General features: G+C 39.2%; 4 protein-coding genes, 1 long non-coding RNA gene and 2 other non-coding genes across 14 annotated transcripts; 2 read left to right on the plus strand and 5 right to left on the minus strand.

Moving 5' to 3' along the window:
• Positions 1 to 4,361: 4,361 nt before the first annotated feature.
• LOC115897208 lies at positions 4,362 to 4,465 on the minus strand. The gene has a single exon (XR_004057136.1). It is a non-coding gene; the product is annotated as a small nucleolar RNA U13 (small nucleolar RNA).
• Positions 4,466 to 9,995: 5,530 nt separating this feature from the next.
• Positions 9,996 to 22,201, minus strand: LOC115896818. 2 transcript variants are annotated; one of them, XR_004056702.1, is made up of 4 exons: positions 22,050 to 22,201; positions 20,567 to 20,694; positions 19,363 to 19,433; positions 9,996 to 10,126 (listed from the first exon to the last, which is right to left on the minus strand). It is a non-coding gene; the product is annotated as an uncharacterized LOC115896818 (long non-coding RNA). The 2 variants fall into 2 exon arrangements; XR_004056701.1 differs by lacking the exon at positions 22,050 to 22,201 and adding an exon at positions 21,800 to 22,043.
• A 143-nt stretch (positions 22,202 to 22,344) lies between these two features.
• On the plus strand, positions 22,345 to 49,626 carry AKIRIN2 (akirin 2). Its single transcript, XM_010387967.2, has 5 exons — positions 22,345 to 23,184; positions 42,726 to 42,869; positions 46,520 to 46,669; positions 48,555 to 48,626; positions 48,879 to 49,626. The coding sequence occupies exons 1-5, from the start codon at positions 22,950 to 22,952 to the stop codon at positions 48,887 to 48,889; spliced, it is 612 nt and encodes a 203-aa protein (XP_010386269.1). The 5' UTR covers positions 22,345 to 22,949; the 3' UTR covers positions 48,890 to 49,626.
• Positions 49,627 to 57,109: 7,483 nt separating this feature from the next.
• Positions 57,110 to 130,414, minus strand: ORC3 (origin recognition complex subunit 3). 5 transcript variants are annotated; one of them, XM_030928980.1, is made up of 21 exons: positions 130,241 to 130,301; positions 126,000 to 126,054; positions 125,794 to 125,865; positions 119,160 to 119,257; positions 117,517 to 117,661; positions 115,019 to 115,123; positions 113,237 to 113,388; positions 111,835 to 111,968; positions 109,227 to 109,386; positions 107,004 to 107,117; positions 102,268 to 102,401; positions 101,749 to 101,812; positions 88,506 to 88,622; positions 87,259 to 87,338; positions 71,216 to 71,349; positions 67,121 to 67,200; positions 66,076 to 66,173; positions 61,665 to 61,806; positions 59,662 to 59,778; positions 58,706 to 58,785; positions 57,110 to 57,550 (listed from the first exon to the last, which is right to left on the minus strand). In XM_030928980.1, exons 4-21 carry the CDS (start codon positions 119,175 to 119,177, stop codon positions 57,445 to 57,447), a joined length of 1,980 nt encoding a protein of 659 aa, XP_030784840.1. In that variant the 5' UTR covers positions 119,178 to 119,257; positions 125,794 to 125,865; positions 126,000 to 126,054; positions 130,241 to 130,301; the 3' UTR covers positions 57,110 to 57,444. The 5 variants fall into 5 exon arrangements, with proteins under 5 accessions (XP_030784840.1, XP_030784838.1, XP_010386265.1 ...); XM_030928978.1 differs by lacking the exon at positions 125,794 to 125,865 and having other exon boundaries at positions 111,835 to 111,965; positions 130,241 to 130,414; XM_010387963.1 differs by lacking the exon at positions 125,794 to 125,865 and having other exon boundaries at positions 67,121 to 67,197; positions 130,241 to 130,414.
• Positions 130,411 to 204,723, plus strand: RARS2 (arginyl-tRNA synthetase 2, mitochondrial). 2 transcript variants are annotated; one of them, XR_004056853.1, is made up of 20 exons: positions 130,411 to 130,510; positions 146,890 to 146,963; positions 152,833 to 152,935; positions 154,571 to 154,654; positions 163,838 to 163,935; positions 168,718 to 168,773; positions 172,382 to 172,465; positions 177,104 to 177,180; positions 188,029 to 188,187; positions 189,320 to 189,426; positions 194,359 to 194,454; positions 197,475 to 197,535; positions 198,758 to 198,834; positions 199,299 to 199,423; positions 200,002 to 200,069; positions 200,154 to 200,263; positions 200,700 to 200,795; positions 202,094 to 202,168; positions 203,026 to 203,721; positions 204,172 to 204,256. XR_004056853.1 is itself a non-coding variant. In XM_010387966.2 (20 exons), the coding sequence occupies exons 1-20, from the start codon at positions 130,475 to 130,477 to the stop codon at positions 204,256 to 204,258; spliced, it is 1,737 nt and encodes a 578-aa protein (XP_010386268.1). In that variant the 5' UTR covers positions 130,411 to 130,474; the 3' UTR covers positions 204,259 to 204,723. The 2 variants fall into 2 exon arrangements, 1 of the variants encoding a protein (XP_010386268.1); XM_010387966.2 differs by having other exon boundaries at positions 203,658 to 203,721; positions 204,172 to 204,723.
• A 1,264-nt stretch (positions 204,724 to 205,987) lies between these two features.
• Positions 205,988 to 240,138, minus strand: SLC35A1 (solute carrier family 35 member A1). Of its 2 annotated transcripts, XM_010387960.2 has the most exons (8): positions 240,044 to 240,138; positions 235,524 to 235,701; positions 217,622 to 217,781; positions 216,970 to 217,122; positions 211,845 to 211,911; positions 209,703 to 209,879; positions 209,118 to 209,252; positions 205,988 to 206,918 (listed from the first exon to the last, which is right to left on the minus strand). In XM_010387960.2, exons 1-8 carry the CDS (start codon positions 240,057 to 240,059, stop codon positions 206,791 to 206,793), a joined length of 1,014 nt encoding a protein of 337 aa, XP_010386262.1. In that variant the 5' UTR covers positions 240,060 to 240,138; the 3' UTR covers positions 205,988 to 206,790. The 2 variants fall into 2 exon arrangements, with proteins under 2 accessions (XP_010386262.1, XP_010386263.1); XM_010387961.2 differs by lacking the exon at positions 235,524 to 235,701 and having other exon boundaries at positions 240,044 to 240,096.
• LOC115897127 lies at positions 228,019 to 228,124 on the minus strand. The gene has a single exon (XR_004057066.1). It is a non-coding gene; the product is annotated as a U6 spliceosomal RNA (small nuclear RNA).
• Positions 240,139 to 250,942: the final 10,804 nt, after the last annotated feature.

Raw genomic sequence — 250,942 nt, forward strand, 5'->3', positions numbered from 1 at the left:
TATGGTTGTGGCAACCTCAATTACCTTGTAAAAGACTGCCAAGAGGCTGGGCGTGGTGGCTCACACCTGTAATCCCAGCACTTTGGGAGGCCGAGGCGGGCAGATCACCTGAGGTCGGGAGTTTGAGACCAGCCTGACCAAATGGAGAAATCCTGTCTCTACTAAAAATACAAAATTAGCTGGATGTGGCAGCGCATGCCTGTAATCCCAGCTACTTGGGAGGCCACAGCAGGAGACCGTTACACTCCAGCCTCCAGCCTGGACAACAAGAGTGAAACTCTATCGGGAAAAAAAAAAAAAAAAAAAAGACTACCAAGAAAAATGTCCTTATGTAAACCCATTTTTACATGGTTGATACTTACAAGGTTGATACTTACAATTTTGTATTCTGCCTTTTTCCTCATTCATTGAATCAAAAACGTCTTTTCATGTTGTTTAATCTTGTTAGTTATCCCTTTTAACATCTGCATAGTATTCCACCAGCTGATGCACTCTAATTTACTCAACCATTTCTCCACTATTTTATACTAGGATTAGCTCTAATAATTTGAGAAAGGTAAGTAGAATTTTTACGCTTTTTTTTTTTTTTTTTGTCTTTTTTTTTTTCTTCCTTTTTGTGGAGAACAGGCTCTTGCTATATTGCCCAGGCAGGTCTTGAACTCCTGGGCTCAAGCTATCCTCCCACCTCTGCCTCCCTGAGAGCTGTGATTATAGGTGTGAGCCACCGCTCCTGGCGAGAAAGGTAAGTAGAATTTTTAAAATAAAGTATTTCTGTTTTCTAAATAGATTAGCACAGAAATAGTACCTGAGCTTTTCATGGATATGGTCATGTCAACCTTGGGCCTTTAGAGATTCCACAGGTACCTTTAAAGGAAAAGTGGCTTTATGAGAAATCAGGTTCCAATACTTTCTTGGGAACTTCAAGCAGAAAGACTTTAGGAAGTCCTGACATATGTTCCCAAGGTGGCAACTACATACTACAATTAAGATCTCTCTTCCTGAACTGAGTATCTCTAAGATATCCTTGGGGAAAGAGACCCAGAATGGGGCTGGCTCCCATTTGAAGTTCTGAAAACCACTCACCTTGAAAGCTCAGTCTTTGGAGTCTGGATAATTAGTGGAGAGAATGCAGAGGCCTGCTCAGCCTGTTGTGGGTTTTGAGATAAAACCTCAATTTCCATAATCGTCATAAAGAGCAGAATAGTTTTTCTACCCCAAAATATATCCAATATGAATTGTGAAGTGTCTTAGGAAGAATTTGCATGCAAGAACAGAATTCCACTAACTCAAATAAAAAGAAGGTTGATTGAAAGGCAGAGGTTATTATGGGGTCACAATAAGCCAGCGCTGGAGATACAGCTGCTGGGCATTATAGGACCAAGAAGGGGATTATGCAGATTTTATTTCTCTCTCTCTCTCTCTCCTCTGCCTTTCGAGGTACATGGCCTCTCTGTTTGACTCTGGGTGTCGGTCTGCACCATCTTTGTGCTCTTTTGTTTGCACATGAATTTTTTCTGCTGACTCATGGTTTCTCAGCTTCCCTTCACTGTGGCTAGCATGAGGTTTTGGCCTGCTATGGCAGGCCAGCTGGGCATGACCTTGCAGCTTGGCTCCACATAGCTAAATGACTCAGCCTCTTTGTCCCTATTCCAAATTCCTGGGAGAGAATTCGATCAACCCAGCTTGAGTCAGATGTCTACTCCGAGGTCAGTAACTGAGACTGGTGGGACAGAGTCACATGGCAGGTAGTACTCTCCCTTCCAAGTCAGGAGCGGGGCAGAGTCTCCAAGGCAGCATATGGGTAGGGAGGAGGGAATGTTTGACATCTCTGGGGCAGATATGGGGCTGAGAGAGGCATGCACAGTTGTGATAAAAAAAAAAAAAAAAAAAAAAAAAAAAGGATGGGGTTTGGAGAAAAAAAAATCTGCCATTTCATAGTCGTGAAACTATAGACAACTTTCCTAATCTTCCAAAGACTCGTGTCCTTAATATGTAACCTGAACAAAATGACCTCGCAGCTCTCAGGATCTATTACTGCTATTTTCATTTTAGGAATCTCATAATGTAAGGAATGACCAACTCTAATAGCAACAATTTGGCAGGTTTTATATGAACAAACATTGAAAAAATTGTCTTTGCAATAAGTCCAATGGTGTATTATTACCAACATTACCATTACTGTAAACATTTTTGGAAGGCTGCTAACATGTGCTAACAATGTTGAAGTCCCCAGCTGGGCATTCAGCAAATGTTTCTTGCTTATGGGGGAATTCTAAAGGAAGAGGAAAGCAGAACTTCCTTTGAGGTTTGCCTGTCAAGGTGTTAGAGGCTTGAAAAAGTAATGTGGTGAATAGATGCCTCCATTTCAACAGATGATTCACTCAGTTCTAATGCTGAGGGTGAGCAATGCTCTAAAATGCATTATTGGTGAACTGCTGCAAATAAAGAAAAAAGACTATGTTAACTGAAATTTCTATCTACGCCAAATTAACACAGTTATCCTGCAGTGTATGAAACTGAGGGATTCCTGTAAAGTTGTCTACAAAGCAAGATTAATTTTTCCCCATTGAAATCCATTGTGGCATTGAACATTTAGTGTGTTCCCATGAAGAAAGGAAAGATCCAAAGGGAAACACTTAGAAAAATAACAGTTATCCTGGTGAGGATCTTAATTTCTCAACCTACTCAAGTTTCTTTTTAAAATTTGAGCATCCGGCTGGGTGTGGAGGCTTATGCCTGTAATCCCAGCACTTTGGTGGTGCGGGGCGGGATGGGGAGGTGGGCGGATCACGAGGTCAGGAGTTTGAGACCAACCTGGCCAACATGGTGAAACCCTGTCTCTACTAAAAATACAAAAATTAACCAGGTGTGGTGGTGCACGCCTGTAGTCCCAGCTACCCAGGAGGCTGAGGCAGACGAATTGCTGGAACCCAGGAGGCAGAGGTTGCAGTGAGCCAAGATGGCACCACTGCACTCTGTCCGGGGCAACAGAGTGAGACTCCATCTCAGAAAAAAAAAAAACAAAGAAAGAAAGAAAAAAAATCTGAGCACCCATACAAACCCATGTTTGATAGCAAGTAAATATGTTTCTGGAATTACCCTAGGCCACCTCCAGTTTCTCAGTTGGGCCTCTAGGTCTTCCTATATCCAAACCCTCACTCGGTTGCATACCTCATTTCTCATCATTTACCTGTCTGTTCTTTTCATATATAAATGTAAAAATATATTATTTTTGGCCTTGGCTGAAGAGTTAAATTCGATTTAATTAAGTTCATTAATTCATTTATAGCAGAAGAGAAAGGCCCTTGGGTTGTAGGTAAGCCAAATTCTTCAAATAGAATGGTCCTTAGGCCAGACGTAGTGGCTCATGCCTGTACTCTTCAGCACACTGGGAGGCTGAGGCAGGAGGATCACTTCAGGTCAGGATTTAGAGACCAGCCTGAGCAAGGTAGTGAGACACTCCCCCATCTCTATAAAGAAGTTTTAAAAATTAGCTGGGCATAGTGGAATGCATCCTACTTCTAGCTACGTGGAAAGCTGAAGCAGGAGGATTGTTTCAGCCCAGGAATTTAAGGTTGCAGTGAGCTATGATCATGCCACTGCACTCTAGCCTGGGTAATAGAGTGAGAAAAAAAAAAGGATAGCCCTATGTACTCTGTGGTGCTAGGAGAAGCTGACTTTTCTCTTGTACAACCTAGAGAGCTCCTCCTAATAAGCCCAGGTCCCGGGCAGGGGCAGACTTTATTGCCACCTGCTATGCCTGATTGTTACTGGGACAATATTGGATTTTTTGTTTTCCTTCTTAAATTTTAAAATAGTCGATATTTTCCTTTCACATATGAAATCTGTACTCTTTTCCCCCCCCGCAAAATTGAATCTCTTACTGCTTTTCTTCTGATTATAAAAGTAATTCATGCTTAAAAAAAAATTCAACAATATGAAAAGGGATAAAGTGGAAAGCGAAAAGTTCACGTAATTCCATTCCCAGAGGCCACAATTATTAGTTTCATATGTTTTTTTCTTTTTTTTTTTTTTTTTTTTTTTTTTTTTTTTTTTTTTTTTGAGGCGGAGTCTCGCTCTGTCGCCCGGGCTGGAGTGCAGTGGCCGGATCTCAGCTCACTGCAAGCTCCGCCTCCCGGGTTTACGCCATTCTCCTGCCTCAGCCTCCCGAGTAGCTGGGACTACAGGGGCCCGCCACCTCGCCCGGCTAGTTTTTTTTGTATTTTTAGTAGAGACGGGGTTTCACCGTGTTCGTCAGGATGGTCTCGATCTCCTGACCTCGTGATCCGCCCGTCTCGGCCTCCCAAAGTGCTGGGATTACAGGCTTGAGCCACCGCGCCCGGCCTCATATGTTTTTTTCATATCAGATGGGTAATATACCAATGTTGTAACAAGGTTTGAGGGTGGTACATCTTACACATGTGTGGGATCACCCAATCATCTTGCTTATGAACTACAAAAATATCTAATATGTATTCTTTCAGATACATATTACATACACACAAATATATATGTGTGTGTATACATATATGTATGTACTCCAAAATACTATGTATAGTACATAATATGTACTCTATATGTTAACAAAAATGGGGTCATATTATCTACTCTTTTCTGTGCCTTCCTTTTTTTTTTTTTCTGAGATAGATTCTTGCTCTGTCACTCAGGCGGGAGTGCAGTAGCATGATCTTGGCTCACTGCAATCTCTGCCTCTTGGGTTCAAATGATTCTTGTGCCTCAGCCTCCCAAGTAGCTGGGACTACAGGTGTGTGCCACCACGCCTGGCTAATTTTTGTATTTTTAGTAGAGACAGGGTTTCACCATATTACCCAGGCTGGTCTCAAACTCCTGACCTCAAGTGATCCACTTGCCTCTGTCTCCCAAAGTGCTGGGATTACAGGCATGAATCACCATGCCTGGCTTTTTTTTTTTTCCCCCTACAGTTTGTCATATACATCTTACATACCGATCCATCTTGTTCTTCATAATTTTCATAATGGTCTCTCAGTATTATTTTGTACCATAACCTCTACCCCCCACTGAAGGGCATGTATGATGTTCTAAGTTTTTCTTAAATACTAAAATACTGCAATAAACATATATGTAGATATATGCCTGTGCATGTTCTGATTATTTCCTTAGGATAAATTCGTGTAAGCAAAATAACTGGGTTCAAGCTTATGCACATTTAAAATATTAAAACATAATGCCCAATAGGACACCAGAAAAATCATATCACCTTCCTCTCTTAGCAAGTTTCTCCTTCAATTACCTTTGTTTTTCATTGTTGCCAACTTGATAGTCCAAAAAAAATTAGTACCTTACATTGTTGTACTAATTTGCATATCTTTGAATATTAGTGAAGATGAGTATCTTTTCAAGTGTTTGTTAGCCATTTGGTTTTCTTCTTCTGCAAATTGTTTGAAATTATATGTCTGTACTACTCAATCTGTTTAATCCTCCCATTCCATATATATGTACATTTGGTTGAGAGTATCAGGGGCAGACGTGTGATAGGAGCCAGGCTAATAAATTCCCTCTTCTAGGAATTTGAATTGGAGAATAGGGCACCTCTAGTCTGCTGTATTTAAGCCAGGAAATCATGCAGTGCTGTCTGGGTCAACCATTTTTTATCATGTACATCATAAAGAAGAGAAAGTAGGTCTGCAGAATGAAAAGAAACAGGGATACCTTGGAAGCAGAAGAGATGAGGGCTTGTGGCCTTGATCACACTCTTTCTCCAGGCCTGTGAGAAAGTTCTGTGTCCTTAGGCTAGTTTGATTGGATTTCTGTTAAGATAAGCAGTGTCACAAGTTCTCTTCATAGGAATATTAGGGTGGAGAGGGAGGAAATGGTTTTGAAAGAATATTCTGATCTTTATTTTCCTCCCTCCTGGTTCCTAAGAAGCCCAAAGAGCCCTAAGAAATCTGTGATCCCAAGCTTTGAGGCAAGCCGAAGCAAAAAATTGCACAATGGACCAAATGTGTCATCACTGTACTAGTCCTTCAACTTGTTCTTCTAGGATTCCCCATCTGATCAGTTGCCACTCAGCTCCCTGTCAGCCTGATCTCAGTACTGCAGCGTTACCATAGTATTGGCTCTGTTTATTGAGCACTCACTATGTAATTGCTAAGTGCTTTGCATACATTAATTATTTGCCCATAGTACATATATTATTGCTCAATTTGACAGAAGAGGAAATGATGGCTTAGGGAGGTTTAGTAAGTTGCCCAAGAGCACTCAGCTAGAAAGTGGAGGAGAAGGTTTCCAGTTTCTGCTGTCTGATTCTGCTATACCTCCTGCTCCAGGCCAGCTTGGTGACTAGAGCCCAGAACTTAGGGGACATTGGCTTCTAGGGCAGAATTGTGGTCTCCAAGATTATGACTCCAGGCCCCCTCTTACTGCCACCTTCAGATCCTTGTCTTTCTTAGAACAGGAGGTACACTAATAACCTAGCAACTAGCACATTTCTGGCCACAGGCAGCACAGCCTCGCTGCCCATTTCCAGTGTGAGGTTTATGCCAGGACCCTTTGCTGAATAAGCAAGCTCTGAAGGTTGTGCAGGCTACACCCTGAAGATGGGCTGGTTTTAACAAAAGTGTACGCACTCTCCTCTCTACACTGGTCTTCCCTTAGACACAGGCTTCCCATCCCCTCTGTGTCTATGTCCTCTATAATAACGATAGCCAACACTTACATAGAGTTGGTCATTCAAAGCCCTCTACATATACTAGCTCATTTAATATCGCTGTTTGGGAGGCCAAGGCAGGATGATTGCTTGAGGTTAGAAGTTCGAATGCCACCTGGGCAATGTAGTGAGACCCTGTTTTTACAAAAAATTAAAAGATTAGCTTGGTATGGTGGCATGTGCCTATAGTTCCAGTTACTTGGGAGACCGAGATGGGAAGATCACCTGAGCCCAGGAGATTGAGGCTGCAGTGAGCTATGATTGTGCCACTGCACTCCAGCCTGGATGATATGGATGATAGAGTGAGACTCTGTTTCTGAATAAATAAGTAAATACATAAATGAATAACCATCCCTATCTCAAAGATAAGGAAATGGAAGCATAGACAGGTTAAGTGACATGCTCAAGGTCACACAGCTAGTAAACAGCAGCCAGGATTCCAACCCAAGTATCAGACACTCCTTTGAGTAGTTGATGAAAGCTAAGACTTGCTCCTTAGAAAAATGCACATATTTGTGATTTTGTATAGTGTCAGGGTTTCATCTCAAGGAATCCCCTATTGTAGGTCAAGCACTTTGCATAGGAGGGCTCAGAAAACTTAGATGTCCTCAGGGGCCAGGCAGGAATGTTAATGAGTGAATGGGCTAGATGTGAAGAAAGACAGGGGGCCTGCAGAGTTTTTTCTACCCAAAAGCACTCTGATGAGAACAACCATCCAAAGCAAATCCCCCGTACTGGACCAAGAAAACGTGTAAGCTGACCTCAATCAAGTATTATACAATCAGTTGGCGCTTCTGTTAGAACACAGCACAGGCCCTTATTTGCTATAGACTCCCAGCAGGTCTGTCTGGTGATCCTAATATTCTGGTGTGTTGAACTGCTCTCCCAGCTCAGGGTGGACCTGCAGTTTATTCCAGGCAGAATCTCCCCATACAAAGTCTAGAGCTGATTCCCACGTGACTTTCACCAAACCTCTGGGTATCCAGGGCCCCAGCTACTCTTCCTTGGGCTTCTGATGGGCTAAGGATGTTCTGAAGGTGCAGTTGTTCAGGTTGCTTGAGGCAAATGGTGTTACTCCTGCAGACAGTCATGAATGCAGAGAAGGGATAGCTGGCTCTCAGAGACTCTGGATTTAGGCAATGGCAGTTCCCCGCTCCCAGGTGGCTCCTGGACTCTGGAAGATGGCCCACTGTAGCTGAGATGTGCCTGGTTTCTGTCTTCCTGGCCTCTTCAGCTCAGCCCTCTCTTTTTTGATCCCCTAATCTCCCTCCTGTCTTTGTTCTTCCCTACACCCACTCTCGGGAAGTTAGAAATATTTTTCTAGTCCTGGGAAAGCTGCCCTCTCTCAATACTGCTGCTATTTTTTCTGAGTGGCACTTGCTCCATTTTGTTATTACTGCCTCAAAGCACTTGGCATAATTTGCTTAATAGGTTTAGGCTTTTTGGAAACACAAAAGCTAGAAACCATTTCTGCTTTCCACTTGGTAATGCTCCTCTTCTGAAGCAATGAATCACATGTTTGAATGTGATTCTAGGATTACCTGCTTGAATGGAACAGAGTGGAGGAGAAAAAGAAGGGTGGAAATATGGGACAAAAAACTTACCATTAATTATTAAAAATATTATTCTATCACATATCCATCTTAAGACCTTTCACACTTTTTTTCTTTTCTTTTAAATTATAAAATAGCTTTCTTTGACAAATTTTAACTATATAATGATGGGGTACACAGTGATGTTATGATATATGTATATAATGTGGAATGACTGAATTAAACTAATTAATATCTCTATCATCTTAAATACTTATTTATTTCTCCTAACTGAACCTTTGTACCCAAGACCCCTTGACATTCTTTTTTTCTTTTTTTGGAGACGGAGTTTCGCTCTTGTTGCCCAGGCTGGAGTGCAATGGCAGCATCTCAGCTCACTGCAACCTCTGCTTCCCGGGTTCAAGCAATTCTCCTGCCTCAGCCTCCCGAGTAGCTGGGATTACAGGCATGCGCCACCACGCCCGGCTAATTTTGTATTTTCAGTAGAGACGGGGTTTCTCCATGTTGGTCACGCTGGTCTCAAACTCCCGACCTCAGGTGATCTGCCTGCCTCGGCCTCCCAAAATGCTGGGATTACAGGCGTGAGCCACTGCACCCGGCCTTTTTCTTTTCTTTTCTTTTTTGAGATGGATGTCGCCCAGGCTGGAGTGCAATGGTGCGATCTCGGCTCACTGCCACCTCCACCTCCTGGGTTCAAGCAATTCTCCTGCCTCAGCCTCCTGAGTAGCTGGGATTACAGGTACCTGCCACCACGGCTGGCTAATTTTTGTATTTTTAGTGAAGACGGGGTTTCACCATCTTGGCCAAGCTGGTCTCGAAATCCTGACCTCAAATGATCCACCCACCTCGGTCTCCCAAAGTGCTGGGAATACAGGCATGAGCCATCGCGCCCGGCCACATTCTTTTTATTTATTTATTTATTTATTTATTTTTTATTTTTTTTTTTTGAGAAGGAGTTTCGCTCTGTCGCCCAGGTTGGAGTGCAGTGGCCAGATCTCAGCTCACTGCAAGCTCCGCCTCCCAGGTTCACGCCATTCTCCTGCCTCAGCCTCCTGAGTAGCTGGGACTACAGGCGCCCGCCACCTCGCCCGGCTACTTTTTTGTATTTTTTTTTAGTAGAGACAGGGTTTCACCGTGTTAGCCAGGATGGTCTTGATCTCCTGACCTCGTGATCCACCCGTCTCGGCCTCCCAAAGTGCTGAGATTACAGGCTTGAGCCACCGTGCCTGGCCTCTTATTTATTTATTTATTTATTTGAGACAGAGTCTTGCCCTGTCACTTATGATGGAGTGCAGTGATGTGATCACAGCTCACTCAGCCTCAACATCCCGGGCTCCAGTGATCCTCCCACCTCATCCTCCCAAGTAGCTGGGACCACAGGTGTGTGCTACCATGCCGAGCTAAGTTTTGTACTTTTGGTAGAAACAGGATTTCGCCATGTTGCCCAGGCTGGTCTTAAATTCCTGGGCTCAAGCTATCCTCCTGCCTTGGCCTCCCAAAGCACTAGCATTATAGGGGTGAACCACCATACCTGGTCCCCTTTATGTTCTTGACAACCCCAAAAAACTTGTTTATGTGGGCTATATCGTATTGATGTTTATTGTTTTAGAAATGAAGATGGATAAATATTTCAAGTGTTTACTAATTCATTTAAAAATAAACCCATGACATGTTAACAAAAATGACTTAAAAAAAAAAACTATTTTCCAAAACAAATGAACACACAAAAAAGATTTACTGAGAAGAATGGCATCATGTATGTTTCTGCAAGTCTTTTTTAATGTCCAGCATAAGAGAAGACAGTTGGATTCACATATGTGGTTCTGTACTCAATGTGTTGTGATATATCACATGTCACGTAGCTTCTGGAAAACTCCCCCGTACCCTGGTGAGCAAACGAGTGAAAGACACAAATGACATCTCAGTATTTGGTGAAAATACCTTTACCTAGAGGACCGCCTGAAAGGACCACACTTTGATAACTGTTCTTTCAAATCATGATGTATATGTAGTCTAGAGTGCTAGTCCTGGCAGGAAACATACATAGTCATCATCTTAAGGAGACAATACATAGTCAAGGACATTGATTTCGGAAGCAGACACTTCCAGGTTTGAAGCTCAGCTCCTCAACTTCCTACAGAGTGGCCTTGGGAAGGTTACTGAACTTTCCTAAATTCCAGATCTCCTACCTAGAAATAGCGAATAGTACTTACCTTACTGAGTTTTTGAAAGATAACGTAGTATTTTCCAAACTTCCTTAGTCATAACATTTGCCAAGTCCGTGTAAGACCTATACTATTATCCTTTTGGTGTTTTTCTGTTGCCCACTTTTTAAACTTCAATAAATGTTTTAAAAGGAAATTTTACGTCACTGTTATAAATGCAACACTACTTGCCCTAAATTGAAGGTGCAATGAAAATGAAAGACCCTGTTGCCTGAGAAAGTGTTAAGCCTAAGGCCTACTCTTCTTTTATAACGAAAGGAAGTTGACGTTAGAAAGTCATTCAAGACCTGCACCAACGGGAGACTCTCTGCCAGGTGTAATTAGGAGTCAGAGGCTTGAAGAGGGAACAGCTTTCTCAATATGTGATGCAATTTGATTTCTGCCTAGCCCATGTACCACTAAGCCATCAACTACCTGAAGCCATTTCCTGTATCACCTCACACTTAGGAGACAGTGAGATCACGCAAGTAAGCACTTAGCTCAATGCCTGGCACACTGTAAGGACTCTGCCATGCAGCTTTTGTTATGTTTTCTAATTCTTTCTTTTCTTTTCCCACAGAGGTTAAATGAGTCACCTAAGCCTGCAGCTATTAGGTGAACTATGACTATAATGTGTGTCTTATATCCCCTTGTGGGTAAGGGCATAGACTCTAGAACTGGGCTTTGCCACTTTAGTGCTGTGTGACCTTGGGCAAGGGACTCAACCTCTCTAAGTCTCAGTTTTCTCATCAGTAAAACAGTGATACAATAGCAGCTAATTTATAAGACTAAATAAGTTAACACACATAAAGCACTCAGAACAGTACCTGGCACACAGTCAACACTCTGTATATATTAGCTAATAGTGTTCTTTTTCACCATGCTAGCTTAGATGGTGGTAGTCATTAACAGGTAGCTACACTACTACAGAGAAGTTTTTCTCGAACTATCTGAAGGAACAGCTTTTTTCCCCAATCCATGTTGATCAATAATTTTGTAAATAGAACAAAATTAATTACTAGAAAAAAATAAAAAAGAAAATATAAAATATAAGCCCTTTTTTATTTGATTTAATAGACATATATTTTAATAAATATAATCAGAGGCAGGCTGGGTACAGTGGCTCATGTCTATAATCCCAGCACTCTGGGAGGCCGAGGTAGGCAGATTGCTTGAGTTCAGCAGTTCAAGACCAGCCTGGCTGGCCCACATGACAAAACCCTGTCTCTCTCTAAAAAAAAAGAATCAGAGGAAAAACAGGAAAAGATAAATTACAAAAAATATACATATTGTTAATTGAAAGCCTAGGTATACATGATTAATAGAGTCTTGCTTCACTACTTTGTTGCTACTCCCCATTTGTGATGAAACAAAAAGTCATGAAGGAAATAGCAATTCTCTATGTTAAATGCTGATATGTACACTTGAAACAAACACCTTGTATACTACCATTTAAATGTTTTCGTGGCAAAAACCACATTTACTTTTGCACCAACCTAATAAGATCCTAAAGGCATGTTCCACACTGTTGACTTGGGTGGCAAAGAAACTCTGAAGGAAGTAGATGGATTAATTTAAATTTTACAGAGCATCACAATGGAAATAAGTAGAAGTGGTTAACTAGGCTGACTGCAACCTTTGCCTCCTGGGTTCAAGCGATTCTCCTGTCTCAGCCTCCTGAGTAGCTGGGATTACAGGCACACGCCACAATGTCTGGCTAATTTTTGTATTTTTAGCAGAGATGGGTTTTCGCCATGTTCGCCAGGCTAGTCTCGAACCCCTAACTTCGGATGATCCACCCATCTCAGCCTCCCAAAGTGCTGGGATTACAGGCATGAGCCACTATGCCCGGCCTAAACAATGTTTTTAAAGAGAGTCTCACTAAGTTCCAGAGGGCACAAAACATGTCTCCTACAACTGCCTCATTGTGCGTTTTTTTTGGTGGTTGTTGCAGAATCTCGCTCTGTCGTCCAGGCTAGAGTGCAATGGCACGATCTTGGCTCACTGCAGCCTCTGCCTCCCAGGTTCAAGTGATTCTCCTGCCTCAGCCTCCTGAGTAGCTGGGATTATAGGCACCTGCCACCACACCCGGCTAATTTTTGTATTTTCAGTAGAGATGGGGTTTCACCATCTTGGCCAGGCTGGTCTTGAACTCCTGACCTCAAGTGATCTGCCCACCTTGAGCCTCCCAAAGTGCTGGGATTACAGGCATGAGCCACCACATACACCCTCACTGTTTTGTTTCTCCATGGAACCTGACACTTGAGTACCAAGCTTTAAAAGATGATTGATGAACTTATTGCACTAGAACACGTTTCTGTTCTAAGTGATTGAGTTCTCCAAGAGTATTGGGAAATGACATGGCCCACGTGACTTATTTGCCTTTCCTAAGTAATGTCTTTCATCTTTTCTCTAAAACAGCTAGCACTTATCTACAGATCACTAAAAATCATTCCCATATTATGTTAGCCACACCTTTTACTTCACCTAAATAGATAGAAGTTCAGGTTCCTTTCATTCCTCTTGGTTCCTCGCCACTCAAAATGTGGACCACAGACCAGGGGAAGCAATGGCATCACCTGGTAGGACACCATTGGCATCACCTGGTAGAATCCAAATCTGCATGATAACAAGATCCCCCAGGTGACTCACATGCATCTTAAATTTGAGAAGCTCTGCTCTAGTTCACTTAACTTCTTGGCAGATGTGTTAATGACACTATGCCATGGTCCTCAGGTGTGTGGCAAACTCTCTGTGAGGCCACAGAGATACTAAGATAACTAAGATATGACCCCTGTGATAGAAAGTAATAGTCTCAACTCTGCTCCATTTTAGACTGTGTGACCTTAGGCATGAGCCACAAATTCAATAGTAAAATGGGATTAACACTATGACCATGTAGGATTTTTATTAGGATAAACTGAGAACACACCTCGGCCACGGTGGGATCCTCTGTAAACAACAACTTTTATTAGGTTGGTGCAAAAGTAATTGTAGGTTTTGCCATATTACCCCCACATATTGCCAACTTAGGCTGTAACTCAACTATCTAAGCAGGATTAAAGTGACACATACCCTAAAACCCAACTGCACTGATTGGGAACTCTAGATGTTATCTGAGTTCCCTCTTTTGCACCCTCTCTAGTGATATTTGTGTACATTTCTCCTCCACTAGACTATAAGCGTAAGGGCGGTGTCTTCTTCACCTTGCTAGCCTCCATGTTGTCAAACAGTGTCTTAGACATAGCAGACTCTCAGTACATGGTTGTTTAAACAAGAAAGACTACTCTAGGTGTTCAAAATAGTTTTTATGTGCACTCCATTCTCATCTTTCACGTCACTTTTCATATTCCAAAATAAACTGCCAATACACAGGTTTGATGAACCCAATCACTATTATCTTCTATTGTAACCTAAAAGGCACAGTAGGTTTTAGAGGTTGAAAATTAGGCCATAATCCTGACATTCACTACTCCTGTACTGTGTGCTTATCAGAGAACATTCAATTGGGCTGGCTGATTCTCTTCTCAATGAATTCTCATAACCTTTCTTTCAGAAGGGTTGTGAATTTTTAAATTGACAATTGTGCATGACCAAAACAATAAAAGATGAGCCTCCAATTAGAATTGAAATGTCAGCTGGAGAAAGGTTGGGAATATTAGTTTGACAGTTTTGAGTCTGAACTCCCACTCTTCTTTGGGAAGACATGTAAGAAGCCTTTGAAACACAATAGAAGATAATAAGGAACATCCTAGAAAGGCAGTCAGAGGTGAGAATTAAACTCATCACACAGGAGTAAGACAAAATTGAATAAAGGTCATTGGCAGCATTCTGCTTGGGTGTGTATGTGGTGGGGGCAGTTGGCTCAGAAACTGGACTTCAGCAGCCATAATTGGCCTGTGGGCAATCTAATAGACAAAAAGGATTGGGGAGATTTTGGCGTTTTCCTTAGCATGATAATAATAGACATGGCTAACTAAGGATTTACTATGCGCTAGAGAGTATTGTGTGATGTACTGGCTTTTAGTTTCCAGATTGATGGTAACTGGGATGACTTTTTTTCTCCAGAAAAAAAATTATATTTTATTTTTCCAAATTATGATGATAAATGGGACTTTTGAAAAAGAATTTTCAGACAAGCTTGTAAGACAGAAAGTAAGCTTTGAAGGTAGGAATGTCTTATTCCCATGGACCCACTCCATGACCCCACTACTCAGAAAGAGGCAAACCTTACCAGGAGTGTGAACTATCTCCTTTAAGTACAAGATGGGGACAATTCCTTGTACTCATCTGGCCACAATATATAACAAACTGTGGGACACAAGTTTCAGATAAAATCTAGCAATTTTTTGAGTACTCTATAAAGTCCTAAGTTTAACACAAGCCCTGAGGACTGTAAGGGACCAATAATCAGTCCCAAGGTGATGCTTGTTATCAGTGGGTGGGGTTAGGAAAGCTGCTCCTGGGGTAAGAGTTGAGCCTCTTTTTTCATTTCCTTCACACCATGCACCTGGCTAACCATTATAACAATGGGCTTGCAGAGGAAGCCCAAAGTATTGGGGAAGTGCAGGCATCATCTCATTCTCTCAGAAAGTCTCATCAGAGAAGGTTCGTGGTAGCATCATGGAACCACAGGACAAAAGGCACAAGAGGGAACGAGAGCCTGACACAGAGAGTGACACCAATTCTGAGTCAGGCTTGGACTTAAGCAAGACAACGGAACAGACAGCTGCAGTAGAAGGTGTGAAGGAATTCTAAAACTAAATGATGAGGCGGGGCTAGAGACAACCTTCAGGGGCTTGAGGTCCCCCACCAATGAGGAGCTAGTGTGTGAAGCTTTTCATTATTCATCAAATGTTTACTGTTTAGTTTATAGCTGGCACTCTGCAGTGAATAGAACATGCATGGTCCAAAGTATTTCATGTATTTAACTTTCCAAACAACTGAAACTTTATCTGAATCTTAAATACCTTCTATGGGATGTTTTGTTTTCCTTTCCTTTTCTTTTCTTTCTTTCTTTTTTTTTTTTTTGAGATGGAGTTTCACTCTTGTTGCCCAGGCTGGAGTGCAATGGCACGATCTCGGCTCACCGCAACCTCCACCTCCTGGGTTCAAGTGATTCTCCTGCCTCAGCCTCCTGAATAGCTGGGATTACAGGCCTATGCCACCACGCCTGGCTAATTTTGTATTTTTAGTAGGAACAGGGTTTCTCCATGTTGGTCAGGCTGGTCTCGAACTCCTGACCTCAGGTGATCTGCCAGCCTCGGCCTCCCAAAGTGCTGGGATTACAGGCGTGAGCCACCACACCCAGCCAGGGTATTTTCTAATATCATGTTTGTTACACATTTTTAGAACTGCATACTAAATATAGTTTGTGCTTTTCTTTTTTTTTTTTTTTTTTTTTTTTTTTTTTTTTTTTTTTGAGAAGGAGTCTCGCTCTGTCACCCAGGCTGGAGTGCAGTGGCCAGATCTCAGCTCACTGCAAACTCCGCCTCCCGGGTTTACGCCATTCTCCTGCCTCAGCCTCCCGAGTAGCTGGGACTACAGGCGCCCGCCACCTCGCCCGGCTAGTTTTTTGTATTTTTTTAGTAGAGACGGGGTTTCACCGTGTTAGCCAGGATGGTCTCGATCTCCTGACCTCGTGATCCGCCCGCCTCGGCCTCCCAAAGTGCTGGGATTACAGGCTTGAGCCACCGTGCCCGGCCTAGTTTGTGCTTTTCTTGATGACTCATGGTCACTGTCTTGTGCTCCTTACTTTGGGTTGCCAGATAAAATACAGGGCACCCAGTAAAAACTGGATTGCTGAATACATGTAATATTTGTGACTTTTAAAAAAATAGAGATAGGGTCTCACTATATTGCCTAGGCTGGTCTCAAACTCCTGGCGCAAGCAATCCTCTCCCCTCAGTCTCCCAAAGCGTTGGGGTCACAGGCATGGGCCACTGCATCCAGCATGTGACATATTTACACTAACAAATTATTCCTTGTTAATCTGAAATTCAAACTGAATTTGAATTTGGGCATCTTATATTTTTATTTGTTAAATCTGCAACCCTACCACTGTTATATATGATGTTATAATAATACAAGGGAGACTCAGCTGCAGTTGAGCTGTGGTAGGGCTAGTTGTCCTGACAGGTAGGTGTCTCAACGTTGTTGTGCTTTTTGAATTCTGTAGTTATTTCTGACAGTCTCTTTTATTGCTACCCAATGATGGTATTGCTTGTTGTAGCCAGTGTATAGCATCTTTAATTCTCTTTTCTCTCTCCTAGTATATTCTTCCAGTTGGTTTGGCCTGGAAAATAAGATCCCCAAGCACATTTGAATTTTCTGTAAAGTTAAGAGTAAATAGTTTTTGAAGAAGGGTGCAGGTACTTGAGGGTATATACTTAAGAAAAGTATGCAAATTTTAAAATAAGGACTTCATAATATTTTAATGTGACTGCCAGAGATTATCCTGTAATTTCTTTTCAACATTCCTCAGGCTAAGTGAATCATGGTTTATTTCCTGGAGTGCATAGGGCATTGTATAAGGAGAACTCAGTCACTGATGAAGAGATGAAAGCTGTATTAGCTTGGTGCAAAAGTAATTAAAAGTAATGGCAAAAATTTTACAAAAAAAAAAATTACTTTTGCGCCAACTTAATCAATAAAAGAATTTGCAATTGTGTTTTTTACGCTTGAACGGGATTCTGAATGTTCTTGACAATCTTTAGGAAGAGTCAGATACTGGTCTGGCTTGAGTAGTTAACAGGTAATCTTGCCTTGAGGCTGGATTGCACTACGTGACCTCTTGAAATCACTAGCAGATATATGGTTCTGCTTACTCTGTGATCTACCCAATCGACTCAAAATAATGACCACATCCAAAATTATGAAAACTGAAAAATTAGCATAATATCTACAACGGAAGGTACTATGTATTCCAAATATGGTGCTTAGAAGAGGTTTGGGCCAGCTTGCAAAATCTTATGCAGAAGGAATTACAATGTCTATTCTTCCCTAACTGCATTCATTTACACAACGATTAAACAATTTTTCTGCCCTAGACAATCCTTGTTCTGAATATAGATTTGAAGTGGCTCCTGAATTAGAACTGCCGTTCCTAATGCTGAGCCTATGATTATTCAAACTCAGCATGAAAAGTCAGCAAACACCTCCCCACACCTTATATATTTGCATTTATCTTTATTTGACATCAGAAAAAAAATTGTTTGAAAATGATTTAACATAAGCAGATGATCTTCAGGCTCAGGATGATGAGGTCTTATGTTACCCAGCTATGTCTACTTTTATTGGCTTTAGTCAAAGAATGACTCAACAGAATCAGATCCTGGAGAATATTTTGGGAGGTGTTAGGAAGGTCTAATACCAAGCAAGACCAGTATCTTGGTAAAATAGTTTAATTTCTTCAGAGGCTTCTGAGATTGTACAAATCAGAAAATACTTGCTAGGTCATGGTAAAACTATTCTAAATATGTTAAACCTTTAAAACTTGTTACAGGCTTTTTAATTACAACAAGAGCAATTCTGGTCTCTGTAGGTCAATGGAGCCATTAGTTGTACTGTATATTTAGACTCATGTGACCTGAGTCAACTTATTAATGTGTTAAATATAGTTTTATTTTTCCTATTCTTTCCTTTTTTCTTTTTCTTTTTTTCAACATTTTTTTTTTGTAGCTATGGGGGCCTTGCTGTGTTGCCCAGGCTGGTCTCAAACTCCTGACCTCCTCCCTGCTTCAGCCTCCCAAAGTGTTGGGACTACAAGCATGAGCCACTGCCCTCGGCTCTTTTTCCTCTTTGTTACTACCTTACCCCGACCTCCCATCTTAAGGTCTGCTTTTTCCTCTTGATCAACAATATAAATTCATTTCTCAAATATATTGTGGTGGCTCACACTTATAATCCCAGCACTTTGGGAAACGGAGGCAGGAGGATGGCTTCAGGCCTGGAGTTCAAGACCAACGTGGGCAATGTACTGAGACCCTATCTCTACCAAAAAAATCTAAAAATTAGCTGGGTATGGTAGTGCAAGGTTGTAGTCCTAGCTACTTGGGAGGCTGAGGCAGGAGGATCACTTGAGTCCAGGAGGTCGAGGCAGCAGTGAGCCTTGATTGTGTCACTGCACTCCATCCTGGGTGACAGAGCAAGTCCCTGTCTCTAAAAAATAAAAGTAAAATATACTATGTCATGACTTACGGCTTTTGAGTATTATTTTTATTTTCAAGTTTAGCCTAATAAATACTTTTGTACATTTTGTTTTGTTTTTTCCAACAGCTTCCTTCTATTCTAAAAGGGTTGCTATAGTATTTTAGCAGATCTATAAAGGAACAAGGATAATGTGGGCCACTGAGGATAGTGTGATTAAAAAATGTTTAAGAAATATTCAATGGACATTTACTGAAGCATGCAAGGTATTATACTATTGGTAAGGAGCTAACACAATGGTAGGAGAGGCAGATTCATGAACAGAATTTTATTGCAATGTGGTGAGGATAATGATGAAAACATGCAGATAGGTGTCTCTTTCTCTGTGAGGCTATAAAACTAACTTGGCTTTGAAACACTGGGGAAGGCTTCCTGGAGGAGTTAATGCCTGGCTTGAGTCTTAAAATATAAGTAGGCAAAAAGTGTGGAGCAGAGAGCCTGAGCAAAGACATAGGGGAAAAGGGAAGGGTCTCCCTTGTCTTTTTAGTTTCTGAAGTAGCTTCCTGAGTCATTGGTAGAAGGGGAGGCACCCAAGCCCTGTCACTGCTTAATCTTGACAGCCTTTTGCAAATATGCTGTGCAGTGGTGACCGCACAGGCAGCTATTATGACTAAACTATCAAGTTTACCAGATATCCTCCACCACCTTTAAGTACAACAACACTTTGCTGGCTGGGTGCAGTGGCTCAGCCTGTAATGCTAGCACTTACCGAGGCCAAGGTGGGAGGATCGCTTGAGGCCAGGAGTTTGAGACCATCCTCAGCAACTTAGACCTCTGCCTCTACAATTAAACAAAACAACACTTTCTTCATTTTCTGGGCATTCTGGTATATTTCAAATGATAGCCTGATAACCACAATCCTCTCTGTATTAGTTTCTTACAGCTGCCATAACAAAGTACCACAAACTGGATGGCTTAAACTATAGAAATTTATTGTTTCACAGTCTAGAGAACAACTCTGAGAAGGTGTTTTCAGGGTTGGTTCCTTTTGAGGACTGTGAGGGAGAACAACTTCTCTCCTAGCTTCTGGTGTTCTGCTGGCAATCTTTGGCATTCTTTGGCTTGTAGAAGCATTACCCTAATCTCTATTTTCATGTTCATGTTCATGTGGGTCAAAATTCCCTTGGGCCCATGCCTGGGTCCAAATTCCCACCCCCACCCACTCTCCCCTTCACCCTGTCCTTTTTCTTTTTCTTTTTTTTGAGACAGGGTCTGGCTATGTCACCCAGGCCGGAGTGTGGTGGTGTGATTACAGCTCACTGCAGCCTTGACCTTCTGGGCTCATGCAATCCTCTCACCTCAGCTGCCCTGAGTAGCTGGGACCACAGGTGTCCACCATCATGCCTGGTTAATTTTTTTTATTTTTGTAGAGATTAGGTTTCTTATTATTGCCCAGGCTAGCCTCAAACTCCTGGCTTCAAGTGATCCTCCCACCTTGGCCTCCCAAAGTGCTGGGATTACAGGTGGGAGCCACCACACCCGACCCAAATTTCCCTTTTTTCTAAGAATACCAGTCATATTGGATTAGGCGACCATCCTACTACATTTAGCTAATTACATTTGAAATAATCCTATTTCTAAGTAAAGTCATATTCTAAGGTACTGGAGGTTAGTACTTCATATGAATTTTGAGGGAACACAATTCCCTCAAACATAAGGAATTTAACTCACAGCATCACATTTCCAATGTAGGTTTTATAACTTAAGGGCAAATCTTAATTTCAGAAAATATTACCAAGAATGTAAATGCTTTATCTGCTTTCCATGGGTTAACCAATCTTTTTCTACCTATTTACATAAAATATATATGTTCTGTTAATTTCACAGTATTATGAATTTCATAGTGTTTAGAATTTAGTAGAAATTTACCTAGTAGGTATCTTAGTTAAGCTGCTATTTCATTAAATGCTTACCTTTTTCAAAAGATTTTCCAAATGTAGGAAATGTAGGATATTTCCAAATATCCTAAATTAAAACTAGACGGGCTTACTTGTTGACACAGTGTGATCAGGACTGGTGATCTCTGAAGCACTGGACAATTCTATAAAACAAGAATATATTGAACTCCTTCCAAATATGGTTTAAAAATAATAGACAAAATGGCTATACAACATCTGTTACTGAATAAACGAGAATATATGAGCATTGGAAATCAGTGTCATTTGACAGTTGGCATTCACAAAATTGTTCCGTATTGCACTGGTGATAGTTTCTACATATATCACTTTTTTTTTTTTTTTTTTTTGAGAGGAAGTCTAGCTCTGCCACCCAGGCTTGATCTTGGCTCACTGCAACCGCCACCTCCCGGGTTCAAGCGATTCTTCTGCCTCAGTCTCCTGAGTAGCTGGGACTACAGGCGCGTGCTACCACGCCCGGCTAATTTTTTGTATTTTTAGTAGAGACAGGGTTTCACCATGTTGACCAGGCTGGCCTCGAACTCCTGACCTCGTGATCTGCCTGCCTCGGCCTCTCAGTGCTGGGATTACAGGCGTGAGCCACCGCGCCCGGCATCCCTTTCTTTTCTTTTCATTTTTTTGAGACAGAGTCTCGCTCTGTCACCCAGGCTGGAGTGCAGTGGCACCATGTCGGCTCACTGCAACCTCCACCTCCTGGGTTCAAGCGATTCTCCTGTCTCAGCCTCCCAAGTAGCTGGGATTACAGGCGCGTGCCACCGCGCTCGGCTAATTTTTGTATTTTTAGTAGAGACGGGGTTTCACCATGTTGACGAGGCTGGTCTCGAACTCTTGACCTCAGGCAGATCCACCTGCCTTGGCCTCCCAAAGTGCTGGGATAACAGGCGTGAGCCACCATGCCCCGCTACATGATCACTTTCTAAATTAGTGCTGTATTTGTTTCTTATTTTAGGTATCTGATTAAAAGTACAACTTTTAGAAACTTTTTTTCCCTCCGCTTACAAAATGGATCCATCCAATATCTGTTACCTAAACGTTTCACTGTCTTTTTATTAGTTTTGTACCAGAATTCACAATATATGCACCAGTATTCAATAGAAATAATGCAATGTCTGATACCACTTGCTTTTTACCCAAAGCAAAACAATTTGATTGTGTAAGTCATTCAAATCCTATTCATTTTCAGAAGCAAAGCTGGCTTTACGGAATTTAACTATTGGATGAAGCAGCTACCTGGGAAGGGCAAAGCATCGAGTTCAATCAAGGATCCTGTAACCTGATACTATTACTGTTGTTCTGTCTGCCAGTCCTAAATAGGTTTCATAATCTCATTATCTCCTATCCTCTCCATGTTAAAGGTCTTGTTTTGGGTACTGTCGATACCGAAATTAATCTAACTTTGACTAGAGATTGGCTTATTGTATTTCCCAGATCTTAAATCACTGTGGGAGCAACTATATAGAGAATCTTAAAAGATTTCTACGTCGCTTAGCTTGCTTTTTCCACCGGTTCTCTTTCCCGTCTCCCACACCGTCTCAGAACCTTTTCTTTTTTCTCTTTTGCTTAGTTCCTTTTACACTCAAGCTGTGTAGGGGGATTTAAATTCCAACCCGGAACTCGGAATCGCGCGCCTTGCATCACGGAAGTCGTAGTTTCTATGACTCCTCCCTTCCCGTCTTTCAAGCCGATTCCTCCCCGCAGCTAAAAACTACAACTCCCAAAATGCATCCCCGGTTTGGCCCGCCCCCGTGCGCACGCGCTCTGAGGCCGCCGGATTTGAATCGGCGGCGTTGTTATTGACGCCATATTGGGGCCGGCGGCGGGTGGGAGAGTCCTACGGGGGAGGGGGAAGCGGTTGGACGTGTTCGCTTGCGGTCGTGCTGCCGCAGCCACCTCGCAATCTCTCTGCATCGATCGCCGCTCTCAATCTACTGACCGTACTCGGGCGTATTAGGAGCCGCGTTCCAGCCTCACGCCCCACGGTGCTGTTTTCGACTTCAGAAAGGATCTAGTCTCAGCACAGAAGCGCCTCAGGCGGGGCGCAAAGCTCGAGCGGACGGCGGGGGCGGCCGGAGCCTCTCCCGGGGGAGCCGCGCCTGAGGAGGCGGAAGAGCCCCCCTGACGCGACTGGCGTGTGCTTCTGCCCGCCACCGCCCCTCCCGCTCTCACCCGGGCCGTCCCTGGCCACTGCCCCTGCCGCGGAGGCGGCGGCGGCGGCGGCGGCTCTCTTTTCCACAGCCGGCGCTCTGCGACCCGCTTGGCTCTTGAGCCCGTCGGGTAGGCTCTCCTCGAGTTCCCGCTTCTTCCCCCTTTCCCTCGCCTTCTTCCTCTCGTCACCCCTCCCCGACCCCGCCCGAGCCCGGCGCCTCAGCTGCCCCCGGCCATGGCGTGCGGAGCCACTCTGAAAAGGACTCTGGATTTCGACCCGCTGTTGAGCCCGGCGTCCCCGAAGCGGAGGCGATGTGCGCCATTGTCGGCGCCCACCTCGGCCGCTGCCTCTCCGTTGTCGGCGGCCGCGGCCACTGCCGCCTCCTTCTCGGCTGCGGCCGCCTCGCCGCAGAAGTATCTCCGAATGGAGCCATCCCCCTTCGGCGACGTCTCCTCCCGCCTCACCACAGGTGGGACCCGGCCCCGCGGCCGCCGGGGTAGTCGAGAGAACAGGGGTCCTGGGGCGTGGGATGCGGCCCCTGGGGTGGGGGTACCGGACTGTGTGGTTCTCGTTCTTAGCAAAGTAGTAGGGCAGCCACATTTTTCATTAGGTCCTCGTAGCCCGAGGACCTAATAAGACACAATAGAAATGGGCTGATGTCAAGGGGGTAGTGTTTGGAGGTGGGTAGGGGCTTTGCCTTGTCGGTTTTGGGTAGAACAGGGACATCTTTTTCTTTGGGCCGAATGATTGGAATTGTTTCCATAGTCGCTGGAGACTCAGCGGAAATGATTAGAGAGGGCGATATTACTCGTAAATTTAGGCGAAAGGGTCACATTTCGCCCCAATCTCGATGTGTGCTTGTCGGAATCGATTGGTTGCAGCTATTAACTCTGGGACTGGGTGGTTTGAGGCGAGGCTACAGCCCCTCCTCCAGTTCAGACATGGCTGATTTTAGTATAGTGGGGGTGGGGGGTGGGGATGGATGTCACTGGGGCGAGATCTAGGCCTGTCATTAATCACCCACAAGAACGCCACTTTGGCTGAGTCAAGACCTGTTTCCTTAGCAGGGTCAACAACAAAGAAAACGCTCTTCCCGAGTACTGTAATATGATCATACTGTACGTCTAGACCTTGAGAAATCTTGAACTTTTAATAAGCATATTGCATTGAAAATTGGGGCTGAGGAGTTGTTTTTATTTGGAAATGCTTTATTTTTGCCCAACAAAGTATGTTGGGAGAAAACAGCCTAGCCTTGAGGATAATGAAGAAATCAACCCAGCATTCCAAGGGACTAAAGACTTTTGCTTTTCATCTTGAAACATTTCCTGAGAGAGACTATGGGGAATGTCTTTTGGCTGCTTTGTAGGGCATGTGTATGCCCAGTTTTTTCTGTACTTTGAAATCCTTGTGTGCCCCTGGCACAGTCCTAGGATAGGCTTTTGTGGATTGAAGTGTAAATGTTTCCTTTGTGTGTAGCATGCAAAGATTTCTGTGTGAGCCTTTAGTAATAATATCACCCTTTAAACAAAGCCTTTTCATAGCTTGATTTAAATGTCTCATTATCATTAGCTTAAAAAAGTGAAGTATATACCTCTAAGTTTGGTGACTTCCATTTGAAACTGACTTTAGTGTTTTTTTTTCTTTATGTCACATTTTGAAATATTTTCTAAATCCATGGAGTGACCCTCGAATATGCAAGCTACCATTTTTGCTATTAAATATTTGATCTAATTTAAGGACATACTATTTTAGAGTTGTAGTGAGTTGTCACGGAAATTCTCGGATAAATTTATTTAATGACCTTACTAACTGTCTTTTAATTAGATTGAAAAGGCATTTGTTGATTGTTAGGCTTTACTTTGGAAAAAAAAAAAAAAAAGGAAACAGCCAATGTCAAGAATGAGCTACTGGTGGTTGACATAGTGAAATGGTATCATTGGAAATTGAAATGGAATCTGTACTTAACTAATAAGGCCATTTCAAAATAAGGTCATTAAGTAGCTAACCAGCAATAAATTTCAGTCGAGGGAGTGAATTAATACAGTGCTAGGTTTGGGAATTAAAGTACTATATCTCAATGGGAAAATAATCTTGGGCATGTGTGTAAACCAGTGGGGGTTATAACATGTTCCACCGCTTTAAAGCACACTTACTCGGAAAGAACTGTGATGCTTTGTAAACTTGACTTTTCATTGGCATATCTGTAGCGTTGGTTAATACAATTGGCTCCACATTATCTCAAGTTTAAATTAATTGAAGTATCATAGTAAAACGACTGGAATTATTGGAACTGTTTAAGCCAGCTGATTCAGATTCACATTCACTTTCCAAAATACTGCTATTCTGTTCTTCAAGGTGTTTTTTTGACATCTACTTTGGAAGTTTGATTATATCCTGAAACCTAAAATCACATCCTAATTGATTCTGAGTCTGCTGAAAGTTATTCTAACTAATCTGAATATTATCTTAAAAAGTTGACTTGAGAAAACAAGTTGAAATCGAAGTTTTGACTTGCTAAAATTACATTTTTTAAACTGTAGTTTTGAATGACATTCTAAATGTAATTTAATTTGACTTTGTGTTTATATGGCCAATTTGGGGTATGGTCCTGTATGTTTTTTGTAATGCCATAATGGGAGCTGCAGTGTTGTGCAGGTATCAAAGAGCTTCCCCGTTTTCATGTTACTAAACTTGGAAATAATTTTCTCATGCACCTGATTTTTAGCTTCCTATTTTAACACCGATTATTCTTAAACTTTATGGGAGTAAATACCCATCTGTCATTAACTAAAATGAAGAGTTAGGATTGGAAGTAGACAGTGGCTTACCAAATTGAGATTGGCGAACTTTCGGGAACTCTGTTTTCCTTTCACATCTGTGAGTTCAAATATAATACAAATAATGTAGAATTAGAGTACTAAAGTGAATTTTTTTCAGAGCATGTATGCAATTTATTTTATCATTGTTCTCCTCTGGATATTTTCAGTTTCTGATGGCATAGCTGAAGTCATGTTGTGGCTTTATTAGTTTCAGGAACTTGGATGTCTGTTTTAAACCTTAGCTATCATTTTAGTCATCCCAGGAAGTTTGACTTGACTATTCTTATTTAAATATTTTTCAAACTGTTGCAACTTAATGCTAGGAAAAAGGGAGGACTAGCTGAGCTGAAGGAAGTTAAGATTGCTTTCTTAACCGCAAGGCTTAGAGCCTTTATTATGCTAATTGGCATTATGAATTTTTTAGGGGCTCCTTAACACACAGATATCCCAAACCTGTTTTTTAGGATGCTCAAGTGTTACTACTTCAGAAATGCTGTCCAGGGTCTAGGGGTGGTTGACAAAGTACAGCCATATTTTTGTGTAGCCTGAGAGCTAAGAATGTTCTTTACATTTTTTAAATGGTTGGAAAAGAATCAAAAGAATTATTTTGTGACACGTGAGAATTATGTGAAATTCAAATTTCAGTGTCCATAAATAAAATTTTATTGGAACACAGCTGTGCTCATTCTTTTTTTTTTTTTTTTAAAGTGTTCATTGCAGGTGACGATGGCAGAGTTGAATAGTTGTCACAGAGAGTGTATTGCCCCCAAAACTCCATATTTGCTCTCTAGTGTTTACAGAAAAAGTTTGCTTACCCTCGTGTGGGGTGTCAGCAGTGAGGTTTATAATACCCCTGGGTATGGGAAAGGAAAAGTGATCAGTGGAAGTAAAGGGAGGGGGGAGTAGAGGCATCGAATATCGTTGGGGAAAGGAATACCTCTAGTAGCTGCATCAATACTTATCCTGGTAAGTTAGTTGAAAACCAAAATATGCTTTACAATTGGTTTTTGAAACATCTGGTAATACTACCATTTAGCCAAAAGATTGTCATGACATTCCCAAGAAAGAATAAAACCAAAATATTGCAACATTGTAAGAGACCATCAATCAAATCCAACACATTGTTTTCATTATTATGTAGTGAATGAATGGTCTGAAGATACCCTTCTGTGAATGTTAATGTATTTGTGAGTTTGTTAGGCACATTAATTCACATTGTTTATGGCTTGGTACCATTACTCTAGTCTGCCTTAGGAATTGAATTCTGTGAAGAGTTAAGTTCCTTTGTAAGAACTCATTGTGCTTGCTGGAAACTTGCCATTAAAAATGGAAACTACAGCTTGTGAATGGAGAAGGGTTTACAAGAACATAGATTGTTCACCAGACATTGATGCATGCCTGCAAACGGAGACACCAGCTGGCTTAAATGAAATATAAATGGTTCTAGGCAAACAAATGAGACGTCTGTTGGAGGAGGCAGCATCTCACTTCAGATGTCATTTATATTGAGCCAGAAGTATTTTTTAATATTTTGTGGTTATTTAGACAGCTGTTAAGTTGCTCCTAGTTTCTCACTGGATTTGGCGAATAAATGTTTTTAATGGTCTTTGTACTTTGAATCTTAAACCTGATATTCTATTTAGGACTGTATGTAGCTGCAGTTACTGCGTATTTTTATGACTTATGCATTTAAGAATCCTGTAAGTTTATGGCCATTAAAAACTGCAGTTGTATTCTGATACCGAGATTTTTTTTCTTTTTTTGAGACAAAGTTGTACCCAGGCTGGAGTGCAGTAGCGTGATCTCAGGTCATTGCAACCTCCATCTCCTGGGTTCAAGCGATTCTTGCGCCTCAGCCTCTGGAGCAGCTGGGATTACAGGCGTGTGCCACCACACCTGGCTGATTTGTGTGTGTGTGTGTGTATTTTTAGTAGAGACGGAGTTTCACCATGTTGGCAGGGCTGGTCTTGAGCTCCTGACCTCAGGTGGTCCCACTGCCTTAGCCTCACAAAGTGCTGGGATTATAGGTGTGAGCCTCTGTCCCCGGCTTTTTTTTGTTTGTTTGTTTTGAGATGGAGTCTCACTCTGTCGCCTAGGCTGGAGTGCAGTGGCGCAATCTCGGCTCACTGCAACCTCTGTCTCCTGGTTTGAAGTGATTCTCCTGCCTCAGCCTCCTAAGTAGCTGGGCTTACAGGCGCCCGCCACCACACCTAGCTAATTTTTGTATTTTTGGTAGAGATGGAGTTTCACCATTTTGGTCAGGCTGGTCTTGGACTCCTGGCCTCATGATCCACCCACCTCAGCCTCCCAAAGTGTTGGGATTACAGGTGTGAGCCACCGCTCCCGGCTTTTTTTTTTTTGAGACAAGTCTCGCTCTGTCGCCCAGGCTGCAGTGCAGTGGTGCAATCTCTACTCACTGCAAGCTCGGCCTCCCAGGTTCACACCATTCCCCTGCCTTAGCCTCCCAAATAGCTGGGACTACAGGCGTCTGCCACCACGCCTGGCTAATATTTTGTATTTTTAGTAGAGACAGGGTGTTACCGTATTAGCCAGGATGGTCTCCTGGCGTCGTGATCCACCTGCCTCAGCCTCCCAAAGTGCTGGGATTACAGTTGTGAGCCACCGTGCCCGGCCCCTGGCTTTTTTATTAAGGTAGAAAAATAAAGCCTAACTTGAGCACAGCAACACATAGGCTAAACATGGCTAGATTAGAGGTTAGCCCCTCTTTAGGTGTGGAAGGTACTAGCCACTGTGGTTGCCATGGAGACATAACCTGAGATGTAAAGGAGAATAAATTTCTTCAGTTTTTTAATGGTTTTATAGGAAAAAGAATGTAGTACATATTAATCAGGTCTTTGTTTTGTTTTTTTTGAGACAGAGTCTTGCTTTGTCACCTAGGCTGGAGTGTAATGGCACAATCTCGGCTCACTGCAATCTCTGCCTCCTGGGCTCAAATGATCCTCCTGCCCCAGCCTCTCAAGTACCTGGGGCTACAGGCATGTGCCACCATGCCGAGCTAATTTTTGTATTTTTTTTGGAGAGATGGGATTTCACCATGTTGCCCAGGCTGGTTTCAAACTCCTGCGGCTCAAGCAGTCTGCCTGCTTCGGCCTCCCAAAGTGCTGGGATTACAGATTTGAGCTGCTGTGCCTGGCAGGTTTTTTCTGCTAAGTATTTTGATAGACCTAGAAAGACAGTGATAGAAAGCTTTCGTTTTGAAAGATTGAGAGTAAAAGCTTCAGTGGAAGTGCCCAGTTGTATCGTTCCTATTTGAAAAGAGATTTTTTTTCTTTATTAAAGAAGAATGTGGAGTAATAGCATGGGTTAAGTTTGGGCCTCTTGAATAGTTGGTTCATGAAACTAGATAATGTTATTGGGAGTGGGAGTAGGTATTTTCAAGTACCTATCAGTGAATTAGTTAACCAGCAATTTGTAGTCCCTGTAGTCCTTGTGTGAACCCTATGCTGTTCACTGTTGATTCACAGAATGTTCTTTACATATGTGAAATTGCAGGGAATTTCTTGCCTTTGAGAGAACTACCTGCTTTTAAAAAGGTATGAGAGAAAATGCTTAAGCCTATACAAACCAATCGGGCATCTGAAGTTGCTAAAGAAGTCTTCACAAATGGATTTAGTTCAAAGAGATTCATCTTTAATTTTATTGCTGACTATAGGATTGTGAAACTCGGCTTACCTCCAGTGTTTCTTAGCTTTCTAAACACACCTGAGAGATACACTGTCTCAGCAGCAGTCTCGCTGTAACCATGACTGTTAACAGGAATATCTCCTGAATTTTGGGGGCTGGGATGAGTCATGGGACTTGAATATGGTGGTTTGAAAATAGCCCGCAAGATTCTTATCTGCCATACCTTCCCTTTTAATGTCACAAGTAGTTTTAAAATACTAAATTTATTTGTTGAATTAAGTCTTGACATTTCCCAAGGTTCTTAGAGTTGCTATGGTTGAAAAGAAATGTAATTTCAGTTTTACCCTGTAATTCTGTACCAAATTTTCTTTTTAGACTGTTCTATGACATTGTCATAATGTGTAACATTTTTTGACAAAAAATGTGACTCAAACGAGTCGTAATAAATACTGCAATTAGTTTAAGACTTTGAATAATACTTTTCTGAGGCACTTTAAGTATACTCAGTATTCATTTTTCTGGATAATGATGAGAAACATGGATTACGTGAATTACAATATTTTAAGTAGCCCCATGTGTAAGAATTTCTCTATTATCAGATATTTGCTCATCGGAAGAAACATTTCAAAAGGTTTTACAGGATTTTTAGAAGAGAATACTTCTTAATACAAAGTTCTGATTTATTTCTAAAGAAATTTATTTGTTATAACAAGTTTCTCACATGAGATGATATTGTAGCCATATTAAGCAGGGAATCCTTGCAGGTAATTTAAAATTCTAGTGGATGTTAGTTTGTCAGCTTTGATATTTATTTTGGGCCTATTGATCAGAATTTTACAGTATAACATATTTTGTAATATTTCTTGTGATCAGGATTTTACAGTATAACAGTTTTTGTAATGTTTCTTACATTTCTTACATGTAGGCTTTGTTGGGTGGTGAACTTTCTAGCACTAAGAAAGCAGCTCGTAACAATATACTTTTAGTTTGTCTTGGGGTGTAGCTTTTTTTCCCTTTAGTTTTTATCTGTCACAAGTGTCATAAGCAGATCATCTTGAGATGTACTAGTGGATATTCTGATTTTATTAACATTGTTATCTTTCCATAAATACAACTTCTGGATTTGACTTTTTAGGTCCTTTGATGTACCTGGATTTTCTTAACATTATTAAAACATTTAAATTATTCTTCTAGAAGTCACTTGTTCAAACCCTTATGGGCCTCATTTGAGTTCCAGATACTGCACTGGCTAGGCAAAGAGTAAGAGTCTCTCTTGAGAGACTGATGATAGAGTGGCCACTGTTGATACTTTATTAGCTAGCACTTTATCAGTATACCTATTTTCATTTCTTATTAACATTTTTCCATATTAATGTTCATTTCCCCTTTGATAGCCTAAGTATTAAAATTGGTTTACTGATTAAATCACTTCTGAAAAAGTTTTTTTCCTAAAAGTATTAAGGCTTGTTTACTAAGTTTCTGAAATTGTGTCAGTATATGATGCGTATTTTCACTTTGGTTAGCATTCATTTTCATTTCTGTTAATGTTAATTCTTATAAAACTCCCTCAAAAAAATCGAACTAGACGGAATGGTTGGAGAGAGGGACTTGGATTTTTCTTTTGTTTCTTTTTGTTGAACTGATTAGCAAATGAAGAGTAGAATGTACAGTGAAGTTTGAAGAAAGCCAATTTTTCAAACATGACTGTCCCTCTGAACTGTGCCTTTTAATTAGGAAAGGAGATTGCCTTGTTCCTCCCACTAAAATATGATTAGAAGAACTTCTCTAAGTGGTATACTTGATTTAAAGTATAGAAGATTTTAGTTGCTGTGATAGAGAGGGGGACTTGATGCTGTCTGTGACAATCTTTCATAGCCCAGGGTAAAATAGTGCATTATCAGAGCCTGGCATTGTAATCAGTTGAACATGTGTGGAAATACTGACCTATCAACTTGGAATAATTCTTCACTTTTTTTTTTTTTTTTTTTTTGAGACGGAGTCCCGCTCTGTCACCCAGGCTGGAGGGCAGTGGCACGATCTCGGCGCACTGCAACCTCCACCTCCTGGGTTCAAGCGATTCTCCTGCCTTAGCCTCCTGAGTAGCTGGGATTACAGATGCGTGCTGCCACGCCTGTGTAATTGTATTTTTAGTAGAGATGGGGTTTCACCATGTTGGTTAGGCTGACGTCGAACTCCTAACCTCGTGATCCGCCCACCTGGGCCTTCCAAAGTGCTCTGCGCCTGGCCATTTCTTAACTTTTAAAACACCAGTAAAACATTCTGGTTAGATACAAATGCCTGTCCTAAGAGGAGGCATTTTAGACTCTTTAAGCATCCCTTATATACATTTCCGGATGTAACATGAAGAGGTGTTACGGTTTTTTTTATAGCTAGTGATCGCTGTTTCAGGAGTCTCATTGGCTCACTACAGTCTGCCTCCTGGGTTGAAGCAATCCTCCTGCCTTAGCCTTCTGAGTAGCTGGGATTACAGGCATGCGCCACCACGCCCGGCTAATTTTTGTGTTTTTAGTAGAGATGGGGTTTTGCTATGTTGGCCAAGCTGGTCTTGAACTCCTGACCTCAGGTGATCTGCCCGCCTCTGTCTCCCAAAGTGCTGGGATTACAGGCGTGAGCCACCACGCCCAGCCCATTGTGATTTATTTTAACGTTAGATGCTAATAGAATTTTGACTAAGTGTAGTAATATACTACTGGATAGGGTAGTAGATGTTAAGAACTTGGGCCCTGAGGTCAAACCTGGCTCTGCCATGTTCAAGCCGTGTGACGTTTCAGAAGACACTGAAGCAGAGCCTCATTTTTCTCATCTCAGGAAATGTGCACATGATGATAGTAGCATCTGCCTCTTAGGGTTGTTGTGAGAATTACGAGCATTTACTGGCCAAGTGATGGAAACGGTCTCAAGAAGGCAACCTCAAATGGGACTTTTACTGACCAGCAATTTTGCCTTTCATTGAATAAGCCTGACATCTGCAAAAGAAGAGTTGCCATCAGATCACAGTTTTTTCATTGTTTTTAGTACCAGCACTACTGACATTTGAGCCTGTCCTGTTTTAGTATCATCGAGGATTAAATAATTATGAAAGCACTGTATACAGTGAGGGAAATATTCCACTTTTCTCCAAAGTAACCTTATCCTCTTGATTATTCCCTTTTTCTTCTCTCAATTGGATCTTTGCTTTTGGCTTTATGTATTCCCAAGCCTTTCATGAGAAAGTAAAAGAACAAAACATACTCAAATTCCTCCAGCTATCTTCTAGATCTCTTCCACTTCAAAATCAAATTCAAAGAGCTTTCAAATAGTCTGTTTGCTTCCATTTCTTCAGTTCTCAATTCCTGACATGCCTCAAGCAGCTCCTGTGAGGTCATCAGTGACTTCCATGACACTCAATCAGTCCTCCTCTTATTTGACCTTTCTTTCAGCATTCTTCCTGCTGGCACACTACTTTCTTTTTGAAATGCTTTTTTTTCTTCTTTGACTATAATTTCCCTCTACTCCCTAGCTGTTCTTTTTGTCTTTACCTGGGCGTTAAACCTCGTAGTTTTTTAGTTCTAGCTCTAGCTCCATGCTTATCTCACTTAATAGCTCCCTAAGCAGTCACATGCCTGCTTCTGACTTCAGTTTCCATTTACAGATATATCTGTATTTAATTTGTATCTTCAGTTCGTTCAGACAGTTCCTCTTTAGTTCTAGCCATGGGAAATTAGGACTTTTTTTTTTTTTTTTTGAGATGGGGTTTTGCCCTGTTGCCGAGGCTGGAGTGCAGTGGTGTGATCTCAGCTCACTGCAACCTCTGCCTCCTGGGTTCAAGCAGTTCTCCTGCCTCAGCCACCCAAGTAGCTGGGGTTACAGATGTATATCACCATGCCTGGCTAATTTTTGCATTTTTAGTAGAGACAGTTTCACCATGTTGGCCAGGCTGGTCTCGAACTCCTAGCCTCAAGTGATCCGCCCACCTTGGTCTCCAAGGTGCTGGGATTACAGGTGTGAGCCACCATGCCCAGCCTAATTTGGACCTTTTTATCGTCAGATCTTGTTAGCGCCTTCCCTCTACCACTAGAAGTCAGAATTTTTGTGAAATCCATTGACTTTTAAATGTTCACAACTAATTTATAAAATACATGGGATAAATAAGAGATGTATGTGGACTTCTAATCAGTGCCTTATGGTGTGAGAGGTGGTCTTTTTGTTGTTGAAACCGTCTCACTCTGTTGCCCAGGCTGGAGTGCAGTGGTATGGTCTTGGCTCACTGCAGCCTCCATCTCTTGGGTTCAAGTGATTCTCCTGCCTCAGCCTCCCTAGTAGCTGGGGTTACAGGTGCCCGCCATTATGCCTGGCTAACTTTTGTATTTTTAGTAGAGATGAGGTTTCACCATGTTGGCCAGACTGGTCTCGAACTCCTGACCTCAAGCCATCCGCCCAGCTTGGCCTCCCAAAGTGCTGGGATTACTGGCGTGAGCGACTGTGCCTGGCCTGAGAGGGGGTCTTAATTCCTCTTTTAAAAAGCGGTCATGTTGGTAAAGTAAATGAATTGTTTCATGATCTGTCACATAATGATGAATATGAATTTCCTTTTTTAAAGTGTATTAGGAGAGATGGAGTAATCATTGTATATAGGTTAATGTCATGTAATGAGTTTTCCTAAGTAGGTCCAATCAAGTTAAATTAATTTGCAGAATATTTTCCTCCTAGGGGAGGGATATGTCTAACTTAGAATTACACTTGGAATTACACTTGGTCTCAGCCAAAAGGCTGAGAAGCAATGAACTTACAACTATAAAAACCATTCAGGTGAGGGTGGCAAAATGATTTTAAGTTAGCTTAGATATTTTCGTACTTATAATAACCGGGCTGCTAACGTCTTCCTTTCCTTCCTCTCCACTCCCTAGTATGTCCAATAGTAAACCAACCACTTTTTAAAAAATATTCAATTAAAGGTTTTTTGTTTGTTTGTTTTTCGGTTTTTTTTTGAGACGGAGTTTCGCTGTTGTTGCCCAGGCTGGAGTTCAATGGTGTGATTTCAGCTCACTGAAACCTCTGCCTCCAGAGCTCAAGCGATTCTCCTGCCTCAGCCTCCCAAGTAACTGGAATTATAGGTGCCCGCCACCATGCTGAGCTAATTTTTTTGTGTTTTTCGTAGAGACAGTTTCACCAGGTTGGCCAGGCTAGTCTTGAACTCCTGACCTCAGGTGATCCACCCACCTCAGCCTCCCAAAGTGCTGGGATTACAGGCGTGAGCCACCGCCCTTGGCCAAGGGAGTTGTTATTTTAAGCAGGGGCTAGAAACTTTAAATACTCATAGTTCCAGAGATATAAATGATTTAAAGTAAACTAGGAGGGAACTAGTGAATTCCAGTCCTGACCAGCAGCATCACCTCATAAGGAATGTAGAATCTTAAGCTCCACCCTGCAGGGTCTACATTTTAACAAGATCCAGAGGTAATCTGTGTGTGCATTAAAATTGTAGAAGCACTTGAGAACTTAGGCCCAAAAGGTAGCAGTCACTTTGAATCTTCAGCTGAGTTTTGCCATGTTACCTCGTTTTCTAAGAGTTGTCAGAAGTCTGACTTTATATGTAAAACCACCCAGTTTTTAAATGGCTACAATTTAATGTGTTTTAAAAAAATCATGTCCGTGGGGCTGAGTTTGGCCTGTTAGTCATCAGTTTTGCAAATCCTGGTTCCAGGTACGCCCTTTTTGTTTGTTTTGAGACCAAGTCTCGCTCTGTTGCCCAGGCTGGAGTGCATTGGCACTATCTTGGCTCACTGCAGCCTCCGCCTCCCAGGTTTAAGTGATTGGGATTACAGGCGTGCACCACCTTGCCCGGCTAATTTTTTTGTATTTTTAGTAGAGACGGGGTTTCGCCATATTGGCCAGGCAGGTCTCAAACTCTTGACCTCAGGTGATCCACCCTCCTCGGCTTCCCAAAGTGCTGGGATTATAGACATGAGCCACTGTGCCTGGCCCAGGTATGCTAATGTTTTTTTGGGGTGCCTGAACAAGTTGTTTTAGGAAATGGGTTTGTTCTTCAGCTTGATTGTGCCGTACTGGAGTCCTCAAAGAGTCTGCTTTCTCAGTCTGTGCAAGCTGGTTTAGGTTCTACATTTATACTTACATAATATTTAACTGTATAAAAGGCATTCATTTATCTTCCCTATGGGAGGAGGAACAACTATAATCACTACAAGGTCAAATTCTTTCATTTCACTGGTACTGTGTAGCCAGTGCTACTTATTTGAAGTAAATTTCTCAATTGGTTAAAACCCTGCAGGTAAGTACCATTGCCCTTGTGCCTGTGGTTAATTGGAATAAGAGCTGAATCTTTTGCTTTGGAACCAAATGTTTCTGTAGCATGCACATTTTGGGTTTTGGATTTGGGGCAGTTCAATTTCCACTTCTCCATTTATTGCCCTTTTTTTTTGAGATGGAGTTTTGTTCTTGTTGCCCAGGCTGGCGTGCAATGGCTTAATCTCGGCTCACTGCAACCTCCACCTTCCCCTGGGTTCAGGTGATTCTCCTACCTCAGCCTCCCGTGTAGCTAGGATTATAGGCACGTGCCACCACACTTGGCTAATTTTTTTTTTTTTTTTTGTATTTTTAGTAAAGATGAGGTTTCTCCATGTTGGTCCGGCTGATCTTGAACTCTCTACCTCAGGTGATCTGCCTGTCTCGGCCTCCCAAAGTGCTGGGATCACAGGCGTGAGCCACCGTGCCCGGCATTTATTTATTTATTTATTTTTTAAAGACAGGTCTTGCCGGGCACGGTGGATCACACCTGTATTCCCAGCACTTTGGGAGGCTGAGGTGGGTGGATCACCTGAGGTCAGGAGTTCAAGATGAGCCTGGCCAACCTGGTGAAACTCTATCTCTACTAAAAATACAAAAATTAGCTGGGCTTGGTGGCAGGCGCCTGTAATCCCAGCTTCTCTAGAGTCTGAGGCAGGAGAATCGCTTGAACCTGGCAGGGGGAGCTTGCAGTGAGCTGAGATCACACTATTGCACTCCAGCCTGGGCGACAGAGCGAGACTCATCTCAAAAAAAAAAAAAAAAAAACTCAAGGTCTCACTCTCGCCCAGGTTGGAGTGCAGTGGCGCCATTGTAGCTCACTGTAGCCTGGAACTCCTGGATCAAACTATCTTTCTGCCTCATTTTGCCAGTAGCTGGGGACTACAGGGGCAAGCCACCACACCTTGCTAATTTTATTTTTTATGTTTTGTAGAGATAAGAGTTTTCGCTTTGTTGCTCAGGCTGGTCTCAAACTCCGGGCCTCAAGTGATCCTCCTGCCTCAGCCTTGCATGAGCCACTGCATGCGGCCATGCTTTCTTTGTTATATTTTGGTAGCTTGTAAGTTATTTGAGAAAATACTTAAAAGTAGTTAAGAGCTACATAACAATAGCAACAAGGTTAATGTATCCCCTTAGTGTAAATATAAGCTGGAGATGTAAAACTTAACATTTACCTGCAGTGTTTTAACAAATTGAGTCGTTTCTTTCAAATAAGTAATCATTGGCTATATGTACCAGTGAAATAATAGTATTTTAAAGTGAATTTAAAATGGCATCAGCTCATTCTTTATAGTTAAATAGCTCTTGGTTGGATAAGAATATTGTCCTTAAGATTCCATCAAGGAGAACATAAGAACTGTTTTAGTTTCTGAAGAGATGATCCTGGGAAAATAGCCAATTAATAAAGATGGGTCTCCATAGCAACTCCAAGTTGTGTTTTGTTTTGTTTGAAAATGGAATTTCGCTCTTGTTGCCCAGGCTGGATGGAGTGCAATGGCGCAATCTCAGCTCGCCGCAACCTCCACCTCTCGGGTTCAAGCGATTCTCCTGCCTCAGCCTCCCGAATAGCTGAGATTACAGGCATGTGCCACCATACCCAGCTAATTTTGCATTTTTAGTAGAGATGGGGGTTTCTCCATGTTAGTCAGGCTGGTCTCGAACTCCCAACCTCAGGTGATCCACCCACCTCAGCCGTCCAAAGTGCTGGGATTACAGGCATGAGCCACTGTGCCCCGCCCAAGTTGTGCATTTTAATTTAGAAAGTAATCATGACAGTATCTAGTGTGTAGTTCAGAACTGTACATTGCTCTGTTATTTTGGAACAGTGTCTTAGTTTTAAGTCTTAATGGCTACTGCAAGTTTTCTTTACTTAATTATGTACAGGTTTTCATATCATTTGTGTTCCTGACTACAACTGGCAGACTTTCTATATATATATATATATATATATATATATATATTTTTTTTTTTTTTTTTTTTTTTTTTTTTTTTTTGAGACTGAGTCTTGCTCTGTCGCCTGGCTGGAGTGCAGTGGTGCGATCTTGTTTCCCTGCAACCTCCGCCTCTCGTGTTCAAGCAATTCTGCTTCAGCCTCTCAAGTAGCTGGGATTGCAGGTGCCCACCACCATGCCCGGCTAATGTTTGTACTTTTAGTAGAGACAGGGTTTCATCATGTTGGCCAGGCTGATCTCGAACTCCTGACCTCAGGTGATCTGCCTGCCTTGGCCTTCCAAAGTGCTGGGATTACAGGCATTAACTACCGCACCCAGCCCCAAGATTTCTTTTTTAACCTCATTGTTTGCATTGTCTGTCTAGGTCCACTTTCATTTTGTTTTCCAAAGATATTCCATGGAGAAATAAATGGTATTGATCTATAAAATGATCCAGAGGGACCCCATACACCTAAACTTAAAACTGTTAGCGAAACCTTAATGTTTGATCTAGTAATGGTGTCTGGAGGAAAATAGTAAAGCTTTATGGGTGTGGAGCAAAAGTTTCTAGTTTCACATGTCAGATTTTTAGAACTTAAATTTATGGACCCTAGAAAGATACTTTGACAGCCCACCCTTCCTTTGTGGTTCTCCTTAAAGTTATTTTTAGTTGCTTCCATGTTCTTTGCTCAGTCTAACCTTGATGCTGTTTGTCCTGCCCCCATCAATTCCATTATGCTTTTTATCCCGTAACTACTTTCTCCTGTTTATATTGTTGACCTTATTCATGGTGCCCAGCATTTCCTAAGTAATCAGTGGCAACTAGAAAGAGGCCTTTTATTTCCACGTTTACAATATTTACTTATTTATTTTTTTGAGACAGTTTTCTTTCTTGTTGCCCAGGCTGCAGTGCAATGGCATGATCTCAGCTCACTGCAACCTCTGCCTCCTGGGTTCAAGCAATTCACCTGCCTCTGCCTCCCAAGTAGCTGGGATTACAGGCACCCGCTACTGCACCCAGCTAATTTTTGTATTTTTAGTAGTGATGGGGTTTCACTGTGTTGGCCAGGCTGGTCTCAAACTCCTGACCTGAAGTGATCCTCCTCTGCCTTGGCCTCCCAAAGTGCTGGGATTAAAGGTGTGAGCCACTGCTTTCGGCCTCCTAATTTGTTTTTAAAAATATTCCAAAGAAATAAGTGCTGACTTGTTGATACCACCTAATTAGCAATTTTAGTGACATGTACTAGTTTTGAGAATGAAAATGCTGTGAGTCATAGAACTCGCTAATAATGACTTCCACTTAGCAGTATTTTATGGTAAAAGAGGTAGTTTTTAGGATTTAGTAAAAGAATATACAGCCATTTGTGTGCTGTAGGTTGTCTTGAAAATAACTACATATTTTGCTCTAAATGGTTGCTGCAAATTCAGTCTATGCCTCATAAGCCAAATAGGAAGGCATATGATTAAAACTGGAATATGCAACTGATAATACAAGTGAAGCTTGGACTTTTTTCTTTAATGAACTTTAAATTGTGTTGGCAAGACAATGTCAGATATTACATGTACCTTGGATAAAATGTTAACTTGCTGGTTTGATAAGAGATGGTCAGATCTAAGTAGCTTAGGACTAAGTAAACAAGTACTTGACTGATACATGGAAGGCCTTTATCTACCTGGTGTGAAAGCAGCTCAGGTCAGCCAAGTATCTAGATTGAGCTTAGCAATGTGGTGGTTGTAGAATATTGAATCTGAGGAAGTTTCTTGAGTTCATCAGCTTCAAGACGGTTTATATCCCTGGACTGAAATAAATTGAGCTTGAGGCTTGCCATTGCAGTTAGCTGTTTGCTACTTGTGCGGTTGAGATCTTGGCCAAGTTAAATTGGACCCTTCACTGCATAACATTGTTGATCACATGTTACCAGTATTAGAGCATTTGAGGGCACCAGTGTGGCTTAGATGACATAGTTGCATCATATTTGATGTAAAAAGCATGCAGTCAATAGCTTTAAAAATTCTTCAGCTCTTTAGCTGACAGTATCAAGTGTTGGCAAGGATGTGGAACAGCTGGAGCTGTAATACTTTTATGGTAGGAATGCAAAATGACAAAATCACTCTGGAAAATGGTTTCGCGATTTTATTTTGTAAGAACAAAATAAACCCTTCATTTGCCATATGATTAGGCAGCCTATTTCCCACTCCTAGGTATTTATCCAAGAGAAATGAAAACATGTCCGCCAAAGACTGGTACTTGAATATTCGTAATAGTCCCAAATTGGAAACAGTCTAAATGTCCATTAACAGGAGAAAGGATAGATGTGTGTGTATGTATACATACATACAATGGAATTCTCACCAGTGAAAAGGAATTTCTGACTCATGCAAAATATATGAATCTCAAAAGCATTTTGCTGAGTGAAAGTTCAGACATAAAAGTCTGTACTCTTTATGATTCCATTTATGTGAAATTCTAGAGAAGGCAAAACTATATAGTAATAGCAGATGAGCGTTGGTAGACTGTACTGGGGAACTGGTGATGGTGGTAGTGAATTAACTGCAGAGGAGCCCAAGAGAAGTTTTTGGAGTGATAAAAAGTTACTTATCATAGTTATGTTAGTTCCAAAACTGTATGTATGTACTTGTCAGAACTCAAATGAATTGTACATTTAAATTGGTTAATTTTGTCATTTGTAAATTACACCTTAAAATGTCAGTGATGTCTCTAAGTGTCTGATGGTACAGAGTTTTACAAAGATAAATTTTTAAAAGTTTTACTGTTTCTTAATTCTGGGTTAGCTTTCATTTGAGATTATCAAATGAACAAATTGAGGTGGTTGTTATACAAGCATTCTTTTGGTACATTTTAGTTGTGCTTTGGTTGGCTTGTGAAGCAGAAGGAACACTAAATCTGAGAACAGCTATGTGGTGATGAAAGAACGTATATAAGTCACACAAAAGATAAATATTAAGGTCAGTTTCTCTAAACTAGTACCTCCTAAAATCTCTGGTTATAAATAAATTTTATGATGTTTTGAATAGCACTTTTGATCAGGATAATGGTAGCTTTGGACAGAAAGTGATGAATGTGAGTGAAGCTTTCTTTCAGAGAGCAAAATATAAATGCTGGGTGCGGTGGCTCACACCTATAATCCTAGCACTTTGGGAGACTGAGGAAGGTGGATCACCTGAGGTCAGGAGTTCGAGACAGGCCTGACCAATGTGGTGAAACCCTATCTCTACCAAAAATAGAAAAATTAGTTGGGCGTGGTGGCTCACGCTTATAGTCCCAGCTACTCGGGAGGCTGATGCAGGCGAATTGCTTGAACCTGGGAGGCAGAGGTTGCAGTGAGCCGAGATCGCGCCACTGCGCTCCAGCCTGGATGACTGAGCGATACTCCGTCTCGAAAAGAAAAAAACGCTTTAGATTGCTGTTACTGAAAAGAGGTCTGTTATTTAAAAAATGAGGATATTTGTGTTTGTCCTGGTTGATACCAGATGTTACATTAGTTTTATTGGGTACCTCTGGTGAATATTAGGCAACCTATTTATATCAAGGTATGCTTACCATTCAGTAGACAACTCTTTCATGCCAACACCGATAATTTAATAATTTAACCACTGTCACTCAATTGGAATAACTTTGTTTTCAAATTACAAAGTAGTTAAAATAAATGCAAAAGGACTGAAAATGACCATAACCCGTATTAAACAAATGTTAACAAATGAAAAATGTTAAATACAGCTAAAGCACCCCAACATAACCATCCTGAAATTAATCATTATAGACCTGTTTATGTACACACGAATGTGTGATTTTGTACTTAAACCACACATTCATGTATATATAAACAGGTCTTTTTATACAACAAAATTTATGTAAATGGTATCTTTAACTGGATATGTCTTGCAACTTGTTTTCTGTTTAAATAATGAAACAGGCAGTATCTAAAATGTTTAAGGGAACTTATTTGTCCTCCCAGAGTCTCTCAAAAATTCTAAAAGTTCTCCTAGGGAAATAAAGTGAGAAAAGAGGTAAGTGACAAGATTTTGTAGATATGGTGGTTATCTACGAAAACCACCAGTATTACATTTTAAAAAGAATTACTGTATGTAAATCTTTAGCTTTCTTTTTTGTGTGTCATAGAGACAGGGTCCCTCTATGTTGCCCAGGCTGGTCCTCGACCTCCTGGCCTCTAGTGACCCTCCCACCTCGACCTCCCAAAGTGCCATGGTTACAGGTGTTAAGCCACCACACTTCACCAATATCTAACAGTTCTTAAATTAATGCATCATTGTGGAATTGAATGTTAAGGCTACACTTCACTCTGTCAGTCTTTTTATTGCCAGTTAATTGCTACCTAAACATTTCATTTTTGTTTAATCTTGCTTTGGATTTTGATTAGTAAACTTCTAGGGATGTAGTTTCACATTGATAACCTGTTAAATTGGGAGCTATGGAGTGTGGAGGTGTAGTGAGGAAGTCTGGATGGGGAGTGGAAACCCCCAGGTAGGGATTTTCTGGAGGGGCCAGATGGTAATTATTTTGAGTTAGAAATCTTTCTGAAATGAATCATACTGGCCTAAAAGATAGGCCAGATATAATTTTACTCATTCGTGTGATTGTGGTTCAAGATAATTGCACTGCGGTATAGTGGTTCTTATTTATTGAGGACTTGTCATGTACCAGTCACTTCACATGGTCTCTCCCTCACCTCACCCTCCAGCCCCAAGATTCAGAATGCTATAGTATTCTTAGGTTTTACTGAGCTTAAAATAATTGGCCATGGCCATTTAATGTATGATGACTTTTTTAGTTCCCATCTGTTTTGTCATTTTGTTGACCTACTGTCACTTCAGACTGTTGTGTGCTTGAATATACATAATCCCCCACGCCCCTTCTTATTTATGGGCTTGGAAAAGGCATAAAGGCATTAAAGGCAGTTGGAAAAGCCTATTAGTGTAATAGTTCTATGTGATGAATAAATGAGCTTTGAGTTTGGAACTCAAGAATCTGAGTAAAATAGGTGTTTGGGTTCAAAGACTCCTTGACCATTATTTTGATTGAAAAACTTTATTTTTGCTAGTCAGTGCTCAGCAAGAATATTGTTGAACAGCTGAATTCCAGTTGGTGTGTACGTGCTAAGTGAATGTCCTCATTTATGCTGAAATGAGTTCCTACCAGAATGTCAATTTTCTGGATATTATTTGAAAAGAATATTTTGGGTAGATTGGTCTACTAAATAATGTTGGAAAGCTAACCTCTTTTTTAATGTGAAAGTTTTTATCTTGCCAAATTTTAACTTTTTTTATTTTAGAACAAATTCTGTACAACATAAAACAAGAGTATAAACGAATGCAGAAGAGAAGACATTTAGAAACGAGTTTCCAACAGACAGATCCGTGTTGTACTTCTGATGCACAGCCACATGCATTTCTCCTCAGTGGACCAGCTTCACCAGGTAATAACATTTCTTTTCATTTACAAAGTTTATTATTTAGAGTGGGAAAAGTTTAATCCAAATTGTCTTTAGTCATTTAAGCTACTATATCTCCTCTGAGTTTTAAAAAAAAAATTTATACAAGTAATGCATGACATCTTAAAAATATGGTACAAAATAAGGAATTATCACCTGGATTCCCACTAACTAGAGACAACTACCTGTATAATAATATCCCCAAAGTGGACATCCTGTAAATACTATGATTTGTAGACTTTATTAAAAAAATTAACAATAGGCCAGGCACGGTGGCTCATGCCTGTAATCCCAGCACTTGGGGAGGCCGAGCGAGGTAGACAGGTCACTTGAGGTCAGGAGCTGAGACCAGCCTGGCCAACATGGTAAAACCCTGTCTCTACTGGAAACAGAAAAATTAGCCGGGCATGGTGGCATGTGCCTGTAGTCCCAGCCCCTTGGGAGGCTGAGGTATGAGAATCACTTGAACCTGGGAGGCAGAGGTTGCAGTGAGCTGAGATCGTGCTGCTGCACTCCAGCTTGGGCGACAGAGTGAGACTTTGTCTCAAAAAAAAAAAAATTAACAGAATACTATATGCTCCTTTGTTAGGTATAGATGTACCTTGTCATAACTGAACGCTTATTGATAATTCAACTTAGATGTTTTGCCAGTATAGTATTTTAAGAAATGTCCCTGTATACATACCCTCCCTTACACACTTGTCTTATTGGGATAGATTTCTAAAGGTGGATTATTATTATTATTTTTGATCCTGTATCTGTTTTTACCTACCCTTTGTTGGGGGGAGTGTTTGCAAATAACCTTCCTTTAAAAAAGAAAGGAATAAGGACTACTTGAAGCAAAGAGAAAGTTGAAGGTTTTGCTGAAAGAGAGCCATCAATAGTGGCTCTTACCTTTAGTAAAGTTCTCAGCAAAATAGCTTTTCTTGTGACAACAGTTGCCTTTGTTTAACGCTTTCTCTCCTCCCTCTAGCAAGGGTAGGAAAACCTGGCAGAATAAAAAAATTTCGACCAGGTGGGGTGGCTCATGCCTGTAATCCCAGCACTTTGGGAGGCCGAGGTGGGCGGATCATGAGGTCAGGAGATCTGGCTAACACAGTGAAACTTCATCACTCTAAAAAAACAAAAAATTAGCTGGGTGTGGTGGCAGGTGCCTGTAGTCCCGGCTACTGAGGTAGGAGAATGGCATGAACCTGGGAGGCAGAGCTTGCAGTGAGCAGAGATCGCACCATTGCACTCCGGCCTGGGCGACAGAGCGAGACTCCGTCTCAAAAAAAAGAAAAAAGAAAAAAAAAAAAATCAAAGACCATAATATAGTCAAATAAAATTAGATTAGGAAACATGAAATTGTTCAAAACTAAATACCGCCATGCCCATTGTGGGGGGCCAGTTATTAGTGGTTGAAACATAGTAAGAGGTGAGGGTTGGGTACTAGACTATATTAGCAGGAAACCAAGATCATTATTTCCTTACTCACTTAGAAGATCAGTTAACTGGCAGTCTTAAGTAACAAAGCTGGGAATGTGAAAAAATTAAGATAGCCTTGGGTAATTATGGAATAAAGCTGGTGTGCTTTGTTATTGTGATATGCGCAGTTCTAATAAGCATAGTTAACTAGCTTCTGCCATGCTGGTTATAAGCAGCATTAAGTTAAGAGAGTAATATTGGTGGTACCAGGGCAAATTCACAGAGCGAGATGAAGAAACAATTGGTAACAAATGAGTGGTGCACTAGAATGTGAAGAAAATACTTTTAGCAGTATTACAATAGATGTTATTACTACAAAATATTTTCTCTTTTATAAAAAAATACTAATAGGTATAAAAATGCTGAAGGAATATTCTTGCCAATTTACTAATGAAATTGACAACACTGATGTTGCAGCTGCTTTGGGATTCTTAGTGTGATGACAGTGTAGTTCTATGATATTATAGAGTTTTGAGCAAAGCATTATCAGCTCAATGCTGGAGCTTATTTTTCCATGCAAATTGTTGTTAACTGAATGGTAGTAGTCAATGTGTTCAAACACCGTTAGAATCATTTATGCTTCTCCAGCAAAGTAGATTCCAGAACGTCTTTTTTATTTTGTTTCATTTTGTTTTTGAGACAGGGTCTCACTCCGTTGCCCAGGCTGGAGTGCAGTGGTGAGATCTTGGCTCACTGCAACCTCTACCTCAGCCTACCCTGTAGCTAGGAACAGGCACATGCCACCACTCCCAGCCAATCTTTGTATTTTTACTAGAGACATGGTTTGCCATGTTGTGCAGGCTGGCCTTGAGCTCAAGGGTTCCACCTGCTTCAGCCTCCCAGAAAGTGCTGGGATTACAGGTATGAGCCACCATACCCAGCTAGATTCCAGAATGTTTTTTAATCTTTTTAAAAAAGGGTTCATGCTGTACCTTCTTTTTTTAAACATAAAGGTTTTATTGTGCCAACATGAAATTTTTTTTTTTTTTTTTGAGATGGAGTTTCCCTCTTGTTGCCTAGGCTGGAGTGCAACGGCATGATCTTGGCTCACCGTAACCTCCGCCTCCTGGGTTCAAGTGATTCTCCTGCCTCAGCCTCCCGAGTAGCTGGGATTACAGGCATCCGCCACCACGCCCAGCTAATTTTGTATTTTTAGTAGAGACGAAGTTTCTCCACGTTGGTCAGGCTGGTCTTGAATTTCTGACCTCAGGTGATCCGCCCGCCTCAGCCTCCCAAAGTGCTGGTATTACAGGCGTGAGCCACCATGCCCAGCCTGTTTTCTTTTTTAATAAAGGAAAACCCCTTTCTAAAGTTGTGAAATGATGGTAGAATAATTTACCAGTTCATTGTGTGTGGGCTGTTAAGATATTAATGGTATGGCTTTGAAGACTACTAAGTGTCTTTTTACTGGCATAATGATTTGTTATTCTGGGACTAAATAAAGTAAGTTTAGACCTGAGGTGTTCTTTATTCCTGGCGTAGGAAAGTTTAGTCACTAAAATACTTCATGGTATGGTATTTTCCAGAAAGGAGATAAGAAGTTTTGTAATGGGACCCATCATTGTAATGTTTTTGTCTTTTTTAAATTTAATTTTTAATTTTTTGTTTTCATTTTTTTGAGATGGAGTTTTGCCCTTTTTGCCCAGGCTGGAGTGCAGTGGCACGATCTCGGCTCACTGCAACCTCTGCCTCCTGGGTTCAAGCAATCCTCCTGCCTCAGCCTCCCCAGTAGCTGGGATTACAGGTGCCCGCCATCATGCCTGGCTGTTTTTTTTTGTATTTGTAGTAGAGACAGGGTTTCACCATGTTGGCCAGGCTGGTTTCAAACTCCTGACCTCAGGTGATCCGCCCGCCTCAGCCTCCCAAAGTGTTGGGATTACAGGCATGAGTACCACACCCAGCCTTTCTTATGTCTTAAAGTTTTTTCTACTCATCTTTAGACTTTTTTTTTTATCTTGATTACATCTTGCCGTGTTTTTCCAGCGTCACCGGCTGATGGAATTATTATTTTGGTTGTTTTAAGACTTGTGAAATGCTGTGCTTAAAATCTGATTTTAAAATGCTTTTATATCAAGATTGAAGAGATCCAAATGAAACTTCTTCATTTAGAAACTGCTTTCTATCATGGCTCTAAACCAGGTGCTATTTTTTGTCCTCATTGTACACAGGGTCTTCATCTGCAGCATCCTCACCATTAAAAAAAGAACAGCCCTTATTTACTCTACGGCAGGTTGGGATGATCTGTGAACGTTTGTTGAAAGAACGTGAAGAGAAAGTTCGAGAAGAATATGAAGAAATATTGAACACAAAACTTGCAGGTATGAGGTGTGTTTTATTAGAGTTTCCGAGGAACTCAGTTGTACAAAATGCATTATTTTCCACGTGTGCTTTAATTTCACTTTCTATACACTAGTGCAGTATATTCTCTGAGAACTAGAAAATTTCCGTTCAGGAAAGGAAATTAACCTTATGGCTCATGGCCCGCCTTGGTAACCTCAGGAAAAGAGTATTGGCTAGCCATGTAGATCAGCAGGAGTATTAGTATGTACCCTGTACTAAAAAAGGATGTTAGTTGTTTACCTCAATTTGGTTGTGGATTTTTTGACTTTATATTTTTCTTTTTTTTTTTTTTTTTTTTTTTTTTTTTTTTGAGACGGGGTCTCGCTCTGTCGCCCAGGCTGGAGTGCAGTGGCCGGATCTCAGCTCACTGCAAGCTCCGCCTTTCGGGTCCACGCCATTCTCCTGCCTCAGCCTCCCGAGTAGCTGGGACTACAGGCGCCGCCATCTCGCCCAGCTAATTTTTTGTATTTTTTAAGTGGAGACGGGGTTTCACCGTGTTAGCCAGGATGGTCTCGACCTCCTGACCTTGTGATCCGCCCGCCTCGGCCTCCCAAAGTGCTGGGATTACAGGCTTGAGCCACCGCGCCCGGCCGACTTTGTATTTTTCATAACTTTGCCATCAATCTAGACATTTAAAATATCTAATTGGCTGTCACTGTGTAAGTCATTTGAGTATCAAACTGCAGTCCTGTTTTAATTATCAGAAGAAATCAGGAAAATTTTATAATTTAAGTACAGTAAATAAAATTTATTATGTATGGTAACATAAATAGAATGTTTAGCCACAGATTTACTGTTTATATAGATAAGTAAGCTTTTTGATTCTTAAGGAATTAATGTAGAGGTGTTAATGTAGAGAAGAGAATTTGCTTAGATATATAACAGCTTTTTCTGTGATAACTTGATCAGGTTTTAGGTAGTTTTTTGTTGTTAGCTTTTGTCATCCTATTCTCATTGTAGTCAGTTGCCATTCATAGCCCACATACAATAACTTTCAGAGTAGAAGGGTAAAAACCTATTGAAAACTCTTTGTTTTTTTTTGGTTTTTTTTGAGATGGAGTCTCACTCTCACCCAGGCTGGAGTGCAGTGGCAGTGTTGGCCCACTGCCAGCTCCGCCTTCCAGGTTCACACCATTCTGCCTCAGCCTCCCGTGTAGCTGGGACTACAGGTACCCGCCACCACGCCCGGCTAATTTTTTTGTATTTTTAGTAAAGACAGGGTTTCACCGTGTTAGCCCGCCTCGGCCTCCCAAAGTGCTGGGATTACAGGCGTGAGCCACTGCGCCTGGCCAATGTTTTTTTTTTTTTTTTTTTTTTAAAAGATGGAGTCTCGCTCTGTCGCCCAGGCTGGAGTGCAATGGCACGATCTCGGCTCACTGCAACCTCTGCCTCCTGGGCTCAAGCGATTCTCCTGCCTTAGCCTCCCGAGCAGCTGGGACTACAGGTATGTGCCACCATGCCCAGCTAATTTTTTTTTTTTTTTTGTATTAGTAGAGACGGGGTTTCACCATGTTAGCCAGGATGGTCTCAATCTCTTGACCTTATGATTCGCCCACCTCGGCCTCCCAAAGTGCTGGGATTACAGGCGTGAGCCACTGAGTCCGGCCTTGTTTTTAATTGTTAGGAAATAATAAATCTTACCTATTCTTTATGTCAGGTCATGTGATCGGACTAAAACCTAGGTTTCTTGACGGACAAGCTCCATGCTGTTTTTATTTGATACACTATTAGTACTACCGAGGTTATGTAAGTGATTGTCAACTTAGAATTGTTTTACTATACATTTTGTATTTTCAGTTTATTTGGCTCTTAATATTAAGGCATTTTACAAATCATGTAATTGATATGTACCTTGATTTATAGAACAATATGATGCGTTTGTGAAGTTTACGCATGATCAAATAATGCGACGATATGGAGAACAGCCTGCTAGTTGTAAGTATTTCACCTTTGAAGTTATAAACTCAAAATAAGCCTATCTTTTAAGGAGAAGACATTATAATTATTTTCATACTCAAAAAGAGAATTTAACAAAATTACTGAGACTGTATGGAGGAAATAGGCAATATAACTTTGCAAGCCTTTTGGTTACTTAAATACATAGGGGCAATACTGGGAATCAAGGTCTAGTATTTGTTTGGATTTTGACCCGTATTTTGCATTAATTTTCCTTTTCTCACCCTTTAGATGTTTCATGAATCACGTATCCTGCATTTGTGGGCTGCCTTGTTCCTTGTTGAGTTGTTGCAAGAGGTCCCAATTATGACATGCAGCAATGCCAATACCCCTTCTGTGAATACAGGTTATTTCAAGCTTTCGTCAGTGGCAACCACTCTTAGGCAGCAGCAACTGGTTTTGGAAATTTCCCTGATGTCAGTACCACCTGGATGTGGACCTTTGCTACCTGTATTAATACCAGTGGCCTCATTTTGCTGTATCATTACAATTTGGCTTCTTATATTAATGTTTGAAAAGGATTAAAGCTGGTATTCTAGAACATGCCCTTCACTGGTTGTGTAAATAAAACTGTAGAATGACACTTCAGATGAAGTTAGTGTGATTTTAATTGTGCACTACAACCAAGCTGTAACCAGTTACTAATTTTAGAATGTAATCCCAGGACAATATTAAGCAAATAGCCTGCAGTGCTTCCTGTGAAATAGTGAAGGAGGAGGGCATTTCTGTATTCCAGGACTTTTTGGGGTTTCAGAATGGGTTTATATGATTTTTTTTTTTTTTGGTAGTTTTATTTATTCTATCAGTCTTTTTAACAAATGTTTATTGCTGCATTTTTTTTTTCCAGTGTATCATTGTTTTATTGCCCTTGTAGTACTGGAATTTAGTTGGAAGAATAAAACATTTACTTCTATTCTGCTTGTTTCTTAATGTACAGATGGGGGTAGTATTTGAATAAAGGCGGTGTTTTAAAACGTAAGCATTTTCCAGGAATCAATGAAGTTAATTTTCTAAGATTTTAGTGCTATTTCAAAAAACAGTTCTGATTCTAAATTCCTTCTGTAACTTACTGCCTGATAGGATGTTACAGGTATCTTAACTGCTATAGAATTACCCCAGATATCAGTAGAATCCAGTTTTTCCTTTAAGGACTTGATACGCAAAAGCATGATTTCAGCAAATTTGACTCCCTTTCCATACATGGTTTCCAGACATAGCTTTCTTACAAGGAAGTGAGCAAAAAAGTGCTTCAGTGAATTCTTTTGTTGAATTCTAATAGCATATTTCCAAAATTTAAGACAATCTTAAATACACATTTATAATTGATCAAGTTAGTAGAAGAAAAAGGATTTTTTTTTTTTGGATACGGAGTTTTGCTCTTATCACCCAGACTGGAGTGCAATGGCGCAATCTCAGCTCACTGCAACCTCCGCCTCCCAGGTTCAAGCGATTCTCCTGCCTCAGCCTCCTGAGTTGCTGGGATTACAGGAATGGGCCATCACGCCCAGCTAATTTTTTGTATTTTTAGTAGAGATGGGGTTTCACCATTTTGGCTGGGCTGGTCTTGAACTCCTTACCTCAGTTGATCCGCCCATCTCAGCCTCCCGAAGTGCTGGGATTACAGGCGTGAAACACTGCACCCAGCCGGATCTTTTTTTTTATTTTTAGCTTTGGTAATTACATTTCACCAATTCTGTGGTTTCACAAGGTGCCCAGGCAATTTATATGCCAATTAGTGATTGACAAACATTGGTATAGCACAGGGTGGCAATAAGGTGCGTAATTCTATGCCCCCCCACCCTTTTTTTTGAGACAGAGTCTTGCTCTGTCACCAGGCTGGAGTGCAGTGCTGCCATCTTGCTCACTGCAACCTCCACCTCTTGGGTTCAAGTGATTCTCCTGCCTCAGCCTCCTGAGTAACTGGGACTACAGGTGTGCACCACCATGCCCTGCTAATTTTTGTATTTTTAGTAGAGACGGGGTTTCACCATGTTGGCCAGGATGGTCTTGATCTCTTGACCTCGTGATCCGCCCGCCTCGGCCTCCCAAAGTGCTGGGATTACAGGCGTGAGCCACTGCACCTGGCCAATCCTACCCCTTTTTAATGGTCTAGAACAGAGATTCTCAACCTCAGTACTTAATGGCAGTTTGGGCCAGATCATTCTTTGTTGTGGTGACTGTTCCTATGTATTATTATATTTAGCCACATCTCTGGCCTCTACCACAACTGTGATAACCAAAGTGTCTGTAGACATTGCCAAATGTCCCTGAGGGACAAAACAGTTCCCAGCTAAGAACCACTGGTTAGCAGGACAGCCTGTAGTCCCAGCTACTTGGGAGGCTGAGGCACGAGAATCGCTTGAACCCAGGAGGCAGAGGTTGCAGTGACCTGAGATCATGCCACTGCACTCCAGTCCAGGTGACAAAGTGAGGCTTCATCTCGGAAAAAAAATAAAAAATTTTTTTTCTTCCACAGCCAAATTTCTGCATTATCACTTACCCAAAAGTCCTAGCTTATGGGCTACTCTGACTTCAGATGGGTCCAGTAGTTGATTAGTCCAAATACCAACCATACATGATTTCAATATTAAGATTATTTTAGCTACCTAGGGATTCTGAATTCCCCAAATCCCTGAAATTGCTTGTAATAAGTATCTTTAGAATTGTGTTAATAGTCATCTTAGTAAAAGGCAGTACTGACACAGTACTGTACTATGATATGTTTAGTAAATCTTTGATTAACAAGTGCACATAGGTATAATTCTTTGTATTTTTGGAAAAATAGGCAATCTGAGAAAAATAAATATTGGGGGTTTAAACTAGTAAAGCTGTCTTTGGCCTATGGCAAGAAGTAGACACGACCCTAAAGAAAATGGTGGAAGATTCTCAGGCTCTACCTATCCCAGAGACTGCTTTAGACAATTGGTGGGAGGGGAGAACTTTTGGAATCTGTTTAATATGCTGCCTAGGTGATTCAAGCAGCTAGGGTTGGAAATGACTTGTTTTTGCCCTGTTTGGGTTCTCTTTACTCCCTTCAAACTCTTACAGTAATTGGTATTAAATGAATATTCTATAAAAGCACCCTGATAGTCTGACTCTGTCTACTCAAGGATATATGGCTCCCACAACTCTCTGTTCCTGCATTTGCCCTAGGTAAGGAGCACTAGATGCAAATCCATGTCTCAGGCAAAGATACAGCTCCAGCAGTCCTCTCCTCTCTCTATTGCATCTGTTTTCTTTCTCTACTAAATCATTTCCAAAAGCATAGTAAGCATGTTATTAAAAAATCTTTTGATCCTATATCGCTTGCTAGTGATTATTTTACTGCTCCCCTTTTATAAAAGCAAAACTCAAGAATTTTTGAAACTTCCCCCAGTTTATTACCCCCTCCTTTTTTTCACCAACTTGTTTTATTAGGAAAAAAAATTCAAACAGAAAAGTTGAAAGACTTTCCCACTTAAAATACTTCCCTAATTTAACATCAAGTCCTTATTTCAGATTTTTCCATGTGTCTTTTTTTTAAATAGCTACCCTCATCCCCCAAATAGGATTCAATTAAGATTCTTACTTTCTGGAAATACTAGGCCTGTTGTCTTCTTGAGTTTTTCTTTGTAGTGTCATTAATTGTAACTTCTAATATCCCTTTGAACTTCCTGTAAACTGAAAGGTCTAAAGTTTTTGTAAGTTTCAGGTTAAACTTGTGCAGGAGTGCAAGGTGATGCTACGGTCTCCATATTGCCTCACACAGTTATGGCTTTTCCAGGCTAAGTTTGGACACTTGGTTAGGTCATCTGATAGGTGATTAGACTTCGTCTCCACTCCGTTACTCTTAGTAAAACGCAGCAAAGATTTCCACTTTGTTAAATCTAATCAGCAGCCAGCATTTGACCTTGAAGCACTCTTCAGTTGGCTTGCAAAATACTACACTTGCTTGATGTTTCTCCTTTACTGGCTGTTCCTTCTCAGTCTGTCTGTTGCTGCTGGCCCAATCCTGATTTCCCTGAATTTTGCTAAAACATAAGTGTGCCCCCAAGCTCGACCTTGGGCTGCGTGCCTCCTCTCTTAGTACTTATCTTGGTGATCTCATCTCATCACAGAAGGACATCAGATTATATTAACCTCTCCATGTGACATCTTCAGTTAGGTAACTAGTAGACACCTCGAAATTTATGTCTAAAACTTATTTTTGCCTCTGAAATTTTTCCTCTCAGTCATCCTCAATCACTTAATGGCCACTCCATTCTTTGTTTCAAGGCAGAAACGGTCTTGGACTCCTCACATCCTTCATCTAATCTTAGTTCCACCTAAAATGTTAACATCTCTACTGCCATTACCCTAATCCAAGACACTATCATAGTTTGCTTTGATTATTTCTGTGGTTTCCTAACCGGTCTTTGTTTTGCCTCATTTTGTCTTCTCTTACCCATCCTATTCTCTCATAGCAACCAGACTGATCCTTTAAAACTCTTAAGTTTTGTTTAGATGGCTTCCTACCTAAGTAAAATAAACTTCACAAAGGTCTGTGGAGCCCTAAATTACCTGCACTCAACCCCACCTCATTCAATTCCTATTGAATTCCTCCTGCTCACTCTACCTTGTCCACATTGGCCACCTTTGCTCTTCTTCCAGCGTAGCTAGCCGTAGGATTTTTGTTAATGCTAGTGTCTGCCTAGCATGCTCTTCTCCCACAAAACTTCATGGAAAATTTTTTCCTCACTCCTGATTTTTTGCACAAATGTCATCTCAATGAGGCCTGCTCTGACCACTCTTTAAAATTGCAGCCTGAACATCCTGGTGCTCTGCCCTGCATTTGTTTGTTTTACTCCCTCTGGTAAATGCAATGAAGGCAGGGATCTTTGCTCACTGGCATACAGTACCTGGCACATGGCACATGCTTGGTATTTTTTGAATGAATTTCACCCTACTTCAGGGTTTTCAGATCAGTATTGCTTAAATGAAAGATTTAGTAAAGCAGAATACTTCCTTTGTAAGATATTTTGGTAGAGGTTTCCTGAATTGCAGAATGGACACAGAATTGAACTGACATTTCATAGGCTGTCTTGAGGGTTTTGTGCTCCATTAATGATTACCACAAAGGAGCTTCATGTTTTAATTTTATAACTCTTTTGTGTATTCATTGTGAAAATGGGGCAGTTTTCGACTGGGCATGGTGGCTCATGCCTGTAATCCCAGCACTTTGGGAGGCCTAGGTGGGTGGATCTCTTGAGCCCAGGAGTTCAAGACCAGCCTGGCCAACATGGCAAAACGCCTGTGGTCCCAGCTACTTGGGAGGCTGAGGCAAGAGAATGGCTTGAACCCAGGAGGTGGAGGTTGCAGTGAGCCCAGATCGTGTCACTGCACTCCAGCCAGGGCGACAGAAAAGAGACTCTGTCTCAAAAAAGAAAAAGAAAATAGGGCAGCTGCCATGCTGTTACTTTCTTACATAATCTTTAGTGAGGAAAGTCAGAGTGGTTCAGTGCATGACATGCGTTTAGGTTAGATAAATTCAACTTAGTACCCAGCAAAAGAAAAGTAAGGCACGGCTACTTACTCTACTCAGTGAATCTGTGCCTTAGATATGAATCTGCTGGTCTGTGTGAGGCCAGTTCCTCTGTACCTTCTAGTGTAAAAAGCATCTTGCTGTATGAGTGTTGTTCAAAGTAATGGTTTCTAAACACTGACAATTTTATCTGGTGCTCATATGCATCATTTGAAACCACACTGTATATAGTGATGGTGTCCTTGTATTGGAAGACCTTCCCTGTTGCCAACTTCCTTACCTTAAATAGAAAATCATTAAAATCACCTATTCTTTCCCTAGATTTGTACTATTGTTTAAAAATGAAACACATGGTTGGAGGCAAGACTAGAAGAATATTGAGAAAAAATATTGAGCTAATTGCTATGAAGGGAAATCATGGAAATCTCATTGACTTAACATGAGAAATTTATTCTTTGATCATATTCATTTGGTGGGCTGTGTTCCACACCCTCACTCAAGGACCCCTAGAATGACAGAGGCTCTGTCTTTAATACATGGATTCCAAGGTGTCAAAGCCTCTATTTGTCCAGTTGCTTTCTATGATAATGGTAGTACTTGTGTTTAGTTTGCATATAATAAATTTCGTAACATTCAAGCTGACAGTCCTGGGTACATATGTAGAGGTGTTTACATTCTGTTGAATAAGAAATCCTGGCACCTTTTAAATGAAGATGAAAAGATACCTAATCTAACTTAACTACCTATGCTGGTCATTGTCTTTCCCAAAGCTTTGCAGGGCTAGGTGCTTTCTGCTCTGACTTGCAGTTGATTATTTATGGTACCTTGGGGTTTCCCCTTATTTTTAGCCTTGGCAACATTTTGACTTTTTTTTTTTTTTTTTGGAGACATATTCATCTAGCTTTCTTTTTTTTTTGTTTTTTTTTTAGACGGAGTTTCGCTCTTTTTGCCCAGGCTGGAGTGCAATGGGGCAATCTTGGCTGACTTATGACCTCCACCTTCTGGCTTTAAGTGATTCTCCTGCCTCAGCCTCCTGTGTAGCTGGGATTACAGGTGTATACCACCATGCCCAGCTAATTTTGTATTTTTATTTTATTTTTTTTGAGATGGAGTCTCGCTCTGTCACCCAGGCTGGAGTGCAATGGCACAATCTCAGCTCACTGCAACCTCCGCCTCCCAGGTTCAAGTGATTCTCCTGCCTCAGCCTCCTGAGTAGCTAGGATTACAGGCACCCACCAACACGCCCAGCTAACTTTTCTGTTTTTAGTAGAGATGGGGTTTCACCAGGTTGGCCAGGCTGGTCTCGAACTCCTGACCTCAGGTGATCTGCCTGCCTCAGCCTCCCAAAGTGCTGGGATTACAGGCGGGAGCTGCTGCAGCCAGTTCATCTAACATTTTTATGTGCTTGAAGCAGGGAGTGAGGTGGGGAGGGTGAGCAGCTACCCATTAATGTCATCTCAGCCCACCACGTTGCCAGAAGTCTAAGGTGTTATTCTAAGCTTGTATTAATACCTGCTTTTATATTCCTGAATGAAGGAGGTTTGATTATGCAGCTTGAATATCCCAAATCCTAAATCTGAAGTGCTCCAAAATCTGAAACTTTTTGCATACCGACATGCTCAAAGAAATGCTCACTGGAGCATTTTGGGTTTTGGAGGCTGAACTTGTTAAGTATAACGCGAATATTCCAAAATCTGAACTCCAAAACACTTCTGTTTCCAAGCATTTTGGATGACGGATACTCATAAAACTCTTCAAAGACTGTGAGCACACACACGGGTGCACACACACAATCCTGCAATTACATAATTAGTTCTAAGGTTTGCAAACCAAAAGTTTTTCTGGACATGGACTTTTTCTGGACATGGACCGTATCTGCATGGTAATTTTGTATGTTAATGAGTTGTCTTAAAGTCCCAGAATTCTCTTGGGAGTAGAGCATTAAACAATGAACTTTAGCTGTCTTTGTTTTCATTATGTGTTGTTGTTTCTGCCATAGAAGAGATTGAGATGTCATTTTATCTGGGCCTTACTTTCCTCATCTGAGCTGTATTTGTTTGGGATGTGATTTGTAGAGGCCTTACATACCTCTTACATGTGGCTGACGGGTCATCTAGAAGTAGAATATTTACTGCCTAAATAAAGCCAGTTTGGGACTTTTTTTTTTTGAGACCGAGTCTTGCTCTGTCACCCAGGCTGGAGTGCAGTGGCCGATCTTGGCTCACTGCAACCTCCACCTCCTGGGTTCGAGCAATTTCCCTGCCTCAACCTCCCAAGTAGCTGGGACTACAGGCACGTGCCACCATGCCTGGCTAATTTTTCGTATTTTTTCGTAGAGATGGGGTTTCACCATGTTGGCCAGGATGGTCTCGATCTCCTGCCCTAGTGATCCGCCTGCCTCGGCCTCTCACAGTGCTGGGATTACAGGCATGAGCCACCGTGCTTGGTCTTTTTTTTTTTTTTTTTTTTTTTTTTAAGTTGTAAGACTAAAGGAAATGGAGAGGCAGAGACAGTTTTGGAACCTGTAGTCACTAGGAGAAACAACCTGTAAGATATTCATGTTACTTACTCTCTTTTTTTTTTTTTTTGAGACGGAGTCTCACTGGTCGCCCAGGCTGGAGTGCAGTGCCGCAATCTCAGCTCACTGCAAGCTCTGCCTCCTGGGTACATGCCATTCTCCTGCCTCAGCCTCCAGAGTAGCTGGGACTACATGCGCCCACCACCACGCCCGGCTAATTTTTTGTATTTTTAGTAGAGACGGGGTTTCACCGTGTGTTAGCCAGGATGGTCTCGATCTCCTGACCTCGTGATCCGCCCACTTCGGCCTCTCAAAGTGCTGGGATTACAGGCGTGAGCCACCGCGCCCGGCCTCATGTTACTTATTGCCTACTACAATAAAGTGAGGAATGCCAATGCAAGAAATTGGGAGAGGAGGAATGAGGATTGCTAAAGCAACTGCAAATAACTTATACTCCTGGATAATGGAATTTATTACATTTATATACTCCATAAGTTCAAGAAGGATTTACTCACAATTTAGTAATGTCTTTGTGGAAAGTACAGTAAAATGTGTGAGCAGTTTTAGTTATGTATTATTTGTTGGATTCTAAAGTACTCCACAGGTGTTTTGATATATGCCTGTTTGGGGTTAGCAATGTACTTTTCTTGTTAAACATCACATGGGGATTGCACATTTATCTTCTCACCAAAACAGGCTCCTCTAGTGTATGTAAATATGACTGGTCACCTTTTTCTCTTAAGCTGAATGTCATAGTTCTGGCTTCACTTATTTGCTTTCTAGCAGCCTCCCCATGTTAGCCTTGCCACATGGTCAGTCTTCTGTTTGGTAGGTTTTATAAATCCTAAAAGTTCTAGTTCAGAAACAGCTCTAATAAACCGAGCACTGGAGGCTTTAGTTAAGGAAACTGGCCGTGCTGTATTTTTGACAAAAAGGGGTTAAAATCTCAATGTTAAAATACTAGTTGGTAAAGTGAAGTAGACAGTTCAAATATAAACTTCTAAATTAAACTATAACTGTTACTGGAAAACATTAATAATTAGTATCCACTGTCAATAACACATAAATGGAAAAGTACTTAATGCTTCCTACGTCTAATGTTCTACATAGTATGGAAATTGCTCCCCGTCCCCACTTCTAAATGTACATTAGAAAAATAGAGAATTCAGACCAGGTGCAGTGGCTCACGCCTGTAATCCCAGCACTTTGGGAGGCCGAGGCAGGCAGATCACCTAAGGTCAGGAGTTTGAGATCAGCTTGGCCAACGTGGTGAAATCCCATCTCTCCTAAAAATAAAAAAATTAGCCGGGCATGGTGGCAGGCACCTGTAATCCCAGCTACTTGGGAGGCTGAGGCAGGAGAATCGCTTGAACCCAAGAGGCAGAGGTTGAGGTGAGCCGAGATTGCGCCACTGCACTCCAGCTTGGTCAACAATAGCGAAACTCTGTCTCAAAAAAAAAAAAGAATTAGGCCAGGTGAAGTAGCTCACACCTATAATCCCACCACTTTGGGAGGCCAAGGCGGGCGGATCATAAGGTCAGGAGTTTGAGACCAGCCTGGCCAACATGGTGAAATCCTGTCTCTACTAACAACACAAAAATTAGCCGGGCATGGTGGCAGGTGCCTGTAATCCCAGCTACTTGGGAGGCTGAGGCAGGAGAATCACTTGAACCCAGGAGGTGGAGGTTGCAGTGAGCCAAGATCGCACTACTGCACTCCAGCCTGGGCAACAGAGCGAGACTCCATCTCAAAAAAAAAAAAAAGAAAAAAGAATTCAATAATGGCAGTTTCATTTTTGGTAAATTTTAAAATATAATCTTGATATAAATTTGATACCAAAAGTTTTAGGTTTGGTCTCATTTTGGATTACATTCAAAATAAAGATTCAGAAATTTCAGTTATTCTAGCACCATATGGTTAATTTTAACAAGTAATATGGTTGGAGTATACCTTTATAAATATCTAGTGTAGATCTGGAGAAATTATAAACTTATATTTTATGTGTATTTGGACATTGTAGAAATGGTTTTAAAAGGATACTGGATAATTTCATTCATTTCTTCTGAGGTTGCAGAATTTGCATCCATTTTTTCAGCAGCTGTCACAACTGTTGCAAAAGCCTTTTGAATAGACAGGAGAGAAGAAAATAAAAATGTCTACAGTTGCCAAACATCTTTTACTATACTTCTTTTAATGGCTGTTGATAGCTGGCACATATTCTTCACTGAAATTTAAGATTGTCAAAACTACACTGATGATCTCTTCACACCACTTATATGTTAAAAGATAAAGTAATGGTTCCTGAATAATCTTGTTTCAGAGAACTAAGAGTATGCAGAGAAAAACAAGAAACAAAGCTAGTCAAAGTTAAAAGAAAAAGAAAGCCCTGCTTCCTCTACTAATCTTACCCCAGGAAAATATCTATTTTTCTTGGAAGCAGCCAATTATGGATAATTTTTAATGGTGACATCTGTAAGGCCTTTAATAGAGTTAAGATCTTTGTAATACTATTCAGAAGACAGAAAGAATTGTTGTTTATTTTAAAGAATAACAATAGTTGTTTATTGCCTTGCCAAGTATTCCTTGTACTTCCTGATTGCTAAATCTGTTGTGTAGTTTTTTTCTTTTATTCAAGAGAAATGCTGGTTAATAATATACTTTATTTTGTGAAATAACAGAACTGACCTAAATTGTTTAGTTTTTGCTTAATGCTAACTATTGGGTTAGATCACATACTTATTTTGACCTGGCATGAATACAGAATTGGCTTGGTTAAGGAATGCAGGATCAGAGGGCAGGGGATTGGGAGTGGGGGCTGTTGAGCTACCACTTCCTAAGGAACTTTTAAAGTTTGAAGTGATTTATGCTTTCCAAATAAAAGGCAAGGCATTAAACACAAGACAAATTCCAAAGCACTAAAAGTATAAAGATATTCTGAGAAAGTCATCATGGATGGTTAGAAAAATATCCAGCTTGTTCTTTTCCCCCGAACCTACCTCTGACCAGTCTACGAGGTTGATGAGCCTGCTACACTCTAGGTGCAGTTTGTATGCTATGCAGATATCTGGGGCGATATTCGGAATGCAGCCTTCTTCGCTTTTCAGTGCTTCATTCTACAAAATAACAGTAAACTAAGATGACTAACTTTTAGAAATTATTAGGAACAAAATCAGACATTAATGAAGCCCCCAACCTAAACTGAGTAAATCAGTAAATGGAATCTTGGTTTCCTTTATTGAGTGAGTGAGTCTATTCAATAGTTAACTAGTTCTTGTTTAGGTTTATGTCTTGGTCACAACCCCTCTAGTTCTTAGTCACTAGAAGACTAGTCCCAGGATTAGAAGATAAGCATATTTTTCATTTCAATCCATAAATTACTAATTTCTGAGACCTGAATGCACTTGCTGTAAAAAGTTTATGGAGATCTTTAGGAATACTTAATAAAATGGTACTTCCAACAATTAGCTGAATTCTAACAATTATTATACTGTATTAGTAAATACTAGTAATACCACTTACCAAGGGTATAAATTATTTTTTAAAGAAAAGACTATGTTGTCAACACTGCAGATCTTAAGCTCTATAGAAACCATCAGTGTTTTGAAATCCATGGCTTTTATTGAGAAACACAAAGTCTTACATACATACCCTGCTCTGATATTACAATATCAGGGGTATATTTTATCCCACCCAACGACAACTGAAATCGTGAGTTCTCTTTTGTGACTCACTAGCCAAGAAGACAGATTTTGTAAGTTTTAATTTGTGGCTTATATATTAAAAATAACTGATTTTTTGGTTAAGTATGAAATTATTCAATGGTTTTCATCATCACTGAAAACCATTGACTTATATCATCCTACTCAATACCCGTGTAATAGTCTGCATGTTTGTGTGCCATTTTGCAATGAGAAGCCAATACACTGGAATGCTCTTCATAGGCTTTATGGAGTTGCTTCTTAAGTATTTATTGTGGCAAGATTTCTGGGTACTTAACTTACAACTCTTTCATGTATATATAGCTTATTGAATGTTTAAAGTGATCATTTTGCCTGGTCATAAGAAAGCTAGTTTCTAAAATTGTGAGCTGTCTTGAGCTATTGTTTAAAGAGCTTCCAGGAGTTGATAACTGTGTCTGGACTTTAGCAAGGGCACTGCTGAAGTGTGTTGCCCCAGGAGTTTTAGTGGCAGACTGCTGGTTATCCTCTACACTCAGCTCTGCAGATGCTCTCAGAATAGATCTTTCTTTGGTTTAAAATCCAAGATGAAGTCCCAAAGTATTTCTCTTTCCCACTAGAAACAACCATTTCGGTCTTTCAGTAATTTATTAGGCCATATTGTTTAATCCCTATCTGCTGTTAAGTTTACAGGAAACATTTCCTTTATTTTCACAAGAGTGGTAACATTATACTCTTGAGTATTTGTGCCTATGATCTGACACTAGCATGTCAAGGGCAAAGATTACACATTGTCAAAAACTGGCAGCAACAGTTGACTATTAATTGATACCTCTATGGGGTTAGACATTTTTTTCTACAGTCTAAAGAATTTTAAAAAATACAGGAGAGGTGCAACCCTGAGTTGCTGACTCTCTGCTCATTAAAACATAACTGCAAATTTAGAATATTTTTGTGACAATGATGCCCAGAGCCTGAGCTAAACTAGCTGAGGTTTAGTTTAGTTCTAAATTTGATTTAGTTCTCTGATTACAGGCGCCTGTAATCCCAGCTACTTGGGAGGCTGAGGCAGGAGAATCACTTGAACCCAGGAGGTGGACGTTGCAGTGAGCCAAGATCGCACTACTGCACTCCAGCCTGGGCAACAGAGCGAGACTCCATCTAAAAAAAAAGAGAATTCAATAATGGCAGTTTCATTTTTGGTAAATTTTAAAATATAATCTTGATATAAGTTGAAATTTCTGAATCTTTATTTTGAATTTAATCCAAAATGAGACCAAACCTAAACTAAACTAAATCAGAGAACTAAATGTTCATCTTACCTTTAGATAATAGTAAGGATTGTTGAGTGCAGTATGGAGGGCAATTCGCGGAGCAGCATTTAAATGTTCACGAAGGGCATGGGCAGCGCTAAAGTACACCACCTCATGGAGAGGCTGTGTCTCAGGAGGCAGAAGGTATTCTCTGAAACAGCCAGTCAGGCATCCATGTTTAGATAAGCACAGGTTTATTTTCTTTATATATATACATATATACATTTTTTTCCTTTAGGCTCTGTTGGACTTCAATTTCCACTACAACATTTTTGTCAATCCTCTCTCTGTAGAGGACTGAACCATTTACTAAAAGCAAAATCAACAACCAAAAACAAACAAATGAAACAAACCCAAATATCAGATCTAATACAGTTTCACTCAGAATTGCATCTCTTCCATATAATGGGTTTTAAAACTACCTCTAGACTCTTTATAAGAAGCTGTATATTTCAGTTCTGAGTTAAACCTTTAGGAACAAATGTACATATACTACATTTCTGCTCAGAAATCTTTAAGACAGCATTTCTTAAAGTAAATGAGAAAACAGATATCTACATTTTCTAGCACTACAAACATTTAACCTTTGGCAATATTAAACAAAGGCCCAGAATTAAGAGTTCAGGAAATTCTTCTTGGATCACAGAAAATTTTTAGTTGATATCTTTCATGGAAATGACACCTCAAAAGTTTTTTTTTTAGAGACTGAGTTCCACTCTTGTCGCCCAGACTGGAGTATAATGGTGCAATCTCGGCTCACTGCAACCTCTGCCTCCTGGGTTCAAGCGATTCTCCTGCATCAGCCTTCTAAGTAGCTGAGATTACAGGCGCCCACCAACATGCCTGGCTAATTTTTGTAATTTTAATAGAGATAAGGTTTCACCATGTTGGCCAGGCTGGTCTTGAACTCCTGATCTCAGGTGATCGACCCGCCTCGGCCTCCCAAAGTGTTGGGATTACATGTGTGAGCCACTGGGCCTGGCCCAAAAGTTTTTTATATATCAGAATTACTTTTTACATTAGAAGGCAGAAAAGGCTAAATCTTAGTTTCAGAGTATTGAAAAACAAATCATTAATAAAATTTCACTTATAAAAAAACTGCCATAATTTGGGATTTTTTTCACCTATGAGCTAGATGATAAAACAATTTTAATAAATTCTGAACTAAAAAATATAGCATTAAAAATTCACTTTGCATGTATAATGAGCCCATCAGGTGGTCTATGCCATGACAGTGATATCCTGGATGCCTAGAGGGTAGCAAATTGGAGGAGAGAAGTTTTGGCACACATAACCCATAGACAGAGTAATGTCACTAACTGGATTAAAGTATATAGTTAACTCACATGACTTCATAAAGAAGATTTCTGGGGCTTAGCCCAATCCTGAGCCTAAAGTATTTTGGCCATATGACAGCTTGTGTCAGCTCCTTTCCCCACCAGTACAAGCAGAGCAAAGCAGCTACCTCAGCCCAGTCACTGGGGACATTATTCCCCTTCTTCCAAGTATCCGTTCTCTTCTTCTGGAGAGGATACCACTCCCTAGAAATCCCCTACACTTGTGTTGTCCCAATGTGGCCAGGAGCTTTGAAGAAGAGAGGAAGTGGAAAGGGTATTCAACATGGACATCATTCTTCACCATACCCCTTTCCTCCCTCATCTCAAGAGCTAGTGACCCCCTTGCTCATTCTAATTCTAGGTGCTGCTCCTTCTCCAGAGTCAACTGGAACAAAACTTACTTGCAAAGAGTGTATGATTTTGACTTGATCCTCACTAAGGACCAGTATTCTATACCTCAGATACTGTTAACATCTTAATTACTCAAGGTTAAGTTAACTTAGCTGTAGCTTCAGGAAACAGTTTCTGTGATGGCTGGCTACCAATTTGTAATTTCTGACCATAAACTCTTCCTACACTAACCTCATGCAGTTATTTCCCAATCATTATACATGGCTGTCATTAAAAGATCTTGTTGCAGTCCCTGCTATGTAATAAGGGCTGGATATCTAACAAGGCAACCAGACAGAGTCAACTTCAGAAACTCAAACTATTGCCTCACATTTTAACATTTTTACATGTGATATATAGAAACGCAAGCATTTCCCAAGGCAAAAGACCTCTCTAGATATCCTCAAAGAACCATCAGAGCAAAAATAAAATATCTGCCTTAATTTTGTTTCCACTGGCTACATTAGTTGAACAACAACAATGACAAATACATTATACATTAGAATTTTTATCTGACTGTAGACTTGGAGATTGGCATAGAAATATATTTCTGCGACTTATTTACGTGAGAAGAAATAAGCGATGAGTCTGGCACTAGAGCACTGCATTATGCTCATTTTGGATTCAGACCAGACAAATGATAGGCCTTCCCTGAAAGAGTTGGTTCTGAAGGAACTGGTAGAATTAGTATCAACAAGGGCTACAAAGTTGAAGCTTGCTATTGGCAAAAACAGTAACTTAGAAAGTGGTAATTTATTCTCAGCTCTTAAGATCTGGCAACTTATTCTTGCCTGTCAGTGTTTTTGCCAAGAGCTGCTCATAGTATACTGTGAACTCTGCCTCCTGAAGTCTCCTGCTTATATTTGTCTTTAAAGGACACCGTTTCTCCATAACCCCAAGCTCTGCCCAGAGGTCTGTGGTGTGGCCATTGAGGGCAGTATAGAGAAATGGAGAGGGCCTTTTGACAGGTGTCAGGAGAATGAGACTGTGTGGCCTTGCATGAGTCACAGCCTCTCTCTGGGCTTTAGCTGCCACAGGACTGACTCTTCAGTTCTCTTTTAGCTTTAACATGCTATAATTCTAATCTCTTCCCTCCTGGGACAATCTTGGTAAAGACACTAAATCCTAGTATGGGAGATTTTGTGATTTTACAACAAAACACATTTAATCATACTGAGGATTATTTCAACAACTGCTCAGAAAGGTAAAAAGTCAGACATATTAGGTGAAGGATCATGAAAGGGAAATTGCTGATGTGGTTTCAGAGCCCACAATTTGGAATTTGTAAGAACTCTGGAACCTGACACTTGGCCTAAAATTGGCAAATCACATTGTAAAATTATTTTTAGTGACTACTTGGTAAAAGGGAAGAGTCAAGAGTTTGGGACTAGACACTACAAGAACAGGAAAGCCCAGTAGGGCAAGGTTAACTCTATGAGTTCTAAAATGTAATTTTTGACCAGCATTTGGCCACTATTGCAGTTCATCACGTTTTTTTTTTTCTCCTCGAGATGGAGTCTTGCTCTGTTGCCTAGGCTGAAGTGCAGTGGCACGACTGCCTTACTGCAACCTCTGCCTCCCGGGTTCAAGCCATTCTCCTGCCTCAGCCTCCCGAGTAGCTGGGATTACAAGTGTGCGCCACTATGCCCAGCTATTTTTTTGTATTTTTAGTAGAGTTGGGGTTTCACCATGATGGCCAGGCTGGTCTCAAACTCCTGACCTCAAGTGATCTGCGCACCTTGGCCTCCCAAGGTGCTGGTTGACCGTTTTGGACCTTTTCATGGCATTAGCAATTTCTCCCCAATGAGTAGGAACAATGACTGTCCCCACATTATTGTGGAAAACAAAACTTTTAACTTTCAGAAAAGACATGTAATTTGTCAGAAAAGCACTCTTTCTCTTTAATAATTGTGCTGCTGTTTTCTCAGTACTTTATTCAGTGCCTAGCCTTCTGTTGGGTTTAAACTGCCATTAAAATTTATAATAAATATGTTCCCCCCTCACCACAGGTTATTAAATCATTTTCTTTTTGCACATTTCTCATTTTTTTCTGTAGCATGCCCAACTTCCACCAAAATTAGGTGGGTGATTTTACACAGCTACATAAAGCTGACTTTTGGGAAATCCATGAATCAGAATGATCTGGGTTTCCTAAAAAGGAATCATCCTAAAATACAGGCTGGATTGGTAGACTTCTAAATTTACCAAGCACATGTCTCAACATAAATTTAGTGCTGATAATGAGGTGCACTGGCATTGTTTAGAATTAAATGTTCTTTCTTCAGGATAAAATAGAGCAGCACGGCTAGTCTGCTCTGTTTTCTGGGCTTGGCTCAGATCCAGCATTTACTCCTAGCAAAGATTAAGTGTAATATAAATACTTGTTATTAGATAGGGGAGAAACACTCACTTTCTATCTCATCTCTCCCTACCTGGCCTAATGAAGTAGATCAAATTTAAGCCTATATTCTTGAACTGAGAGTAAAAGAATGAACTAAGTCATTTGATTAGACATCTTGATAATGATGGAAAAGGAATAAAAATTACAATTCTAAGCTGGATGGAGAGACATGAAAAGCATAAAGCCTAACCTGGAAGAAAAATGTTCTGGATTGGCTATAGACAGCTATGACACCAGTGTTATTGGAAAAACAGCATGATTTTTAGCTCCTAAGAGCTAAATTTAGACTTACCTCACTAGACAGTCAATGAAGTTCACAGCATTTTCTCTGAGTACTTCAAATTTGGTTTGCTTCTTACTTCTTCTTAACTCCTTCATTTCCAATAAGGACTATGGATAAAAGAACATACCTTTTCTAGTGATCCTGAGAGAGAAAACCCCTCAGCGGGAGCTCTGTTGCTAAGTTCTATAGAAGCAGCTGATGCCTTTTCCATAAGACCGGATGTACAGAGAAAGATCAAAATGGGTTTTGTTTATTCATTTTATTTTTAAGGTCTGGCAAGAATCTCTCCTCAAAGGTGTTTTGCTTTATAATATACAAGTAAATTTTTAGGGAAAGAGGAAAAGGGCAGTTCACTTTACTACCAAATTACATGGCAGAGTGCTTGGTATCCACAGTTCATTAATTCATTTAAGAAAAGGACTTAACAGGATAAAGAAAAAAATCTTGCCTTTTTGCCATACTAACAGAATAGGTTCCATGTGTTTTATTTTACTTAGATTGAACTTTTACTCTACATTTATCATAATTTGGTATCATAGTACAAAGAAGGTTCTTCATTTTGACAATCAAGATCCTAAAGTTAGAACTATCTGAAAAAGAATATATTGGACATTCTGTGGCTCAATTTCTGCTCTATACTTGAATATGCATTTTAAAAAAATCAAGAAAAGTAACTAAAACTAATGAGTTAGACTCTTTTAAAGCTCTCAGTTTGATCAAACAGAAAAATACATCAGATAAAAAAAAAATCAGATTTCTTTTGTGCAGCCATGTTCCCATTTTCTCTTATTGCCAGCTAATTCTTTCTCTGGCTGAGCCCACAGAATGGTTTCCACCTATGTTAGCTAGTAAATTCCAGAATGGGTATATGCAGAGTGATGATGGCAATGGGACTAACAGGATGTTCAACTTAGAAGTGAGTTAAAAGTCTGCTTTGTTCCTGGTTGCGGTTTAAAAATGAAAACAAAAACATCCAGGCAGAGCTAATCTAGAGCACAAACTGAAAAAAGGGAGTGTCACAGGATGCAGCTGGAAGGAAGGAAAGTAATCTGACCTTCTGAAGATGATAAAGGTCTGTCTTCTGAAGCCCCTTTGGCTGTGACCCAGAAGCATCTTCTTCCTCTTTGGTTTCTGCTTTTAATACAAAACCAATAGACATCAATGAGGGTAAATCCAAGTCAAGAGAACAAACATTTCTACTATTCCAAAGGAAGTAAAAGTTTCACCTAGATATATATTTTTAATGTGGCAAGGGATCAAGATTCCATCTGATAAATGATTTCTTACAGAAGCTGAAGGCCAGTAATTAATACATAACTTGTGCTGTAGTGATGTCTTCAAAAAACCAGCTACTGAATTTTAGAAGTGTTACCACAATGAAAACAAAACAAAATACAACCTAACAAAACTCCCTCAAACTGCAACAGCAAAAAGTCTCAAAAAAAAATTTTTTTTTTTTTTTTTTTCCCCCAGATGGAGTCTTGCTCTGTTGCCCAGGCTGGAGTGCAGTGGTGCCATCTTGGCTCACTGCAACCTCCTCCTCCCAGGTTCAAGCAATTCTCCTGCCTCAGCCTCCCAAGTAGCTGGGATTACAGGCGCCGGCCACCATGCCTGGCTAATTTTTGTATTTTTAGTAGAGAAGGGGTTTTGCCATGTTGGCCAGGCTGGTCTCCAACTTCTGACCTCAGGTGATCCACCCGCCTCAGCCTCCCAAAGTGCTGGGATTACAGGCGTGAGCCACCACGCCCAGCGAATCTCAAATATTTTTGATGTTATACATAGCTTTTTTAAAAAATCATACAAACTTAAAACTGTTTTCCTTTGATTATGTCAAGATTGTAAACAACACAATTTGAGTATGAAGAGGGTAGTGTCTAAGAGTTTTGAAATAATCCACTAAAACGTAAAGGCATCATGGTTCTTTAGCAAAGGGAAAGAAAACCATAACTGCTTAAATGTATAGCTATGCTCCTTCTAGAGAGCATAAGGCTCTCATATTCTCCTTCAAGTGCAGGTTGGGTTTTGTGAACTCCACACACATGGTTTGTTTGGCCTAAAACTATGACAGGAGGATGCAGCTGGAGAATATGTACTGGCTTAAAGGATAAACTGCTTTTTAGCTATAAGTAATTTCTGGTTCAAAAAAGACATAACTAAAGGTTAAAATGTCTACTAGCTTCTTTGTCCCATGTCATTAACATGTAGTCTGCTACATGTTAATAAACCCAATATACCTTTGAAATAAATCTAATATGGGCTGAATGAAGTGCCTCATTCCTATAATCCCAGCACTTTGGGAGACCACAGTGGGAGGATCACCTGAGACAAGGAGTTTGAGACCCGGCTGAGAAACATAGTGAGACACTGTCTCTATTTAAAAAAAAAAAAAAATTAATTAGGCTGATGAGGGGGCTCATGCCTGTAATCGCAACACTTTGGGAGGCTGAGGCAGGCAGATTGCTTGAACCCAGCAGTTTGAGACCAGCCTGAGCAACATGGCAAAACCTCATCCCTATAAAAATACAAAAAAGTTAGCCAAGTATGGTGGGACGTGCCTATAGTCCCAGCTACTTGAGAGGCTGAAATGGGAGGATCGTTCCTGGGAGGTAGAGGCTGCAGTGAGCTCATCATGCTACTGCACTCCAGCCTGGACAGAGGGAGACTCTGTCTCCAAAAAAAGAAAAACAAAATCAGCTGGGTGTTGTGGCCCTTTTCTGTAGTCCTAGCTACTCAGGAGGTGGAGGCAGGAGGATTACTTGAGCCCAGGAGTTCCGAGGTAACAGTGAGCTAGGACTGCACCACTGCACTTAAGCCTGGAAAACACAGCAAGATCCTGTCTCAAAAAAATCTGATATGACACTCTGCCCTACTTAACTCTTCCCAACTGTAATTTTAAAACCAAACTGTAATATGTAATAAATGTTAAGGAACAGAGATAGCATATTTTCTACTCATCCAATGTGGGGAGTTTTAATTTCAGTTTATTATTCTACTCATCCAATGTGGGGAGTTTTAATTTCAGTTTATTATTAATAATGAGTCACTTCTGAAAATTAGGAAATAACAGACATTTCTTCAAGACAGTGGTTTTGCTTTAATTTGTAAAATTCTTTATTCTTTCGTCTACTAATCATCTTAATCTCCAACCTTCCCATTTCAAAAGCTGCATTCCTTTATTCAGTTCTAGCATATCACAGAATTTTTTAATTAGAGCTCATATCATATAATATGAGCTCTAATTAAAATTTTGCCTAGATTACCTCTAGTTAATGGTATCCAGCAAAAAAAGAAGAAAAAATTATATGTGCCGTTTATTTTTACAGAAATCTCCATAAGTCCAATTTTGTAAAAGATTGAAATTTACACTTTATTTACCGTCTATTTTTCTAAGCCTTTTACTCTATTTATGTACTTAAGGGTGGCCCCTTGCTGATCCAATGATCACTACTAGGGCATATTTAAATTGTGAATCAGCAATAGAAAAACAATGAACTAGTGGTTAAGAGAGATGGGTTCGGCCGGGCGCGGTGGCTCAAGCCTGTAATCCCAGCACTTTGGGAGGCCGAGACGGGTGGATCACGAGGTCAGGAAATCGAGACCATCCTGGCTAACACGGTGAAACCCCGTCTCTACTAAAAAAAATACAAAAACTTAGCCGGGCGTGGTGGCGGGCGCCTGTAGTCCCAGCTACTCTGGAGGCTGAGCCAGGAGAATGGCGTGAACCTGGGAGGCGGAGCTTGCAGTGAGCGGAGATCGCGCTACTGCACTCCAGCCTGGGCGACAGAGCAAGACTCCTCAAAAAAAAAAAAAAAAAAAAAAAAAAAGAAAAAAAAGAAAAAAAAGAGAGAGAGATGGGCTCTGGTCTGAGTGCTACCACTAACTGTGTGATCTCAAACAAGCTACTGTCTTTTCCTAGACTTTAGTTTCTGGTTATAGCTGAACTCAATGATCTTAATGATACCAACATCCAGCCCTTAAAAGTTTTTGTGTTCTGAAAAGTAGTTCAGCTCATGCTGCAGTGGCAAGAGCAATACCCACACATAACCTGAAAGAAAACCCCTTAGTGCCTGTTGATGACTTCCGCACTCTGGCTGCTCAAGCCACTCTAGTCAGGCAAACATTCTCTTTCATCTTCCATGACTGAGCACTCATCAGATGCCTCACATTGCAGCTATGGAGAGATATAAGAAGACTTTTGCAAAAGCAGTTTCCTAAAGCCAAAAGATTTTTAAGACGAAGTACTTGCCAAACATAAAAAAGGATTAAAACAGACATTTTACATAAGATATTTTCAACATGTCATGTCCAATTCTATGTGATTATATATGAAAAAAACTACCTTTCCCCCCCAAAACTCCATTAAAAAATTGCCCTAAATTTGGGAAAACTAAAAGGTACACACCAATATTTTTTGTTGTTGTTATTGTTCTACTAAAAGAATACCATACTTTGGTGCTAGAAACAGCAAGAAGAGAGCCCATGAAAAGCTAGCATTTAGAGAACAGAACATGGCTACCTATATACAATCAGACACCCTAAGCATTCAGGATATATAAATGATCATGTGGAGGTCAAGCAAAAGAGAGAAACTGTAACTCTCCAACAGTGAAGAGTGCCAGGCTGCCTCAGTTAATTTAGGACTGAAAGATTCTAGCTTTTGTAAATCCGATTAAAGTAAGCCTCATGCAGATTTTGGTAATTAACATACCAATGAGCCTCATTGCTGTGAAAGCATTTCATAGCTATTAATTTTTCAAGCTTACAAATGATTTATGCAGTGCTTTTGAAATCTATAAAGAACTTGATGAAATGCTTAAGAAAAAACCTCTAAAAAGAGTTCTTAATTATGAAGATTTTTTATTTCTTTTTGTTTACTTTTTAAAGACAAATCCTCCAAACTGTCGAACTGGAGAAAGAATTTCTTTTTCTGCCCATTTGATGCTCTTCATTGTTTAAACCAAATCTAGAAGAGAAACATTTGGCCTACTTGTGATTGTTAAAATGTGATACTATGAGGCGTGGCATACTGACTGATCATGAACTACTTTATCTCTTCATCTCTAGGCACATCAGAAGGTGGGGTTTTCCATGCCATTTTAGTTAAGTGACTGTCATGGCCAATAGAATTGGGAGAATAATACACTCTTACCATCGAGGCTCTGAAACTGGGCCAGGAACTCCTCTATTCTCTTAGCTGTGCTGCCAAGGTGCTTTTCACAAGAAGACTTAAAAACCTTGAAACATTTCTCAAGTATGGTCATCAGTTCATCCTTTGCCAACATCCTAGAACAAAGTCAGTGACAGGAAATGTAATATAACTAGAAAATTAACACTTAAAAAACATTTTATTTAATATATATTAAATGTTTCTGCTCAGAAGATAAAAGAAATTCTTCATTAGTAGCTATCAACATTTTCTGGAGAGATTTTCCTCCATATATGTGACATTCAGAAGAATTCTTAAAGGTTTCTCATGATAAAGAGTAGCTTAGAAAATTTACAAAGGACTGGATTAATAATGTGGCTCTAACACTACGTAATATAGAACAAAGTAACTATACAGATTGTATAGTAACTGATCTTTGGTTCATTGTCTGTAAAATGGAAATCATAACTTCCTTATTTCACAGGTTAGATGGAGACTTAAAAATTAAATGAAAAGAAGGACTGGAAGACTCTAGCACAGTGTTTACCACACAGTAGGCATTTAACGATAGTTTTCCTTTCTTTTGATGTAAACATACATATGAAATAAGAAATGTCTACAGAAGATATGACATATGCTAAATATAAACTTGTTTGAAGGAACCAAAAATATAAGTACTACACTCACTTCTCTAATTATCACCATTTAAACTATGCTTTACATCTCCTATGGGCTTTATAAGTATCAGTCAGTAAACCCACTGAACTTTAAATGAAGTAGGCAATTCTAATTGTTACTTATAGCACAGGCAGAGTGGTTGAGTAGCTCATTCACAGCTATAGAAGAAATCTTTGTTAGAAATGGAGAGAAAACACAGATATTCTAAAGTTAGGACCTGGTTCTTGGAGCTTACAGGATTTCTCCACTAAGATCATACTCAGTAATGGCATCAAAAGGAATCAGACCAATATTAAGAATTTTCAAGCAGTGGCATTACACAAATACTCAAATTATTCTCAGCATTAAAACTATGATGATTAAAAGTTCTAATATTAACCATGAAGTAACAGACAAATCCAGAATGTGGGCATTTTGTAATACAACTAATTAACTTATGTTTGACATCTTTCATAATAAAAAAATGAGGAGAAACACTAATATTGCTAAGTTGGGAGAAAGAGAAACAAAGCTAAATAGACTATGGTTACTGAGAAATTGAACTGGTTACTTGAACTAAAATTTAAACCCCAACAACAACAACAAAAAGTAGACAATCACTAAATATGGAAATTGTTCGGGGTAGACCAAATAGTAAATTTCCCCAGAGTTTTTTTTTTTAAGTATTAAAACTTATATTCCTCTTTCTACAATAATTATCTAAGATATAATCTTTATGTGTGAAAGGCAGCCAACTGGCCAAGGAAAAATAAGCCAAGACATTTCATACTTGATTACATTTGAGATTTAAAATTTGTGGCCTTCTATTGCCCAGATAAAGTTATGACAAGAAACTTAACTCAAAGTCACATACACTTGAACAATCTGTTAAACCTGACCTTTAGGTCTATTCAAGTAGACAAGATTAGCATTTCTGGTGTCCAAGGAATCACCCACACTGACTTGCTTAGAGGGAAAAGACGGGTGAGGTATGGCTGGCAGAAGATCTAACCCAAGTTAGCAGCACATGAAGGATTAGCTTCCCAGGATAGGGGCAGCAACAGCTCCTGTCCACTTGGAGCTCCAAATAATTGAGTATCAAGGAAGGCCAAACCTAGCCTATTCTCCAGGAGACCAATAAAGAGGGCATTATTTCATATAACTTTGGAAGCAAACTTCATTAGTCATAATTCTTAATGTGGCATTTGATTGGAGAAGGTACTCAGATTTAAACTGCCAGGGATTCAAATAGTTACTAGTTCTCTTATTATTATTATTATTTTTTAAACGGAATTTCACTCTTATTGCCCAGGCTAGAGTGCAATGGCATGATCTCGGCTCACTGCAACCTCCACCTCCCAGGTTCAAGCAATTCTGCTCCCTCAGCCTCCTGAGTAGCTATGATTATAGGCATGCGCCACCACACCCGGCTAATTTTGTATTTTTCGTAGAGGCAGGGTTTCACCATGTTGGTCAGGCTAGTCTCAAACTCCTGACCTCAGGTGATCCACCCACCTTGGCCTCCCGAAGTGCTGGGATTACAGGCGTGAGCCACCGTGCCCGGCCTAGTCCTCTTATTCTTAGCCAAAGATTATGTTTTGCTTCCAGAGCAGAAAGATCTTACACTTTCCCAAGTATTCTCTGGATTAATGTAAAATGACAAGACTTGAGGTAAGGCTGATTAGAAATAATAACTTAACCAACCCCAATGAAGTCATTAAAAAATTTTTTTTCCAGTAAAATTATACACACAGAGAATCAATGCTGCCTGGTATCATCACTATCATTCAGCATCATTCTGAAGTCTAGATGCCACAATAAATTAAGAAAAAGAAATGGTATAAATGTTAGGAAGGAGGATGAAATTTATCATTTCATATGATGTGACTGTAAAGTTAGAAAATCTAAGAACTGTAAATATAATAGAGAGTGTAAAACAGCTGGGTATGGTGGTTCATGCCTGTAATCCCAGCACTTTGGGAGCCCGATGGGAAGATCACTTGAGCCCAGATATTCGAGACCAGCCTGGGCAACAAAGTGAGACCCTTATTTCTACAAAAAACAGAAAATTAGCTCAGCATGGTGGCACACGCTTGTAGTCCCAGTTACTCAGGAGGCTGAAGTAGGAAGACTGCTTGATCCTAGGAGATGAAGGCTGCAGTGAGTCGTGATCATGCCATTGCACTCCAGCATAGGTAACAGAGACCCTGTCTCAAAAAAAAAAAAAAAAAAGAGAGAGAGTGTGTAAGAAAGTGAGTGAATAAAAGATACTTATATATGCATGCATATATATATAATCAATACCTTATATTAAACTACATAATGAAAAAAAAAGCCCATGTTCAAAATGGAAACAAAAGCTACAGAATACACAGCAATACACATTATAACACACGTGTATGATCTATAATAAAAGAAAGCCCTGAATAAATGAACAGACATTTTAACACTCACTATTGTAAAGATACAAATTATTCCAAATTAATCTATATTCTTAACAGTTTGAAACAAAATTCCACAGGGTAAATTTTATTTGTATTTCTATTTTTCTTTGAGATGGAGTTTCGCTCTTACTGCCCGAGTACAATGGTACGATCTTGGCTCACCGCAACCTCCGCCTCCTGGGTTCAGGTGATTCTCCTGTCTCAGCCTCCCAAGTAGCTGGAATTACAGACATGCACCACCATGCCTGGCTAATTTTGTATTTTTAGTAGAGACAGGGTTTCTCCATGCTGGTCAGGCTGGTCTTGAACTCCTAACCTCAGGTGATCTGCCTGCCTCGGCCTCCCAAAGTGCTGGGATTACAGGCGTGAGCCATGGCCCTTGGCCGTAAATTTTAAAACCTAATAAAATTATTCTAAAATGTATCTGGAATAATTGTTCTAAAAAACAGCAACAATCTGTGTAAACTTGAGTGTGTATGGTGGGGCTGTAAATATATTAAAGTGTTAAGCCACAGTTATTAAAATTGATGGTACTTGGGAATAGACAGGTCAACAGAAGAGAATGAGTTCATAAAGAGATCTAGGTGTACATTGGGTGTTTGTTATGTCACAGGGATAGCATTTCAAATCAGTGGGGGAAAAGATATTGGGTATTAGAATTAACTATTTTAAAAAAACAGACCACTATCTCACATTATACACAAAAATGCATTTCAGATAGAATAAAAATGTAAGTATGGTATGGGAGCAGGGAAAAAGAACTAGCTCATCAACCATAAAATACTAGAAGAAAACTAAGAAAGATATTTAAGCCTGATAATATCCAGCAGCAGCAAGAGTGTAGGAAATACACATTGGTACATGGTTGGTGTGAGTGTACACTGTACAACAATGTTTATATTTTAGACTTAATATGTTTACATCTACCTTTGTCTTGTGGAAATAGTTATACAAATATACAGACTTACTACTGCTCATGATTATTGTTTGTAATAGTGAAGAATTAGAAACAATCTAAATATATATCAAAAAAGGGTCTGATTAAATAAAAAGCACTTTAAAAACATGATATTATACAGTGATGATAAACAATGAGGTAGGGCAATATGTAATACTAATGATGACAGCTAACATTTATACCCACATTTGTGTATCAAGTGTCATTTGATACAATATGATGTAAATACTATTATTATTCCCATGTTAGAGATGAGAAAACAAAGGCACAGAGAACTTAAGTAAACTTGTCCAGAATCCAATAGCTGGTAATTGGCAAAGCTGGGATTTGAACCTAGGCAGTCTAGCTTGACATCCATGCTCTTACTGAGCATGCTATATTGCATCTCAAAACATGGCATCCATGGTAGATTAGGCACAAACCAAAATAACCACCACAACAAAAACAAAACAAACACACAAAAAACAAAAAATGCCAAGTGTAGAACACCATATATAGTACTATTTAATATACATTTGTGTGTGGAAAAAAATCTGAAGTGCAAATAGCTAACAGTGGATGACTGGTTTTCGAACTTATGTAATACAAGGGGTAATATCAGAAAAAGACTTATTTTATCACTTAGATTATTAGAATGACTATAGCAAGCACCTTTTTTTTTGGTTTTGTTTTGTTTTGTTTTGTTTTTGAGGCGGAGTCTTGCTCTGTTGCCAGGCTGGAGTGCAGTGGCGCAGTCTCTGCTCACTACAACCTCTGCCTCCTGGGTTCAGGCAGTTCTCATCCTTTAGTCTCCCGAGTAGCTGGGACTACAGGTGCACGCCACCATGCCTGGCTAATTTTTTGTATTTTTAGTAGAGAGGGGATTTAACCATATTGGCCAGGCTGGTCTTGAACTCCTGACCTCAAGTGATCCGCCTGCCTCAGCCTCCCAAAGTGCTGAGATTACAGGCATGAGCCACTGCGGCCGGCCAAGCACTTTGGATAAACCAAACCTAACTGAAGATCACTTGAAAATAACTACAAAATATTTAGCTTATTCCAAAAAAGTGTGTTTATATATAGCACCTCAAATAAAAAATTAAGGATTGAGTGTAGCTATCAGACAAGCATTTTTCAAACTGGGTTTCAACTCCTTTTTCAGTCATGAACCAATCATTCAAGAAATATTTATTGAATGCACACTACATACGACACTGTTCTGGGCATTTGAGGTATACCTTACCAAATCAAAAATCACTGTCCTCATGGAACTTACATTCTAGTGGGAGAGCTGGGAGAAGCACAGACACTAAACACTATCTATCTATCTATATCATATATATGATATATGTGTTAAAAATTGATAAATGTTATGGAAAAATACTGAACAGAATAAGCAGAGAGTCACAGGAGGGGGAAGATTTCAATTTTTAAATGGTTAGGGCCTCATTGAAAAGATGACATTTGATCAAATATGTAAAGGAGGAAAGGAAGTTAGCCATACAAATATCCAGAAGAGCTTTTCCTGGCAGACAGAACAATGGGTGCAAAGGTTCCATAGTGGGCATGTCTGGAATATTCAAGACAACAAGGAGGCCAAGATGTCTGATATGGAGAGAGAAAATGAGCAGTAATCAGAGAGAGGCCATGGGGGGGGGCGGGTGGAGGGGGTCATGTAGTGTCACTGTATACGGCTTTTACTCTGAGTGAAATGCAGAGTTAATGGAGGGTTTTGAGCAAAGGAGTAACATTATCTGAAATATTTTAAAAGGACTATTCTGACTGTTACTTTGAGAAGAACCTGTAGGGGAGCAGAAAAACCAGAAAGGAGGCTACTGCAATAATCCGGGTGAGCGATGACAATGACTTGGACTATGGTGGTACAAGTGAAGGAAGGTGGCAAGAAGAGGTCTGATTCTGGATAAATTATGAAGGCAGAGCCCAGGCTTTTGGCTTGAACAATCAGAATGATAAAGAGACAGTAGAAAAATGACAGATTTCAGGGGAAGATCAGGAGTTCAGTTTGGGGTATGTTAACTTTGAGGTGTGTATTGGATATCTAAGTGGAGGTATTAAAGAGGACATAAATGGACATAACAGCCTGGCACTCAGGAGAGAGGTGTAGGATTATGACTAAGCCCTGGGGTACTGTAATGTTAAGATGTCAGAGAGAAGAGAAAGCACTAAAGGAGAATGTGAAGGAGCATGCACTGAGGTAGGAGAAAAACCAAGAAAGTCCTAGAAGTCCATTAAGAAAGGAGTGATGAACTGTTGTCAAATGCTGATAACAGGTTAATGCTAGATTTAGGAACATGGAGGTCACTGGTGACTTTGATCAAACTAGTTGTGATCAGGAGCACAAACCTAATTGTAATCAGTTAAAGAGAGAATGGGAGAAGAATTGGAGACAGTGAGACAATGCTTTCCAATTTTGGTGCATTCCAACTAACATTTTGTTTTAAAATAAAGAGAATAAAATTGTAAAGAAAATAGCAGAGAGAAATTAAAAAAAAATGTCTAAGATAGGTCACATTAATGCCACAAAAGAGTGATTTATCTTTATCCAACTTGATTAAGAAATAATTATTTCACAACTGGCTGGGCGCAGTGGCTCACGCCTGTAATCCCAGCACTGCAGGAGGCTGAGGCAGGCGGATCATGAGGTCAGGAGATTGAGACCATCCTGGCTAACACAGTGAAACCCTGTCTCTACTAAAAATACAAAAAACTAGCCGGGCGTTGTGGCGGGCACCTGTAGTCCCAGCTACTCGGGAGGCTGAGGCAGGAGAATGGCATGAACCCGGGAGGTGGAGCATGCAGTGAGCCAAGATCACGCCACTGCGCTCCAGCCTGGGTGACAAAGTGAGACTCCACCTCAAAAAAAAAAAAAAAAAGAAAGACTTATTTCACTATCAGGTAAATGGTCCAAAAAATGCCTGTGATATCTAATGTATTAAAAGCTTTATAGGTAATCTGTCACAGGAATTGAGAAAAACAATAAAGGCTTTATAGGTTGTCATTTTTAAAAAAATTTTTCTTAAGACAGAAAGATAATCATTAAGCAATCATTAAAAGCAATCATCCTGCAGGGCAATGGAGAGTTCTGCTTCATCACGCAGAAAGTCAATAATTTCTGGTTAAGTACTCATTATATAAATGTCTGATTATAAGAACAGGCTACAGGAAAAAACTGGCCAATCCATGGCTAATGAAAACATCTTTTGCCTGATGAGTTTTCAAATTCTAAACAGACATTACCATTACTAGCCAGTTTTGAAAAATACTCAGAATTCAAACTTGCAAATGTAAATATATCAATGAAGACTGGAAGTTAAGAAAACAACACAAAACAAAAAAGATGGAAAAATAATAAAAAGCACATAAAAAAATTAAAAAGCATGTAGAAATAAGAAACTGTCTCATTTGAGGACTAACACAACAAAGCAATTATCTAGGATCATAACAATGAAACAGAAACCAAAAGTATGTGTATCTCCTCCTAAGCCTTCATATTTCATATTAGGTGGCACTTCCTAGAGAAGCTGTCCAACCCCACAAATGGAGGTTAACTGTCCAGTCTACCGGTTCCTCAGCACCTTAGTCCTGACCCATCACAGCTCTTACTACTTTGTATTGTAGCTCTCTACTGTTTACATCAATCATTTAACCAAAATTCTGTATAGGTAAGGACCAGGGTTATCTTTGTTATCTAATCAGTGGTTTCAAAAAAAAAGCATTTAAAAAAACCTTTTTTTTAAAAATGGATGAGCAAGGCAATAACCATGCAATAATTATTAATTTCCTAACCTAATGCCTTAGTGAAGAACACTTTTTCTAAAGGGAACAGTTCTCAAACTGGCTCATCCTGGGAAGCACCTAGAAGTCATGGTGCCCTTTGTGGGATGCCATGCTTTTTTGTGGAATATATCAAAAAGAATAAATTTAATTCATCACATGGTTAGAAGCAACTTTAGTAAGTTCAAATACACACATACTTTATTGATGCAATTTTTTTTTTTTTTTTTGGATGGAGTCTCACTTAGTCACCCAGCCTAGAGTGCAGTGGCGCAATCTCGGCTCACTGCAACCTCCACCTTCCAGGTTCAAGCGATTCTCCCATCTCAGCCTCCTGAGTAGCTGGAATTATAGGTACGTGCCACCATGCCAGGTTAATTTTTGTATTTTTAGTAGAGACGGGGTTTCGCCATGTTAGCCAGGTTGGCTAACTCCTGCAACCTCCACCTCCTGGGTTCAAGCAATTCTCCTACTTCAGCCACCCTCACAGCTGGGACTACAGGTGTGTGCCACCATGCCCGGCTAATTTTTGTATTTTTAGTAGAGACAGGGTTTCACTATGTTGGCCAGGCTGGTCTCCTGAACTCAGGTGATCCTCCTGCCTCGGCCTCCCAAAGTGCTGGGATTACAGGTGTGAGCCACCATGCCTGGCCTATTGATGTAATTTTTAAAAGTACAGTCAGCCATCCATATCTGTGGGTCCCACATTGGTGGATTCAACCAACCTTGGATTGAAAATATTTTGGGGGGTAGGAGGAGAGATTGCATAGAACATGTACAGACTTTTTTCTTGCCATTATTTTCTAAACAATATAGTGTAACAACTATTTACATAGCATTTATATTGTATTAGGTATTATAAGTAATGCAGAGATGATTTAAAATATATGGGAGGATGTGCATAGGTTATATGCAAACACTATATACCATTTCATATATGGAACTTATGGTGTCCTCTTAAAACCAATCCCCCACAGACAGTGATGGATGACTGTATAACCCTGAGTTCACAAGAAAGAAATAAAAAAGCGGTCAAAGTTTGATGAGTTATTTCTGAGTTTTTAAAATTAATATTTCTTAGTTATCTGTTCATTTTGCTAGCAGAAAAGTGGCAGTAGGCACTAAATGTTTAATAAAGAAAAACAATACAAATTCAGATCTTTTTTTCTGTTTACTGTGATAAAAACCATTAGCTCACTATTAGTAGAACACCTCAGTCCAGTTTTGGAGCCAATTTGAGATCAACTGCCTACAGCCATTCAGCTTCTCCACAAATAAAGACTTTTCCTTTGATAGCGTCATTTTTTCCTCAAAAGTTCCCCCCACCCCGGCTTTTTTTTTTTTTTTTTTTTTTTTTTTTTTTTTTTTTACCTCCCCCTTTATTTTCTAGAAGTATTTCTCAAAGTATAGTCCCTGGGCCATCTGTCTGAATGTGCCAGAGTGCTTGTTAAATGCAAATTCCTGCTGAACCACCATACCAGTGTTCCCAACAGAAGCTCTGGGGAAAGAGCTGAAATGATTAATATCTCAGCTAATTCTTTGACCTCCTGATCCGCCTGCCTCCCAAAGTGCTGGGATTACAGGCATGAGCCACCTCGCTTGGCCATATCTCAGCTAATTCTTATGCACATTGAAGCCTGGAAACCATTACACAAAAAACAGTGACTCTCAATATCTTTTGTTTTAAAGAAAACTTTAACATTCTGCCCCAAGCCTGATTTCATCATCTGTAAGCCTACAGATAATTGTGAAGGCCCTGATGTGATGAAAATTCAGGATTGGTAATTCCTTTTCTAAAACAAAGAAATTATATTATTTTATTTATTTTTCATTTTTGTTATTAATTTTTTGAGACGGAGTCTCGCTCTGTTGTCCAGGCTGGAGTGCAGTGGCGTGATCTCGGTTCACTGCAACCTCTGCCTCCCGGGTTCAATTGATTCTCCTGCCTCAGTCTCTTGAGTAGCTGGGATTACAGGCATGCACCACCATATGCTAATTTTTGTACTTTTAGTAGAGACGGGGTTTCACCATGTTGGCCAGGCTGGTCTCGAACTCCTGACCTCAGGTGATCCACCCACCTCAGCCTCCCAAAGTGCTCGGATTGCAGGCGTGAGCCACCATGCTTGGCCTATTTATTATTATTTTTTTGAGACAGGGCCTCACTCTGTTGCCCAAGCTGGACTGCAGTGGTGCAATCACAGCTCACTGCAGCCTCAATCTCCTGGGCTGAAGTGATCTTCCTGCCTCAGCCTCCAAGTAGCTTGGACTATAGGCATGCACCACCATGCTCATATAATTTTTGTATTTTTTTGTAGAGATGGGTTTTCTCCATGTTGCTCAGGCCCAGTCTTTAACTCCTGGGCTCAAGCGATCTGCCTGCCTTGACTTCCCAAGTGCTGTAATTCATAGGTGTGAGCCACTGTGCCCTGCCAGAAATTATATTTTAATGATGCAGTCTCATAAAGCTCTTGGATGGATAAATCTACATCATCATAAGTTAGATTATTAGGAAACATATCATAGATTGTGGAGCTGTGTCATTTTTCCTAAGTAGATCTTTAAATATTACCTAAAGTTGATCTGCAAAGTCAGGAAATAATGCATTACTTAGAGTCCAAATTTCTAGTCTCTTCGAACTAAGCTGAAGTGATCAAATGTTAGTATCATTATTCAGGTCATTTTTTTTTTTAACTCAATGAAAGCTCAGCTGACCTGCTAATATATTACTGTTCAAGTCAAAAGCCTTACTCAGAAATTAGAATAATTCCTTTAGCCTAAGGTAAATTCCTCCAGCTATCAATCACCTTCGATTTGTAAGTCTGTTTCTTTGCAAGTTCATAAGGTTATACTTAGGATAAGCAGACTAGACACTGTGGCTCCTTTCATTTATATCTGTGTCCTGTGCCAATATGACTAGTGTCAGGATGGGGGAGGGGGGTCTGAGTCCACAGAAGCTTGCTCTACTGGTTTAAAATTTTGGATACACTCTGAACATGGACTACTGGCCACAAAACCATAAATTTCTTTTTATTACCACCTCTAAGTAACTGGAATAGGGTTGAAAGAGTTTCAGCTCTGTCAACTGTACAAAAGTCAATGTTTCTGGCCTTGGTTTCCTTATTTGAAAGAAAATGGAATAACTGTAGATGAGTAATTCTCAATTGATGAGGTGGGGGACATAAATTCCCCTAAGATGTGGGGCACACTTTTCATTATCCCCAATTCAATAATCTACTGCTGTAGTACTCTTCAGCACTGGCTGATCCAACATACTCCTTTAAGTTGACGCTCTGACTTTTTTTTTTTTTTTTTGAGATGGAGTCTCACTTGGTTGCCCAAGCTGGAGTGCAATGGCAAGGTCTCAGCTCACTGCAACCTCTGCCTCCCAACTTCAAGTGATTCTCCTGCCTTAGCCTCCCGAATAGCTAGGATTACAGGTGCCTGCTACCACGCCTGGCTAATTTTTTGTATTTTTAGTAGAGATGGGGTTTCACCATGTTGGTCAGGCTGGTCTCGAACTCCTGATCTCCTGATCTCATGATCTGCCCCACCTTGGCCTCCCAAAGCACTGAGATTACAGGCGTGAGCCACTGTGCCCAGCTGGCTCTGATTTACAATAACCCTTAAAACCTTATTTATGCAAGGTTCTGTGAATTTTAAAAATATGAAAAATTACTGGCCTAGTGTTTGATTTCTAGATGGGTGTTTAGAAATTCTCTCCAATAGAGGGGTACAATTTTCCTCTTACAGTCTTTCACATCTGATAATGAAAAACAGTTGTACTTACCTAGTTCACTGCTGGGTTAGCATCATTTGTTACTACTTTCTGTTCCCAAATGGCTTTTTAATAGAAACATATCCTTATATAATGACACAGGGTTGAGTGAAAAATTAACCCACTCGTATGCCATACAGGGATGTGGTCTTCATACTCCAAGAGTTGACTGAGCAAGGAAAGGCAGAACACACGCAGAACCACTGCGCTCATGTCCAATTATGGCATATATTATAAATGCACACTTGCATGCTCCCCACACACATCAATGTCTGTTGCATACATTTAAAAAATAACTGTGATATAAAATTATGTTGGTCTTTTTCCACTAATAAATAGGTGACATACACATTCTCCCATATTATTACAAAGTCACTGTAAATATTTTTTAAATGGTCACCAGATATTTCATCAAGTAGATGACATATTGTTTGTTTTATTTTCCAGGTTTCAACAGTTTTATTGGGAGGTTTTGTTTTCTGTGAAATACACTAAAGGTTGAGGAAGGGGACACATTCCCTTTACAAGATAAGGGTCTCCCACCACTAAAGAAAAGGCATGAGCCGTGACATACTGGGGTTTGAATCCACCTCCTTCTGCTTTGCTCACATTTCTTTTTTTTTCTCTTTCTTTTATATGTATATTTTTGAGACGAAATCTCACTGTCACCCAGGCTCCAGTGAAGTGGTGCAATCTCAGCTCAAGGCAACCTTTGCCTCCCAGGCTCAAGTGATCCTCCCACTTCAGCCTCCGAGGATGGGACCCCAGATGTGCACCACAATGCCAGGCTAATTTTGTTTTTGTATTTTTGGCAGAGGAGGGGTTTCACCATGTTATCCAGGCTGGTCTCAAACTCCTGAGCTCAAGTGATCCGCCCACCTCGGCCTCCCAAAGTGCTGGGATTACAGTCGTAAGCCACTGTGCCTGGCCTGTTCTTTCTCAACAGTATCACAGAACACAAACATAAAGGCAAGAAATAAAAACAGCACGATCAACCTCCAACAGGGCCACACCCAAGCCTTGTCCCACTCCCCAGGATGGGTCAGGCCTGGGAGGGGCTGGGGCAGCTACTCTGCAGTCCCCGGACTGCAGGCTCAGAAGGGGTGGGACTAAATTAATAAATTAGAATAAATTGGGGGGAGGAATGCAACTCTGTGCTGGGAGGGCCCCTTCTCTCTAACACGCAAGAGAGTTGTTGGGGGAAGATAGGAAGCCACTATAGTGGGGGTAAGGGAAGCGGGGGCAGAAGTCACCTTTTCTTCCATGTTCTTCCCAAACAAAGCAGAAGAATTAGGGGTAAAGGGATGTCTACGGCCATACTACTCTGAATGGGCTGGATATCATCTGATCTATGATTATTTAAACATGTCAGCTTCCACATACAGATTGAGTATCCCTATGTGAAATGCTTGGGAACAGAAGTGTTCTGCATTTTGGATTTTTTCAGATTTTGGAATATTTGCTGTATGTGCATAATGAGATTATCTTGAGAATTGGATGCATGTCTAAACACAAAATTCATTTATGTTTCAAATACACCTTGTACACATAGCTTGAAAGAAATTTCATACAATAATTTAAATAATTTTGTGCATGAAACAAGGTACACTGAATCATCAGAAAGCAAAGGTGTCACTATCTCGACCAACTAGATGGACAATCAGTCTGTAGTTGTTTGGTATCCCCATCATTATTGACTCCTGAATTCATATGCAACCATTTTCTTACACTTATTCACATATAAGCACTTAACACTTAAAAAACAGGACACACCATTGGTACAGTGAAAAAATACTGTATTCAGTGTAACTAAGTAATACCTGTATCAGTGTTAAACAACAGCAACAAATGATGGCAAGCTGAATAAACTGTGTGGTGTGCCTCTGTTTTGCTGCAACCCATTTCATGAGGTCAGGTGTGGAATTTCCCACTTGTGGTATCACAAGTGCTCATAAAGTTTTGAAATTTGAAGTGTTTCAAATTTTAGAGGACTTTGAATTTCAGATTTTCAGATTAGAGATGCTCAATCTGTAAAAAGGATTTTTTCTTGAAAAATCATTTAAGCTGATTCTTATGAAAAATTTCAAATAAGAAATTTAATTAGATTATGTTTCTAATAGTACCTTAGCAGTTATTCTTTCCAAAGCATCATTCAGGGATCATTTTAGTCTTTTCTGTAATGAGTTAAATAAAGTTTCAAGACAGGTGATGAGAATGGTCTCGTTAAGTTTAGGTGATGCCTACTGAGTATGCCTTAACTAAAAAGTGTCCCTGACTTCCGGTCTACATCAAATCTGTACAAAGGAGAAAAGGCTGATTCCAGCCCAGAGGTTCCCTGATTCCTTTCCTCTTTTGTAGGACCCAGACTCCTGCCTGTCCTTGCTGTAGGTATTATATTTGACGTGTAGTGCTTTTTACATTGCTTTGCTTTTGACTGCCAATGTTTCTGACCTCAGCTTAGCAAAATGAAATCTCACTTTCTATTTTTTGCTTCTGCTGTACTCAGATCTCCAAATCCATATTTTAGATCTTGGCAAAGAATAGCAGAAGGTATAACAGCTTTGAAGTCAGACCTGGAGTAGAATCCTGGTTCCCTCAGCAGCTAGGTGGTCTCAGGCAAGTCACTTAATGCCTGTGTGTGTTTCAGATTCTTCAGGGGTAAAGTGTGACTAATAATATCTACCATAAAGGTATATTAAGAGTTTTAGATTGGAAAATGTACTGAGAGTGCCTAACAAAGTGCCTTGCACACAGCAAGCCTTCAATAAGCGATGGTTACTGCTGTCACCATTACTACTGCCACTCAGGTTTCCTTACCCTACTTTGGAACTGGCATTCTTTTTTTTTTTTTTTTTTCTTGAGGCGGAGTCTCGCTCTGTCGCCCAGACTGGAGAGCAGTGGCGCAATCTCGGCTCACTGCAAGCTCCGCCTCCCGGGTTCACGCCATTCTCCTGCATCAGCCTCCCGAGTAGCTGGGACTACAGGCGCCCGCCACCTCGCCCGGCTAGTTTTTTGTATTTTTAGTAGAGACGGGGTTTCACCATGTTAGCCAGGATGGTCTCGATCTCCTGACCTCGTGATCCGCCCGTCTCGGCCTCCCAAAGTGCTGGAATTACAGGCTTGAGCCACCGCGCCTGGCCGGAACTGGCATTCTTGGTTCTTGACTGTACCCTAAGACAACTGGTGTTGGGAGGTTCAGAACAAAAAGAACAAGTTCCTCTTTGACAAAAGAATCTATGAATTTGGGAACATCTCACTGGAGAAGGAAGACAATTACTAACCACAAAGCTTAAAAGAGAAAACCCTGGAAGATTCAACTGGGTGTATAAGATAGGTATATTTACTTGAATAGAAAGCAAAATAAGTCTCAGAAATACTCTAGTTGACATAGCTTATAAATACATAGAAATCTTATTGGGATTTTTTAGTTTCCTTATGGGTTAAAAAAATAAGAAAAAATAAATCTTATTGGGATTTTAAAAAATGAAATAAAACACAGCTTTTCAGTGGTAATCTAGTTTCCATGGGGAGGTATTTTTCCAGATAGCATGAAATTCATTTTCTATCTTAAGCTGCACCTGCTAGATCACTAATATTTGTATTATGAAGTCTCTGGATTTAAAGTGCTTTCAGTGTGAATTTTCCTCCTACTGTGCCCATCTGTTCTTTTCTTGTGGGCCCAGAGGAAAGCAAGACTTAATAAATACTCAGTTTTCAGACTTCTTTAAAATATTTTTATATAAGCATTTACAACCTCTAAGGAAAATTATAAAACTGGCGAAACTTAGCTCACATTTGATTTCCCCTTATCACTATCCAAGTGTCATTATTTTTATGGAAGACTAAAAAGTAACTATACATATAAGAAGTGAAATCAAGTAATATAAATAATAACTTTAACACTAAAATATCTTATTTACTTGTATATTATTAGATAAATAATTTATGAATTAGCTAATGTTAAGGTGGGGGAAGGCACCAAGGCCACTGCCTACTCCTTGCTGCTCCTAATCAAGGTCAGCTGTGACCACTGGGTACATATCCCCCAGTGATACTCTTCCTCCATCAACCAGATTGGGGACATGGTGACCTCACTTTTCATGACTTGCTTTCCCTGCCATGACGTCCAAGTTGGCTGGATTCAAATGATCCATAGCTAAGCTCTCATAGGGTAGTGTCAGTATTTGACTAAACAATCATGGATTTTCCTTTAAAAACCACAAGCTCAAATGCAAGGTTAAACCAGCAAAGAAATGGATGGTTGCTATATTAAAAACATCATAAGCTACATGGATAAATTCAAGATACATGCAATTATTCTTAGACACAACATGGCTATTTATGAAACTTTTTGGCAGGCAGGGTTCTAGAGGAAGGTGCTACTTACTGGCAGGCTTATAGCAGACAAAAACAGAAAAACAAGAAAAAACAAAACTACCTCAGCAGCTGCAAGACTGATGCATACTCCTCTGAATCCCATATGTTCTTTTCTAAACATGTGCAGTACAACTCTCTGATCTGTAAGTGAACAACACATTTGTGAGGAACCAAAAGTGTATACACACTACTAGTCTGGCAAAATCATTTCTGGTCAACACAAAAAAATTAATGTTATTAAAAGTCATTTTCTTTAGATAATAATAGACTTGGCATATATCTCATGGATCAGGCTTTATAAGAATGCAATTTACATAAAAGTAAAATGAGACTATACTGAGATTGGCTGATATCACTGGTCATTTTAAAAGAAGAAACCGATAAAGGAAAAATGAGAAAAAAAAGGCTCATTTAAGGCTCAATGGCAAAAATCACCTCATGAACAAGTCATTCTTTTTTTTTTTTTTTTTTTTTTTAAGATGGAGTCTACTCTGTCATCATCCAGGCTGGAGTGCAGTGATCTCAGCTCAATGCAACCTCCACCTCCCAGGTTCAAGCCATCCTCCTGCCTCAGCCTCCCTCACAGCTGGGACTACAGGTGTGTGCCACCACACCAGGCTAATTTTTGTATTTTTAGTAGAGACAGAGTTTTACCATGTTGGCCAGGCTGGTCTTGAACTGCTGACCTCAGGTGATCCACCTGCCTTGGCTTCCCAAAGTGCTGAGATCACAGGCATGAGTCACTACACCCAGCCAACAAGTCATTCTTACATACTGGTATTTGTTCTCCAAAGCTTTGAGCTAAGATGATCTAGGAATATAGAATTCCTCCGCTAAAATCTACTCTACAGATGGTTGATACGTTTATGGTATGACATAAAGGCCAGCTGAGCATAATTTTTCAAGGAGCAGAAGTACTGCTTCTCTTTTTATTCTGGGTATAGTGCAAGGTTAACTATCAAGCATTCTCAAACAAATTCCCTCTTCCATTAAGGAAAGAGAAACAGCTCTCTCAGTATAGGTGACAAGGAAGTGTTAAAGAAGGAAAGTTCAAATGCCTTAGTACAAAAACATTGTAGGGGAAGCAACACCACTGGGATTCATATGGCTGTTTCTAGCTGTGGCCATCTGAACAAAAAACAATTTCAATTACCAGTAATGTGTACAGCTGGAATGGATTTAGATTGTGCTCTCATTGTAAAGATTGGCTTCATTTCACATTCTGATGCCTGAATGCTACAAAAACCATAAGCAAGAAAATACTAACATTCCTACTTCATAGATTCCAAATGAGGTGGCTTGGATTACCTGTCGACCTAGTGGATACTTGGGAAGAGAAGAGGTGAACTTATGAAGACATCTCAAAACCAGGAAGTAATTCATATGATAAACATGCAGGTTTTCTAGTAATAATTGTGTTTCCTCCTAAAAATCACAGAATATATTATTAATAAATAAGTCAGCTGATAAAAGAACATAATAATACAATCTACTTCATGGCCATATAAAATTTCTGGAAAACTGACAAGAAGATTCAAAACTACAAATTAATTTATGAAAATTTGAAATACATATAAAATCCAGAATACAGGCTGAGCATTTCCAATTTAGTATCAAGTCTGGTGATACTTTACACATGCTAGAATTGACACTGTATTTTAATCTCCTGGTATCTCTAGCATTCCCACAAGACCTTGGGCCCCAAAATTACAAGTGTGTAAGAAAGCACCTTATTGGATGCTTGCCTGTGCCCATCACCTGCTGTGCGCCACAGTGAGGGAAGGTGCTTTATCCTCCACCTTGCTAGCATCAGAAGAGTGAGATCACCAGACAGAATGGTACCAACCTAATGAACTTGCTGAAGTTCTGCTTATGATGTATACTTTTCCTAAAGTACTGCTCAAGTGTGTCAGTGTGTTTGAAGGGGAAAATGAAAAAACTATGGCAGAAACACAAGTGATTCTGATGAGTCCCTGCCTCTTGCTGAGATCTCCAATACTGGTTTTATTTGCTTTACCAATTAAGATAAAAAAAGAATAAAAAATAAATAAATCTGAAACCAGCAAGCTTTATAATTTAGAATCTAGCAAGAATGATGACATGAGGGAGTGTCTTAAGAAATCTATGCAGGTGTGGTGGCTCACACCTGTAATCCCAGCATTTTGGAAGGCTGAGGCAGGAGGATAGCTCGAGTTTAGGAGTTTAAGACCTGGGTGAACAACATAGTGAGACCTCATTTGTATAAAAAAAAACCCCACAACCGAAAACTAGCCCTACTCTCCATATTAGAGATTTAGATACAGGAAAAGAACAAAAGAAAAGAAACCTATGGATGATTAATCTCACAAAACAGTTTCAAAAGGTTTTGTTGGGGGGAGAGAGATGTTTTCTAGAGCTTCCTGAAATAGTTTAGAAATATTTTAAAACATTATATCCTATGAAGTAATTTTCAGGCCTCAATTCCTTTCATAACTGCTTACTCTGTAACATTTTCTTAAAGGATTATCATCTGTGCCACGGTTTTCAATATTTTTCTCCTTTAAGAAGTCAAATAAAGGCTTTGCTGAGCTGTGTCTTTATTTCAGTAATATCTTGCAGATACCTATTATTTTTAGTGGTCAAACATTTAGAAAATAACTCAGATATCAATAAATTCAAGCAAATCTAACCTCTATAAAGCAATAAATATGATATATCTTCCTAAACACCAACTCACTTAGGAAATCAATTCCTTGGTCAACGATCTATGAGTCATTACCTGAAAGCACAGGGCAGATTAAATAAAAAAGTTTTTAGCACCTAAATGTTTTTCCCTCCCATTATTTGAGTTGATTGGTAATTTCAAAATCTATGCCTCCTATCATAACAAAATCTATGTCTCCTATCATAACAAAAGTAGCCATAATCAAAAATTGTTTTAACCACCACTGGGAGGGTATACTTTAGTTCTAAACTTTAGTTCTTTAGTTTTTTACTGTGTGCCATGACATACAGATGGCATAAAGCCATTAATTGCCTTGATGTGTGCTTAAATAGCTTTTAAATAGGGGGAATATTTTGAAGAAAATGAACTCTATTACTGAATAATAATCATACTGCATGCTGCTTGTGCTCCCTATTTTCTTTTGCCTTGAGGAATAGCTATGTGTACAAGTATCTGGGTGATGCAGTAGAAGTGAGTATCTTCATTCCATTTACTTGGATAAGGAGAGAAAAGAAATACTTTACACACTATAGGGCAATACTGCATACTCAAGGAACATACCTGCCCTGGAATAAGTGTTCGATGAGGGATATAAACATGTTTTTCTCCTAGGTGGTCTTAGTTCTTTCATACTTTTCACTGTGTGGTGCATCCCTGTGTCAAGTAAAGTTCTAGTGTTTAAAAAATGTTTTGTTTTGTTATAATCATTATTTTTATTTTAAAATAAAAATAAAAATTTTAAGATGAAGTCCCACTCTCTGCTCACTGCAACCTCCACCTCCCGGGTTCAAGTGGTTCTCCTGCCTCAGCCTCCCGAGTAGCTGGGATTACAGGTGCCCACCACCACACCTGGCTAACATTTTGTATTTTTAGTAGAGATGGAGTTTTACCATGTTGGCCATGCTGTTCTTGATCTCCTGACCTCAAGTGATCCACCCACCTCAACCACCCAAAGTGCTGGGATTACAGGGGTGAGCCACCGTGACTGGCCTAGAAAATGTTTTGTATTGTATTGTTTTGTTTTGTTCCACACAACATGGCAGACTATATCATCTGGCACTCAACTGAGGAAATGGTGATTGGTTCCAACAATGGGGAAAGAAACTGGCTATGATGGACTTAACGAATGAGAGGTTTGCTGTACCTTTCTAAGGGATTTTTCAAGAGTAATTTTGACCATCCCAGATCTTCACCTGACGTGCTGACTTTAGAACCTAATCTCCACATAATAAAGGTTTCATTGTTATTTATATGTGTTTTTATCAATTGCAACAAAAAACATCACAAATGATTAACATTTTCTTATAACCTGTCCTGTAAGTTCTCCATCTTACCTATATACCTGCACATATGTAACTGCCTTTACTTATTCAAAGCAGTAATTCTTTTTTGTTTGTTTATTTTGTGGAGATGGAGTCTTCTTCTGTTGCTCAGGCTGGAGTGCACTGGCGCAATCTCAGCTCACTGCAAGCTCTGTCTCTCAGGCTCAAGCTGTTCTCCTGCCTCAGCCTCCTGAGTAGCTGGGATTACAGGCGTCTGCCACAATGCCCAGCTAATTTTTGTATTTTTAGCAGAGACGGGGTTTCACCGTGTTGGCCAGGCTGGTCTCAAACTTCTAACCTCAAGTGATCTGCCCACCTTGGCCTCCCAAAATGTTGGGACTAGAGGCATGAGACACTGTACCCAGTCTTAAAACAATAATTCTTAATGTACTTACGGACACTATTTAACAAACTCAAACCTGTAAAAGGTTTTGATATGTGAGAAAATTTCTGGGCTGGGCGGGGTGGCTCACGCTTGTAATCCCAGCACTTTGGGAGGCTGAGACGGGTGGATCACCTGAGGTCAGGAGTTCAAGACCAGCCTGGCCAACCTGGAGAAACCCCGTCTGTACTAAAAATACAAAAATTAGCTGGGTGTGGTGGCAGGGGCCTGTAATCCCAGCTACTCAGGAGGCTGAGGCAGGAGAATCACTTGAACCCGGGAGACGGAGGCTGTAGTGAGCCAAGATTGCACCGTTGCACTCCAGCCTGGGACACAGAGTGAGACTCGGTCTCAAAAAAAAAAAAAAAAAAAAAATTCCATTGAATACATTACAGCAGCATCATACCATGTACATGTGAAAATAAAGCCTTCTGAAATATTAACCCTACTTTCCATTCATTAAATTTTTCCTCAGGCGTTTTTTCTGTATACTAGTCACAGCTGTCACCATTTTGTTTCATAATTGTGTTTAGAATGATTCCTTTCTACAGAGATACACTTTGTCTAGGAATATGCACTATTTACTAAAGAGATATGCTTTCTCTTTTCTTGAAGCATGAAGACTTCTTAGTCTTTCCTGACTTTTGACAAAGGAACAGAAATATTTATCTGCTATAAGAAAAACAGGCTCGGCATAGTGGTTCACACCCATAATCCCAGCACTTTGGGAGGCCATAGCGGGGGGATCACTTGAGCCCATGAGTTCAAGACCAGCTTGATAGTGAGCAACAAAGCAAGAGACCCTGTCTCTACCAAAAAAAAATTTTTTTTAATTAGCTGGGCATGGTGGCATGTGCCTGTAGTCCCAGATACTCAGGAGGCTGAGGTAGGAAGACTGCTTGAGCCCAGAAGGTCAAGGTTGCAGCAAGCTATGATTGCACCACTGTACTCCAGCCTGGGTGACAGAGCGAAACTGTCTCAAAAAGAAAAAAGAAAAGCAAAGCAATACATAGCAGCCTCCTTGCTCTTCTTCAAATATGGCAGACATGCTCCAACCTCAGATCCTTTCTACCTGCTTAGAATTCCCTTCCTCCAGATTCTTGAATGGCAAGCTCTGTGACTTCCTTTAGGTCTTTACTCAAAATTTACCCTCTCAGTCAGGTCCTTATCTAAAATTTCGATTCCACTTCCTATGCACATGGAACTTCATATCCCTCTTCTCTGCTTCATTGTTTTTACCTCAGCACTTATCACTAACAGATATTTTACTTATTTATCTTATTTATTGTCTGTCTCCCTGATACAATGAAAAAGGTAGAAGTTTTGGCTGTTTGGTTCACTCCTGTATTCTCAAAACCTAGATTAACACCTGGCACATAATAGGCACTAGAAAAATATTGGTTAAATGAAGAGTACATTAATGAATGAAGACCAAACACTCAGTCTCTCTTTTATTTATTTTTAATTTTTGAGACAGGATCTTGCTTTAGCGACCAGGCTGGAATGCAGTGGTACGATCTTAGCTCACTGCAGCCTTTACCTCCCAGGGTCAAGTGATCCTCTTGTCTCAGCCTTCCAAGTAGCTGGGACTATATATAGGTCAACACCACCATACCTGGCTAATTTTTGTATTTTTTTTTTTTGTAGAGATGGAGTCTCATTATGTTGCCCAGGCTGATCTGCTTGCCTTGGCCTTCCGAAGAGAGGGGATTACAGGTGTGGGCCACCGTGCCCAGCCTCAGTCTCTTTTTTAAGTAAGAGCAACCATATTTTGTCTTGCTGGATGTGGTCTAGATTTCCTGATTTTTCAAAAGTCTGAATTTGTAATGTAAAATTTCTCAATATGTAAATATTGGTTCCAACATTTTTTAAAAATGTATGTTTAAAAAACACATTTACATTAGACTGTGGGTTGCCTTGTAATGTGCAATATACCCTCTTAAATTAGTAATCTCCAACCTCATCAATCCTGTCTGTTAGTCATACAAAAATCATTTACTGATAGCATGTCTTTTGCAGTAACATGGATGGAGCTGGAGGCCAGTATCCTAAGTGAAAGAGCTCAGAAACAGAAAATCAAATACCACATGTTCTCACTTATAAGTGAGAGCTAAATAATAGGTACACATGTATATACAGAGGGAAATAACAGACACTGTGGACTCCAAAAGGGGTAGGGTTGGGAGGGGTGAGGGCAGAGAAATTATTTATTAGGTACAATATTCACTATTCAGGTGATGGGCACACTAGAAGCCAAAACCTCACCGTCATACAATATGTAACAAACCTGCACCTGAAACCCCCTGAATCTATTTTTAAAAAATCATATATCATTGTTTACTTATACCACAGAGCCCCTATTATTATTGAGCTAGCTGCTTTCTCTGGAGGAGAAGTCAATATATATGTAAAACTTACATAGGTAAAGAAAAAAAGGCTAGGGAGAATTACATTTGCCATGCATTTATCTCTCTTCTGCTTCCATAGTACTTAACACTTTTGTCTTAAGTACTAGGGGTGAAGAGTGACCTCAGATTATAAAATACAGTATGTAAAAATGACTATAAACTTCTGTAATTTCTTTTCAATCAATTCACTGATCATTAAAAACTGGTAAAACAGACTATTGAATTTTAGGATTAAGAGTTATTAGCTGTCTAAGAACAAAGCATTTTCTCATTTATTATCTTGTTATAACTAAGCCTTATTTTTCTCATTAGAGAAAAATGCTGGCTGGCACTGTTTTCCAGACTTGACTTAGCATATTACTGCTATCTAATAAGAATGCCAAACCACAGCTTTCTCCTAGCACTTATGTGGCAAGAGTGCTAGTCCTCTCATCTGTCTCTGCCTTTTGTTCTCCATATTCCTACCCCAGTAGTGTAGATCAAGAGAAGCACTTGACAAAGAGTTTGAATTTAAATGATTAATTCCTGACACACTAGGCTAATGCCTAGCTCATTTGATCACATTTGATAGACTGCAATTGTTTTCCTTTTTCCTCTACTTTTCCATTTATTATTTTTTTCTAAGAAATTTTCTTCCCCCTATCTGCCCCGTAGGTCTGACAAAAGAAACAGAAAGAGGTGGGGGCAAAGGTGAAATGCAGGTCTCCATCAAACTCATGAACTGATTTTGTGCCTTTTGATGAGACAACATGATAAGCATACTAAATGGTGAAAAGAAGTCCTTACTCTACCATGAACTTGCTCTGCGACTTCAGATATTTCACTTCCTTTCTCTTGGCTGCAGTTATTCATTTGTGAAATGAGGGTGCTAAAGAAGTTCAAGGTTTATTTCCTACTCTGAAAGGATTTAAAATCTCGTTGGGAAAATAGGTATAAAGACATGAAACATCAACAAGTAAGAATAATAAAACTTCAACTATCACCTGCACAGGAATGAATCTAAGCTTTCTACATAGTATGAAGATTTTCAGTATTTCATCAGCTGTACCAGGTCTTCTAATGTCCCTCCTTAGTAGGAAATTCCCAGCGAATTACCTACAAATGTATATTGTTTAGTCAGGTAACGTTTTAAATTTTAATTTATTTTAAGTTCTGGGATACATGCTCAGGATGTGCAGGTTTCTTACTTAGGTAAACGTGTGCCATGGTGGTTTGCTGCATCTATCAACCCACGACCTAGGTATTAAGCCCCGCATGCATCAGCTATTTGTCCTGATGCTCTCCCTCTGACCTGCGTTCTCATTGTTCAGCTCCCACTTACAAATAAGAACATGTGGTGCTTGGTTTTCTTTTCCTATGTTAGTTTTAGTCAGCTAAATTTTTACATTTAAAAGTACACTTTTTTAAAAACCCATTACTAAGTTCATTAAATTCAAAGTTGACATATAGTTTTGAAGAAGTGGGGCCCTAATTTTGAGGGAGTAAAGGTTTTTGTTAACATCTTGATTCTAGTCAGAGGATAACTGAGGTTAATCACTTGTTTAGGTGGGAACTTAATAGATGAGTTCTAGTTTAAGAAAATGAGGTGATGGAGGAAACAATAACAAATGCTTCCTTCTAGGGAGACAGTCTAATTCAGTAGTTCTTAAAGTGTGGTTTCCAGTTATAAAGATTATAAATTTCTCTGGAATATACAATGAGGTCTATCTCTTAGACACTTGAATATAGAAAACGGGAACAAAATGATAAACTCTAATGCCAGACATGTCTATACAACTATATAACCTAAGAATATTATAAATATTACATATAGATTGTATATTATAATACATAAAAATGTATATATAACTTTACACACATTGAAATGTGTTCATATTGGCTAGGTGTGGTGGCTGACATCTGTAATCCCAGCACTTTGGGAGGCCCAGGTGAGCAGATCACTTGAGGTCAGGAGTTCAAGACCAGCCTGGCCAACATGGTGAAACCCTGTCTCTACTAAAAGTACAAAAATTAGCCGGGTGTGGTGACCCATGCCTCTAATCCCAGCTACGAGGGTGGCTGAGGTAGGAGAATGGCTTGAATCCAGGAAGTGGAGGTTGCGGTGAGCTGAGATTGTGCCACTGCACTCTGGCCTGGGCGATAGAGCGAGACCCCTTCAAAAAAAAAAAAAAAAAAAAAGCTGGGCGTGATGGCTCACGCTTGTAATTCCAGCACTTTGTGGGGCCGAGGTGGGTGGATTACCTGAAGTCAGGAGTTTGAGACCAGCCTGGCCAACACGGTGAAACCTCGTCTCTACTAAAAGTACAATAAATTAGCTGGATGTGGTGGTAGGCACCTGTAACCCCAGCTACTTGGGAGGCTGAGGCAGGAGAATTGCTTGAACCTGGGAGGTGGAGGTTGCAGTGAGCCGAGACTGCACAGTTACACTCCAGCCTGGGCAACAAGAATGAAACTCCACCTCAAAAAAATAAAAAATAAACACAAATAAAATGTGTTCATATTGATCTTAATTTTTATGAGTGAAAAATATATAACAATATTTATTATTTTTATTTATAAAAGTTTTATCATTATATGTTTTCAAATCATTTTTATTTGCTGAACAAACTTTGATTATCACTAACACTATGAAAAAAATCATACTAGGAATTATTATACTACTTTTTTTTTGAGACAGAGTCTTGCTGTGTTGCCTAGGCAGGAGTGCAGTGGCACAATCTCAGCTCACTACAACCTCTGCCTCCCTGGTTCAAGGGATTCTAGTGTCTCAGCCTCCCAAGTAGCTGGGATAACAAGCACATACCACCACACTTGGATAATTTTTTGTATGTTTAGTACAGAAGGGGTTTTGCTATGCCGTCCAGGCTGGTGTCAAACTCCTAGACTCAAGTGATCTGCCCGCCTCAACCTCTGAAAGTGCTGAGATTACAGGCATGGGCCACCACACCCAGCCTATTATCCTACTTTGTATATAAGAAAATTGAGGCTTAAATAGCTCCCATTCACAATTACTACAAAGAGAATAAAATAGCTAGGAATACAACTTACAAGGGATATGAAGGACCTCTTCAAGGAGAACTACAAACCACTGCTCAACGAAATAAAAGAGGACACAAACAAATGGAAGAACATACCATGCTCATGGATAGGAAGAATCAATATCATGAAAACGGCCATACTGCCCAAGGTAATTTATAGATTCAATGCTATCCCCATCAAGCTACCAATGACTTTCTTCACAGAATTGGAAAAAACTACTTTAAAGTTCATATGGAACCAAAAAAGAGCCCACATTGCCAACACAATCCTAAGCAAAAACAACAAAACTGGAGGCATCACGCTACCTGACTTCAAACTATACTACAAGGCTACAGTAACCAAAACAGCATGGTACTGGTACCAAAACAGATATATACCAATGGAACAGAACACAGCCCTCAGAAATAACACCAGACAGCTACAACCATCTGATCTTTGACAAACCTGACAGAAACAAGCAATGGAGAAAGGATTCCCTATTTAATAAATGGTGCTGGGAAAACTGGGTAGCCATATGTAGAAAGCTGAAACTGGATCCCTTCCTTAACCTTATACAAAAATTAATTCAAGATAGATTAAAGACTTAAATGTAAGATCTAAAACCATAAAATAAAAACCCTAGAATAAAACCTAGGCGATACCAAGACATAGGCCTGGGCAAACACTTCATGACTAAAACACCAAAAGCAATGGCAACAAAAACCAAAATTGACAAATGGAATCTAATTAAACTAAAGAGCTTCTGCACAGCAAAATAAACTGTCATCAGAGTAAACAGGCAACCTACAGAATGGGAGAAAATGTTTGCAATCTACCCATATGACAAAGGGCTAATATCCAGAATCTACAAAGAACTTAAACAAATTTACAAGAAAAAAACAACCCCATCAAAAAGTGGGCAAAGAATATGAACAGACACTTCTCTAAAGTAGACATCTATGCAGCCAACAGACATATGAAAAAATGTTTATCATCAGTGGTCATCAGAGAAATGCAAATCAAAACCACAATGAGATACCATCTCACACCAGTCAGAATGGTGATCATTAAAAAGTCAAGAAACAACAGATGCTGGAGAGGATGTGGAGAAATAGAAACGCTTTTACACTGTAAAAGGAGTGTAAATTACTTCAAACATTGTGGAAGACAGTGTGGCGATTCCTCAAGGATCTAGAACTAGAAATACCATTTGACCTAGCAATCCCATTACTGGTTATATACCCAAAGGATTATAAATCATACTACTATAAAGACACACACACACGTATGTTTATTGCAGCACTATTCACAATAGCAAAGACTTGGAACCAACCCAAATGTCCATCAATGATAGACTGGATTAAGAAAATGTGGCACATATACACCACGGAATACTATGCAGCCATAAAAAAGGATGAGTTCATGTCCTTTGAAGGGACATGGATGAAGCTGGAAACCATCATTCTCAGCAAACTATCACAAGAACAGAAAACCACATACCACATGTTCTTACTCACAGGTGGGAGTTGAACAATGAGAACACATAAACACAGGGCAGGGAACATCACATACCAGGGCCTTTTGGTGGGTGTTGGGGGAAGGATAGCATTAGGAGAAATACCTAATGTAATGATGAGCTGATGGGTGCAGCAAACCAACATGGCACACGTATACCTACGTAACAAACCTGCATGTTGTGCATATGTACCCTAGAACTTAAAGTATAATAAAAAAAAAAAAAGAAAGAAAATTGAGGCTTAAATAAGGTAAGCGATTTTCTTAAATATAGATAGCTAATGAGTAACTGCAGTTCAAATATAAAATTTCTTATATTTTGTAGTACCACATTATTGATTGTCACGTATTTTTATGAAACTATAAAAAGAGAAGCATTATTATGAGAATATTCAAAGATACTTTTTCTCTCAACTAAAAAATCAATAGACAAATTATTATTATTTTTTTTAAACAGTCTTGCTCTGTTGCCCAGGCTAGGGTATGATCTCGGCTCACTGCAAACTCCACCTCCCAGGTTCAAGTGATTCTCCTGCCTCAGCCTCTGGAGTAGCTCAGATTACAGGCATGTACCACTATGCCCAGCTAATTTTTGTATTTTTAGAAGAGACGGGGTTTCACCATAGTGGCCAGGCTGGTCTTGAACTCCTGACTTCAAGTGATCTTCCTATCTCAGATTCCCAAAATGCTGGGATTACAGGAGTGAGCCACCGTGCCCAGTCTAAAATATTTATTTTTTCTTAGACATTTTCTGTCTTTTGATTTCAGCAGGTAGCCTGTGGGTAACTTTTTCAGGGTAAGGGTACAAATCTCTGTGCTTCTTCGTATTTCTCACTGTGTAAGTCTCAAGAAAATATGCCTTTAAATGACAAAGTATGTAATTTGAAAATGAATACACCAAAGATCATAACAAGCAAAACTGACAGTCTGACAGTGCAACAAGAACAAGGATAGCATAAATAAATGCTAAGAAAATATGCAAAACGCCACTGAAAAGCAGACATAAGTGTCAGGCTCTTTTTTTTTTTTTTTTTTTTAAAGACAGAGTCTTGCTCTGTCACCCAGGCTGGAGTGCAGTGGTGCAATCTCGGCTCACCACAGCCTCCGCCTCCCAGGTTCAAGCGATTCTCCTGCCTCAGCCTCCTGAGTAGCTGGGACTACAGGCACACGCCACCACACCCAGCTAATTTTTGTATTTTTAGTAGAGATGGGGTTTCACTATGTTGGCCAGACTGGTCTCGAACTCCTCACCTCAAGTGATCCACCCACCCAGGCCTCACAGAGTGCTGGGATGATAGGCATGAGCCACCGTGCCTGACCAATGTCAGGCAATTTCTGTAATATACTAGCCTAGACATTCTCTCCCTCTGTCATCTCAATGGTTAAAGGTACTCTTAAAAAATCTATTCCTGGCTTCTGAAATACACTCTGACAGAAAGTTCTAGCAGGAAATGGACTTGGCAACTAGCTGACTCAGCAGAGGCTAATCTAGCCAATCTTCAAAGACTCAATAAACAGGCACACATTCTTTCTCACTAGTTCTTAAATTTCTTCCCAGCAAAACAACCTGCATGGGGGTCTGAGAACCTCCTATACTGCTCTGAAGGCATTACAGAGATTACTAAAATGATTATTGAGCCCAATCTAGAAGTGATTTTACATTACGGCCCAGTGTGGATTCTACATTAGAAACAATGTTTAATAAAAGGTTTAATAAAAGCCATTCTGAATTTTTTTTTTTTTTTTTTGAGACGGAGTCTCGCTGTGTCGCCCAGGCTGGGGTGCAGTGGTGAGATCTCAGCTCACTGCAAGCTCCGCCTCCCGGGTTTACGCCATTCTCCCGCCTCAGCCTCCGAGTAGCTGGGACTACAGGCACCCGCCACCACGCCCGGCTAATTTTTCGTATTTTTAGTAGAGACGGGGTTTCACCGTGTTAGCCAGGATGGTCTCGATCTCCTGACCTCGTGATCCGCCTACCTCGGCCTCCCAAAGTGCTGGGATTACAGGCTTGAGCCAACGCGCCCGGCCCATTCTGAGTATTTTTTGAGCATTTATAATGGGCATAAATTACCAATGAAGGTAAACACATACCCTCTAGAATCTAACATTTTTTAAAACACATTTTAAATTTTTTAAATTGACATATAATTGTGCACGTATAAGATCTAACATTCTCTTGTTCAAAATCTGAAAATCACATGTATTACCAAAACTCATCTTTAGCCACTATGGCTTACCTTCAATCTCATCTTACTATCATTACAATATTCTAACAACTTTTTCCTAAAAAAGTCATGAGGAGTATGAAAATAAATGTGACATTATGTGTTGCTAAATGCTCATCGGTAAGAGACATGTTCTTTAAAAAGGTACATTAATTCAATAGACTACTATGTCACTCTTCAGTACTAATATGGAATGATTTCCAGAATTAAGTACAAAATAAAACAAGGTGCAGAATATTGTAAGAAGCAGCCAACTGCCAAAATATAATTACTTGTATGTATGGAGACTACATCTAGAATGAAACATAAGAAACCAGTAACACTGGCTGTATCCAGGGAAGGGACATAGGTAGTTGAAAGACAAGAAGTGAAAGGAAGCCTTTCACTGTATACTATCTTTACCTTTTGAATTACGTATATATCCAAGTATTATTTATTCAACAAAGAAAAAAAGCCCTCCTTTTGATATTCCTTATGTTGTACAGCTAACTGATAATTTTCTAAGCTCATTACTTCTTTCCTAGAGTTATAATATCAATATATAATATTTCTTCAAATCAAATCAATACCCACTTAGCAGTAGACACCTAAGCTGCCTGGCTTCTAAATGCTTTTATTTATCACAGCCTTTAAAAAGAACATTAAAATGAAATTGCTGACAGATTCCAAAACTGTTAGATGGGAAAAGATTCACATAGCAGATCTCTACAGATCTAAAGGTGCTTTCAAAATAGGCCACAAAAGAAACTTGGTGTTTCAGTTAATATTTTTTCTTGATTAAAAAAAGCCTCATCTTTTAGAGCTAAGGTTTCATGTCATCTTTAAAACTCACATTCCTAATTGACTATCAAGACCCAGTACTTCAATATATAAATATTAAGATGCACAAATATGTTTTATTAACTCAATAAATGTTATGTGCATATTCTTTATGAAAGGAAAAAGAGAATGAAACTGAAACACATTCACGTTCCTACCTTCAAACATCTCTCACTGGTCAAGAGCGCAACTTGCTTTTCTGAAGTTTGTTTTTCCACGTACCTAGAATTTTTACCATTCCATACACAAAAAGAGAAAATTAAAGATTCAACATATTTAAATAGCATATTGGGGATAAGAACTACCAAGATTGGCAGCCACATTTTTTTCATTTCTTCACAAAAATAAATTCAGTATGACATTTATGGTTTAATGGTAATTTTAAACTCCTTAAATCAGCTGGACTTCATAGTCTATAAACATTTAAAAAGGCCATAAACCCCAGGAATAGGAAACGTTATTTCTAAAAAGTAACTCTGGAGAACCTGCAAATTATGTCCCTTTGTAAAAATACTTTTCTTTTTGCCAAATTTTCAAATCCAACAAGGAAATCCCGCACTTAAAAACAGAATAGGTTACTATTCCTTCCCCTACTTCAGAAAAAACTGGATCTGAGATCTCTTATTTAGTCTCAAATTCTAGTATAATATGTGTTAAATATGTACTTCTCTTTTTACCTCCTAAAAGATGGAAGACGTCGGATGTTTTCACATTGATTATTTGATAAAAAATTTATTCTTCTTTTGGCTTCTGGAAGATTACAGCACAGGACACTTAAGGGCTGGGAATAGAAATGCTCTAATAGAGAAAGCTGAAAGACATGTGAAGATTAAACATATTTATTATATTTTGGCCCTAAATCTATTGTGCTATGTCTGCTCAATTTTAAGGATTTTCTTTTAAAGAGCCAAAGTATTTATGGTACTAATATATTTAATAATGTCACAATAATACTGCAAACAACATAAAAATGGCTATATAACTCTCATATTTTAAGGTTCCAATTTTGGGAAGAAGATCAGAAAACGGTAATCTTTGAAATACAAACTAAGGTAAACTAATATAAATGGATAGATCAGCTATCTGCAAAAGCAACACATAATAATTATAAATGTGGTGTGGACCAAACTGAGGTTTAACTTAAGGGTCTAATAGATACCCCGATACTCATAAGAAAATGCCAATCTAAAATCAGTGTAAAAACTGGTCTGTTACAAAAAAAAAAAGCTACAATGGTAGGAGCTGTGCCTATGGATTAAAGTGAATGATGAAAATTTACCTTTTCAAATTCATTTTTTTCCCATGGAGGAAAACATGGTGTACTATCTGGTAGATATAAGTATTCTAATAATAGAATGCTGTGGGCTCTATGGTAGAAGGGAAGACGATTTTCCAGATTCTAACGTTCAGTTTGCTTAGAATCAACATAATGAACATTTGGATACTCTTGTATACATTTGGATAGTCTTGAGTTTTATATCTAGAAACTGGTATAACTAACAAGACTATGCAAATGTTCATTATATTGATTCTAAGCAAACTTTGCTTGACCAGTTTGGTATTTTCGGGTACCTTGATACTGGTTGCTCCTCATCACAAATTAATAAATTAGCATGTTAGGTTACATATCCATCTTAAGGTATTTGTTTGGGATGAATCAATAATCTTGGGCTTGATCCTTCCTGGGGGAACCGATAATGAATTTCTGAGTTTATAATGCTGAGGACAAGATACCCAAGGCTAGAGGAAATCTTCCAAAATAGTCCATTCTCTAAGGCTGTAAGGCAAAGGGCCTGCCTAACTTCGAAACAAGTACAAAATAGAAAGCAACTGTTTATGCCAGGTGCTAAATTACTTTTGCACATACTAACATAATTTTGTTCTTATCTTTTCTAATTAAGTCAAACTGATAATGTTTATCCCAATGTTAACACTACTTCTTAGACATGAGAAAAATAAAAACTAAACAGGCTAAGAGGCTTGCTGCGGAAGAGGAATAGGAGGAAGCCACAGAAGTTACAGTAGAGCTACAAACAGGATATGAACCCATTATCACTTAACTATTTTGTTCAAGTGTGTTTTCAATATCTGGGTCAATCAACAAGTTGGGTTAATATATCCACCTAACGAAGGGAAAGCTAAAACACACAGAATGACAGTATGTCCTGCTGTACATCCTACGGAAATCAGGAATTACATAGCCCTAGTTACTCAGGAAACTAAGATGGGAAGATTGCTTGAGCTCAGGAGTTTGAGACCAGCCTGGGCAAAAGAGTGAGACTCTGTCTCAAGTAGAAATCAGGACTTACCAATATTTTCCACTGAGGACTAGGAAAACTGGGAAAATGAGGTCTAAAGATGCTGTCACTTGTCAGTGGTGTGACCTTGGCCAAGATACTTAACTTAAATCTTAATTTCTTCATGTGCAAAATTGAGGACAATACACATGAATAAAACCACGTAGGCCAGGCAAGGTGGCTCACGCCAAAAATATCAGCACTTTGGGAGGCCAAGGTGGGCAGATCACCAGAGATCAGGAGTTCAAGACCAGCCTGGCCAACATGGTGAAACCCCATCTCTACCAAAAATACAAAATTAGCCGGACGTGGTGATGCACGCCTATAATCTCAGCTACTTAGGAGGCTGAGGCAGGAGAATCACTTGAAATCAGGAGGCGGAGGTTGCAGTGAGCTCAGATTATGCCACTGCACTCCAGCCTGGGTGACAGAGCGAAACTCCACCTCAGAAAGAAACAAAAACAAAAAAAACATGTAAATAGTTTAGTAAAGTGTCACGCATAAAGGAGGTGCTTAATAAATTATCATGAAACCATAAAATCATCTAATCTGATTGCCTTATTTTACAAATGACAAAACTGAGACCCAGAGAGATTAAGCAACTTGGTTAATGTCCTTTACTTTCTGTCTCAAGTTATTTAGAGTACAGTTTCTATTTCCTGAATCTCTTTTTCCCTTGGCTTCAGTGGTACTCCACTTTCTATTGGTTCTCCTTGTTTTTAGTCTCCTTTTCTACTGCTCACTTTTATAGGTCGGTTTGTCTTTCCTTAGTCCTTCTAGGTGACATTTCATCCTCATAACATGACTTTAACTGCCACCTTTTAAGGATAAGTCCTAAATATCTATTTCCAGTCCAAATCTTTCTCCTAGAGCACAAAATCTTTATATCTAACACACCCCTAAATTAACCATACACAAAAAGAAACTCATCCTTTTCTCACAATAACCTTGCTCTTTGCTATGTATTAACATGTACAGTTAATAAACGGTACTAACCTCCAATCTGCCAAGCTAGAGCATGTGTCATCTTGCTCCTCTCTTAAACATCCTTTCAGCTTCAAGTCAAGTAAGAAAAAACAAAACAAAACAAAAAAAAATCCTATCACCTACTTAGTCACCAGGTTTTCTGATTCAATCTCATCCTCAAATTTGTTTCCTCCTCTCTAGTTCCACTACCATTACCTTAGTTTATTTAAGTCCTTGTCATGTCCTGTCTAGATTACTGCAATAGCATTCTAACAGATCTCTCTTCCTCTACTGTTGCTTGTGCCTGAAATTCTGACCTGGCTAGCTCCTATTCCTTAGGAATACACTTCTGTTCTGCTATGGAACCCCAAGGCATGTTTCTTTCATAGCATTGACTACTCAGACTTGTGGGTTTACTCTTTTGCCTCCATGATTAAACAAAGAACAATTTGAAGGCAGAGATTTCTTTTTTGATCTGTATCTTCAGGGTTCAGCATAGTGCTTGGTTGACAATAGGTTCCTGACAAATATTTATGAGTAAATGAATGAAATGAAATTAAAGAAATAATTAGGAAGTTTTATCTTAATATCATTTAATTCTACACATTGCTAAGGTAAATAATGCTTTATACCTTTAAAATACGCTTTAAAAAGTCAAAGTTGGGAAGAAAAGATACATATTAGCCAAAGAAACCACTGCAATCTTTTTTTGAAGGAAGAAAACATGGTAATTTATAATCTTCAAGACACTACACAAAGATGAAGTATTATCAAATTGAACTTTTGCACCAAAGGTCACTAATATATATAGGTTTTTAAAATCAGAATTTTTTTTTATACAGGTCTCTTGCTCTGTCGCCCAGGCTAGAGTGCATTGGCACAATTACGGTTTACTGCAGCCTTGACTTCCCAGGCTCATGTGATTCTCCCACCTCACCCTCCCAAGGACCTGGGACTTTGTAAATAAGCCACCACGCCTGACATCCTTATTTTTTAATTTTTAGTAGAGATGAGGCTGCATTATGTTGTTCAGGCTGGTCTCAAACTCCTAAGCTCAAGTGATCCTCCCACCTTGACTTCTTAAAATGCTGGGATTATAGGCATGAGCCACTGTGCCTGGCATAATATATAGGTTTTAATGCACTAGACAACTGGCATGTGTTCACAATGACTACACTTATGTAGCTGCCAAGAAAAGGAAATAATACTAACTTTTAAACAACTGGAGAATGGGGATCTGTTTAGGTTACAGCATATATCATGAAGCTAAATTCCTGAATCAGCTTCGGGCAATTCATGAAACTAGTGAAAATGCATTCCCAGTGTATCAGAATACAAATTGCAGAGACACACACACACACACACGTGCATGGTCCAGGAACTAAAAATGTTTTTTATATCTTTAAGGGATTATTAAAGAAGAAACAGAAGCAGCAATAGCAGTGACCACATGTAGCAAGCAAAGCTAAAAACGGGCTGGGCGTTTTTAGCTTTGCTAAAAGCTAAACACTCTGGGAGCCGAAGTGGGTGGATCACCTGAGGTCAAGAGTTCAAGACCAGTCTGGCCAACATGGTGAAGCCCCACTTTTATTAAAAATACAAAAATTAGCCAGGTGTGGTGGCACGCACCTGTAATCCCAGCTACATGGGAGGCTGAGGCAGAAGAAGTACTTGAACTTGGGAGGCGAAGGTTGCAGTGAGCTGAGATCATGCCACTGCATTCCAGCCTGGGCAACTAAGTGAGACTCCATATCGGGGGGGAAAAAAAAACCAGCTAAAAATGTTTAATATTTGGCCCTTTACAGAAGTTTGCTGACTCTTTATATATAGCATTTCCTTGGTAGAAAAAGTCCATAAGCTTTCATGAGAGTCTCAGAAACAAACCAGAAAAATCCCCTTGTCCCTACTCCCAAAATGGTTAAGAATTGCTGGAATAGAAGTCTTTTCCCATTATTGACATCCTAATGAATGTATTCTCTACATTTTGCTACAAGGTAACAAAGGAATGGTAGAACCTAGAATAAAATAACTGGAATTTACTTACTCTAGACTTTGCCATTAAAATGCCTATCACACTAGACAGCCTGTAATACTGTACAAATTATTTAGAATCAGTTTGAGAATTTTCAAACCCATTACTGTGTTCTTACCTGAAGTCCTTTTATAAAGTTTTGAATTGAGAAATCATGATACAAAAAGATGTTGGTCAGAACCTGTAATACTTTTTCATTTATTTTAAAGGGAAACTGAGTTGTAAGAAGTAGCTGAAAGAGATTAAAAGGGAGGGAGACACACTCCTTGTTAGTCTTCACTCTTCATAAATATTAAGTATTAATAATGAGGCAAAGAATGATACTATGACACAGTTAACTACGAAAGATGTGATAGTAGCTGGGTTTTTTAAGCTCAAATGTCAACAAAAATTTTAAGTTAATTTATACAACAGTAACAAAAAGAAGCTACTTATACTATATCTTCAGAACCAAAGATCTGTACCATCTTCCATCAAATTCCTAATTTAAAAAATACCACCTATTAACTATATGATCCTTTTTTTTCCCCCACCAGAAACCACTGAAGAAGCTGCAGGCTTTGGCAATTCTTATTACCAGATGAGATTTTTTTCAATCCTACACTGATTCAAATTAAGGAGTAACGTATTATTTATTACTGAATGAGAAACACAAAATTAACACAAATGTCTATTACAGAAGTATAGAATAGCTGAATTTGTATTATTCAGCTAATTTTCAATAGTCTATAGTGATGTTTTACATCTGAAAATGAAAAGCCACAGAAGGCTTCTTAAACAGAAGCATAGTTGTAAAAGGCCAATTGAATTTGGTTATAACCAACTTTTTTTGTTTTTTGTTTTTTGTTTTTTGTAGAGGAAAGGTCTTGCTCTTTTGCCCAGGCTGGAGTGCAGTGGTGGCATCATAGCTCACTGTAACCTTGAACTTCTAGGCTCAAGTGATCCTCCCACCTCAGCCTACCAAGTAGCAGGGATTATAGGTGCTTGCGACCCTTTCCAGCCTAGCCAAGCAAATTTAAAAATTGTAGTTTGAAAAACATTTTCCTTAAAGTATCTATAAATCACCTTTATGGAAAAAAACAAAAATACAAAATCCATGTATAAGTGGCTAGTGGGCAGGCTGTTATTAGTTTACCTTAAATAAGCAGCATAAAGCACATCTTAAAGGAGGTGAGTCCAGAAGAAATTTGGGGAAGGTCAATGGTATGGTTTGGCTGTGTCCACAACCAAATCTCATCTTGAATTCCCAAGTGCTGTGGGAGGGACCTGGTGGGAGGTAACTGAATCATGGGGAAAAGTCCTTTCCATGCCATTCTCGTGACAGTGAATAAGTCTTACAAAATCTGATGGTTTTATAAAGAGGAATTCCCCTGCACAAGCTCTCTCTCTTTGCCTGCTGTCATCCATGTAAGATGTGACTTGCTCCTCCTTGCCTTCCACCATGATTGTGAGGTCTCCCCAGCCAAGTGGAACTATGAGTCCATTAAACCTCTTTCTTTTGTAAATTGCCCAGTCTCAGGTGTGTCTTTATCAGCAGCGTGGTAACAGACTAATACAGTCAATATTAAAGAATCATACTTGCATTTATGTAGAAACATAGTTAATTAACTTTAGTTGCTAAGGTCTAGGAAAATGTTAGTATTTATTTGTTGTCATAAGCAGTATGACAAATCAGTTAGGAAACAGTCCATTAAAAATTTCAAATCATTTTATACAAAATGTAAGAGTCAGGCTGGGTGTGGTGGCTCGTGCCTGTAATCCCAGCACTTTGGGAGGCCAAGGTGGGTAGATCACTTGAGGTCAGGAGTTCCAGACCAGCCTGGCCAATATGGTACCCTGTGTCTACTAAAAATACAAATTAGCCAGGCGTGGTGGCGCACATGTAGTCCCAGCTACTCAGGATGCTGAGGCAGGAGAATCACTTGAACCTGGGAGGCGGAGGTTGCAGTGAGCCAAGCTCGCACCACCACACTCCAGCCTGGGTGACAGAGCTAGGTGCCTTCTCAAAAAAATAAAAATTAGAAAAACTAAAATGTAAGAGTCAAAATATATTGTTACTAGGAAGTCTATAAATTCTGTAAAAATTTACATTATAAACCTATAATTTTTTACTGAGTAAAGATTAAAAGAGGTAAGTACAAAAGAGGTAATATACAAAATCACTGTAAAACTATAAAACACTACAAAAATTATTAAGTAAAAATATTAAAGTATGTGAAAGAATATGTTCAATATAGTACTCAGAGAGTTGTAGAGGCTTATCATTAACAGTTATCTTAACAAGCTATTATTGGCAGTTTTCTTTTCATCCTATTTCACTGGTAAAACTTATTCTTTTTACCTTATCGAGTACCGTAGTCAGGTGCTCCTTACAAGGCAAAGATTGGAACAGTTCTATGCACAATAGAGATGATACTGCATGAGGAAGCAATCGGTGGATGATAATAGGAGATGTGGCAATTCCAAAAATGAGTATTAGTGGAAATTCATGGAGATGTTGACTAGTTTTGAAAGAAAGACACAAAAGTGAAATTTATGTAGCAAATATATTTCAATACATCATATTTCAAGATAAGACAAACTTTAGTTTAATGCTTACTTTATAAGACACTATTAAGGATTATCATTGCAAATACTAAAATTTTCTAAGTCTTTCACTTTCTTCTTTCAAACAGAAAAATAATTACTTCCCAGACAGTCTAGCTCTGAAATTAATCTCTTAATAAATCCTCTCATTTTATAATAAGAACAGAGAGGTCCAGAAAGTTTTCCTGAAGATTATACAATCTTTTTTCTTTTTTTTTTTTTGAGATGGAGTCCTGCACTGTCACCCAGACTGGAGTGCAGTGGTATAATCTCGGCTCACTACAACCTCCGCCTCCTGGGTTCAAGCAATTCTCCTGCCTCAGCCACCCGAGTAGCTGGGACTACAGGCACGTGCCACCATGCCTGGCTAATTTTTTAATTTTAGTAGAGATGAGGTTTCACCATATTGGTCAGGCTGGTCTCAAACTCCTGACCTCATGTGATCCACCCACTTCTGCCTCCCAAAGCGCTGGGATTACAGGCGTGAAACACTGTGCCTGGGCTGAAGATTATACAATCTTAAGTGTTAGAAGAGGTGTTAGATACCATTCAATTTAATCTCTCATTCAAAGTCTGAGCCCTATCTATAGTCCTCCTCACTTTTGATGGCTAAGGTAGTCATTAAGTCTAAGCTCCAAAAAAACACAGCTTTTCTGTCACTATTTTGTACTGTGTACTTTCCCCAGCATGCTAAGCAGTTCAGTGCTAGCATTAAGAGAAGTCCTAGGATCTGGGCTGGGTGCGATGGTTCATGCCTGTAATCCCAGCATTTTGGAAGACTGAGGCAGGCAGATCTCTTGAGGCCAGGAGTTTGAGACCAGCCTGGGCAACACGGCAAAAGCCTATCTCTACAAAAAATACAAAAATTAGCCGGGCATGGTGGCATGTGCCTGTAGTCCTAGCTACTTGGGGAGCTGAGAAGGGAGGACTGCATGAGTCCAGGAGGTGGAGGTTGAAGTGAGCTGACATCATGTCACTGCACTCTAGCCTGGGTGACAGAGCCAGACTGTCTCAAAAAAAAAAAAAAAAAAAAAAAAAAGGAAACTCCTAGAATCTAGAACTCTTAGAATCAATGAGGGAAAAAAGATCCTATCAAAGTAGGAATTTAAAGTACATTAGTAAATTAGCCAGGTGTGGTGGCTCATGTCTGTAATCCTAGCACTTTGGGAGGCCAACAAAGGTGGATCACCTGAGGTCAGGAGTTTGAGACCAGCCTGCTAACATGGTGAAACGCTGTCTCTACTAAAAATACAAAATTAGCTAGGCATGGCAGCGGGCACCTGTAATCCCAGCCACTCGGGAGGCTGAAGCATGAGAACTGCTTGAACCCAGAGGCGGAGGTGGCAGGGAGTCAAGAACCCGCCACTGCACTCCAGCCTGGGGGATAGAGTGAGACTCTGTCTCCAAAATAAAATAAAAATAAAATAAAGTATACTAGTAAATTATTCAACAAAATATATAGCTTTAGTCAAATGTAGCTATAACTATTAAAGCAAGTTGACATATAGAAGAGGCCAAAATAAATTTCATCCTAAAAAATACACCATGGAAAATGCATGTCACTGGATTTTAAAATAAGAGTTCATTATTTCAATTCTGAGTCTCCCATGATTGCTTTGAAGATGCAATGCAATCATGAAAATAGTTTCTCACTAGAAATATTATATAAATGCAAGATAATGTTATTTAGAAGACACTTTTGCTTAGTAAAACTGTATGTAACTCACAGCATCTAAGGATGGATGGGTATCAGAAAATAAGACCTAATAAAAATCTCAACTTGGCCAGGCGCGGTGGCTCACTCCTGTAATCCCAGCACTTTGGGAGGCTGAGGCAGGCAGATCCCCTGAGGTCAGGAGTACAAGACCAGCCTGGCCAACATGGTGAAATTCTGTTTCTACTAAAAATACAAAAATTAGCCAGGTGTGGTGGTGGGCACCTGTAATCCCAGGAGGCGGAGGTTGCAGTGAGCCAAGATCATACCACTGCACTCCAGCATGGGCGACAGAGCGAAACTCCATCTCAAAAAAAAAGAAAAAAACAAAAACAAAAACCTCAACTGGCGTAGTTTATCTACTTAATGGGTGAGTAAGAGACAGTCAATCTTGGTGAGATAAACCATATTTAACACTGTCTTACCATGTCAATTTAAAACTGGCTAAATGTGCCTTTGATTCTCATTCTTGGCTCAAAAAGCAAATGGAAAATCTGATAGGAGGTCTCTGAATATTCAATTATAAAGAATTTGAATACTTTGATTTTTATCCAGTTGGTATTAAAATTAAGATTATACTTTTCAAGTTAAAAGTAACACTTTCTTAAAAAGGGAATTTTTCATAAAAGCCAGGCGATATACCATCTACCTGCTGATGATTATGAAGTCTTGTAGTACTTTTGTGGCAAAGCTTTCCATATCCTTCAAGATAACCACAACAGGAGGAGACTGCCATTGGCTAGAAGTAGTCCTCTTTTTGCTTGGCATTTTTGGGTCTGTCTTCTTTTAAACCATTGCAGAAAGAAAGAGTTAAAGGTAAGCCTCATCACTCAAACAATGTTATAATGCCACATGTTGACATATCTCTCTTTAAATTTCACAAGAACACTGTTTTTTTTCTTACCACATGATAAATAGAAACTCAGGTTACTAGAATCTTTCTGTGTCTGACATGGGAATAATAACCAAGAAGAAAAAGGTTCAGCAAAACTCTATAATTCATATGAAATATTTATATTTTCTGCTAAGGAAATGACAGAAAAAAACATGGAAGAAGAGAACATTTTCTACAAAATTGATTTTTCGATTAGTAGAAAGTTATATTCTGCTTTGCTTTACGGTGAGAACTAGTATTTTTAATGAAAAAAACATAATGAATAGTAGTACTTGCTACTTTGTCACTGTGAAATTTCAAGCCTGAAATGGATACTAGGTATCATCTGGTCCAATCTCAATTTTTAAAAAGATATCTGACACAAACTGAAAGTAGCATTTGATTTCTGGAAAGTCTAAAATTGTGGAGCAAATAAGGTATTCTGGTTAAGTATTAGACATAGTTTAGTCCCTATATAAGGCAAAGTGAAACTTCACTTATGATGATTTCAGCAAAAATACTGATTGGAAAATGTAACCACAGTATTTTTTTCCCCATACTGTCTGGGTACATAGCACCATAACCTAAGACTATGGTTTTAGGACGCAGTTACCTAGTGTTAACTTAGGTTATTCTTTTTCACCAGACTGTCATGGTAGAATGGAACTTCTTTTTATTTATGTTTGTTGAACATACTTTACTTAAAGAGCACTGATTCCCTAAGAACTCTAAACATAAAACAAATTAGATTTTAGAAAATCCATGATTACTCTTCATTGAACTAAGCTGACAGTGGATACTAGCAGCATGGTTCTACCGGATAAAGCAAACACTGAGGAACCTAAGAGATAATATATTAAAGTTATAGCTATTGTCACAGAGATGGAACCTGCAACAGAGGCAATTCCTGATGCTCTGTTTTTGTCATTAGAGGACATTCTCCCACAAATATGTCCTTGTAAAAACCTAAGCACTTACCAGGAATTAGGCTACATACTAGTAAAAAAATTTTTTTAATTTGAGTAGTATTAGAAAAATAGCTACTTTTAAATTAATACCTAGTGCTGCAGAAGCATATCCTTGTTAGATCAAAACAGTACTATGTCTAATATTATTCCAAGCCACATCAATCATATATCAATTTCCTTGGGGGAGAAAATCGTCAGTTTATATCTACCTGTGTGACAGTCATATACCAACTGGAAAGTGAATCCATTGAATAATGTGTTTTTCTTTGGGTGACCTGAACACTTTCCTCCTCTTTGGATTTTATATCTACACAGCAGTCCATCAACTGTGAGACCAACTTCTGCAAAAAATGTTTCATATCTGTGGAATATAAAAAGTAAGAAAGCTTATCTCTGCCTCTTCTATAAATAAAACCAAAGCTCTTGAAACTTCTTGATCAGTATATTACTCTTTTTTGGTAGAATGTGTTTTTTTATACTTACCATCAATATAGCTAATATAACATTTAACATATTAACTATCGATGCTCATTAGTACCTGCATTAATTCAGACTAAGACTAGACCAAAGCTTATGTATATTATCAATATTTTTTTTTTTTTTTTTGAGATGGAGAATCACTCTGTCGCCCAGGCGGGAGTACAGTGGCGGGATCTCGGTTCACTGCAACCTCCACCTCCCGGGTTCAAGCAATTCTCTTGCCTCAAGCCTCCCCACTAGCTGGGATTACAGGCACGTGCCACCATGCCCAGCTAATTTTTGTATTTTTTAGTAGAGACGGGGTTTCACCATGTTGGCCAGGCTGATCTCGAACTCCTCACCTCATGATCTGCCTGCCTCGGCCTCCCAAAGTGCTGGGATTACAGGCGTGAACCACTACTCCTGGCCACTTATGTATATTATCTATAATAAAAAGGTCACATAAGCAAATGTGTAGACAAGCAAACTATAAATTTTAGGAATATGTATTTAAATTACACAGAAAAAGAAACAGTTTTCAAGGTCCCTAAGAAAAATCAAGTGTCATATGAATTATTTTACTGATTATAAATCTTTCATATAGCCATTTTAAAAGATGCCTTTAAGGACTTCTACTTAATTTCAATCAGTTTATAAATATGAAAGCAATATAAGTACATAAATCTCTTTTATCAATCTAAATTCAAACAAATTTTACTACATTACGGCCAGGCATGGTGACTCAAGATGTAATCCCAGCACTGTGGGAAGCCGAGGCAGGACTGCTTGAGCCCAGGAGTTCCAGACCAGTCTGGACAACATAGCAAGACCCAATCTCTGTAAACAACAATGAACCCCACAGTGTAGCTGAGCATAATGGCAGGCACTTGTAGTCCTAGGTACCAGGGAAGCTGAGGTGGGAGAATTGCTTGAGGCCAGGAGTTCAGGGCTGCACTGAGCTATGATCATGCTACTGTAGTACAGCCTAGGCAACACAGTGAGACTTGTCTCAAAAAAAAAAAAAAGAAAAGAAAAGGAGCGTGAACACTCTTTATGATTTCATGGGTTCACATGCTCAGGATTAGCTCTGTCAATGGACTATTTTTTACCATGGTGGCTTTTCAAAGCAGGACAATAAGATGATTTATGGCTGAAACATAAGCCCATGTAGTCTACTCTCTTTTGAGATGAACAAGAGCTCCTCATTCCCCAATTCTCAGCTTTCCGCCCTAAGTCTTTCTACTTATTAAACGTTTCACTGGGTTAAAGAACGCATCTCGCAAAATGCCTGGACTGCTACCGGCAGTTAAGCTGATAGGGCAGAAATGGGTCAAGAATAAAGACAGCAAAAGGACGCAGAATTCTATAATAGTCACAATTACTCTGAGAGCCCCCAAGCCTAACCCTGCCCAAAACATAGCACTGTGCTCTTTCCACCAATAAAAAGGGATAAAGAAAGTCTGAAAAAGAGAGAAAAGGATGAAAGAAGTCCGCAACATCTCACCAAGGTTATTATGGCATTTATATTTTACCTGGACAATCTTTAGCTTGCAATGAGACTACATATGGTGTGACATTATTCTGAAGGGCCTCTGTTAGACTTCTGAATGTTAAATCGTGATCTGTGACATTCACACCTATGAGATAATACATCAATATTATATCACCATTTTTATTAATAATAATTTAATGACAAAAGCTATTTAACATATCAAGCACTCACAAGTAAAAACATTTAAAAAAATGATTAATGACAGAAACCAAGAAAATACACTATATAAATGAGATATCCATTAACAATAGCTATCCAAAGGCATGCATTATATTTGTCAGGAAAGATATTTTGCACAATTCCTCTTTCAAACAAATTACTGGGAGGTGCACTTGAAAACTTCTTTTTTTTTTTGAGACAGAATCTTGCTCTGTCGTCCAGGCTGGAGTGCAGCAGCTCAATCTTGGCTAACGGCATCCTTCGTCTCCCAAGTTCAGGTGATTCTCTTGCCTCAGCCTCCTGAGTAGCTGGAATTACAGGTATGTGCCACCACACCGGCTAATTTTTGTAGTTTAGTAGAGACAGGGTTTCACCATGTTGGCCAGGCTGGTCTCAAACTCCTGACCTCAAGTGATCCACCCGCCTCAGCCTCCCAACGTGCTGGGATCACAGCCGTGAGCCACCGTGCCCAGCCAACCCTTGAAAACATCTTAGAAGTAATTTCATTGCTTTGTCAAATTCATAATAAGCTCTTTAAGGAAATTAAAACTAGCCAGGTGCAGTAGCTCACGCCCATAATCCCAGCACTCTGGGAGGATCACTTGAAGCCAGGAGTTCAAGACAGGCCTGGCAAACGTGGTGAGACCCTATCTGTGTAAAAATTTCAAAAAAGTAAAACTATGGGTTCTTTTGCTATTTATGGAATCCCTGGTTTTCATTTCTGCAAAGCAGAGTTTCAGGGCACCGCATACAGTTACCAAATTTTTGAGTGAGAACTTTCCCACTACTTTGGAAAAAAAATTCTGTTAACTGGTATCTTCCCTAACATAACCATCTGTGATTTCTAGAAAGTCATTTGGTGCTTAGGCAGATGGCAGCAGCAGTCACTTTCAAACTGCTTAAGAGTTACAGTTGCAAAACTTTCATTGCTTGGAAGAAAAAGAAAAATTTCAGAATCATCCATGCCAGCAATAATAAACCATTTTTTTTTCTAGGAGAGCCAAAGAATAAAAATATTAGCAGACTATTTTTTAAATGGATATTGAAAATAGAAAATACCAAAACTATTCCTAGCATGCATTATGGTCTATGATTTTAATAATGCATCCCTGAACAAATTTAGAAGTTCCGTAAAACACTGGTTTATCTTGTCTTTCACCGATTGGCTATAAGCTATTTATTACTAACATTATATTTGTTATATTTATATTATAAAACAATGAACTTGTCTATCACAAACAAGATAATCAACAGTGTGTTTAACTAGAAAAATATTCTCCTCAGGCCATGATTTTAAAACATTCTTTCCATTAGCTTGGTACAAGTGGGCCATCATGGGGCCTCAGTTTTTCATCAAATGGCGGAGTTTTTAGATGTTGCATTGTAAAGCTGGTCCACAGTATCATAAAAATAATTCCCTTGAGTCTTATGAGTGTGGTCCTGGAACTAGCAATATGGGCATCAGCTGGTATCCTGTCAGAAATGTAAAATTTCAGGCCCCACCTCAGACCCATTAACCAAAATCTACATTTTAATATGATCCCTGGAGGTTATTTGTGGGTACACTGAAGTTGAGAATTAATTCCTTATCTCAGAGCTAACTAGCATAACAAATCTTGAATAAATTGAAGGAGAAATTAAGAGCATGTTTGGAATCCAAATAAATTCAACTTTGTTTTCAAAGGGAATGAAGAAAATTTGCTAACATTACAAAGAAATTTTTTCCATTGTACTGGAATCCAAATGTTTGGTAAAGATGAGATATTAATGATGGCTATTTAAGTACTTAATTTACAACCTGCAACTTGAAAGCAATTTATGTGCAATTCATCCAAACACCTCCTTGTAGGCAATTAATATGAATATAATGAAAATATCTAAGATTGAAAAACTATGCACAGGAAAATAAAATTAAGGTCATAGAGTAATTCCATTGAAGATACGACTAAAAAAAGTCTGAAAACCAAATATACTAACACTGGTAGTTTCTTTATTACCAAATCTCATATACTCTTGTATCTACAAAGAAAGAGTAAAACAAATGTATTTTCCCTTCTGACCAAAAGTTGGGGAGAACATTAGCTAGATAAATTCCTTTTAATTTACAAACATATGACCATCTATAAAGATATAAGGAATTTTTATTGGTTTTTGAAAATATGTAAAATAAACTATAGTTGGTTTAATTGTATAAATAAAAGAGACAGAACAGGCTCATCAAAACAGGTCCTTCCACTATTCTCAACAATAAAAAAAAAAAAATTAAAAAAACACAAAATACACAGAGATGCATGCATGAACAAACATACGCATATATACCAAGAACAAGAGCAGCAGTTGGAATTTCTCTGAGTTTTATTTGACCGGCCAAGTCTCTTGAATTCTTCTGGAATGCAGAATGAGATTTTTGCAGAAATTCAATTAGACTGTCAAACAAGTTTTTATTTAATTCCTCTTGTAGTCGCTACAAAGAACATACAAAAACTTATTAGAAATAATAATCTGATGTCTTTCCTGGTTTTGGGAAGAAAATTGTCATGGATTCAATGATGCAAAATGATCAAAAGATGAACCTAATTAAAAAATGTTTTTTCCTTAAATCGCTAGTAATTAGTGCTTTGGGTTCCCCCATTAAAGATTCCCTCTCAAGCCTCGTCAACAAAGTGAAACCTCATTTTTACAGATAAAAAGACAAATTAGCTGGGTGTAGTGGTGTACGTCTGTGGTCCCAGCTGCTTGGGAAGCTGAGGTGAGAGGGTCACTTGAGTCTGGGAGTAAGCTACAGTAAGCTATGATCATGCCACTGCACTCCAGCCTGGGTGACAGAGCAAGACCTTGTCTCAAAAAAAAAATATATATATATTTACATATATTTATATATTATATACATTATTACATATATGTTATATATTTATATATCTGACTTAATGTCTCATATATACGACATTAAAAGGTTTGGATTTTATCCTATGGGGAGTACCACTGAAGGGATGTGAAGTAAAGACATAATTGGATCAGGGTTAAGAAGGGTTAATCTGACAACAGTGTTGGAGGAGTTGCCTGGAATTGGGCTGCATTTGCCTTGAAGAGGGTCTTTTCTAATTTGGCCAATGGTGTCAGGGATGCCAGTTAGGAGGGCATTATGACAATCCAGATTAAGAAATGAAGAGAGCCTAAACTGGAAACCACAAACTCAAATACCTTGAAGGATCACATGGAATACAAGAACGAGCAAAGCCACTAGGTGTAAATCAGTAAGGACTGGTAGACGGCAGTAATAAACTGGAAAGTACATAACCTTCCCAAAGGCAATTAAAACCAAAACTGTGCAACAACACTGTGTTGGCCAAAAAAAAAAAAAAAAAAAAAAAAAAATAAGCCATCAGCCTAAAATACTGGCCCTAAAGCTACCAATTTGCTATGGTGAAGAAATTTTTCAGAGCTGGAATATAAAGATGAGAAAGTGAAGGAGTTTAGAAACAGCTTGATTTCACAGTTGTATACCTGAACGGATAATTTAAGAGAGTCACCATTTGAAAGCTCCTTGCCTTAACAGCTATCATAAACATCTGTTCCACTCACAAGAAATATGATTTTTTGTTTTTGTTTTTGAGACAAGGTCTCTCTCTGTTGCCCAGGCTGGAGTGCAGTGGTACTATGTCCGCTCACTACAACCTCCACCTCCCAGGCTTAAGTGATCCTCCCAACTTAGGCTCCTGAGTAGTGGAATTACACGTGCACACCACCATGCCCAGCTAGTTTTTGCAGATTTTGTAGAGACAGGGTTTCACCAACTTGCCCAGGCTGGATTATGGTTGTTTTTTTAAGGATACACAGGTTATGCTTGACCAGTACTTCCTATATTTCATCAATACTCTTGTAAACTGGTAGAAAGGAAGATGAGAGGTAACAAAAATGAGAACTTAGGGTGTTACAGAAAAGTTATTAAAAAAAGTATTCACCTCATTTTCAGATTTCATCTGCTGCCATATCAACTGATAAGTTTCGAATCGAAGCTTACTGTCCTCAGGTTCATGTTTCCCTTTGTTAAAATAGTCCTCTAAAAACAGAAAGAAATAAGTCAGTTTCTTTTTTCCTATAATAGCATAAGTTATAGATCTTATGTGCAAAGTTACACAGTAAGTGACAGAAGTGGAATTTTTTCATTTTTTGAAGACGGAATCTCACTCTGTTGCCCAGGCTGGAGTGCTGTGGTACGATGTTGGTTCATTGCAACCTCCGCCTCCTGGGTTCAAGTGATTCTCTCCTGCCTCAGCCTCCCGAGCAGCTGTGACTACAGGCACGTGCCACCATGCCCAGTTAATTTTGTATTTTTAGTAGAGATGGGGTTTCACCATGTTGGCCAGGCTGGTCTCAAACTCCTGACCTCAAGTGATCTGCCCGCCTTGGCCTCCCAAAGTACCGGGATTACAGGTGTGAGTCACTGCACCTGGCCTTAATTTTTTTTTTTTGTATTCATCAAAAATATATATTTGGGGACAGATAACATTCAATATCCTCTGTATTTCATTTTATTTATAATCTTTTATTTTTACCATATTAATTGTATATTTAAGATTAAAAATTTCAATCTTTCTACTGTATTTTTATCATTTGCTTTTGAATTTCTAACAGTTTTTATTAAGTGATTTTTTGCTTTGAGTTATATACACTTAATAATATTTTCATTATTTGCTGTTATTCTACAACCTCGTATGCTTTGCTTCATAATTTGCTTTGAACTCTACTGAATGACTTACTACTACTATTCTTATATTTTTGTTCCACTGACATAGTTTAGTCCAGTCTTTCATTTATTCTGTCTGTATATTTTTATATCCTTTTTGAATGTTTTCTCCAAATGGTTAGCTATTTGTGAAAATACTATTTATTGCCTGGCTTTCAAACTTTTCAAACTATGATCCACATTAAGGAATACATTTTACATCATAACCTAACACAATACACATGAACAAAAACTAAAGTCACAAAAAACCACACTCACCCTTATTACGTAATAGCAAATGTTTTCTTTCCTGTTTTATATAAGTATAATCATAGTCCACTAAATTGATTTCATAACTCACACATGGATTATGACATTTGGTTTGAAAAACCCTCATTTATTGTATAATCCATTCTTCTCCCACTGATTTGGCATGCCCTTATAGTCTAAATACTTATATATACTTTGAACTATTTTTGAACTTTTTATTTTGTTCTACTGAATCCAGCCCTATTCCCCTACCAGTCCTGAACTGTTTAAACTATTATGGCTTTGTATGTTGTACATTTTAGTATCAAATACATTCAGGTCTTCCTCCCATTGCCCCCAAACATTGTTATTCTTTTTCAAAAAAATTTAAGCCATTTCTTCAAATTAATTTTACAGTAATCCAGTCACTTCTCAAAACTAGTTGTATTGGTATTTGACTAGATAAAATAAAATTCAGATTGATTTGGGGAAAAATAACATCTTTAATAAGTTAAAAAATCCCCAACCCCTGTATCATAGGTCTCTTCTTTTAATCAAATATTTTAGATTCCTTATAGTTTTCTACTTTCCCTCATGTTTCTTGTTGTTTACTGCTCTGTATTTTATTTTAACAACTGGAGTGTTCACGATGCTAAATTTCTGCTGCTAAAATTCTACCACCAAGTTTTAATGTTAACTGAGAGTTTTTAATAGAAATTCACTTAATGTTAAGTAACTACTTTCCTAATCACGGTTAACTCAGAATTTTTAGCAACTATTGATTTTTATCAAAAGCCTTAGAATACATCGAAGTCATCATATGGTAAAGTGGCAGACAAGGTTATAGAATTAAAATGCCAACAAAAAAAGAAAGTAAGGAGACACTATTATTATTATTACTATTATTTGAGACAGGGTCTCCCTCTGTTGCCCAGATTGGAGTGCAGTGGTGACATCTCAGCTTACTGCAACCTCCACCTCCCAGGTCCAGGTGATTCTCCTGCCTCAGCCTCCAGAGCAGCTGGGACTACAGGCACACAGGGCCATGTCTGGCTAATTATTGTATTTTTAGCAGAGACAGGGTTTCACCACCTTGGCCAGGCTGGTCTTCAACACCTGACCTCAAGTGATCCACCTGCCTTGGCCTCCCAAAGTGCTGGGATCACAGGCATGCATTACCCCACCCAGCCAGAAGACACAATTATTAAGAGACAAAGCAGGCCAGCACGGTGGCATATGCCTGTAATCCCAGCACTTTAGGAGGCCAAGGTGGGCAGTTTACAAGCTCAGGAGTTCGAGACCAGCCTGGCTAACATAGTGAATCCCGTCCCTGCTAAAAATACTAAAATTAGCCAGGTATGGTGGCGTGCACCCGTAGTCCCAGCTACTCGGGAGGCTGACACAGAAGAATCACCTGAACCTGGGAGGCAGAGGTTACAGTGAGCCGAAATTGCACCACTACACTCCAGCCTGGGCGACAGAGCGAAACCCTGTCTCTAAATAAATAAATAAGAGACGAAGCAGAACAAGGAAGCTTTAAAAAGAACAAAAATAGTCACTTTACATTAATAGGTAAAATCATACTGTAACATGAAAGTGGCAAATCAAGACACAATTTTTACGTGCAAAATAATGCCACATCAAAATGCACACGAAAAACCTCTTAGAAACTGGGAAACACAGCAAGTAGGATACTTTAAACTGTTACCATGATTTCTCTCAGTCTGTTACAGAGCAGGTAGGTAAATATAAAAACTACACTGAAGAATATAAGCTCTCACTGTTGCCAGGTTTCTACTTGCCTTGGCTCCTAGTCACAGTGCTATATATACTTCAGCGTGAGTATCTCCTATCGTGTCAGTGCTGCTGCCAGTCTCCCTCTCTCCAGTTCCTACCCAGTTGTTTTGCTGGCTATGCAGTCATCCACAGAATACTGAGGAGAGAGGGTTACCGGTCTTAATTACGTGCCCGAGTGTCTTCAGTCAGGGGACAGATGGTGGGCAAAATGTAGAGCATCTTCTTACTTCTTCAGGCAATCTGTTTCAATAACTGAAGCCAGTGAAGGCAAGTGCTAAAGTTTGGGTATGTTTCCCTCATTCCTGCTCCATCTGCCTTACAATCAGGGTCAATTCCTCAAAGATTTTCATATTATAACACTATCTGTTGGTCTCAGAGCCACATAATGAAAAAAAAAAAAAAAAAAGCCTAACGAACTTCTAAAGCAAAGTTCAAATCATACAATTATACACATCAGGTTTACTAGTACTAAACACTATAAACCAATCCTAATAAGTCATAGCTTAAATTCAATACAAAAAGTTCTAAGTAGAAACTTGGCCTCATACAATGAGAGGCAGTATTAAGTTATGGTTAAATCATGAGCTCTGGAATTAGACAGGTTGGGCTCAAATCATAGCTCTATCATTTACTAACATTATAACATTGGGAAAGTTATATGTCTAAGTATCCTTATATATTTCAATGGCGATAATACATTCCTTATAATTTGCTGAGGGGATTAAACAAATTAACACATATAACATAATTGAGACAGTCTGGGCCTGTAATCCCAGTGCTTTGGGAGGCCAAGGCAGGTAGACTGCTTGAGCTCAGGATTTGAGACCAGCCTGGGCAACAAAGTGAGATCTTGCCTTAAAAAATAAATAAATAAATAAATTAGCAGGCAAGGTGACATAAGCCTGTACTCCTAACTGAGGCTAAGGCAGGAGGATTCCCTGAGCCCAGGAACTCAAGGTTGCAGTGAGCTATGATTGTGCCACTGAACTCCAGCCTGGGTGACAGAGTAAGGTCTTGTCTCAAAAAACAAAACAAAACAAAACAAAACAGTATGGCACACTGTAAACACCCAAAAAAATTAACAACTGTATTAGTTACAATTACATTGCTGATGATATTAGATGTCACCACATGCTACGTGTCCCTAATGATAATGGGGGAACAAGTCTTGAATTTTCTTTGACCTATTTCTAGTAAGTTAAGCAATCTACAACATTAAAGAAATGTGTGGCCAGGCATGGTGGCTCACGCCTGTAATCCCAGCACTCTGGGAGGCCAAAGTGGGAGGATCACTTGAACTCAGGAATTCAAGACCAGCCTGGGCAACATAGTAAGATCCCATCTCTATTTAAAAAAACAGTGTGTGTGTGTGTGTATATATATATACATATAATTACTTTAAAAAAATCCTATTATATATATTAAAGTTATCCATTTATTTTCTTAGTCAAACAATGGCATAGTTCACTTTTTCTTTTTTCAATTCAAAACTAGTACATGGGTATGCTTAATTCCATATCATAATTTTTCCACTGGAATTAATTCTCACAGTGCTGAATACTGAATGTAAATACTCAATAACCCCATGGGGAACTTTTGAAAAATTCTAACACTTAGGCTCCACTCTTGAGATTCTAATTCAATTGATCTGAATTAGGGTCTGAGCATTGGCACAGGTTGAGCATCTCTAATCCAAAAATCTGAAACCCTCCCAAATCTGAAACTTTTTGAGTACCAACATGATGCCACAAGTGGAAAAATTCCGTTATCTGACCTCAAGTGACAGGCTGCAGTCAAAACACAGCCAAAACTTTGTTTCATGTATAATAGTATTTAAAATATTATGTAAAATTCGCTTCAGGCTATGTGTTTAAGGTGCATAGGAAACATGAATGAATTTTATTTTTAGACTTGGGTCTCATTTCCAAGATTATCTCATTATATACAGGCATATATTTCAAAACATGAAAAACTTCCAATAACCTAAACACTTTTGGTCCCAAGATTTGGGATAAGGAACTCTCAACCTGTATTTTTTCAAAGTCCCACAAGTTGGAATTGAATAAGGTCAGTAGATTGTATTAATATCAGTTTCTTAATTGTGACACTGTACTAGAGTTACGTAAGATACTACCACTGGGGATAACTGGTCAAAGGGTACTTACTGGTGAAAGAGTATTACATGTAATTATATGTGCATCTATAGTTATATTAAAATAAGACTTTTTCAAAGTTCCCCAAATGATTCTAATGTGAAGCTATGACTGTGAACCAGTACAATACTTTCTGATAGTAATACTGGATTTGATTGAAGAAGTCTTCTTAATTTGATCACTAAACAGGTATCAGGATATAAATGAAAAAAGCGAAGACAGTATCTTTTTCATTAACTTAATTTTATTGAGGTATAATTTTAAAATAACACAACCATTTTAACAGTTTGACCCAAGTACATACTTACATAACCACTCTTTCAACAGAGAACATTTCCATCACTCCAGAAAGTTCCCTCTTGCCCTTTTGCAGTTAATTCCCCCTACTTCATCCCAGGAAACCACTGGGACTTTAAGACAACCTGTGTTGTTTTTGCCTTAAAAAAAAAAAAAAAACAAAAAAAAACAGCCAAGCTCAGTGACTCACACCTGTAATCCTAGCATGTTGGAAGGCTGAGGTGGGCAGATCACAAGGTCAGGAGTTTGAGATCAGCCTGGCCAACACAGTGAAACCCTGTCTCTACTAAAAAATACAATAATTAGCCAGGCATTGTGGCGCATGCCTGTAGTCCCAGCTACTCGGGAGACTGAGACAGGAGAATCGCTTGAACCCGGGAAGCGGAAGTTGCAGTGAGCTGAGATTGTGCTGAGATCACACTGAGATCGGAGAGTTAGACTCTGTCTCAAAAAAACCCAAACAAAAACAAACAAACAAATTAGGCTGGGCACAGTGGCTCACGCCTGTAATCCCAGCACTTTGAGGGCTGAGGCGGGAGGATCACTTGAGCCCAGGAGTTCAAGACCAATCTGAGCAACAAAGTGAGACCCTGTCTCTACAAAAAATTTTAAAAAATAATTAGCCAGGCATGGTGGTGCATGCCTGTAGTCCCAGGTACTTAGGAGGCTGAGGTGGGAGGATCATTTAAGCCCAGGATTTTTTAAGGCTGCAGTGAGCTATGATCAGGCCACTGAACTGAAGCCTGGGTGACAGACTGAGATCCTGTCTCTAAAATAAATAAATAAACAAAACCAAAGAAATGTCTTTCCTCTCTTACCCACATGGGTATATGAGTGTGTGAGTATGCATATGTCAGAGTGAGTGATAAAAATCTACTCCCTTAATAACAGGAGTATGTGTGTCTATGAGTGATTAAAACCCAATAATTGAACAAATTTGTTTTAGTTGAGAGTGATTGAGAACTGTGTGGGACCCCTGTGCTTCCAAGAGATGCCACCATGCCTGGCCTATGACTTAAGCATATTTAAGTCTCCCTATGAATACTGTATTTTAACACAAAAATAATTTTTATACAATTTTCATTAGAAAATATATACAAATTTGTAGTCATTTTATTTCTTAGGTTTTCCTTATGTTACCAATTATCATTTTATTTTCTATATAACATTTCCTCCATCGTTAGACACCTGCGTTGCCAGTCAGCCTTTATTGTTTTGATTACTTCATCAAGAATCAAAATGTTTCTCTAGCAGAAACTCACTTTCATTTCTAAAGTTGAAGATAAAAAAACAATGGCAGAGAAGTAATCAAAAAGACAATCTCTTTTAAAGAATGGCAGCATATCCTTTGAAGGAAATTTGCTTCCAACTTACCTTTGGAAGATCTAATTGGATTCTCTTTTCAATTAGAGCCCTGGGGTGTCCTCTTATCTCGTTGACCAATGCCTTGGAACATAAACGCTACATCAACATGGCAAGTAAGCCAAGCTCAGATAAGAGAATTACTAAATTCAATTAGGGTTAGTGCTTAATAGTTTAAGAAGGTAGGGAATAAAACATTTAATATTCAGACACCTTACCTATTGGCACAGAGATCTTTCTCTTTTTGGAGTTTGGCTTAAAAACAAAGCAGCCCTATAAAAAGAAAGAAAGACAAAAAGCATAAAGTTAAAGTAGCAAGGAGCAGAGAAATCTGATTAACCAAATATTTTATGAGTAAGCACTTTTTTATAAAAAAGATGGCAGGAGAGAGAACACATTTCTTTCAGATTCTAAGAAATCACATCACTTCTCTCTGACCTATAGAAGGAAAATTCTAAAACAACAAGGGGGACTATCCACGCTCTCCCCTCCCTCCCATGAGATGCCCATTTTTTATTTTGCTCTTTGACACCTGATCTAGGAGGTAGACAAAGAAAATAAAAGCTGATTAAATTTAAGCCCAGGAAGGTTCCATTTTCATAAACTTAAAGGAAGTAATACTATACATTAAAATGGGCTGGGCACAGTGGCTCATGCCTGTAATCCCAACACTTTGGGAGGCCAAGGCATGTGGACCATGAAGTCAGGAGTTTGAGACCAGCCTGGCCAACATGGTGAAATCCTGTCTCTACTAAAAATGCAAAAATTAGCCAGTCGTGGTGGCAGGAGCCTGTAATCCCAGTTCCTCAGGAGGCTCAGACAGGAGAATCGCTTGAACCCGGAGGTGGAGGTTGCAGTGGGCTGAGATCGTGCCACTGCACTCCAGCCTGGGCGACAAAGAGTGAAGCTCTGTCTCAAAAAAATAAATAAATAAATAAATAAATAAAAATGAAGATCAAAAAGGTTGAAAATAGTGATGTTCTCCCAACCTAAAACTTATTTAAACTCGAAGTATCTACAACCTTAGCAGGAAATAGATAATTGCAGCTGTTTCACTCTATATACTTTTCTTCATCTGATAAATGCCTACTCATTTATCCATTAAAGTTTGTCTCAACATTCATCTCCTTTGGGAAACCTTTCACAATTCTCACTACAGAAATTCTCCTTTCCTCAAGATCTCACAGTACTTGAACATCTTTATTTTGCATTGTTTTAAGTCACTTTAATTGTATATCATAGTTGTTTATGGGTGTGTCTCCCTGAGTAGACTGTGAGCGCCTTCGCCTTCAAGCACAAACTGTATTTTATTTATAACTGTTTTTCCAATGTTTAGAATAGCGCTAACATATATATTAGGCAATCAGTATATGGAATAAATAAATGCTTGCCAAGTAATTGTCTTGGTAATTTCCCAGCTATGTTTAGTTTCATACTATTATTTGACTAGTAGACTGCCCCCAAGTTACTGGTCCTAGTCTATTTTACCAATTCTAAAGTTATGCATGATGGATAGCTTCTTTTTTTCTTGTTTTTTGAGACAGGGTCACGCTCTGTCACCTAGGCTGGAGTGCAATGGTGCGATCTCGGCTCACTGCAACCTTCACTTCCTGGGTTCAAGCCATTCTCCTGCCTCAGCCTCCTGAGTAGCTGGGATTACAGGTGCCTGCCACCACACCTGGCTAATTTTTTTGTATTTTTATTAGAGACAGGGTTTCACTATGTTGGCCAGGCTGGTCTCTAACTCCTGATCTCGTGATCCACCCACCTCGGCCTCCCAAAGTGCTGGGATTAGAGGCATGAGCCACTGCACCTGGCCTGATGGACAACTTCTTAAAGCTTTCTATATCTATGGAAAATAAAAGACATAATGAAAGAACAATACCTAGGCAAAGTTGTCTCAGGATAGTGTTAAAGACAGCTGTGAAAATATAAAGTAGTCATTTGGATTACATGTTCCAAATTAAGACCTGTGCATTAGACTCTTTTTTTTTAGACAGTCTCCCTCTGCTGCCCAGGCTAGAGTGCAATGGCACAATCTCGGCTCACTACAACCTCTACCTCTAGGGTTCAGACGATTCTCCTGCCTCAGCCTCCTGAGAGGCTGGGATTACAGGTGCCCACCAACATGCCAGGCTAATTTTGTATTTTAGTAGAAATGGGGTTTCACCATGTTGGTCAGGTTGGTCTCAAACTCCTGACCTCAGATGATCCACCCACCTCGGCCTCCCAAAGTGTTGGGATTACAGGCATGAGCCACCGCACACAGCCCTGTGCCTTATATTCTTATATCTGCAACTAGCAGAAGTTTGTGAAATAACATACATATTTAGAAAAATCACGTGGTACCATGACAAACCTGTCATTGCCTTCTTTCCAAATCCACCTGCAATTCAGTAAAGAAGAAAGGAGCTTCAAAGGAACACGGTATGAGGAGCGACCAGAAAGGATCTTAACATAGGGCAGTGGTAGTAACATGGTTAACCATTTGGAACTGCTGGTCAAGTGATGGTGTTTGAGATAGAGGAAGGCCAACAGCCAGAAAATTTCATGAGGAAACAGACATTAAAATGTTTTGATACGTTTAAGGGCCGGGCATGGTGGCTTACGCCTGTAGTCCTAGCACTTTGGGAGGCTGAGGCCGGGGGATCACTTGAGGTCTGGAGTTCGAGACCTGCCTGGCCAACATGGTGAAACCCTGTCTCTACTAAAAATACAAAACTAGCTGGATGTGGTGGCACGTGTCTGTAATCCCAGCTACTCGGGAGGCCGAGGTGGAAGAATCGTTTGAACTGGGGAGGTGGAGGTTGCAGTGAGCCGAGATCGCACCACTGCACTCCAGCCTGGTAACAGAGCGAGACTCCGTCTCAAGAAAAAAAAAAAGAAAAAAAAAGAAAGAAAGAAAAAGAAAAAAAGCTTGCAGTTCCATCAACTCATGAAATAGTTCTTAAAGCTTCTTATTCATGTAAGGTCTCATCCCAATACAGACGTTTCTGTTATAATACCAAAAACGCTTTCCTGAAAAATCTTACTTTCTGCAAGATACATAAAAATAAGAGGTGCTTATGCAATCAACAGGATTAAGGGATAGACCATTCAAAACCTACAGAACATTATAACCAGGACAAAATAAAACCAGTACCAATTCTAATAAAAATACTACTTTTAAATCTCTACTAGTGTGACCTTAAACCCCAAGACTTGTACTTTCTCCTTGAGACGTAGTCTTTAAAAGCACTGCTTCTCATAAACCATTTTAATCAAAATAAAAAATCAGATCCATGATATAGCCTTCTTCATTAATCCATTGTTTTAACATAGGGAGAATGTAGCTTCTTCATCTGCATTCTTCAGCTTTATCAGACAGCTTAACTTTAGGGGCTTCCCGCTGCACTTACAATAGAACTAAATGTCTTACTTTTCGTGGTCCGGAACAGCGCTGTCCAACAGAACTTTCTGTAATGATAGAAATGTATCTGCACTATCTAAAATGGTAGCTGCAGCCACATGTGATGATTGAGCACTTAAAATGTGGCTAGTGCAACGGAGGAACTGAATTTTTACCTAATTTTACTTTATTTTAACTCAAATTTAAATAGCCACATGTGGTTAGTGACTAACACATTGGACAATATAGCTCTAGGGCTTAAAATATAGCTCTAGGGCTTATCTTCTTACCAACTACACTATGTTTTGCAATTTCTTGCCATCTAGGTAGCCAAGATGAGGTCTGTAAGATACCCCCACCACACACACCCGCATCCGCATTACTTTTGCATTCTCATTTTTCATGACGCTCCCACTCTTTGTCTACTTTCTGATTATGATTTTTAAATTCCTCTAATATGCCACTTTATTTCTATCTTCTGGGCCGAAGAACATGTTGTTCTCTCTGCCCTCCTCGCCCTAATCCTTAGCCTAACTTCTAATTTTTCAGGTCTCAGTCAAAGCGTTACTTTCTCCAAAGAGCCTCCGCTAACCCCCGGCAACCTATATTAGGTTCTTCCCATTCTTCTGTTGTCTGTCTAGAACTCTTTTCCTTGCTAACACTTAAAATTTGTGATCATCAGTTTATCTATGTTTACTGACTTTCTTGACTGCAGAAACTGAATCTATTTTGTTTACCACAGCATCTCGGTACCTAACGTAATGCTTTGTATTCCGTTTTTTGTATTTGTGAGAGGGAAAAATGAAAGACTGGGCCACATCATCAGGACATCCGACCTCCAACAACCAGAACTTAAAAATCCTAGCCGCACCACAAGGCAGATCCGCGTCCTCGCTCCCCAAGCAAAGTTGGCCTCAACTGATCTGGAGCAAGGACGCCTCAGCTCAGTACGCCGCTCCCTCCCTCCCCTCCAGCCAGGGAACGGAGGCCTACGTAACCTCCGCTTCATCCCTTCTTCAAAGGGGGAATGAGGCAGCGGTAGAGCCACTGTGAGCGTCGGCCACCACATACCTTACACAACGAGGACGTGGCCATGGCCTTACTGGTTCTGCGGATCCCAGATGCACTCGGGATTTCCCGCGCGCCCTCGCGCCTGCAGTGCAGAGGTTAGTGGCGAGTCACGCAGCTTCTTGATTGGCTGGCATCACCCTCCGGGGCGGGCTTCCGGCGCGAGGGGCGGGGCGTTTAAGGAGGTGGGGCGAGGCAGGGACTGGCGGACTGCGGCGCACTTCCCTAGAAGCGGACATGGCGTGCGGCTTTCGCAGGGCTATAGCTTGCCAGGTATGGATCCCGGAGCGCGCAGGGGAGTCCATGCGGAGCTAGGGACCCCAAAGGCTTTTCACAGCTGCGGGCCAGTCCTCAGTCAGCTGGAGGGTGGGTCCCACGGAATCCTGTTAGTTTCTACCACCTCCTCCCCCTTCTCTGGAGCTGGTAGGGCTCCAGAAGTCCTGTGGAGGGTCGGCTGGGATCAGTTTGTCTTGGTGAAAAGTAAACTTTGAAAGGTACCTGGTGCTTCACTCCTTCCCACCCCACATCTTAGTATGCTTTACCTGGGTGGAAAGTCATTAGACCATGATTAGACCCCATAGAAGTTAGTGTTCTTTACACTTTAGTGACGTTAATGATGGATGTGGATTGTTCTTCAGAAGTAACTCATTTTAAAACTGCTTATTTCTCTTGCAGTCACTTAGGTAGTCAACCTTAGAATTATTTTTGGTAATTCCCAAAGATATATGAACTATCTGAGACTCAGTTTTTCTTGGTTCAGGGTCATGTTTGAACACCTCTGTTGTGAGGAAGGGCTTGCAAAATTGCAATATACTTGCTTTGTTTTGTTTTTCCTTTTTATGGAGCACGGAGTCTCGCCATCTTGCCCAGGCAGTCCTCAAACTCCTGGGCTCAAACTGTCCTCCCTCCTCTGCTTCCCTAAGAGCTAGGATTACAGGCATGAGCCACTGCGCTGGGCAAAATTGCAGTATAAACGTGTAATTCATCAAAAAGAACTTTTTAGGACTCACTGGCCACCCTTGGAAGGAAACTTTCTATTGTGGTCTCGACTAACCCATTTCCTTCTGATTAATGGATGTATTGGTGGATGTAATTAGCCTGATGTATAATTTATCTTACCTCATTTTTACAGTGTTTCTAGATATTTGTGGGGAAATCCCTCTGCCTTGTCTTTATGCTTATAGATATACTGCCCTGTCCAGTGATAATTCGCCAAATATCACCAAAATGACATTTTGTTAAGACAGCTGAATTTATTGCTTACTGGGATAAGAAAGAACACTGCTTAGAGCTTTGGTAGTGTATTAAACTGGGAAAGCAAGGTCAGATTTTACTGATGGGTATGGCTTAAGGCTGGTCTTTCAGAGGCAGAGGGTAGGAGGATGTTGGAGGAAGATGGCTTGATTAGGATTGGAAACTGATCTGATACAGCAGTTTTTAAGATTGGTAGCAAAAGCAAAGAGTGCAAGGAGCCTTAAGGCATAAACTGTTGAGGTTTTCTAAATTGGAAGAACTAATAGACCTGGCATGTGGCTCAGCTGCCTATAATCCCAGCACTTCAGGAGGCCGAGGTGGGAGGATGGCTTGAACCCAGGAGTTTGAGACCAGCGTGGACAACATAGGGAGACCCCGTATCAACAAAAATTTGTTTTAAAAAGTAGCCAGGCCTGATGGCGCACCTCTGTAGTCCTAGCTGCTTGAAAGGCTGAGTCTGGAGGATCACTTGGACGGCCCCACGAGTTTGAGGCTACAGCGAGCTGTGATTGTGCCACTGTACTCCAGGGGGGCCACAGAGTGAGACCCTGTAAACAAAAAATAAAAGTAAATCGTGAAAAGCTAATAGATTTATCATGAAGTTCTTATAATGAATGATTAAGTTATTTGGGCAGAAGTCTTCTAGAACAGTAAAGTTATGCCAATGAAGACAAAGAAATAATAAATTCATGTTAATGTAGACAGTAAACCATATCATGGCAGGTAGTTTTGGACCTTAGTATATAAGCTGTGTGTAAGGGTAGATGGTTTCCATTCTTAGCCCTTAGATCAAGGTAGTGCCATGATGAGAAACAAATTGTGTTTAGTTTTGCAAAGGCTGTGTTCTTTGTAAAGAATGTAAATTGGGCCAGGCATGTGGCTCACACTTGTAATCCCAGCACTTTGAGAGGCCGAGGTGAGAGGATCCCTTGAGCCGGGACATTCAAGACCAGCCTGGACAACATAGGGAGACCCCCACCTCTACAAAAAATAAAAAATGAAACTTAGGTGTAGCGGCACATGCCTGTGGTCCAGGCTCCTTGGGAAGCTGAGGTGGGAGGATCATTTGGGCCCAGGTGGCTGAAACAGCAAGCTTTGATTGCACCACTGCACTCTAGCCTGGGGAACAAAGTGAGACCCTGTCTCAAAAAAAAAAGGTAATTTGGAGAAACAAGAACTAATATATCAAGTATATATTTGTGCTAATTACTATACATTCACATTTAAGCTCATGGCAGCCCTATAATATAGAAGTATTAACCTTATATAATTGAGTGAGTTGAGATCCACAGAGATTAAATAACCTACCCAAAGCCACATCATCAATAAATTGTAGAGTTGGTTTATCAACAGAAATCTAACTTTAAAATGATATCTTTCCTATATACTGTGCTGTTTGTGAAAGCAAGAAGCATAATCCAATCATTGAACAGAATCTAATGGATTTATACAGCAGTGTAAATTATGCAGATATGTATCTGTTTCTCTGAATATAGTTATTGGGGAATGATCTGAAACTTGAGGATAAATAAGAATATTTTCAATACATTAGGACATGGGGAGAAAAGAGCAAAGAAAAAAAATGTTCAGTACAGTTTGAGCATCCCAAAGCTGGAAATCTGAAATGCTCCAAAATTTGAAACTTTTTGAGTGTGGACATGATACTCAAAGGAAATGTTCATTGGAGACTTTCAGATTTTCAGATTAGGAGCTGGGTATGGTGGCTCATGCCTATAACCCCAGCACTTGGGGAGACTGAGACAGGTGGATCACTTGAGAGTGGCTAATTTTGTATTTTTAGTAGAGATGGGGTTTGTCCATTTTGGTCAGTCTGGTCTCGAACTCCCGACCTCAGGTGATCTGCCTGCTTTGGCTTCCCAAAGTGCTGGGATTACAGGCATGAGCCACCAGGCCTGGCCCAGCTAGTTCATTTTAATTTTGTGTACTTTTAATTTTGAAATAATTTCAGACTTACAAAAAGTTGTGATAATAGTACAAAGAACTCCATATCCTCTTTATCTAGATTCAGCAGCTATTAACATTTTGCCACATTTGCTTCATCATTCTATATAATTTTTTCCTGTATTATTTGAGAGTAGGTTTCATACGTAATGCTTCTTTACCTCTTAATATGTAATTGTTTATTTCCTAAGAACAAGGCTTGTTTTACATGACCACAGTAGTTATTAGATTCATATAATGTTGATAAAATGCTTTAACTTATAGTCCATGTTCCAGTCTTGTTGATTTTTTTTCCTATAAGGGATCACAAATTGCATTTAGTTTCGTGTAACCTGGTACATTTTAAGTAGCTTTACGCTCTCCTTATTAACTTACATCTACGTAGCTTGATAGAGGAGCTACCCTGCTAATGGTGAGCAGGAAGGCCAGCTTTCTTGACTCTACTGATGAGTTTATTATCAAATTTCAGGTGTGGCCTCAAGAAGCAATTAAACTAGTTGTCCAGTTGTTGTCATTTAGTCCTGAGGTGCAACATGTATGTTGGGAAGATATTGAGCCACATTAGGGTAAACAGCAGGACTGACCTGACTGAATTATCTAGGTTTGTACTGTGCTTTGCTTCTAATCTATTCTCACAGACCCACCAGCATTCCATTCTGCTTAGAACCACAAGTTGTATCATAACCATACTACAGCAGAAACAAACAAACAAAACACAACACTATCATCAGAGCAAACAGGCAACCTACAGGGTAGCAGAAAATTTTTGCAATCTATCCGACAAAGGTCTAATACCCAGAACCTACAAGGAACTTAAACAAAACAACCCCATTAAAAAGTGAGCAAAGGACATGAACAGGCACTTCTCAGAAGAAGACATTTATGCGGCCACAAACATTTGATAAAAAGCTCAACATCACTGATCATTAGGGAAATGTAAATCAAAACCACAATGAAATACTATCTCATGCCAGTCAGAATGGCGATCGTTAAAAAGTCGAACAACAGATGCTGGTGAGATTGTGGAGAAATAGGAGCGCTTTTATACTGTTGGTGGAAATGTAAAGTAAAGTAGTTCAGCCATTGTGGAAGATGGTGTGATGATTCCTTAAAGATCTAGTACCAGAAATACCATTTGGCCCAGCAATTCCATTGCTGGGTATATACCCAAAGGAATATAAATCATTCTACTGCAAATATACATGCACGTGGATGTTCACTGCAGCACTATTCACAATAGCAGAGACGTGGAATCAACCCAAATGCCCATCAGTGATAGACTAGATAAAGAAAATGTGGTTGGTACATATACACCATGGAATACTATGCAACTGTAAAAAGGAATGAGATAATGTCCTTTGCAGGGACATGAATGGACCCAGAAACCATTATTCTCAGCAAACTAATGCAGGCACAGAAACCCAAACACTGCACATTGTCGCTTGTAAATGTGAGCTGAACAATGAGAACACATGACCATGGGGAGGGGAACAATACACACCAGGGCTTGTTGGGGGTGGGGTGGGAAGAGGGAGAGCATTAGGAAAAATAGCTAATGCATGTGGTGCTTAATACCTAGGTGATGGGTTGATAGGTGCAGCAAACCACCATGGCACACGTTTATCTATGTAACCTGCACATCCTGCACATGGACCCCAGAACTTAAAATTAATTTTAAAAAAGAACCATGCTAAATTTATTTTATTATAGTCATAATTTGCCTTCCAAATTGTTTGGGATATTCTCTTCTAAGCCCCAAAGTTTTAATGCTTTGCTTCTTGTTTGTGTCTTGAAACTAATGCAGACCTGTTCTGAGGAAAATTTCTGCATGTGTGGGAGGGCTTCTGCACTGGCTCTTGGTGGCAAACCTACAGTGCCTGACTTGGTAGTGTTGGAGAATCAGAAGTGAGGAACAACTGAGGCAATTGCCTTTTTAGACTCATGGCCTATAGATTATGTTAACGTGGATACAAATGCAGAGCTAATTTTCATAAGATGATGTCAATTTTGCCACCTGAATGTCTGGTTGCTAAAGATATGGATCCCTTTTTCATTAACAAAATTAGGTTTTTATGCAGTTATAGATTTTGATACTGAACCTGGCAAGTTTAGCTCCAATCTGAATTTAGTACCTATCTAGAGCCATACAGAATATTTTTTGACTTTGTGCTCAGTTATCTGAGTACTAGAGGTAGGAATCATATTTGCTGCTGTATCAGAGAAATAAATGGTTGAGGACTGCTGACAAGCTAATTGATTGGTGTGCTTTCCTAGTGAATGCTCTGCAGCCAAATATTCTATTATATTAGAATCTCTGATATTAGGTTCCTAAATCTAAAGTTTAGAATTGTGCTTAGTACATTGTAAGCACTCAATAGCCATTCTTAATATTACATATTAGAATCTCTGATCTTAGGTTCTCACACGAGATCTGGCAGTTGTGAATTTTCACTTGATATTCCCTTAAGTGCTTCCTCTTAGAAGTAAATAAGTAAACAAATAAATAAAAGGCCAGGCACAGTGGCCAATGCCTGTAATTTCAGCACTTTGGGAGGCTAAGGTGGAAGTATTGCTTGAGTCCAGGAGTTCAAGACCAGCTTGGGCAATATACTGAGGTATAGTGAGACCTCATCTCTACAAAAACCTAAAAAATAAAAAGTGCTTTTTTTTTTTTTTTTTTTTTTTTTTTGAGACAAAAGTTTCACTCTCGAATTCCTGACCTCAGTTAATCCACCCACCTCAGCCTCCCAAAGCACTGGAATTACAGGCGTGAGCAACTGCACCTGGCAAACAGTGCTTCTTGCTTTCAACCTCAGATTTGCTCCTCATTCAATGTGTTATTTAGTTTATTTCTCAAGGACAGTGCCTAATTTTGTGGATTTTATTACTCTGTTAAAATTTTCGGGTTTACCGTCACAGTCTTTTATTCTCATTGTGTAACCTTTTTAGGATATTTTACTCTGTGAAACTTTTATGAGTTTGAGGCCTAAAGAAGATAGTTATCAGTGGACCTTCTTTTCACTTGTGCTAGTCCTAGATGAAGCCCAATGCCAGGTGAAACAGCCCTACCTGAAGGGAGCAAAAAAATAAATAAATCAACCCTGAAGCTAAACAAACCCATTGGTCACATTCTGATCCAAGAAAGCTCTAAATCCAATCTCAGAGACAGTTGAAGAGAGTCGTATTACTCCCAGAATAATTCTGAACCTATTAGATTGCAAGTGAACTTAAAACCATGCTCCATGCTTGGTGGCTCTCAATTTGTTTTCTTTTTCTTTCCTCTGTCTCTTTTTTTTTTTTATGCTGCACCCATTTGAGAGAAAGATAAACCTCTAATTGAAAACATTCATTACTTTGGGCATTGTTAAAATGGGAGACAACTGCTCTCTCCCTAAGCCGTGGTTCTTAAGCACTAGCTGCAGACTTGAATCACCTGAGAAGCGTTTATAACTACTTAAGCCCAGGCCCTTTGGCCTGAGTTAGGGCATCGGCCTAGAAGTTATAAAAATGATCAGGTGATTCAGATGTTCATCCAGGCTTGATAACCACTACCCAACGGCTACCCAGAGGCAGAAAGCTGTAGGACAGTGGTCTCTCTGCACATTAGAACCTGGGGAACTTTTTACATCCTGCTGCCCAGAGCCCACTTTGTATTAATTAAATCAGAATATTTGCACATGGGAGCCAGGCAGGTTTTCCTAAAGATTTCCGGTGGTCATTCCCATATACAGCAAAGTGTTGGAACTGCTGGTGTAGTGTAGTGACTAAGAACATTGACCGTGGAAGACTCAGGTTTAAATCAGCTTCTCCTCTGATAGATTTTTAAGTTTTCTTCACCTCGTCTGTAAAATCTGGAAAATTATTTAGCTACCGTATAGATGTGTCATCAGGATGCAAGGTATTAATACATATGGAGTGCTGAGAATTGTGTTTGATATGTAGTATGTATTCAGTATCAGTAAATATTAGTCTTTTTTTTTTTTTTTTTTTTTTTTGAGATGGAGTCTCGCTGTATCCGTCTCAGGCTGGAGTGCAGTGGCATCATCTCAGCTCACTGCAACCTCTGCCTCCCAGGTTCAAGCAATTCTCCTGCCTCAGCCTCCTGAGTAGCTGGGATTATAGGCGCCAGTCACCACGCCTGGCTAATTTTTTTGTATTTTTAGTAGAGACGGGGTTTTGTCATGTTGGCCAGGCTGGTCTTGATCTCCTCACCTCAGGTGATCCGCCTGCCTCGGCCTCCCAAAGTGCTGGGATTACAGGCGTGAGCCACTGCGCCCAGCCAATATTAGTCATTATTATGTTATTTTAGAATATCTCAGGGTGGGGTATTTTGAATACCCCTCGGCCCCTCAACACCATTCTAGGCTTAGCAAGCACCATGTGAAGTTAGTAAACAGTACATGTCTGAGCCATACTGCTTAACGTTCAATAGGAATTCCTTAAACGTACTTTTAAAGTTGTGATTTGGTAAAGGAAAAGTTCTCATTTTTGCAAAATAATGCCTGCTTGTTTTAAAGAATTAAGCAATACAGAAAGATGCAAAGAATTTTTTTAACTACCCCATAAATCCTCATCAACACTGACTTTTATTTTTAGGTATATTTCTATGCAGATATACAGACAGAAAAGAAGAAGGAAGGAAAATAGGAAGGAAAACCAGATAAATATACTTTTTACAAAATCCAGGCTGTATTGTAATGAGTTTTTATTTTTCAGAATGTTATTTTTAAGTTTTACAATGGAAAAAATGTCCAACATACTGAAAAGTGAAATAGTATTATTCCTCACGTGCTTATTACTGAAATGCTGTTTTATTTTTATCATTTTTATTTTGTTTTTATTTTTAAATAGAGATGGGGGTCTCACTATGTTATCCCAGGCTGGTCTCAAACTTCTGGCATCAAGTGATCCTCTACCTCGACCTCCCAAAGTATTGGGATTACAGGCGTGAGCCACCACGCTTGGCCTGAAATGCTGTTTTAAGTAAAAATGTTAAAAGTAGGTTTGTTTGAATTCGGTGAAAAACCAAAGTGCAGTTCAAAGAATTATTGATGTATTTCCTAAATGAGGTTTTTACAGTAAGAAAAGAAATTGTGAAAAACATTACAATTTGTAGTGTTTTTACAAAAGATCTTCATGTTTCAAATTTAGACAGCATCACCTTCAACCATAAGGGATGAAGACATTGGCACTCTCACAGATGATTTAACTTTCTTCCACCTTTACCAATTTGTGTTGGGTGACATTCTCACTCAGTTAATAACATTTATATTCCGTTTAGTAACCATATCTGCACAGCTTGTCTCCTGTTCATTTTATGTTGAACCAGATAGTATACTTACCACCAATCTTTTTCCTGATGTATGGCTTAATTGGCTATATTTAAGAAATTATGACTTCTTAGAAAAAGTAATCCTAGAAATATCAAAAGGAGGCTTAATCTTTAGAAAATTACCATGTTCAGAAATAAGGCTGGGTGCAGTGGCTCACGCCTATAATCCCAGCACTTTGGGAGGCTGGGGCAGGATAATTGTTTGAATCCAGGAGTTTGAGACCAGCCTGGACAACAAGGTGAGATACGCCGTCTCTACAAAAAATACTGAAAAACTAGCCAAGCGTGGTGGTGTACACCTGTAATCCCAGCTACTCAGGAGGCTGAGGTAGGAGGACTGATTGAGCCCAGGAGTTGGAGGCTGCAGTGAGCCATCATTATACCACTGCATTCCAGCCTGGGCAACAAAGTGAGACCCTGTCTCAGAAAACAACAACAAAAGAGTCAAAATCTTTCTTTTAGAAGAAAAGGAATAACACTGATTGTTGAGTTCTTATCTCAGATTTTTTCTCCTGATACCACAGATGCAAATGCATAGGGCAATCCCAATGTAATTGTAAAATTTTCCAATCTTCATGTGTTGGCAATTAATTCAAATTAGAAAACAACTGAGCGGTGAAACAAACACACTAGTTTGCAACTTCTTTATTGAATGAATCTATTCCTATTTAATATCACTATTAAATTATCTGCTTTGACCAGATCAGTGATCTTTGTGATTTAATGTGACTACAAAGTAAGGTACATTTATTTCATTTTCCATGGAGTTTTCTTGATTGGGTGCTTTATTTTCAAAATTTAGCAACTTAACCAGCATGCATCTCAGTGTTGAGTTTTCTGTATATTTTCTTGACATAATTTATCTTGATCTGTAGATTCAGTTTGTCTTTTTTAATTGAAATATGTTAATCATAGAAAAGAACGTAGTTAATACTTATTTGCCCCACACCCAGCCTCGAAAATAAAATATTACAAATACTTTTAAATTCCCAAGAGAGTACCCATCTCTGGCAAACTCTTTCCTCACACAATAGGTAATGTCTGTCTTGAAATTTGTGTTTATTATACCTGTGAATGTCACTCATTACCTATGAATGTATCTCTAAATAGTATTATTTTACAAGTTATTAAATTTTAGATAAATTATATCAAGGTATAATTATCTTTGTGTAGCTGCAGCTTGGATTTTTTTGTTTGACTCCATTTTTAAAAAAGACTTATCCAACTGGGCGCAGTGGCTCACACCTATAATCCCAGCACTTTGGGAGGCCGAGGCGGGTGGGTGACTTGAGGTCAGGAGTTCGAGACTAGCCTGGCCAACATGGTGAAACCCTGTCTTTACTAAAAATACAAAAATTAGCTGGGCATGGTGGGCACCTGTAATCCCAGCTACTCAGGAGGCTGAGGCAGGATAATTCCTTGAACCCAGGAGGCAGCGGTTGCAGTGAGCCGAGATCACACCATTGCACTCTAGCCTGGGTGACAAGAGCGAAACTCCATCTCAAAAAGAAAAAAAAAAAAAGATTTATCCATAATGATGCATGGAGGTCTAGTTCTTTGATTTTACTGCTGAATGGTGTGCCATAGCAGTAGTGTACCACAATTTATATTTGGTTTTTTATTTGGTGGAAGTTTTCCCCTTTATTGTTTATATTGTGCCGTCTCCCATCACCTTGGTCACACCTCTGATTCCAGCTGCGACAGTTGTAAATACAGGCTTATAACTATTTACACAGGTATAAATAGTTTCGTGTGTGCTTCCATTCACTTATTGCTAATAGCGCCTCATCTCTCTGAAGCTTGCTGGTCCCAGCACATACATAGCTCCAGTGTGGTGAAATTATTTTGGATAGAGAATTCTGGTGGACACTATGTATGTATTTTAGGAGGTACCGTGGAAAGTAAGCCTCTGTTGCTTATAGCAATGACTTTGATGCCATAATCTTGTATTAACTTTTCTTCCTTCCCTCTCTCATCACTTCTGCCCTCAGGAACCATCTCCCAAATAAACTGCTTGCCTGCAAGTCTTTTTCTCAGGCCCTGCTTTTGGGGAAGCCAAGGAGTGAGTGAGAGAGAGAGAGAGAGAGAGAGAGAGAGAGAGAGAGAGTGTGTGTGTGTGTGTGTGTGTGTGTGTGTGTGTATGTGTTTTCTGTTTTGTAGGATTCATCTCTGTGGCTTCTGATAAGTGAGACCAAGTTAGGAGCCCTGCCAAATAAGGCTGCTCCATTCTGCTTCAGAATCTGTAGTATCTTTTCTTGGAGATCTCTTTTGAAGTTTGTGGCTTTGAATTTTGTCTCTATTCTTATGATTGGTTGCTAGGGAAGCAGTCTGCCTTCCTGCCTTCCTGTCTGCGTGTTTGTTTACTAGTCGTCTTTTTTTTTTTGTATTTTAGGGACACCAATTTTCCTAAGGTTGGATTATCTTTCTTCAATTCTATGTATTTTTCTGATTACATTAATCTTTGTATTCTCAGATTGGTTCTTCTGTGTCATAGGTTTTTTTTCAATTATGACTATCCTCATGTTTCTTAATTATTAGTTTTATGGTAAAAAGTTTTATCATCAATTTTTAAACTCCTTTTAAAATGCACTCTTGTTTTTTCATCTTGTCTTCTAGTTCTTGTTTATTCTATTCACATTCTCAGTAAGTTCCAAATCCTGAAGCATTCGTGAATAATGTTCTTCATATTCATTGGGTTACATTTTTCTCCTGGGCAGAGTTCTTTGATCTGTTGTATGCTACATTTTTTTCCAGCTGTCTATCTTCTGGTCTGTGCCTCCCTCCCTACTCTCTCTCTCCCTATTTTTGTTTATTTCAATTTGATCAGCTACTGGTGATGCCTGTTCTTTTTCCTCTTGCTCATGCTTGACAGCTCTGCCCCACCTTTCCATTTGTTTACACATTGTGTGGATGACTTCTTCACTCCTCATGTCACATTTGTTCTGGGCTTACCTCACCTTTGTGGTTGCAAAAATATAAACTCTGCCCCCTTTCCATTCCTCTTTTGTCTCTCTCTCCAGTAGGTCATGGTGACCTGTACACATTATTTCTCCACTCTGACATGGTATATTAAATTTTTACAAACTAGCCCTGATATTTTTCTGTCTTCCTGTAAAAACTACTCCTTTGGTTCTTACTGCTCACACAACACCATATCAAGGTTTGCTTTCTGCAGTAGGAGAATGTCTTGTGTTTTCATTGGAAAGACCTTCGGTGTGTTACCTTAGAATTTTTACTTTTGCTGGAAATTGCTGGAATTTCTGTCTTACTTATTGTTTCCCACAACTTAGGCAGCATCTTCTAGTTGCAAGAGGGAAAAATAATGGAATTTATTCAATTTGTTTTTCTCCAGATTTGAGGTGTTAATGAGAATTGTTAATTCATCTCTGACTTCTGATACATGACGACCAAGTTAGCCTTGCCAAACAGGGCTGTTCCATTCTCCTCCAGAAGCTATTGTATTTTTACTTGACTATCACCTTTGAGGTTTATGACTTTGAGCTCTTCCTGTCTTGTGTATTTGCTGCTGGAGAACCAACCTACTTACCTGTTTGCTCTCGACTTTCTTTCCTTCCTTTTCTTTTTGATGTTGGTTGAAGATTATGTGAAGAAGTTTTCATTCACTACTTTATCCCAGAAGTCTTCATATTTTTTTTTAATTGTGAAAAAATACACATAACGTAAAATTTGCCATCTTAACCATTTTTAAGTATACAGTTCAGTGGCATTAGGTACATTTACATTGTGCAACCATCACCACCATCTATCTGTGGAACAGTTTTCGTCTTGCACAACTATAACTCTACCCATTAAACAGTAACTGCAGAGGCCAAGGTGGGCAGATCACAAGGTCAGGAGATCGAGACCATCTTGGCTAACACGGTGAAACCCCGTCTCTACTAAAAAAAATAAAAAAAATTAGCCTGGCATGGTGGTGGGCACCTGTAGTCCTAGCTACTTGGGAGGCTAAGGCAAGAGAATGGTGTGAACCCAGGAGGCGGAGCTCACAGTGAGCCAAGATGGCACCACTGCACGTAAGCTTGGGCGACAGAGCAAGACTCCACCTCAAAAAAAAAAAAATAAAATAAAACAATAACTCCACATTCACCCCAACCCCCTTTTTCTTGTTTGTTTGTTTTAAAATTTACATTATATAAGAATGTTTCTATACTGATATGGTTTGGCTCCCTGTCCCCACTCAAATCTCATGTTCAGTTATAATTCCCAGTGTTGGAGGTGGGGCCTGGTGAGAGGTAATAGGATCATGGGGATGGTTTCTGATGGTTTGGCACCATTCCCCTAGTGCTGCCTCAATGATAGAATTCTCACAGGATCTGGTTTAAAAGTGTGTAGCATCTCTGCCTTCGCTCTTTTCCTCCTGCTCCCACCATGTAAGATGTGCCTGCTTCCCTTTCGCCTTCTGCCATGATTGAGTTTTCTGAGGCCTCCCCATACATGCTTCCTGTACAGCCTGTGGAATCATGAGCCAAGTAAACTTTTCTTCATGAATTACCAGTCTCAGTTATGTCTTTACAGCAGTACAAGAACAGACTAATTGTACATGTATCTTTTGTGAAACTGCTATTGAAACTACTGTCTTGTTATTTATATCTTGATATGAGTAAGAAAAAGTAGTCTTAGAAGTACTTTCAGGAAAACTTCATTCCTGCTCTTTACTGAATATATATATGTGTGTATATATATACACATAAACATATATACACACATATATGTTTATACACATATATACACACATATATATATGTTTATACACACACATATATATATGTTTACCCTATATTACTAGGAGTAAAATATGCTGTGTAGATAGATTCCCTTTGTACCTTGATTGCCAAGAAGCATAAGTACCTTGAGCTTAGGGTTTTCTGGTATAATTTTATACCTCCGTTTAATTTTATGTGCTTAAGTCACCCTCAGAGCTTTTTGGTAGCAAACAAAATATAATAAGATAATACATGAGGCCGGGCATGGTGGCACAATTCATTGGAGTCCCAGCTACTCAGGAAGCTGAGGTGGAAGGATCGCTTGACACCAGCAGGGCGAGGCTGCAGTGAGCTATGATCATGAGCCACTGCACTCCAGCCTGGGTAACAGAGTGGGACCCTGTTTCTAGGGGGGAAAAAAGGAAGAAATTATTAAGTAGCTTTTAGTTTAGCCAAAAGAATTCTCTAAATGAGAATTGCATGTTGTGCATTTGAATGTAAGCATTTTATTGCTACCCAAGGTCACAATCTATTTGTCAGTTGAAATGCTTTGAAATTGACCTAATCACTAAGTTTTTTTCCAGCTGAATTGTAATATTTAAGATAGAAAATCTTAATGATTATGGGTAAGTTTGGGAGATGTGTCCAAAATAAACTAAAATTTTTTAAAAGGAGAAGGAAATATTTATTACATGTTTATTATATGACATATTTTTCTTAGTCATCACAAGAGCCCTAGTTTATTGTTGAACAGGTTCATTATCCCCATATTTCAGCAGTGAGAACTATAGCTCATTCATGTAAAATTGCTTTCTCAAGGTCTCTTAACTAATAAAAGTAGAACTGGAATTTGGATCCTTTTTTTCTGAGAAATTACGATAGAACCTTTATTACTGATGTCTCTATTCTGGAAACATTTTGTACTAGCAACATGAACTGTTTCAGCCTTTATCCTATAACTGCTTTGGAAATATTTACCTACTTCTGTAAATACATCCCAAAGAAATGACTTTTTAGTAAGGAATACAGTAATTTACTTCCTAAAGTCTAGAAAATAAAAAATACTGTACCTTGAGAAGAAACTTTAAAAAATCAATCTGTACCAAGCCAAAGTGGAAATGTACAAGCCACTTAAAGAAAGTGATGTCTCCAGCTCTGCAAGTTTGGGCAAGTTTTTACAGTTAATAACGTTTGTGAAATTCAACAAATAATTTCTGTTGACAACAGGAGAGTATATGTTATTATTAATCAAGAGACAGTGGTTTTAATTTTATTGCTCTCCTGAACAGTCACAAACACCCTTGAAGATGATTTCTTCTTAAACTCTTCTTACATTCTTACTTTTTCTGTTTCCGCCATCATTCCCTTCTCTTTTTCCCAACTCTAGAGCCATGTAGTCTTTTGCAGAGGCCACATGAGGATTGGAGAAGTGGGGGAAAATTTGAAGACAGTTGTAAATTTATACTGGCAGTGCTGTTATTTCACTATTTTGTTTTTATGCATTTCTGAATGAAAGGATATACATATGTGTGTTAGTCTGTTCTCACACTGCTAATAAAGACATGCCTGACACTGGATAATTTATAAAGGAAAGAGATTTAATTGACTCACAGTTGAACATGGCTGGGAAGGCCTCAGGAAACTTATAATCATTGCCGAAGGGGAAGCAGACACATTCTTTACATGGCAGCAGCAGGAAGTGTAGAGCGAAGGGTGGGGGAAAGCCTCTTTTAAAACCGTCGGATCTCGTGAGAACTAACTCACTGTCACGAGAACAGGATGGGGGAAACCGCCTCCATGATTCAGTTATCTTCACCTAGTCCCTCCCATGACATGTGGGGATTTTGGGAGCTATAATTAAGATGAGATTTTGGGAGGAAATACAACCAAACCATATCAATATGGCATAGGGGTTGAGTATAGGTTCCGGTTTTAGATAGCCTGTGTTCACATCCTAGCTTTTCTTTCCACTTAGACAGGTTAAGTAAATTCCCTGTACTTCAGTTTCATCATTTATAAAATGAGGGTTGAAATAGTAGGAAAGCCTGGGATTGTTGCAAGGAAAAATTAAGGCACTTAAGACATGCCTGTCACATAGGAATAATTCAGGACTGGTGCCGTGGCTCACTCTTGTAATCCCAGCACTTTGGGGTGCGGAGGTGGGAGGTTTGCTTGAGGCCAGGAGTTAGAGGCCAGCTTGGTTGACATAGCAAGACTGTCTCTATAAAAAATAAAAAATCCGGCTGGGCATGGTAATAGTTGGTAATAGTGTTGGCCTGTAATCCCAGCACTTTGGGAGGCTGAGGCAGGTGGATCACCTGAGGTCAGGAGTTTGAGACCAGCCTGGCCAAAATGGCAAAGCCCCGTCTCTACTAAAAATACAAAAAATTAGCCGGGCGTAGTGGTGTGCATCTGTAATCCCAGCTACATGGGAGTCTGAGGCAGGAGAATCGCTTGAACTGGGCGGCTGAGGCTGCAGTGAACCAAGATCACGCCACTGCACTCCAGCCTGGGAGACAGAGTGAGACTCCGTCTCAAAAATAAAAAATAAATCATTCAGTACATGGGAATGTCTCTTCCACCTAACTTTGTCCAATTAGGGCAATAGTTCACAATTCTGGCTATGTATTAGCAGTCATGCAAGGAGCTTTTAAAAAATACAAATCCAGTAAGGCACAGTTCCTCACACTTGTAATCCCAGAACTTTGGGGAGTTGATATGGAAGGATCACATGAGGCCAGGAGTTCAAGACCAGCCTGGGCAACATAGCGAGACTCTGTGCTACAAAATATGTGTATATAACACATCCACCCCTACTATTCTAATGATTAAGCCTTTGAGAGGGATGGGGATCAGATTTTCCCTATTATTTACTTGTTTATTTGTAAATGCCATGAGGTTTTATTTTTTATTTTTATTTTTTTTCCATCTGTTTTGTTCACTGCTGTATCCCCAATACCTGGAATAATGCCTGACACATTAAGTAGCCACTCAATATTTTTTTAATGAAAAAAATGAATTATTTGTGGATTCTCAGCGATTTATCTCCTCGCTTGCCATAATTTTTTTTTTTTTTAATTTACAAAGGTAAAATTCATTATTTTTGCTGAACGGTTCTATTAATTTATGGTCAAATCCTCCCCTTAACCCTTGGCAACCACAGATTTATTCTTCATCCTTAGAATTTGGGGTTTTCCAGAGGATTAAATAATTGAATCATACATTATGTACCTTTTTGAATCTGGCTTCCTTCACTTGTAATGCATTTGGAGCTCATTCGTGTTAAGCATATTAATAGTTTATTCTTACAAGTGGTATTCCATTGAATGGAACAAATAATGTCAACAATCTCGCACTGTTTTGTTCTTTTTGATTTTTAGCTTTCCAGAGTGTTGAATCTTCCACCAGAAAACTTGATCACGTCAATATCTGCAGTTCCAGTTTCCCAGAAAGAGTTAAGTATAATATGCTCGTAACAATCTAAAATGTTGCTGACTTTGTTGTTATACCAAAAAAGCAAAAAAGAATTGTTACTCTTCAATTTGTGGAATAGTCCTTGAAATTAACTATAAGATATGATTCATTATATTCAACCTATTACTCCTATTGATTTTAATAAAATTAAAATCTGTATTTTAAATACTCTGATATGGCAGATTATGTATTTTTATGTTCATTATTTTAGTTATGATAGTAACTATATTTGTAGCAAAGTCTTTGGGAACGAGGTTCAAATTCAATTCTGTAACAATAAATAAAATAACTAAAATTGTGGTTAGAATCTCAGGGTTTTTGAAGGGATATTAAAGATTGTACAACCATCTGGTGCTTGAATACTGTTGTACCATATTTATCTACTAGGTTTTTAATGTTGTGTTTGTTTATTGAGTTTCCTTTTGAGTACTTCCAGTGATAGAAAACTGTTGGTTAGGACTACACACAACTTGTAGTTGCTTTCTCTGTTATAGAGAGGTATCTCTTTGTGAGTTTGGTCATCCTAAAGATTCTTGTTTACCATTTGGGTAGAAAACTTCAATTTGTGGATGAAGTATTCTCTGTCAATTAATAATGACAAGAAATTAGCTACATAGTAGGCATTTAAGCCCTAAGCTTTGAAAAGAAGTAAAGATATAATTACCAGTACCATTATGTCCTTGTATTTTATTACTTAACTTTGTCAGGACTTTAAGAGTAGAATGAATATTCTTCTCAGAATAGAACAAAGAAGTAGGTGGAAAAGAAAGAGAAAGGCTACATTTGGCCTTCTAGTAAAAGCACCTTTAAAATGGCCCACTGCAGCTTTTTATATATATTGATTTTCTGTAAGAGAAGCAACCACTACCAAGAGGATCTCATGATTATATGTAAATAGGTATCACCTTCCAAACTAGTTGCCTGTTTCATAAAATCTGTAAATGACATTCTGCATAATAAAGGAAATGTTACTGGTTTGGTGTTTGTTTGTTTTGAGACCAGGTCTCATTCTGTCGCCCAAGCTGGAGGGCAGTGGTGTGATCTCCGCTCACTACTGCCTCAAACTCCTATGTGCAAGTGATCCTCCCACCTCAGCCTCCAAAGTAGCTTGGACTACAGGCTCGCGCCACTATGCCTGGCTAACTTTTTGTATTTTTTATAGGTTTAGTCATGTTGCCCAGGGTGGTCTTGAGCTCAGGCAATCCACCTGTCTTGGTCTCCCAAAGTACTGGGATTATAGGTATGAACCACCATACTGAGCCTGTTTGTTTCCGTTTTCATTTGATGTGTCAAAGGCCTTTAAGAAGCTGAACCATCTTGGCCCATCTTTTGAATAGTATTTCGTTTGCCTGCTTCCACTTTAACAATCTGAAGTATTGACTTTAGTTTATAGAAAATAAATATTGGGGCCAGACGCGGTGGCCCATGCCTGTAATCCCAGCACTATGGGAGGCTGAAGTGGGCAGATCATGAGGTCAGGAGCTCGAAACCATCCTGGCTAACGTGGTGAAACCCCGTGCCTACTAAAAATACAAAAGATTAGCCAGGCATGGTGGCACGTGCCTTTAATCCCAGCTACTCGGGAGGCTAAGGCAGGAGAATCGCTTAAACCAGGGAGGCGGAGGTTGCAGTGAGCCGAGATCTCACCACTGCCCTCCAGCCTGGGTGACAGAGTGAGACTCTGTCTCAAACAAACAAACAAAGAAATATTGGGGAGGGCCTCAAGATTTTTCTGGCCTACAAATCTGAAATTCTTCGTATTCAGTTTGCTTAAAACAAAGGGAATCTCTACTGCTTTGCCGTAATAAATTCAGGTTTCCTTTACAGTATGTAGCTAAGCCTACCTGTTCTGTATTTCTGACTTTATTCCAGAATGTTTATAAGTGCCAGGAGAATTAAGAAATACTATTTTTGTTAACATGGTTTAATTAATATAATGAATTACTTTACTCTGATCTAATTCTGTCGATTTTATTTTCTGTCTACTATCTGATGGTAGTAAACAGAATTAACAAATTTATTATAAGCCAGTGGCTATCAAGTCTGCGGATTTCACGCTGACCAATATTACAACTCCTCAGACATAGTGGGAAAATAACTATTGCTTAAAAAAAATTTTTTAAGTGTAAAGAATGAACATACAGGGACTAGTTTAATGAACCCTATGTGTGCCCATCACTCACCATCATCTGTATGGGTCCAGTTGTTTGTTTGTTTGAGACGGAGTCTTGCTCTGTCATTCAGGCCGGAGTGCAGTGGCACGATCTCTGCTCACGGCAACCTCTGCCTCCAGGATGCAAGTCATTCTTCTGCCTCAGCCTCCCCAGTAGCTAGGATTACAGGCACACACCACCATGCCCAGCTAATTTTTGTATTTTTAGTAGAGACAGGATTTCACCATGTTGGCCAGGCTGGTCTCGAACTCCTGACCTTGTGATGCACCTGCCTTGGCCTCCCAAAGTGCTGGGATTACAGGCTTGAGCCACAGTGCCTGGCCCAGTTTTGTTTCTCTTATACCCCATCCACTCTCCTTGTCCACTTTTTTTTTTTTTTTTTTTTTTTGGAGACAGGATCTCGCTCTCTTGGTCACTGAGGCTGGAGTGCAATGGCAGAATCATGGCTTACTGCAGCCTCGACCTCCCAGGTTCAAGCTATCCTCCCATCTCAGCCTGCCAATTAGCTGGGACCAGAAGCGCAGGCCACCACACTTGGCTAATTTTTTAAATTTTCTGTAGAGACAGTGTCCCCCTACGTTGCCCAGGCTAGTCTTGAACTCCTCAGCTCAAGTAATTCTCCCACCTCAGCCTTCCACACTAGAATTATAGGCATGAGCCAGTGTGTTGGGCTCTCCTCATCCACAGTTGTATATTTTGATATCTACTGCTTTTCGTAGCCTAGATGTTTTGCGTTTTTAAAAGTTTTTTTTTTTAATTTGTTTTTCTATTATAAAAGCAAAACAGATAATCTTCTTAAGGAAATTCAGGAAAATACAGAAGAATAAGAAAAGATAAAAGCCCCCAATAGTCTTACTATAGTAAGACAACTGATTTTAGCAAGTTGATGTACTTTTTACTTTTTTCTTGTCTTTAGAAAGACATAGCTATAAAACTACATAGAAAAATGTAAGATTTTTGAATCCTTTTCCTGACATAATTCTTTTTTTTAAATGACTATCTCTTTTAACAATGTTGTAACATTCCCTTGTTGATAGACATTTAGATTGTTTTCATTTTTTAATATAAATTTTTTTTCTTAGAGATTGGGTCTTGCTATGTTGTCTAAGCTGGTCTTGAACTCCTGAGCTCAAGCAGTCCTCCTGCCTTGGCCTCCCAAAGTACTGGAATTACAGGCATGAGCCACTGTACCTGCCCAAAGTGTAATACATAGTAGGCTGCTGGTTGATGTATTAAGGCTCAGGAAAATTCTTAATGGTGATTGTAGACTAGGTTTTTAAATGTGATGTTAACCAGAATTCACACAGGAATTTTTAGTTATTTCCCTGAGTTTCATAAGTGTTAATGAAGGAAATAATTTGTGCCTCCTCAAAAATAAGTCTTTTCATTCCAGTGACAGATGGGCTGGATAAATAATGTTTCAGCCCTCTTACTTTGCCTATCGAGTCTCATTCTCTAGTTCCATATTAAACACCAGAAGATAAATTAATGTGAATAGTTATAATAGATGCTTATATGTTGATTTAAAAAAATTTTTTTGCACCTTGAACTATTTCAAACCTACAGAAAAATTCATAGAGAATGATGTAATGAGTACTCTCATGGTCACTTTCTAAGCTGTCAAGTCCTTTTTCCAAAGTTACTTCAAGTCTTATTTTGTAGGGAAAGGGAGGGCTTTTGATTTTTATTAAGCATTACAGATAATGTTGAAATCACTGATATGTATTTGTTTGACTTCATTCCCTACCCTGCTTTCCTAGAGAGAACTGATCTCATGATGCAAATGATTTATTTTCACTAATCAGTTGCTTTGTGTTTGTTTCTTTGTTTTTGTATTGTTTTTTCACCTACTCAATGAAAAGCATAAATGGTATTGTCTGTCTCTTTAATGAACTGCTGAGTGTTAAGAATACTATTCTTCTTTTTCTCATGTCGAAACTCAAATTACAACATTTAAAAAATACATCATTTGGAGGTCAGTGGAAGGGTTTAAATGAAGCACACCTTTGGAGTAGTAGAGGAAGCATTGTAGAAGAGGTCAAGAGACCTGGGCTCTTTTCTCAATCTGTGTTTATTTGCAGAAGGATTTTAAAGGAGACATTTAGCTTGCCAGACATCAGTTTTCATGTCTATAAAATAAGGTGACTGCTCTACCTGTTTCACAGAGATACCATAAAGCTGCATTTGGGTAATAGAAGAAGAAGAATTTTTTGAGACGGGGTCTTGCTCTGTCACCCAGGCTGGAGTGCAGTGGCACGATCTTGGCTCACTGCAACCTCTGCCTCCCGGGTTCAAGCAATTCTCGTGCCTCAGCCTCCCAAGTAGCTGGTGTGCACCCCCATGCCCAGCTAATTTTTGTGTTTTTAGTAGAGATGGGGTTTCTCCATGTTGGCCAGGCTGGTCTCAAACTCCTGACCTTAGGTGATCCACCTGCCTCGGCCTCCAAAAGTGCTGGGATTACAGGCGTGAGCCATCGCACCTGGCCAGAAGAGGAAGAATTTTATAAGATGATAAGAAAAATATTCTAGGCCGGGCGTGGTGGCTCAAGCCTGTAATCCCAGCACTTTGGGAGGCTGAGACGGGCAGATCACGAGGTCAGGAGATCGAGACCATCCTGGCTAATACGGTGAAACCCTGTCTCTACTTAAAAAAAAAAAATACAAAAAAAAAAAACCACCCGAGCGACGAGGCGGGCGCCTGTAGTCCTAGCTACTCGGGAGGCTGAGGCAGGAGAATGGCGTAAACCCGGGAGGCGGAGCTTGCAGTGAGCTGAGATCCGGCCACTGCACTCCAGCCTGGGCGACAGAGCAAGACTCCGTCTCAAAGAAAAAAAAAAAAGAAAAGAAAAATATTCTAAATAAATACTAGGTTATTTCTAATTTTCTTGCTTTTAATTTTGTTTTTTTAATTTATTTTATTTTATTTACTTTTTTGAGATGGAGCTTCGCTCTTGTCACCCAGGCTGGAGTGCAGTGGCATAATCTTGGCTCATTGCAACTCCAGCTCCAGGAGTCAAGCGATTCCCCTGCCTCAGTCTCCCAAGCACCTGGGACTTTAGGTACACACCACCATGCCTGGCTAATTTGTGTGTGTGTGTGTATTTTTAGTAGAGATGGGGTTTCACCATGTGACCACACTGGTCTAGAACTCCTGACCTCAGGTGATCTGCCTGCCTCGGCCTCCTAAAGTGCTGAGATTACAGGCATGAGCCACCGCTCCTGGCCCCTTGCTTTTAATTTTTTTTTTTTTTTTTTTTTTTTTTTTTTTTTTTTTTTTGAGACAGAGTATCGCTCTGCCCCCAGGCTGGAGTGCAGTGGCGCCATCTCCACTCACTGCAAGCTCCGCCTCCCGGGTTCACGCCATTCTCCTGCCTCAGCCTCCGAGTAGCTGGGACTACAGGTGCCCGCCACCTCGCCCAGCTAATTTTTTTTGTATTTTTAGTAGAGACGGGGTTTCACCGTGTTAGCCAGGATGGTTTCGATCTCCTGACCTCGTGATTCGCCCGTCTCAGCCTCCCAAAGTGCTGGGATTACAGGCTTTTAATTTTGAAAGTACACAGAACACCTTCTTCTGGTAAAGGTATGTCTCAATAGAGAACTCATAGTGATTAGTCTTTGTTACACAACTAATTCTTTTAAGATAACAGGTCTATCTCCTTTCAATGTCTGTCTTTAGAGAAGTAGCTGATTTTCAGCTTTCTGTGGATTCTTTGTTGGAAGAAGACAATGACCATTCAAGACCAGATATTCAAGTTCAAGCCAAGAGACTAGCAGAGAAGGTACTTTAGCACTATTATCTTTTTGACATTGTAATAAACTTGTTATTTAAAAAAAAATACTCTGCAGGCTATCTCAGCCATAATAGTGAATTTAATAGTGTTTCTTTGTTCAAGGCATCTTGTGTAATATAATTTAAATTCATTTTAGCCACATACTGTAAGGTTATAATGATTTTTCAAATTAGTTATAAAGCATTCCTCTTGAGCTGACATTGTTCAATTTTTTGATTAACCACTTACCGGAAGACTGAAGTGTTAATTAAATTTACACATTGAATCTGGATGGACTTTTGAATTTAGGAGAACAAGCTTGATAAATGAGAGCAGTGAGTTGCAATTTTTAAAATTAGTTTCTGAAAAGATGAACATTAAAATATGAGAAGAATTGATTAGATGTAAATAGAATCATGATTACAGAGAAGAGGTGGTTAGATGATTATAATAAGCCTCTTTCATTTCTAAGTTCTCTGATGGGTTTGATATCTAAAAGAGGAATTGAAAGGATTATAAGGAATTACTAAATATAAATTGTTAGTGTAATTCCCTCAGAAAAGGCAAATATGTTGGACAAGCATATTAACATATGTCACAGAGGCAGTGTCTGGGAACTCTTAAAGAATTGGAACAATGAAAGTCACTATCATAGAAAAAGATGCTTATTTACAGGATGAGTATGATAAAGGAGGATTGGTAGCTTAGTAAATATTTATTTGATCAGAAAATCACTCCCAGATATTTACCAGGAATAGAATTATTCAAAATACAATATTTATTTCCTTTTCCCCATTTCTTGTAAGTTCTTAAAAATAAAGACTAGTTGCTCTTTAGTGACAGCAGATAATCTCTTCAAGTTCCATAGGTTTTTCATGAGATGGGTTCAAACATCTAATAGGTTAAAAAGTGAAGGCATATGCATAAGACGAACTATCTAAATTACATCTTATCTGTTGGTGCAGGTGCTTTAGCGTAGACCCTGACAGAAGGTCATGTTCTGTGGCTCCCATGAAAGCTAGGTGAGATAAAAAGTGTTCATTGTATGTCAGAGTAGGTAGAATATGGGTAGAGTGATTTTTCTTACTTGTTAAAAGGTGAGGCCGGGCGCGGTGGCTCAAGCCTGTAATCCCAGCACTTTGGGAGGCCGAGACGGGCGGATCACGAGGTCAGGAGATCGAGACCATCCTGGCTAACACGGTGAAACCCCGTCTCTACTAAAAAAAAAAAATACAAAAAAACTGGCCGGGCGAGGTGGCGGGCGCCTGTAGTCCCAGCTACTTGGGAGGCTGAGGCAGGAGAATGGCGTAAACCCGGGAGGCGGAGCTTGCAGTGAGCTGAGATCCGGCCACTGTGCTTCAGCCTGGGCGACAGAGCGAGACTCCGTCTCCAAAAAAAAAAAAAAAAAGGTGAATTTGAGGGGAGGGAAAGGGAATGAGGAAGAGAGTGAATACAGAATAGTATATGTTTACTTAAATAGAATTATGGAACTAAAGAGATTGCCTAAGAACTAGGACCCGATATAGGGACCAGGAAAGATGACTTACTTGTTGTGTCTTTGTAAGCCAAAAATAGTATTAGAACTACATATCTCATTAGGCCTATTATATAACATACCTACTTTGTGCGATTTGTTCTTTTCAGCTAAGATGTGATACAGTGGTGAGTGAAATCAGTACTGGTCAAAGGACTGTAAATTTCAAAATAAACAGAGAGCTCTTAACAAAGGTAAGAATAAGTTAATATCCAGCCATTGTGCTTTCATTCTCTCTGCTTCAGCCACAGTGGTCTCCCTCCAGTTCTTTAATTCATTATACCTCCTCTAGCCTCAAAACCTTTGCACACACTGATCCATAACTTGGGGAGTGCCACCCCAAGTTAACACCTGCTCATCCTTTAAATCTTGATATTTCTTTGGCAGTACCTTTCTGACCCCTTCATTTATATGCTCTCATAGCACTGTACAGTCATATACCACATAATGACATTTCATACACAATGTGTATAGATGATGGTCCCATAAGACAATATCATATTTTTTCTGTGTTTAGATATATTTAGGTGTACAGACACTATTGCATACAGTATTCAGTACAGTAACATGCTGTACGGGTTTGTAGCCTAGGAACAATAGGCTATAGCATACAGCCTAGGCATGTAGTAGACTATATCATCTAAGTTTGTATAAGTACTTGGGAGGCTGAGGCAGGAGGATCACTTGAGCCTGGGAGTTCGAGACCACTCCTGGCAGTATAGCGAGACCCTGTCTTTACAAAAAAAATTTAAAAATTAGCCACACATGGTAGTTTGCGCCTGCAGTCCCAGCTACTCTGGAGGCTGAGGTGGGAGGATAGCTTGAGCCTGGGAGGTTGAGGTTGCAGTGAGCTGTGATTGTGCCATTGCACTCCAACCTAGGTGACAGAGCGAGACTTTGTCTCAAAAATTTCAGTGGCCATGAGTTTTCAAGCTTTATTTCAATTAACAAACTAAAGAATTTTTTCCAATTTGAGGATACACGTTAGCTCACTTATTAAAAATATTCCCAAATCCTTCTCAATTGACAATGCAGGGACAAGGGTCAGGGCTTTGAAGTCCAGCTACTCTTTCGCATATGGGAATTCTTCCGTATTGCAGCCTTGAGGATCTGAATCTTAGTGGGAATTTGATTAAAGGAGCAAGCAGACTGCTTACAGTTGCCCTGCTTAGTGTCACAGTAAAGCCAGATCCTAGAGCAGTGAGCACTCATGTTCAGAAAAGGACTATTGAATGTACCTCTACTATGTGTTACAATTTTAATGATAATTCTTCTTTACTCAAAACTTAATTTATTCTACATTTGGCTGTCAACCTAAAAGGAGGAAACTGAGGCAAAATTAATATAAGTAGAGAGTTTAGTTGGGCCAAGCTTGAGGATTGCAGCTGAGGAGCACAGATTCAAGTTGCCCTGAATATACCCTTTGACTGGCAGCAGTTACAAGTGGATTTTTAAAGGGAAAGAAGAGGGAGTTTGAGTTGTTAACCAGAATTTACATTAAAATAATGTAAACTATTGATAGGCTGTATATTTTTCTTTGTATCACAAATTCCAGTAACATGAAGATAACGTGTGAGGCAGCTAGTTGGGAACAAAATCACATAAAACAATTGTCCCCAGCCATAGGAGGGAGAGTTTGTGCATAACTGATGTCTGATAGGCATGTCTTTCTGGGCCTGCATACCTCACATAGCTGAGATTACTCTGAGCTATTTTTCTTTTCTCAAGCTTATAGCATCTGTTTTTGTCACATATTGGATCTCTAGTTTTATAATTTTAACTGTTTTACAGTCCATTTTTTAATAAGTAGGATAATACTCTAAAATAATGATTAAAAGTAAATACATAAATCAGTAACATAGTCATTGATAATGAAGTATTATGTACTGTACATAATTGGATGTGCTATACTTTTATACAACTGGCAGTGCAGTAAGTTGGTTTACACTATAATTTTTAGGTCTCAGATGGTGATCATTTGCATGGTTTTTTTTGAGACGGAGTTTTGCTCTTATTGCCCAGGCTGGAGTGCAGTGGCACGATCTTGGCTTACTGTAACCTCCACCTCCCTGGTTCAAGCGATCCTCCTGCCTCAGCCTCCCTGGGTAGCTGGGATTACAGGCATGTGCCACCATGCCCTGCTAATTTTGTATTTTTAGTAGAGACGGGGTTTCTCCATGTTGGTCAGGCTGGTCTTGAACTCCCAACCTCAGGTGATCCGCCCACCTCACCCTCCCAAAGTGCTGGGATTACAGGCGTGAGCCACCACGCCTGGCCATCATTTGCATGTTTAATGGATTTTTCAGATCCCATCAAGAAAAAAAATTCAACTCTTGTTAGGACCAACAAAGAATTAATATAGCTTTGCTTGAGAAGTAACCATAATGGCATTGCGAAAAACTCACTTTGGTACCAAACTTCCACCTGTCAGTAGCTTGCAGTACTTCCGAGAGAAACTGTAACTTCAATTAATATTTAATTGTTAAAAGGGAAAAAAGAAAGTATGATCTAAACCAAATAGAAAAAATGCAAACAAAACCCTGTTTTCTTAGGGATGCTTCAAAAATACACAATGGATAACATCATTTTATTTCACACTTTTCAATTTGCCAAGTTAAACTTTGCATGTTTTACCAAAAGTAAAAGAAAAAGATACTCATTTAAATGGCTCTAGTTCTGCTCCAGTGGCTGCATCTATTTCACTAATAGACGTTTTTCCCATAGGTAGTGGATGCATTCAAGTCACGTGTAGTTTCCGTAAATAGGAATGAATGATTTTAAGCACTTTTCAACTGTTGACCAAAGAATTAACAGGTAGGGTAGTAGTGATAACTTCCTTAGACATAGGGAGGTGAGTGATAGCTCCCTTGGTAGTCCTGATCAGAGCCATAAAGAAATAATTAACCAACAAAGAGTTAGATAAAATAACAAAACTTGTCCACAGAAAAAGACAATGGTGATAGATAAAGAGAAAGTACCCGTTAATTGGAATATTCATTAATGGCTAAGCATTCCAAAAAGTGAAACCTTTGAAAGATTTCATTCTAATTAAAAGGCTTTTATGCACCAGTATTTACATTACTGAATACAACTTACGTTTAAACATACATACTGATAAATAGATGGGCCTCTAGCTTATTCATCTGTTAGAATATCTGGGAACATTTGTAACTCACTGACATTCTGCAGTTAAAAGCTTTCATTTGATTTAATAAATCTCCTGCTTATTATTTGCCAGAGTCTAAATTACTGAGATCTAAAGATAAAGTGGCTTGGATCTCGACCTCAAGGAGCTTGCAATGTAAAAGAAAAGCATAAAAAAAACCTCAGTGTAACGTGTAATGGAAACGATAATGTGACGAGTGTTATAATGGTGGCATATTTAAGATGCAACCTTAGTGTAAAAAAGCGTACATATATGTGTATCTTGAGGAAAGGACATAACCTTGAATTGAAATGAAGATTAAAAATATATTTGGGAGATACAAGAACAGGCATTCCAGGCAGAGGGGATGGCTTGGGACAGAGTACAGATAGTCAGAAACATGGCATCATCTGGAAATTAGCAGATAGTTGAGAGTATGGTTTGCACATAGATGGCATGGGGGAGGAGAAGAAATTAGTGTGAAAGGCCTTCTGTTCTTTGCATGAGAGTTTCAGCTTTTTCCTATGAGTCATCATTTTCCATGTTATGTGTATCACAGGCAGCACGTATGATGATTTTTGGTAGTACAGCAGTGAAACTTATTTCATTTTAATAGATATTTATTGGCAGAAAAACCTAGCACTTCGAACTTGTGATTTTTATGGATATTAGAATGTGCCTTTTTTTTTTTTTTTCCCTGTTTTTTTGCGATAGGGTCTTGCTTTGTCACCCAGGGTGGAAAGCAGTGGTGCGATCATAGCTTATTGCAGTCCCAACCTCCTGGGCTCAAGCGATCCTCCCGCCTCAGCCTCCAGAGCAGCTAGGACTAACAAGCGCAAGCCTCCATGCCCAGGCAGTTTTAAAAATTTTTTAATAGAGATGGGGTCTTGCACAGGCTGGTCTTATACTCCTGGCCTCAAGTGATCGTCCTGCCTGGGCCTCCCAAGCATGAGCCACCATGCCCAGCCTATGGTATGCCTTTAAACAAATAAATTTCCAAAAAGTTCAAAAAAAAAAAAAAAAAAAGTGATAGGCATGTGTCAAGTAAAAGTCAGATTGGAAATTGATAAATATATTTTTAAATTTCTTTTTTTTTTTTTCTTTTAGAGATGGAGTCTCTGTCACTCAGGTTGGTGTATAGCATCATCATCGTAGCTTACTGCAGGGCTTGACCTGCTGGGCTCAAGTAATCCTCCCATTTCAGCCTCCAAAAGTAGCTGGAAATGCAGTCACAGGCCACTACACTTGGCTACATTTTTTAAAATTTTCAGTGATGGGGTCTTGCTATGTTGTCCAGACTGGTCTCAAACTCCTGGCCTCCAGCAGTCCTCCCAGCTCAGCCTCCCAAATTGTTGGGATTGCAGGTGTGAGGCACTATACCTAGTTGATAAAATCTCTTAAACCGTTCGAATCATTGAAGGGTTTGACTAAAATAGACTCAGTTAAATGTATATGCTATGTAAAAAGATAGGTGTTATTGTTTTATTTTATAGTCATGTGTTGCTTAACAATGGGATACATTCATAGAAATGTGTCCATAGGTGATTTTGTTATTAAGGGACATCATAGTGTACTTACCCAAACCTAGATGATAAAACCGATTATAGAGACCTAGGCTATAAACTTGTAAATCATGTAAATACCAAATACAGTATTTGTGCAATTGTGACACAGTGATATTTGTATCTTAACATATCTAAACATAGGAAAGGTACAGTAAAAATACAGTATTAAATATAAAAGATGCTATACCTGTATTGGGCATTTACCGTGAATGGAGCTTGCAGGACTGGAAGCTGCTCTGGGTGAGTGAGTGATGAGTGCATGTGAAGGCCTCAAACATTACTGTACACTACTGTAGACATTACAAACACCGTACACTTAGGTTACAATGGGTTTATAAAAACATATTTTTCCTTGTACCATAACTTCAGAATAAAATAACAAAAATTTAAAGAAATATTTTTCTTGGCTCAATGTGGTGACTCACACCTGTAACTCCAGCACTTTGAGAGGCTGAGGTAAGAGGATCACTTGAGCCCAGGAGTGTTGGGGCTGCAATGAGCTAGGATCACACTGTTGTACTCCAGCCTGAGTGACAGAGCGAGACCCTGTCTCTATTTTTTTTTTTTTTTTTGAGACAGAGTTTCGCTCTTGTTGCCCAGGTTGGAGTGCAATGGCACAACCTCAGCTCCCACCTCCGCCCCCCAGGTTCAAACGATTCTCCTGCCTCAGCCTCCCAAGTAGCTGGGATTACAGGTGCCCACCACCATGCCTGACGAGAGACTCTATCTCTAAAAAATAAATATTTTTCTTTCTTCTATAATAAATTAACCTTAGCTGACTGTAACATTTTTATTCTATAAACTTTTTCATTTTTTAAACTTTTTTTCTTCTATTTGTTTTTCTTTATATCTCAGCTTAATTTTTTAACTTTTGAACTCTTTTGTAATTACAGCTTAAAACAAACACATTATACAACTGTACAAAAATATATCCTTATTCTGTACGCTTTTTCTAATTTTTTTAATTTACTTTTTAGATTTTTTTGTTAAAAGCTAAGACACAAACACATTAGTCTCAGCCTACACAGGGTCAAGATAATCAATATCACTGTCTTCACCTCCACATCTTGTCCCACTGGAAAGTCTTCGGGGGCAATAACACACATGAAGCTGTCATCTTCTATGATGACAGTGCCTTCTGGAGTATCTCCTAAAGGACCTGCCTGAGGCAGTTTTACAGTTAATTGTTTTTAGTAAGTATAAGGAGTACACTTTAAAATTATGATTTAAAAATATAGTAGATTAAATACATAAATCAGTACAGTCCTTTATTATTATCAAGTATTATGTGGTGTACATAATTGTATGTGCTATACTTTTATATGACTGGCAGCCTAGCCTAGTAGGTTTGTTTACATCAGCATCACCACAAACATGTGAGTACTGCATTGCACTAGGCATTATGACCTGCTGCAACATTGCTGGGTGATAAGAATTTCTCAGCTCTGTTACAGTCTGAATGGGACCACCATTGTATATATGTGGTTCATCATTGACTGACACATTGTTATTTGGTGCGTTACTGTAGGTGTTGTTTTTGCAGTGGTATAGCTGACAGATGAGGACCTAAACCAGGGTAGAAGAACCAGTTATTAAATAACTAACGATATTTAGGAGAAATACACACAGGACCTGGTGATTAACAGGTGACTAATTACAGAGGTTGAGGGAATAAGGTAAATGTTGGGGACTCCTAGGTTTCTGAGTAGGTTAGTTGGGTGAGTGGTAGTGCAGTTTGTGGAAATAGACAGTGTAGATGGAAGTGTATTTTCTGTGAAATGCCTGAGAAGCATATCCAATCAGTCTGTAGCACTAGAGAGATTAAGTAGTTAGAAGTAATAGTATTTGAAGTCTTTTTTTTTTTTTTTGAGATGGAGTTTCGCTCATGTTGCCCATGCTGGAGTGCAGTGGCATGATCTCGGCTCATTGCAACTCCCATCTCCCGGGTTCAAGCGATTCTCCTGCCTCAGCCTTCCAAGTAGCTGGGGTTACAGGTGTCTACCACCACACCCGGCTAATTTTTTGTATTTTTAGTAGAGACAGGGTTTCACCATGTTGATCAGGCTGGTTTTGAACTCCTGACCTCAGGTGATCCATCTGCCTCAGCCTCCCAAAGTGCTGGGATTACAGATGTGAGCCACCATGCCCGGCCAAGTATTTGAAGTCTTAAGGTGACCTGAAAGTGTAAAATAAAAAGCTAGAAGCAAGAATGGAACACAGAGTGCAGAGTCAAGGGCAGATGATTGAAGAAGAGCCTACAAAGGAAATTGAGAAGCAAAAGTTGAGAGAGAATGGTGTCTTGGAGGAGGATAGTTGCAAGAAGGGAGTAGTCACCAGCTAAGATGATGTTTGAAAAGTGGTTACTCCTGAGGAAGGAGGGAAGGAATTAGGATAAGGACAGATGATCGAGAGGGACTTCAGCCTTATCTTAAATGTTCAAGTTTTAAAAAATTATTAACGTTGCCTTTTTGTTGTTTGTGCTAGGTAAATCAGTAGATAGACGGTTATTGTCAAAGATAATTCTAATTTACTGTGATTAACTGTTGTGGAGTCTGCCATTCATTACATAAAAAGAAGTGAAAGATTTGTAGACTTTCTGCTTAGAATAATCTGAATCTGGATTTCTTCTTACTGATGTATTCTTTTCATATATATTCTTGGACTAATAATACTGGGTCTCTAGTTTATGACAGACAATATTCTGTATACTGTCTATATATTGTATTCTTTATCTGTTTCTTATTATACAATGTGAATCAAGAGAATATTATTTTCTCTGTGTCCTTGTGCACATACATACTATTTCTGAACCTTAGTTTTGGATCCATTAAATGGGAAATGTTGCCCATCTTTAAGATTATGAGACTTAGCCGGGCGCGGTGGCTCACGCCTGTAATCCCAGCACTTTGGGAGGCCGAGACAGGCGGATCACGAGGTCAGGAGATCGAGACCATCCTGGCCAACACGGTGAAACCCCGTCTCTACTAAAAATACAAAAAATTAGCCGGGCGTGGTGGCAGGCGCCTGTAGTCCCAGCTACTTGGGAGGCTGAGGCAGGAGAATGGCGTGAACCCGGGAGGCGGAGCTTGCAGTGAGCTGAGATCCGGCCACTGCACTCCAGCCTGGGCGACAGAGCCAGACTCCATCTCAAAAAAAAAAAAAAAATTATGAGACTTAAAGACAATGGGTACAGTAGAAGCAGCTGATCTTGGACCCAGCACTTTATGCTTCTTAAATGTCAATTGTTAGGTACTGGCTGCTGCTCCCTTCTCTGCTTGTTCCATTTAGAGACCATTTTAACCAACTCTTTGATAATAAAGTTTTTCACAACATAAACCACATTTTTTTTTTTTTTTTTTTTTGGGAGATGGAGTCTCGCTCTGTCACCTAGGCTGGAGTGCAGTGGTGCGATCTCGGCTCACTGCAACCTCCGCTTCCTGGGTTCAAGCGATTCTCCTGCCTCAACCTCCCAAGTAGCTGGGACTACAGGCGCATGCCACCATGTCTGCTTAATTTTCTTTTTTTTTTTTTTTGTATTTTTTTAGTAGAGATGGGGTTTCACCATGTTGGCCAGGGTGGTCTTGATCTCCTGACCTCCTGATCTCCTGATCCACCTGCCTCAGCCTCCCAAAGTGTTAGGATTACAGGCGTGAGCCACTGTGCCCTTGCAAAAAAAATTTTTGTTTAATTAGCTGGGTGTGGTAGCATGTACCTGTAGTCCCAGCTACTCTGGAGGCTGAGGTGGTAGGATTGCTTAGGTAGGAAGATCGCTTGAATCTGATTGAGGCTTCAGTGAGCCCTGATTGTGCCACTGCACTTCAGTCTGGGAGACAGAGTAAAGCCCTGTCTCAAAAATGTAAAAATAAAAGTAAAGTATAGATGCAATTGGGGAAAGAAAACCAACTGATACGAGTAAACAAAAGTTCATCACCATTAACAAAAAATAAAATGAATTTTGTGAATTATATACCATAGTTCTATGTTAATAACTAAAAACTAACCTGGAATATGTTTGGGAAGTTTCTGTGGGATTTCCTTGTTTCTTGTGTAGCCAATAGGCATTATACATTTTTGTCTTTTTCCTACCATTACTTGTAGTTTTTAATATCACAAAAACTGCAGCAGCATGCAGCAGTTAACAGGTTAGCTGTGAAGTTGCAAAAGTTCTTTTCTGCACAAGTTAACCCCTCAATACTTTTCTTTCTTTATTTGTTAAAATAGTTCTTATCTCTAAGGCTGTCGTGAGGAGTAAGTAAGTTAATGAATATAAAATGCTTGAAACAGTGGCTGGCAAATCGTATGAACTCAATAAGTATTAGATGGTGCTTCTGGTTTTGTTGTTCATATTTACTGTGGGACTTTTGGCGGTTACTTAACTTCACCAAACTTCAGTTTCCTTCTCTGTAAAATACTTACATAACTGGTTACTGTAAGGATGAATAGACATGGAGTGTAAAAGGGCTCAGAATCCTTGTGTTAACTCATGTTACTACTATGACTAGCATTAGTAACAAAAGTGGTGCTAGAGGTAGTGCCACTGAGGATTCTATGAAATTCTCAGTTCCATAAATTAGAATGAACAAATTGGCAATATTTAATTCTCAGCAACAGAGTAATTAAAAGCATTGTAATTTTTGTTCATTAAATTACACTCCTTTAATTTTCAGACAGTGCTACTACAAGTAATTGAAGATGGCTCAAAATATGGATTAAAAAGTGAACTTTTCTCTGGTCTTCCCCGGAAGAAGATTGTGGTTGAATTCAGGTGAGGGTGCATCCCTTATATGTGTTGCTTAATCAAGTTGACTGGGCGGAGGAGTGTTATTACCATCATCATTTGGGGTCTTAATAAATAGCATATGGAAAACTTGAAAACCAGTGCAATTATATTATTTATTGAAATCACAGTGAATCAATCATTGAACTATGAATAAAAACATATTTTTGGACCTCTAAAAAATGTCTAATAATAAATGTTTATTTATTTATTTTTATTTATTTATTTTTTTTTTAGTATTAACAGTTCCTTTTTTGGAAGAACTAGTTATTCACTTTAATAGACTCTTAAGGCAGAGGTAATGGTTACTGCCGTATTAGGAATTTTAAAGTGGCCAGGCATGGTGGCTCAGCCTGTAATCCTAGCACTTTGGAAGGCAAGGTGGGAGGATCACTTGAGGCCAAGAGTTCGAGACCAGCCTGGGCAACATAGTGAGACCCCACCTCTTAAAAAAAAAATAGAAAAAGTAGTTGTACATGGTGTCACACTCCCGTAGTGACAGCTACTTGGGAGGCTGAGGAGGAAAGATGGCTTGAGCCTAGGAATTCAAGGTTACAGTGAGCTGGGATTGTCACTGCACTCTAGCTCTGGTGAGACACACCAAGACCCTGTGTCAAAAAACATTTTTTTAAGTAATTTGATTACCAGAGAAACAAGTCTTTTAGTATTTGTAATAAATGTATTTTTTAATTACCAGAAAAATAGCTTGAAGTTTAATGTGCCTCTAAATAGTCTTCATAGAACTTTCTAACATGCTGTCAGTATAACTGTCTGGTATTTGGACTGTTTGAGGTAACCAAGAGAGAAAAGAGAACACTGAAAACTAATACTTTCATTGTACAGCTGACAGATTGACAACCGTAGGAAATTATCAGAGATGTTGCATTTGTCTTCCTAAAGCTGAAGAACAGTCTTGATGAACTGTTTTTCTACTTAGAAAGATAGAACTTGCTAAGAGCCTTTTGTCTTCTTAAGTATTTATGTCTGTGGAAGATTTTTTTTTTTTTTTTTTTTGAGGCGGAGTCTGGCTCTGTCGCCCAGGCTGGGGTGCAGTGGCCAGATCTCAGCTCACTGCAAGCTCCGCCTCCTGGGTTTACGCTATTCTCCTGCCTCAGCCTCCCGAGTAGCTGGAACTATAGGCGCCTGCCACCTCGCCTGGCTAGTTTTTTGTATTTTTTAGTAGAGACGGGGTTTCACTGTGTCCACCAGGATGGTCTCGATCTCCTGACCTCATGATCCGCCCGTCTCGGCCTCCCAAAGTGCTGGGATTACAGGCTTGAGCCACCGCGCCTGGCCGTCTGTGGAAGATTTTTAAAAATCTATATGGGAAGTATTATGTTTACTAACTCATTATTGCAGTTTATGATAATAGCCTTTAAACTTAGTTATGATTAGCACCTGTACAGTCAGTGAAAGAGCGGGTTTTATGCATGTGTACTGTCTCTGCCACTCACTTGTCTTCTTAAAAAAGACAGACCCTCTAAGACCAAACTCATGAATTTATGATAAGGACCAATTACTGAGTAAGCTTCTGCTCCTATGGAGTAGACACTTATGAATGACTCTTGTACTGCAGTACACCACAATTATGATATTTAAAGTTGAGTTTAAATATTTGTTGCATCACAAAGAGTAGAGGGACTTCCTACAGTCATCCTCATACCGCAGAGGAACTACACTAAGGCCATCTCCTAAGGAAATTTGCCTGTTTTATCTCCTCTTGAATAAGAAACCACTGCAAACCTTAATGTAGGGATTGTTAAACCTCAGCCCATAAGCAACATCCAGTTTGCCCCTTGTTTTTGCAAATAAAATTTTGTTGGAACACAGCCATGCACATTTGTTTACATCATCTACATTGGCTGCTTTCATATTGCAATGGCAGTTGAACAGAGTAGAGCTGAGTTGAATAGTTGTGACAGATCAGATGGTCCAAAAGCCTATTAAAATATTTACTATCTGGCTCTTTAAGAAAAAGAATTGTCAGCTTCTGATTAGTGTCTTAAAACAACATCCATGTTGGTACTTATGACACCATGTATGAGGAAATGGGGAGAGAGGAGTATTTCAGGCCAGTGGTTCTTCTGTTTGCCTGAGGTCATTTATGTAACTGTGGTCATCTGGAGACTATTGGGGCTAGAAATCAAAAGTGGCTCATTTACTTCTCTGGCCAGGCATCTCTCTCTCCCACCACATTGTTTCTCCAACAGGGTAGCAAGACCTCTTTACAGAGGTACTCAAGGCTCTAAAAGATAGTGAAAACATCTAATCTTGGAACAGGCATGGCATCATCAGTTTTGTCACTTTCTGCTAATGAAAGCAAGTCACAAGATCACCCCAGATTCAAGGGAAGAAAAATAGAGTACATCTCTTAATGGTGAGAGAAGCAAAGAATTTGTGATCGTCTTTGATTATTTTCATTCATGTCTTTAAATTAATGGACATACTGCTTTCTTCACTGGGGAAGCACTTCATTACCATATTACTCTTAAACCCCTTTCAATTACCTAACCGACAAGTAAAGGAAAATCAATAGGGAGGCAATATATTACCTGTTGCCATACATTCATCCTTTAAGTAATGCCATTATAAGTTTCCTAAAACTTGAAAAGTTGCCACCATTACTTACCTTCTTTTGCATTTTTTTTTCCACCTTTACCATCCTTTTACTCCAACTAAGCTCTAGAAATACTGTGGCATCAGTCTTCCTTACTCATTGATTCCCTGGCTTTCCTCTTAAGTTTTGGTTTCCCATATACTGCTCCTTTTTGTTTATGCTTTTAAGAAGTATCTAAAAATAACCTGTTCTATGCAAGTTGTATTCTGTAGGCTTTTTGTATGGCAGTTAATTTGCTTATGGATTTGCTTCTCTTAGCCTTTTTCTAAAGCAGTTAAGGAAGGCTTTAAATGAGTGTCTGAATGCTGGTGAAGGCAGAGCCTGTCTATCTCCTAGCAGCCATCTTTGCTCTCTGACAGTTTACATGTGGCATTGTTGTGAGACCATTGCTTCTCTCTCCCTCAGAGGTTTTCCAGATGCTGCAGTTCTTGCTGTTGTGATTTCAAAGTAGAGACAAAATAGGTGGAGACAGGATCAAAATTGATAGAGAACATTATTCTTGGATTTCTTCTGAAAATGAGAGAGATAGGAGAAGAGAATTTTTAAAATATGCACACATGTCGTAGGATCAAGTTTTTAAATCGTAGTACTTTGAAGGGTATATAACAAGGCTTTGGAGACAAACCAGAATTAAGCTCTAGTTTTGCCACTTTTAACCAACTATGTTCAATTTTTTTTATAATTGGTAATATAAAAGATAATTTATCTTTTTTTAATATTGAGAAACTTATGAAATTTTCAAACATTCACAAAACAGGGAACAGTATACTTAACCCCTATATGTTCGTTACACATATTTAAGAGTCATCAAGATATTGCCACATTTGCTTCATCATCTCTCTTTGTTGTCCCAGTTCCCTCATCTGTAAAATAAAAGTTAAGAGTACCTTACCTCACAGCACATACGAGTATTAAATGAGTTAATACACGTGAAGTATGTGCAGCTGTGCCTGTCAGGTAGTGAGTGCTCTGGAAGCATTTGCTATGTTAAATGATTGATTACAACTTCTTGAGCACACACGGGAGTGATAAATGTGTTGATTGGGAATTTGGAGTGGTGAGTCACATTCCGATTGTTAAAGGTTTTATGCATAATTATTTTTCCTTTTTTTTGTTTTGTTTTTAATTTTACAGAGTCTCACTCTGTCACCCAGGCTGAAGTGCAATCATCATAGTTCACTGTAACTTTGAACTCCTGGACCCAAGCTATCCTCCTGCTTTAGCCTTCCGTGTAGCTAGGACTACAAGCATGCACCACCACACCCTACTAATTTATTTTAATTATTTTTATTTTTATTTTTTTGAGACAGAGTTTTGCTCTTGTCACCCAGGCTAGAGGGCAATGAATGTCGTGATCTCGGCTCACTGCAACCTCTGCCTCCCAGGTTCAAGCCATTCTCCTGCCTCAGCCTCCCAAATAGCTGGGATTACAGTCATGCACCACCACACCCTGCTAATTTTTTGTATTTTTAGTGAAGTAAGGGTTTCACCATGTTGATTAGGATGGTCTAGAACTCCTGGCCTCAAGTGATCCATCCTCCTCGGCCTAAGAAAGTGCTGGGATTACAGGTGTGAGCCACCGCACCCAGCTACCTGACTAGTTTTTTGAAAAAAAATTCTGTAGAGACAGTGTCTTGATATGTTGCCCAGGCTAGTCTCAAACTCCTGGCCTCAAGCAGTCTTCCCACCTCAGCCTCTCAAAGTGCTGAGAGTACAGGCGTGAGCCATTGTGCTGGGGGTATTTTTACATTTTTAAATTTTGATTTCTGATACAGTAAATAGTAGCAGATATTACCTATATGAAAAATATTTCTTTGAGGCCCTCAGTGATTTTTAAGAGGGTAAAGGATTTGCACTAAACTTAGTAATTTGTGTTGGTTTTGTCAATCCTTAAATGTATCCACTTCCTAAGTATACCACTTACGTGAACGCTATTAGTTCAGGAGTCACAGGATCAATTTCATTAACATAATGTCAAAATTTTGAGTTCTAATTTATCTTTGCTGTAAATTTTTGACTTTTAACTTATCTTTGCCCTAATACCAAAGGACTTTACTCCACAGTTTTGTCAAAGTATGGAGGCATGACCTAGTTGATTCTTAGAAGTCTTAATTCTTAGAATAGAGAAATAACTTTTCCCTTTTTTTTTGCAGTTCACCTAATGTTGCCAAAAAATTTCATGTTGGACATTTGCGTTCTACCATCATAGGTAAGTGTTTAGTTTCACATAAAATACTAAATGTGCCTTTGAGGAAGTATTTGATAGTTCAATTTAATGGTTTAATGCTTAAATAACAAAAGAACAAAAAACAAAAAGTTTAAATTTATATGAGCCTCATGCTAATTCAATATTACATGAAATGGACAACATTGTTTAATAACAATAGAAACAGAAAATTCATTTCAAAACCAAAGATTCACTGAGAAACTAATTTTAACTGCTATCTATGTTATGATTTTTATTTTTATTTATTTATTTATTTTTTTTTTATTTTTTATTTTTTTTTTGAGATGGAGTCTGGCTCTGCCGCCCAGGCTGGAGTGCAGTGGCCAGATCTCAGCTCACTGCAAGCTCCGCCTCCCGGGTTCACGCCATTCTCCTGCCTCAGCCTCCCGTGTAGCTGAGACTACAGGCGCCCGCCACCACGCCCGGCTAGTTTTTTGTATTTTTTAGTAGAGACAGGGTTTCTTTTTTTTTTTTTTTTTTTTTTTTTTTTTTTTTTTTTTTTTTTTTTTTTTTTTTTTTGAGGCAGAGTCTCACTCTGTCGCCTGGGCTGGAGTGCAGTGGCCGGATCTCAGCTCACTGCAAGCTCCGCCTCCCGGGTTTACGCCATTCTCCTGCCTCAGCCTCCCGAGTAGCTGGGACTACAGGCGCCCGCCACCTCGCCCGGCTAGTTTTTGTATTTTTAGTAGAGACGGGGGTTTCACCGTGTTAGCCAGGATGGTCTCGATCTCCTGACCTCGTGATCCGCCCGTCTCGGCCTCCCAAAGTGCTGGGATTACAGGCTTGAGCTACCGCGCCCGGCCTATGTTAGGATTTTTAACTTTCTAAAAGTAAGTATAAATATGGAGAAGACCTCAAAGATACAAAAATAAAAATAGTTATGTGGGGATATATAACCCTTCAAATTTTTTTGCTCATATATTTTGTGGTTTTTTTGTTGCCCAGGCCAGAGTGCAGTGGTACAATCTCAGCTCACTGCAACCTCTGTCTCCCAGGTTCAAAAGATTCTCCTGCCTCATCCTCCCAAGTAGCTGGGATTACAGGCATGCGCCGCCACGCCTGGCTAATTTTTGTATTTTTAGTAGAGACAGGGTTTCACCATGTTGCCCGGGCTGGTCTCGAACTCCTGACCTCAAGTGATCTGCCCACCTTGGCCTCTCAAAGTGCTGGGATTACAGGTGTGAGCCACCACGCTCTGCCTATTCATATATTTTGTTTATATAAAATACATAGCAATTTTTGTCAAAATTATAAAGTGCAAATAACAATTTTTGTTAAAAATTCACTTCAGTCATGTGAGCACTTAGTAGAATGTTCAAGACTGGAAATTAGAACAAGACTATTTCTGGCCAGGCACAGTGGCTCACACCTGTAGTCCCAGCACTTTGGGAGGCTAAAGCAGGCGGATCATTTAAGGTCAGGAGTTCGAGACCAGCCTGGCCAACATGGCGAAACCCCATCTTTACTAAAAATACAAAAAATCAGCCAGTGTGGTGGTGTGCACCTGTAATCCCAGCTACTCAGGAGGCTGAGGTGGGAGAATCGCCTGAACCCGGGAGGCGGAGGTTGCGGCGAGCTGCACACCACTGCGCTGCAGCCTGGGCGACAGCTGGATTTCGTCTCAAAAAACAACAAAAAAAGACTATTTCAATAAATAGAGATTACTATGTAGTACTTCATAGTTGTAATGCTTCAGTGTATAATATACTTAACAATTTTCATTTATTTAACACGTGTCATGCAGCAGGTGAATTTAAAAACTGAAATTAAAATTATATAATATTGGAATTAGAAGGGACTTCGGAGTTTATCTCAATCTAATCTCACTTCCAATGTAGAAATCTGTCCTATTGCATGCTTAAGAGAAAGTTGTTTAACCTGTGCTTCAATACTTTTCAGAATTGGAGAAATTAGTACTTGTGGCATAGATTGTTGTGGGGTCAGCTCTCATTGTTCTTGGGCAGCATTTTAAGAGAAGAAATGACAGGACTTGATGAAAAAGTATAAGAAATATACAATATAAGAAAAGCTATGTGAGTAAGTCAAAAGTATAGGAGTGGGTAAATGATGGGTAGGGTATGATAAAGTTGTTTTCACAGTTGAGGGAAATATTTGGACCAGTTAAGAGATAATATTTGAGAACTTACCATGCTATGTCTTCATGTATTATATAATTCAATTTTATAACAACCCAGTTTGGTAAATACTATTAACTCTGGTTTATGGATGAAGAAATTCAGCTACGAAAAGTAACTTTCCCAAGATTCCGAAGTATTGTAGCCAGGATTTGAAATTAGGCAGTCTAATTCCAGAAGTCTAGGTTCAGACATTTAATTGGATTTGTGATATAACAAGGGGCTAAGAAAAAAAAAATAAGAATATGCTATCTTTGTACCAGCTGGAAAAACTGGGGTTCCAATTGCTGGGACTTTACAGATTGGGAAAGTCTAGAAGTAGGGAAGCTGGAAAAGAAGATAGCTGCAGTAGTTTAAGACGGGTATGGATATTGGTGAGGGTTTATTTGCAAAAAACTAAATCCATTCTTAGTAAAGGCAGGAGAGGATTTATTATAGGATATTGAATGGTTTACAAAGTTGTTGGGAGGGCTGCAGAAGCTTTGGATTAAGCTGACATAAATAACTCCCAAAACTGCACTATAGAACTTTGTCATCAAGGGAGCTCCTGCCTCTTCTGCAATCACTTCCACTGCTGTAGAACCATGCTGCCACTGCCGTGGTCAAGAAAATGGCACTACTCCTGCCATGCCATCTAGAATCCATACAGTCTTAAGAGGCAGCCCTATATACTTTCAGTTTCTTTGGTGGCCATCATGGAATACTAGGACCTCTGTTCATGGTGTCACATAAAAACAAAGCCTCCACAACTGTGCTTGTCATAAAAAAATAGAAGTAACTCCCCTTCTAAATCTTACACAGACTGTATCTGATTGCCCAAACCTAGAAGACTTCTGGAACTCTAATAAAAAGAGACTCTGGGAATTGTACTTTTTAGGTTTTCAGCCTCGGCAGTAGATGAGGGCACACAAGAAGGAAAGTGGAATAGATATTGAGTGTGAAACCAGCATCAGCAGTATGGGAAAGTGAAGGCTTTAGATTATTACATGCTGTTAGGGAGCAGGCATGCAGAGGGTAGATGTTAGTGATTAAAAGGAGATAGAATGAGCTATTTAGAAAACACAAAAAGGGAAAATACAGCAGTGAGGCTTCGGTTCTTAGGACACAGACAAATATATTTCTTGTTAATTACTGGGATTTTTTTTTTTTTTTCTCTCCTTGAAATTGACTAGAATAGCAATTACTCTAATGTGTTCTAAAATCCTATTAATGATGTTGATGAAAATTCTGTTACTGTGAAATGTGAGATTCTTTGGAATAACTGCCCTACAAGTAATTTCTTACTCCCTTTCCATAACATATATGAAAACACAATGGTGAATATTTTGGTAAAAAACAGTGAGTTGGTAAATTTTGTGAAAAGAATTTTTTACTTATGCTTTGATAATAGAGAAGTACATGGTTCTTATGTCAAAAATGGATAACAAGAATGAGAAACTATACTTTATTGATTACTAGGAAATTTTATAGCAAATCTCAAAGAAGCTTTAGGACATCAAGTAATAAGAATAAATTACCTTGGTGATTGGGGCATGCAGTTTGGTAAGTACGTCTGAGATTTTGTTTTTCATTTCATTGTAAAATTCAATTTTTAAAAGCTTTGATCTTCTGGACAGAATATAGGCAGAATCCTGTTGGATGAAGTAGTATGTCCTACCTATTTTTTTTTCCCTAATGGCTTTTTTGCATAAAATCTGTTTACTTGAGTAATTCTCACCACACAAGTTACCTTTGGGGAAGGTAACTTCACACATTCAAAGAAGACCTGGGCCAGGCATGGTATTTCACTCCTGTAATGGCCAACATTTTGGGAGGCCAAGACGGGTGGATCACTTGAGCCCAGGAGTTTGAGACCAGCGTGAGCAACATGGTGAAACCCTGTCTTTACAAAATACAAAAAAATCAGCCGGACTTGGTGGCATGCCCATGTATTCCTAGCTACACGGAAGGCTGAGGTAAGAGGATCATGTTAGCCCAGGAGGTCAAGGCTGCAGTCCACTGAACTCCAGTGTGGGTGGCAGAGCAGGACCCTGTCTAAAAAAAAAAACCCCAGAGTAAGACCTGATGTAAGCTTTTGTGGTTTTAATAAAGAGGAATTGCCTGCTTTTATTAGTTAAATGTAGAAGTGAGTATACAGGGAAGAAGTAAGTCTAACTGTGTACACCGTTCTCAACCACAGCCCTGCCATTTTTCAATCTAAGGACATCCAGCCTCCCTGGGCCATCCTACATGAAGTAGGATCCACTATTATACCATGGCCAGTGGCCCAGAAGATAAGCAAAGGGTGATACTTTGGCTTCCCCTTTAACTGTACAGTGAGGGGCAGGAGTGGGGTGGGGAAAGTCCAGAAGGAAAAGAGAAAAAGAGAGGAGTGCGATCCAAACAGTTAAGTACTACCACAAATTATCTTTCATATAATGAGTTTACTCAGAACCATTCCTAACTCATGTAAACCAGTAATCAAGGTGTAAGAGGGCAAGGTAAATGAAGTTGTTATGGTAGTGAAGGACGGGGTAGATTGTGAGATACAAACTTTTTTTTTTATACTTTTTTTATTATTATTATTATACTTCAAGTTCTAGGGTACATGTGCACAACGTGCAGGTTTGTTACATATGTATGTATACATGTGCCATGTTGATGTGCTGTACCCGTTAACTCGTCATTTACATTAGCTATATCTCCTAATGCTATCCCTCCCCCAACCCCCTCCCCACAATAGGACCTGGTGTGTGATGCTCCCCTTCCTGTGTCCAAGTGATCTCATTGTTCAGTTGCCACCTATGAGTGAGAACATGCGGTATTTGGTTTTCTGTTCTTGCGATAATTTGCTGAGAATGATGGTTTCCAGCTGCATCCATGTCCCTACAAAGGACACGAACTCATCCTTTTTATGGCTGCATAGTATTCCATGGTGTATATGTGCCACATTTTCTTAATCCAGTCTGTCACAGATGGACATTTGGGTTGATTCCAAGTCTTTGCTATTGTGAATAGTGCCACAATAAACATACATGTGCATGTGTCTTTATAGCAACGTGACTTATAATCCTTTGGGTATATCTCCAGTAATGGGATGGCTGGGTCAAATAGTATTTCTAGTTCTAGATCCTTGAGGAATAGCCACACTGTTTTCCACAATGGTTGAACTAGTTTACAGTCCACCAACAGTGTAAAAGTGTTCCTATTTCTCCACATCCTCTCCAGCACCTGTTGTTTCCTGATTTTTTAATGATTGCCATTCTAACTGGTGTGAAATGGTATCTCATTGTGGTTTTGATTTGCATTTCTCTGATGGCGAGTGATGATGAGCATTTTTTCATGTGTCTGTTGGCTGTATGAATGTCTTCTTTTGAGAAATGTCTGTTCATATCCTTTGCCCACTTTTTGATGGGTTTTTTTTCTTGTAAATTTGTTTGAGTTCTTTATAGGTTCTGGATATTAGCCCTTTGTCAGATGAGTAGATGGCAAACATTTTCTCCCATTCTGTAGGTTGCCTGTTCACTCTGATGGTAGTTGGCTTTTGCTGTGCAGAAGCTCTTTAGTTTAATTAGATCCCGTTTGTCAATTTTGGCTTTTGTTGCCGTTGTTTTTGGTGTTTTAGACATGAAGTCCTTGCCCATGCCTATGTCCTGAATGGTATTACCTAGGTTTTCTTCTAGGGTTTTTATGGTATTAGGTCTAACATTTAAGTCTCTAATCCATCTTGAATTAATTTTCGTATAAGGAGTAAGGAAAGGATCCAGTTTCAGCTTTCTACTTATGGCTAGCCAATTTTCCCAGCACCATTTATTAAATAGGGAATCCTTTCCCCATTTCTTGTTTTTGTCAGGTTTGTCAAAGATCAGATGGCTGTAGATGTGTGGTATTATTTCTGAGGGTTCTGTTGTGTTCCATTGGTCTGTATCTCTGTTTTGGTACCAGTACCATGCTGTTTTTGTTACTGTAGCCTTGTAGTATAGTTTGAAGTCAGGTAGCGTGATGCATCCAGCTTTGTTCTTTTGGCTTAGGAAATACAAACTTTAAGAACATCTCTGATGTTACCGCCGTGTATATTTTAAGAAACATCTCTAGTATCATTTCTATAAAGCATTCTCTGACACACAGACACACCCTTGCCTATCTTCTCACATCACCAGTTTCCTAGTATCCAGCTCTATTCAAATACGGTAAGCCTCCTGTCTTATATTCTTATTTGTGTGCTTCCCTGCCCTACTGAGGCATGTTCCTTGAAGGCGTGAACTTACTTTTATATCTACAATGCTTGGCACGTAAGAAGCACTCTGAGAAGAGTAGACGTTGAATCTGTTAATAGTACCCTTACTGTTCACTGTGGAAGAATCAGAATACTTGCCCTGCATTTAGAAAATCAACCTGTAGTTCACAACAGCTGGTAGTCAGAGGGCTCGGCCCTAGGCTTAACAGTCAGACTTAATGGATGGCACTGATTTTTATTAGTTTGACCAATTTAGACATTTCACAGGCATTAGCAAATATGTGATTAGGGTATTCATTACATTTTAGCTGCAGGATTTCGTTATAGCAGTTTTTCTCTAAAGGACTGCTATGGTTAATGATCTGTCAACATTTCCATTATAACCATAATTGTTAAAGAATAATTTTGCTGTTTCAGCTATTTCCATTTGAAAGTTGGCAGTTTCTAAGCACAGAATTAGTTTTTGAAAATGTATTAGGCTGAATGTTAAATGGAATTGGCCTTTACTTTTCCCATTTTTGTGTTTTGGAACACTGAGCATCTTTCCACACACTGCTTCAGCCACCCTGAATCATAATCACATTTGCTCTTGCTTGAAAGTGAATAGAGCTTCAGTCATCCTTCTTGTTCCTAAGTTCCAAAGTATTGTATATTCCTGTCTCCTGTGTTCAGTCACGTCCTACTTTCTACTGAACCTTGTATAGAAAAATGTGTATCAGTAAAGCCCTTTAGATCTGAAGCTTGGTAATTGATATAGAAATATTTTTTTTTTCTTTCCGAGATGGAGTCTTGCTCTGTCACCCAGGCTGGCATGCAGTGGCACCATCTCAGCTCACTGCAACCTCTGCCTCCCAGGTTCAAGTGATTCTTCTGTCTCAGCCTCCCAAGTAGCTGGGATCACAGGCATGCACCACCATGCCAGGCTAATTTTGTTTTTTTGTTGTTTTGTTTTGTTTTTTTTTGAGACAAAATTTTGCTTTTGTTGCCCAGGCTGGAGTGCAATGGCACGATCTCAGCTCACCGCAGCCTCCGCCTCCCAGGTTCAAGCAATTCTCCTGTCTCACCCTCCCTAGTAGCTGGGATTACAGGCATGAGCCACTGCACGCAGCCATAAATTGGTGTTTAAAGTAATAAAACTAATGTTCCTCTTACCCCAGACTGCATATATCCTTTCAAACGGAAATTATGATCATCTTTATGCAGAATATCTTGAGTCTACATACTCCCAAACTGTACTAGGAATTTTAATTTGTAGTTTACCAACCTCAGTTTTTGGTGTTTTTTTTTTTTTTTTCTTAAGGTACAAATTAACACTATCCCTGAACTCTGAATTTATCATCAAAGACTGAAAAATTATACACGGTCAAATTTAAGATTTTTGTTGCTTGGCTACCTTGAACCTGAGAAATAATCAAGGATGTTCCAAGTTTTACCTTTTGTTGTTTTCCTCCAATTATTTGTTTAAGAACTAATATAACAACAAAACCGTTGCTGTCTTCACCTTAATGTCTACAAGTTTAAAAAGAAAGTTTGAAAACACTTTCCATCAGTTTTTTTTTATATATATATAAATTTTGAGTGCCTAGTGTCTAGCATCATGATGTCACTTCAACAGAGTAGCTGCATAATAAATGTTTATTTTTTAATGTCTGCTAGGGTGGTGTTTGGCACTCTTAGTACAAAGATAAATTAGTCCAGACTCTACCTTTGATGAGCTCATAACCTATTGGTTTCTGTGAACTTAATTTCAGTGATCTATTCAGTATGTTGAATTTATGATTAAATATATTGAATTTGACTTGTGTCAGTTTATGGGATCATAGAAGGTAAAAGTGTGTTTTGTAATAGTTCTCAGGATACATAATATGACAGGTTGCTCTTTTTATAGAATTATGCATAGTCCTGTCATGCCTATTCTCTATTGTTCAACTTGATAATTTTTCATTTACGGATTATCATGGTAGGTCTTCTGGGAACTGGCTTCCAACTGTTTGGCTATGAGGAAAAACTGCAGTCCAATCCTCTACAGCATCTCTTTGAAGTAAGTTGGCAAGAAAACGTTTCAAAATTTTTTCAGAGTACTGTGTAGCTTATAACATTTTTAATCCCAGAGGTTTATTTTTATTTATTTTGAGACAGGGTCTTGCTCTGTTGCCCAGGCTGGAGTGCAGTGGTGCAATCTCAGCTCACTGCAACCTCTGCCTCCTGGGTTCAAGAGATTCTCATGCCTCCGCCTCCCAAGTTGCTGGGATTACAGGCGTGTGCCACCATACCCAGCTAATTTTTGTATTTTTAGTAGAGATGGGGTTTCTCCATGTTGGCCAGGCAGGTCTCAAACTCCTGACTCAGGTAATCCACCCACCTTGGACTCCCAAAGTGCTGGGATTACAGGCATGAGTCACCATGCCCAGCCTCCAGAGGTTTAAAAAATATGTTATTTAAAACAAGGAACCAAAACATAGTTGAAAATGTTGCTTTTGGCTGGGCACAGTGACTCACACCTGCATCCCAGCACTTTGGGAGGCCAAGGCAGGAGGATTGCTTGACACCAGGAATTCAAAACCAGTTTGGGCAACATAATGAGACCTGGCCTCTACAAAGTAATAAAATATTAGCCAGGCACAGTGGCCTGTTCCTGTAGTCCTAGTTACTTGGGAGACTGACTGAGGCAGGAGGATTGCTTGACCCCAGGAGTTTAAGGCTACAGTGGTCGTGACATTGCACTCCAGCCTGGACAACAGAGCAAGACCCTGTCTCAGAAAGAAAGAAAATGTTGCACTTATTTTACTAGATTATTTTTATTTCCTAATCTAAGATTTTTTAAATGCTCTTTTAGTTGATTTGGGACAGTATTTCTTCGGGTATAGAATCTTTTTAGAATAAACATGTAAGATAATGATTCAACACAGAAATTTCTCAATTTTCTGCCAGTTAATATGTACTACAGCTATTTTCATGGTAATAACTGTATATCAATTAGACTTGAAAAATTAATATTTTTGTTCTTTCTCTGGTGTGGGGAATGGCATGTCTATTTCTCTCTGAAATCGTGTGTGCTTTTCCCATTTACATCTTTCACCTCATTTTCATGGCTTTTGTCCAATGTGAATTTCTGTCTATTTCATTTAGTCCCTTGGATACTTTGCTTCTTTATCTTCAGTTCTTCCTGAAGTTTATTAATAAAGTCCTTCCTGTCCAAACAATCTCCAGGGATGTGTTTCCTTTTCGTTGTCCTTGTTGTTATCTCTGCCATTTCTGGGCCTCGCAGTGGAAACACAGATACGAAGTCAGCCATATTGGTGACAGATCAGGGGATCAGACTAAAGATGTTCTGCTTGTGTGTGAGGAAGAGCACTTGCAAAAATAATGCTTTACTTCTCTAGCTTAAGCCACACAGAGTGCTTCATCATTTTCCTTTCTGTTACGTGATTTTTCCCCTGCAGCTGGCTTTGCAGTTAAATTGAACAAAAACGTACTCCAGTTTTTTGTTTTTTGTTGTTGTTGTTTTTTTTTTTTCTGAGGAGCCTCACACTGTTGCCCAGGCTGGAGTGCAATGCCGCAATCTTGGCTCACTGAACTTTCACCTCCTGGGTTGAAGCAGTTCTTCTGTCTCAGCCTCACGAGTAGCTGGGATTACAGGTGCCCACCACCACGCCAAGCTAAATTTTTTTTTGTTTTTTAGTAGAGATGATGTTTCACTATGTTGGCCAGGCTGGTATTGAACCCGTGATCTCGTGATCCGCCCGCTTCGGCCTCCCAAACTGCTGGGATTACAGGTGTGAGCCACCGCACCCAGCCCATATTCTAGTTCTTAAAGACCTTTAAAGGTTTGCCATTTTCCCAAGTCCATGCCAAGTACTGCACTCTAAATGACTGCATTTTGATTTATCATGTTAACCAAAAGATTTCTCCTCTCTTTCCCATTAAGAGTTTTATTGATAGGCAGGAATTTAAAAATTAATAATTCTTCATGGTTGTCTATAAATAAAGCATGTTCCCTTAGTGCCTGGAGTTTTTACTGTATTTATTTATTTATTTTTACACTTGAATAATTTTACCTCAAGCTTAACCTTGCATGAGATCCAGGCCCAAAGATGTTATATGTAAAAATGTTTATTTAAAAATAGAATGCTTGTTCCCCAGTGCCACAAAGAAATAGCCTTGAGCATAAATTTAATTCTCTCAGCAAGGCCATTTTTACTCTGCAGAAAGGGTACACTCGCCAGCAGTTTTGCCACGAGAATACACCGAACAAAGGAGACAGGGTCGTTTATAACTTGATACGTCCACCCTACTGCTGTGTCCAGTTTCCATTGGCTGGAATGGGACCTCACATTCTGTATTTGTCGCGATTGGCTAGCAACTTAGAACTTTTCAAAAGAGGCAAAGGCAGGGGAGAACAAAGGAGGAAGTTACTTGTGGAATGCTGAGAAAGGTAAAAACACCTCCAAATAAGGAAGAGGAACAGGCTGTCACCTAATGCTTGCTTGGACCATTGTAAGCATGCCAGGGTAGATATTTAGACTAAATTGTGGGAGCTAAGAACACAAAGTATATTGATTTCTTTATTACCGCTAGCAGATATTTAAGAATGTTAGCACAGGTGTTTGAATACATTTTACTTCTAAGAGAAGTCACTATTTGTTCTTAATTAGACAGGGAGGAAAGTGTCTTTGAAGATGAACCCCTACTTCACTTTTTACACAGAGACACCCCATGATGCAGAAAATACACATACCTGCTTGGAGACCTTGTGTCGTTGATTTAAGAGTGCAGCATGACATGTGAGAGTTACTCTTTTTATCTTTCTTCTGCCCCACCTCAAAAGATTTTGTTTAATCTTGCAAATAGTAAACCCTTGTCTTCTATGACATTTTATTTTTATCATTTATTTATTTAAGACAGGATCTTCCTCTGTTGCCCAGCCTGGAATATGGTGGCACAATCACGGCTCACTGCAGCCTTGACCTCCCAGGCTCAGGTGGTTCTCCCAACTCAGCAACCCAAGTAGCTGGGACTACAGGCACACACCAGCACACCCGACTGATTTTTTTATTTTTGATTATTTGTAGAGACAGGGTCTCCCTATGTTGCCCAGGCTGGTCTCAAACTCCTGGGCTCAAGCAATCCTCTACCTCAAACTCCCAAAGTGCTGGGATTATAGGTGTGAGCCACCACATCCAGCCTATTTAATTTTTTAAATAGCAATAGGGTCTTGCCATGTTGTCCAGGCAAGTCTCAAACTCCTGGCTTCAAGTGATCCTCCCACCTCAAACTCCCAAAGTATTGGGATTACAGGCATGAGCCACTGTGCCTGGCCCTATATAGGTAGGTATAGGTTTTGTGGGGATTTTTCGCCATTTTGTGGAGGTGAAGTCTCACTGTGTTGCCGAAGCTGTACAATATTTTAAATATTTCAGGAAAATCTGTTTTCAAACTCCACGGAAACCTAAGAGTATATTTCTTTCTATGCAGTTTAATATAATTTCCTGCCTTTAGAGACTCAAAAATAGTGGAAGATCAACATCTGTGTTAGAGGTTATTTACTGATGAGTACACTTATAGAAGGCCTAAGGGCAACAAGGTACTTCTGTGAATAACTAAAAAGTCGAATAATAATTGTGTTGCTTTCATTAGTGTTCTTTTGCCTAATAGATTCACCAGGAAACTGCATTTAAAGACAAAAGAAGGCAAGTCAGATACACCCACTTTGCTATTTGTAACAGACGACAAGACCATTACTCACTTGCTCTTTTCCTTCTCCTTTTGCAGGACAGAAAACATGCAAAGCCTAAAATGGCAGCCTACAGGTTATTATATCTTTATGCGAATTTTGTAGACTCAGTTTGCATTTTAAAATTACATTTGTCACTTTGGATTACTTTCAAAAACAACTGTTAGCATAAATGAGGAATTTTTTTGAGCTTTAAGCAAATGTTAATAAATGATGTTATTCTGTTTCTAAAAGAAAATAGCGTAGGTGGTAATACAGAGGCTCTGCCACATGATTATTTCTGGTCACCAGAATAGGTGACCAGAAAGTCAGAAATAGTGATTCTAAGCTTGGAAAGTGCTTGGTGTATTGGTAAATAATGTTGGTTGATATTCGAAGGAAAACTTTAAGACGATCTGCATTTACTCTTTCTTATTTGTGAAAATCTGTTTTCTTAAAGCTTTGGTCGAACACTTGTTTTTTTCCTTATCGAGTTATAGTTAGTAGTGAGTTCTCTGAGAGGAAGGACCATGTCTTCGTTATCTTCCTTATCCACAGCCCTAAATACTATGGCTTGCAGTAAATGCCTGAATGAATTTGCTCTTACAGTTCTCTTTTGCCCCCTTCTCTAATTATATGTAAGTTGTGGAATATAAAATGTATTGTTTGTCCAGGAGATAAATAACTATTATAGGATACACTAATTACCATTTGTCAGAATTTAACTTACTTTGTTAACACAGTTTACTGCAGAGGAAACCACGGACCAAACCCAGGATTCTGGCACAGGTAGTCTGGCTCCTGAGTGCTCTATGCAGTGAATGCCCACACACCCCCACTATAGAATGGCTTTATGAGCCTTTGATTTCCATTGGTTTAATTATGTATATAGAATTTTCCTATCTTTCATCCCCTGAGTTGCTATACCGGGGACACAATTTGTAGTTGAGTTTTGGCACTTTCAGCCTTCTGGCATATTTGTTTGACTTTGGCAGAGGCCATCCAGTAGCAGATTTTATGGCCTGCCTTCCTCTAAATTGCACTATGATCAGTATTCTCTAAATTGTACTATAATCACTATTAGTATATTCAGTTTCTCAGCTAGCTTGGAAATGATATGATAGTTGCAGAATTTCTTTGATGAAAATATTTAACACCCACAGTCATTTATTGCATTTCCATTTTGGTGCATATGTTTCACTACTGGTTTTTCTCTGTACCTTATAGCATTTTTTTCCCATGACATCTAGCTGTTTTGTATATGGACCTAGGATTTTGTTGGCCAGCATTTGAAACTTTAATTATTCTAATATTTTTTTTTTTCAGTTACAAAGCAGGGAAGTAGTTTTGTTATAGTTCCCTCTTACCTTGTGAATTGGCTGTTAAATAACTAATTTTTTTAAATTTAGAATTCACATTAGTGATTCAGGAAAATATTTGCAGTAAGCTTTAGACAATATGTCAAAAAGCCTTTCCACTTAATTGAAAAGTAATTTCTTTTTTTTTTCGTGATGGAGTCTTGTTCTGTTGCCCAGGCTGGAGTACAGTGGTGCGATCTCAGCTCACTGCAACCTCTGCCTCCCGGGTTCAAATGATTCTCCTGCCTCAGCCTCCCGAGTAGCTGGGATTACAGGCGCGCACCACCATGCCCAGCTAATTTTTTTGTGTTTTTGCTAGAGATGGGGTTTCACCACGTTGGCCAGGCTGGTCTCAAACTCATGACCTTGTGATCTGCCCACCTTGGCCTCCCAAAATGCTGGGATTACAGGTGTGAGCCACCACACCCAGGCAAAAAGTAATTTCTTATGGTGAAAGTTCACAAGTATTAAATCTGAATCATGGATATGTGGGTGTCATCATTTACTTTTACCTATTTTAATAATGCTTTTAAAGGTAACTTATCAGGCTTCCTTTTAGATTTAAATTATTTGAATGGACTTTAATATCTAACCATATCGCTAAGCATATTAACCACTTTTTTTGCTACAGAAGGTTTTATTAATAGAACTTGACTCATTGCATATTGCCTACTAATATGACTTTTGTAACCATAGTCATTCTTATGAAATGTAAGGGCAGCATCTTATAAGAGATAAATGTCATGCCAATAAAATATGCATTAGCCTGTATCCTAGCACTGACATTAAAAAAGGTTACATAGGCCAGGTACAGTGTGCAATCCTAGCACTTTGGGAGGCTGAGGCAGGTGGATTGCCTGAGCTCAGGAGTTTGAGACCAGCCTGGGCAACATGGCAAACCCCATCTCTACTAAAACAAAAATACAAATAATTAGCTGGGCGTGGTGGTGCATGTTTGTAATCCCAGCTACTCAGGAGGCTGAAGACGAGAATCGCTTGAACCCAAGAGATGGAGGTTGCAGTGAGCTGAGATCACACCACTGCACTCCAGCCTGGACAATAGAGCGAGACTCTGTCTCAAAAAAAAAAAAAAAAAAAAATTACATAATAACACAAGTAGTATAAATTTTTTCAGTTCAAAATGGCCTTCAAAGGTTCTATTTCAGTATTTCTACCTTAACCCTTTCTAACAGGATTTAAGGTAATTACAGTGATGGGCATTTAATAAAAATAGAAAGTCAGGGGTTAATGTATCACTAGATAATATTACATAATAGTTTTGACCCTGAGCTTCCCCATGTCAGTAGACAAAAAAAGTATTTAAAAAAATAGGACAAGATCAATGCACCAATTCAGTGAGTGATAATGTTTACTTGCTCTCATTTTTTAAAACGTAGAATTAGTATCTATTCCTCAAGAGACAGTGTTTTTCCTAACTTTAGAGTCTCCAATTTCTCAACTTTAAGTAAATAATTCAAGACTAAATTCTTGTCACATGTAGGGATATTTATGCAGTTGAAGTTTTTATTTTATGAAAAATTACGTTCAAGATTTCATCATTTAAGTTACATTTCTTTTTCCAGGGAATGTTACTGTTATGGCTAGTATTAATTTTGTTTCTTAATGACATTTATATGCAAGAAATAGTTTTTAAATTATAAGTATAAGAAAATCTGATTCCAGCCATCACTTTTGAGAGTAGTCAGTGTAAGTCATTGTTAAGAATTTCCCATCTCCCAAATCATGCAAAGTTCCCCAGGCTCTTAGGTGCCTCCTAGGACAGTCCTAGAGGACTCTTGTCTTCAGTGCACACTGGTCTCTTATATGTTTAGTATCCCAGCCTATATGATGCTTGGAGGCATGCAGCTCTTCTTGTGTGACAGACATTAGCTGGTGGTCCTTGCCCTGTCCACAGGCCTAGAGACCAGGTTGCTATGTACACACACCGTGAATCATTTCCCACTGTGGGCCTGCCTGCACCATTCTACTTCCTAGCTTCTGCTCCTCCTGGAAGTCTTCCCCATCTCCTCCCCATTCTAGGTAATTCTCCTTTCCTCTATCCTGGCATTTCTCCACTTGGCCATTGTTCCTTGCTGTCCCTTCCCAACACTGCTTGCTTTTCTACCCTCTCTCTGCTTGTTTGGGACAACACTACAGTGTCTCATTGTCCTCTTAGTCTTCCTCTTAGAATGAGTTTTGAAATACCTAGCAAGGACAAAGTACACATGAATAGCTCAGTAAATATCTGACACCATTGAAATGTGCAAAAAATACTTCTGTCAGCATAAGAAATGTTAACGTTTATTAGGTGCTAGTGTGTGGTGCTCTTCAAGGAGTTAATAATTATCATCCCTTAATAAAGATATAAGATATAATGAATGTGGTTATGTATGTACACAGAGTAAAAGTAAGAGATTCCAAGTATGAAAAGATGAATGGAAGGTGAAATGCAGTTCATATACTACTAATAATGTATTAAGGAGGAGAAATTTGATAACTCATGAATTAGCTCAAATTAGTTATTTTTTTACCTACCACATTTTGGCTTTATTGTTAACTGTTTGCAATATCGATATATTCAGTTTTAATTATGTGAACTCATTTGAATGTCTTTAATTTTTCATTTCATATTAGGAATCAACTAGTAGCTAAGAAATTTCTGATCAAGGCATGAAACAGCATTAAATAGTGAAGTTGTTTGTTCAAATTATAATCATGATTATTTTTACATACTCTTTTCTAAACAACGAGGTAAAAATTCAATGCATTTTAAGATGACAAATATATTAAAACAGGGTCTGTGGTTTCTAAGTTTTGCTAACCATCCTTAGCAGTTGTCAGTATTTCTAAGACAAGCATGGCTATAAGTGGGGTTAGAGCCCCCATCAAGGAGTTGAACTGTGCCCATGTGGCTAATGGTATTCTAGGATCAAATTTAAAGGGATAAGAAAGGTTTATCCTACTACTTTTAATTTTCGTGCTTAGTTCTTTATATTTGGGCAGATCAGCCCAAGAGTTTACTATAATTATCTCAGTTAAATTCAAAATAAATTTTTATGCTTTGTGGCAGGCCCAATATCTAGAAATAGGGAAAGGGGAATAATTTTTTTTAAAGAAGTCTAAGACATTTAGTTTATTCCCTAATGGAAACACAACTGGTTTTTGTGTTTTCTTTTAAAAGAAAAATTGTGTTTCCATCCTTAAAAACTTTACTAAGCCATGCTGTCTTATTATCAAGCCCAAATTTAAAATTGCCTTTTTATCTCTTTGTGTCTAAATCTAGCCTTAAAAGGAAGATATCTTCAAAATGCGTACTTTCCTAGGGTAAAAAAGCTTCATACTAACTGTATAGTTTTATATTGTGCATTTATAGGTATATTGGGAAGTGCTTATTAAAGCTCTTCTCTTTGATAGTGTCAGTTGATTTTCACTAATGTTTGTTTTGTAACTACATATTACAGAAATACTAAGAATATTCACATGTTTTAAGGGCTTTTTGATTTAATTATTTTTATTTTTTAAGAAAGAGAAGATTCTGGTGAAGTTTTTTCTAAAATAGTCCTATCAGTAGCTTGAATGCATAATAGATTTTTAAATGTTTGGTTATTTGAGTTTAAAGTCCTAGATTTAAAAACAAAAAAACTTCACCCTGGAGAAAGGCTTTATGAAAAAAAAAAAAAAGGTTTTTGTGAAAATAAGGACATTTTGCATATGTTTGCTTATAACTTGTGTGAGATAGAATCGAAAACCATTTGTGAATATATTTTTATGTTTTTAACATCTGTATACTGGACTGTTAAGCAGTTGGCAATGGCTGGGTCATTCAAAAATCAAGAAGTCTGCAGTTTACTATCTTATGGGGACCCTCTTTGTTTTCCCACACCTTACCAGAATCTTCTTTGTTTTCTAACTGACATTGTACATATTATTCTGGACTTACTAATAGGACTATGCAAACGTCACCTTTTTATGGTATGTGTCAGGTATCCCAAGGCCACCCCTCTCCCCGATTCAGTGATTCACTTGGAGGACTCCTGGAACTCAGCATAGTCTTACTTGTGGCTATGATTTATTACAGTGAAGGAATACAAAGCAAAATCGCAGAGGGAAAAGGCACATATGGGGTAAAGTCCAGAGGAAACCAGACTTTCCAAACTCCCAGATTTTCCCAGTGGAGTCACACAAGGTGCACATACTTCTAGCAGCAAATTTTGAGAGTACATGTGAAATGTCCACTGGCAAAGTTCATTAGATACCCTGTGTCCAAGGTTTTTATTGAGAGTTGGTCATGTAGGTACCCTCTGCTTAGAATGTCCTAAATCCCAAACTCCCAGAAGGAAAGCAGAAGTTCAGCCTAAGCTGTATTGTTTGCACACACAGTTTAGGCACAGTGACCACTTTTATCTGTTAAGTTGGTGGAAACATTCCCAAAAATCTAAGTTAATCGATGCCAGCCGGTGGCCAACCTTGCAAGCAGGATGTTTTAAATATAATAGTATCAGGCCTGCTATGTTAACTCTTTTCTAGGGGGAAAAAAAAGTAATTTTAACTTTTATTTAGCAGTATTTATTTATTTAAGTCTGTCATTCGAGTAATTAACATAAATCATCTATGAAAGGTGAAACTTTCTTACCTTGAGAGATGTTTAATGCCCTGTCCCATTTGTTGGTAGTATCTAGTGGGTATAAGCCAATGTGTCCTCCAGCAGTAAAATCATTTTTTCTATCCAAATACTGCTGTCCAGATATTTTGATAACAACACTGTAAGAGTTTAGAAGCCTTATTTTTTCATAGTTTACTCACCCATTTTTATTGCTTTCATGAGACTTTAATAGCTTTCTGAGAATAATGTGATAGTAAAGTTATTGATGTTTCAACCTGCAAGTGAGTTACAATTTGTAAATAAAATATTTGTAGTCCATATGTATAACTTTAGTACTACTTGAACTGTAATATTAATATTTTAATGTCATTTATTAACATTATATTTTGGAGACTGGAAAATGATTGAAACTACATTGGGAACCCAGATTCCTAGAGCTGGAAGAGTAAGCCTGAACCCTTAATAAACCATCAACTCCACCCTAGTCCTTGGCTGGGTATGGAACTAAACCAGCTAAGACAGGTGATGCAAAATAAAACTCCGGAAGAGGCGCTCCACACAGTTTTTAGGATCCTGAGTTTAGAGTATAATTATACTAACTATCTAAAAGCTGTCTTTTTTACTAAGATCACCTATTTTATTGGTCTTTACATAGTAAGCTGTTTAGAGAACAGTTTAAAAATATTCGATTAAAACAAATGCTAAATCATCCTTTAGCTGTTTTCTTTGCCAGATCGAGCCATCCTACTTTATTCAACCTTTCTCAGTGAAGTTACAGGATAATAATACGGCATTTTGAAAAAAACAGAAGAAATGCCAGCTTAGTCTTAAATAGATATTCTTACCCTGGGGGTCTGTGGATTTGGACGGAAAGAAAAAATTATACTTTATTTTCCCTAACCTGTCTCAGAAATTGAGTATTTTCCTCCATTACTATATCACAAATTAATTTTCGGCTATTTGGTTATTTCAAAGTAATTCTTTTCTTCGTTACCCTGTGTATTTTATTTTATGAATTTAGAAACATTTTGAGAAGGTGTCAATAGGCTTCACCAAGGGCCCATGGCAAAAAAAAGAAAAGTTACACTCTGTAATGTACCCAACTTGGAAAATTTTCAATGAGAATTCTCAGAATGTGCTTTTTTGCTTTCTTTCTGTGTTAGAGATAACAGTGACTGGTTATATACTTCATTTAATGTACTATTGTACCTTTAGGTTTATGTACAAGTTAATAAAGAAGCAGCAGATGATAAAAGTGTAGCAAAATCAGCACGGGAGTTCTTCCAACGATTGGAACTGGGCGATGTGCAAGCACTTTCACTGTGGCAAAAATTTCGGGACTTAAGCATTGAAGAGTACGTTCGGGTTTACAAGGTACTGGTTGACCCTCCCTTCTGCTTTCCCATGATGCGGTGCAGCTCTTGGCTGTAACCTGCATAGTAAAGTTGCTTGTGTTTTAATAATAGATCCATAGATGAATTTAAAATTAGGACTCAAATTTTGTTTTTTGGGCTGAAAGAACTGCAAAATAATCCTAAACCAGTATCAGGTGATATTCTCATACTTCATTTTTATCTGGCTTTTCTGTTCTAGCATTCCTTCACTCTTTCGTATTTATTTTTTGTTCTTTCACTTCCTTAAACCGGTATGTGATAGTTAATAAATTGATTCATTTAATAAACATTTGGTGAGTAGGGAATAATACAACAGCAAATAGAAGAGGAAAACCATTGTTCTCGTGGACCTTACATTCTAGCCTAAAGACAGAGCACAAACTAAACAAATTAAAGATAAAGCAAGAAACAACTATTTTTTTATTAGATGGTGTTAGATGCCAGCTGAGGAGATCAGATATGGAGTCTTTAGGTGGAATGAGGAGAATTTTGTAAAGAAGCCCATGTAACTGGAGTAAGTAAGCAAGATGAACGACAGGAGAAGGTTGAAGAGCTAGTAGCATATGGGGCATAATTCTAGGATTTCTCTAGGGCTATCCATTGCTTTTTGTGGTGATGGGAATCTTCTGTATCTGTGGCCGTCTCCTTCAGTAGCCACCAACCACACGTGGCCTGAAGTGTGAATAGTGTGACAGAACTAAATTCTCAATTTTGCTTAATTCCAGTTTAACAGTTTAGATTGTCACTTGGGCCTAGTGATTACTATATTTGCAGAGCACGGTACCACTGTGAGGACTTGACTGGTATAGTGAAAACTATTAGGAGGTTTGAGGAGAGGAGTGATTTTTTTTTTTTTTTTAACAAAAATAAAGAGACAGGTCCTCACCATCTTGTCCAGGCTGGTCTTGAACTCCCGGGTGCAAATGATCCTCCTGCCTCAGCCTCCTAAAGTGCTGGGGTTATGGGCATGAGCCACCACACTCAGCCCTTAATTTAATTTTTATTGTGTTCATGTGTATGACAGGTGGTAGAGCATCCTTAATTTTGCCTTAGGGTAAGAATAGGAGATTCAATTAACATTTCTTTGTCTTTTTGTTTCTGAACTCTTTTAGCGTCTGGGAGTATATTTTGATGAATATTCAGGAGAATCATTTTATCGTGAAAAATCTCAAGAAGTCTTAAAGTTGCTGGAGAGTAAAGGACTCCTGCTGAAAACAATGTATGATCAGGTTTCTATTCTTTAGTAAAATTATTTGTTCTTTGAAATTGTTATTGATGTATCCTTTGAGTAAGGACAACAGAATGCAATGCGCAGCTTTCTTGGGATTTTTTATAGTGCTTTTTCCTTTTCAGAGTACTTTCCCACATTCTGTATTTTGCTGCCATAGCAAAAGCTGTTAAGGTTTGGAGAAACAATGTTACTTGTTTTTTTATAAAGATGGGAACTGAAGCACAGAAAATATAAGTGACCTTCCTAAGGTCATATAACCTAATAATGGTATAACTGAAAAAAAGAAATAAATCTTATTATCTTCTGACTCAGTTTTACCTTTTAAAAGAAATCCCTGCCTTTTCAAAAAATATTTAAGGCAGCATATGAAAATAAGTATACTACAACAGGCTTATAAATGAGGAAAATGATGAAAACAGGAAGTAGAGGCAGGAAAAGTAATATAAAGTCAGAGATGTTAGCATATCCCTCCTGGAATTCTGTTTCCTTGCTTATGGTAGATTTTTTTCTTTAAAAAAAAGTTGTGATTGATGAATGACACATTGTATATGTTTATGGTGCACAACATGATTTGATATTTATATGCATACTGTGAAATGTTTAAATCAAGCTAATTAACATATCCGTTACCGTTACCTACTTACCTATGATGAGAACATTTAAAATCTCTGTTAGCAGTTTTCCAATGTACTATGCATTATTGTTAATTATACTCACAATGCTGTACAATAGATCTCCCAAACTTACTCCTGTTTAACTTTGTAGCCTTTAACCAACATCTCCCCATTCCCTGCCCTTGGTAACCTCCATTCTACTTCTCTGCTTCTATGATTGGAATTTTTTAGATTCCACACGTGAGACTATGCAGTATTTGTTTTCTGTGCATCGTTTATTTCACTGAGCATAATGTCCTTTCAGTTTATCCATGTTATCACAAATGACAGGATTTCCTTTTTTTTAAGGCTGCATATTACCTGTTGTATATTACCTGCATATTACCTGTTGTATAACATTGTATAGTTTAAAGTCCACTCATCTGTTAAGGTTAATTCACATCTTGGCTATTGTGAGTAATGTTACAATAACCATGGTAGGGCAGATTTCACTTGGACATACTGATTCCAATTTCTTTGGATGTATACCCAGATGTGAGTTTGCTGGATCATATACATGGAGGTTCTGTTTTCAGTTTTTTGAGGAACCTCCACATTGTTTTCCATAATGGCTATACTAACATTCCCACCACTAGTATACAAGGGTTCCCTTTTATCCACATCATTGCCAACGTTTATCTTTTTTTTTTTTTTTTTTTTTTTTTTGATAAAAGCCATCTTAACAAGTGTGAAGAAATTTCTTATTGTGGATTGTGGTTTTAATTTTGCGTTTCCCTGATGATTAGTGATGTTCAGCACCTTTTCATATACTTGTTAGTCTTTTGTTTGCCTTCTTTTGAGAAATGTCTGTATGGGTCTTTGGCCCACGTTTTTGTTTTTCTTTTTTTTCTTTTTCTTTTTTTAAGTTCCCTGGCATGTGTACAGGATGTGCAGATTTGTTACATAGGTAAATGTGTGCCATGGTGATTTGCTATTTGCTGCACCTTTCAACCCATCACCTAAGTATCAAGCCCAGCATCCATTAGCTATTTTTCCTGATGCGCTCCCACCACCCATCCCGCAACAGGCCCCAGTGTGTGTTCTTTCCTTCCTTATGTCTCTGTGTTCACATTGTTCAGCTCCCACTTAAAAGTGAGAACATACCGTATTTGGTTTTCTGTTCCTGCATTAGTTTGCTGAGGATAATGGCTTCTTTGGCACACTTTTTAATTGGGTTTTTTTTTGGTGGTGGTGTTGGTTTGGTTTAGTTTTTTGTTTTTGTTTTTCCATTGAGTTGAGTTCCTTATATATTTTCCTATTAACCTCTTATCAGATACATGTTTTCCACATATTTTCTTTCATGCTCTAGGTTGTCTCTTCACTTTGTTGATTGTTTTCTTTGCTGTGCAGAAGCTTTTTTAGTTTTATGCAATCCTATCTGTGTATTTTTGCTTTTGTTGCCTATGCTTTGAGGACTAGCTCCAAGAAATCTTGGTGCCAAGACTTCAGTGTTTTCCTCTAATAGTTTTACAGCTCAGGTCTTAGATTTGTCTTTAATCCACTTTGAGTTGAGTTTTGTACATGGTGAGAGATAAGGATCTAGTTTCATTCTTCTGCATATGGATATCCAGTTTTCCCAATGTCATTTATTGAAGAGACTGTCCTTTTATTTTTTTGAGATGGGGTCTCGCTCTGTTGCCAAACTGGAGTGCAGTGGCATGATCTTGGCTCAGTGCAACCTCTGCCTCCTGGGTTTAAGCGATTCTCCTGCCTCAGTCTCCCAAGTAGCTGGGATTACAAGCACACGCCACCACACTCAGCTAATTTTTGTATTTTCAGTAGAGACAGGGTTTCACCACGTTGGCCAGGATGGTCTCAATTTCCTGACCTTGTGATCTACCTGCCTTCGCCTCGCAAAGTGCTAGGATTACAGGCGTGAGCCGCCGCACCTGGCCAAGACTGTCCCTTTCTTACTGTGTTATTTTGGCACCTTTGTCAAAAATCAGTTGACCTGGCTGGGCACGGTGGCTCACGCCTGTAATCCCAGCAATTTGGGAAGCCGAGGCGGGCAGATCACCTGAGGTCGGGAGTTCGATACCAGCCTGACCAACATGGAGAAACCCCATCTCTACTAAAAATACAAAAATTAGCTGGGTGTGGTGGCACATGCCTATAATCCCAGCTACTTGGGAGGCTCAGGCAGGAGAATCATTTGAACCCAGAAGGCAGAGGTTGCGGTGAACCGAGATCGAGCCATTGCACTCCAGCCTGGGCAATAAGAGCGAAATTCCATGTCAAAAAAAAAAAAAAAAAAATTCAGTTGACCGTGAATTTGTATCTAGGCTCTCTATTCTATTCCATTGATCTCTATGTTTTTGTCTAGTATGATGCTGTTTTGATTACTATAGTTTGTAGTAGATGTTGAGATTAGGTAGTGCAATGCCTCCAGCTTTGTTGTTGTTGTTGTTGGAGACAGGGTCTGGCTTTGTCGTCCTGGCTGTGGTGCATTGGTGCTTTCTTGTCTCACTACAACCTCCATCTCCAGGTTCAAGCTATTCTCCTGCCTTAGCCTCCCAAGTAGCTGGGATTACAGGCATGTGCCACCACACCCAGCTGATTGATTTTTGTATTTGTTAGTAGAGATGGAGTTTCACCATGTTGCCCAGGCTGGTCTTGAACTCTTGGCTTCAAGTGATCCACCTGCCTTGGCCTTCCAAAGTGCTGGGATTATAGACGTGAGCCACTACAGCTGGCCCAGCTTTATTCTTTTTGCTCAATATTGCTTGGGGTATTTGGGGGTTTTTTGTGGTTCCATATAAATTTTATGATTGATTTTTCTATTTCTGTGAAAAATGCCACTGGAATTTTGGTGGAGATTGCATTGAATCTGTAGATTGCTTTTGGTGGTATGGACATTTTAAAAATACTGATTTTTCCAATCCAGTAATACAGGATATCTTTCCATTTATCTGTGTTTTGATTTCTTTAATCAGTGTTACATAGTTTTCAGTGTACAGATATTTTACCTCCTTGGTTAAATTTATTCCTATTTTGATTTTGTTGACGTTATTATAAATGGAATTTTTTTTTAAATTTCTTTTTCAGATAGTTTGTTGTTGTGTATAGAAATGCTACTGATTTTTGGCCGGGCGCGGTGGCTCACGCCTGTAATCCCAGCACTTTGGGAAGCCGAGGTATGTGGATCACATGAGGTCGGGAGTTCGAGACCAGCCCGGCCAACATAGTGAAAACCCGTCTCTACTAAAAACATAAAAATTAGCTGGATGTGGTGGTGCATGCCTAATTCCAGCTACTTGGGAGGCTGAGGCAGGAGAATTGCTTGAACCTAGGAGGCGGAGGTTGCAATGAGCTGAGATCGTGCCACTGCACCACTCCAGTCTCAGTAACAAAGTGAGACTCTATGTCAAAAAAAAAAAAAAAAACTACTGATTTTTGTATGTTGATTTTCTATACTGCAGCTTTACAAAATTCATTTATTAATTCTAACAGTTTTTTGGCAGAATCTTCAGGGTTTTCTACTTACAAGATCATATTCAGAGTTTTCTATTTATAAGATCATATTGAAAAAAAAATCATATTACCTGCAGAGACAATTTAACTTCTTTTCCAATTTGGATAAGTTTTATTTTTGTTTCTTGCCTGTTTTCTAATTTAGCTTTTAGCTCCCTGTCAGCTAATCAGAGAAATACCAGTGAAAGAAGCCCAGACGTCTATAATGTAGAGGCAAACCAATTGCTTAAGAGACATGTCACTTTTCGTAGTACCAAAGCAAAATTTCTCCTGTCATATTTATAAGGAAGATGTGAAACGTAGTTAATAGCATCCTCAGTAATGTCCCTAAGGAAAATTTTTAGATTGTCATATACAGATGCCAAAGTTTGGTCATACAGGAAAGACAAAAATCTGTAGTTTTAATACTTGGGTACTTTGTGGCATGTTAAAAATTAGCCCAATATTGAATGTTATAATACCGTAGAAGGAGAATGTGTGACATTTCATAGTTACGATGCAGCTGCATCTCATTTTTCAACTGGGTGTATTAAAGATTTTATTTCTGAGTACCTTATCCGGAACTACAGATTTAAAAGCTAAGATAACCAAATATTACATCATACCCATTCGTAAGAGATTCTTGGTCATATTCTTGTTTTTTACCATTGTTGGTCAAAGCTTGAATTGGCATTGCTTATTGCAACGTGGGTAATAAAAATAGCTTCTGGTTTGCTGAAGATAATGTTTTAGATATTACAGTTTTAAAGGTCTGAATTTATTATGTTGCTTCAAAGTTACCTTTTTGCATTTCTAGAAAAGGAACGGCTGTTGTAGATCTCTCTGGGAATGGCGACCCCTCCTCAATTTGTACTGTAATGCGAAGTGATGGTACTTCTCTCTATGCAACCAGGTTTGTAGCCTCTGTGAGGGTAAACATTTGGTTCTAAATCTGTTGCTTTCAGATGAAAAACTATTTACAATTAATTATGCATTATCGAACTCCACAGCTGACGACATTATTCTATAAGCTGTAAAACTGAAGTACTTCATAATCAACTAAAAGTATTTTACAATGGCATGTTGGCAGGAAATGTATACTAAAAGATGACCATATTAGCTCAGGGGTTTCCTCATGCTGTAAAGAACATCTTACATGCACATAAATACCAGACCTTGTTGGGATTTGGTAAAGCAGGCTGAGGGAGAAGGCAGCCATGTCACATTTTTTTTCCATCCGTCTCCGTGACTGACCTTTGTGGAAGGGCCAATCTCTGTTCATCAGTAAGAAGTGGGTTTATCAAGCACTCTTATTTCTGGGACAAAGCTAATAGGAAAGAGAAGCACTGGTGGCAAAAGTGTCTCCCCAGGCCAGAATTTTATATTAGGTCACAAATCACTTTTGTAACATAAAGTCACAATATTTTGTTGTTGTTATATTAACTACCGTAATTTATTCCAAACAAATTATGTACCTTAACACCTGTACTTTAAGCAACCAATCAAGTCTCTTAATTTCCCCTTAGGAAATTTTTATTACTTTTCGACATTTCCCTTTACCAATTCTATGCAACTGGGATTAGGAAATGAGAAGAGCTTATATATCTAAGAGGTACATTGTTTTTCTAGATAAGCAAATATGTATATTAGAAAAGTTTTTTGTATCAACTAATTATTGCTAGACAGATTAAATAAATAAACCCTTGCACAGTAGTTATAAGAAGTATCCATTGAGAACAGAGGCTCTGTAAGTATTCGGGTCTGGTTAGTGCCTTTTTTGGGCTATCATTAGGTCTCAATTTTTCAACACCTATATTTTTCTTTGGAAAAAGAAACATCCCGTCAGAAAAGGGGCCCTATGACATGAGATCTCTATAACTATCCTGATTTGGTGTTTTTTCAGGCTGCCATTAGATGTGGACTTTTCTGTGTATTTACCTTAACACCTGTACTTTCTTTTTTTCTTTGAAAATAATTTTCTTTTTGCCACTTACTGAAATGTCAGATTTTTCGCTTTGCTTTAATGTCAGTTGCTTCTGCCTTCTAGTGGGTTTTGTATAGAATACCTTTGTGTGGGGGTTGTAAATCAAAGTTGTTATAGCAGACAAAAGTGCAGGAGAATACTGAAAAGAGCAGAGTGTGAGGCTGGAGACCTGGGACTGTTGTTTAACTCTCTGGGCTATGATTCTCTACTTTGTGAAATGAGAGATCTGGATTAAATGACCTGGCACTTCTTTTGGCTTTGAAATTCAGTTTCTACAAATTCAACCTAGAAATTGTTCTTATTCTTTTGTGTTTTTTCATTGGATCAAAAAGTTTCCCTTTGTTTTGTCCTTGTCTCAAACCAAAAAAATGTAACACAAGTGTCTATTTGTGACATCATTTTTGTGATAATCTGCTATACAAGTTTCTCAACATTTTAAAATTATAATCCCTCCAAGCAACCTTTTCAGCCATATTTTTCCTAATTGCCAATTCTCATGAAATTTTATCCCACAGATATTCTGTATCTGTGTATATATTGTATGTATATCTGTGGTTTATGCATGAAGAATAAGATTTTTTGTTGGCCAACTGTAGTGGCTCACGCCTGTAATCTTAGAACTTTGGGAAGCCAAAGCAGGAGGATCACTTGAGACCAGAAGTTTGAAACTAGCCTAGGCAGTATAATGAGACCCATCTCTACAGAAAATATGCAGTGGCTCTTGCCTGTGTTCTCAGCACTTTGGGAGGACGAGGAGGGTGGATCATCTGAGGTCAGGAGTTCAAAACCAGCCTGGCCAACATGATGAGCCCCTGTCTCTACTAAAAACACAAAAATTAGCCAGTTTTTGCTTCCATTGAGAACGCATGCTCTTTGCAATGTTAGGATCATGAGATAGGTACTAATGACATTTTGATGATCCCTAACATTTCAAAAGATCGAGGAATTTTTTCAGTCTTTCCAGTATCATGTTGTTAATCAAAAATAGCTCTAATTTAAAACTTCAATATTTCATAATCCTTGACTTGCAATTTTGGTTTATTTTTCATTATTTCGTATGCCAACTAGATACTTGTATCTAATCAGAGATAAAAGAGAAATTCTGTCAAAGGACTTTATGGCCTTTTTTTTTTTTTTTTGGAGACGGAATCTTGCTCTGTCGCTCAGGCTGGAGTGCAGTGGCACGATCTCAGCTCACTGTAGACTCCACCTCCCACTTCCTAGGTTCAAGCGATTCTCCTGCCTCAGCCTCCTGAATAGCTGGGATTACAGGTGTGCGCCACCACGCCCAGCTAATTTTTGTATTTTTAGTAGAGACAGGGTTTCACCTGTTAGTCAGGCTGGTCTCGAACTCCTGACCTCAAGTGATCCTCCCACCTCGGCCTCCCAAATTGCTGGGATTACAGGCATGAGCCACCGCACCTGGCTGACTTTATGGTCTTTTAAATGCATTAGAAGGTATCCCCCTGACTGACCCAAGACTTTGAAAGTCCTTAGTAATACTAATAGGAGAGTATCTAGACAATACCTGTTTACTACATCATCTATATTTTAAATATGTTCGTTAAGAGAATATATTGCAGAGAAGTAACGGGTGATTCTTTTTAGTAGAGACTTAATCATAAAACATTTACCTATAAGACACTTCACCCAGAGCTATTTTAGTTGTTATTACTACATGTTGTAGAACTTCTATATATTAATTTTATTTATTTATATTTATTTTAGGTTTTACTTTTGCCAGTGTTTTTATTGTTGTTTTCCCCAAACCTATTTTTATCATTTTATATCAAAATGTGGTATTTGAATTGTCTAAGTGTGGTTGGAATTCCTCAGGCTGTGGGATAATTTAAGTTCTTAATTAGAAAATGCTCATTGCTATTAAATAGGTAAAATCAATTATTACCCAGATCTACTTAGTAAATGTTGGTTTATGGCCACTTTTTCAGAGATCTTGCAGCTGCTATAGATCGAATGGACAAGTATAATTTTGATACAATGATATATGTGGTAAGTAATCAGAACAAAAAGTTACGATCTCTAACTCATGAAAATTACAGAGGTAGAAATTGGATGCCATGTTGAAAAACTATGGAAAACTAATTATGTCAAACTACAGAGAGAAGTCAATATTAAGTATGTTTAAAGTGCGCAACTTCTATTTAAAAGTTTAAACACTTAGAAATGAAAAAGTTTACATTGCTTCATAGTAAGAAAAAATTACCTGAATCAGTAAAATGGTTATGTGAAATTAATATATACAGATCACCATAATGCAAAGTTTTTTTTGTTTTTTAGTTTTTAATTCTGAATTGGGGTCAATAGTTGTTTTTAAATAACTTTATTTTGAAGTAATTTAATACTCACAAGAAGTTTCAAAATAGTACAGTGTTTCCCCCCAAAGATAGTATATAACCATAGTACTTTTATCAATATCAGGAAATTAACATTGATAGAGACCTTACTGAAATTTCGCCAGCTTTTACATGTACTCTCCTGTAGATGTTTGTGTGGGTGTGGTTTTATGAGACTTTATCACATGTATAGATTCATGTAACCATCACCACATTCAGAATATAGAACTGTTCCATCACAAAACAAACTCCCTCGTGGTCAACCACTTATCACACCTTCACCCAATCCTAACCCCTGGCAGCCAGTGCTCTGTTCTTCAGCACAATTTTGTCACTTTAAGAATGTTGTATAAATGAAATTATACAATATGTAACTGTTGAGATTGGCTTTTTTCACTCAGTATAATGAATGCCCTGGAGAACTATCCAGGCTGTCCTGTGTGTCAGTAGTTCGTTCCTTTTATTGCTGAGTGGTATTCTAGTATCTTTTTCCCCTTTCCTTACTTACCATGTGAAACCTTCCTTTTCACTTAGAAGAAAAGTTGCCATCAAATATTTATTTAGAGCTGAACTTTGGTCTCAGAGACCAGGGTCATCATAGCCGAGAGGGCAGAAATTTAAATGGAATACTCAGAAGGTTGAAGTTCACATTTCCTACTGACTCGGTGGAGTGCTACGGCTCTTATTCCCCTCCCTTGTAGAGCACTCTACTTAGACACTCTTCTTGTGGCATCCTCTTTGTGTTTACTTAAAACGTATCGATTGACAAAGACTTTAGTCTGTCAAACCTCAAATATCTTAATTTGATTCAAGTCCAACCTATTTTTGTACATTAATTTGTAACTGTTCTTTTATTTTATATATGTTTTCTTTCCAAGACAGATAAAGGACAAAAAAAGCATTTTCAGCAAGTATTCCAAATGCTGAAGATCATGGGATATGACTGGGCAGAAAGGTAATGTCTGCATGGTTCTTAATTGTGCAGGGTCAGCTGAGCCTGAAAATGTACCTAGTGGTTAAAAGTTTTTCATTCAAATTTCAATTCTTTGTTTCAAGATATTAGTATGGAAAAGTAGATTTGATGTTTGTATTATGTCTTGGTTATAATAATTTCCACCTTACAAACATTTAATAACTGTATTTTTATTAGTTATCTGCTCTCCATGGCTTAGTTTTCAAAATTCTTAATCCACATCTCCTTTTTCTCCTAAAGGCAACTAGTAGTTTAATCACATGCTGTTGATTATAAAGTGAAGATGTGCTTAATGTCCTTTGTAGCATACAAATCACATCAATTTCATTTTATTAATTTTTAAAAACTCTGAGGGTTAAAGTTCAAACCACTCTCTGAAAGGTATTATATGCTTTCAGCAGCAGCTCTTGTTTAACTTTCAGTTAACTAGATGCCCACTCTTTTAGGTGCCAGCATGTGCCCTTTGGAGTAGTGCAGGGAATGAAGACTCGAAGAGGAGATGTCACTTTCCTAGAAGATGTTTTAAATGAGATTCAATTAAGGATGCTACAGAACATGGCTTCAATTAAGAGTGAATTCAGTTTTTTCTTATTAAAGTCATAACTTACATGCCACTTTTGTGTTACTCTGGACTTTGGGCAGTGTGATTTATTATGTCTGTCCCTCCATTGAAGTGTCACTAACTTTGTCAAAAATAGCTTTCACTAATTAGAGGTGCCAGAATTTTTATACTTGCTGCTCGGGAATTGGTCACTTCAATAATCTGAATTGCTATAACCTTGGTCCTCTTTTCATGAACAGCTTGAGCATTGTCATTCTGTTGTCTGGGTGGTCACGTGAAGTTTCTATGTTATAATTTGGATTCAAATCACAAGTCCTTATGACTTTAACCTTCATCCTTGAAAAGCTAAGTATCAGATATCCTACAAGTATCTCTTGAATAAATAAATTTGGATTTCTTTTCCTTTAATGTAGGCAGGGGAAATGTCATTATCAAAGGTAAAATAGCCTAAATTAGGAAAGTAAATTACTCATTCTAAATCTGTTCTTGATTGTCAGCATGCATTTTTGGCAGATATTACCTTCACTTGGATCCATGATTGGCACAGTGTCATGTAGAATAAAGATAGCTGCCTTTGTCTGTTTCAGCAACTAAAGAACTCAAGAACCCACAGGAGACTGCAGAGAGGGTCGGGCTCGCAGCACTCATTATTCAGGTCTGTTAAGACTCCTATCTGTGAGGCCCTTTTGTTTGGTACTAGAGCAAATCCCAGCAGTGAAGATTTCCTCTGTCGTTTTAGGACTTCAAAGGTTTACTCTTATCTGACTACAAGTTCAGCTGGGATCGTGTTTTCCAGAGTCGCGGGGACACAGGAGTCTTCCTACAGTACACACATGCCCGCCTCCACAGGTGAGAAGAGGCTGCAGGGAAACCTTGTACTGCACTGTGCTTCCCTAGGTTGGGTCCTATGATTCTAAGACCAGGGGCCCTGTTTTCTGGGCTTTTCCAATATCTTCTATTCAGATCTGACTAGAGTAGGCCTTCTTTTAGGGAAAAAAAAATTTTTTTATTGAGCATCTATGTTAGAAATACATGTATGTGTATTATGTTAGTCCTCAGAATAACCCTGTCGAAGAATGTACTATTACCTCCATTGTGTATGGCTAAAGAAATAGATTTAGGAAAATTAAAGTATCAGATCAAACAGTGTTGGCATCAAAATCTAGGGCTGTATTAAGGAGACCAAAATTGTGTATTAGAAGGTGATGTTCATCACTTGGAGCTCTGTGCCCTTGTATGACTTTTTAATCTTTTGATGTTTTTAACTTTAAACTTTTGATAACAGTTTGGAAGAGACTTTTGGATGTGGGTACCTGAATGACTTCAACACTGCTTGTTTACAAGAGCCACAGTCTGTTTCAATTCTTCAGCATCTTCTCAGGTACGATGTTTTCTAGGGATCATCAAGTGTGCTTCTGCTTATCAAAATGGCTATTAGCATTTTTGCTGCCCAGTAGAGTCAACAGGCCAGTAGCTGCCTTCTGCCTCTAGACTTTTCCCAAAGGGATGCCTAAAACGTGATTATTTGCATTTTGAGGGCAGAGGGCATAGATTAACACAATGCTCAAGGAGGACAGTCTTCAGGTCTTCAGAATATTATCACTGATGAATAGCACACGTGTCTAGCCGCCTCGGGCTCACATAAAGCCTTATAAAAGCATAACCTTTTAGTTTGAGAAAGAGCATCTTCTTGCCCTCTGTGATAAGTGAAGGAAAACACCTGCCTTTGTGCAGCTTCCCAGAGACCGTAAGTCCTTCATTTGCCTCTTGGTTTCGGTTCATAATCTCAAATACATGTATCTGATGCTCCCATGCTAGGCAAGACACCACACATTTTCGCTCTGACGGGCATTGTTGGTGAAGCTAAACATGCCAGAGCTTAATCTCTAGAAGGGATGTGGGTGGTTATGAACAAGGCGGTTTTCTTTGATTGCTAAATAGTAGTTAGTGGTTCTTTCCTGGGATCAGAAAAATTTACTCACATGTACAATAGCTAATGTGAGGAAAAATAAGCCACCTGGGTTTTCTTAGCATTGAGGGTAGACTTTGCTCATTTATATTTTATGTTCCTAAACATGGCTGGAGGCTTTTTACATTCACCAGCCATGATTAAAAGTTTTGCTGTGGACTAGGTCTAGGGAATAGCAAGATGATTTAGAAGTCCCTGCCATCAAAGAATTTGTAAGAAAGAAAAATGTTCCTTTGCCTGCAAATGTACACACAGTTTTTTCATATCCTTCTACTTTTTTTTTTTTTTTTTTTTTTTTTTTTTTTTTTTTTTTTTGAGACAAAGAGTCTCGCTCTGTTGCCCAGGCTAGAGTACAGTGACTGAATCTCGGCTCACTGAAACCTCTGCTTCCCGGACTCAAGCAATTCTGCCTCAGCCTCCCGGGTAGCTGGGACTACGGGCACTGGCCAACACGCCTGGCTACTTTTTGTATTTTTAGTCGAGGACGGGGTTCACCATATTGGCCAGGCTGGTCTCAAACTCCTGACCTCGTGATCCACCCACCTCGGTCTCCCAAAGTGCTAGGATTACAGATGTGAGACACTGCGCCTGGCCATACCTTCTACTCTTAATCATGTCAAGTCAATCTTATATTCATGATCTTTTAATGTCTAATGTCTTAGTGTAACATGTACAGTCTTTTCCTGTTCACTGTTCCTGTCATCTTTTAGGTTCGACGAGGTGCTTTATAAGTCATCTCAGGATCTTCAACCCAGGCATATTGTCAGTTACCTTCTAACTTTAAGGTACTTTATAATCTTCCTGTTTTCAGATGTTTAATGGCATTTGAGACCTTTCTTTCATCTAAAGGTTTCCTATAAACAAATTCCTTGGTCTAAAATTTGATGTGCTTTTAGTTACAGAAATTATTGCTTCATCTATACAAATTAGCAGTTAATGTTCCTTCATTCATTCGGTGATACAAGGTACTGTCACTAAGACTGGAGAATGGGAACTGACAACTCCACAGTTACAGCACAGTGCATGTGTGTTATGTTAGAGTGAACATAAGAAATGGTGTTAGGGCAACCAGCCGAGCCTTGAGAGATCAGAGAGGGCTTCTCAGAGGAAAGGAGATATTAATCAGGAGAAGGAATGTGGCTGGGAAGAAGAAAAAAGCCCAGAGTTGAGCAAGAGCATAATAATACATTTTAAAGGATCCGTAAGCATTGTCCTGGGAGGCTGATAAATGAAGCGTGTATAAACCTGTTTGCCATGTACTGAGGCATTTAAACTTATTTTCAGGGCAGTGGGGTCCATACAGGGATTTTAAGCAGAGGCACAGAAAAATAAGCTAGAAAACTTAATTTTTCTAATCTTTAATGACAATTTCATGGTGTCTATTTTAGAAACTTGAAATCGAAATTATTGAGTCCACCCTTGTGTAGCAGCAGCTGTATCTTCCATAAAGCTATTTAATAAAAGAAATTTTGCTTTTACTCAATGTTTATTGAAATCAGACACTTATCAGGACTGTTTTCTTGATTATACTTTTTACCTTGTCTTCTCTAGATTTATGTAAGGATTTTTTTCTTCCTTTAAATGACACTTAAGACATATAGAGATGAAGAAGTCTTTTTTTTTTTTTTCTTCTTTGAGACAGCATCTCACTCTGTTATCCAGGCTGGAATGCGATCTTGGCTCACTGCAACCTCCACCTCCTGGATTCAAGTGATTCTCCTCCTGCCTTAGCCTCCCTAGTAGCTGGGATTATAGGCGTGCAACCTCAGGCCCAGCTAATGTACAAAATCTTATGAAATGTCATTTTATCATTAAAACTGATATCTTAAGTATCATTTCTTCGACACGTTGTTATACTTGATGCCATACCTAAATTTAAAAAGATACTTTAAAGAAGTGTGGCCAGTGTGTGTGGAGAGTGGATAACTAGTTTCTACCCACCTCACTGTACAGAGGAAAAGGCCATGCTGTGTTATACATTTGATTGTAGGTTGCCTAAATGAGGAAAAATGATTAGAAAAGAATCCTTTATATTTGTAAAATTAACAATGAAATCATAATCTTAAGAATTGCCCACCTCTTAGTAGTAGAATAGGGCCGAGATCTAAAGCTTGAGTTTTGAATTCCAGTTTCAACTTTACAGTTTCGAATACATCCTTTACTGGTTCTTTGCTTTATTTATTAAGTTGAAGGAGTAAGATTAGGTATCAAGCTCATATCTTACAACAGGAAATTACTGCTGGTACCATCGTGATTTCTCTCTTCCTGTTTCAGTCATCTTGCAGCTGTGGCACACAAAACACTACAAATAAAAGATAGTCCTCCTGAAGTGGCTGGGGTATGTTATGTTGAATATTTTCTGTATAATCCCTAGCTCCTCAGACTAATATTACTAAGTCAGTCTTGTAAATTTTTCTAAAATAGCATTCTGTTGTTCAACTGTAGTAGTGTACTTCCTCAGCTAATAATTAGGCTGTAACAATCAATGTTTATATACTTCCCAACATACTAGACTATGAAGCACATTTTCCTACATGAAATATTATAGTGATGTTTCCCTTATCTGAAGGCATACTGTATAATACTATCACTCCCACTCCATGACACTTTATGTACAGGTCTTACTATAAGGGATGCTAGGAATTTATCTTCTCTTGCCTATAGTAACTCGAGGGCACTTTGACATATTGTTCCTGCTTTAAATTAAGAAGAATTACCTTGAAAACCATTCTCATGTATTGAATACATTCCTGTTATTGAATATTTTAAATCATTCTTTATTTTGTAGGCCAGACTTCATCTTTTCAAAGCTGTCCGTTCTGTCCTAGGCAATGGAATGAAACTTCTTGGAATAACACCTGTATGTAGGATGTGATTTCCATTAAAATGGCTTTTAAAATGTCAAATGAACTCTAGTTATCTATTCTTAGATGCCTTACTGTTCAGAATAATTTTTTTTTTTGAGATGGAGTTTCTGTCGTTGCCCAGGCTGGAGTGCGATGGTGTGATCTTGCCTCACTGTAACCTCTGCCTCCCGGGTTCAAGCGATTCTCCTGCCTCAGCCTCCTGAGTAGCTGGGATTACAGGCATATGCCATCATGCCCGACTAATTTTGTATTTTTAGTAGAGACGGGGGGGGGGGGTGTCTATGTTGGTCAGGCTGGTCTCGAACTCCCAACCTCAGATGATCCGCCCGCCTTGGCCTCCCAAAGTGCTGGGATTACAGGCATGAGCCACCACGTCCAGCCAAAGTTAAACTATTATTCTGTGTCAGAATCTGTATTAAGTGTGACTTGTCAAGTTATTCAGTCTTTATCCTTAAATAAATAAGTCATCTGAATTATCTTATGGTCAGTAGGTATTTAAATAGACATTGAGTTTTTTTAAACCCAAAGGTTTGTGGTCTAATGGAGCTAAAGGATTTGAATTTAAACTTTGGCTTGAAATTTCTTACCATGTCATTCTTCCAGAAACTATTCTTATATATGATTCTATAGTAGATTATACATGGTTCAGAAACTATTCTGAAATGATTTAATGTTTTCATGAAATAAAAGAATTGGTGGGGGGGAAAATTATCAGTTTTCTTGTAATTGTGGCTAGTTTGGAATAAACATAGGGAGATCAAAAATAAGCATCTTTCTGTTAATATAGCTGACAGCTACTCCTAGAGACAACAGACCTCATGCTTCCCTTTGAGTTAACATATACAGGTAACTCTTACTGTGTGAATTCAGGAACTAAATACATTTTAATAGCAAGGAATTACTTGTAAAGACATTGAATTAGGGTCTTTTTGTAAAATGTAGTCCATTCAACCGTAATTTGAAATGGAGTTTCTTACAGTTTCCTTCATATATCTTCATATTGGTGACATACATTTTGTGTGGCTTCATTAGATAACATGAGCATGGCTTAGGCAACAAGAGTAGGATGTGGTGTGTTTGATCAGTACGGCCATCCTCATCAGCCAGCATTTCCATTCAGGTCTGCTATAATTTATTCTAAATGTTGCTAGTAGTAGTCTTTTGAATACCAGTGACAGTCTATTTTTATGAATAAAGAAGCAAATTAGCATAAACTGAAGCTTCTCTAGAGTGAAAATTATTTCAGATTAGCAATTATGACTTACCTTCTTAGTCCTAGAAAAGATTCAGCCTTGCAGTTCCAATTTAAGTGAAATAACTTCCAGATAATTTTCAACTGTCAAATTTTTCTTAGCATAAACCAGCCAAGGGATAAAAATGTAGAGACATGTTTAACACATCCAATATCCCTCTCTACTTGAAGAAACTTTCCCCTTCCAAGATCAGTAGTGTCTTCCTGAGTATTTGAATCTTGAGTGAAACCATACAGGAACAGTAATGGGTAGAGCCAAATCTTTACAAAAGCTAAAAAGACTTTTCATTAATTCTTAGAACCTAGACGCTTGTAGCCCTGATTGTGGACCTTCTTAAAAATTCTTTTTTGCTTAAGGCTTGCCCAGAGTTGATTTGCAGCCAGCGAACCCTAACCAATACAATTCTACATATAGAAAATAACAGTGCATTATTTTAATGGTCACATGTATAATATAAAAAAGTGATTAAACAGAATTCAGAATTCATATAAAGTTTATTGCTGAATTTCCCCATTAACATTACAGAAAACGCTGAAATTTCACAAATTATTGAGAGTCCAACAGTTAAACATACTTTATTTAAAAAAGTACAAAAGTGACATTAGAAATTTTTTTGAAGAAAAGTACATCATCTAACAGCAAAGAAATATGAACCAGATAATGAATGGCACAAATATAGCACTAAAGGGGTACTCAATCACCACTGAGAAATCATCTGAGTTATGAAATAGATTCATTTTGAGAAGTTACACATTCGGTTTGTTGATGAACTAGTCTGTCTTGTTTCTGCCTCTTGTAAGAAAAGGACTAGGTCTTTACTGCTGCTAGGACAAAATACTGTACATGAATTGGAGAATAAGGAGGGGGTCATCCTTCTCCCCTGGTACCTGAACAAGAGAACAGTTAGTACAGAAATGGCTTTGGCACTTTAACCCTTAGACATTGTCCCAAACCTTGTTACTTGAGTATTGTAGCCTCACCATGATTTTTTTTTTAACACCGTATCATCTCCATACTTCTTATGTACAAATTATATATATACACAATAATAAAATTCCTTCCTTCTAAAACAATAGTTTGACCCCAAACAGGTCCACATTAAGTTTCTGTATTAGCAGTTCACTCCGATAGCTTTGTTTGTTGTTGTTTCCACATACAGCACTGATCTTAATTCTTATGCCATATAGTTAATTTTTTATTTGTTTATGCTACCTTCTGGAATTGACTTAAGGCTCTAGTTTAATGCAAATGGTTTAGTCTTAACAGGAGTCTCACATGAGGCTAAAATCACACACCAATAACTCTCTCCTTTGAAGCTGTTTCTCCTTGATGGATGGATGTAGTGTCTTGTCTGGGTAATCCATAGAGATATATGGAAACACATACAAGAAGAGTACCCAGGGCAAAGGTGAGTGCTGAAAAGGAAAAAAAAAAACAGCTTTATCTGTATGTGTGTCTTTAAAACTGCCTAATGATCAGTTTAAAATTTTGAAAACTCTTAATTGTGGGTTTATGCTATCAGATCATATTTATATGATGGCAAGGTTTAGAAAGGTCTTCTATTACAGCAAAAAAAAAGGAGGGGGGTGGCAGGGCGGGTAAAATCAAGGCAATGTCGATCACTGATTAGACTTTTTAGAACATGGGTATGCCTAACTGACACCACTCTGACAAAGAACATACTAATTTCCCTATAAAATATATAATTTTTTAAAAATGTAAGTATAAATATATATATAAGTACAAAAGAAAATGTGGTAGAATTGGCGAACCTGTGAAAGTTTAGAGTAAAAGATAGTTGAGCAAAATTCAGTTAGGTGACCATTTAAACAAATCAACAAAATCATAATTTCTTAATAGGAGATGAGGCGATAATTTACTACTAGTCTTAACCCTTTTTTCATCTTTTTTTTTTTGAGACAGAGTTTCGCTCTTGTTGCCCAGGCTGAAGTGCAAAGGTGCAATCTCGGCTCACCGCAACCTCTGCCTCCCGGGTCCAGACGATTCTCCTGCCTCAGTCTCTCAAGTTGCTGGGAGGAGCATGCTCCACCATGCCCAGCCAATTTTGTATTTTTGGTAGAGACAGGGTTTCTCCATATGGATCAGGGTGGTATCGAACTCTCAACCTCAGGTGATCGCCCGCCTTGGCCTCTCAAAGTGCTGGGATTACAGACATGAGCCACTATGCCCGGCCCCTTTTTTCATCTTAATCTTAAAAATCAGGATACAAGAAACCAAAATATAACTTGTCCTGACTTGACAAATACATTTCTATGACATCACGCTTTATTTTAGTTCACTCCTAACTGAAAAAAAAACCAGCTGTGCCTTCAAAAGAGGGGAAGGTAGGACAAAAACTTACATCTAAACAGTTAACTGAAAGATTGCTAAGACATGCTAGTTGACCATCAGTAAGAACATTAAGCAAAAGCATTTTATACTGTTCCTATGTACTTCTTATGAGCAATGCTATAAGGATTTTGTTGAACATAAAGATAGATCAGAATTACAACTAAAAGTTTACCCAAATCGGGTAGAAAAATATCTAAGGGAAACCTTATAAGTACCTGATGACTGAAATGGTAAGTGGTTGGTAAGTAGTGCCAGGCACTACTCTAAAGCACTTCACCTGAAAACAACTCTAGGCAATAGGTGATATTATTCCCATTTTACAGATGAAGAAAGTGTCACCCAGGGTACATAACTTCCCCAAGGTTGCACAGTTAAGAAATGGTACAGGCAAGATTTGCCACACACTATACATGGTTTTCTAAAATTTCTAAAACACTGGCTTTTCCCTATTTCCATTTATAGACAGGAGTCAACTTAAAAATGAAATGTAAATATAAGCCAGGTCTCTTTTACTTGATATATTTAATAGCTATTCTTCATATATTCGTTTGTTATAATAATTGATCAGTAAAGAAAATTATTACTCTATAAAAGCACCCTGAAATGTTAAGTCAGTATCATTGCTTAAATAATTTAGAAGCCAAATTAATGCTGGGTGTGTTATATTAGGACTAGCAAAGCAGTGGTACTGGAATGCCAGCTATATTAGTGAGTTTTATATTAATTACATATTGAATGAAACAAAGATATAAAAGACAAAATCTAGATTTTGATTTTGTTTTCAAAACCATCTCATACCCGAATCCAAACCAGTTGGAAAGTACAAGCTGAGGGAGGAATAAAAGGTGTTTTCTACATTCTTCTAAATAATGAGCCAATCTAGTTTAAACTGACTGCTGCAAATAATTTCCTAAAGTCTTTATATGTATTTCCTTGAGTACCTTCTCACATTCAGTCACTCAAGTTGTCCTATATAATACCTATAAAATACAGGGAGGCCTTGACTGCAAAAAAAGTCCCTTCACTTTCACAGAGAACCAGTACCCCTCGTCTTAAGCTCTAAGACCACTTAAACAACCAAAGTACTGCTTAGCCACATCCCATACAACTGAACAGCGGTACAGGTAGAATAAACTGTAGTAACAAAACTAGGAATTTCTGTAAACAGTATGGCCAACTGCCACTTTTAAATAAAGGAATACATGAATCAAGGAAATGAGAGGCTTTTCCATGTTAAAAACTCAACACAAACTAAGACATACTTATCTGTAATCCAAACAGCATTACTGAAGCAATGGTGGAAAGGACAATGGCCGCCGCTGCAGAAAAGCCTTTCATGATGTTGTCTGTGTACTTAACCACAACAGAAGTGTAGAGGCCACCAACACTTGCAAGAACTTGTATACAGAAAGAAAGAAAATCTTATCACTCAAATAAATGAAACATTACATAATGGTGAGGCAATTTTCATCCCCAGAGATGCCATACTAATTTACCTAGGAAAAGGAAAATACTGTTTTCCTTAGGAGTCATCTGAGAGTTTGTGCTAAAATTGAGTGGTAGTTCCTATATAATACTGTTTTTCCAAAACAATGCCCAGAGGGCTATGTGGTGCACTAAATTTTACACATTTTTTGCTAATACGTTAGATACTTTGGGGCATTGCTATCCCAAAGCAATTTTGCCTTCACAATCAAAACTCAGTCAGTAAAATGAAAATATATTCAAACTGGTATTTACAGTATCAAAGGATTAATTTCAAAATGTTATAACAGCTTAAAATGGACATGTAACTTAAAAAAGAAAATAAAAGATCTACTAAGAACCTTTAATTCCTGGATACTTACAGATGACAAACCAGACATAATATGTGTAACCATAGAAAAATCCTTTTTCTTTAATTTCAGCTCCATCTGACAAGTAGACGCCAACTAATGTCACAATAATCCCTGATAGATACATTTGAATGTTTCTCACCCAAAGAGAAGTATCTGAACTCTTTAAAACTTTTTCAAAATATACACCTGAAAGAAGAAAATTAGACATGCAAATATTAAAGGTTACTATAAATTAATTTAAAATGTCTTTCCTTTAGAACAATATCCTAGAGATATATAAAGTATATGATTTGGGGAACAAAACATACTTTAATTAAATGTGCACTTATTATGTAGGTTGTGACACATGGCATACTGTACATTATAAATTTATGTTTTTACAAAGTATATAGAATAACAGTGGAAAGTTTATAAGCTACATTTAACAGAGGGCTAAGACAGTTTCTGCCTTTATTATAGCAGTAAGATAGACCACAAAAGCTCTCTGTACTACTTAATGCCAGTAAATTATTTGCTTTGGTCAGCTGAAAAACTACACTATTAAGAGTGAATTATAAACACACCCCTGTAATATCTGCCTACTAATGAATACTCCTAATTCTGCAATATAGTCTATAATCACCACTAGGAATCTTTTCAGAGTAACAACCAAAATGTAAGTAGAATTTGCTGTGTGAAGCCATTTTCCTTTAAAGCAGGGTTCCACAAGCCAAGTTCATACACAAGGTCAGAAGGATCATGAACTCCCCAACTGGATAATAAATTTTGTGTATATGTGCATTTTTCTGGAGTTGAAGGTCCATAGATTTTTTCAGATACTTCAAAGGAGTACATGATACCCCTCCCCCACAAAAGTCCCCTGTCTCTCCGGATTTATACTTAAAATGAATGCATATTTTACAAAGCCATTAAATATTTTAGTTATAAACATCACGTTAGAGACTTAGGAATTGCCAATGAAGTATTTATCAACTAAAAAGTCTAACGAAAAACAAGATTATTTTTGATGAGTCTGTGTTGGAATGGGAACATCTTATTTTCACCTTTGATTTTACCTTCTGGGAAAAACATTTATCCAGTGCCCAGTTACCCCAAACACAGAGAGATATTAAACCACCCTGTTTCCTCAATTGTGTATTAAGATAGTGAGTTAATAAAATGTTGAACATAATCATTTATTCAAGATATTGCAAAAAATCAAATAGTATATTTTTTAGGTAACTCAATTTTTGTTCCCAATTTGTTGGTTTCTAGAACACAATGCTATCATTAAGTATATTCCTGAATCTATATTTTCCCCTCCTATACAACATCTTTTTTACAAGCAGTATTTTACTTCTGTATTCAGCCTGCTTTCCTAATCAAAAATAGAGTCCTGACTTGAAATAGGTACAAATAAAGATATATAATAAAGATATATAGCCATAACTAATAAATTCCACGAAAAGCTTTAAGCAGAATATATTAAAAACTATCATCTCTGCTGGAACTATTTCTAAAAACTTTTTTTATGTTACACTTAATATTCATACTTTCTTATCTTGATGCATTGCAGGAGTGCTTGTCCCTACACGTACAACTCCAGACTTCCATGGATTTTTGATGTTAGTGATTTTGTGTTGTCTTTCCTCCCTGTTTGGTTGTTAGTTTTATGTTTTATGCTTTCTAAGGTACTCTTGACCCACCTCATCATCCTACTCCATAGCTCCTAACCTGTTAAAGCAGAGAAAGAACTTGAGGTTACAGGGAAAAAAAGATATTTAGGTGGCAATATTAACAACCTAAAGCAGCAGGATCTGACTTGACGATAGTGGCAGTTCCAGAAAAAAGGAAAGGGCTTTCTGAAGGCTAATGTTCTCCATTTTCAGAGGTCTTTTTTCATTTACTTTTGGGTTTTGGGCCAGACTGAGATGGTCAAGGATAGATAACAGAAGTAGTTAACTGCAAGTATGAATAGGGATTGAGTCTGAACTTAGTTGAACGATGCTATACATTTACTGAAAAAACAGCTGACATAAAACTAAATATAAGCAAGAAGATAAAGTTTAATGGGAATAAAACTGAGAAAGTAAGATAAACTAGACTGGTGTCTAAAGTTTGATGTTTTTGAAAAATATGACAAAAGAATAAAACGATGCTTTCATGATTTACCTGCAAATCCTGAGCACAATACAGCAATAGCTATAGCACCAAACCCTAATAATGGATTTTGTTCCACCTGCAATATTAATTTTTAAAGTTATTTTTAGTGACTAATAAACAAGAGTTCATCCAAGAGTCCAAACAAATAAATACAAACACCTGTGTTACAGTCTTACTAAAAGTATATTCCACATCAGACACAGCTATTCTACAGAATAGGACAACTAAACAAACAAAAAGACCATTCCAGAAATTAACCAGGGCACTTGGCTTAAGTGAAAAATGTGTTCCTCAAATCACAGACATAGTATATGCTTAATATATTGTGTGCCCACTGTTTCCTAATATCAATAAGCACTCTAGCATGAACTTTTGAACAGGCCAAGTCAGCATGCTACTTAATTTTAATTTCTACTATCACTCTAACTTAAAAGCTTATACCATCAATCCTGAAAATGATAACAATTTAACTTATTTATTCCTCATCACCTACAGGATAAAGTGCTGCCTCTTAAGACTCCCCAATTTATTGAATTTTTAGTATACCTTCTGTGTACCAGATAAACATTGTCTATACACATAGCTATGGTTTGAATGTCCACTTCAAAATGCGTGTTGAGATTTAATTGCCATTGTAACAGTATTAAGAGGTGGGCATTTAAGAGATGATAAGGTCATGAAGGCTCTGTCCTCAAGAAGGGATTGATGCCATTACTGAAGGAATGAGTTAGTTATCGAGGGAGCAGGTTTCTGATAAAAAGGATGAGTTCAGCCCACTTCCCTCTTTGTCACGTGGGATCGCTTCTGCCTTCTGCCATAGAAATGACCCTCACCAGATGCCAGCACTGTGTTCTGGACTTCCCAGCCTCCAGAACCATGGGCCAAATAAACTTCTGTTCTTTATGAACTACCCACTCTGTGTATTCTGTTATAGCAGCAGAAAATGGATGAAGATACATACTAAATGAATAAAGAAGATTATAATACACAGCTCTGGTTCTTAATGTCTTATGTAGGCAAAATTGACAAGTATATATAACCAAAATAGTGTGAGACTAGTGCTAACAGATCCAAGTATATGGGTCCTAACCCTCTGTTTCACTTTATTTTCTCTTTTCTAAACTGTCAGGATCTTTCATCAGTCTTTCCTGAAAGATAAATACTATCTCAATAGTATCACTGAAATTAGAGGGTTGAGATTCATGACTGTAATATGACAAGTATATACCTTGTTCAAAATAAATAAGCCTGATATAAGAAAAGTACCACTTTATGGTACCTGAGAGAGCAAGCTTGGTCTAAAATGTTTGCATGAAGATAAAAGGAGAAACAGAAGATACTGTAGACCAGTGGTTCTCAAAGTATGGACCCTGGATCAGCAGCAGTGGTACCACCTGGGGGTTTGTTAGAAATAAAAACTGTCAGGCTCTACCCCAGACCTACTGAACCATAAACTATGGGAATGGGCCCAGCAATCTGTTTTAACCAACCTTCCAGTTGATTCTGATGTACACAAAAGTTTGAGAACTACTGCTATAGACTACACATTATTAACAAGGATACCTTCCTAATACAAATTTCAGGACTGACATAGATAGAATAAAATCATACTGAGATATCACCTATCCCAACAATTCTTGACTTTCCTGCCAGTTTAATCTCTCTACGGTTAGGAAAAATAGTGATGGAAACGGCTTATCTGGACTTGATTCTGACAAGAAACTACTGGGTGATGAAGTAGATGTGATGGAAACTTTGGAAGAAAGCAACCATGTGATCTGAGCGTGAGCCAAACACAGCACAGTTAAGAGACATGTGCTCCAGTCCTGAATAAATCAAAATTCAAAAATGTAAAACTTTAAGTTAGAATTCCATGGCTCGTGAGAAGATGATTCAAGAAAGATTAAGAGTTACTGAAGAAGGAGGTTCTGGTGAAGAGTAAAAAAAAGAATACATAAGGAAATCAACATGTTTAAATAAGGGCATCTTCACTGAATTGATTTTACAAGAACAAAACTCAGGTATAGATCACCAAGAGGACTCTAACCAGGAATTTAAGAATAGTATCAAGAAATCGAAAACTCAGAATAAGTTGAGGCTTGCAAAAATACTGTAAGGCATTAAATAAAGCTTTTTTTGAGACAGGATCTTGTGGTACAATCATGGTTCACTGCAGCCTCAACCTCCTCGGCTCAAGTGATCCTTCCACCTTAGCTTCCTAAGTAGCTGGGACTACAGGCATGCATCACCACATCTAGCTAAGTTTTAAATTTTTTTGTGGAGACATGGTCTCACTATGTTACCCAGGCTGATCTTGAACTCCTGGGCTCAAGCAGTTCTCCCTGCCTAGACTACCTAGCTAAATAAATTTAAAAGACTATCAAGAAAAGTAGGTGAGTTGGTATATATAAAGCATTTAGATAATGCTAGTATTTAGTGCCATATAAATGATTACAGCTGTTATTATTACACTGATTACCAACAAAATGTTAGAACAGATTTAGAGATGACTTGTACTTAAAAAGTTTAACGGTCATCAGTGGAAAGTAGCGTGACTTCACTAAGTGTGAAACATACCAGATTTCCTTACTGAAATGACTCCTAATGTTAAGTGATGAGGGGAATTCCATAGGGATAATGTTTGGCAAGAAATCTGACAGACTGCATATTATTATTATTATTTTTTTTTTTTTGAGACAGAGTCTCGCACTGTCACTCGAACTGGTGTGCAGTGGTGCAATCTCGGCTCAGTGCAACCTCTGCCTCCCAGGTTCAAGCAATTCTCCTGCCTTAGCCTCCTGAGTAGCTAGGATTACAGGCGCCCGCCACCATGCCCAGCTAGTTTTTTGTATTTTCAGTAGAGGCGGGGTTTCACCATGTTGGCCAGGCTGGTCTCGAACTCCTGACTTCGTGATCTGCGCGCCTCAGCCTCCCAAGGTGCTGAGATTACAGGCGTGAGCCACTGCGCGCAGCCGCATAATATTTTTATAGACAACACAGAAATGTAAGGATAAAGATACAATCCATAAGTGCATGAATGCTCATACAGAAAAATGCTAGTTAATGGAACAAAATCAAGCTAGACCATCCACCAATACCAACTTGCCAGGCATTAAGATAAGCCACGTTAGAAACAGATCCTCCAGCCGTAGTCAAGCCTTCAGCTGACTGCAGCCCTAGCCAGTATCTTGACTGCAACCTGAAGCCAGAACCAGCAAGCTAAGGCACCCTCAAATTCCTGACCCATAAAAACTATGAGAGATGATAAATGTTCAGTAAGCAAGAAAAAGATCAAGTTAGAGACAATTCTAAAGGTACAGCCACAGAGCTCTGGTCCTGTTCTATCTAAAGTTTTCATTAAAGACCTAGAAGGCATATCTTTTTTGACTCTGGAAAGCATAATACCCAAAGGAGAAGCTAATAATGGATAAGAACTGGAAAGAACCCAAGGGGCTGAGCAATGACCCAAGGCTAACAAGATAAGCTTAATAAATACAAACACAACCTGCATTCTGGTTTAGAATGAGCCAGAGTTTGAGTTCTAGTGTCAACGAGAGTCTATTCCAGTCCTGACACTTGGAACCCACTTAACCAGTATTGGAGGAGTGCATAGCAGTGCAGACATATTGAGGAAACAGTGGGGTGAGATGGATACAAGATACATTTGAGACAAACTATTTGGGTGACACATTTACATATAGTGGTTTATGATCAATTGTAAAATAGATTGCCTGCCCCCTAGAAATTAACAGTCATGTACCACATAATGACATTTCAATCCATGATGAACCACATATAAAACTGGTCCTGTAAGATAAAACTGTATTTGTACCTTTTCTATGTTTAGGTACACTAAACTTACCACTGTGTTACAACTGGCTACAGTATTCAGCACAGTAACATGCTACAGAAGTTTGTAGCCTAGGAACAACAGGCTATACTGTACAGCCTAGATGTGTAGTAAGTAATCTATACCATCTAGATTTGTGTAAGTATACTCCATGATGTCTGCATAACAATGAAATCACCTAATGATGCATCTCTCAGAACGCTGAACTTATATTCTTTGTTAAGTGACGCATGACTGTATAACAAGTCTCCAGTATTCAGAACAAAGGGGTAATTACCAGGTTGTGCCTCATACTACTTAGACAACATCGGGAGACAGAGAAGTTTTAGGATATATTGAGGAATAATGATACATGAATGCATCTAGGAGAGAAATATAAGGAAAAGCGTAGGGGCAGAAGGCAGGGATCAGGAAGTCTCTGTCTAGAAACCATATTATAGAAAGAAACAGTAGGGTTTTAATTGGGGAAGGAGGAGACCTGGAGTGGGGATATGATACTGTTCACAAGCACTGTACATCCCAGCCGCCTTCCATTCCTAAGAGAACCATAGTCCGTTTGCTAAAAGTTAAACACAGTAAATATTCAACTGTAGGAAACGCCTGACCTTTACAAACTATTCACTGGCATCCCATTTCCTGTTTCTCTTTGGGGGAAATAACTGATTGAGGCATAAAATATAAGAAAAAAAATCATGTATGTATCTTAACATTAACTGTTTAAAAATCAGTTATGTACCTTCACATTAACTCTTAAAAACTAGAGATAATTATCAACTATCAGTAAGAACACTCCTCCCCTTGTCATCCCTATCACTGACAGTAAGGAGATGTGCCAGAGACTGAGAGTTGAGGGAGAAGATGAAAACTAGATGCAGGAAAACCTTGCCCAGTGTTTCTGAGATGTTTGAAAGAGGTCTAGAAGTTCTAAACATATACAGTATGGAAACTGGCACAGTTGTGGTCACAAGTTAGCTATTAACTAATTTAGGACAAGTTCCTTCACCTCTTTGGACTGTCATCCATAAAATGGAGGGGGTGGGATACATTATTTCTAAGGTAGCTTCCATGTCTAACATTTTTTATGCATATTCTCCTCTGAGAAACAACCAATAAGTAGTAGTATCCCTAATAATATGCTAAAGAAAAAAGGCCTATCTATAAGGCAAAAGTTACTTTAAATCAAAGAAATGTAGTCATGCTGCATGCATCAATGTAACTGAAGGGTATAAGACTTAAGGAAGTTTTCTATTTATGGGAAGTTATGGTGTGCATTTTGTTTCTTACCACAACTTTTGTAGCTTGGGCTGGTTTCCACTGTACAAGCGTGACTCCAGCACACAGCATAAAAACTGAAACCCACTGTAATTTGCTGAGTGTCCGGTTTAACATTAAAACAGTGCATAAAGCAGTACACGGAATCTTTAACTGGTAGGTCACCTAAAAACAAAAGAATGAATTAATAAATTCAGTTAATGTTAGTCTCTGATACAATTGTCTTATTTCTGATATCATTGACACAATTATCAATAAAAAATATTTAATAATGGCTGGGCACGGTGGCTCACACCTGAAATCCCAGCACTTTTGGAGGCCGAGGTGGGTGGTGGATCACGAGGTCAGGAGATCAAGACCATCCTGGCCAACATAGTAAAACTTCATCTCTACTAAAAACAAAAAAAATTAACTGGGTGTGGTGGCACATGTCTATAATCCCAGCTACTCAGGAGGCTGAGGCAGGAGAATTGCTTGAACCTGGGCAGCAGAGATTGCAGTGAGCTGAGATCACGTCACTGCACTCCAGCCTGGGCAACAGAGCGAGACTCCATCTCAAAAAAAAAAAAAAAAAAAAAAAAAAAACTTGACAATATGATAGTTAATAAAAACTCTTTTTACCATCAAAGATTCTGTGCTTTTCATTATCATTAACTCCACTTACCTGGTACACTGCTGCATCCAGATTGCTAAGAGCTAGGAAAGCCATGTTGTTCTGAACAGCATACACTAATGATGGCACACTTAACTTCAACAGTTCCTTGGGGCTCCCCAAGACATTTTCTCTTAAAGATGCTTTGAATCTACCCAGACTACCAGTTTCTCTTTGAAAACAAAAGGGGGAGATGAGAGGATGGTGAGGAAGAAAATTAAAAAGCATTCTTTTAGTAAGACTTCTTCAAACACAGGACAGGCATACTATGTTTGCTGTAATTTAGTAAACTAATAATTTCTAACTAGTTTTAGATTAAAAGAAACATACCAATAATGTATCGTCTTTAAAAAATTATAGTTCTGTTTGGGCAAATATGACAACAACTAGATTTACCACTATCAATCTCTGGTCAAAGCTCTGAGAGATTTTAGTATATTAAATAATGAGATTAGGAAAACAAAATTGCTGATATTACCTATAAAAATATTGCGATATTACCCCTGCTACTTTAACTGTATTTCATCAAGTTCACTCTGATTTCTTAACTGATCAGTTTGCATATCCATTTTTATTTTTACTTATTTATTTTTGAGACAGTCTCACTCTGTCGCCCAGGCTGGAGTGCAGTGGCGCTATCTCAGCTCACTGCAACCCCCGCCTCCCGGGTTCAAGTGATTCTCCTGCCTCAGCCTCCTGAGTACCTGGGATCACAGGCATCCACCACCATGCCAAGCTAAATTTTTTGTATTTTTAGTAGGGACAGGGTTTCAAACTCCAAACCTCAAGTGATCTGCCCACTTCGGCCTCCCAAAGTGCTGGGATTACAGGCGTGAGCCACTGCACCTGGCCTATTTTTAAAGTTTGTTTTTTTTTTTTTAATTACAATAGATTTAATTGCAAATAAAGAGGCTTTGATAGTTCGTTAAGTGGGTCAGGAATAGAGTGAGTCAGGTCAGTATTATTTATAAATTAATTTAGTACTTATGAAATATAGTACACAATCCTTATGTAAGAATATTCTCATCATACTTAATGTCTGTATAATTCTGTAGCAGATCTGAAAAATTTACTAACTCCAACAAAAGTAAACTATATCTCTAATGTACATAAAGTTTACTATTTGACTGCATATTGATTATGCATGCTCTTAACTATTATTTTTGCTATTACTATTTCAGGAGGATGTGGCTAATCTGGCCTATATTTCCTGTATTATAAATCAGCTCACTGATTTCCTGAAAATAAAAATAAAACAATGTTTTATAATAAGCACCAATACCCCAAAAAAGTGCTTTATAATAATGGTCCTAACTGCAGCTCACGATATCCTTAAGAAAACCATAATACTTTGCTGGTGAAAGAGCTCTATTCCAACTCAAAGTTTGATAATCACAAGGAGATTCTGTATTTTTGGTTAGAGTATTAGAATCAACAGTTGTGAGTTGAATTTTTTCATTTTTAAATGCTGCAAATATAATTACCTAAGTTCTGAGAGAAAGCAAAGGTTCATTATATTAAATTGACTAACCTGTGCCTATTTATTTGCTGTAGAACATTTAACTCCAAGAAAATGCTTAATTAATAAGACAGGAACTTTGACCTAAGCCACAGAAACAAAAGACATCCTTCTTAGTTACAGATCTTTTTGTGTTACCAAATCCAACACCCACACCACAGTGTTAAATCTATATGCTGAAAAGCAACGCACACAGCCTGGTGGTGGACTACAAACTCTATTCGAAAAGCAAAAGAATACCAAAAATACCACAGATTGTCCACCAAAAAATCTATATAGGAGAGTTTTCCAGGAGTCTGAAGATTGGCTCTTTAATGTTTGGCTTTTTTTTTAAACTGCTTAATGCAATTCTAAGATGCCCCATATACTTTCCTTACATCTTTGTTGTTTTGCTTTGTTTTTTTTGAGACACAGTCTGTCTCTGTCACCCAGCCTGGAGTGCAATGGTGTGATCTTGGCTCACTGCAACCTCCATCTCCCAAGTTCATGGATTCTCCTGCCTCAGCCTCCCGAGTAGCTGGGACTACATGCACAGTCAACTATGTCTGGCTAATTTTTGTATTTTTGGTAGAGACAGGGTTTCGCCATGTTGGCCAGGCTGGTCTCAAACTCCTGACCTTAAGTGATCCTCCCACCTCGGCCTCCCAAAGTGCTAGAATTATAGTCATGAGCCACCGCACCTGGCCAACATCTTAAATAGAGTATAAAGAATAATTGTCAACATGTTTTCTCCTCAATTATAAAATTGATGAAAAATTAGAGATTAAAATGTAAAATAATCACCTTAATAAGGTGATGTATCAGAGAAGATAACTGAATATTATAATTATCTCTAGTATCATGATAGCATAGATACAAATTTTACAGACCGTGTGAAGTGCAAGTTTTAGTGCCCTTCTAAAATGCTGACTCATACGCTGATGATGTGTCTTCAAGGTGATACCCAAAAGGAACTGCTGAGAGGTGGCTGCTTGTGCCCACACTTCACACTCCACCTCCTCCCATACTCATTTATCTCCTGGTGTAAGATTCTTCACGCTAAACATTCAAAAGCTACAATATAATGGCTATTTATCCTTTCCCTAATCCCCAGCTATGGGCAATGCCACTTTACCTCCACCTGTTAAAGATATTATAGCCTTGGTGGGTGTGGTGGCTCACACTTGTATCCCAGTTATTCAGGAGGCTGAGGCAACAGGATCACTTGAGGCCAGGAGTTGGAGACCAGTCCAAGTAACAGAGGAAAACCCCTTCTCATAAATAAATAAATAAATAAATAGCCAGGAGTGGTGGCCTATCATCCCAGCTACGCTTGAGACTGAGGTGGGAGCATCACTTGAGCCCAGGAGTTTGAAGCTACAGTGAACTATGATGCCACCACTGCATTCCAGCCTGGGTGAAAGAGTAAGATACCATCTCTTTAAAAAAAAAGAAGACATTAGAAGCCTTCACTGGTAACAAATAGTGTTTTAGCTCTCCAAGGAACAGGGTTGGTCTCTTTGTCCTGTCAGAATATGGGCTACTTAAGGATCCAACTGCTACTCCAAATAATTACCATACCTGCACCAATAAAGGCTGCTGTGGTCCTTTTTCTCCCCCTCACTTTTCTTTCTTATCGCTTCTCCCTTTTCAGCTTTCACATAAAAAGAAGGGCTTAGGAAACAAATTAGCAGCCAGTCTCGGTACTCCTTTCCTTCAGTGGAGCAAAAAGTAAAGTACAGTGTGTCAGGATTAACCTTCACATCTATCTCTTTTGGCCATATCCTTTTTGTTGGATGCTTAGGAGCTATTTTTTCACTGCCAGGATGGCCAAGGTATATTTTTCTGGTTCCTTCTCTAATGTAGACATTAAAGAAACCAAGGTATACCAGAATGTTAAGTGCTGGAAAGTACAATTATCACTGTAGTACCAAAAGATTATAGCAATGTTACATATTTTGAAATAAGTTACAAAAAAAAGCAGAGGATGCTAAAGGAACGAGTAAAAGAATAACAGGAAAGTATCAGAAAGTAGACAGAGGAGATTTAGGAGGTATTGGAAAGAATATGTGGGAATCTTACCACACAGAAAGTTTTAAAGAGGGTAAATAATTTCAGTATTATCAGGTTAAATCCTGCTTAAGTTAATGTATTTATTAAGAATACAGCCCTTAATCTTATATTTAGCTTTACTCACTGAAGTTATCCCTTAATCTTATATTTAGCTTTACTCACTGAAGTTATATAAAAGTAACAAGAGCAATGTATCTGCTAGGAAACACTAGTAATCATCTGTCTTTTTGTTTTACTATGAGACAGAAACAAATGATCACTCATAAATATACTGTAATATACTGTAAAAAGGTTACTTTTTCTTCTATTGTCCTGAACTTATATTTTCTGTTTTTGGGATTTTTTGTTTTTTGTTTTTTTGAGATGGAGTCTCACTGTGTCACCCAGGCTAGAGTGCAGTAGTGTGATCTTGGCTCACTGTAACCTCCACTTCCTGGGTTCAAGCAATTCTCCGGCCTCAGCCTCCCGAGTAACTGGCAGTACAGATGCACACCACCATGCCTGGCTAATTTTTTGTATTTTTAGTAGAGATGGGGTTTTTCATCATGTTGGCCAGGCTGGTCTTGAACTCCTGACCAAGTGATCCACCCACCTCGGCCTCCCAAAGTGCTGGATTATAGGCATAAGCCACCGCGCCTGGCCCTGAACTTATTTTCTTAGAAATCAAATCACAAGCACCTTAATGAGCACCTCTGTTAAAAACAAATTTATTAATTATATAAATGACATTGCTAGCTAGGAGAAAGAGCATATATAATCAAAAGCATATATTAAATTTCTTTTTAGATATAGTCTTCCTTGTTAAGTTTTCTATTTGAACAATTCTTTTTATTTTTATCATTGTAATAAGACTCTGTGCAACCTTTGGTTACCTGAAGAAATTCTGAAGCTCCATGTTGACTGCAGAGATTCTGCTGCTGCCTCTCCCCCTAAATTTCCTATCAACCGACTGAAACCAATTATTTCTGACCTATGTTTGGTCAAAAATAGGCCTCATTCTTCCAGCTACTGATCTAACAAGAGGCACAAAATCCTTGGCTAGGTTACCGACGCACTGTGCAAAATGGAACACAGCAGAAGTTACTCATGAGCTTAAGAAAGTTAAATTTTGTTTATAAATTTCTTATCTACAAAGTTAAGTATAATTAACTCACTTAAAAGACTTTGAGGGGCTACGTTAAAAAACCAACAATGAAGTCAACTTGAGGACAAAAATACACTTCATATGAGGGACATGATTTTTATTTCCTCCCCAACACCCTGAACCCATTATAGCATGGGTCCAAAAGGGTACTGAAAATGTAAACCAGAAAGAGAAATAAACAGAGTTGGATAATCTATAATATACGTATTTGACAGATACATTAATTTCTCTAGACAATACTATGAAACAGTAAAAGAATTTTCTCTGGTCTCAATATGGATATGTAGTTCAAAGTTAAGATATACTTGGTTTGTTACTAAACACACCCGAAGTATATGTACATTAACATTTACACATCCTGCTAGGGATAGTCTTTATAAACTATGGTGAACAGCAAACAATAAAAAGTTGTTTGACCTGGCGCAGTGGCTCACACCTATAATCCCAGCACGCTGGGAGGCCATGGCAGGCGGATTGCTTGAGTCCAGGAATTTAAGCCCAGCCTAGACAACATGGTGAAACGCCATCTCTACAAAATTAGCTGGCTGTGGTGGTGTGCACCTATAGTCCCAGCTACTGGGGAGGCTGAGGCAGGATTGCTTGAGCCCAGGAAGCAATGGTTGCAGTAAGTCAACATCATGCTACTGCACTCCAGCCTGGGTGACACAGTGATACCCTGTCTCAAAAAAAAAAAAAAAAGTTGACTTTGTTCCTTTGTTCTAAGGCAATATGAAAGTGTTTTCACTTCCTTTTCTTTATACTAACAATGACAGATTTAAATCTCAACTGTTGACAGCTGTGATAGGGTTTAGTAAAGCATTATAACTAACAATTTTCCCGTGAATTGCAGCAGTAATTAATTTTATGAAAAGTATTTTTAAATGTTGTATTATCTTTCAACCAAATTATAGCTCAGAAATTGGTAACTTAAAATTCAAATACTTGGCCGGGCACAGCGGCTCATGCTTGTAATCCCAGCACTTTGGGAGGTCGAGGCAGGCAGATCACGAGGTCAGGAGATCGAGACCGTTCTGGCTAACACAATGAAACTCAGTCTCTACTAAAAAATACAAAAAAATCAGCCAAGAGTGGTGGTGGGCACCTGTAGTCCCAGCTCCTCAGGAGGCTGAGGCAGGAGAATGGCGTGAACCTGGGAGGCGGAGCTTGCAGTGATCTGAGATCGTGCCATTGCACTCCAGCCTGGGCGACAGAGCGAGACTCCGTCTCAAAAAAAAAAAAAATTCTAATATTTAAATAAATCATCTTACTTACATATACAGCTTTCACAATATCCAACTGCTAATCTGCCCCTCCCTCAAAACAGAATTTACTAATTTCTCTTTTAATTTATAAGTTACCTGATATAATCATTCATATGCACAACAGTATATTTACAAAGATAATTACTACATCTTTGTGTTGGAGTAGAAGACTGGAAACAACCCAAATGCCCATCAACACAGACTGGTATATATGGTACCTATATATAATGGAATATCATGCAGCTTTTAAAAAGAATGAGATAGATTTCTATATACTGACATGAAACCACCTCTAAGGTAAAATATTTGTGTTAAAAAAAAAAAAGAAAGCGGGGTACAGTGTACATCACACACAGTGCCCAGCAATATCTTGCACGTAACATTTACTACTTTGACCATGTCAACCTTATCTGTCAAAGTAGCCATCCATTAATTCCTTCCCACCCTCCCTTTTTTTCTTCCAGTTCTAACTTCTTATTGAAATAAGTATAATTTCACACGCCAAAACTTCCAGAGTGTTTTAAGTATAATCAACAAGGATGGGGGAGGGGGAGGAATCTCAAGTTAAATACAAATAGAAACCAAAAATCACTGTCAACAAAATTACACTTGCAGAAAAAGAATGTTTTATTGTATGTGTAATGTGCTATGGGCTAAATGTGTTACCCCTTAAAATTCATATGTTGAAGCCCTAATCCCCAAATGTGATTATTATTTGGAGGAGGGTCTTAGGTTTAGTGAGGTGATGAGGGTAGAGTCCTCATGATGGAATTAGTGCCTTATAAGAAGAGAAAGAGGCCAGAGTCATCTCTCTCTCCAACACATGAAGATACAGCAAAAAGGCAGCTCTTGGCAAACTAGGAAGAGGGTCCTCACCAGACACCTAATCTGCCATGAGCATCTTGATCTTGGACTTTCCAGCCTCCAGAACTGTAAGTAATACGTGTTGCTTAAGCCAACTGGTCTATGGTATTTTATTAGAGCCGCCTGAATGAAGACACATGGCAAAGTGTTAACATTTGGAAATAAAACGGTAAGAGAAAAAATTATTGTAAACTACTGAAATGTCTAACAGTGCCACTGTGCTTATCTTTGTCTTAATCAAAAATAATTACTTCATTGTTCTGAAAGACTCAGAATTTGAAAATTAGAGTTCAAAAAACTTGTCTTCTAATCCTATCACTGCCAATTACCTTCTAGATTCCTTTGGCAAATTAAAATTTCCCTCAGCCTAAGATTTCTCATCAAAGAAGAGGAAATAATAGTTTCAGCCAAAATGAAAATAAAGGTTGGAGTAGTCCAAATCTGAAAATTCAAAATCTGAAATGTTCCAAAACCTAAAACTTTTTGAGTGCCAACATGACATTCAAAGGAAATGCTCATTAGAGCCCTTTGGATTTCAAGTTTTCAGATTTGGGATGCTAGTATCAAATTAATATTCATGCAAATATTCCAGAATCCTAAATATTCTGAAATCTGAAACACTTCTGGTCCCAACCATTTTGGATGAGGGTTAGTCAACATGTACAAGAATGAAATGAAAATAAGCTGCATTTACCAGCTTGTTTCCCTCACTTGTTTCTAAGGCTGGACATCAAAGAGTGTTTCCTTAACACTTTCACTCTCTGGCAGCCTGCCACTCTCAATAGCCACAATTCTGAATAACTGAAGGCAGCAAATATAATCTTAAAGGAGGATGTGTGGCATTTTACATAACACATTATGACAATGATTACTGGTTGGTATTCTACAGAGTATAGTTACCGGCTTTCTAAAGAAGACATCTACTCATGAGGTTTTCAAAAATATTTTTCACAAGTCCCAAAAGGGGGCATTATTCTTTGGCTTTTCTAGGGCATTTTAAATTTATAGCAATAATACACTTTCAGTGATTTCCTCATATTTATTGCCTAGTTTTCTTGCAAACTGCAGCAACATATGCACCTCTGCCTTCTGTTCTTTTACCCCAACATGAAAGAAATTATTTTTTTCCTTTTTTTCTGTTTTTTTTTTTTTTTTTTTTTTTTTTTTTTTGAGACGGAGTCTCGCTCTGTCGCCCAGGCTGGAGTGCAGTGGCCGGATCTCAGCTCACTGCAAGCTCCGCCTCCCAAGTTTATGCCATTCTCCTGCCTCAGCCTCCCGAGTAGCTGGGACTACAGGTGCCCGCCACCTCGCCCGGCTAGTGTTTTGTATTTTTTAGTAGAGACGAGGTTTCACCATGTTAGCCAGGATGGTCTCGATCTCCTGACCTCATGATCCGCCCGTCTCGGCCTCCCAAAGTGCTGAGATTACAGGCTTGAGCCACCGCGCCCGGCTTTTCCTTTTTTTCAAATAAAAATTACATTGGCAGGCCAAGGCGGGTGGTCAGGAGTTCGAGACCAGCCTGGCCAACATGGTGAAACCCCATCTCTTCTAAAAATACAAAAATTAGCTGGGCATGGTGGTGTGCATGCTGCTTAGGAGGCTGCTTAGGAAGCTGAGGCAGGAGAATCACTTGCACCCGGGAGACAGAGGTTGCAGTGAGCCGAAATCATGCCACTGCACTCCAGCCTGGGCAACAGAGCAAGACTCCATCTCAAAAAAAAAGAAATGACAATATACATCAGGCCCTCTTCACTGAAGCAAGTCTGTATTTCTTCTAAGAAGTTAAATATCCTAACATTTTCAAGTAAACTGCATTTATATATATATATATATATATATATATATATATATATATATATATATAGTTTTTTTTTTTTTTTGAGACAGGGTCTCACTTTGTCCCCCAAGCTAGAGTACAGTGGCACAATCTTGGCTCACTGCAGCCTCCACCTCCCAGGTTCAAGCGATCCTCCTGCCTCAGCCCCTGAAGTAGCTTGAGACTAAAGGTGCACACCACCACAACTGGCTAATTTTTGCATTTTCTGCAGAGATGAGGTTTTGCCATGTTGCCCAGGCTGGTCTTGAACCCCTGGTCTCAAGCATTCCACCCTCCTCTGCCTCCCAAAGTGCTGGGATTATAGGTGTGAGCCAGTATACCCAGTGTGCATTTATAATGTTTAATGGAGTTCTCTTTTAAATATTTTAAATACTGTCTTTGTCTGCTTTGTGTTGCTGTAAAAGAATACCTGAGACTGGGTATTAAAAAAAAAAAATTTTTTTGGCCAGGCGCAGTGGCTCACCAGCACTTCGGGAAGCCGAGGCGCACAGATCACAAGGTCAGGAGTTTAAGACCAGTCTGACCAATATGGTGAAACCCTGTCTCTACTAGAAATACAAAAATTAGCCAGGCGTGGTGGCATGTGCCTGTAGTCCCAGCTACTTGGGAGACTGAGGCAGGATAATCGCTTGATCCCTGGAGGCGGAGGTTACAGTAAGCCGAGATTGCACCACTGCACTCCAGCCTGGGTGACAGCGAGAATCTAAATATATATATATATATATACACACACACACACATATATATATTTGGCTTACAGTTCAGCAGGCTGAGAAGTTCAAGGGCATAGCCCTGGCTTCTTCGAGGGCTTTCCTGCTGCATCACATGGCAGAGAAGGTCTAAGGGTAGGCGGACACGTGTGAAGAGAGCAAAACGTGAGGAGCATCCTGGCTTTATAACCCACTCTCGAGAAATAATCAATTCCTGCAAGAAGTAATCCTGTCTCTTGAGAGCCACAGCTCACTACCAGGAAAACAGCACCAAACCATTCATGAGGAATCTGCCCCCACAACCTAAGCACCTTCCACTAGACCCCACCTCCCATCACTACACTGGGGATAGAATTTCAACATAAGCTTTGGTGGAGATAAACCACATCCAAACCACAGCATATAACCAGGACAAGGAAAATATTTGGAATTAGAATTAAGCTATTGTATTCCAGTGTTTTAGCAAACCAGTTATACCCTTCAGCCTACAAAACTTTTACCATACTAATGTGAATGTTAGGATATCCATGCCTCATGGCATGCAACCCATCTACAGGTACCCTAAGGAAGGCATTAAAGGCAAGAGAAAGAACCAAAGACAATGGAGTCTCAGCCATTTGACCTAGATTGCCATCATGGGTTCTGTCCAAATAGGACTACCTGGTTATAGAACCTCTCTACCACCTCAAATTCTGAAAAATAAACTGGCATTTCATTTAAAACATGGATCTGGAACCTTGCTGATCCATTTGGTCACACAAAATTTTTAGTCAGAGATTGCATGAATTAGTCCCTTTCCAGGCTCAAAGTTCTTACATATGAAATAAGTTTGACTAGACTAGATCTCCAAAACCTCACCAAGAACAATGCATGGAGCTACAATTGCCTCTGCTTAAATTCTTGGGACCCGAAGATTCTAATTTGCACACTTGATTGAAGTTATACTTACCCTGGCCTGCTTAATTTAACTCTTACAAAGTTCTAGGGCAATGCCTCAGTACCAGACTGATTCCTTTGTTTTTTGAATATGGAATGCTTTATGAATCTGCATGTCATCCTTGTACAGGGGCCATGCTAATCTCTGTATTGTCCACATTTTTAGTATTATGTGCTGCCAAAGCGAGCACTCCTTTGTTGTTTCTTAAACAAGCTGCCTTCCATTTCTATCATGTATTCCTCTTTATATTAGTCCTGGGGTTTCTAGTTATCCTGTCCAGAAAACAGCAGTCTTTAAGGTATATGGAATCAAATGACATTACAAATAAGATTGTTTTTACAAGATCACTGTTTTTTAACAATGTCTTCCAATCCCATGAGATTAAATGCTTTTATGTGATAAGAACTCCCAAATTTACATCTCTAGCCCCGACCTCTCTTCTGAGTTCCAGACCCATTTAATCCAACTGCCCATTCTCCATGCCCATTTGGATATCTCGAGACACTAAAAACTTTACATTATTCCTACCCAAAGTCAAACTGTTGATATCTTCTTCCCCCAGATCTGTTTTTCCTGTCTCAGAAAAAAAAAAAACAAAAAACTACCCAATTATTTATACTAGGAAACATAGATATGCTTCCTGATACCTCCCTTTCCTTCACCTACTACAGTTGATCATTATTATTCATGGACTGTATGTGTGACTTCTCTTATTAAAATGTATCTGTAACCCCCAAATCAATGCTTGTAACACTTTCAGTCATTGGCAGACATGCACAGAGTGGCAAAAAATTTGATTCAATTCACCAAGCATGCACATTCCTGGCTGACACCGAACAAGTTAACATTCTGCCTTGTTTCAGCTTTCAGATAATAAACAAGTGCAATCTATTTAGTGCTACATTTTTTGCATTTTTGTGCTTTGTGTTGGCGATTTTGTTTAAATGGCTCCCAAGCATTGTAGGGCTGACGCGCTGTCTGATGTTCCTAAGCATAGGAAGGATATGCTACATGTTATGGAGAAAATACATGTGATAGATAAGCTTTGTTCAGGCATGTTATAGTGCTGCTGGCCATGAGTTCAATGTTAATTAATCACTAATATACATTAAATAAAGTGTCTTTAGACTGAAGCACACATAAAACAAGGTTATTGTATTGAATTAATTGACAAAAATGTGATCAGTTGCTCACAGGAAGCTACCCTATATATCCCCAAAGCAGGGGTTTAGTATTCAGTAGTTTAGTGTTGGTGGTGACTTTATAGAACATAACTACTATGATTAACCAGAACTTACTATGTATCCAAACCCATCACAAAGTCCTACAGATTCTACTGCCAGAGCATAACTCAAATCCATTAACTTCTCTTCGTGACCTGTGCTGTCATCCTAGGTGATTATCTCTTGCCTCTATTAAGCTTCCCTACTTCCAAATCATTCTCAAAGAGGTCAAAGTGACTCTAAACATGGGTTCTATGTTAGTTTGTGATTTAAACCATTTAATGACTTTCTTTTCTTTTTCTTCTTTTTCTTTTGAGACGGAGTCTTGGTCTGTCACCCAGACTGGAGTGCAGTGGTGCGATCTCAGCTCACTGCAACCTCCGCCTCCTAAGTTCAAGCAATTCTCCTGCCTCAGCCTCCAGAATACCTGGAATTACAGGCATGCGCCACCACGCCTGGCTAATTTTTGTATTTTTAGTAGAGATGGGGTTTCACCATGCTGGCCAGGCTGGTCTCCAACTCCTGACCTCAAGTGATCCACCTGCCTCAGCCTCCCAAAGTGCTGGGATTATAGGCGTGAGCCACCGCTCCTGGCTCCATTCAGTGATTTTTCTAATGCACTTCAGATTAAATCTAAAATCCTTAACAGGCCCATAATACTACTGTGATACCCTGATGACCTCTCCTGCTTCATCTCAGCACCAAAGTCAAGGACTTTTCTGCCTCAGGGATTTCAAACACACAGTTCTCTGCCGCCTCTCTGCTCTTTTCTTGCCTAAAGTCTACTCAATTGACAGGTCTAGGTTTAAATGTAACTTCCTCAAAGAGGAAACCCTCTAATCCAAATGCAGGCCCTCTATTATGTGTGTTTGTAGCACCCTCTACTTTTCCCCCATAACATCACCTATTTATTATTTAATATTTGGTTCTTCAATAGACTATAAGTCCATGAGGGCAGAACTACACCTTTTTAATTTGCAGTGTTCTAGTGAAAACACTAGAACAGTGTTGAGTATATAATTGACATCTGATAGGTATTTTCTAAATAAATAAATGAATGCATGAAACTATCCCATTATATCTTATTAACAATACCTTGAAACGACTTAGAATGACTATTTGCTTCCAATGTTTGGAAGGAATGAAACACAGATTTGAATATGGCAGTGATATGTTATTATATAAGTGAACCATAATTATAACCAAAACACGGTTTCAGGTGCTACTTCGCTAAGTTTCTGCCCCCGCCTCCCACTCCCATATAATATATGTACTTACTTTATATAATATATGTACTTACTTTAACAATTAGCCAAGACTATTCACTAAGCAAAGAACATTACTGAGCAAACAGCATCAGAGACCATACTAAATAAACAAACTCAAATGGACTGCTCTATAATGAGGTTAAGCTTTGCACAGTTCCAATAAAATTGAAGTTCTAGTATATATTTGTATCAACCCTATAAAGTTATTATACTTTATCACAGTGTAAAGAATGGGCAAAAAGGAAGAAGCTTTTACTTCATTTAATCATAGTTTTAAATGAAGTTTAATGGGTTTTTTTCCATTTAAATAGTAAAAATTTATTTTCCTTTCCCTGTATTCATTCTCCAGAAAACTCAAATCAACATTGAGCAAACGTTACTAATTTTTACATTAACTGTGCAGTATTTTTCTGGAAATATGGGGGAAATACATTATTTTAATCATCAAGATCTAAGTTCTTCTAATTTTTTTTTTCTTGTTCTGAGACAGAGTTTTGCTCTGTTGCCCAGGCTAGAGTACAGTGGTACAATCATGGCTCACCGCAGGTCCTTGCAAGCTCAAGCAATCCTCTCACCTCAGCCGCCCAGGTAGCTGTGACTACAGCCACACACCACTACACCCAACTAATTTTTTTATATTTTTGTAGAGATGGAGTCTCACCATGTTGACAGGCTGGTCTCTAACTCCTGGGCTCAAGAAATCCTCCCACCTTGGCCTCCAAACTGCTGGGATTACAGGTGTGAGCCACCACACCTGGCCAAGATCTAAGTTCTTAATTTTTCTCCTCTGAAGAGAAAGTTCAAGTTCTAAACCTTTAGTTATTTCTAATGTAATTCTTCCACAGCCTCCCATAATATCCTGAAATTGTCATCCTTTCTGTGAGATGATAAAGTCTTCTCTAACTTGAAAGCAAAGAAAAAAGTCTAATTTCATTTTTTTAGCTCTACACAATTATTTTAACATTATATGGGAAAGAATTTTCAAGCAAATATAAATTCAAACATGAATCAACTTTGGTTTCCTGTGCATATAACAAATTATAACATTTTTGTGTAACAATTATTTTCTGGTATTTAGAAGCCTCTCCATCACAGCACTTACATCCAACCTGTGTTTTCACAGACTACATAACATCCTGTTTGCCTTTCATCTACTTCCTCTTTTTGAATTACTGATTTTAATGTGTGTACAAAGAAATGACAACACTGAGAGTACCTGGAAAATATTTTACTTTTTTGCAAACACTAAATCTAAAAGACCATTATAAAGCTCTAGCCCCTTTCATTTGTGGCTCCTCTTAACTGTTCATATCACTCTTAATGGCCCATAGTCTGGCCATGTATTTTATTCATCTGTTAGATATGAGTTCTAAATTTCTCTTCAAAGAATCAATATGTCAGTATGCTCAATTCTTTGCCTTCTACTTTTAAACTTAACTTCTTCATAAAGCAACCTTTTCCAATTACCCTCTCCACACTGACTCATTCCCATTACCTGTTCCACCCTGACTCATTCCGATTACCTGCTCCAACCTGACTTATTCCGATTACCTGCTCATTCTCCACCCTGACTCATTCTGATTTCCTGCTCTGCCATAATCATTTTTCCCGCCAAACCACTTACCCCGTCACTCTCTTTAAATTAGCCAATTGGAATTAGTTTAGCCTGTGCAGTCTAACCCTAGCCAATAGGGAATGACACAGCAGCAGGGGCCACGTGTGTCAGGAATAAGACCCCCTTTTCCTCCCTTGTCCAGGTGTGTGCTCACCATTGCTCCATCTGTGAGGGTGCACCCTTCTATAGAAGCAAACTGCCTTGCTGAGAAGAAGAAAATTTTATATTCAAGTGCTATTTCTTTTGTGGCACCAAAACTTTATAACAATTTGGGGGCTCATCTGGGATTACATTCCCCTCCAGGGGCGGTCTCTGGTTCTCTCTCGTGAGAACCAGAGATCTTGTGGCAGCCTCAGGGGTGAGAAATCAGGACCCACCCAGTGTGAGGAATAACCCGAGCTCTCAGCAATGCAGAAACTGGTCCTCAAATCAAGCGGACATGGAGTGCATGGTAGCTCTTTTTCAAGATTCCACTGCCTGGAATAACAAATTGTGCTCTCTTTTTCTCTGCTATTTCCTTAAGTCCAATACCCTGCAGGTCAGCCCAAGGGCTATCCAGCCTCCATCTTCCAAAACCAATTTTACCTCATGTCTCTAATAACGACAAGGGGAAAATTTTGGCATTTCTTGGAGACTTAACAGGATGCAGTGAAGTCTGGCACTTCCAAGAGCTGACCCATCAATCTGCTCTTATGCATCCCTGAGCGGATGTATGGTGGTATTATGGAGGACCTTAACTGGACACTCTGCCAAATAATTAGAGCAGTACTTATGCTCTAGTTCAACTGGCTATCCCTTTTATTCTGGCATTTCATCAACCAGAGGAAGAAAATATGACACTGTAAAGCGACAGAAGCTCCTTATGGGTCTTTCAACTCTCATGTCTATTTAGACGCAATTGGAGTCCCATGGGGAATACCAGATCAATTTAAAGCCCGAAATCAAATAGCTGCAGGATTTGAGTCAATATTTTGGTGGGTGACAATTAATAAAAACAGATTGAATAAACTACATCTATTACAACCAACAGTGATTTATTAACTACACTAGAGATGCTGTTAAAGGAACAGCTGAGCAATTAGGGGCTAACTGCCAGATGGCTTGGGAAAATAGGATAGCCTTAGACATGATATTAGCAGAAAGAGGAGGAGTTTGCATCATGATTAAAACTCAATGTTGTACCTTCATCCCAAACACCACCACCCTTAATGGATGTATAACAAAGGCATTGCAAGGTCTGACTGCTCTGTCCAGTGAGTCAGCCAGCAACTCAGGGGTAAATGACCCCTTTACAGGATGGCTAAAAAAGTGGTTCGGTAAATGGAAAGGAATAACAACCTCAATTCTTACTTCCCTCGCAGCCGTAACGGGTGTACTTATTCTTGTCAGGTGCTGTGTCATACCATGCATCTGTGGGTTGGTGCAGAGGCTCACAGAAATGGCACTTACTAAAACCTCCCTTAACTGTCCTCCACCTTATCGAGAGAAGCTTCTTCTTTTGGAAAATCAAGCAGAACTAAGCCAAGACATGTTAAAGAAGTTTGAAGAGAAAGAGCTGTAAAGAAAATGCAAGAGGAGGGGATTGTTAAGATATGAGTTCTAAATTTCTCTTCAAAGAATCAATATGTTAGTATGTTCGATTCTTTGCCTTCTACTTTTAAAATAACTTTCTGGTAAAGCAACCTTTTACGATTACCCTCTCCACCCTGACTCATTCTGATTACCTGCTCCACCCTGACTCATTCCAATTACCTGCTCCACCCTGGCTCATTCCGATTACCTGCTCCACCCTGGCTCATTCCGATTACCTGCTCCACCCTGGCTCCTTCCGATTACCTGCTCTACCCTGGCTCATTCCAATTACCTGCTCCACCCTGGCTCATTCCGATTACCTGCTCCACCCTGACTCATTCCGATTACCTGCTCCACCCTGACTCATTCTGATTACCTGCTCATTTTCCACTCTGACTCATTCCGATTTCCTACTCTGCCATAACCATTTTCCCCACCAAACCACTCATCCTGTCACTCTCTTTAAATTAGCCAACTGGAATTAGTTTAGCCTGTGCAGTGTAACCCTAGCCAATAGGGGAACGACACAGTAGCAGGGGCCACATGCATCAGGAATAAGACCCCCTTTTCCTCCCTTGTCCAGGTGTGCGCTCACGATTGCTCCACCTGTGAGGGTGCACCCTTCTATAGAAGCAAACTGCCTTGCTGAGAAGAAAAAAAGAAAATTTTGTATTCAAGTGCTATTTCTTTTGCGGCACTGAAACTTTATTTATAACACATCTTTTTCATATTCCAACTACTTCAAGTGGATTAGTATAAGCCTTTTCAAGATCTAGAACCAATTTTCAACACTTTCACTGGATAGCCTTCCCAAAATGATAGCCATGCTTGTAGCTGCATTATCAACTGTCTCATCACATATTGCTGAAGCTGAAGCAATCACAATGTCTTGTAACATTTCAATATTTAAATGTAATGTGTCTGTTTCTACATAAAAGCCTACAGACAACACTATTCCTCCCTGCTTCCCTTCACTCACCAACACACATCTTGAAACCTGTATGACTTCTTAACTGCCCCAATGACTCAAATAGGTCCCCGTCTCATAAATCTTTCCCCAAGTAATTTACCTATTTAGATTTTATTTAATTTTCACCACCCCATATTATTTTCTCAAATTAAAAAAATGAAGAAACTGAAGCTTAAAGAGGTTACAAGTGTGTATGCAGCCACAATCTTGGTCTAGGATTAAAATTAGGTCTATCTCCTCCAATGCACCTAATTCTTAACTCTCTCATACCACATCCTTAACTAAGCAATTCTTGCGTGATGTTTCTGATTCAAAGCCCAGTGCTGCCACATATTAACAGTGTAATCTTAAGGAACCTCAGATGCTATGTTAATAAAACAGGGGTAAAGTACTTACCTTGAAAATGTGTAAGGAGTAAATGAGAAAACACGAAAAACACATAGCACAGTGCCTAGCACTTAACACAGGAAACACTCAAGAAATATTATTATTATATTCATCCAAAACACAAGTCAGTAATTTTTTCCTATAAGGGTCAAACAGTCAATATTTTAGGTTTTGCAAGCCAGTCAGTCTCCATTACACCAAAACCAGGGAGCAAGCTGGATTTGGCCCATGGGACATAGTTTGCCAACTCCTACTCTACCGTAGCGTTCTTCAACCTCAGCAGTACTGACGTTTGGGGCTGGGTAATTCTTTGTTGTGAGGCTGTCATGGGGATTGCAGGATGTTTAGCAGCATCCTTGGTCTCCACCCACTAGATGCCAGTAGCATCTCTCAAGTCGTGACAACTAAAAAATCTTCTGGGGGGCAAAATCACCCCTAGTTGAGAAACACTGGCCCAGAGCAATTAAACATATAAAGATGTAGCTTGAATTTTCTAACAAATACCCTCACCAGGTGGAAAAATAATTTAACACACTATAAGTATTTATACTCACTTAGCTAAAATTCCCACACTTAGCAATAACTTTATAACTTCTGTGATACACACGGCTGTGGTTGAAAAGTAGAGTTCTTTGTCTGATGTCCTTGTGTATCTTAAAGCTATGGTATAGGCTGCAGCCGTCACGGTCATCACTGCCAAGCAGTATAACTTGAATAATAAAGTGACATTGTCTGGAAAATACGTGCAACAAAGACATTACTTAGTAAACAATATGTGTATATATAAGTTAATAAACTAGTTACAGCCCAAAAATACTTTCTAATTCCAAGCACAAAATATTTTCTAAAACTCATGTTTAAAAATTTTTTCAAAATGCTTGCCAATTACATGAGCGCGCGTGCACACGCACACGCGCGCGCACACACACACACACACCCCCCATAGCTGACTTTAAACATCAGCCAATTAGGCATAAGTTTTGTTCCTGGGGAGTGCCCCAATTGCAAGACTATGTAGCATACTGATTCTAGTTTAGGATGTTATAAATCACATTATATATATATTGGTGGTGGTGGTGGGTTTTTTTTTGAGACAGGATCTCACTCTGTCCCCCAGGCTGGAGTACAGTGGCACGATCTCAGGTCACTGCAACCTCTGCTGCCCAGGTTCAAGCGATGCTCGTGCCTCAGCCTCCCGGGACTACAGGCGTGGACTACCACGGCCAGGTAATTTTTTGCATTTTTAGTAGAGATGGGGTTTCACCATGTTGGCCAGGCTGGTCTTTAACTCCTGACCTCAGGTGATCCACCCGCTCGGCCTCCTGAAGTGCTGGAATTACAGATGTGAACCACCGCGCCGGACATATATTTTAGGACAGGGTCTCACTCTGTCACCCAGGTTGGAGTGCAGTGGCACGATCTTGGCGTGATCTCGGCTCACTACAAACTCCACCTCCTGAATTCAAGCGATTCTCCTGCCTTAGCCTCCTGAGCAGCTGGAATTACAGGCATCTGCCAGTACACCTGGCTAATTTTTGTATTTTTAGTAGGGACAAGGTTTCACCATGTTGGCCAGGCTGGTCTCGAACTCCTGACCTCAGGTGATCCTCCCACCTCGGCCTCCTAAAGTGCTGAGATTACAGGCATTAGCCATCACGCCTGGCCCCAGCACATATTTTAAATATTTTTATGATTACAAACTTGTGGATACAAAGCATGAAACCAACTGCAGTCATGTATATTCTAGATTTAAAGGCAGCAGAAAGAAAATAATTGAGAAATGAGTGGGGCTTAATATAAAACTTTATCACAATAAGAACTTACATCGAGCTACTCATTTCACTGCATTATACAAAACAGTAATTCAAAACACAGGAAAAGAATATTAAGAACACAGCTCTATAAAACTAGAAATGCAGAAAACATACAAACACTCAAGAATTGCCTGCAAGTATATCTGAGCAGCAGCCATCTCAGGCACCAAAGCCTGTCCAGAACCTTTGGTAAAACCATAAGCACTGGGTACCAACTCTCCCTCATACTTCCTTATTCCCAGACCTACTCAGAATCTGCCATCACCCAAGGATCAAACTATTTCTACTTTCCTTACCCAACTCCCACCTATTATCCAACAGTCCCCTTAAGCTCCATTCAAATCTTTAGGCTCAAGGTTAAACAGGGACCAGCAAATTTTTCTGTAAAGGGCCAGAAACAAATATTTTAGGCTTTCCAGAGCCATACTTTGACAACCCCAGGTTAAGAACCAGAAGGACACCGGGTGACTCCAGGCTGCTACTTTAACTACATTATATGCTAAGTACGATTTTGTTCACTGTTTTGGGAGCCTAATTACAATTCAAAGACTGTTTTCATAGGAAAATAAAACAGGAGTTTCAAATACATTATCTTTAGATATGGTATGGCTGGAACTTCCAAGGAAACAGGTTCTTCAATATAAATATTTTCCCGAGTGAATTAAAGAATCTTTTCTGATTTGTCGGCAATTTTTAAAAATCATATCAGGTTTAAATAAAAGGTAAAACAGAAGAAATATTTTTCAACTGCTTAAACTTTCTTTCCAAAAGATCTGAGGAGCCAAAAATCAGTGTCTATAAAAAAGGAAGTGAAGGAGATCACTATAATACTTCCTTTGTTCTAAAACTTTGCTACACAAGGGAAAAAATATGACTTCAAAAATAAACAGCAATAACCTTTAATCAGTAGAAGAGAAGGCATTTCCCATCTTCTAGATAAGGGGTGAACAAACTATACATGTCACTAGTTTACATGAGGCCTGTGAACTCACAATGGTTTTGCATTTTTAAATACTTGATAAAAAATGTAGTAACATCTTGTGATACATGAAAATTGCATGAAATTCAAATTTTAGTGTCCATAAATAGGTTTATTAGAACATAGCCATACTCATTTGTTTCTAAGTTATCCGGACTACTTTTTTTTTCCCCTACAACAGCAGACCTGAGTAGTTATGACAAGAGACTATCCAGCCCTTTACAGGAAAAGTTTGCCAACTCATGTCCTAGATTATCAACATTTTCATAAATAACAGAGATTAGGACTGATAAACTAAAAAGTACTTTATTTTAGGTATTGTATAGGTTCCTGATTCCAAAAACAACATAGTGAATATTTAAACACTAAACCAAATTGATGGCCTACAAACATATTTTGACTTATAATATTGTCATTAACTTGAAAAAATAGCTTTTTGCATAGTGATTATATGGGAATATATATTATACTCTTGAAACTACTAGATCTAAGTGGAAGGGTAATCAAATAAGTTTAGGTATGTGCAAAACAGATTGGGCTTTGATATGGAATACCAGTTTTAAACGTATTTCAACTTTTAAATACTAAACGTTTTTAAGTACGATTTTCTCTGGCAGTTTAACATCAGACCAAACTATTTCTTGTTCACTCCATTCACAAATTCTCCAGTATAAAATTTCAGTTATTAGCAATTTCAGTTATTTCAGGGTAATATCAAAAGTCCATATGTAATCACTTCAAATTGGGCAAATCATTCAAACCACACCCAATGCCAGTAACTATAAACCTAGCCGACAACTCAACTCGCAGTCACATCTTAACCCTGCATTGTTCTCTGCTTCTCACGAAGTTCTGTTTACTCCCACACAGTATTTGTGTGGAAATGTCCCCCAAAAGAAACTTACAGTTTCAAATTTTTTTCAGTTACGTTTTACTATAGTTTATGGGGACATTACTTGTAATACCTAAGAACTTAGAAATTCAGGAAGTCCCAGATAAATCTTTTGTGGATATTCGGAAGCTATGGAAACTGTAATTTTGTTAGGATTACAATCAAGGCTCAACAAATATGTATTGGCAATAAGCCTAAACCTTTACATTGCTGCAGCTATTTCAAGTAATGATTTGACTTCTGTAATTTATAAGTTTTCGTTCGGATCAATTTTGCTATCCCCACTCCATTTCAGTTATCAAAACAATTCTATTTCTTTTTCCTTTATTTCCTGTGTTGCTACACAAACGGCCTTTAAGATTGAACTTATTTGAAATGAAATAGAAAGAAGACATAAGAGAAGCATATGCAACTAAAGACAATGCCCCTGGGCAGGGCCTGATGATAAACATTGACCCCGGAACAGGGAAAATAACTTGACACCCACGTAAGAAGATATTAGGTATTCGTTCAATATTTATTCAAGGATGAAGCCAAGTGTTCTATGGAGGAAGGGTGGAGCAAGAATCCGAGTGTTGTCCAACTTCTTCTAGTTAATGCACCACAGTCAAAAAATCCACCTCTGGTCCCAACTTACACTGCTCAGCAAAAGTGGTGCGGAGTCAATTAGACTCGCCCTCCTTAAATGGCAATTAGTAAACAAATACGCCTTCACCCGAAAGTGCCATCCCTTGGGAGGAGGGAGGTGGATCTCACCTTCCACCACAAATATCAAGAGTGTTCCTTCTAACTGCATACAGCATTCTCTATAATTACATACAGCACACAGGTGGGAACTGTTAACGATTGTTATCTTCCTTTCGTTACGATTTCGGTGCTGTTTTGACGTCCCAATGATGTCTTTACTGGTTGTTGCATGGCCCAGCCGCCGCGTGGGGTCTGCGCCCGGAGCCTGCCTTTAAGTCTCTGAGCATCCGCATGGCAGGAGGCGCAGAGGACACCGAAGTCGCGGGGCCAGGGCCAAGAACTGTCCTGCCTCGCTGGGTGATGCGGTCCAGCCCCGGACCCACGCCCTGGCCCCTCTCCGGGTCCGCCGCAGCCCAGGCCTGTCAGAATTCGGTTCCCACCCACTGCCAGCTAGTGGAGGTCAGTGCGGTCTCGGAATGCCGACTTGCCAAACGCGGAGTCAGCCCCGGAGACTGCGGCCGCAGGGGGAGGCCGGCTGCCCGGACTGCCGGGAGCGGCTCCACGCAAACTCCTGACGCCTCAGCCCGGCCCCAGAGGCCGTGGGCAACCAGGGTGCTCCGCTGCCCGACAGCCGCGGACCAGCGCAGATGCTAGCCCGCCGCCCCCCTCAGACTCCCCACTCCCAGCAGCCCCAGTTCTCACCTCTCGGGGCAGCCATGGTTCCCCGATAGCCCCGCGCGGAACTGACGCCCGCCCCTCCGTGCCCCGGCGCAGGTACACTAGGGACCGCCCCTTGTGGTCATAGAGACGAAGCCGCTCGGCCTAGAGCGCCTCGCCGGCCTCCCGGTCCGCCACGCTCTAAAACTGGTTTCAGGAATCTGAGCTACACCCCAAAATGGGGAGAACGCGGATCGAAGGGAGGCCTTCCCGGCCGCGTCCTAGGTGACAGGTGTGTGAAATTCGGTTGGGGAGGTGGTTCTGTAAACTGCGGCTCCCCGCCGGCTGAATGAAGGGAGCGCTGCCTTCTGGGAATCGTAGTCCTCACAAAGGTGTGAGTAGGCGGCCGATAAGGATTTGGGTTTAGCCTTAGGGATTCACTCCTGTCAAAGCTGTTAGAGAAGCTCCCAGAACTCGTTAAGTAAAAAAAACTACTTGCAGCAACATTTGTAACTTCCACCTAGCTCATTATCTTCCACTGTTACCTTGTGTTCTAGATAAGTTATAATTTATGCTACATATTGTTCAGAAGTCTTGTGCCTGTTCCATATCGTCAGCATTGTCATTGGTTATATTTACCCAGCCAGACATTCTAACGAATGATCTTCGGACAACAAAAGGGCCTTTTAAAAAAAATTAGATGTATCGGCCGGGCGCGGTGGCTCACGCCTGTAATCCCAGCACTTCGGGAAGTCGAGGCGGATGAATCACCTAAGGTCAGGAGTTCGAGATCAGCCAGGCCAATATGGCGAAACCCCGTCTTTACTAAAAATACAAAAAATTAGCCGGGCGTGGTGGCTCGCACCTGTAATCCCAGCTACTCAGGAGGCCGAAGCGGGAGAATCACTTGAACTCGGGAGATTACAGTGAGCAGAGATCGTGCCCCTGCACTCCAGCCTGGGCGACACAGCGAGACTTCGTCTCAAAAAAAAAAAAAAATAGATGTATCAACAGGCATTTTAACCACTATAATCTCCACTTTCACTAGGGGATGTTAATTATCATAATTGATATTAGAAATAATTCATTGGTGAAATAAATGATGTTCAAGATATGTGTATTGGTTTAAAATACTATGAAAATACCTCAGCACTTACAGGAATAGGGATGCAAGATTCTGAGCTGCCCAGCAGCCCACACCTTCTGCAGCATGTTCTTTCTCCAAAATTGTCCTTTTAGAGGGTTGAGTGGTGAATGTTATATACCATTGTCTTGTTAAATATACATATAGATATATCTGGTCTGTTAACATTCTTGGAACATTTTGCATGCCTTATTAGCATCATATTAATATTGGGAGGGGCTCCAAGGAGACCAGAGTTGACTTTGTAGAGGCAGACATTTGATGAATCTCATTTTGGAATAGTGTTGGACTCTTCCTCTACCTGGTAATGAGTGTGTTCACTGGTACTAATCTTCCCTTACTGTAATTGGTATAGTTTCCACTTGTAGAATTATTCAGTTCTCTTCTGTGTATGTACTTATGCATACATTTAAACAGAAAAGTCATATATGTACTCGAAATTAATTTTAAAAATTAAAAATATTCTATCATACAGTCCTTCCTTTGTTTTACAGCTACTGCTTTGTATGGTTTCTCTCTTCCCAGTTTGGGCTATCATTATAGTGTCAACTTACCTCAATTAAGTGTAATTTCTTAATGCTCAATTGTTCCAAAAGGCCCTTGTAAGCCTGCCTCTGTTTTTAAGCCTGCACCGTGTTTACTATTTTTTTTCTTTTTGTCTTCTTGTAGAGATTGTGGGTGGGGGCATCTCACTTTGTTGCCCAGGCTGGTTCTCAAACTCCCCACCTAAAACAATCCTCCCACCTCAGCCCCCCAAAGTTCTGGGATTACAGGTGTGAACCACCACACCTGGCCTGCACTAGCTTTTTGAAGCATGTTTAAATTTCTGGCAACAACAAGAGGTTTTGTTGTTTCCTGTCCTAGGTGGTAGAATCAACTAGGAACTATCATTCCTTCTGGTGAGGAAGAGCATTTTACAGACACACACACACACACACAGAGAGAGAGAGAGAGAGAGAGAGAGAGAGAGAGAGAGAGAGAGAGATCCCAATTAAGGTGGTGGGTCAAGCACTGCTGAGCCATTTTTGTGACATTTCTGGTTCACATAACATCATGCTGTTGAATCCTACTTTTCTTATACATTTTCATTGCCTCAAAAGACTATTATACTTCATTGGCATCAACCTTAACTAGATTTTGATGCCTCTTTGTCCTAACCCAGTTAGCCCAAGACCAACAGGGACAAACCTGTCAAACTATAGTCTGACAAAGTTGAGCTTACTGATGCCTTCTGATATAATGTGGACATTTGTCCCTGCCCAGATCTATGTTGAATTGTAATCCCCAATGTTGGAAGTGGGGCCTGGTGGGAGTTCTGATCATGGGGGCAGACCCTCATGAATGGCATTGGCCATCCCCTTGGTGACAAATGAGCTCTTGCTCTGAGTTCACAGGAGATCTGGTGTTTTAAAAGTCTCTCTCATTTCTCTCTCTCCTACTCCGGCCATGTGATGTGCCTGCTCCCACTTCGCCTTCTGCCATGAGTAAAAGCTACCTGAGGCCTGCCCAGAAGCATATGCCAGCACTGTGTTTCCTGTACAGCCTGCAGAATCATGAGCCAATTAAACCTATTTTCTTACACATTACTCAGGCTCAGGTATTTCTTTATAGCACTGCAAGAACCAGCTAATACACATTCCAATGAGGGAAACTGAACACCACAGGTATCTCAGGAAACAAAGAAAAAGATAAATTTATAGAATTTTAGGGAAGGATGGGATTAGGTGAAATTTAAAGGAAGCAGTGTTTGATAAACTCAAAGCAGGACTATATGTATCCAATAGGGACTGTAGAACAGTCTCAGGATCCTGTTTCTTGAAAACTACAAAGTTACCATAGATGTGGAAGGTTGTATTCAGGAGCCCCTTAATTGAGGCTGCTTCTTTGTATCAAAATGATGTAGATCCCCCCAAGCAAGAGTAAGGTGTTACATTCTTACTGATGTAATTTCAAGCAGCACCTTTTCCTAGAGTATACGATTTTAGAGAACAAAGTTTTTCAGTGAATTAGACAGCAAACACTCAAAGAAGGGCCTTGCTATTATACTTTATAGTGTCAGCATATCCTTAGGAGAAATATAATTTCCCATTAACTTTGCAGCTGGTCTTACCTGGGTTTGTTATCCCAGCTCAATTAATGACCAAGCAGCTATTTAGTCTTACTCTGAGCTAATTTTTACTTTCTCACTCTGAATTATCCTCAGTCTTGGAGGAAAAAAAATACTGACTTAATGTCTTTCTTGTGCCTAGTTTTCCTTACAACTCTGGTTATAGCAGAAAGCAGCAATCCTTAACATGTGAGATACAAGGCCCTGTGCCTGATAAGCTAACCTTACAGTACTTCAAGCAGCCACTGCTATTGCCACTTGAGTCCCTGATGATTTCTGATTGTCACTAGAAAACTACAGTATTTGCCTCAATCCCCTGCTCTCTTCTATTTCCTGCTCATGTATCAGAGCTACCCTAGTCTCAGTGATGTGTATAAAAAGAAGCCCAGTACTGTATCCATTGGTAATGAAGTAAAAGTATGAACTTAATTAAACAAAAAGGCTGTGAGGAAGCAAATACCAAAAGGCTTAAGGAGGTTATAATTGAATTCAAATATGGTGGCTATACATTAGATTATTAAACGTGGTAATGTTCAAAGAATAGTAAACAGTTAACCATAAAGAACATATAGACAAGATATAGATACCAAATTGTTTCCCTGACAATTTAAGCATATTACTTTCATTGTGCTATTAAGCATCCGAAACCTATTTGCTAACTTATTGTTTTTTTTTTTTTTATTTATTTTTATTTTTTGAGACAGAGTGTTGCACTGTTGCCTGGGCTGGAGTGTAATGGCACAATCTTGGCTCACTGCAACCTCTGCCTCCAGAGTTCACACGGTTTTCCTGCCTCAGCTTCCCGAGTAGCTGGGATTACAGGCGCACACCACTACACCCAGCTAATTTTTTGTATTTTTAGTAGGGACGGGGTTTCACTATGTTAGCCAGACTGGTCTCAAACTCCTGACCTCGTGATCCGCTGCCTCGGCCTCCCAAGTTATTGTTATTTTAAAGCAATTATTTCCTATGGTATAATATGACTAAAAAGAAGCCAATAATTGTCACATTTTATAATTGATAAAAGGATACAGGGAGATAATGTAAAATTCAATGTCTGGATTGGGAATTAAACATGAGTAATAATCATCTGTATCCAGACATTTCATATTTGAGCTTAACTCTTCCTTGCCTCTCTTTTCTTTTTTCATTACCGTAATCTCTCTTTCTTTTTCCTGCCAGTCACTGATGGTTTGTACCTATTTTTACCATTTTATGCTTGCTGTGCTTCAGTGGTATTTCCACTCAAGCCAACTCTATGAAAAGAGAGTTTGGCAATTGCCTACTCCATTGATGACTCTAATCCATCATCCTCTTTTGTTATTCACCATTTTTTGAAAGTCATAATGTGTAAAGTGTTATTCTAGGATTAACTGAGGGCTAGAAAACAAAAAGTAAAGAAAAATGGGCAAGGGGATACAATAGACCTGAAACATTGGAGAATCTCTATTCTCTTAGCTAATAGTGACAAGGCACTTACCAGGTAAGTGTTTTGCATGTGTTAACTTCTTTAATCCTTATAACAACCCAATCAATGAGTTTGGAACTATTATTATCTCATTTTTATGATACAGAAACTGCAGCAGAGAGGTGTTAAGTGGTACAGCTAGTAAGTAGAAGAGCTAGACTTTTCTTCCATGATCACAGAGCTTACTTTACATCTTTTTTCTACTCTTCTGACTGCTACTCTGTCTTATTTTGTCTTCTCTTTCTTCCTCCTCATTTAACCCCCATTCTCATGGGGATGACCTCCCAAACTATCTTTGTGCAGCCCAAATTCCTATTACCTCTGCTTTACTATCCTTGTCATCCCTTAAACTCAAATTTTCTAGTGCTGAACATGTTATCTTTTTTGATAACCAGCTCCCCTTCTCAGTTATCCTTTATCTCCTAGGGCAGAAAGCCTGAGGTCATACTTTGAATTTTTCTTCCTTTTCCTGAGATATTATATCCTGTCTGCTTAATTTAATCTAGCATTTGCCCCTCCACATCCCACATCATGCATTCCCCAATTCTTGCAGGAGCTTCCTAGCCGTCTCTCCAAAGCGAGTATCCCTCTTCCACAATCAATATTCTACTCAAGAATCTGCCATGATTTTCTAATGTTCTACCACAGGAAGGCAAAATGTTTCTCTGCTTGGCTTACAAAGTCCTCTAGAAAGTACACCATCCAACTCTGTTTACTCAACTTTATTTGCCAGCACTTCCTCAAAAATAATCTCCCCTTCCCTCTTTACCATTTTTCTCCCTCTTCTTTTGCAATAACTACTTTACTGCTGAACTCTATTAGCTCCCACCTTGACTATTCAAATAATCACTCAACCAATACCCTGCTTCCAGTTTGCCCTTTCATTCCTTCTTTTTTTAATTCATTCATTTATCCAACAAGGTACAAATGCCAGGGGATATAAAGATGACTAACACATAATTCAAATCTCAAGAAATTCAAATCTAACAGGAAGAATACAGATGCACTACTATCTATACATCAATTTATTTTAAGCGCTATAATAAAAGTAATAATAAAATCCAATGAAAACTTAAAGAAGGAAGCAATTAACTTGCTCAAAAGAAATGGGGAAAACTTTCATGGAAAAGATAAAGTCTGATCACACTCTTTGAGGACTGTACCTGTGGACTACATTCCAGGGCACAGAGTGAAAAGCACAAGTTAAGAGTTGGGGGTATAAAAGACCATGACCTATTTGGGCTGGGCTCACGCGTGTAATCCCAACATTTTGGGAGGCCAAGGTGGGCTGATCACTTGAGGTCAGGAGTTTGAGACCAGCCTGGCCAACATGGCAAAACCCTGTCTCTACTAAAAATACAAAAATAAGATGGGCGTGGTGGCACATGCCTGTAGTCCCAGCTACTCAGGAGGCTGGGGCATGAGAATCACTTGAACCTGGGACAGTGAACCAAGATCACGCCACTGCACTCCAGCCTGGGCAACAGAGCAAGACTCTATTTCAAAAGATAAATTAACTAAATTTTTAAAAAAGACCATGACCTATTTGAAGAGTTTTGGTTCAATCTGGCTAATGTGTGTGGTGTGTGGAGAGAGTATGGGAGGGGTAGGAGAGGAAACTGGAGGATAAATGGAGATCATATTTTGAAAAGTTTTACATAATACATGAAGGATGTTTTAGTTCATTCCCTAGGAAGTGGACAAGAGTCTTGGTAACTTTTAAGCAACTGAGGCAAAGGCTGGGGGGAGGAGGAGGCCAGATGACACAATCACATTTATGCATGAGAAAACATCCGGATGAACCATATAAAAAATGGAGGCAGCAGTGACCCAGGCAATAAGACAAAGTCCTGCAGGGGAGGTGAGAATAGGAAGACATGAATCTCAATGACAATTCAGGTCAAATGAACAGAGCTTGAAGGCTAGTAAAAACAGGAAGTTTTTAACTTATGCTACTGAGTAAGGCATTGGTGCCTTTGAAAATAGAAAAAAATAAAGAGAAAGAAACATGTTTGGCACAGAAAGTTATTTTGATCTGTGACCTGCTGAAATGGGGGTGACCATCAGACATTAAATTCAGCATATGGTTGGAAATCTTCAGAAGGATGGGGCTTGAATAGATGGTGGAGGTCCAGGGAGAGGATGAGTTTTCCATTGGATGTAGCTCCCTTTATTCTGTTGTACTTACCAGGTGACTGTCTGATATTAAGACTGGCTTTTCAAATTGGATTTGGTATTTTTATTCACTTGGCCATTCTACTTCCAAGCCTTAACTTGATAAGCCCAAATTACAGGTTACAGCCATTCTTTTCTGTGTTTAGGAATCTTGCAGAATCAAATAACGGTTAATTGAACAGATAAAATGACATTCCTGAATTTGTAAATTTTAGTATCACCCCACTCCTCCAGGCCCTGCCTTAACAGCCAGCCAGTCTATCTTAAACATCATTTGTAAACTACAGGTATGAAAATCACAAAAACTTAGAAGTAGGTTTGTTTGAAGTTTACATGCAGAAAATGGATTTCAAAGCATATTCATAGTATAAATCACATTCAAACAGCCAGGCACAGTGGCTCATCCCCATAATCCCAGCACTTTGAGAGGCCAAGGTGGGCAGATCACTTGAGGTCAGGAGTTCCAGACAAGCCTGGCCAACATGGCGAAACCCTATCTCTACTAAAAATACAAAAATTGGTCAGGCGTGGTGGTGCACACCTGTAATGCCAGCTACTCGGGAGGCTGAGGCAGGAGAATCGCTTGAACCCAGGAGGCAGAGAGTGCCATGAGCTGAGATCATGCCACCGCACTCCAGCCTGGGCAACAGAGCAAGACTCCATCTCAAAAACAAACAAAAACATTTAAGCTACACAGAAAGCAAATTATACAAATGCTTTAGTAAAAAGTCACCTGAGCAGAAAAAATATGCCAAATGACCTCCTAGCTACTAAAGCAAGTCAAACAGCCCCTCCTAGAAGCTTTATTATCCATGAATTGGTATTAGAAGTATGTAAGACAGTAATAAAACCACAGTTCTAAAATACAGCTATCAGTGATTCATGGGAGCTTTAAACACAACTGCCTATGCAGTCAGGCAAATAAGGCAAAGCAGTGATGTGGGAGGCCCATCAGGCAGCAGGAACTAGATTAGACAGTGGAGGATTGAAAGCACCTGCCTTGTGACTGGGCAAAGCTACTACTTGCAGGAATGCTGGCCAAGCATTAGCAGATGTTCTGATTTCTTCTTTTTTTGAAAGGCCAGAAATACAGATTTTATGTCAAATTTCTAGATTTTGAAAAACATCCTGTGAGGTGGGCATGGTGGCTCATGCCTATAATCCCAGCACGTTGGGAGGCCGAGGTGAAAGGATTGCTTGAGCCCAGGAGTTCGAGACCCGCCAGGGCAATATGGCGAAACTCTGTCTCAACAGAAAATTGTTTTAAAAATTAGTCAGGTGTGGCCGGGCGCGGTGGCTCAAGCCTGTAATCCCAGCACTTTGGGAGGCCGAGACGGGCGGATCATGAGGTCAGGAGATCGAGACCATCCTGGCTAACACGGTGAAACCCCGTCTCTACTAAAAAATACAAAAAACTAGCCGGGCGACGAGGCGGGCGCCTGTAGTCCCAGCTACTCGGAGGCTGAGGCAGGAGAATGGCGTAGACCCGGGAGGCGGAGCTTGCAGTGAGCTGAGAGCCGGCCACTGCACTCCAGCCTGGGTGACAGAGCGAGACTCCGTCTCAAAAAAAAAAAAAATAAAATAAAATAAAATAAAATAAAATAAAATAAAATAAAATAAAATAAAAATTAGTCAGGTGTGGTAACACACGCCTGTGGTCCCAGCTACTCAGGAGGCTGAGGTAGGACTGCTTTAGCCCAGGAAGTTGAGGCTGTGGTGAGCTGTGATTATACCACTGCATTCCAGCCTAGGTGACAGAGCAAGGCCCTGTCTCAAAAAAAAAAAAAAAGAAAGAAAGAAACAAAGAAACAAAGAGAAAAAAACATCACGTGGACTTTTGCTCCAGTTGTTCCAAATTAGCAAGGTTTTGTTACGTATCAATTTAATCTATGGTAACATTCAATAGCTAATCAAGCTTAAAATATTGATTAGGTTTTAAGTTTGTAATGTTTAACACTAAATATGGTTTAGAAATAGACTTCTATTACAGTAATAATCTTATAATTTTTTTTTATTATACTTTAAGTTCTAGGGTACATGTGCATAACGTGCAGGTTTGTTACATATGTATACTTATGCCATGTTGGTGTGCTGCACCCATCAACTCGTCAGCACCCATCAATTCATCATTTATATCAGGTATAACTCCCCAATGCAATCCCTCCCTCCTCCCCCCTCCCCATGATAGGCCCCAGTGTGTGATGTTCCCTTTCCCGAGTCCAAGTGATCTCATTGTTCAGTTCCCACCTATGAGTGAGAACATGCGGTGTTTGGTTTTCTCTTCTTGTGACAGTTTGCTAAGAATGATGGTTTCCAGCTGCATCCATGTCCCTACAAAGGACGCAAACTCATCCTTTTTTATGGCTGCATAGTATTCCATGGTGTATATGTGCCACATTTTCTTAATCCAGACTGTCACTGATGGACATTTGGGTTGATTCCAAGTCTTTGCTATTGTGAATAGTGCCGCAATAAACATACGTGTGCATGTGTCTTTGTAGTAGAATAATTTATAATCCTTTGGGTATATACCCAGTAGTGGGATGGCTGGGTCATATGGTACATCTAGTTCTAGATCCCTGAGGAATTGCCATACTGTTTTCCATAATGGTTGAACTAGTTTACAATCCCACCAACAGTGTAAAAGTGTTCCTATTTCTCCACATCCTCTCTAACACCTGTTGTTTCCTGACTTCTTAATGATTGCCATTCTAACTGGTGTGAGATGGTATCTCATTGTGGTTTTGATTTGCATTTCTCTGATGGCCAGTGATGATGAGCATTTTTTCATGTGTCTGTTGGCTGTATGAATGTCTTCTTTTGAGAAATGTCTGTTCATATCCTTTGCCCACTTTTTGATGGGGTTGTTTGTTTTTTTCTTGTATATTTGGTTGAGTTCTTTGTAGATTCTGGATATTAGCCCTTTGTCAGATGAGTAGGTTGCAAAAATTTTCTCCCATTCTGTAGGTTGCCTGTTCACTCTGATGGTAGTTTCTTTTGCTGTGCAAAAGCTCTTTAGTTTAATTAGATCCCATTTGTCAATTTTGGCTTTTGCTGCCATTGCTTTTGGTGTTATAGACATGAAGTCCTTGCCCATGCCTATGTCCTGAATGGTACTACCTAGATTTTCTTCTAGGGTTTTTATGGTATTAGGTCTAACATTTAAGTCTCTAATCCATCTTGAATTAATCTTCGTATAAGGGGTAAGGAAAGGATCCAGTTTCAGCTTTCTACTTCTGGCTAGCCAATTTTCCCAGCACCATTTATTAAATAGGGAATCCTTTCCCCATTTCTTGTTTCTCTCAGGTTTGTCAAAGATCAGATGGCTGTAGATGTGTGGTATTATTTCTGAGGACTCTGTTCTGTTCCATTGGTCTATAGCTCTGTTTTGGTACCAGTACCATGCTGTTTTGGTTACTGTAGCCTTGTAGTATAGTTTGAAGTCAGGTAGCGTGACGCCTCCAGCTTTGTCCTTTTGACTTAGGATTGTCTTGGCAATGCGGGCTCTTTTTTGGTTCCATATGAACTTTAAAGCAGTTTTTTCCAATTCTGTAAAGAAACTCATTGGTAGCTTGATGGGGATGGCATTGAATCTGTAAATAACCTTGGGCAGTATGGCCATTTTCACGATATTGATTCTTCCTATCCATGAGCATTTTTTTTTTTTTTTTTTTGAGACGGAGTCTCGCTCTGTCTCCCGGGCTGAGTGCAGTGGCCGGATCTCAGCTCACTGCAAGCTCCGCCTCCCGGGTTTACGCCATTCTCCTGCCTCAGCCTCCCGAGTAGCTGGGACTACAGGCGCCCGCCACCTCGCCCGGCTAGTTTTTTGTATTTTTTAGTAGAGACGGGGTTTCACCGGGTTAGCCAGGATGGTCTTGATCTCCTGACCTCGTGATCCGCCCGTCTCGGCCTCCCAAAGTGCTGGGATTACAGGCTTGAGCCACCGCGCCCGGCCCATGAGCATTTTTTGAGACGGAGTCTGGCTCAGTCGCCCAGGCTGGAGTGCAGTGGCGCGATCTCGGCTCACTGCAAGCTCCGCCTCCCGGGTTC

The sequence above is a fragment of the Rhinopithecus roxellana genome, chromosome 4 (assembly GCF_007565055.1).
Source record: "Rhinopithecus roxellana isolate Shanxi Qingling chromosome 4, ASM756505v1, whole genome shotgun sequence".
NCBI lineage: Eukaryota > Metazoa > Chordata > Mammalia > Primates > Cercopithecidae > Rhinopithecus > Rhinopithecus roxellana.

What these genes read in the sequence shown, in the direction of transcription:
- AKIRIN2 (XM_010387967.2), top strand. Translation starts at nt 22,950, where the DNA reads ATGGCGTGCGGAGCCACTCTGAAAAGGACTCTGGATTTCGACCCGCTG. An exon ending in CTCCTCCCGCCTCACCACAG is followed by an intron (nt 23,185 to 42,725) that starts GTGGGACCCGGC and finishes TTTTTATTTTAG; the next exon opens with AACAAATTCTGTACAACATA. An exon ending in ATTGAACACAAAACTTGCAG is followed by an intron (nt 46,670 to 48,554) that starts GTATGAGGTGTG and finishes CTTGATTTATAG; the next exon opens with AACAATATGATGCGTTTGTG.
- ORC3 (XM_010387962.1), bottom strand. Translation starts at nt 130,264, where the DNA reads ATGGCCACGTCCTCGTTGTGTAAG. An exon ending in CCACGTCCTCGTTGTGTAAG is followed by an intron (nt 126,055 to 130,240) that starts GTATGTGGTGGC and finishes TTCTTTTTATAG; the next exon opens with GGCTGCTTTGTTTTTAAGCC. An exon ending in ACCTCGTAGACTGGTCAGAG is followed by an intron (nt 58,786 to 59,661) that starts GTAGGTTCGGGG and finishes TCTATTCAAAAG; the next exon opens with GCTTTTGCAACAGTTGTGAC.
- RARS2 (XM_010387966.2), top strand. Translation starts at nt 130,475, where the DNA reads ATGGCGTGCGGCTTTCGCAGGGCTATAGCTTGCCAG. An exon ending in ACAGAGAGCTCTTAACAAAG is followed by an intron (nt 154,655 to 163,837) that starts GTAAGAATAAGT and finishes TTTAATTTTCAG; the next exon opens with ACAGTGCTACTACAAGTAAT. An exon ending in AGTTACCTTCTAACTTTAAG is followed by an intron (nt 202,169 to 203,657) that starts GTACTTTATAAT and finishes TTCCTGTTTCAG; the next exon opens with TCATCTTGCAGCTGTGGCAC.
- SLC35A1 (XM_010387960.2), bottom strand. An exon ending in CCCAAGCTACAAAAGTTGTG is followed by an intron (nt 211,912 to 216,969) that starts GTAAGAAACAAA and finishes TTAATATTGCAG; the next exon opens with GTGGAACAAAATCCATTATT. An exon ending in TTATGTCTGGTTTGTCATCT is followed by an intron (nt 209,253 to 209,702) that starts GTAAGTATCCAG and finishes TCTGTATACAAG; the next exon opens with TTCTTGCAAGTGTTGGTGGC.